The sequence below is a fragment of the Meriones unguiculatus genome, chromosome 4, assembly GCF_030254825.1.
Source record: "Meriones unguiculatus strain TT.TT164.6M chromosome 4, Bangor_MerUng_6.1, whole genome shotgun sequence".
NCBI lineage: Eukaryota > Metazoa > Chordata > Mammalia > Rodentia > Muridae > Meriones > Meriones unguiculatus.
In genome coordinates, this window is record NC_083352.1 from 110029883 (window position 1) to 110318240 (window position 288358).

Genomic DNA, 288358 nt, shown 5'->3' on the forward strand with positions numbered 1-288358 from the left:
ATGTTCATTCATATATGCATAACTGTGGGAATGTGCATACACTGTAGATCAAGCGTGGAGGTCAAACAGCACCCTGTGCAGGTGTGTTTGTGTGTGTGTGAAATCAAAGATGCTTTGTCATACTCACTAATAAATAGGAAAAAAATGCTCAAAATTTGCTTATGTGGACTTCCCAGTGTCAGGGTTCCAGGCTGTCATACGCTGTGAACTCAGTGGTTCCTCTATGGTGCCTTTCTGTTCTCCCAGATATGTGAATTGGGAGTGGGGTATCAAGGCCACCCCCAGTTTCCAATTCCCACTCTTCAGTGGGCTTAGAGTCACGTGTGTGAAACACTGGGGAGATAGACCGGCCCTTCTCTCAATTCGGAAATACATCACTGTAATGTGAGACAAGTAATTGTGCAAACACATTTATTATATCTGAAGTATTTTGTTCTGGGACCTTTGTGGCCACCAACACGCCGCATTTGTAACCAGCAGAGAGATGTCAGCTGCAGTGAGCAAAAATTCCAGGACCACATAATGTGTGGTGTGCTGCGATTTACAAGAGGGATGATTTATATTGTGAATTTGAAACCCTTTAATAAACCTCCCAAGAAGTTGCTTGGTTTGTAAGTCATAAAAGAATTCCAAAGAGAAACTGAAGTTACAGACAGTTGGAAATACTTGGTCAGCGGGTCCGCTTTCTTTCTCCTTCCTTCCTTTCTTCCTCCCGATCCCCCTCACTTCCTGTGTTTAAAATAATACAGACTCTTAGTCAATGGAAATAAGATGATTTAGATTCTGAAAAAGATCTGAAGTGGGGGAGCTGAAGAGATGGCTCAGCAGTTGAGTGCTGGCTGCTGTTCCAGGTTCAGTTTCTAGCACCCACATGGCAGCTCATAAACACTAGTCACTACAATTTCGGGGGATCTGATGCCCTCTTCTGGTCTTTGCGGTCAGCAGGCACGCACGTGGTGCACAGACATTGCACATTAAGTAAACACACATACATATATGAAAGTCTTAAAAAAAAAACAACAACAAAAAACCTCCTAAAGTGAATCGGGGCTCTCTCTGTTTTCTGGAACTGCACACGGGCAGATGCTTGGTGATTGACGGGAGTATCCGTCCAGGCGGCTCCTACTTTGCAGCCCACTGCTTTTGTCTCCAGGAAGATAACACAAGTGACATGTTCCAGATATGAAGCAACACGGAATGATGAGGACCGAGGCAACCAGGACAGCCACCCCCACCCCCCGGCAGCCACCCCTCCACACACAGGTGTGTGTGTGTGCACCCACGTCTTGGCTCCCTTTTTAAAACAAGAATCACACACCCATTAGGCCAATATAACTAGGGGCTGCTGGACAATGCCAAAGCCTGACACAGCCAGGCTGCTTTATTCCGCCTTCCCCTGACAAGAGGAATATTCTAGAATATAACACCCCTTTTCCTATCTCACACTATGGATCTATTAGTGCTGCTATTTATAGGCCGGAGAGAAGGGAGCGATAATTTATACATACATTTGTTTTGTAAAAATTATCCTCCAAGCCTCTGATTGGCTGGAGTCCCCCAGAATGTCACCGCTCTGTGATAGATAGTCTGGCTACCGGGGAAATGCTAAGCCATTTAAGGATCTCAGATTCTGAGGTAGCCACTCTTAGTGAACTGTGTCATTCGCCGAGGCATGCAGTTTTTCCCCTGCCTAAAATGTCACCCTGAGAAGAGCGATTCCCAGCCGTGTACACATGCAGAACATATTTGCCAAACGAACAACACGGAACAAGCCGCCATGGAAGTTACCACCCTGCAAAGAAGCGCGGTAGTTAATCCGTTTTTAATTGAGGTGTTAGGTTGCAGATTGATACCTTTTGTTTACATAAGAGGCAAAGCCCATGTGCATCCCAGGCATTTTAAACTACATCCCAGGCATTTTAAAAGTTGGGATCTTTGAAGCATTTTGGAAAGGAAAAAAATAAATAAATAAAAAAATAAAAGGTCACATTTACTCATGTTAAAGGCATGTTTGGTTCTGGAAAAAGCTTCCAACATGGTAATGAATAAGATAATGTTCCCAGTTTTGTCCAGGGCTGAATAGAGCTGTGTGTACTCAGGAAGATACGCTTGGGCACTTGGTAATTAAACAAAACCCCAAATTATCTGGCGTAATGGACTCCAGCTGGTTTTGCCTCCTAATCCGTGTTCACATTGCTTCTTCAGGAAACCCCAGTTGGGGCTTGCCTGGGGCTGCTGCTGGTCTCCCTTGCTCCGCCTGCTGCTCTCCTAGTGCTGGCTGCTGCCTCAGCCCTAGGGACTGGCTGAAGCCAGGGTTCCACACTATCATTCCTGAAAGCACATTCAACCCATTGGGGCAGAAACCCGATGAGAGCTGAGGGGGTCTGGAGAGATGTTTGCTAGCGACTGTGGGAGAAGGAGCTTCTGCTCATTTGTTTTTGTTTTGTTTTGTTTTGTTTTTTAGAGAGGTGGAAAAGCAACTAGTCATTGGGTGGTCTACATGGTGCAGAGATGCCACAACTGGGGACTTCCTGAAACAGAAGACCCCCAGCTACCCAGGGAACCCAGAGAAAGGGCTGGCAGTATGGAAGTCAGAGAGAGGAGTATGAGGGCCGGGCCGGAGTTTGTTCTGGATGACACTAGATCAAGCACCTCTGTTTGAAGCCAGTCTATCTATGGGTCTATATCTCGTGTCTTTCTTTCTTTCTTTCTTTCTTTCTTTCTTTCTTTCTTTCTTTCTTTCTTTCTTTTTCTTTCTTCCTTCCTTTCTTTGTGTTTTTTTTTTTTTTTTTTTTTTTTTTTTTCTGAGACAGGGTTTCTTTATGTAGCCCCGGCTGTCCTGGACTCACTTTGTAGACCAGGCTGGCCTTGAACTCACAGAGATCCACCTGCCTCTGCCTCCCCGAATGCTGGGATCAAAGGCTTGCGCCACCAACGCCCAGCTCTGGCTGTCTTTCTTAATCTCTCTCTACCTTATTCTTTTAGCCCAGGTCTCTCACGAAACCCCAAAGCTCCCTGGCAGGCCAGCAAACTGCCAGGATCTTCCTGTCTCTGTGCCCAGGGCTAGGACTAAATGTGCTCACTAGAATTCCCTGTATTTTGTTTATTTGTTTGTTTCTTTTTTTTTCTTTCCTTACTTGGATGCTGGGGATCCTAACTCATATTTATATTTACATAGTGAGCACTTTACCCAATGAGCCATCTGCCCTTCCTTCAGGGGGATGATCTATATGGCGGCTCTTGGCTTTGTCAAATTGTTGCTAATCTATGGATGCACCCTCATGACTGGTGGAAGGAGCGTGGGGCCACATCTTGGGCTTCTGCTGTTTTATTGTTTGCTGTATTGTTTCAGCGGGGATAATTACCCTCTTATGTCAGCTCTGTTGACCACGCTCTGTGACACAGTTCAAATACTATTATTCTTTATGAATTCACTACTGGAAAAGAGTTACAGGCTGGAGTTTGAGAGCTATTGAAACTGACACATGCAGCGGTTAAGTGCATGTGTGTATGCTACATACACATGATTCGAAGGCAGGCTTATATAACTGGGGGCAACTTGCTTAAGCTCTGTATGCGTAACTACCAACATACAAAAAGTACTATGAAAATCACTATGCTATGGAAGAAGAGATAGGAAAATCATAGGAGCCAGAGGACCAGGACATCTGCCCTGAGACAGTGTCTCCGAGACATCACAGGAAATCGCACTCGGGAAATCTCAGCAATGTGGTCACCGAGACAAGAGCTGAACAATGACAACACCAGTCGATGTTCCCATGGGGATGGGGGACATTTCAGAAAGCCCCGGGCCTAGATGAGGAGCAACAGGCAATGGCTGTTGAAAGAGGAAGAGTCAGTCTTCCCCAGGGACAATTAAAGAGCAAGAGGGAGCGAGGGGGGACCAGGTAGAATTAGATGGGGGACATGTGGGGGTGAAGATGGTGAAAATACAGCACCCATGTGTGAAATTCTCAAGACAAAAGAACATTAAAATGCGAAAGCAACCACTCTGTCCCAGGTAACTTTGGTGACGATAAAACGAGATAATGCAAATACAGTATTTAGCACAGAATCTTAAATGTTTGAGAAATGTTGATAATATTGTCCTTACTGCTATCCTGCTACGACGGATTCCACCGTGTAGAAAGAGCTCAATAATGTAAGCATCTGTTATCAATTCAATAAAAAAAATCTTATGACTCACTTAAAAGACGAATTGATGATTGAATGAATACACACATCAAAATATGACACAAGGAAAGCAATGAATGAAGGAGCAGCATATAGAAACTGAGAGGCTGAGGGCTAGGGCCAGAGGGACAAGAGGGGAAGGAAAGATGGAGGCATTCTGTATTTTATGGGAATGCCCTTCCCATGATCTGTGTCCCTGCCAGGTGGAATGTTCCTCAATGCTGCTCCCTCACACTCTCATTATTGTGGGTCATCTGTCGGGGGCTTTTTGATGGGCAGCTTTATAGACAGCCATAAAGCAGAACTTACGGCCAAAGACACTGTAGTTTGTGGAGCTCTGGGCTCAAGGGGCCCACGTCATTTTCTCGATTTTCCCTGGGTCACCGTAGTCCTATGCACAGATGTGATTTAGAATGGATGACTTAATTCCTTATAATGATTTCCCATCACCTCTGGGATAAAATTCAAGAGGCTGAAAGCAAAACTAAGCAGGATAATATGACCATTCAATCAGTACTTATCTTACGCCTCACACACCAAAAGCCTTGACCAGACCAAGAGAATTTGCCAACCTGAATTAATCACCTCCTCCGACCTTCACAGCGAATGGAGTAAGTGCACTAGTTAGCCGGGTTCACTGATGAGGAAACAAATTCACGGGCTAGAGAACAATGCAGGAAGCACAAGCACACATCCTGACACACTCAGGATACAGACTCAAATACTGTTCACTGTTTGATGAACATGCATTTTCATGAGAGACACCTTGACTTTTAACAGCCGACCCTGTTCATAGGGTACCATAGATGGCCGCCAACACTTCTAGATTTACTAGTATAGTAGGCTTAGCACAATAATTTTTTTTCAAAAAAAAAAAAAACAAAACAACAACCCAATATTGTGAGAACTGAAATCTGAACACCCCTCTCCTGGGTGTCCAGAACTCTTTCCAGAGACCCACCCAGCCACTGGCATCCTGGTAAGCATTGGATGACTTAATCAGCACCCAGCATGTTTCCCCTACTCTCCTCTCTGTACACAAAATGAACAGGTAAAAAGGAATTGCTTGTCATAACAAATATCTAATTGGTTTTTCCCTATCTATGGGACAATTTCTGCAATGCATCAATCATTTTGTTGCAAAATAGCCCCATGCAGTACATGATCCACATTTTCACATGACACCTGCCTGTCATTCACTCACACAATCAAAGCCAAATTTGATGCCAAGCAAAGGCCAGTTTGTCAATCATTTCTTCTGCCATACATTCCCCCGAATCAGCTGACAGCTACAACTTCCTGCTCCCAAATGCAATGGGTCCTAGTTAAGTTCCTTTGTCTCCCCTAATTGAGTTCCTGTTAGGACTGGTAGCTTAGCAACTAATAAGTTATTTTCTGTGACAACTGGCCTAAATTTCATAGCTTTCTTGACCATTGCCACTTGTTAGAAAATTGTTTCCCCTCAAGTAGCAAAACAGCAGATGCAAGGCTTGTTTAAAGCCGAATTGTTCTATCATTCCTATTTATAAGCACTCTCCTACTGTTTAAAAGTAAACATGGGATTTGTTGTCAAATAGACATAGTTTTAAATAATTATGAAGTGCCTTGGAATTTTGTTCTGAAGTCTCTAATTCTTCATTATTGATAGCATGAAATGCTGGATAAAAAAAAAAAACCAAGAAGGCAAATATTAAGCACTTATTAGTTTGTAAATTATTTCACCATTTCCTGTCATCAGTCACTGTGGGTTTGAACACAGACTCCACCTGCTCTCATCCTCCGGGAACTTAAAGGCAACAAACTCTAAAATCCATTTAGAGGACAGATGGGGGCAGGTGAGAGAAAAATAAAGACAAGGATTGTAACATACACAGGCACACACAATATACACACAGGCACGCACACACACATGTATTAAATGTGAGGCATTTGGAATTGGCTGCCGGTAAGTAATCTATACCTTGAAATCTTCAATCAGATTAGGAAACCTTGAGCATGATGTAGGGAGGCTCTTAGCTCACTCTCAGGCTGAAATTGTAACTGTATTAATTGGAAGTCTTTTTGGAGGACAAGGAATTTAAGCCCTCTCTTCATTGGTAGGGAGTAAGGGGCCACTGTTACAAACAGAACCTTTAGCATAGAGAACAGGAGTCTAGAACACTGGGAGCCATTGACTCCTGTCTATAAGCCTTGCTCTTGGAAGCTGAAGTAGGAGGGATGATAGTGAGTGGAAGAGGTGATTCAGGCTAAATTGGAAGCCCATCCTGGGAAGAGATGGAAGGAGGCTGAGCATCAGCTTGGCAGATAGCCTTACAAAACTTTACAGTGCACATCAACTCCTCTTATGAATCTTCACTATTGGGATTGTCACTATATGGATATGCGCTGAGGTTCATGAAGAGATAGTCCTGTCACTAGTAGAAGCGGGAGAGGCATTCCTATGCAACAAGGAAAGGGGTGTAGCCATGTTCTAAAAGCCCATCTTAGGATGCCCTCCTTTGGCCACACTTTTGGTCAGCACCTTAACTGTAGGTGTCTCTTGAGTAGCCAGGGAATTCTCTGAGATCAGCATTCAGTTTTAGGATGTTTTGGTGCAGACGGCTCTGGCACAGGGGCAGAATGAGTGGATAAAAGAGACTTGAAATCAGAGAGCACAGATGATCCCACAAACTAAATTTGGACAATGGAAGTGAAAAGAGAAGTTGCCATCAGAATTCCCCTGGTGGTGAGGTCAGCTTTTACCATCATATTCACAGTGCCTTGGGGTCTGCTCTGTGTTCTTGATATGAGTTGCCTTGTTAAGATGTGAGTGCAGAATGGGGCACATTGTTTAGGAGCTGGAAAAGGTGTTAGGTCGTAACAGGAAACATGGAATGTGCAGAGTCATTTAAGACTTTGTGGCTGGTGAGAAAGACATCACCAGGAAGGAAGAAGGCTGTGGTGTTTACATTCTGGGCATTACAACGTGGGCTGAGAGCAAAAAAAAAATTTCCAGAATTCCACAGAAGGGGGTATGGAAGTCAGTGAAGGCCTGACATCTTTGCTTCATTTACAGATCCATTCCCCTGGGGCTCCTCCCCCTGATCCTGACCTTGTGCAAAGAAAAACATTCCGAGAGATGACAAAAACATCGATAAGACAGAGTCCCAAGCAGTCCAGCTGTTTCCTCATTGGACAAAGGCCCACAGGTGCAAGACAAAATAAGATGACCTCACAAGGAAAACAATTTTGATTTTGAAATGTGGTGCCTGGTGTGTTCCAGGGAGCTTTCCTTACGGACTCTCAGTTGGCTTTCTCCCCAGGCCTCAGTGGTGGGAACCTGTTAGTGGGCAGTGTCAAGAGGGAAGCAGATAGAACTTAAAAAATGAGGCATTTAGAGATGGTGCTGCTATTTTCCTTATTTCACAGATGAAGAAAACAAAGATGAATGAGGTTAGATCGTGCCTAATAGTGCCTAGCTAGCAAGCCGAGGAGGTAGGATTGGGGCGTAGGTCAGTCAGGACCCACACCCCACATTCTTTTCAGTTACCGTGTGCGCAGAGGGCCGCTCTCTTCTCCCAACCTTCCTTTTGCTACAACAATTCACATGCCCAGATTGTAGCAGAACAGATGGTTGCCCAGCTTGATCCTACATTTTCCAACTTTCCCAGTAGCGGAATCGTATCTATGAGAGTAAATCATGGTTGACGCCACCAAGGCTGCTTTTAGCCCATTTGTCCCAGAGGATTTGGTGTGAGTTCTCTGGCCTCTTCCCCCTTTTCCCATGGTGTCAGCTTTAGATAACCCGTTCCAGTCCCCTACACAAGAATGGAGTGTTGGCTGTAGTTGGAGACTGGCGTGCTCCTCTATCAGAGACTGGTGGCACAGGCCTGTGAGCCTAGCTTCTTGAGAGGTTCTGGCAGGAAAATTATGGTTCAGGGTCCACCTGGGTTATAGACTGAGTTCAAGGACACTTGAGCAGCTTAGTGAGATTTTGTTTTAAAATAAAAAGATGGGTGGAGATACATGTCAGTGATAAGACACTCACCTAGCATGCTAGAGGTCCTAAGTTCAACCCCAAGTGCCATAAATAAGAAGAAAAAATAAGGGGAAAAAATTACATTTTCTCTTATAAAAAACCATCATGCTTTCTAGGGCTCTTTGGCAATGACTTACATATGGTATAATGTTTCTCCAAGAATTTTACCATTTTATGTAAATTCCTCTTAAAGCTTAATATTTTTCATAGTTTGATGCAGATATATGTGCGCATATTAAATATAGTAACACCGATGAGAAAAGTTTAGCCATTTCTACTTATTTTTATTTTATTCTCAACTAACTATGCTGTTTTGTGAATATCCAAATTTAAAATATCATTCAGAAATGTTGGGCTTTTTTTTTCTCTCTTAGGTAGATTTAAGAGACCCGAATTTTCAAAACTCTACCTGCAGATAGAGCACCAACCAATCTAGCCTACAACTTCTTTGTGTAAATAAAGTTTTATTGAACTACAACTACAGCCATTCACTTAGATTTCATCCCTGACTTTTCATGGAGCACACCTGAGCAACAGTTGAGATGGAGGCTATGTGGCCCTTCAGCTAAGCTGCTCACAATCTGACCCGTGCCAGAGACCACTTGGGTGTGATGCTTTCAGTAGAATTCAGGGAAACAGTGGCACCTGTGCGAAGAGGAGCTTGGAGGTGATGCACATGCCAACCATAGTTGCGTCAGTCTAGTAAGTGCAAAAACCCATTGGGGCTTTCACAAGTAGGTCCCTGCTTGTTGTGGAGCTCTGCCTTCCAAGCCTAACAGTCTGCACTGCTGTCAGTCGGCACCCTTTGCAAGGAACCCTGCTGGTGCCTGTTCCTCACAGGAGGGGCTACGCCTCCTGCACTTCCTGTTTTAGCTGTAGGTTCTGTCCTAAGGGTCCACGGGCTCCTGTGCTATGTGGACACTCTCTGGAAGTGCTAGAGGAAAGAGAAGACGGACGGAAGGCCAACAGAGTGGACCCCATCTGTAACTGTGGGGAAGTCATCATCGAGACCTGGAGAAGTCTTCTCTGTGATGTGGCTGCTCGGAAGCCACTTACATTCCTCCAAGTGTCCATCACTCAGACTCTGTCAGTCAGCCCCATGGGCTCACCGCTTCCCCAAGTCGGCCTTTGGTGGAATCACACTTTGGTTTGGTGCTGGTGCCCTATAGAGGAACTTAGACGTTTTCATATCCTCAGGGACAGAGTTCCTGCAAATTTGCCTGTCGCCGTTTTCCTTTGGTAAAAGGGCTTGTGGGAGTTCATTGCCTCTCCCAGTATCCATGGTGGAGGAAGCAGAAGGGAGGCATGGTGTTTCACTGAGTGGAGGTCATATCTCTCCCTCCTGGGAGAGAAAGTGGAGTGTCAGCTGGAGAAGTCCGGGGCGCTGCTTGCTCTCATCTTACTCCTTACATCTGTGACACGAAAGGTTTCTCGCTCCTGTTTGAGGGGAGAACCAGGATGAAATAAGCATCCTCAGAAGTTCAAGAGCCCAGAGGGGTTTCTTACTCCAAACTGTCTTCCTGCCTGGGCACAGACTGTGACATCAGACGGGCTGCTGTGCAGGCCCGGTACAGTCAGTCCTCCTCGGGGAGGAAGTACCTCAGGGATGACAGGCAGGGAGATGGGATGTGGGGGAAATGCAGTCCTCATGGCCTGAACACCTGGACTGTGAATCTCACTAAGGCTCAGAAGCAAAAGTCAGAGGACTGTAAATATTATTCAAATAAAGAAGTCGAGTACCAGGTCAGAGGCGGCAGGACAGTGCTGGAAATGGCCCCCCCCACGCTCATTTCTGTGCGGCGGTGGCAAAGGGAGCAGCACTGTATTTCAAGCATGCCCTGGCCGTTGTGCCCAGGGCACTGCACGCTCCAGTGTGAAAGGCCAGCTTACGAGGCAGTAACAAATGAGGGCCATGATCACAGTGGCTGCAACAAAGGTCAAGTTCTTGCTCGTGCTGTATAGCCACCATAGATCAGCGGCAGCCACGCTCTGTTCACTCAGGGGTCCAGACTGATGGGGAAGCAGGGGGCTCAAAGGACTGGGCCCCGGAAACATGTCGCTCCGAGGGTGGACAGAAAAATGGTGAGAGCTGAAAGACAGAGAGGGGCACTGTGAAACTGCACATTCTGGCCGTGGCACGGGCTATTACACTCAGGGACAGAGAGCAGCTGTGGCTAACTGCACAAGATCTAAATATGTATATGTCAAAGACACTGTTGGAGGGACATGATCAAAATACATGATGCGCATGCATGAAACTATCAAAAAATTTTGAAAGGGACTGTTGCTCCAAAGTTCTTACTGTTGCTCGTGTTTTATTGGCCTAAGTCAGTCACATGACTCTCCACGCACCTAACGCTTAACCGTCACCTACTTTATCACCTATCGAAGGAAACAGATTCACAAATATAAGTTGCCTTGCCTGACGCAAGTACCAAATTGGTGACCAAAGTTTAAAAAATCACATTTGATTTCCATTTTCTCTGTGTTATTACTGTAATTTTGGGGATGGGGCAGAGGAGAGAGCCGTGAAGGCCTCCGGTGTTACTGGTTTATTGTGTGGTTTGTTGTGATTGTAAGTGCTGATGGAGCCTCCTGCAGCACCGTGGACCACAGCACTAAAAGATGCTAGGTACTCCAAGCATGATTAGATATGGACATTTTCCAGGAGTGTGGAGGCCGGGGAGCAATACCATGGAAAGCCCTCCTGAGCTTGCGATAAACAAGCTTTGCTTTGAGAATAACTCTGGATTCTTCGTGCTACTTGGCTCACAGTGAAATGGAACCTCACGCATGGCCATGTGTGCCCCTTGAAGAACCCAATTCTGTCTAAATGTGGAACCTATGTGAACCTAGCTGAGCTTACATACGTGTGAATGGAGATTGGCACGCTTGGAAATGGAGGTTGGCCTGTACACCCTATCCCTTGCCTTCTGTGTTAATGGCTCAGAAGTGGAGCCATAAGGTCATGTCACCTGACATTTTCTTTAATGTAAAAATGAGCACCGCTGGTTCTACAACATGGTTCCTTGGGAAGGATGAATTAGATGTTGCAGGGACGGTGGACAAGAATAAATATTAGCCACATCTGTAGGGTGTTGGTGGCTCAAGGTAGAGGCATCCTTGGATTGACTTCTTTATTTCCAAGCCAGAAAGAAAGGTATCATGGACATCTTCATAGCTCATTGGCTACATCAAACTCTGGCTGCCCTTCACACCTACTGTCTGTTAGGGATTTAATTGCTTTGATAAAAACAAACAAACAAACACAACAACAACAAAACAGAAGTCAGGGCAGGAACCTGGGCGTAGGAACTGATGCAGAGACTGTGGAAGAGTGCCGCTTCAGTACTCTTTCTTGGGAGTCTTGTTTCACTGGCTCCACCATTCTTAAGTGAGATCCCTCTCTGTAGAGGAGATCCCTCTCTGTAGAGAGCCTCCAGTCTTCCCCAGGACTCCATTTTGAGAGAGTCCAGAGGTCTGTCAGTAAGAGGCTGCAGAAGGAAGAAAATGAAGCATTCAGAATCTTTCTTGGCCTAAGAAAATACCTAATCTCCCTTCAACTGAGTGACCTAGAAGCATGTCTTTCTGCCTTTACTTCACGTCAAAGCGCACATACATCTCTGCAGCCTGCTACTTGAAATCAGTCGTTAGAGAATGCAGTCAGTACTGCTCTGGGACTCCGGCATTTCAGGAAAAAAAAACTTGAGAGTTGGGATTTCTTTTGCCTCCAAGGTCTGGCTTAGCACCAAGCGTCTAGGAATCGGAGCAGCCATTTTCGGTGTCTGGATTTGTCCCCCTTGTTTCTACTCCCTTGGCCACACGACAGTCTTCTCATTTCTGCGTGCAGCCCGAGAAAGTATTTCTAGGGAATGACCTACAGCTCCCTAAAGTCCTAAGGAATGACACCTGAGGGCTCCTCTGAATGACTTCACGTTCATTAACTAAAATGCCTTGTTAGGTTATGTTCCCTGAAATGCATTTGACAGTAAATGAAGTAGAAAAGATGGCAGCTAGAGGAAAAAATAAAATAAAATTCTGTCAGACTCTGGTGGTAAACTGGAAAGTTTAAAAAAAAAAAAAAAGACAGGAACCTGGGGAGCCACGGATAGATCACCGTGCCCCACGGTATGAGTATTTTCTGGCTGGGCGCTCTGCCTCTGCTCAGGGCCAGCTGCAAAGCGAAATTCATGCCCTGTACTCTGTTCAGATCCTATGACCACCTAGACGAGGTGCTTGTCAGGGCAAAAGCAGCAGGGATAGGGGGCTGAGTGGCAGCTGTGTGAAACAGAGATCAGGGAAGAAAGAAGGAAAGGCATGTTCAAAAATATTTAGACACCTTCTCCATTGCAGTCAGATTACAATTTCGTCCAGACCTCACTTGAGCACTCAGGAGGTGAAACTGACTGGAAGGCAGTTTGGCGAGCGGGCACAGAAGCATCTCTTGACAGCCTTTGGTTGGATGTGACCTCTTGGGATGCTGAGCTGTTACTGTGCCAGCGGTTGCCTGATATTGAGGTTCATGGCAAGGGGTGGCAGGAAGTCAGGTGGAAAACTGGTGTGTCCCTCCGAGAGCCAAGAGCATCATTTGCTTCATCCGGCCTGGTCCAGCCTTCTCAAAGTCGGCCAAACCTGTTTTCTTCCCAGTGATGTATCACTTTGAAGCACCAACTGCAAGGATTTCTTATGTTCTCACAAAAAGGGAAGGAAACAGCTGGTAAATGTTTCACAGATGGCGGAGCTCTTGGCATCTCTCTCAAGAGAGGGCCACCCATGCAGATGGCTCATTATTTTAACATTTGGATTTTCATCTTATTAAAACATCTTTTTTTTCTCTCTTGGTTTTATTTAGCATCATAAATTCTCTTACACTTTAGCGAGCGACTGAGCGATTTGAGGCCCTGTGCTCTAAGCAACATCCTTTGGCTACAACACAAATGGGTAACATTGCGATTCCCAGCTTTGATCTCAATGTGACGGGTTTCAATCTGATTAAAAATTCCAACGAAAAGGGAGAGCTCAGGGTAGTGAATTTACCAAGAAAAAAAAAAAAAGTCTACACACTAAGCTGAATTATTCAGCAGAACGATAGACCGAGTGAAATTGGGGGAAATCGTTTTATTTGATGCATAAAATCCCTATTACTATGCAATATGCATATATAAAAATAGATGAGTGCACAGAGGGTGTAAACCCACAAACACACTCTCTCTACATACAGGGAGAGACTTGGTAGCACGAGGCAAAACAGCCAAAACTGAAACCAAGCAATGCCAAGTCTTGGTGGGGCAGACAGGAAAGGGCCAAGATTTCAAAGGCCAGCTTTCCACCCACCCACTCACACTGAACTGGAGTCTTCTCTCTCAACAGCTGTTTCTTCTGCAGGAATGCAAACACAGTTGTGTGGCTGTGTGGGCAGAAACTGTGGCCCCGGATGCTCCGTTTGGAAGAGCAGGCCTGGGGCTCAACCTTTGCGAACACTGATTCCAAGGAGTGAGGAGAGTTGTGGTCACCTCAGCAACTTTGCTGTGCTGGAATGTGGGAACCGTTGGGGGTTTAAATGTAAGTGACAGAGCAATGCAATAAGAACAAACCAATCTACTTAATGTGGTGTGAGCTGCTGGCCTAAATACAGGCTCTGTCGCTCTACTGTCCCCGATGGGTCTTATGGAGCAAGGCCTGGGCATGCCACATTGTAAATGTTTATTAAGAAATGGTACATGGTGAACATTATGGACCCGTGGAGCTCAGAGATGGCTCACTTTGGGGGTCAAATGTAAATCCCCGCGATGCTGAGAAAATGTTAATGGCTGCCAACATCAGGATGTATTGGTTGATAATGTACATAGGTGTCATAAATGGAGGCTCTGTTCCTCAGCTCCAGTCACTTCTGGTACCTCTGGTCTAAAGCATTAGTTTGTTCAATGCATTTCTGCAAGCCCTTGGCTCTTCCGTTTGATGGAGAAAGCAAGGTTGGAGGTGCAGAAAGTTAGTTTCACATACACAAAGTGGAAAGGGCAGTGCTGATGAGGCCTAGCGAGAAATCTAGCTAGGAGTTGGGGAGAAATGAAAACCAGTGAGTTTAGACTTTTTTTGTGTGTTGGGGGGTACATATATGCTGTTTCTCGGGTCCCATCAACCTTGTCCTCTGAGACAGTCTCTTATTAGTCTGGAACTCACAAGGTAGGCTAGTCTGGCTGCCCACTGAGCCCCAGAAATCTGCATGTCCCATTCCCCAATGCTGGAATCATAAGTGCATTCCGCTATATACAGCTCTTCTTATGTGGGTCCTGGGACCTAAATTCATGTCATCATGCTTCTCAGGTAGCACTTTACCAACTGAGCATCTCCCCAGCTCTTTTTCCACTGTGTGTGTGTGTGTGTGTGTCTTGCACATGTGGGGAGTGCACACCCAAATGATGGAGAGTGTATGCATGTCAAGGCCTGAGGCTGATTTCAGGAACCACCCTCCAAGGGACTTCTACCTTGTTCACTGAGGAAGGTCTCTCAGTCAAACTCAGAGCACAGTGATACGGCTGGTCTTGCTAGCCAGCTTGCCCAGGGAATGCCCTGCATCTGCCTCTTGAGGTTGGCATCCCAGGCTGCCATCGTGCCCACCCAGAATTTAAGTAGGTAGTCCTGGGCACCTAAGCCCTTGCCCTCATGAGTTCAGGGCAAATGGTTTAACCAGTCATCCGTCTCCCAAGTCCTATTAGTTTATTTAACCAAATTTTCTACTGGGCACATTGCTTTGAGGGATTCCCCATTGCTTCATGGTTATGGTACCCATAGCACAAATTATGAACACAAGATCATAGGACCAGAGAGGCCTTGGACAGAGAGCCTGGATCCATCACTCTTCACCTCCATGTTTCTCCACTTTGCTCACCCTAAGCTAGTAGTTCTCAGAGCTGGTTCCTGGTCCGGCTGCAGCTACAGTGCTACCTAGACTGCATCTGCCTTTCAGCTGTGGGGCCCAGCTGCCTCCTGGGTTTTAACAAGCCCTCCAGTTGACTCTGATGCATGCTCTAGTTTGAGAGACACCTCTGTAAGGCATCACAGTTTGTCACTCCACCAGTGCCCAGAAATCTTTCGGGTGACAGACATCAAGTGTGATTCCTGAGAAATCCTGGCAGCAGAATCCATTTGTCTGTCTAACCGCATGCAAAATGCTTGTCAAGATGGAATCTGGGGGCTCTTTCAGTGCAGGCTCCCCAGCTCCTCCAGTCCCTCTCTCCGTCCATCTCTTTTGGAGATTGTGTGTCTTCCGTGCAGGCTCTACATCTGCAAGTCATGCTCTAAGAACCCCACCCCCATCCCTTTCCACCTCATATTGGCAAATAAGACAGAGCAATGCTGCAGCTTGCTTTCTGCTTTGAGCAGGAAAGACTGACAGATTTCATTACATTTGTCACAGGGTCTAAGATGCCACGTGGGAGAAAATAATCCCACTTAGCAAAAACATCTCACTGTACCTTTGAGTCAGAATGGAGAAGTAGAGAAAAGAATTGTTCCAAAGAAAATTGCAAAGCACTTGGGTGTGTTTTCAAAAGTGTGATGACTATTCAACCAGACTCTGGCTTAGGTGGCTGGAAATTCTGCGTGCCCCCCGCCCCCACCCCAGAACTGTATAGGCACCAGCAATACATATGCCCCCTGTGAAACGGCATAAGACTCAAAGGAGAAATGAATTTCCTGCGGTGCAGATGAGCTACTTAAAATCACTCCCGTCTGAGCGCGCCTCCTTCTCCTGCGCGAGCTGAAAAACCATTTGAATAATGCACGCTCTTGAGCTGCATTGTGCACTCTGAAAGCCACTTAATGAAGGTAGACAGGCCTGTGAGAAGGTGCGGCTTTTGACTAACGTAGACACCCCTGAAGGAAAAAAAAATACCTCCTCCAACATGGAAGGCAAGATTTCCTGAGTGAGCAGAAGGGAGGATCAATGGAATGGAGTGCAGTGGAAGCCGGCCTGGGTTAGATGTGACCTGCCCGAGGTGAGCCTCACCCTAGGCAGAGTGTGTAACGAACAGGTGTGCGCCGATCACAAGTTGGCAGATCCAGCCATCGAGCCATCGGCTTCAGTCATATTACTGAAGTGACTGTGTCTCTTCCGATTGATCATCAGTTAGCAGAGGCATCCAAATTCGGGCTTTCTGTTAAAACAGTTAACAATCCCTTTGGTCTGTTGCTTCACAAGTGAAGGACACACCCGCCTAAATCGCAAGTTGATGAATATTTTATGAAAGCCATGGGCAATATCTGTGTATACATGTTTATATGTGTGCAGATACAAATATAGTTTTCAAAGGGAATGTATTTGGTTGGGAAAAGTTTTAGGAAAAAAAAATACTTGGAACAAGGGATCGTGTGGCATTGATTTTAAGGGCCTAGAGGTGAGGGCATGCAGGAAGATCAAGAGTTCAGTGCCAGCCTGGGAAACTTAGTAAGAGGACCTCAAAAATCACAAAAATAAGAAATAAAGAAATAAATAGGAAAAAAAAGGTCTGGGGAAGCTTCTCAGTAAAGAGCACTTGGCTAGTGAGAGTAAGGCCCCAGGTTTAACCCTCAGTACCACACAAGGCATGCTAGGTGTGTAGTTTGGAGTTGGGGCTTAGGGGAGCCGAAAGAGCCTTTAGGCATTCTTGGACTTAGTCCCACTCTGACACTTCCCCTGAACCGGCCCTCCCTGACCCCAGGTTCCTTCTCAGGGAACACAAATCTAATTACGCATTCGGCCCTAAAGGGTTTTGGGGGAGAGCATCATGGTGTATATCATGCTGGCTCGATGCGGGGACACGGGGTAAACCTGAACATCAGTGGTAGGTGATACGATTATTACTGTGACTGGAGTGACATGGGTCATGGCCATAATGAACAGGTAGCACAGCACTTAATCATCCACGGGAAAAAAAGCACTGAGCCCTGTGGTATTCTATGGGCTGCAACTCCAGCAGAGTTAGAAATGTGTATCTGAGCACATGTTCATGTGAGTGCACATACATGAATGTGTATGTGTGGGTGGGGGCCACAAGTTAAACCCGAGTGTCATTTTTCATGTGCTGTCTACCTTGTACTTGGGGACAGAGTCTCTCATTGGTCTGGAAGTAGACGACTAGGCTAGGCTGCCTGGCCAGTCAGCCCCAGGGACCAGCCTGTCTCTCTGCCTCCTCAGTGCTGGGATTACAAGCACGCATCAGTCCATCCGGTTTCTTTCATGTGAGTTCTGGAGATCTCCCTGGGTTTCACAGCAATCGCTTTACAGAATGAGCCAGCACCCTGACCTCTGGATTAAGCTAAGCTCTTTAGTCTCTGAAGTCACCAGGACACTGGTGACACCCCTTATAACAGCGCCAGGCATCACAGTAGTGTGGGGTTACATGTTTCTTCATTTAGACACTATAGCAGCCTGATAGGGCAGCTGCTGCCATCACTCCCATTTTACGGGAACCGAAAGCAAGATGCAGGGAGATGAAATGGCGTTTCCAACATCCCATACCAAGCATCAAAGCCAGGGTTTGAACCTTTCACAAGTCTCTTGTAAAAGTAAGAGCGGATCATCTCAGGCAACATGATTACTGACTGATGAGCTCTGTCTGCAGATGCAAACCTGACTTACAAGGAGTTGCTGGCCCACCAGGAGGAGAAGCTGAGTGTTTCTTTTTCACCCCGTTGACTCTGCTTGGGCAGAGCAGAGACAGCCACACAGTAAAGACTCCTCCCAGGAAAGCGCATTCCCAGTCATTAGCTTCAGACTCCAGGTAAGTGTCTCTGTATTTAGTGTTTCCTCTTTGGCTGGCTGTGTGTTCTGACTTCTCAGCTGCAGAGTGTATTCCTTCCAGGTGTCCCCTGGGTAAGTAATCTCACTTTCCCTCTCCCCTAGTCCCATTTTCACTGGCTTCGCTGGGTGTTGGCTTTCTGCACACTTTCTTACTTTGTCTCACTAATCTGCATGGTCTTGAACAGGATTCATGGATCAAGAATGTACATTGGACCAGTGGATCTTCATGGAGTGCGCTCAGGTCAGCTAAAGAAATGAGTGGATTCTGGGCCATGGGGAAACCTCGGGCTGTCCAAGTAGGAGCCCCGTCTCTTTCATGCACAGGCATGCGCTTGTGTGAAGGGCAGAGATAAACCTTGACTGTTGCTCCTCAGGATTAGTTTTGCCTGTTGCTTTGAGAACCCCTTGGCCTTGTGTTTCTTGCGCCAGCAAGGCCGACTAGGACCTGAATGTGCCAGGGTAGCAGTCTCTGTCACTCCGCCCAGCTTTTATTCTTTAACACGGACACTGAGAATCAAACCTCATGTGTGTGTGGCAAGAATTCTACGAACTGAGCCTTCATCCCAGCCTTAGGGAGCCTGTCTTAGTGGATGAGAACACCAGCCAGCAAAGGGAATGAGGTTGTGTGTAGTGAGTTCCAGGGACTGTGAGACGGGCTCACTCTCATATCTTTCTCTTCATTTCTTGGCTCCTTCCTCTATTCCTCTATAGGCCTAGGTTTTTCAAACGCCTACTTTAAGTTTCTTAAACACCTTTACCTCCCTTCCCACATTCCGACCTTAGGTAGGAGATTAGTAGAAAAGTGGCTGTAGACCTCTTTTATTGCTTCATTTGATAAGGGTATGGGTTCTTCGGGGATTTCCAAACTCAGTCATCAGAATATCAACACTCTGGTCCAACAGCAAAGCAGCAGTAGCAACATGAGTTGCAGCAGCAGCAGAACGATTCAGTAGAGCCAGCTAGACTCCACCTAAGTGGCATGAGTTTGCCAAAGCAGCAAAACTGCACCAAAGCAGCCGGAGAGGTTCCCTGGAGCATTTCTCTCCACAAAGACCAGCGAGAGATGCGAACCATTGCAAGGAGTGGTGATAAAAAAGTGTAGAGATGCAGAAAGTATTTTTCCACCGTCTGTAGGTTTCTATTTATCCTTTCTTAGAGCCCACACAAAGGTTTTCCAGTTCATAAAAACCACACCCCTTGCATGAGGTAGTTTTCAGCTGATCAATATCACACATGCCTTTTCACAGGGGCTGTTTTCCTGGGGTATGGGGAACATTCCCACATCAAACAAACACTTGGGACCAAAACAAACAAACAAACAAACAAAAAAAACTATAGTCACATGACGTAACTGAGTTTCCAAAGAAACCAGAAACTTCCTCTTCGCTCCTCCTTCATGGGGTGAGTCTCCCTCACAGAGATATAAAGGGTGTCCATGGAATCGAAAGCTTTGTGCACACTTATTCCTAGGTACTGGAAGCAAAAAGTATCATGCAAGATAAATGGTCAAATCAATGAGAATCCCAAGTCTAAATTTTGTGAACTTTAATGAGGCTCTCTTCAACGCCAGCCATGGATTCCTGAAGTGGTCATTCCAAAGTGGAAGAAAGGATCTACAGTTGACTCTAACTTTAAGTCAAGGATCAAGAAATGCACTCAGTAAAGAGAAAGATGGGGTGTTTTAAGCTTTGTTAGCCTGAGGTAGTAATTGCCCGCCATAGTCGTGGCTTTCCAGAATTCACTAAAGGTTACTCAAAGACACATGAGTGTGTCCCTAATTTATGCCAGGCCACTCTTGCCAGCTGTAGTCACACATGTCTGTAGAGGGATTTTAATCTGGTTGGGATGCATACACTCCTTCGTACACACCTTTAATACCAAACCACGAAGGTAAAGAAAGTTGGTAGAGGAAAGCAGTCATGTTTGAAAGTGATGTCTAGTTGAGAGGCAGACAAAGTGATGAATCAGAGAAAGATTTAACAGAACAGGATATGCCTAACTCTCATGAGAACAGAAATAGAGATGACTTAAAATGGATCAGTGGAACCCACTTGGACACTGAACTGCCACGGGCTACATCTGTGCAGGGGTTCTAGGTTATCTCCATGCATGGTACTTGGTTGGAGTATGAGTTTCAGGAAAGACCTCTGTGTTCAAATTTTTTGGTTCTGTTGCTCTCCTTGTGTTCAAGTGGGTTCCATAGTAATGGGAACAGAGACTGCTTATGACATGAATGGATTGGCCTACTCTTTGATCACCTCCCCCTGAGAGGGGAGCAGCCTTACCAGTCCACAGAGGAAGACAATACAGCCACTCCTGATGAGACCTAACAGACTAGGATGAAAAGGAAGAAAAAGAAATCCTCCCCTATCAATGGACTTGGGGAAGGGCATGTGTGGAGAAGGGGGAGGAAGGGAGGGGTTGTGAGGGGAGGAGGGAGGGAACTAGAGGGGGGATACAAAGTAAATAAAGTGTAATTAAAAATAAAATAAATTAAATTAAAAAATGGATCAGTGGAGAGAGAGAAAGGGAGAGAGAGAAGAAAAGAGAGAGAGGGAGAGATTTTTCCAAGACAGTGGTATAGAAAGGTTTAGGAGAGAAAAAGGTAGACACAGGGGAAGAGAGAACAAGCCAAAGAATAAGAAGGAGTCAGAAGATTAGAACAGATTGCTAGAGTTAGTTTGAGGTCAAGCAGAGCAATTCAGTGAGAAACTGGGAGAAGCCAGATTGAATCAGTCAGCTTGGAGAAGAGTTTGAGCCAATACAGCTGAGTTGAACCTGCAAGCCAGAGTTCATAAAGAACTAGAAAGGGAGAGCTTACTCAGCAGTTAGTCTCAGAGGCTGAAAACATTCTAGGCCTAGATAAGATTGTATGGAGGCTAGAAGCTTCCACGACTAGGCCTTGGTTAGCAGACAGGGGCAGTAAGCCTCAGAGAGGACAATTACATCAAGCAAATAAAAGATACTTTTACACATGCCATCCTTCACAGTGGGGTTAAATCCTATCATTCTTGGAGATGCCTCTGCCAGTACCAGTGTGTTCAATACCTGAAAAAAGCTTGGGTCTCAAGTGGCACCACCTGCCTGGTCATAGAAGCTCAAGTTAGCTACCAACCAGTGATGTGAATACTTGTAACCTCTGGGATCAGGACCATGGCTCACTGTAAGTGCTTGCTGTACAAATGTGAGGGACATGCTTCAGATCCTTAGCACCCATGTCAGTGCTAGGGGTGTGTGGCAGCCTGTTACAATCCCAGATGAGGCAGTGAAAGAGGATCCTAGAGTGAGCACCTGGCTAGACTGGCTGAGTCCATCTCCGTGTTCAAGTGAGAGACTTTACGTCAATATATAAGGTAGAGAGCAGTCAGTTGAGGGAGATACTTGCCTTTACTGTCTGGCCTCAACATAGATGCACACACAGCACAGGCATAACCACAGGTTCTAACTCTCTCTCTCTTTCTCTCTCTCTCTCACACACAATTCAAATCTTTCTTAGGTCTCTCAGAAATACGAAAGTACATTCAAAATAGAAACAAGAGCAACACATCTGAAAGGAGGACTATCTTTTGTCTAGCATTCAGTGGCCTCAGTTTCCCATCTGACAAAGACCTAGAAGGGCATTACCCAGAGTTCTCCTTTTCCTGGCTCAGGACTCTGGCCTTCCCCGAAGTTTAACAATGTGACTAAAAAGGCTAGCATTGCTGCCCACTCCCCACTTTCTCCTTTTTCCCTCCCCCCGTTCCCCATCACTGTCTCTCCACCCTATTCTCATTTTTGCATTTCCCTTCCCTCTCCCTCACCTCCCCTCTCTTCCCTTTCCTTCCACTCCCCTCTCTTCCTTTCCCTTTCTCTCCCCCTCCACTCCCCTCCTCTTTCTTCTTTTCTGTTCCCTACATTTCCCCTCCCCTCTCTGCTCTTCCCTTCCCTTCCTTTTCTTTATTCTTTTCTTTTCTCTCATCTCTCTTCTCCCTTCTGCACACTTGCAGGTTCCTAGCTCTAATCCTTCCCCAAATTCTTTTTCCCTAAGAGTTCTGGTTGCTCTAGAACCCATTCTGTAGCCAAGATTGTCCTCACATTTGTGGTGATTCTCCTGCCTTGGCTTTCTGAGTGCTAGGATCACAGGCCTGCACCATCAGACCTTGATTCTTCCTTGATTTTTATTCTAAAATTATTCTGAAGCTCACTGTCAGGGATGTTCTAAGATTGAGTGATTGGTCAAGGATGTGGAAAACCCAACACTGACCTGTCAACATGTTTTCTCCTTGTCCAAGTAGCAGAAATAGAGTCTAAGATGTGTCATTGATGGGGTTGGGGTATTTGTGGTCTCTTTAGGAGTGTGGAAGGGTGTGGTAGGGTTTCATTTAGTCCAGAAAATTTCGTCTCATTCAAAAACAAAAATGATATCCTGAAGGCAGCACAACAAACTGGTGGCATTTGTTACACGCAGAAAGGTGTACCTTGGTGTCTCACTACTCTTGAAATTCTTCCTACGTAGAGATTCAAATGATTACATCATGTGTGTGGGAGGGATCTGTTCAGTTAAATGCACTAAAACTGTAGCTCTTCAGCATGAATGTCCATGGAATGCTCTGGAATCCTCGCTACAGCACATTGGCCTGGAGGCATTCCAGAATCTTTCATTCAGCAAGACATAGGTCACGTCAGAAATTGGTGTTCCTGACAAATTCTCGGGTCATGTTGACATTGTCAGTTCAAGAGCTGTTCTCTAAAAATCAACAAAGCTCCCGTGAGCTCTGTGTGGGCAGAAACAATGTGCACCTCACTGGATTTTGTGGTATCTTCTTGGTTCCCAGCACTTGGTAAGTATCCAGTGACTGTGTCTGAGTATGCACTGTATACACAGGCTCCATGGTGGGAACCCTGTGCCCAGAGGGCACAGATCTTTCTCATGTTTTTATGATGGAATGGGCTCTCTTCCTTCTTCACAGAGCGTGGACAATGGGTTTGATGGGGAAGCAGTGAGTATTCTGAGAAGTGAGATTTGACCGGAAGCTTCAAGGGCTAGGAGCTCATCTGCTTTTCCTCCTTTCTGTTCCCAGTTCATAAACTGTCAGGGGATTCACAGTCTGCACGCAAAGAAGACTTGTTATATGAGCAATCAAGATGTTTGTATGACACCCCTATATGAGCTCGATGCTTGCACTGTCCCCAGATATGCATGCTAGATTTAACCCTTGGTGAGATAGCCGAGTGAATCTGAGGGCAGTGGAGAGCTCATTGAGTTACAAGAGCAGAGCCCTCGGGAGTAGGGTTTATCTCAGCTTCTTTTTCCTGTTGCTGTAATAAAATACCCTGGAAAGCCTACTCAAGGGAGGAAGGACTTAGTTTAGCTCACAGTTCAAGCTGCAGTCCATCCTGGTGGGAAAACCAAGGTTGCTGGAGCTTGGATGTCACCTCACATCCACAGTCAGAAACAAGGCACAGTGAAAGCTCGCCACTTCACAGCTCCCATCTCCATCCTCACCTCCAGGATGCCCTGGCCAGGGAATGATCCTGCCTGCAATCAAATGGGTCTTCCTGAATCAATTAACACAATCAAGAAAACCTCCCACAGGTGTGCCCAATGTCCTCCCCCACTCCCCAGATGCTAGGTTTCTTCAAGGTGTCAATTAGCACTGACCGGTCAAAGGAGACCCAGAGCCAGAGCTACTGGTAGAAGGCCTGCAGTCTTAGGTACTCAAAAGGTTTAGGCAGAAGGAACACAGGTTCAGTGCTTGACTGGGCTATAAAGTGAATTCAACCCATGCAACTTAGCAAGACTCTCATCTCAAAGTAAAATGTTAAAAGAAAAGGCTGCTGGCGCCATTCAGTGGTTGGGCACTTGCCTGGTGCACACAAGGTTGTGGGATCAAGTCATCAATCAGTAAATAAGTAGCCAAGACCCAGGAGCTAGTTAGCCTCTTCCCCCTGTGAGGATACAGAGGAAGGGGTCTTAGGGCAACCACAGAGGGGAGCTTACTTAGACCAGACACTTTTTAGTTCATCAGGACTTTGACCATGAACTTCCCAGAACTGCCTGCAGTGTTCTTCCTTCACCCACAAGCCAGCTCCTTTCTACCAGCCCACTTCAGCATGACATCGTTGAGGTGACCTGATATGTGCCTCTCCTCTTCAGTCCAGTGGTTCTCAACTTTCCCAATGCTATGACCTTTTAATACAGTTCCTCATGTTGTGGTGACCCCCAACCATAAAATTATTTTCATTGCTAATAACTGTAATTTTGCTACAGTTGTGAGTCATAATGAGATAAAGGTTTGCCAAAGGGGTCCAGACCCACAGGGTGAGAATCTATGCTTTAGTCTAATTTCAGCTCTGGATTCTCCTTTCATCACACAACTACCTACGCCTATTTTAGGTTTATCTGACACATGACCTCTCTTGTTCTCAACCTTCAGAGCTGAACCTGAAAGAGGACAGTAGGCAGATACCAGCAAGGGCTGAGAAAGCAGCCCGAGTGACAACATAAGCAGTTCCCATAGAGGCAACAAGGCAAATTTGGATCTCCTGGCAGAGCAGGGAAAGCTTGCTGGAGGAATGAATAAGTCACCGGAAGAAGACCTAAGGATGAGAGGCAGTGTTGTGGTATTGTAATACAAGCCTCTCACTTTTTCTGAGAGGCACCAGGGTGCTGGCCTGATGGAGCTTTCCTTTAGCACCACTTAAGCCACTGAGCTGTTGATTTGAACTTCAAGCCATGGTGTAAAGGGATTTGGAGGGTCTGCTCAGCCCGTCACCCCTGAGCCTAGGGTGTTTGTTTTCTTAATCACTGCACAGCTTACGAATCATTGATTCCACTTGCTCTGAGATAGTCATCTGACAGTTCCCTTTCTCCAGGTTGAACTCCTGACTTTTTCTAAAGCTCTTTGGTGCTTTTTCTCTTTAATAATGACAATGTATGCTCACTACAAGCAACTGTCCACAAAAAGTGGAAAATCAAAACATTAATCTTTCAGTGTTAATGTACCCAAAATTCTCTTAGCCCTCTCTCTCTCTCTGCTTCCCCCCTTCTCTCTTTCTCTCTCTTACTGAAAGTACGAGACAGGAAGAGCTTAAGTTCAAGGCTGTCCTGGGCAACTTGGTGAAATTCTATATCAAAATTTGTTTTAAAAAAGGGAGAGAGGTAAGTGGGGAGTTGAAGATACTGCTCAGCGACAGTATTTTCCTGGCACATTTGAGGTCCTGGGTTCAATTTCCAGCACTAAAAATACAAAAATACCTCCTCGGTAGCATAATGCCAAACATATTGTGTGGAACCAACGTCTTCCATCTCCACAGCGGTGCTCATTGTGGAAAGTTGTCTCTTGCAGGTGCTCACACTCCAGTAAATACTCTTGTGTTCCCTTCAGCGCCACTCCACACAGCACCAGATGTGTTCCCTAGGAGTGACATTGACAGTGCTTGAAAGCAGTTTAGTTTAACAGTGTTAGATTCTGTACCTCGTTGCACACCCTGCATCCCCCAACTCTCCAGCTCACTGTTTTCTTCTTGCCTTTCTGAGAAAGAGAGTCTACAGAGGAAACCTTTTACATAAGAACTTCTGCCAGCTCTTTGAGAAGGAACCCGGAAGCTCCATCATTCCTGCATTCACTTCCACACCAAGCCTTCAAGGAGTGCCAAATAGTCTACCTGCAGGTGTTTGAAGTGATCTCTGTTTTTATGGGTAAACCATTATTTGTGGAAAATAAAACATAGCAAAGAAAAAAAAAATAGGCCATTGCAGGGATGGAAAGACTCTGCCATGCACAGGGGATGACGAGGAAGACATAACATGGTCACCGATTTAGGTGGGAGGAAGGAATCAATATGGCTCCCAGAAGGAAGATTATCGGCCCATGGAGCTAGTGGCAGGAGGTCAGGGAAGGTGGTGTGAGGTGGTTCCTGGGAAAGAGCAGGGGACATGTTGGGTAGGACTTCTCACATTGTGGAAAGAACCTGTGTTTATTGGAGGTGCTGGGAACTCTGAAGCATTAGAAGCAGTCTGTGCTCAGATCTGCTTGACTTTTGGAACTCACCGCTCTGAAATCTGGGTTGGGCTTGAAGCCAGAGAGCAGGAGCTGCTGTTGCACAAAAAGGGGCGTATCCACCCAAGAGCACAAAACTCAAGTGACTCTACAAGTCTATGCCATGCAGTTCCAGGTCTCAAAGAGAAACACTGCAAGAGAAACATCACCAGACACAATAAAAGCCATTGAGCAGCCAACCTCCACAGACCACAGCCAGCCAGGTGAACAACACTAACAGGTCACGGCAAAGACAACATCAAAACAGCCCAAAGCCAACAGCTAATCTTCCCAGGAGGCGGGGACCTCCCAGGTGGCTGAGTCACAGAAGGTCAAAGAACAGCTTGCATTATCAGATCCTGGCTTTATAGCAATCATGCCCTTCACAGACCTTTTACTTCAGGGTAGCAAAGGTCTCCAAGCTCAGCTCTACCCCATCATCACCATCATCATCATCATCATCATCATCATCATCAATAGCAGCAGCAGCATCAATATTTCTCTCTGGCTTTAAACACACAAACCTAGCTTTTCCGGTGGTCTCTAACCCCTTTAAGGCAGGAAAGTAACATTCATAGATTTGAGCTCTGGTAAAAAGGAGTGTCAACTCCAAAGTTATTTCTCCCAAAGTCTTGCTGGGTTATCTGACATGTTGTCTCGATCACAGCATCCAGCAACTGGGTCTTGTTCAGTGAAGAGAGTTCTCACTGAAACCCAGAGCTCAGAACTAAGAATGACTGAGCAGAAAAGTAAGGATAGTTGCCACACCCAGGTCTCACCATAGAAAAGAAAGAGCCCTGACTGGATGCCTGGCATCGTTTGAACAGAGAAGTCAAAGCTACTCTCAGGATCCCACTAAACCACATCAAACAAAGACACTCCACACAGTCTCCAGGATGTTTTCCACTCTACATGTTCTGAGTTTCCTAACGTGACTCACAGTTAGAGAGAGAACTGCCGGCCTTGCCTGATCATTTATTCACCCAGCATTCATCTTTTCCCTGATTGGATGAGATAACACGGCTGTTTACAGGGCTGGGAACTGGCTGGAGCAGAAAGGTAATTAAAGGTCTTTGGAAAAGAACTTACAAGTGAGAAACGGAAAGTGGTAAAGATGTTTGATGCGCTAAGGTTTGGGGTAATTTTCTTTGGAGTCCTTGAGAAACAGTTGGTTGCGTGCCTATAAAGGGCTACATACTGCCCAAGACATGAATTTACCATGTGATTTAGACCACCAAGGATGGCTTCAAACTCCAGGGGAAGAAGAAACAGTAGCCAAAGTTGTGATGGTTTCCACTTCAGGAAACCCCCGGGTAGAACATTAGGGGAAGGAGTGCCTCGGAGGTTACCCTAAGGTCACGTGACATTTTGTTGCGACCTGTCACATAAAACCATGTGAGTATGGATATAGACAGGGCATGCTGCCAAAGGGCTGGTGTTGATGGTACAGGCACAGGGAAGAGCCAAGTGGATCACTCAGGCTCTTGCCCAACTTCGTGGGAAGCCCTGGATGAAGATAGGATCCATCAGAAATGCAAGAAAAAAAAAAAAAAAAACCCTCATCTCTTGAATCGTTCATCTGAGGGGTAACAAGGACAGAGTGAACTCAGGGATGCGGTTTGTCCTCAGAGAGCCTGCTCTGCATTGTCACATGGGGCTTTGCCCAGTGCAAATGGGCCAGCCATGCTGGCAATATGGGGCTCAAGATTTAACCCAAGTTCTTACTAAACTTTGACCCTCAATTTGTTTCCTCTCTTTCTTCTTGATACTTCCCACTGTCTTCCCCATTATCTTCCTCTTCCTGCCTTTTCCCTTCTTCCTCTCTCCTTCTTTCCCCCCAATTTTCTTCTATGTATGTGTGCATTTGTATATGTGCATGTATGTTGGTGAGTGCCTACAAGATCCAGAAGAAGGGGTCAGATTCCTTGGAGTTGGAGTTACAGGTGGGTATGAGCTGCCCCACATGGGTGCTGGAATCCCAACTCCAGTCCTCTGGAAGAGAAGTAGGTATTTTTAACCATTCAGCCATCCTTCCCTCCCCTCCTATCCACTCCCTTCTGCTTCTATTTTTATTCTCCTGATATCTCCTTTTCTTTTTTTAGTCTCATTATCTAGCTCAGGCAGGCTTTAACTAGCAATCTCCTGCCTCAGCCTCCCAAGTGCTAGGATTACCACTGTGTACCACCACAGCCAGCTTCAGGTTCTTTCTTGGATTTTCCAGGGCTCTATACATAATACCTCAAAGCAAAGTTATAGGGAATCCTTAGGCAGTGTTTGGATCAGTGCCTGGCACCAAATATACAAAACCTTAACTATCATCACTGTTACTGTCATTATTATTTAGTCAATATTCTCTCTGCCTCTATATTAATAGTCTCCATTATGGAAGATTGTATTATAGATCATTTTACATTCCATCTACCACGGTAGAAGAGGCTGTATAGAATAAGTGAACAGCTTTATAATGCAAACATTTACTCATTCATCATAGTATCAACTATACATCAAAAACAAAAAGGCGATGGATAATAATGTTGTGTTTGGTTTTAGCACCGGGAGATGAAGTTTATCCTGAGATAAGGTTTATATGCCGGGGAATACCAGCTGAGTTGCTGGATCTCCTGGAACCTCGGACTTTACAGCTGAGCGGTGAGGTGGTAATTTGGCCTCGACAATCGAAAGAACAATGGTTTGAAGTGGTAAGGGTTGAGGGGACAGCTGTGGTAGTAAGGGCTTGCCCCTGAAGCCTGAGAACCCGAGTCCTAGCCCCAGAAATTATGAAGAACCAAGGCACAGGGCATGTGCTCACAACCACAGCTCAGAAAGGAGGCAGAGACAGGCGGAACTCTGGAGCATCGCCAGCCAGCACGCACAACCTAATTGGTCCTCCCAGGTCAATATGAGGTCTTGTCTCAGTTTGCAGTTAGACAAGCCCTGTAGAGCCATTTCTCAGATCATTCTGACTTCCACATGCATGCACGCATGCATGCAGACACACACATTCACATACATACATATGCACATACACAAACATAACACACGCACGCACATGCACACATATATGCATGCACAAACACACACACAACTTGACATGGTGGGAACAAGAGGTACATAACAGGCCTAGGCTCACTGGAGGCTAACGGCAATGTTGGTTCTAATCTCCACCTCTGAAATGCTGGGGCTGCGACTGGCGAATACACAGGGGTTTTCTTAATGGTTGAAGCAAGACTCCCCGGAAAGCAAAAGCAGAATGTGCAAAGGACTGAGGCCAAGCACTAAGCAGCTTTGTGGGGGTGATCAAACAACCCAAGGAAGGAGTGCTGTGCTCTAGGGGTCCAGGAAATGAGGCTGAGAAGCGAGGCAGAAGAGGTTGGAAATGCTTTCTGAGGGATGTACGCTATTGGAGCCTGGGAGATGGTTCAGTAGGTGAGAGTGTTTGTGCAAGGATGAAGACCTGAGCTTGAACGGCCAGCACCCACAGAAAACGTCTGGAACTCTAGTACTATACTGTGTGGGTGGAGACAAAACCACTGGGGTTTGCCAGTTGTTAAATCTTAACATACACAGTCATGTATTTCACATACACACACATATACCACACACATACACACAAACACACACACACACACACACGTGTATGCATGCACACACACATGGAAAACATGGTGGGGCAGAATATGATTATGGAACAGCATCTAATCTCTGCCCACAGTATTTTCCATCTTGACTAATTGTTTTTTTTTTTTTTCCTTTCACCCAATAGTTGAGATTGAAAAAAAGAGTTATATAAAAAGCTGAATACAGCCAGCCAGGCCTGGTGGCATAGGCCTGTTACCCAGTCACTTGGGAGACGAGGCAGGATTCTATTTCCAAAAGTTGCTTGCATTATATAATTCAAGGCTAACCTAGGCAACTGGGTAGCAACTCAAAACAAAAAAATAAAAGAGCGAGAGGCAGATAGCTCAGTCAGAGAGTGCTTCCTTAGCATCCAACAAGGTTTCTAGTTCTGTCTCTTCCCACACTCACCCCTAGACAAAATAAAAAAATGTAAAGATTTCAAAAGAAAATCACATAACTACCTTGGGAGCCAAGCAGAAAGCTCTAGAAATACTTCCAGAGAAAGAACTGGAGGAAGTTTATCCTGGGATATAGAAGGCAAAGGTCACTGAGGTTAGGTGATTATCAAGGAGACCAGAAGAAAGATCAGAGCATAAATTCTCCAGAAATGGGTATCCATGGCGGCTCCAACCGCCCCACCACGAGACGCTCAGCCACTCTGCTGATGCTACCCTCATCCACATGTAACACCGATGTTGAATTTAATGACCTAAGAGAAGGGCTGGCAGACATACTGTTTTTCCAAGGGGGTAGCCCTGGCCCTCCCTGTTTCTCTCAAATGGAGTAATTATTCCCCCAACTTGAAGCAGCAATAGAGAAAAAAAGCACTTTTTTTTCCTGTTTCCCCCAATCCTCCAGTTGAACCCTCAGGCTAAGAATTTTTTTTTCAGAGGCATTGTTCATGCACAGTGGTGTAGAATTCCATTTCAGCTATTAAGAGCACAACACCAAATCCAAGCAATTTTAGACATGTGTCAATCTCAAATGAAAAAGGGCTTTGTGCTGGCACAGGGTGTCAATGCCTGAATTAAAGAGAGGAGAATTTCCCCGAGTGAGAGCCACGCATGCTGACACAATACATTGTTAAGGCTCCATGTTACGATACAACCAATATGTTTTAATAATTTATTGGTATTTATTTAACACACAAGACTGTCATACCAAATCTGAAGGAAGAGGTCTATGCTCCTCAAAGACTCCTTTAGAAATTTCCCCCTGTGTGAGCTGCAGTCAGAGGAGGGCGTGTTAGAGGCATCATTAGGAAGGCAATCTTCCAGCCCTTTCCAGGGTACTCTGTCCAGTACTCCCCACAAGAGTTAAGGTGGCTTTGTCTCCTTCCCATTCTTTATCTCCCAGGCTTTATCACCCGATGAAATCACCGCCCTAAGAGTTAATCTCATTCAAACACACTCCAAATCTAGACAGCTAAGCGATGGGACAGGGCTGGTGTGGAAAGCTGCTTGATAGAGAATCTGGGCTGATTCTTCAGGGCTGCCTTAATCACTAATTCATCTGCTTGTGAATTCATCCATCTTCATTTTATCATTATCTAATGAGGATAATGAAGACTATCAAAACCCAAAGGCTAATTATTTTTTAAAGTGAGTATTTGATAATTATTAATCAATAATAACATCAACAGTCTCCTTAATTTCCCAGGTATTCCCTTCCCACCCTACAGATTTACATCTTAATTATTCTCAGCATCAGGCCGAATGGCTCCCCAGAATTAAGCTTTAGTTTGCAGTTTTCAAATCACGGGAATGAGGAGGCTCTGTCTTCATGTAAAAATAATCAGACATAGTCTTAAGAGCCTCCACGGCAGACATGAAGAAAGAATAAACATGGCTGATGGGACATGGGTTGACACTCATGATTCTCCAAGGCGCTCCACAGTGCAGTCAGCTACTGTGGAGGCCCCTTGCCTTTATGGAGGTGACAGCCACCGGTGAGTCCCAGAACTGACTAGAAATGTCACAATCTACTAACAGTTACAACATCTGCTGTAAAAGGAGGTGTCTGCGACGAGGTGGCCTTTCAAAATCGGCTGAGACCTTTTTTGAAGTTCCTGTTTTATTTTTTAGCAACCCTTCCCTTTTCCCTTAGGAGACCCTCACACAGACATACACTCACACACATAATTAAAAAAATAGTACAAATCAATTTTTTAAAACACACAGGAAGAATACTCTAGGATGATATTATGTGAATGCAGCCAAAATCCTGAAGATATTACAGAAGGGGCTGTTTTGAGCCATGTGTGCCCCATGCCTTGCAGCCTAAGCCGTATGTGAAGAAGTGCCTTTGTGTTTTCCTTGATGTCCCATCACTGGGGAAAATATGTCAGGTACCGAGAAAATATTACTTGTGCTCAGTTGTGAAGGTTTCATTCATGACTGGGTGACCCTGTTGCTTTGAGTCTATGGTGGTGAATCATGGACAAAATTCTTGATGGGACAGAGCTCTTCACATCTTGGCTGGGGATTGAGAGAAAAGAACCCATGATATCCAACAATGGTAAAACCCCAAACTAGCCCCCATCTCTGCTTTAAAAGCCCACTATCTCCCAATAGCACTAGGGATAACACATTGTAGATGGGGCACCCAGAATTCCAACGACCTCAGCGTTAAAGCTCCTCAGACCTTCATGGCAGGGCCTAATACTGAGCACACAGTACAGGAAATCTCCACTAAGTGTTTACCGAAAGTTGTCGTGTTAGTCACAAAAATGCAGAAAACAAGGCCAGTCCCACCTCAGCCAATTTCCCTATGTTCAGTTATATGAAAGAGCAGGAATATTAATCAGCTAAATGATATAGGAATTGAGTCCGACATAGTCATGAAAGGTAGTCATCTACCAGTTGCTGTTTGGATATGGTGTAACCAAAGCTGGGGCTCAGGTCGACAATGAACCACTAAGCGGGTTGACATCTCAGAAGCACTCTGCCTAGGACATGATGTTATGGATACTGTCACTTTTTATAAATGACTCTAAGTGATGAGTTTCTCTTCCTTTCTCAAAATAACTTGAGGTGAGATTTGTTTTTTTTTTTTTTCTTTTTCTCATGATTATGAGGAGGAGGTGTTCCAACACAGTAACACCAAACTATGTTGCATTTCAAAGCTCACAGTTAGCCTGGCTGATGGGGGCTGAAAGGCAAAAGAAGCATTCTTTAGCCTTTTGTAACAGTATGCCTCCTTTAGAGCCACATACAAGCATAGGCTGGGAGAGAGTGATGGAGAGGTAGGGGAACTTGGAGATGTTAATTAGCTCCCCTGTGCCTCCTCTACTTTTCTGTAAAATGTGGCTCATAATGGACTTGTTGAGCGGATAAAATGAATTAAGGTGTGGGAAGCTCTTAGTTTACAGTTAGGCAAGCCATTAGGAGTAAGAAGTGTGGTTGTCGTTACAGTAATTTTACAGTTAGTAGAAAATCATGTTTTCTTAGTCTGTCAGGAGGTCCGGTCCACCTCAGATAAGATCTTTCATGGTATAAGCTTTGGGGGCATCGTTTAACTCAGTGATATCTAAGCCAAGTTCCCCAGAAAGTGGACTCTACTTCCTGATCTACCAAGATGGTGGCCATGAAGTTTTTATCAGGTGGTGGGTTTTACCATAGCATCTGTGTGAAGGGAAGGAGTCAGAAGAACTTGGAAGACAGATAATTTTCTTTCGTCATAACAAGGATCTATTTTGATCTCGTGGCTGCCCTCTGGAATGACACGAACCTTCAGAATTGTCTTGAGTTGGGACAACTCAACAGAAAGAAAAGAAAGAAGAAAAAAAAGGAAGGCAAGAAGAATAGGAGAGGGAGAAAAAGGAGAGAGAGAGGGAAAGAAATGGTTATACATTCGACAGTAAACCTACCCTTGTTTCTTAATTTGTGTGGTGGCAGGATACATGTTTGTGTAGATACACATGTGCTTGGATGTGCATTTTTCCATGGACCTAAGAGGTCAACCCTGAATGTAGTTCATCAGAAGCCTTGCAGTCCACTCTGGGTTTTGAGGCACAGGCTCTCACTGGCCAGAAGCTCAACGAGTAGACCAGGTTGGCTAGCTGGAATGCCCTTGGGATCTGTTTGTGCCGCCTCCCCAGCTCTGGGACTTGAAGTGTGCCTCTGGGCCCTACACTTTTACGTGGCTTCTAGGGCTTGAAATCACACATTGCTTGTTCTACCGTACCAACTGAGCTATCTCTGTACCCTGAGTAATAGTGGCTTTAGGAGAAGAATTCAGAGATGACATAAAAAGAAAAGAGAGCTCAGTTATTCAATCAGAGTCCACCACAAAGGTTCGTCACAATATTCTTACTATATCTCTGAAGGGTCACATTGTATTTTAGATCCTTAATCCATTATTATATATTTAACAACAAGTACGTTTGACTGCTTTGTAAGAGTAACTTTGGGGGCCAGAGACATGCTCAGCATGTACCGACACTTGCTGCCAAACCTGATGACCCAAGTTCAATCCCTGAGACTCTCAGAAGTTGTCTTCTAACCTCCATAGACACACGCACACACAAACTTACACACAAAATAAATGAACATAAAGAGTAACCTTTGCACTCTAGAGATTTATAAATAAGGATAATAGACAGTAAAGTGGCACCCATGCACCTACCTTCCTACCAACCTGCCAAGTCTCTAAAGTGAAATGCAAGCTATGGATTTATTCATTCATTTAACAAAAATGTTTATTGAGCCTCAGAGGCAGGTGGCTCCGAGGATTCAGGGGATAGAAGTACCTGCAGCAGGTGGCCTTCATGGAGTTTCTGATCTGGTGAAGAGACAGCAAGTAAACAAGTAGAATGTCGATAAATCAAAGGAGTGACACCTGTTGGAATGAAACTGTGGTCCACATGACAGGGAATAATGGTGGGGCAATGAGAGGGCAATTTTAACCACAAGAAGGAGATGTTGGTCATGGTTCAAGGAACAGTGTAGGTGGTGGAGGACAGAAAGAGACAATGAAAAGGACAAGTAGGGGCTAGTTCAGATGTTCCTCTGAAGGCCACAGGAGGTTTAAATTCTGTTCCAGCTGGCTTGGGTTCTCATAAGCTGGGTTTCATTGTTGTGTGAGGCCTTTACTGAAGGCTGAATAAAAGAAGGTTTGGGAGTGTCTGTGAGAGTCCCTGTAAGAGCTGAGTGTGGCTAGAGTACTAGAGTAGTGGCAGGGGCCACCTTGAAGAGTGTTCTTTTGGATGGTGATTGTGGATGGTACCTGGAATGAATGATGGGAACCTGAACGATGACAGTGAATACAGAGAAACATACAGGTATTATGGCTACACTGTCTTCTCCTAAGTGACTTTAGGTCTGAAAGAAAGAAAGAAAGAAAGAAAGAAAGAAAGAAAGAAAGAAAGGAAGGAAGGAAGGAAGGAAGGAAGGAAGGAAGGAAGGAAGGATAAAAAGAAAAAGAGTGTCCTTCCTTCCAGTCCCATTTATCAGCACTTGCATCTGTCTGATTAGACACAGTGTTGACATGTCTGAGCCACACCCTGACTATGAACAAGTGTCTTTTCTTTTATGTGGACAAATTTCATGCTGCCAGGAAAACCATAGTTAATCCCAACCCAGACCTTTGAGCCTGTAGGTCTCTTTCTGGTCTATTGTGATATGGTCCAGATGGATAAAGAAAATGTGCAAACTAGAACTTGACCCTGTCAGTCTTACAGCAGGCCCAAGGTCTCCCCACAAACCATCTTCCTGAAGTAGGCCTTAGGGAAGGAAGTCGTGGCCACAACCCATTCCTGTCCTTCCTGGTGCTGTGATTTGGCGGAGAAGCCTCAACTCTGCCCACAATGATTCTTCTTATCACTGATTTTCTGTTTGGAAGGGTATCTAATTATTCTCTCTTTTCTTTCCATGTGTGGTATGTATGCATGTTCCGATGTGTATGTGTATGCGTACCCATGAATGGGGCTGTGCATGGAGGTCAGAGGTTGGTGTTATGTGTCTTCTACATTTTGTAATGGACCCAGAGTCAGCCAGCCCAGCTGCAGGGGTCTCTTGTGTCTGCCTCTTTGTGCTGGGATTACATGTGGGCTCCCTTACTTGAGTTCTGGAGATCTGAACTCTGGTCCTCAGACTTGCTTCATTTTACCCAACCTGGGTGGGTTTATCTTTAGCCACAGGAAGCAGAGACACAGCCAACAAAGATGTGCCAGATGCTCCACTTTAAGATCCAGCAGATGGAAATAAATGACACAGTGTTCATTAAGTTATCCAAAGAATATCCTAGAGCAGAGCTCAGCAAACAATGGGCAATGTGACTTGGTCACCTTATTTTTTTTTTTTAATAAAGCTTTATTGGAACAAGTTTGTGTACATTGTTCACCAACTGCCTATGGCTGCTTTGTAGGCAGTAGTAGAGTTGAGGATGACTTTCCGTGGAAACATTTGCTAATAGGCATTTGTAGAGACTTTTCTGACTCCTGTTCTAGATTCTTACTGTGTTTCCAGTGTACGCTCTGGAGAACCAGGGACTGTTTCCAGGACTGTGAACCTGGGAGACGGATTCTACACCAAATCCCACGTCATGCCATCACTGTTCTTGAGTCACATTTTGAGCAGCAAGGTTCTGGACTGGGATGAAGGTTCTAGAACAGTGCCGCCCAGCGTATCTTTCTGGGCTACTGAGCATTCTCTACAGGTACAATGCTCAGCGTGGCCCTGTATCACATACAACTGTGGACCCCTCAGAGGCTAATGCAGGAGAGGGAGACAAGACCTAACAAATTTTATTTCAAATATTTTCTATTTAGGTGTTTTTCACCCCACTAGTGGCCACAGTCTGAAGCAGCTTGCTCCTAGAGCAGTGGTTCTCAACCTTCCTAATGCTGAGACCCTTTAATGCAGTCCCTCACACTGTGGTGATCATTGCTACTTCATAACTGTGGTCTTGCTACTGTATGGACCGTAATATAAATACGTGTGTTTTCTGATGGTCTTAGGCGACCCCTGAGGAAGGATCGTTTGGGTTGCATTCCACATGTGGAGACTCTTTCTTCTAGAGCATTCTGCTCATGTATTCTGACTTGTTTCTGAGAAGAAGCCCAAGTGCGCCTGGCAGGCTGTGGTTTTTCCCGCTACATTCTTTCCCCATATTTTAAGATAGACAGGTATTAGCATTGCAGACGAGTTTAGAAGGTATTAAGTCTTGGCTCGCTGGGGGGGGGGGGGTGGCTCAGAGATACTACAATCTCGGCCTGAGTATAATAAACCCCTTTGTTACATTTAAATACCGTCATACTATCTTATGTACAGCAAAGCATCGGGGTGTTTTATCGTAACAATACCGTGGCGTGAAAACCCCAGACAACTCTAAAAAAGGCACTAATTATTATTATTAGTGTTTGGCACTAACAATAAATGTCAAACGGAACCCCGAAAACAAATAACTACCTGTCACTGAGTGAATGAAAGGCAATTTTAGTAAAGCGAATTAAAACCCCAAACATCACCAAGTCCAAACCAGCGAGCAACCCCAAGGCATTTCCGAGGACTCCTCGGCCCAACAGGACTCCTGGAGCTATGGCAGGGTGAGCATGTCCTTGGGGGGGACAATCCTGGAGACAGTGCCAGCTCATGAATACCCTGTGGACCCTTGAGGAGGAAGCAGAAGGAGCTGGGGTGTGGGGCACACATATCTGCAGGAAAGGCTCTCCATCATAGCAAATTGAAATCGGAGACCATTAAGCACAGAGACTCTTTATTTACTGGCTGGGCTGCAGCCTACCACAGTGTTATCAGTGAAAAATTAAAGTCGGACAGCAGGCCTCGGACGGCCCTCCTCTCACATATTTTCCTTAGATTTTTCAAAGTGCATCCTGGTGTCTCCCAAAGACTTTTTTTTTTTAAATAAATCGTACATTTTATTTTTTCAAACTTCATTTATCTTTGATATCTGATTGACATATTCAGGACAGGCTAATCCTTTCTGCGGAAGTGAGCTATGACAGTCACTGCTCTGGCAATCAACACTGCAGAGCCTTCCTTCCCCAGAAGCGGAGGCTGCAACTGGGTGCGCAAGGAGAAGGGGAAGGGGGTGGGCTTCTCTCCAGATGGCCCAGGGGCTGCACGCAGCCCCTGCAGCTGGGCTGGCTGACTCTGGGTCCATTACAAAATGTAGAAGACACATAACACCAACCTCTGACCTCCATGCACAGCCCCATTCATGGGTACGCATACACATACACATCGGAACATGCATACATACCACACATGGAAAGAAAAGAGAGAATAATTAGATACCCTTCCAAACAGAAAATCAGTGATAAGAAGAATCATTGTGGGCAGAGTTGAGGCTTCTCCGCCAAATCACAGCACCAGGAAGGACAGGAATGGGTTGTGGCCACGACTTCCTTCCCACTTGGCCAGGTGGATGAGGACACTGAAGTCCTCGAAGCTGGGTCACGATGGGCAGTATCCTCAGAGAAACCGGGAGATTTGTGGAAGAGGCCAGAGGTTGGGGGATCACCTCCCTTTTCTTCCAATTTTGTTGAGACTATTTTGTTGAGGATGTGGAGTGGAAGTTGTGCGGCTGATTCTCAGAAACAGCTTATTTCATTCCTCCCTCTCTCTCTTGCTCTCTCTTTATGTCTCTCTGTCTCTGTATCTGCCCCTCCATGTCTCTCAGCCAACATTTAGAATGGATAATAGAACTGTACCGTTGAAATTCAAAAGCATTAACGTGATTGGGAGAAATAAGCCTTCCTCCACCCTGCCTCTTTCCTGTCTCACTGCCCACCAAGCTGTTCATTAACGCACAGTTTTATGCCGATGGGCGCAATTGCACACCTTTAAGCACACATGTGCATGCCCCCCACCTTTTTCTTAGAAATAGGAATTTATTGCAAATATGTTTTCTTTTAGCCCAGTCTTCCTGATTGTCCTGAACCCAGAGGCAGTTTCTGAAATTTCCAAACCCTCCCTCTTCGTGGCGGTCCTGCTGCCACTAACCTGGAAAATGTCACATCTCAAATGCTTGCTGTTTTGTCTACAGAACAAACACCCAGCGGTGGACTAGCCCCAGTGTGTGTGTGTGTGTGTGTGTGTGTGTGTGTGTGTGTGTGTTCGTGCAAGGATGGTAAATATTATCAGATGGTCCTGTTTAAGATGACAGCATCCTCACCCATCTCCGCCGCCTTCATCAGCTGTAAAACTTGTTTCCCCATATGCTTAACCTGTAGGAGATGTTGATGACATTTTTGATTTTGGAAAATCAGAGAAAGGAAAATAGTCCCAGTAGAATTTTAACTCACACTTTTTCTGGAGTCAGCTTCTATGCTTCCTGTATCGTATTTATTTATAGAATATGTTTGTTCTCTTGCCAATGGCTAAGCATTGTGTGCGCTCCCTTTCTAAATCTTTCCCTTCCAATAAGGCTTTATCTATTGGATAACCTATTCTTTGTTGGCAGGGTTAAAATATAAGAGTTGTTTTGATGGCTGTGGGGTAATATAATACTAAATATGAATATTAAAATTTTAATTGTTGAAAATATTGAAAACACATTTCACCTGCAGGCCTACTATGAGCCACATGATGTGCAGGGCTGGGCCATGAGTCAGAAAGGAACAACTAATCAGGAATAATGAATGATGGGCAATGCAAGCAAGCTTCTAGGAGCAGCAGTAAGCTACTTCCTGCTTCCTGGAGAAACTGCACCAGGGGAGTGTCTGGGAGGACAGAGTTCCAATGAGAAATTGAAAGGGAAAAGTGAGAAGTAGAGTGGGCCACAGGCAGAGGAAGAGGAGGGGTGGGATAGGACAGCAGATGGCTTATGTGAAGGGGAGAAAGAAACTTGTGTGTCAAGAATTCTGTATGGCGAACAAAGAGCTCAGCGTTGAGAGGGAACGGGGTCCATTCTTGGGAGGGACAATACTGTGAGAGTTTGAAAGCAAAATATGATCACATCGACAGCATTCAAAAATGGGAGATGCTGATAAATGAGGGGTACCAATCCTTTCCTTTGTGTAGCTCACATTTCAGTGGGGAGGGAACTGCAAACACTTAACAGACATGATGATAATGGTCCTTCTTTCCTTCCTTCCTTTCTTCCTTCCTTCCTTTCTTTTCCTTTCTTTTCTTCCTTCTTTCTTTCTTTCTTTCTTTCTTTCTTTCTTTCTTTCTTTCTTTCTTTCTTTCTCTCTCTCTTTCTCTCTCTCTCTTTCTATCTTTCTTTCTTTTGCTATGAAGAAAATTCTCTGGGGTTGTTTTAGAAAGCAACAGCAGGATATTCTTCAGAGAGGATGTTCAGGAATGTGTGCCTGTAGTGTGATGGCCAAGGAAAAAGGCAGGAGGAGATGGAGGAGGCAGAGCGGGCATCAAAACCCTTTGTGTTCTCCTTTGAGTCCTATGTGGGTCTGGAACACAAGACTCAGGGAAGGGATGCTGGCATTGATGCTTTTACTCTCAGGAAAAATTAGCTTAATTTATGTTGAGATAGATAGATAGATAGATAGATAGATAGATGGAGGGAGAAAGAGAGAGACTGCTTTTACACATAATCAAGAGTTATCTCAAGCCTGTGAACAATAATTTGAAGAAATTTTGCGTACATTTCTGAAGAGACCCTCCCTCTTTAGGTCTTTCCATATTTACCTCCCCCAAGGTGCACCTGACTGAGGCCACCTGCCAATGCTTCTGCATGCTCCAGACCTAGAAGTAAGATAGTCTCACATGCCTCACATGTCAAGCAATAAACAAAGGAGTACCTCAAGCAGATGAAGAACAATGATGGTGGGGATGTCTTCACCAGTCCTAAACTTCATCATGGTGATAATGACATCACTTGGGTCTATAACCAAGAATGGCTAAGATAAGAGAGAATAATAAAGGACAGAAGAACAGCAGAGTTTAAGACCTAGATCAAACTGTGGGTGACATTTCTAAAAGCAAAGAGCCAAAAAAGTACAATCACACACACACACACACACACACAAACACACACACACACACGTAGGTAGACAGATGTTGATAGATGTGTACATGTATAAATGTGTAGGTATACAGATGTGCAGATGTATAGATCTGTAGATATGCATGTGTATAAGTAGAGGTTATCATGTAGATGTATAGATCTGCAAATGTATAGATGTGAATATGTAAAATGTATATATATATATGAATACATGTGGAAATGTATGTTTATGGATGTGTAGCTATATAGATGTATATATGTATACACATGTATAAACATATAGATGTGTAGCTATGTACGTGTGTAGGTGCATACATGTACAGAAATGTAGACAGGTACATGTATGCATGGGTAGATGTATAGACATGGTAGGTTTATAAACGTGTAGATGTATAGACACCTATGTGTATACACATGTAGATGTGTAGATGTATAGACATGTGTATGTGTGTGTGTGTGTGTGTGTGTGTGTGTGTGCGCAGATGTATACACATTCGCTAGGCACTTTCCCATGGCCTTGATCCTAATGGTGTATTGTCAGTGTTGAGATGGTTCTTTTCTTTCAGACACTTTAGACCTGAGACTTTAAACAATTGGACTGAGTTGTTTAAATAGCTGAGACTTTAAACAACTGGTGTTGAGTTACTGAGCTGAGATTTAAAACTAAGCCATCCATTGGTTTATTCCAGGATGCCTTCCTTGCAGAGGCCCTGACAGAGTGGAACAGTATTCGTGCTTGTCTGGAGGTCCACAGCCTTTTTCTATACCAGGACTGGATGATAACTGTTTTCTATTCTATTTCAATTCGTCACATCTTCTCAACTCTGCTCTTGTAGGGTTGGACCCTACAGAAATATGTAAACAACTGGGTGGTTGTATTTAAATAACTTTATTTGTGGGGCTAGAGAGATGGGCTTGGCACTTTTATAGGTTGGGCTGCTCTTGCAGAGGACCCAGCTTCAATTTCTAGCACCTATGTGGTAGCTAATAGCCATCCACCACTCTATTCCCAGGGGATCTGATGCCCTATTCTGGCCTCTCTGAGTACCAGGCGTTTGTGTGAGGCATAGACATGCATGCAGGCATAATATCCATAAACATAAAAAATCATAAAACATAAAAATCCCTCTTTATTTATGACCACTTGTTGTGTCATGTATGTTAGAAGGTGTTTTGTTTTGTGTTGAGAAAAAGTCTCACTCTGTAACACGACTCAGGCTGGCTTCTAGGATGCACAATCGTATAACCACTGAGGGCTGCTGAGAAGGCTCAGTGGGTAAAACTCTTGATGTGCAAATGTGAGGACCAGAGTCTAAACCCCCAGAAGCCATGTAAAAGCCGAGGGGACACGATGGCCCCATGTAATCCCCGAAATTTTGGAGAAAGGCAAAGGTGGGGAGTTGGCAGGGCAAGCTAAAGCTATTGGCTAGCTTCTGGTTAAGCAAGAGGCCCTGTTCCAATAAATGAAATGACAGGTGATGGAGAAAGACACTAGACCTCAGCTTTGGGCCTCCATAGACGCCCATGCACACACACTGGCACACATGTACACACATATGCAGATCACACAAACACATGCATATATGTTTGTTAGCTCATGGGCCAAGCAAGGGCTGGTGGTAGTTTGGATTGCCCCCAGGACCATGTTTTCCCAGCCCTACCCTGGTCTGTGTGCTTGGGTTAGACTGCTGATAGAGTGGAAATCACTGTCCGAAGAGAACACAGCAGAGATGGGAGAATGGAGGAAGAGAAATGAAGAAGAGAGAAAGGAAACTGTGTCCGGGTCACCTCTGTGTTGAGCTTCAATGTTATTTAATTCTTGGTGCAAATTAACCAGAAGATTTCACACGGTTTCAAATTTTTTTTAATAATATGCCTTGCTTTACTAAAAAGATGTGTGAGATTCTCAAAGAATTTAAAATATTCTAAAACTACTTGTTAATGAAGTAAGAAGCATCTAGGAGGGATATGACCAAGGGTGTCCATATGATTTTATTTATGATAAAAGAGGGCTCATGAACCCAAGCACCCAGTGAAGGCAGACTGGCTAAGTAATGTAACAATGGAATGCTTGGCCTCTGTTAAAGTGGTTCTGTGATGAATTTATTCATCAGTACAGTGAGAAGCTAACATATATGAAAATAAAAATCATACATCGTGGCATGTTAGGTTTCAAATACATGCATATACCCTCAAGGGAAAAATTTCAGGACTTTATGGTGAAATACTTATATAATTTACCCCTGGACAAAATCATTATGATTTTCTATTTATTTTTACAACTTTTCTGATAATTACAATCATTTAAAAAAATGTATCAGCATTGGCCTGGTTAAGAGTGGTTAAGACTAGGGTCAGGTGGAAGGGAAGGAGGACTTCCCCTATCTTTGGACTAGGGGAGGGGCAGAGGAGAAGAAGGGGGGAGGGGATGGGGAAGGGGGCTACAGCTGGGATACAAAGTGAATAAACTGTAATTAATAAAAATAAAATAAATGTTAAAAAAAAGAGATTAGTTAAGAGCATTTGTAGGTCTTCTAGAGGACCCAGGTTCAGTTCCCAGCCCCTTCATGCTGGCTTACAACCATCTGTAACTCAAGATCTACGAGGTTCCAACAGCCTCTTCTAACCCTGCAGGCACCAGGGCCTCACATGGTATATATACATACATGAAGGCAAAACATTCACGTGTATTAAATAAAAATTAATGACTCTTAATTAAAAAAGAAATCGGAATGGACAAAGGTAATCTAGAGGAATTTCAGCTCGGGGTCCTGTGTGGTTGAGTTCCTCTGAACTTCTCTGGAAATGTGACCCTCTTTTTTTAGAAGCTTGCCACCACGGAGACTTTCTCCTGTCATCTCAACTAGACATCAGGTCTGGGTTTTCTTCTGGCTGACGGCTAGATTCATAGCCGCTCTTTGTTTCTGCTTAGGTACCTGCCATCCATCTTCCCTCTGACCTGTTAGGGACTTGCAGAAACATTCCTTCCTCTAAAGTGTGGCACCTCGGGACAATGTAGGGAGAGACAGACTTTTTTATTGCTTTCTCCTTGTTTTTCTTTCCATGGGTCCTCTGTTTTCTCTCTCTGACTTTGAACCGGCAGGGCCCACATAGGTGCTCTCTCCCACACTTTGTCAGCCCCCACAGTCACGTTCTCAATGAGACAGTGACAGCAGCCATCCGGGTTGTGATTTATCTTCACGAGTTGCCAAATCACTCTTGGTGGAATGTCTGTGCTTGGTGAATAATGAGAAAGACCTACCATCCATCTAAGGGCGAACCAGCGTGAGCCGTTACATTTAAATTTAGCTATTCCGCCCCCCCCCCCCCGCCCTGCTTATCCCTTATGTCCTGATGGAAAAGGGACCATTTTAAGGCCTTTGTGGTAAATACCCAAATAACTGTGCCACATAGATGGGGGATCGTTTTTCATCAGAGTCGAGGACTGCTGTGGATCAGCTGTCAATCTGAAGTTGCAAGCTCTGCTCAAACTCTGGTCTCTTAATAGTGGTTTCCCTGGACCTTTGGAAGAGACTCATTTCAATGGCTGCCTATTAAGTAGAGAGCCAGGTGTAATGATGTCTGTAATTGCAAGAACACATGCCCTCCACAGTAGGGAGCAGGGGATCTGGATATGACTCCCTGACAAACAATGAGGCAAGATGAAACAAATAAATACCATCTCCACTTGATGGTAAAAGCAGCTTTGGGGACAAACAGACCTGCATGTGAATCCTTGCTCAGCCATCCACCACTTAGCTATTAAACTTGTGGCTGCTGACATATTAGCTGGACCTACTACTTATGAAACGGGTTAGTCACACCCATCTGGAGCATTCTTAGAAAGGGACAACTGTGCTCCCCGAAGACATGGCAACCCATTTCTTCTCCTCTCCTCTCCTCTCCTCTCCTCTCCTCTCCTCTCCTCTCCTCTCCTCTCCTCTCCTCTCCTCTCCTCTCCTCTCCTCTCCTCTCCTCTCCTCTCCTCTCCTCCCCTCCCCTCCCCTCCCCTCCCCTCCCCTCCCCTCCCCTCCCCTCCCCTCCCCTCCCCTCCCCTCTTCCTAAGGCTAATCTTACTATGTTGTAACCTAGCCTAGGGTAGAATACATTACGTCGCCCAAGGTGGCTTCAGAGCAGTAGCAACCCTTCTAATTCAGTCTCTCAAGTTCTGGGATCATAGGCATGAACTACCATGCTCAGCTTCCTCCTGTATTTCAAGAATATACCCAATTGCCTCCATCCCAAAGTGACGTAGCATTTTACATTCCCTGGATTTGGACAGGTAGAATTTGGAGGAGTTTGTTTTATGTGAGTTTAGGATGGAGGACGTGACAAAATGGCTGAACTTTTGCCTGGAGCCATTGTGTTAAAAGCCCAAGAATGCCACCGTCAACATGCTGAAGGGAAGCCCCACCACTAGCCAGCATAGACCATGAGCTATACTATCTACCACCAAACCACATCCTGTGCTCTAACTTCCCAGGGGAATCCTTAGACATTGTGAGGCAAGGCAAACTCTACTCTTTTATGTCCTATCCTAGCTTCTTTATGCGTAGAGTCTCAGAGCATGGCAAAATGATGACAAGTTTGGAAAGGGAAAGTTCATTATGTCTGGTGGCACACAGTAGGACATCTAGTTGGCAGTTGTGGTGACTGACAATACAGCCATCTTGGGAATGACATTCCTGAGTTGAGAAGGAGGTGGTGGATGGAGTAGCAGTCCCTGGCCCCCATCTCTGGGGAGCAGAAAGGAGTATATGTGCTCTGCTTGCTGTTATTCTTCCCTCCAAACAAAGAAATATTTAATAGCAACTGGCTTTTAGATATGTACCAGGCACAAATGTGTGTGGGGGGAGGGGGTCTTGGGGCTCTTCTATTCCCAAAAATGCATGGAGCCCAAAGACAGAGAAAAGAGCAAGGGAGCAAGAAACAGGAATTAGTCAAAGAAGGAAGAGCGATCTAGAAAATCAAAGGAGAATCAATCATGCAGACAATAGCAACCCCTTGAGTTTTATGGCACAGCTTTTACACCAGTTCAAAACATCCATTTATCCTTAAGCAAGAGTAAATACCTGATGTCAAGAATTTAGCCAAGGTGACTTTGGACATTTCCTTCTTAACACTGTCCATCCCCTGACTCCCCTCCAGCCCTGTGTTCCAAGAAGTTGTTACTTTTTTAAACAAGGGTTTTATTTTACCTATTTGTGTGTGTGTGTGTGTGAGTATGTATGTGTGGGCGCTCACATGTGAGTGTGTCATAGAATTTTTTATTTGATTGTTAAAAGTGGCCTCATACAATATATCCCTTGCATGGAGGGATCGTCTACACAAGAGCACAAAGCCCTACCTCAGTTTCCCCTCACTACGGCATCCTCATTAAGTCATTTGGCTGTCTCCTGGCTGGTAGATGGGAACAGCCTTCTGGTTGCTTTACTTTCCTCAAAGACTGACAGACTTTCTCTTTCTGGAACAGGTCTCTGTTGTCCATATAAAAGTGTCTCTAGGACACGACTGGAGGGACAGCTGCCTTGGTTAAGGTCACGTATTTTTACTGTAAAGAATTGTTTCTTTAAGCGCTTTCAATGTCATTGTTCTGGGTAAACTGATTACTCTAGACTCCTTTCCCAACAACTGTCAATGCCAGGATTTTGTATTCTGTTTTGTAAGGATTTCAGAGTGCAGGGAATCTTATGAAAGAAAGGGGAGATAGAAAGACCTGAAGGGGACAGAAGTTCCATATGTCCTCCATATGTCATGCCCCTGGAGGGGACAACGAGAGCAACAGAACCAAAAAATCTGGGCACAGGGGTCTTTTCTGAGACTGATACTCCAACCAAGGACCATTCATGGAGATAACCTAGAACCCCTGAACAGATGTAGCCAATGGCAGCTCAGTCTCCAAGTGGGTTCCCTAGTAAGGGGAAAAGAGACTGTCTCTGACATGAACTCAGTGGCTGGCTCTTTGATTACCTCCCCCTGATGGGAGAGCACCAGGATTTTGTATTCTGTTTTGTAGGGATTTAATAAAAGTCATTAATAAAAAAGAAAAAACAATGAGTTATCTCTCCAATGGCACATAGGACACATAAGGACATTTGCTTGGGCTGGAGGTATACCTCAGTATCTTAGCCCTTGACCAACAAAGCTTTGGGCTCAATTTTCAGTATCTCTCCTAAGGAATTTAAATTTCCTGTTACATCAATTAAGTATTTGGTTAATCAACATCATAAAAGAGTGATCTGACATCCAACACCTGTACTTAGAGCACTTGGAGGGGGAAGGGGCAGGCTGAATAAGAGTTCAAGGTCATCCTTGACTACAGAGCAAAGTTGAGGCTAGCCTGGGCTACATGAGACTGAGATCCTAGCAAAAGAATGTGAGTCCTATATGGAATGTAGGTGACCCTCTTCCCAAGCCATCACTTCCACAACTCTGCTAACATGGGGGATGGGGCAAACTAGCTGGCTGCTTGCCTCCCAAGGAAAGTATTTCAGAGCCTGATGAAGGAGTGTTCAAAACAGTAAAAATCTTGGATTTCAAGCTGCCATCCTTGGGTGCTAAGAGAGGGGTGGAGGAGGGTTGGGGAGAGGCAGGAGGCAGAAAAACATGACACAGGGACAGAATTGTTTCCTAATAAAAAAAAAAATCCTCAAAGTTTTCTGCTAGGCCCTGTCAGCAGCTCCTCAAACAGCATGGCTTATTTTAAATTTTATTTAAATCAACAAATTGTACACAGAATACGGAAACAGAACACAGGGAAAACACAAGCTGCCCTAACCGAGTAATGTCTAATAAACATTATGCTACTCAGAGATATTTGCTGGTTAATCACCCCATGAAAGGACGCATTCAGCCAAAAGATGTCAGATAACATCTTGCTAAAGGCAATGGTGCCAGCTTTTTTGGCTTCTGAGTTCATGCAGCTAATTTTTTTTTCTTCTTCCATGTTTCCTTTTTTTTCTTTTTTTCCTTCGACTATCAAGTTTTGAGGTACAGTTTCTTGGACCAGTCTGAAGAAGAAAAAGTATTTGTTCTTGGAGCCACTACCATCACCATTATCATCATCGCCACTTTTAGTATCATGACCACCATCATTCATTCATTTACTCCTTCATTCATTGACTACTGTGAGTGTCAAGGATGACAATGTGGAGTGTTGTTCAAAAGCTTCTTGCTCAGTAAGTGTTGGGAATTTCAACACATCATGGTGGAGAACAAAACTCAGCTCCTGGCTCGTCTCTATGGTTGCCTGGGTGGCTCATTCATGGAGCCGACCTGGACTACTGTGAATATTGATGTTGTGACCCTCAGGAACAGTCTCTCTCTCTCTCTCTCTCTCTCTCTCTCTCTCTCTCTCTCTCTCTCTCGTTCTCTCTCTCTCTCTTGCTTTTGCTCTTTCTCTCCCCTCCTTTGTCCCAAATAAATACTAAGTGTTGGGTCAGAAGAGCTTCTCTGGGACCAGAGATTATAATTTTCTGAACTAATTTATACAACTGGGACCAGAAAACTCTGGGCTTTTGTTTTCCTGGCAGAGGGCTATGCAAATCAGAAACAAATTACTAGGAAAAAGGGAGATGCTTTCTGGAAGCTGAGACTGGGAATTGCACAAGAGAAGGGAAAATAAAGAACTTAGCAGATGAGGTATAGGGGGTGCAAAGTGGCACTGAGGAGATCACACAGGTCATTCTTGGGGTCATCTTAAACCATAGGGCACAAAAAATAATCTTCTTCCTCTGTCTTAGCGTCTTCAAGAAAATCTGTTTTAGTTACTAAAGAGGTGAGAACCAACATTCTGGTTAGCTTTATCTATCAACTTGACACAGCTTTTAGTCATCTGATAGGAGGGCCTTGGTTGAGGAATTGCCTAGATCAGAGGGGCCAGTGAGCACGTCTTTGGAGGACTGTCTCATAAATGTTGTAGGAGAGCCCAGCCCACTATGGCAGCACCATTCCCTGAGCAGGTGGTCCAGCCAGCAGCATCCCTCATGGTTTCTGTAGTACTTCAGGCTATGAGTGAGATCCCTGGTTAGAGGTGATGCTGTGTGGACCAGCAAGCAGGCCTGCATCCTTACTCCTGCCTTGAGTTCCTCCTTTGGCATTGCTCAATGAAGGACTCTGAGTTGAATTGGACTCTTTCCTTGCCTAAGATGCTTTTGTTTTATCACAGCAACAGAAAGGTAACCAGAGCAAAAGAATGAAAGAGAGGCCAGAGGTTGCCCACAGGGTGATCACCTTCTTTGGTTATGCATAAATTATTTCCCATCAAGGTCAAGAGGACATTGTCAGAAAACTTCATACGTTCCATTTCTAGGAGGTGGTTGACATTTTAAGAATACTGATTTAAGTCCAGCAATGGCAATATACACGCCTTTAACCCAAGCACTCGGGAGATAGAGGTAAGCCGATCTCTGAGTTTGAGGCCAGCGTGAGCTACAGAGCACAGAACAAGAGTGAGTTCCAGAACAGCCAGGGCTACACAGAGAAACCCTGTCTCAAATAAATACATGAATGAATAAATAATGAAAAAATTAAAAAAAAGACCAAAAATACTGATTTAAACGAAGTTTTCTCTATGTTAAGGAAATAATTCCTTAGTTACATGAGTTTAAGCCAATTTTCCCAAATGATTTTTAAGTTTGTTTTTGGTGCATTTTATATTTCCAGCACAAATTCTTTTCTTGAGAAAGGGTCTCATCTAGGTCACACTGATCTCAAACTCAGTATGTAGTCAAGGATGTCCCTGAACTTCTGATTCTCCTGCCCCCACCTCATGAGTGTCAGAATGGCAGGCACGGGCTATCAGACCTGGTTTAATTCCCAGGAGAGTTATTATTTCACACTAGTGTTCACTTCTTACCGAGTGTAATAAGTTACCACAGACAGAGTAGCTGAAAGCAGGCAGCTCTCGCAGTTACGGAGGCCAGAAGTGCTCAGTCAAGGTGTCATGAGAAAGGTGGTACCCACAGAGACCCCGGGAAAGCCTCCTTTCTTGCCTCTTCTAGATTCTGTGGGTTCTGAGCAGGCCCTGATGTCTTTGGCTCAACATCACTCCAGGTTCTACCTTTGCCATTACGTGTCTTTCTTTCTAGTGACTGCGGCTACAAATACCTCTATTTGTGTGTGTGTGTGTGTGTGTGTGTGTGTGTGTGTGTGTATGCAAGCATGTACATATTGTTCATTTGCTAATTCCTGGAGATCAAACCCAGGGTCTGGCACTTGCTACACAGGTTCTCAAGCCCTTAGCTATACCCCAGGCCTTTCCCTACTCTCACAAGGACAGTAACCACCCAAGTTCTCCTATGAATTCATCTTCATTTGTTGGCATCTACTGAGATGTTTCCAAATAAAGTCCTATTAATTCAGTCTTGGGGGCAGGGACTGGGGACATATCTATTTGAAGGTGATATATAACATTTGCACAGTCAAGTTAGTTACTCTTTTCTTTTACAGCTTTTGGCATTTGTGTTTTTTTCCTGCAGAAGTGCCTTTTGTCCCATGAGTGTGAATCAAGTTCTTTGATGCTTTCTAGTAAATAATAGAAATACTTTAATAGTTAACATTTAAATGCTTGAACATCTGGCTTAAATTTCAGTATAGGAGGCAGGATTATTTTTTTCTTACTCTTTCTTTCCTGATAGCTAGTCAGGTGCCTGTGTATATTGACTCTTTTCCAAACTGATTTGAAATATCACTTCCACCTCATAATAAATTTCCATATTTATTTCTGTACTCTATCCTATCCCATTGATCTGTTTGATTCTCCATCAGCACCACATTTTAATCATTTTCATTTTGGAATGTGTTCCAGAATTTTCCTGAATGTTTTCATCGATATATTTTTAATTGAACTTTAAAATTACATCTTCCAATGTAAAAAAAAAAAAAAAAGTGACACATTCCCCCTGAAATCATATTAAATATGTACATTTACTTACAGAAATTAAAGTCACAATTATTCATTTTTCCAGCTCTTCAGGAGAGCTCTAAAGCCCTCCTGAACCCCCTCCCTCCACTTCTGAAGGTTTGTGTGGGAAGGGATTGCCTAGCTAGACTGGACACTGAGTGTTATCAAAACTTTTGAGCACCTGTGAGGCTGCCACCATTTTTGTTTTATAAAGGAAGACAGGAAAGAAGAATAAGAAATGGGCAGAATGAACACAGATTCATTAAGGAAAAGCAAGAACTCTTGAGAATGGGAGGGGCTGCAAAGGAGGTGTGCCATCCTGTGTGATCTCCTGCCCTTTTGATATAGAAATAAGAAGAAGCTCCAGTTCCAAGGGATCCAACATCCTCTTCCAGTCTCCATGAGCCCTGTGCACATACGGTACACAAACATACATGTAGGCCAACACTCATACACATTAAATAAAAATAAATAAATCATTTTAGAAAAAGATATGCAATGCAAGTGGAGTAAAACCAAACAAACAAAATCTAATGAAACCAACATGGCCAGTGTTGATTAGTAACCCAGGAAGTAAATGACCAGGAGTGAAATGAGCCTTCTGCCATGTCAAGAGCCCTGGGGGTTGAGAAAGGAAGAACATTCCCAAGTGTACACCCAACACGGCTTCAAGTCACGAGACTTGGAGGGCCCTGGTTCACTGAAAGCATGGCAAAGTTTTAGCACAGAGAACAGCAGTGAGCCACAAGCATCAGGAGTTTAGAGGGGAAATCTCTAAAGACCCTTCAGACATCGCACAGACAATATGTGAATACTCGGAACAACTCCACGCCAATCAATTTGACAGCTTAGGATAAGTGGACACATTTCTTGAAAGACACAAATTACCAAAAGTGGCATAAGAAGAATCAGAACCACCCTAAATGTATGAAAGAACTTGAATTCATAATTTAAAACCTTCTTAAAGAAAACTCCAGGCTGAGACGATTTCACTCATGAATTCTGTAAAATATTTAGGTAATAAATACTGTTAATCTTACACACACTCAGAAAATAGACAACATTCGCCGACTCAGTTTTCAAGAATGTCAGCACCATGACGCCGAGAGCAGAGAAATACTTAAAAAAAAAAAATCTAATCCCACAGCTTAGCATCTCATTAACCTAAATATAAACATTCTGAGATATTTTTCTGGAGGGGGGGCAGTGTCACTAGACCAGGCTGGATTTGAACTTTCTACATAGGTAGCGATGGCCTTAAACTCCTTCTCTTCCTTCCTCTACCTCCTTAGTACGTGGGTTATGGGCTGTCATCACCATGCCTGGTTTATGCGCCGCTGGGGATCAAACCTGGGGCCCTGCAAACTAGACCAGCATTCTACCAGTTGAGATGCAGCTTGCTGAGGTTTGAATGTGAATGTGCTTCCACAGGCTTCTGTGTTTGAACACTTGGTCTCCAGTTGATGGTGCTGTTTGTGGGAGTATGAAACCCTTAGGAGGTACAGCCTTGCTGGAGGAAATGTGTCACTTGGGGCTGGCCTTGCATATCTATAGCCTCGCCTCCCACATACACACTGCCCATTCTCTCTCCTCTTCCTGTATAGAAGTGTGTCCAGCAAGCTTCCAGCTCCTGTCACCATGCCATGCCTTCCACACTGTGATGGACTCTCTCCCTCTGGAATCATAAACTAAGATACACTCTTTTTCTTCTCAAGTTGCTTTTGGTCATGGCCTTTTATTACAGCAACAGGAAAGGTACCTAAAGTGGCATAAGAAGAAATAGAAAAATCAGAACCAGATACACATTTCCATCACAATTTTAAAATATTTTCAATGGAATCTATCTATTTATCTACCTATCTTCTATCTATCTTTCTATCATCTCTCTATCATCTGTTTATTTCTCATCTTCATCATTTATCTACTGTTAACTATTTACCTTTTACTTATTTATATATTCATCATTTATGATCTGTTCACCTAAGTATTATCTCTCTATTGTCTATTTATCTATCATCTATTTGCATACCTACTTATCTATTGACCTACTCATCAATCTATCTACCTATCTGGCTATCTTTCTATCATAAATGTATCATGACGCACAAGTAAGGTTTAGTCTCCAAAATGAGAGCCTGGCTTATTATTTGAAAGATAGTTATTTCAAGTCACCATACATAAGGAGAAGGGAGAAACAAACACCATCAACCCAGCAGACAAACCATTTAAGGGCAGTTCAAACCGGGAGCCAGAAGCTCTTTCTCAGCTTGCAAAGGGGCAGGGGACAACCCGAGACCCCCACTACTCACACACACTCCGTGGCGAAGGACTGGGTAAGGTCGCTGAAGGTCAGAGGGCAAACAGCAATGCCTGGTCTGAACAACTCTGTGCAAATTCTCCCAAGGTTTGAGGCACTGCAGGAAGTCAGAGAAACACAATAAAAATCTATACAGCCTGGAAAGGGAAAACCTTGAACTGCCTTTATTTGTAGACAGCGTGATTATGAACATAAACAAGTCTGGAGACAGGTATGAAAACAGTTACCAGAGCTTGCAAAGGAATTTATTAAAGTTGCAGACAATAAGGTTAATATACAAAAATCAATTGCATTTCTGCACGCTATCAACAAACACTTGGGGATGCTATTTAAAAGTGTGATTTACAATAGCATAAAAAAAAACCATAGAATCTGTAAGAGTAAATGTAGTATAATATGTACCAAGAACTGCATACTGCACACTGTAAAATACTAGAGAGAGATTATAAAGATGTAAACAAATGGACAGATGTGCATAATCAAGGATTAGAGGGCTTGATTGCATGAATACAGGGGTGATAATGAGCTAATAGTCTAACTATCTAAAGGATTCGGACAATCAGGTGGGAAGAGAACAAATGACATGCTTTAAAAGATAGGTAGGCGAGTGATCAAACAGTCATTTCTCAGAGGGGAAAATACAAAGGGCAACAGACTGAAGGAAAACCAAGGTTTTGTGTTCTAAGTCATCAGGGAAATGCAAGCTAAAACCAGTAGCACGTCTCAATACTATAAGAATGGCTGTTGCCAGAGAGATAGCAGGGTAAACCTTGGTGGGGTGTGGGCTGGGAGACTCCTGTACTTTGCTGATGTGACTGGAAATGAGTATGACATCCCAGTATATATATATATTTATATCCAGGGAGATAAAAAAAATATATCTACCCACCACAGATAAAGGACGCTCTACAGACCAAGGAAACCATTTTATTCAAGCCCAGCCTGGTGTGCTGGTGGATTTGCTGGGGTTACCAACAGGAGCATGGGAGAGGGGGGCTTACAGGCATGGGAGTGACTCAAAAGACACAGCCTTGTCACCAGTAACACCTATCTTAGTGTGGACGATGACTCAGGAAAACTGCAGGCAGGCCAGTCCCAACCCCGGTCCACTTTCTGCTTCAGCATTGTGGCACCTCTGGCAGAATCACCTGCAGCTGTGTGAGGGTTGGGCGTGGCTGGAATCTCAGGTGAGGGTCTGTAGACCCCTGGCAAATCTCGCTCCTCCAAAATCGTGCTGACTAGCAGGGGAGGGAGAGTCAGGGCTGCTTCCACTCAAGGCTGCAGTGGTTGTACCCAGAAGATGGATTTCTAAAGCAGAAAATTTGTGTAGCCACAGAGAAGTCCAGAGCCTGCTCAGGAGCCTAGACCTCACTCATTCATCCCACAAATTTCCTCTTAAACCAGGGCCAGAACCCGTGACTTTGGCCTTTGTCATCCCTTCCCAGTTTTCCCATTTTTTTTTTCAGGCTCTTCTTAATTTCTTCCATGGTCGTGGTCACCCCCTGTACCATCTTCCTCTCATTTTCTTTCTTTTCTCCGTTCATTACAGAAATGGTAACAAAGTTTTGAGGGAAAAGAACTAACTCTGAAGAATTAGACTGAAAGAATTTAGACCTGCAAACTACCTGCCAGTAGACACAGAAATCAATGAAGGATTTGTATGAGTCCTAGCTGTGAATCGATGATGTTTTAATTAATTTATAGGAATGAAATAATCATGAAAAATTTATCTCCAAGGATGCTCAACATTGTTTTTTCTTTGAAATAATGCAACCCAGTTACCACTTGGGTGTGCAACAATAGAAAACAAGCCGAAAAATGAAGATCCATCAATGCAATGCAATAGTACAACGTCTTTAACAACAGCATTGAAAAATATCAGCCACCAGCAAATAAATATATGTCAAGGGTCAGACAGTACGGCTGGCTCACGGTTCCTACCTATCACCTAATTGTGGGAGATAGTGTTCTTGCTACATAACCACAGCTATTCCTTTCTCATTGTCTATAGCTGTCTTTACCCTTCAGCAAAACCCCAAATCCTTACATCTTGGTCCTTCATGGGAACATTCTGCTGTTCTGTGTTCTGTGCCATTAAGTGATCTGACTTCATTTCTGCGAAATACACACTCAGAGTGGGCATACCTTCAGTGATAGATGGTGGCTGACTTGGATGATAAAATACAAGATGATTACACACTTTAAAGCTTAATTTACTTTACGTGCATTTGCAGGGGTGGGATATACACATGAACGCACATCACTTTAATTTCCAAAGATTTATTTCTTTATTTTGATTTTTTTTGAGTATGAATGTCTGGGCAGTGCGTATGAATGTGTACCATGCATTTGTCTCACGGAGGACAGAATAGGGCTTTGGGTCTTTTGGAACTGGAGTTGCAGATGGTTGAAAACCATCATGTGACAACCAAATCTTAGTCCTCCAAAAATGTAGACATGGCTCTTAACCACTGAGTCATGTTTTCAGGCCCCTCTTCATCTTATTCTTGAGACAGACTCTGTCACTGAACCTGGAATTTACTGATTTGGTTAAGCTGGCTGGGAGCTAGGGAGTTTCCTCCTCCTCCTTCTACTCCTCCTCTTCCTTTTCTTCTTTCTCCTCCTTCGCCTCCTTCTCTTCCTCCTTTTCCTCCTCCTCTCTTTATTCTTTCTCCCAACTTTTTGTAAATGCCGGGAATCAAAATTCTGGTCCTCATGCTGTCACAGCTGTCTCACCAGCCCTTAATTTTTATTTTTAGTCCTTTGATTTTTGAGATTTACTAGAATTTGTACCGTAACTATCAATCTTGCCATCACACACAAAATATTTCCGTGTCATGTCATTTTTTTTAAAAAAACCCCTGCTACCTTACAGTTTCTCCAGCTGGCCAATGCCTTCTTACAGTGGCAGAGATAGTCGAAGAGTCCTTTATTCTAAAGGTGGCTGTGAAGCCACCAACGTGCTCTGCAACCAGGTTCTATTCCAGATGCTACCCCAGGGGCCATGTGAACAGGAAAGGAAGAGCCAGGCAACAGCCTGGAGAAAATTAAGATCTACAGATGTGACATTTCCTCAGAACCAACCTGTCTTCATTTCTCCAGTAATTATTCACCATTTTGTTTACAAATGGGAAATAGCATTCTAGTGTGCAGTGCCTTCCAAGAGACTGAAGTTAATTTGAAATAATCCTTCTGAAAAAAAGCACCAATGAAAGCATGTGGAACACCCTGTTGCCATCCCCTCTGGCTACTGACACGACAGTATTGATACACAAATCAAAGCTGACTGCTCTGGTAACGTGAGTCCCTTGGCGGCGGCGGCAGCTTTCAGTGGGGAAGTTGTTCTCTCTTAACACAATGTCTCACTGTAACAGGTTTCATGAAGACGTTACAGGGATCCCAAACAGGCTAGAATTCACCTTCGAGCTTCTCCTACTCCCTTAGATGGATGGGTCAACAGAATAAAATAATCAATACATAAAAGATGAAGACATATGGAGTATCCTTCAGAGAGAATCAGGAGGCTGGAGAGGTGGCCCAATGGTTAGGAACCTTTGTTGCTCTTGCAGAGGACTTGGGTCCAGTCCCCGGCACCCATGTCAGATGGCTCAGGATCTTTTGGAATGCCAATTCTGGGGAACCTGAGACCCTCTTCTGGCCCACTTGGATGCCTGCTCATATACGGCATAACATGACCACACATACATGCACACATACATACACAGAAATAAAGATGAAAACAAATCTCTTTATTTCAAAGAAGAGATTCTAGAGAAATAAAAGAGGCCACCAGGGGAGTAGTATGACTTGAGGGCTCCACAGAGTGTTCACTTTCAGAACTCTGTTCACCTCCTGCCTTCTTCCCACCTGAAGCTTCCACCAAGCACCTGCTTCCTTGGAACAGGCTTTGCAAGAGGCCCTGCTCAAACAGAGATGCATAGAACTTCCAGGTCAAAAGGGCTCTCGGAAGTCGCCAATCTGACCTTGAACTGATCTTTTCATTCACGTTTTCTTATTCATGTTCCTGTTACCCAACCTTGAAGTGAACATAGCCCATAACAGGAAACTTGTTACCTGAGAAACTTCCTGCTAGGGACGGGCTTCCTCACAGTGAGTCTGCCTCCTGGTGCTTTTCATTATTTGATCGCTAGTGCATTTTGTGCCTTCAAGGGCTGGGTCTTTATATTTATTTTATTTTTATCATTTATTCATTCCTGACAGCACCTCATGTATCCTAAACTGGCCTCAAACTCACTGTGATCTTGAATTCTTGCCTCTTTTGTCTCTACTTCCCTAGTGCTGGGATCCCGAGGTTGTACTTGCTTTGTTCCATGCCTGGCTTTTATCGTGCTGAGGATTGAACCCAGAGCCTTCTGTATTCTAGATGAGTGCCCTACCAACTGAACACATTCCCAGTACCCAAGGAACCATCCAGTAATGCATGGCTCCAGGGACTGCCAACACACTGGCATTACAGAACAGAGGTTCCTGTTTGCATTCAGTTAGGGAGCTGGCCAGCACACAAAATCTGTTAAACGTGATTGTCTCAAATGTGTCAAAATTGGCTAAGTGATCATGGCCACAGAGGATGACTCGGAGCACTATAGATAGGGTGTATGTTAAGAGTTGACTACATCAAAGTCGTCACCACCGGCATTTATGAATTCGACATTGTATGGAAATAGGGTCTTTGCAGATGTAACTGAAGTAAAACGATGTCACCAAAGGAGGTTCAAGTCAAACATGTCCTGTGTCCATTTTAGAGGATGAGAAATGAGACACACAGAGGGTGAGTGAAGACACCCAGGGAGAGCTTTGGGCAATACTGCTGGAAGTGACTGTAGTGGCAGTTACAAGTACCAAATGCTGAGGGTGACAGCATCATCTGGAAGAATGGCATGGGACAGGTACACCCCTAGAGCCTTCAGTGAAAGCATGAGCCCTGATAACACCTTGGTTTTTAACCTTCAGACTGGAGTACTATGATATGTAACACTATTGTGTTAAGCTACTATCTTAGTTAGGCTTTCCATTGCTGAAAAGACACCATAAGCAAGGCAGCTCTTATAAAAAAAACAAAACAAAACATTTAATTGGGATGACTTATAGTTTCAGAGGTTCAGTCCATTGTCATCATGGCGGAGAGTCATGGCAGTGTGCAGGCAGACATGGTGCTGGAGGAGCCAAGAGTTCTGCATCATGATCTGAAGGCAGCAGGAGACTGGATTCTGCACTAGGCAGAGACTGAGCATTTATATAACCTCAAACTCCACCTCCACTGTGATATACTTCCTCCAACAAGGCCACACTTACTCCAACAAGGCCATTCTTCCTAATAGGGCTAAGCATTCAAACACATGAGTCTATGGGAGCCATATCTATTCAAACCACCACATGCCACTCACCAGCCCCCATAGGCTTATGGTCAAAAACATAATGAAATGCATTCAGCCCAGCTTCAAAAGTCTCCATAATCCATCACAGTCTCAACAATGTTTAAAAGTCCATAGTTCAAAGTCTCTTCTGAGAGTCATGCAATCTCTTAACTGTAATCCTCTCTAAAATCAAAATCAAAAAAGCAGATCACATACTTCAATGTATCTTGGCACATCACAATTCCAAAATGTAGGTAAGGGAGCACAGTGAGGAAATACTGGACCAAAGCATGACCAAAAAACCAGCCTGGCAAAGTCCAAATCTTTCATCTTCATGTCTGATGTCAAACTGTTCTTCAGATCTCCAACTCATTTCAGTTTTGTTAACAGCAACTCACTCCCTGTTAGTAGCCTTCCTCAGCAGGTAACCATGGCTCTGGCATCTCTAACCTCTTGGGGACTGCATAGCAATTGAGGCTTTCCCTTCCCAGCCTCACACAGTGGTTTTTCAGAGCTTTACCCAGTGGCCTTTCTGGGCCTCCATGCAGGGACATCCTGCCACATGCCTGGCCTCAGCAGTTTTCTTTAGTCATGGAGGGAGATTCCATAAGCCCTATCACACAGTGGCCTCCCTGGGCCTCCATGCAGAAACACTCATAGCCTCAGTGGCTTTCAGAAGTCACAGAAGGAAATCCCATCCTTGATTCTAAAGCCAGAACCACATGGTTGAAGCTACCAAGTTCTGCAGACTTCTGGGGCAACATGGTCCCCTCATCAGTTACATCTTCACCAGCTATCTGTTTTCCATGACTTTCTTCACTGCCTAAGCTTGACTATCCTGGGACTTGTGCTGTAGATCAAGCTGACCTTGAACTCAGAGATCTCCATGCCTCAGTCTCCTCAGTGCTGGTGTGTACTAACATTCGTAGACCTAAGCTTTCTTTAATTCCTTTTCAGTATAGATCTTTATAAGCAAGGCCACTATGCCTCAAGATCTGAATTAAAGGCATGTCTCGACTGGGATCAAAAGCGTGTGTCATCCCACATCAATATCTGAATCAAAAGCCTGTGTTTTCCAGTCTCAAGATCTAGATCAAAGTCATGTTTACCTGCTAAAGATCAAGTGTGCCCTCCATTTCTGGACTGTAGTTCATTCCAGATATAGTCAACTTGGCAACCAAAAATAGCTATCACAATCTACTCCTTGTCAACTTGACACAAAATCATAACTTCTTATGTCCAAATGAAAACAATAACCAGGTCTATGATACCTAACTTGATGGAACTATTCCTCTTACAATTGCAAACATTTTTGAATTTAGAATAGGTGGCAAAGTTCCTTGGGGAAATATCATTTTCAAAAGGTGGAGGCTTAGCTGAATGGACCTCTTGTCCTGAGGTCAACACTCCCTTAATTCCATTTAATATCTTCAATTTGTTCATCTCCTTGAACACAGGATTTAGCTCCATTCCACTTCCTGGTGCCCCTTTCACTCTTGAACCATACGCTTGCATTTTTCCTTGCTCAGCTTACTGCAGTTGGCCAAAACGCTTTTCATAAAAGTGAACCACAGAACAGAGTCCTGTTAGGTTGTTTTGAGACTTTCTTTGTCAAGGCAACTAATCTAAATCTCTTCACTTTAGCCTCAGGCAGACTTATTAGACAAGGGTAAAAAGCAGCCACATTCTTCATCAAAATATGCCAAGAATTATCTCTAGGCACCATACTAACATTCTTCTCCTCTGAAACCTCTGAGCCAGGCCCACATAGTTCGAATCATCCTCAGGACTACTGTCTTCCGTGTTTCTATTAGGATAGCTCATTAAGCCCCACTCAAAGCATTCCAAAGTCCCAAAATTCAAAGAACTCTGAATAAAAACATGATCATGTGCTGAAGTTATTTTTTCATGATTGTGTTTGTTTCTTAGTTTCTCTCTTAACCCAACTATCATACAAATAATTGGGATTCTTTTATATTTGTTTAATAACAAACTTCATGACACAATAACTGAACAGTTATTACTTCATTCTTAACCCTTTAAGCAAATCTGGTTTCCTCCCAGTGTACATCCTAGAGATAACTGCACTTTGTAGATTTTTTGCCTCCAGCTCCTTCTCTTGATATCTCTTGGGCCTCTGCGCATGACTAAATTCCCTAATTCCTCCTCTAATTCCTCCTCCCCTGGCTGGCACGAAGTCCATCCCTATTCTATCCCTTGCACAGTGATTGGCTGTAAACTGATTTATTGGCATACCAGCAGACAATTGGAGAGCAGTGTTTATACAACATTGAGACAGGAAATTCTCAGAACAAGAATTACAACCAGATATGGAGCTGGGTACAGAACAAAATAGCATTTGAATTACATAATAACTTTATGCCTATTGCAGCCCCGAATGCTGACGTTCCTGGAACCAACTTCTGTGTAAGTTATGGTTTCCATTGCTGTGAAGAAACACCATGACCATGGCAAGAAAACATTTTAATTGTGACTGGTTTACAGTTCCAGAGGTTCAGTCCATTATCATCATGGCAGGAAGCATGGCAAGGTACAGGCAGACACGGTGCTAGAGAAGCCAAAAGTTCTACATCTTGATCTGAAGGTAACAGAAGGGTATGTACTGAGTGGAAACTAAGCATATATGTGACCTGAAGACCTACATTCAGCAACACACTTCCTCCAACAAGGCCACACCTACTCCAACAAGACCACACCTCCTAATAGTGCCATGCTCTCTGGCCAAGCATTCAAACACATGAGTATATAGTACTAGAGTATAGAGTATGTTGTTGTAGCAGATTAACAGGAGATTAATACAGAGGGCAGGAAAAGATCTGAGCAAAATGACCCTGGATGCTAATGAGAAAGCTTCAATCAGAAAGAAGGATAGGAACCAGGAAGGATGGAAACTTTGAAGGCGAGATGAACTCGTAATGTTCCTACTAGAAAAAAGATTAGTGGGACAAAGAATCTGAATAGAGAAGAATGGGGTAAGAATGAGTCCAGAAAAGTATCAGGAGCTAGATGATGACATCCAAGACTCCCAGGCCATGTTCATGGAACAAGATGCTGACACTGAGCCCCTCATTGAGGGACTGCTACATAGTGCACTCAGCTATGGATCTGCTTGTAAAAGATTCCAAGTGATTGCAGTAATCACGGGTTTGGAAGGGTGTGCACAGAAAGATTTACTGTCTTCCGAAAACATTTAGTGTGTGTGCCAGCAATGGAGAGCTGTGGAGCATTTGAGCTCATTTGGAGGCTCTCACCCCTTCTTGTGTAATTTTCTTCAGGTATTTAGAAGCAGCTGTTGCATGGGAGCTCCATGCCCAATGTCTGTCCTCAGCCCCCAGCTTCTTCTCTCCTACCTTAACGTTGCCAGTTCTTCATGTGAAACCTGACTTAAGCCATGAAGTACTGTACATGGCCTGTACTGAAGCCATGAAGTGAGAAACCTCAACATACATTAGTGTGATGCTCTGTGTGTATGTGTGTGTGTGTGTGTGTGTGTGTGCTTATATTAGTTAGTTCAGCAATTCTCAGCCTTTTCTTTTGTTCCATGCAGCTTACGCCTCACCTTGCTCTTCCTCTGTGTGGGAGTCATTGTTCACTAGCATGGTGGGATGGCTTTGCACATCATTCCTTCTCAGAGCAGAGACTGTTCTGTTTCATCAATCAAGAGCCATTGACTGGCTGCTTGAAGATGCTCAACGCTCAAGAAACTCTGAGCTGAGGGAGAGGAGAGATTCCAGACTTCATTTATCTTATCTCATGTAACCAGAAAAGTAGTAGCCAGGTCTCCCTGTTCTGTCAGCAGGAGGAAGAAGGCTCGAGCAGTGTCACTCATGGCTGGGATGGAAGATTGCCAAAGCATGCCAAAGCAGATGGGTGGTGAACTCATCACTTTATTTATTTATTTATTTATTTTTTGGCTGTGACAGAACACCTAACAGAAGCAACTCAGGACTCGGGCTTCGCAGTTGGGGAACATTAGTGTATCATGGCAGAGATGGTGAGTCCGCTGCTGTGGTTTTGTCTCTGGCTGTGGGATCTTGAATCATGGCTTTTTACATCTAGGTAGATCAATAGGCATAGAGAAATTGATCAAGGAGTGGCTATATTTTCACAGGTCCATCTCTAGTTACTTGCCTCCATCAGTAAGGCCAGCCTTCCAAGGGTGCCACAAACTGACAAGACAATGCCCCAGCTGGGTACCAGGTATGCAAACACACGAGTCTGGGAGACATGTCTCACAGAGGCCACAAGAGATGAGAAGAGTCATCTCAGACAGTTCTTGAGTTTCTTTGGTCTGAAAAGAAATTGGCTCAAGAGATGCCTTCCCTGGACTGAGTGTTTCCATTCATGAAACTAAATACAATCTACCAGATTCTTGAGTGAGGCAGCAAGGAAGTGCTAGAAAGTTGCTCTGAAAGCCAGTTCTTAGGACAATGTTCTGTTCTGACCTTGGCTTTGGTCTTGCTTTCTCTTTTCCAGTAACTGGCAAAATTCCTCTGGTGTGTCCAGATGTTCCATGACCCACAGCAGCCAACAGACACCAAAAGGCCAAAAGACTAAACCTCGGAGTTAGACCTACCTACCTACCTACCTGTCATCTAACTTCCCCCTTTAAAAACCTTTGCTCATTTTCACAAAATAGCTCATTCCAGAAAGAATAGCACCTGACACTCATGTTTGTGAAAGGGCCCTTCACTGTCTTCTGATAACATGCTCTGACTGACTGGGATGCGGCCTTAAATATTTTGACTGTTGCAATGCTGTTTGAAGTTTGTATGGAGACATATGCAGCAATAGACTCCTAGGTCTGAGAGCGGCATCTGTGAATGACAGCTCCTAGATCAGCTCAGACACCCTCCCACTGGTCAGTCTTCCATTCCTACACAACTCAGACCCATAAGCGTAGACCTTTAAATTCTTTCATATGTACTGTCCTGAGCCCCACCCTACCTCCAACACACCAGGTAGAGTGCAAGCTGGACAGTGTCCCTTCTCTAGACCTCTAGACACAGAGAAACAGCCTCTCTCTGATTCCCAAGCTTGGGTACTACCAGCAGCCTTCTTGCCTGCGCCTGCTCTGTAAATTGGGAAACTGAACAAGGCAATCTACAGTAAGTGAAAAGAATTGATACGAAGCTGTTAAATTACATGAAATTTGTTCCAAATTATATTGATTCAGTTGGAAACCCAGTATTTCAACAGTTGAAAATTGTCAATTAATAGAGTTGACGTTAAGTTCGTTTCCACCTGTGCTGTCATTATTACTATTGCTTTTTGCAAAGCTTTTTGAGACAGGTCTTGCTAAGTATCTCAGCCTGGCCTTGAACTTGTTTCCTGCCTTAGCATCACCAGTACTGAGATTGCATTCACATGCCACTGTGCTCAGCATATCTGAGCTATTTATAATTAAGAACATTTTGATTTTCACAATTTTCTCTGATACATAGGGTTTTTTTTTAATTTTGTGTTTTTCTCATAAAAGCAAACAGTACAATCTCAATACATGCAATACACATTTCTTTTTCTTACGTATATAATTTTAGCAAACCAAAACTAGGTGTCTGAATCTCCAAAGTGGGCCTAGAAGGAGACTCAAACCCGTTCTAAATGATGTTCATCTAGAAAACATGGCTACCCCAAATAGCGCTGTAGGGTCTTGCTGTTGGCCCCAAACCCTCTCTACAGGCAAACTCTCAGAACCATACAATAGATAGGAAAGAAGACGGGGCGCCACAGCGACGGTGGAGAGCAAACGTGGATGGCTAGAGCGGTGATTCTCCTTAACGCTGGAAGAAGCTGAGACCTATTTTGTGGCTAGACTTTCTGTTAATAACCTACAACAATAAATGAGTACTAGTTGACAACTGGAAAAGCTCTGGATGATGGCTGGAGGCTGGGGAAGTTCTCAGGCGTGTTAAGGAGCTATCGTCAGGAATGTTCTGGTACCAGCTGGGAGTTGTGGCTCACACCTGTGATCCCAGCACTCTGGGAGGCAGAGGCAGGTGGATCTCTGTGAGTTCAAGGCCAGCCTGGTTTACAGAGTGAGTCCAGGACAGCCAACGTTATACAGAGAAAACCCTGTCTTGAAAAAAATAATGTTCTGGTACCTTGTAGCTGGAGAGATGGCTCAGTAGTTAGGAACACTTCCTGGTCTAGGGTGGACTTCAGTTCAGTTCCCAGCACCCACACAAGGGGGCTTACTATGTCTGTAACCCCTCTTCTGGCTTCTGAAGACATTCACACAAGTGTGTGTTCAAAAGCACATAGACCCCCACAGAACTTAAAAAATTCAGTCTTTAAAAGAAAGAAGAATGTTCTGGTGGAGAGGGCCCAGGGTTTCTTTTCTTTCTTTCTCTCTTTTTCTTTTTCTTTTCTTTTTTTTTTTTTAACTCATATGTCACAAAACTGCCCTATGCTTGATGACTGTTTCCTAAATGGCATGCTACTTTGGATGATTATTGGTCATATCACTGTCACCAGAAATATGCTTCCAGAGGAGGGGTCATCAAACTCCGACCCCTTGGACTGATGCCAGCCATCACCTGGCTTGTACAGACCATGAACAGTTTTGTTTAATATTTTTAAGTACTTGGAGAAAATTTCAAAAGAATACTTCTTGACATGTGAATGCTATATGAAATTTCAAATTCAGCACGGAAAGTTTATTGGAATAGACCAAAACGAATCCATTTGTGTATTGTCCGTGTGTACGTTTTTGCAAAGCCAGAGTTGATTGTATGTGACGGAGACCACGTGGCTCTGGCAAGGCCCAAGCAAATTCATGTTTCCTGTCTAGCTCTTTAAGGATAGCCTGCACCCACCCCTACCCCATCACACACACTGCATGCTGGGTAATGACTACCTTTCCTTCCAGAATGCTTCTCAGGGAAGTGTTTGCGGGGGGCGAGGGGCCTCTAAATGGTGACTGTTAGGTCTTCATTAACTTGGACACAGAAGCAATATCTATCTATGCCTGTGGTTACTAAGATTCCAAAATTTGGAACCTGGTTGTGAATTATTGCAGCTAAGAGCCACATCAGAGTCAAATGATTCTGAGCAACAGAACCTAGGGGTCCTATAACCCCGTTGTATCCATGGCGCTTCATTGCAGGGACACTAAGACTCAGAACACAGTCTCACGGGCGTTTCAGTCCCGGGCCCCAGCTCTTCACTAAGATGCAGTTGCTTTCTGATGTGCAGCTGGTAAGGCCCCAAATATTTCAAAAATAAATCCCCTCTGTTTTGCTTCAGCAGCGACCAGCAGATTTTTATCACTTGAAATCCAATATGGTCCTTATTTATACATTCCTGATGACCCGCAGAAGGAGTCAGAGGCTCCGGAGACGCAGCCGTCCATTTTATGAAGCTGTAAGATCTTGCTGAATTATTTAGGTAACTGTCCACTAGCACTTATAGCCAGGCAACTCTCACGCTTAACCCAGAAATCTTAGTTATTAAGGTGACATTTTGTAATCTTCTCATTGGACAGGAACAGAGGAAAATACACTGTTATGTTTCCAGCAGGAGAGTGGAGAGAACAGGGTGCTGATGGGAAATAAGAAGCATCCGCCATAGTTCTTGTTTTACAAGACAACAAGGCATCCCGCACCCAGGACAGGGCAAATGGCTCATCTATTATTCACAGGTCATTCTGAAGATCCAGCAACTGAGCAAACAGAGCTTCCAAAGATGTCCCCAGGACCAGCACAAATACCCGGTAAGGGTCCAGTGCTGCACTCCTCCAGCTGTACCTCACGGTTTCCATGGCCTCTGCCTTCCTTTCTGGGGGAAGCTGTCTCCCAAAGTCACCCTCACTGCCATTTCCCAACAGCCTCACACCCAGGTGACAATAGCAGTGATTTTTTGACAGGTGTGCAGGCAAACAGCAGGAGTGCGCACTTTACAATGACATGCCAGATCAATAAACACCCTCATGCCAGCCTGTCCCAGCTAGTGGATAAATGGGTCCCCACTTTAATTATTAAACAAGAGCTGGCAAGGCTCAGCACACAGGTGCTTTTCAGGACAGCAAGCACTTCCAATATGAAATTGAACTGGGTGTAGCTCATTCCTGATTCAATTATCTTCATCATCCCCCTTGCAAATGAAAGTGGCAAAACTGTTTGCAGACATACTGATTGCCAGGGTCCATGCCAGGGAAAGAACATTTCCAAACTTCTAAAGATATATCATCTCCCTATTTTTTTACTGACTCCTAGCATCCTTCATCTTTTCATAAACTCCACGGCTCCTCTTAGTAGGATCATCTACAACCCCAGGAACTCTTTCTCCAGCCATCTCCCATGGTAAAAAAAATCCATTGGTTTCAAAAGGTAGCCTGGGTGGAGTACCCAGGTTTCTGGCACTAATCCTAATAAATCTTAATAAATCTAGGGTGAGTACCATGTAAAATGGATAGACCCAGGCCTGCCTCTGTATAATGGGGCTTTTCTGCTGACACGCCCCATTAGGGACCACCACACACATCTTCCTCCATAGATGAGCTTACTGCTCAAGTAAAGGAGCCACTTAGAAAGGTAAGACAGAACAAACACCAGGGCTAGCGAGAGGTTCTCAGAGACTCACCCTAAGCATGTACACAGAGAAGGGGAGTACTCCTCAAGTGATAGGATTCTACGCAAAGCCACCAAAAGCCTGTTTCCTTCATTCCTGAAGACCCTAAACCTCAGTGGCTCCAGAGAGAAAGGCACATCTGTGTTATCCCAAACAGGAAGAGAGAATCTGGTGACTTTTTAAGGCAGTTAGGCTCTTACTGAATATTAGAGTTTTCCTACCCCCACCCCAACCCTCACAAGACTTTCTGATGCTGCATGAACCTTTCTCCTTCCGCTTAGCTCCTTGTGCTCTGAGAAGAAAGTCAAGGGCAAAGGTTTTCTGCTTTTTTTCCAAGTCTGTTATTTAAACTCACCATTATAAGAATCTTGATTTTTATAGAAGTTCTACGGATAACGAATGGGAGATGTTCCAAAGAAGGAACATTCCCATCTTCCCAGGCCCATACTCTGTGGTGGAGTGAGTTGGTACCTTACCCAGGACCATCCAGGAGGAGCAAGCTTCTCACAGAAAGAGATCAGGAGTTTGTGAAATGCTTAGCCAAGCCTCACAGTGTTCCAGCTGCCCTGAACACGTGCTGAATACCACTGCTCTATAGATGTGCATTCATAAACAGACAGCACACAGGACATTACACACAGATGTGTAAGTGTGTTCCGTATGTGGACCTTGTGTGTGTGCTTAGATATGAGAGTATAAAGGCCTTGCACACTCTCCCTACCCGCTCCCTACCTCTCTCTCATTAAAACCTCATGGATAGGATAAACATACAAGCATATAGGATAAATTAATTTTCCTTATGTTCTCCAGTAGATGTCAGAGATAATATGAAACAGCTCTAAAAGCTTAGATTTAAACATCAGCCATTTATGTCACAGCTTTACTTCCAGCCTGCATTTCACAGAGCTGGAGCTAGGGCCATCAGCACCGCCTCATCTCTCTCCTGAGTGACTAGTCGACCGCTCAGACCTTTTTGAACCTCCAGAAAAGAGAGTGGGTTTTTGTAGCTCTTTGTGAACAAATGTTGGGTTTCAAGCCTTCTGCTTTAACGCTCTGAGGACTGCACTATTTTTGTGAGCACATCTCAGCAGAAGGTAGCTTGAAAACACAATCCAAGCCCACAGCACAAGTCTCCCACCACAGGGAACAGGAAGACCCTGGCCAGGCTTTCCCCCAGCTTCCATTGCTGTCTGATATTCCATTTGATGGAGTCCCAGCCAATGGGAGTCAAAGTGTCTTCTTCAGCCCTCTGGGGAAGACTCCTCATTCAGACAAGAGAGAGAGAGAGAGGAGAGGATGTCTCTCCCTTCTCCAGTCGGGAGCTGGGTTGCAGTTCAGCAGGAACAACAGAGCTGATAGCTGCCGAGGGGGAAAAAAATGGAGGCTGAGATTTTGATGAGCGTGATCGAATCCTGAACCAGGAGTCAGCAAACTTGTCTTGTGAAGCGCCAGACAGTTAAATATTTAAGCTTTGCGGGCCACCTCTGCTGCTGTTTTCTTAGGAAGCTTACTTAATTTTCAGGTGAAAGGAAAAAAATAGCTTGTGGGGGTGGATTTGACCCCCGAGCCAGAGTTTGCTGACCCCTTTCTTGAACCAGCCCAGCAACCAACTGTCTCCAGAGTTCTTATTAGGAGTGATGATTTAAAAAAAAAAAAAACAACAATTTTTATAAGTTACTGTAACTCAGATATCTGCTTACAACAAGAATTCCCCAGTGGTCCTGCAGTGGATCTGCTTTCTTGAACTTCCTCCATCCACATCCTAAGGAAAAGAAGATAACACGGATATTTGAGATGCCAAAGAGGAGCACAGCACGCATGCCTGAGAAGAGCCTTTTTAACTGAAGTGGCAGCTGCTGCCTTGCAGGGACAGGACTGCATGAAGAGAAAGATGGCCTTGGAGAGTAGAGGCAAGAGCCTGGAGTGCGGGGAGATACTAACATAACAAAGGATTTGAAAAGCCGCACCCAGCAGGATTTCCCCTCCTCAAAAGTTTAAATGGTTTGCAGGCTGCATCTTGCCCTGTCTCAGATGGCGTCAGTATGGTCCATTTTATATGACGACCTGACACACTAAAGGGCCACATTACCATGTCAATGCCACATGCGTCTTTCTGGGAGGCTTCTCTGTTATGCGTTCACTGGACTCAACAGTGTAGGACATTGTCACGGTGCTGTGGATGGGGCTTCTTTCAACCCATGGGAAGTTCCAATGAGCAGGGAGTCCCCTGGATGACTTTAAGGGAAGAGATCTTTTGCTCTGAGCCAGTCCTATGAGCCAACGGCTGTTACTGCATTTGATGCACTCTAGACTTGGCGGTCTTCGTAGAGTAAGCGTGGACCATTGGCCCTCCTTCACAAAGTCCATGATGGCTAATTCTCTCCTAATCAGGTTTCTTTCTGTATTTCTAGTTTTAAGACAGGGTTTAACATATGCCAGGTTGGCTTTGAACTCCTTATATTAGCCAAGGATGACCTTGAACTTCAGGTCCTTCTGCCTCTTCCTCCCGAGTGGATCCACCTGGTATTACAGGTGTGAGTCACCATGCTGGGGGAGAAACCTGGGGCCTGTTACATGCTAGACAAACTCTCTAGTGACTAGTCCACCGCTCAGACCTTTTTGAATCTCCAGAAAAGAGAGTGGGTTTTTGTAGCTCTTTGTGAGCAAATGTTTCTGACTCAGGTTGATCACTGACTAAGGTGCCACTCAGGTTCCTCATTTCAGCTCTCACACTGCAAACAAGTGCCCCTTTTGCAGTTCATCAAAAGTCACGGATTTTTTGCACTTTTGCACTTTCTGTTGGTGATTTTGTTACTTAGCAGAAAGGTGTGGGCTATGAGTATGTTCAGGGTCTAGGGGCAGTGTGGTTATCTGTCCTAAGCTCAATACCAATGTCGCAGTTACATCCTAAAGAAGGTGTCTATAAGCAAGCATGCACAAAGCCAGGCCACGGAGTCATCTGTTGATAGAAGGCTGTGACTCCGGGCTCCCAGGAACCTGCTCATCTGTTTCTCCCTAAGGTCGAATTCCAGTTGACGATCACTTTATAAGATGTAACGACCACACATAATGGTCGCCCGAGAATGGGATGTGGGCTTGTGTGGGTATGTGTGCTCCCAACCCATTCTTCAGTATCCATGGCAGATTGGTTCCAGGGCCCCCACCTTCTTGGATGCCAAAATCCACCAGAGGTTCAAGTCTTTCGTACAAAACAGTGTAGCATTTACATATAATCAACACCCACCCCCATACAATTTAAGTGACCTCTAAATTACTTATGAGAGTGAATACAGTGTAAACTCTATATCAACAGGTATACTACATTATTTAGGAGAGAATGACAGGGGAGGCAAGTCTGCCCTACAATTTTCCAAAGACTTTTCTACTCGTGGTCAGTTGAGTCTGGGAGCTGGAAGACACGGACACTCCGTACTGGCTGTCTACAGGTTCAGCAAAGGAGTCTTTGCGGAGACATCAGCACACATGTGGGCTCTTTAAGGGCAGGTGGTTGGGAGTTTGAACACGTCAGGACAAGGTGTGCCCTTGGTATCACAGGCTATTCAAGTCTTGTGGTGCCCGGGTCCTGCAGGCTTGTGCAATCTCGCCTTTCCTCTCTGTGACAGGGAAACTGGCTTTGGGCCGCGCTCTACCACCTGCAATCCCGAATCCCTCTTAGGTTTCTTGTTCATGTCTTCGGCCCATGCCCTGTCTTTCTGCCTGTGAAACTGCTGCCCGCCTCTCTGTCCTCACCTCACATCTGTCTGCCTCCCATCTGCACAGTACTGGCACCCCAGCCCCTAAAGCTGTACCACCATCCGTGGCATCCTAAGACTTTCCCATCTCTGGGCATGCTTACACATGTATTGGCTCCTTCTGGAGCATTCTTTCGTCTACTCTCTGATGGTTACAAGTTATCCGTCTTTCTAACACAGGCCTAGTTCTGCAAGGGGCCCTTCCCTTCCCTGGTCCCCCAGGTTCTCTTTGGATCGCTTGCCTCCCTATCATTGCCACAACTGCCATTTGATTCTGTTTCACTTATTTAGGTCCCTCAGGCCTCCTAGGACATCCACAACAGCGTAATTCATGCAGGGTACAAAATACATAAGATTACAGAAAATTTAGATGTAAATACAATCAGTCATCAAAATATTTTTAAAGGAACTTGTTAATAAATGGTTTCTTTATACCGTTAAATAATAAGATCTGGTGAGATGTCTAACAGCGACTACACTTTAGAACGGATAGGGAGTACACATGGCATTTTATGGTTTCCTACCACACCTTCTTTTTTAAAGATGTATTTATTTCCTATTTTACGTGTATGAGGGTTTTGACAGTTTGTATGTGTGTATGTGTACCATGTGTGTGCCTGGTACTCACGGAAGTCAGAAGAGGGCATTGATCCCTCGGAACTGGAGTTACAGGTGATTCTGAGCCATCACGTTGGTACTGAGAATTGAACCTGGGTCCTCTTGCAAAAACAAGCACTCTGTACCACTGAGCAATCTTTCCTTCCCCCTTAGGGTATCTTTAAATGTCTTAATGTTCTGTCCAAATCTGCAGATTATAAGGTTGTAGGAAAAGTCACCAATACTGGTAATTCTACTCCATTTACGCCTGGAACTAATGGACAGAAATGCTAAACAGAGTTAAGAGTTTCTCAAAGAGTCATTATTTTTACTTCAGGTCATAGAGTTCTTGCTGACTGCTGAATCCCATCACTGTGCCCTGAATCAAGGGGTTCAGATTTGTGCTACAAATGCCCGATCCACCAGAGGCTACCAGAGGCCGGAGCCACCACTGATTTTAACCGTTGCCTCGCCAGTACTTGGGATGTGGTGAGTGCGTGTGAGTAGCAACTGAAGAACAACGTGGAAAAGGACAGAGGTTCCACTGTCTGCTTGATGGAGTGACTTGTTACCCACACGCTTCAGAACTGGAAATTGGGGTTGATTTCCTGTCCTGAGTCTGCCAAGTTCCTCTTGTGCAGACCCTTCCCCCGGCCCCTCCCATGGATAAGCTTTGTCAGCCAAAGATGCTGGCTTTTAATTAGTTCTTTCCCAAGAACTGATTCTTTCAGAGAATCCATTCAAATATCTCCGTCCTCACTCAGGCACCTCTGAGAAGAAGGCTCTGTGGGGACCATGGCCCTGTCTCATTTATCTCTACACCTCCCTGTGTATCTGCTTTTTGCCACAATAATAAACAGGGCTTGGTTTTATACTCACGTGGATCTTTTTTTTTTTTTTTTAATGCATGGGATCTCACTGTCTCTTTGCCCATGAGGTACCGTATCATGTCACTCTCCTGTGGCTTGAGTTCTCAAGCTTGTCTCTGACTGTCCCTTTGCCTATAATTGTCCCTCCTCACCTGCCCCATGGGTCAGGGTTTGCGCAGCGACACCTGACAGGTTGGCTGAGAATAAAGCAACTCATGAATCCTACTGCTCCCCCTTTCTCCCACCACTGTGAAACTAGGGGCACACTTGGTACTCAGAGGGTGAGCTGGTTGTGAAGGAATCTAGAGCTGATGTTGGGAGAAGGCACACCGGGGAAAGCAGCATCTGCACAAGGGCAATGAACTGGATGAGTCCCCAACCAAAGCCCATCCAAAGCCGGGTGGGCGAACACACATCCCCCATCGCAGCGCTTCTGTGCTGGGTGAAAGGTGGAGACAGGAGGATATCTGTAAGCTCTTGGGCCAAATAGTGCGCATTCACGCTCATGCATGCATACACCCACACCCAACACACAGCACATATACACATACATACACACACACCACAAACACACATGCACAAGTACACACACACACACACCACACATACATACACACACCACATACACACACACACCCCACATACACACATACAGTCACACACACCACATATACACATACATTCATACACACCACAAACACACATGCACAAGTACACACGCATACACACACCACACATACATACACACACCACATACACACACACCCCACATACACACATACAGTCACACACACCATATATACACATACATTCATACACACCACATACACACACCACACATACATACACACACCACATACACACACACACCCCACATACACACATACAGTCACACACACCACATATACACATACATACACACAACCACAAACACACATGCACAAGTACTCACACATACACACCACACATACATACACACACCACATACACACACACACCCCACATACACACATACAGTCACACACACACCACATATGCACATACAAACATACATATACAACACACAACACATATACACATACACATACACACAACCACACACACCCCATACACACATACATTCACACGCACACACACCACAAACACACACACACACACCACATACATACACACATACACACATAAATATACACACACACACACCATATATCTATCTCACATACACACAAATCAATAAGTAGATGTAGTAAAAAGTTGTAAATCGTCACATTTCCTTGTACAATTCCAAATGTACCCCGGCAGTGCTAGTGAAGCTGCCGGGGTGTGCCCGGGCTCTATCCGTGTTCCTCACTCTTTTAGCTCCCACGTGTTGGAGGCGAGGCCTGGGTGTGCGTGTTTGGGGAGGGTACCTTCCTGTGACTTTTCCCAGAAGCACCGTCCGCCTGTTCTTGAGCCAGGCTTCCTCGTCAGCCTAGAGCTTGCCAAGCCTGCTTGCTGGCTGGCCAGGGGTCCTCCTGTGTCTTGTTTCTCCAGCCTTGGGATTGCAAGTGTGTTACCGGTGTGCGTTCCCACACTCAGTTCTTGTTTACTTGGGTCCTGGGGGTGGATTTGGGGTCCTCACGCAGGCAGTTTACTGACTGAGCCATCTCCCTAGCCCCAAGTAGATGCATCTTCAATGATCTCAAAGACGATGAAATTGCCCATGTCTGTGTGTACAGCTGTGCTCCAGGAACAGCACTCAGGGGTGTAAAACGTAGACAATCGTGGTTTTCATTCTTCTCCTTCTTTCCATGAACACACATTCTCTCCAGCTCATGCTTCTTGAGGCAAGGTCTCTCAGTCAAAACTGAGTTCCCGAGCTCAACTGTATCACCCGCCTCCTGTGATGATCCGTTGTCTCTGCCTTCTGAGGCCGTAATAACCAGGAAGCTGCCAGGTGCACACAGCACTTATGTAGGTTCTGGGGATCTGAACTCGGCTCTTTGGGCTTGCTGGGAAAAGGTTTTAACCACTGAGCTATCTCCCAGCCCTTTTTCGCACATTTATGCTGAATACCCCCTATGACTTAGCAGGTCCCCTTGAACGTTTTTGAAGTGTTGAAGGGTTTGTCATCACCAGCCCGCCCAGTTGGCTTGTAGGACAAATGTCGCTGGCACATTTTTAAAGGTTGCTCTCGGTCACACAGCTAGAATTGAAACCCAGACCTCTATGTAACGACCCTGGATGGTACCCTCTCCTCATCCTCCATATGGCTATGAAGATTGAGACTCAGTGTGTGTAATCACGAGAAACTTTTCAGATTCGTTCAAACATTCCGTTAGTAGCATGTGGGTTAGACAGCAACAGCAAGAACTTCAAGGCTAAGCCCCAGTAGGTTCACATAGCGTACATGGCTGTATGGTTCTTAAGTGCTTTCTCTTTCTTTTAAAGCAAATAACAAGAGTTTTGGCATTCATCTGCTTATTCGTGGAGCATATGCGCACCACAGTGCATGCGTGAAGGTTAAAGGGCAGCTGGCTGGAGTTGGTTCTTCTACCATGTGAGTTCCAGGGAGCAGCCCTAGCAGCTGGTGCCTTTACAGACTGAGCCATCTCACCAGCCCCGGACTTTAATTCTTTACAGAATTAGAAAACACACAGGTCAGGCTCTTCTCCATTCTCCTGGATTCTTCCGGGAATCCTGGACTTCTTCTCCTGTCCCCTCTTCTGTCGCCCTGTCTGTCTTTGTAACTCTGTCTATTTGTGTTTCTCTCTTTCTCTTTGGCACCCTGCCCCCCGCATAGACCACTCTGTTTTTCTTTTGATTTTTATTCCTTTATTCCTTTATTTAAAGCCTCAGGGATAGATTTGTTTGGACCGCTGTTCATGAGAAGCAGGAAGAGCAATAGGAGAGAGTTCCTGATGGACCCCAGGCAGCAACCAGACAGCACCCCTTGGGGTCGATGACTTTGCCAACAGCCTGACTCATTTTATTTAAACTGGACACATCTGCCCAGGGACCTGGCAAGCAGGATGTCTCTTTATCATTCAAACCCTGCACAAAGCTGTCTCGCACAGAGCAGGCCGGATTTGATTTAGAGCGGTGTCCCAGTTGCCCGAAGGAAGTCTAGGGAATCAGACTTTCCATAATACACCCGGATTAGTCATTCGGCAAGCAGGTGAGTATTTGCTTTTGCAATTGTCCCTCGCTAAATAATCTAGATAGATATAAAAACAGTGAATTCAGCTGCCTTGAATAGTATGGATATTTGCGCTTTTGTGCAGCACCAATCCCCAGCAATATTTTTTTTTTTTTTTGTATTAAATACCGTGAATCCACTTCACCTGTCAGCACTATTCAAAACACGAAATGCTGTATGAATAGAAAGGATGTTCTGGGATCTTTCTGATGATTACTGTTGCTAGGAAAACCACTTCCTGATATCTTTGTGCTTGCTGTATGTGTCTCTCTTTGTGTACGGCTTACAGTGACAAGCAAATTCATAGCATGGTTTCGGGGAGGAATTGCAAAAGTTTAGAAATGTTTAAAGAACACTGCTTAAAATTGGAAAGGGGATGTCAGCTAAAATAATGGTGGGAAGTTATGCTTCCACAGGGAGGGCGGGAGCTACCGCAGGGACACCACTGAACCTGTGTTTGCACATGGCTGTACAGACTTCAATCCCATTCCAGCCACCCTTTCCTGGAACCTCAGAACTGCGTTATGCTTTTGTGGTCCCCGAGGAAATTACCTTCTTCTGCTCCTTGAGAATATTAAGTCAATTATTGCTCTTAGAATGTCAGTTTGGTTTAAACTTGTAGCTCAGCCAGATTGATGGGAGGGGGCTAGGTGAGCTCTCTTGGGGATGGAGCCGGGGAGCAAACCAGAGCAAAGTAAGACAGGCTCATTCATTTGCTCCAGGTAAGCTGCTCTTCCCAACTGGGCAGCACAGTGACACGAGTCAGGATCTCACATCCAGAGACATTCAGGAAGAGTCCAAAGCAAACGTGGCCCAGGATCCAGGGCTCTGCTTTACAGGAAGCAGAAGTAGCCAGTGTCGCCTGAAGCTCGAGGCTTGCAAGAACCCAAAGTCATCTCTGTGGCACTTCTCTGGCAAACAGTTGCTGAAGAGCCTGGGACAGATATTCCATCTCTTTGGGTCTCTCCATCCTGAGATGAGGTTGTGTTCCTCCTTCTGACAGCGTGGTGTGTATGACAGTGACTTCTGTGAAAGTGCTGTGTTAGGAAAGGGTCTTCCCCAACATGGCATCGATGCTCCCTGTCACTCCCACCAGCTCTTGCCTCCTGCCACTCACTGCATCCTCACAATATTGTGCTCCAGATGTTGGTGGATGAACAGTTTACAAAAAATATAGCTGGGTGTGGTGGCGCATGCCTGTAATCCCAGCACTCTGAGAGGCAGAGGCAGGTGGGTCTCTGTGAGTTCGAGGCCAGCCTGGTGTACAAATAGAGTCCAGGACAGCCAAGGCTCCACAGAAAAACCCTGTCTCGAAAAACCAAAATAAAACAAAAATAAGGGTTGGGGAGATAGCCCAGTCAGTGAGGGGCTTGTCTTCAGATTCAAAGAACTCGGGTTTAAAAAAATAAATAGCCAGCACCAGCGGTAGGCTTGTAATCCCCACACTGGGAAATTGGAGTCAGGCAGATCCCTGGGGCTTGACAACTAGCTTTTATGGCCTAATCGGGACACTCCTGTCCAATAAGATAAGCCTATATATGCAGCCATATGAACATGCACAATACATACATATGCTCAGACACTGGTACAGTCACACACGTTCACACAAAATGACACCCACATCCATGCAACTTTACCAATGTGCACATCACACACTGCTCTCCCACACAGGTATAATCATGCCCACATTACAGCCATGTGGATTTACACACACACACACACACACACACACACACACTTAGGAACACACACAAAATGGATCAAAAAGCCATGGACTTAGTTTTACTTTTTAACCAATGATGGAAGAGTAATAGTTTCATTACTGACCACCCCTCCATCACCTTTTCAGAGGAGTTCCAGCTGTTCGCACACTAACCCTCTCCCATAAGCACCTCTGTAACACAGCAGCCAAATAAGACCGGAAACAAACAAACAAACACAACAGAAAGGAAACTGAGGCTCACACCTACAGGAGCGGGTTGGCCTGAAGTCCCTCAGGCCTGTTGCCTGTGCAGTAACTGTGAAGTGTGTGCTCACGTTAGGAAACAGGACGAAGTCCCCAGTCACTCCAGCCATCAGAACCCTGGCTCTCATCTGAAATTCTACACCACATCTCCGACATTCATAGTCTGCCTCCACGAAAGGCTAAAGATAAATAGTGCCTGGAATTACTCTGGGGAGCGGGATATTAGCAAGTACCTTTGTGCTAGGGGCCCTTTGTCTGCGGATACCACGTGACTCTGTAGCTTTAGGACATTAGAATATGGATGTTTCCGGATACCAGTGTTCTGCCAGCCCTGGGCCAGAGAGTGCTGTACCTTCTGTAAGAACGAGAGAGAGACTGAGACAGAGGCAGAGAGACAGAGAGACACAGAGACAGAGAGACACAGAGAAACAGAGAGACAGAGAGAATCCAGGAAGAGCAAGCATGCTCTCTGCTCTTGGGTCCAGAGTTGGAATAACCTCTCTGATGGCCAGTCTCCACCCACCATACTCTAACAGGATATGGAACTGTATGCCAGGGCTGGGAGGGAGACGAGGTGCAGCCTGGGCTACAGGTGTCCTGCAATCACTGAGAACAAAGATGCAGAATGAGGCATGGGGTGACAGAGAGAGAGAGAGAAGCCCTCTTTCTTTCTTGGCTCTGCAGTGGTGGGGTAGAAGGCACCGTGGTACAGCGTCGAGTGGTGTGTGTAACGCCTTTGTTCCCTCCTTGTGCCACATTAGAGTGTTTGCTAGAGCAATCAAGGCGCCTCTGCTTCAAGAGGTACGCAGCTTAGGCCTGTCCCTCTGGGACTGTCCCTCTCCTGACCTTCTAGCACTGGAGACAAACTCCGCAGGGTGCCTGGTGGATCCTTCTGTTGGGAATGAGGCTGGAATGCGTGGGCACAGTGGCAGCCCCTGGACCGGAGTGGTTCTTGATCAAGGAGATTCAGCTTATCTCATGCTTCTAGTGAGCCGGCCTGGATGAGTGAGGCCTTCCTCAAGTTAATTCACAACAAAGAGAACAAGGGGTCCTGAATATTCAGACAACCTTTGTTTCCAGGGCCCCTTTTCTGAGTGCTTCCTATATGTGCAGGACTATGCCTTTTCTATATATTGTCTCTAGTTGTGGGAGTCACTTTTATGTTTTAAGCTTTTGAATATTAAACATATAAATTAATATGGTTCTATTCCAAGAAGATTTTCCTAAGGGAGTAATCATTACATAATGACGTGTATTATATAAGGATGCCTATCGTGGCTAAGTTTGTAACAGAAACATTGAAGGGAAAACGTGACTATCAGTCAAAGGTGTATGTGTATCTGTGTTTGATTACATGGACGTGTACATGCGTGCACACATCTTTGGCTGTACACAATTTGCATATGAATGAATTATATATCAATATTCGAGGGGCATATTTACAGCATTAAAGATGTAATGGAAAGAACAGATTGATTAAATCTCACTCTAGGCCCTGACTGTGCACATTAACAGAAAGCCAAGAGTGGGGTCTATGGGTTTCTCAGGCTCCTTCTTTTCAGATGGGGTAGTGAAGGGAATCTACAGGTCAACTGTTATCTGTCTACTCCACAGGTATCTGCATGTGTTTTAGAAACAGTAAACACATATTGGTTTTATAATCAGCAGCCCCCAACCCCAGCGAAGCTATTTACATTTCGGGGAGGGACTAGCCAGGCACTCTGCCTCCATGATGTGTTGTCACTACCTATTAGCACCTAATTACTACCCAGATTGATGGCCTGTGCTGGTTTCACAGGTGTCCAAGCTGCTGGTTCTGAACTCATTTTAGTCCTTAATTTATTTGCCTGATTAACCACGTTCATTCAGAGCTTTTAGCATGCAGAAATGGTGGTCAAAATATTAAAGGAGTCTTAAGAATAGCGAAGCAGCGCCAGACTCCATTGAAAGAAGCACTCCTGTGGTCCGGAGAGTCTGGGCTGTTGCCTCCTGTCACATCAATTTTCTAACGTTGGAAACGGAACACAGTACACCTGTCTTGAAGCTGCCCATGGCACCATGTTCCTGTCATAGTCAATGGAGCACAGCGCCATGTTCAGGTCATACTCATGGATCATCTTGAATGACCTGTGCTACAGAAGACTCTACTGGGTGCAGGGGACCACAAAAACTAATAAGCATCCATCTCAGACCTTCAGGGCTTGTAATCTGGACAACAATGGTGTGTTTTGGTGTGTGTGTGTGTGTGTGTGTGTGTGTGTGTGTGTGTGTGTTTGTGTTCTCTGAGACATTACACCACACCAGAACAACTCCCAAGGCTGTGGCAGAGAAATTTAACACTTTCAAAATACCCACAACTACACCTAAGCTTCCATGTTTGTAAACGTAAAAAGTTTACATGAGATCTCTCCCTTTCCCTCCCCTCTCTCTGTCTCTGCCCATGTCTCTCTCTAGAGTCACTGGGAAGAAGGAGCCTTAGGGAATGAGTTGCCTCACCAGACTGGCTTGACTTTGAGGCACTTTCTTGAGTAATGATTGATGAGGTGAAGACAGCTCATTGTAGGTGTTGCCTTCCCTGGGCTGGTGGTCCTAGGTTGTGCCAAAAAGCAAGCTGAGAAAGCCATGGGGAGCAATCCAGTGAGTAGCCAAGCCAGTGAGCAGCACTCCTCTGTGGCCTTTGTTTCATTTTCTGCCTCCAGGGTTTCTGCGCTGACTTCCATCAGTGATGGGGTATAATGTAGAAATGCAGTGTGATGTAATGTAATATAATCTATTCCAAGTAATATAATACAATCCAGTTAATCCTTTCCTGAAAGTTGGCTTGTGCATGGTGTTTACCACAGCAGCAGAGAAGCGAGTTAATGCCACAAGGAGACACTGTAGAGCTCAAAGTCTCCCTTATCCCTTTGTCTTCTAAGGCAGTGACCAACACCACATTAAACATGTTCTTCTTTACTTAGTGTTGGGCCATCATCTCTATGGACAGTGTGTGAGTAGGAGCAGGGCATCAAAATCAGAACCTATTATCGTAAATAAGCCTAATCCATCAGGTGAAATCATTCACTTGCCTAGTGCAGGGCGATCCAGTTTCTGTACGTGCTGTCACTCCAGGAGCTTTCAAAGCATACGGTTGGAATGCAGCAGATAGAAGGGTCTAATTTATTTGATAGATAAAGAATTAATTGCTGTTTTCCTCCACAAACACAAGTAAGAATGAGAAGGGTTGAGGGTGAATTTTCTGAAGGAGGGGTTGCAATCTCTGTTGTTCTGTTGTGTTTTGTTTTGTTGGAAAGTACCCTCTGTAGGAGGTTATGGCAGTTTGAATGAGAATGACCCCCACAGTCTCACAGATTTGAATGCTTGTTCACCAGGAAGTGACACTATTAGGAGGTGTGGCCTTCTTGGAGAAAGTGTATCACCGAGTAATGGGGTTTGGTGTTTACAATGCTCAAGACAGGCCTCGTGTCTCTTCCTGCTGCCTGTGATCCAGATGTAGAACTCTCAGCTACCTCTCCAGTGCCGTGTCTCCCTGTGTGCCACTGTGCTTTCTGCCATGACAATAATAGACTAATCCTCTGAGACCGTAAGCAAGCCCCAACTAAATACTTTCTTTTATAAGAGTTGCTGTTGTCACTTCCTGATGAGCAGCATTCAAATCTGTGAGACTGTGGGGGTCATTCTCATTCAAACTACCACAACCTCCTACAGAGGGTACTTTCCAACAAAACAAAACAAAACAGAACAACAAAGATTGCAATCCCTCCTTCAGAAAACTCTTTACAGCAGTAGAAAAGGCAGAGCCTCTGGCTGCATCATAGATTGAAGCAGAGGAGTGTGCCAAGTTCTGGGAACTTCAGGCCAAAGAAAGGAAGCCATTACCTTGCCTGTGGAAATGCAGCTTATTATACAGAGTGACGCCACATCTCCAAAAACAAAACAACAGCAGAAAACACCTGTTCTTCAGCTTTGCAAATAACCCTGGCCATACGCTGTGAGAAACCTGCCAAACTGAACCTGAGGCAGAAAAGGGGAGACAGCGGCCCTCATCTATGCAGGGCCTCACCAGCTTCTAGGCAAGCTTAAATCTAAAGGGGAAATGGATCATTCACCTGGTTGATTCACAACCCAAGTGCGAAAGAAATGCTAATTTTTTTCTGATAACAAATTATCAGAAAAATTTGGTGGCTACATCAGAAAATGTAGCTGGCAGGAAGAAACATCCTCAGTCCATGGTTCCTCTGTCCATGCTTAGCTGTGTTTCTACATCTTGAAGGCATGAAGAATGACAGCGAGGATGAGAATTTTAGTCTAGACTCATGCAGACCGTGATCATGACCAACAGCCCCATGTGATGATACGAGCAACTTAAAATGAAATAAATCCTTCAGCCTCTTTTTTGGGATGTAGCTCAATTGGTAGAGTGATTGCCTGAGATCCATGAAGCTCTAGGTTCCCTCCCCAGTGTCACACAAATGGGGCATAGAGATGCATGCCTGCAGTTCCAACACTCTAAAGGTAGAAGCGAGAGGAGCAGAAGCTCGAGGCATCAATAGTGAGTTTCAGGCTAGCCTGCGATCCATGCGATTTTGCCTCTCTCATAAAACGAACAGAAAAACCCAAACTGTATCATCACACAAAGTCAGACTAACCAGAAGTTGCCTGCACTACCATCATGTAGCACCTGAAGAATTTTCCTCATGAGTCCACTCTAGTTCATCTGAGAAATCTAAGTTACTAAGAATGTCCATCTAATTTGCCTAGAGTCACTCAAATAAAGCACAACCCTCTTCCTGGAGGTCCCAAGCAGCCTGTAGTTCTTTTGATCCTGTCAACCTCCCATCACAAAGCTAGAGAATCTTGAAATAAGCCAGACAATGAGGTAATGGACTTCATCCATGTTCATCCATTTTCCCCAGCGAACTTGTCGTGATGCTAACTAGTCATGTATGTCTAGTCACGTTGAGGGTTTTAGGTACTTAGAGGTCAGGATTTTGAAACTCACAAGAGCTTGTTCTCGCTGTGTCTGTTCTCTGGGAAATTGGGACCTCTTGTAGCTTGTATGAGAATAATTAGGGAAACCAGGGACTATAGTGAAACAGTAAGACAGTCATCAATTAATACAGCAAAGCAGTATTCAGCTCCAGCTTCTGAGGAAGCCTGGGTGGATGAAGTTAGGGCTAGAGATGACCTAATTGCCTTGAGCTCAACTCTCCCAGAGTGTCTAAATAAACGAGCATCTTCAAGGTCAGTGGCTTCATTCATGAACTCATTTCATAGTCACATGAAGTCAGGCGATGCCTTTGCTCACTGTGACTCAGTGGGCTGAGCTGCTTCCTTCAGATGACTGGGGGCTTTTCCTTTTCATCTGTGGTGGTTGGAATATGAAATGTCCCTCACAGGCTTATGTGTTTGGACACTTGATCCCCAGTTGGTGGTGCTGTCTGGAGAGGTTATGGATCCTCTAGGAGGTGCAGCTTTGTTAAAGAAAGTGCCTGGTCCCACTTCCTTTTCTCCTATCCTCCCATCTCTGCTTCTTTTGTGTGGATGAAACGACAATCCAACTTTCTCCTCCTTCTGCTACACGATGCCTTCCCTGACAAGAATGGACTCCTCTCTCCTTCTGGAATCACAAACCCAAAATGAACCCTTTGTCCTATAAATTGCCTTCATCATGCTGTTTATCACAGCAGCAGAAAAGCAGATGACACACCACTCAAGGAAACAAGAAAACATGGAACATTGTTGAGGCACAAGCCAAGAGGGTCACACATTAGTCACATCCAGGAGCGATCCTGCTCTCCCTCCTTGACTCCCAACAGGACCTCGGAAGGTAGAGGAGGCTTTGAGTGAGCATTCCCACCTCTCCCATAATGCTGAGATAAAATGCATGAAATTCTGCAGAGTCCTGACTGTGATCGGCCACCTCACATGTGATAGCTCATTTGATCTAAAAGAACCATGGGAACAAACGCTACTGTTATCACTCTGTGAGAGGACCAGCTCAAGTGGGTGAGGAGACATGACGACGGTCAAGTGGGAAGCAGCAGAGGTAGAGGCCAAACACAAGTCCGGCTAAAACCACAGGCAAGCTTCTGATGCACCATCCTGTGCAATGCTGCTCCCATACTTTTTGTTTGAGAAATTTATTGGAAATACTACATCCAAGCTTAGAAGTCCTTAAACACCCAGACCTTCTTCAGGAGAAAATTGTACCCTCAGAGAGCTATGTAGCACACGGTTGTCATCATGTCTGCCCGACCCACTGGAGTAACCATGAAGTCTTCCAGGCCTCTACCCTCCTTGGTTCCGAGGCTGCCAGCTCCATAAGACATCCGATTCGAACCTCTCACCGGTCACACACCCTGTGAACATTCTTGTTCACAGTACTTAATACTTCCTGTTTGTTTACGAGGCATTCCTCTGTCCAGCCATGAGATGCTCTGAAGTGCAAATTTCAGCGGGTTAGGGGGTGCTGTTCTCTGTTGCTCCAGGAAACATTTAATCACCAGCTTCTAGAATGGCTTCTAGTTCTTTGGGGCCAAATGACCCTTTCACAGGGGTCTCCTAAGGCCATATGAAAACACAGCTATTTATACTATGATTCATAACAGCATCAAAAGCATAGCTATGAAATAGCAGCAAGAATAAGGCAACATGAGGAGCTGTATTAGGAAGGCTGAGAACCACTGCTCTAGAGGCGTTCCTGCCTGAAAGCCCATTTCATCATAAATGTTCGGCCTGACCTAGTGTAAATAAATACATAAAACAGGTGTCCGTATTAAACATTTACTGAAGATAAACCGTGAAGGTATTTATTTCCAAACAGTTCTTGGGCATGCCTATACTTTTAGTGCACAATAAAGATAAAAAGAGTTGCATGCTAATGAGATGCATGTGCTTGTATTGTGGACCAGGACGCGACCCGGAGATGCACAAACTTGACACATGCTGGGGAGGACGAGCAGGAAAACGCTGAATGTCTTCATCTCCCATAATGAACTAACAGTTTCTGTATGAGCAGAAGACTCTGTGTCCCCAGGAGAACCACCATACTACCGCGCTTGAAAACGTAAAGACTGCCGAATCTGAACTGAAGTGTCTCGGCGAGCATTTGTGAGTCGCCCACTTAAATGATCAGGACCGAAGCAACAGTGACGTCACGTGCTTGTGACACAGTGAGCAGGACCAGAAACAGAAACACACCCAGATGCATTTTACATGTGATTTTCAAGTGATTTTTGGTCATTGCACTCTCAGGAACCTTTTGCTGTTATTGATTTTTTTTTTCTGAATCCCCCTTACATCCGGTTTGACACCTGTGGAGTGGGTGGAGGGAGGACTTATGATGCACAATTCAACATGCTTTAGAAAAGGAAGAGGAGAGGAAAGGCTGTGATGCGTAGCCACCTCTTTTTGCTTTGTAAACACTCCCTCTCCTAACACACACACACACACACACACACACACACACACACACACAGACACACACGCACACTCCAGTTTTAGGCCACTGGCATTGCAGGATACAGAGGTGGGAAAGCAGCATACAGTTCACCCTTATAGTGTGGGGCAAGCAAGCTCACCCTTATAGTGTGGGGCAAGCAAGCTCCAGGAACCCCCAGTCCTTAGAACAGCATCTCCCCTGTGGTGGGAACAGAATTAACCGTCACTCACAGACCTCCAGGGTAGTCAGAGCCACGCTGCACTCACTAACTGGAAGGGAGGGGGCAGGCCTCACCAGAACCCACATTAATGACACAGTGAGTAAGGCTTTCCACACTTTCCTTTTTGCTCCGCAATGCTCCCCATCCCTGCCCCCACCAAAAGCCTATGCACAACCCCAGAGACACTGTTCAGATGTTTTTAAAGTGTTTTCCTCTGAAAATCAATGTGTGGCTGCATTTTAAACACAGGCGTTTCTGCCAAAAGAAGTAATTTAATCGCACGGAGATAGTAAATGTAATTAATAGCACTGTAATTTAACTAAGTGTAAATGTTCCTACTTCAAAAACAGAGTGAAGATCTTGGATATCACAGATCGTCCAAGACTCGGATCTGTTGCCTCCTTTACGTTGGGCACAGCACACGGCAGATCAAAGCCATTCAGTAAAATGATGATAGATACCAAGTCCTGCTGGTCTGATTGCAGGGCTCTCCAGCCTGCTATGAAGCCAGATGAGCAGTGACCAGCTTCTTTTGCCTGAAAGGGTCAAAAGCACCCCTCAGCCATTATCTAACTAAAATTCCATCTTCATTTGCCTGTGTTAGTTGCGAGCTCTAACCCCTGGAACAGGTTCTTGGCTGTTTTTCAGAAGTCGTTTCTGAGGTTTACAAAAAGAAAAAAAAAAAAAAAAGAAAAAGAAAAAAAGGAAAATACTTTTTCCTTCCTGAGAGACAGAATAGGGGGGTGTCAAGTTGCCTATTTTCCATACTGATTTTTTTTTTTCCAAAGGAAAATGAAGATTTAGCTTAAAATGCTTTCCCCAAACAGGAGCGGCATGAAATGGAGAAGCTTAATGGATCTCTCTATGAATAAAATGACAGATAAAACATCTATTTTGCTCACATATTCTTCGTTCACAGACAGTTCATTTCAGTAAATTTCTTGCCACCATCCGCACGTGTCTGTTTTCCAAGGCTTCTTTTTGGGAGATTTCCAGTAAGTTCTGTTGGAGTCTATCACCGGTGTTTACAAGGTTGTGCTTAAAGGGAGATTGCATGGAGAGTCCCGCCCGCTCCCTCCTTTTCCTTAATCTGGCAAGTTCCTGTGATCTTACTGGGGTTAGAATGCAAAGATGCCCAGCATCCACAGCTGGGCTAATATTTACACAGCACGCTCCTGCTCCCAGCCCTTCTCTGATGTGTCTCCTACCTACCAGAGAGCCCGCTAACCTGGAAGGCCAGAACACCTGCTGGGGACCCCTCTCCTTCAGAGGCTCCCCTGTTCCCCAGAAGCGGTGAGTTGAGTGGATGCCAAATGTTCCTAAACTGCTGACTTGCCATCCTGGGTGCCAGTGAGTTTCTGCACCTTGTGAGTCTCTCGAGGGACCAGTTTGCGCATTGCTAGATACCTAACAGCAGCCAGTTTTCACCTGTGAGGTAACCATAACACCCTCCACCAGACCGTGACAACCAAAAACATGGCCTCAGTCATTGCGAAGTATCCTTCCGGAGACAGAGTCACCACCAGTTGGTGGCTAGTGTCCTAAATGGTCAGAATAACACACAATAAAAGGTTTTCGCTAGGCAACATGATTTAAGAATTGAAGGACCCTGGGTAAGATGCTCAATCCTCACTCAGAAAGGCCAACAGGATAGACATTGGAAGAGGGTAAAAACAAGGAACAAGACAGTAGCCTACCACAGAGGGCCTCTGAAAGACTCTACCCAGCAGGGTACAAAAGCAGATGTTGAGACCTATAGCCAAACTTTGGGCAGAGTATAGGGAATCTTATGAAAGAAAGGGGAGATAGTAAGACCTGGAGGGGACTGGACATCCACAAGGAGAGCAACAGAACCAAAAAATCTGATCACAGGGCTCTTTTCTGAGACTGATGCTCTAACCAAGGACCATGCATGGAGATAACCTAGAACCTCTGCACAGATGTAGCTCATAGCAGCTCAGTCTCCAAGTGGGTTCCCTAGTAAGGGGAACAAGAGCTGTCTCTGACATGAACTCAGTGATCAACTCTTTGATCACCTCCCCCTGAGAATGGAGCAGCTTTACCAGGCCACAGAGGAAGACAATGCAGACAGTCCTGATAAGACCTGAGAGGTTAGGGTCAGATGGAAAGGGAGGAGGATCTCCCCTGTCAGTGGACTGGGGAAGGGGCATGGGAGGAGATGAAGGAGGGAGGGCAGAATTGGAGGGGATGTGGGAGGGGGCTACAGTTGGGATACCAAGTGAATAAATTGTAATAAATAAAAAAGTAAAAATAAAGAATCAAATGCCTTTAAACCCTGTATCTAGGAGGCAGAGGCAGGTAGATCCCTCTGAGTTTGAGAACAGCCTGGTCTACACAGTGAGTTCAGGCCAGCCAGGGCTACATAGTGAGACCCTGTTTTTCCACCCAGCACTCCTCCCTGAATAGAATTCCCTTGTTCTTCCAGGCTCCCCCTCCTTTTCTCTCTCCCCATTGCACACAGTGGCAGGTATATACTAGGTTCTCCACTAATGCTGGGAGCAGAGAACCGAGCAGAAGTCCCCACGGCCCCTGCCATCGTGAAGCATGGAGATTGGGGGAAAGATGACATAAGCCAAGCAATCACCTGGCGAACGGGTAGAAACTAGCTGAGAGCACAGACTTCTAAGTTCTGGGGGTGTGACAATGAAGACACGTAAGCGCACCATTGTCTCTAGGGGATGACCCTGGAACTGAGGCCCAGAAGGTGGATATAAGCCAGGTTTCAGGGTCCTCAGACTAGCATGTAGGAAGACCCCCTGGAGAGGGGGGACAAGACGAGCAGCTGAGTCTGAGACAGGCATAGAAGGGAGGAGTCTGGAGCCAAGGAAACCCTTGCTCCGTGCAGTCACGTGTGTGTGCCCATCTGTGGACAAGGCTGCTACGTGTAAAGAGTTAGAATGTGAAGTGTCCCCTCAAAGACTTGTGTGTTTAAGCACCTGCTCCCCAGATGTTTGGGGACTCTTTGGGACCTTCTTGAGGTGAGGGCTAGCTGGAGGAGGAAGACCACTGGGGTGGACACTGGACAGTTCACAGCTCTGCTCACTCCTTTTCCAGCCCATGCTCCATGCTTTCTGGTCCATGGTCTTGTGTCATTTCCCTGGTTTTGGAACCATGACAGATTGTTAGCTTTTAAACTGTGAACCAAAAACAAAACTTTCCCTCCGGAACTTTCCCTCCGGAATAGGGAGGGAAAGTTTTGTCATAGGGACAAGAGGTGTTACTTAGATATAAGCTTCGGAGCAGTGGAGGGGAAGATAGAGTGGGAACCTTGCAGAGGTCGCTGGCTTCAGGGCAGAGAGTGACAGAGGCTTTGTGTGGAGGGCTCTGGTTTAGGCACTTTTGGGGGAGGGCTCTGATTCAGGCTGCAAGGCAGCAAGTTGGAGGAAAGAAGCAAGGAAGCAAAGGACTGAGTCCTGTTTGAAAGCTGTGTTCGTTTTCTTGTTGCTATTATGAAAATTCCCTGGCAAGAGGTCTGGAGAGATGGCCCAGTGGTTAAGATTGCCAGCTGTTCTTTCATAGGACCAGAGTTCAATTCCCAGAACCCACATATGGCAGCTCTGGGACTTCAGCTCCAGAGGGATCTGACACATCAGGCCTCATGTGTACAAACCCACCCATACACGCACATAACTAAAAAGAATTTTTAAAATACTAGACAAGAAGCAGTATAAGGAAGGACGTGTTTGTTTGGCTCACAGTTCTGTGGGATAAATTCCGTCAACACAGGTAGAGCAACCGGAACAGGATGGGGCTGGCCACCCTCGTCGGTGGTCAGCAAAGTGCCAGAGCTTAGCTCTCTTTTCGTTAACTCCAGGACCTAGCTCTTTAAATCGCACCACCCACATCTCAGAAGAGTCTTCCCACCTCAGTTATCCCAATCTAGATGATAATCCCTCACAGACAGGCCCAGAGGTTTGTTTCCATGGTGACACTACATCCTGTCAAGCTGGAGAGCAAAACAAACCATCATAGAATGTGAATCACAAGGGCCGGGCGGCTGGGAGGCTGTGGTGACCCCTTCCAGTGGGTTAAAATCCTTTGCTGAATCAATAGTCAATATGCCACCTGTCACCCCATAAAGGACGGGAGTAGTGTCAGGGGGAAGAATTAGTCAGACCATGCCGGGAGGCTTCCAATTCACACAGTTGAATGGCTGGTGGTACCCTCATCCAGAGAATGACTAGAAAGAGATACGTGAGTTCACTAGGTGTGCTACCTCTGTAGTGAGCATGGGGGATGTCCAGGAACCCTAAACAGACAAGACACAGGAAACTCAGGCTGCGGCCTCAAGGGAGGTGTCTTCAAATTGAGAAGCACAGAGGACGGAGGCCACCACAGAAGTGCCACTTTATTCTGTTAGCATCCTAATGAAATCAGAGCGTTAGAAAATCAGGGGCAGGTCCCCTCGGCCCCAGTGAAGGTATCATTCTATAGAAACTATCCACCTCGTCTCACTTTGGTTAGGCTGGCAGGATGGAAAGCTCCAGAATTCAGCCAGTCCCTGACTCCCCGAGGCTGTAATTAGAAGCGCACAGCTTTTACGCACATATGTTCTAGGTACTGAACCCAGATCCACATACTTAACCAGCGCGTGACCTCCTGACTATGCCACCTCCCTTTTATGAGAGAAAGGCAGGTTCTTTCTTCAGAATGAACCACCGAGATATACTTTAAAGTCAGCAGCCACCTTCTCCCCCCTCACCTCCATCTCATGGTGTTTGTCTATCAAAGCAAGAAAAAGAATCCCAAATACAGTCGCTTTCTGTGGGACCCTAGATAGGAAAGATCATTCACAGCCCTCGGAAAGTTGTGTCCCCTGGTGGATGAAGACAGTCCCACTGTCTGTCCCACCCAGGACATCTGTAGGGGACAGTCTCCTTTTGTTCACCTTGTATCTTCTCAGTGTCTCCAACCTAAATGGTGGGAGTGAAACGCGGGCAACCTTTAAGGATATAATTTGCTTCCTATTACATTACTCCTTCCCGAGCACGAGAGACCAAGTGTTTGTCATTTACGAGTGTCATGTCATTACATTCCGTATTTCAGTGTAATGATCTGAAATGATTAAATGACAAAATGCCAGCTCACTGCCAAAAATTTAAAGTGGCGTGCTTTTATTTGTAGATTGGAAAGCTATTATTAATTCTCATATTGACTTTGCCACGTGAAATAATGCAAGTAGACCGGTGGATACAGGCATGGCAACAGTAGCTGTAGTGCTGAGCTTGGCTCCAGCATGTGTGGACGGTCACTACCATTCTGGAACGTTCTTCAGAACGCATACACCGGGCCAAGCAGATTGGCCTAACAGACTTCACACCTGATGAGTGTCGAGTGGCAGGTATCAGAATACAACCTGATTGGAGTTTTTATTGAGAAGAAAACTGGAACTTGAGGGCAGGTGGCAAAGAAGAGACAGTGCTCTCCACCCCTTTTACCTCACCACCCTCTTCTATCTTGGCAGCTACAGGGAGAGTGGATTTTGTTCCCTTTCTCTCCTTTAAGGGGAAAACAAGCACAGATGATTTTCCTTACATCTTCAAATTGCCAGGAGAATCTTGAATTGGTAAAATTGAATTGGTAAAATTTTCCCTCCTAGGCTAAAAATTCTCTTGTAGAGATCACTAAAAGGGGGTGGGGGTGGGGCTTCTGTGGTTGAAGTTCAGATCCACGTGGCCTTGAGCGTTTCCTGAGGTATGTAGCACTCTGTTCTGAGCTTCCATTTTGCCCTACATCTCTACCATCTTTTTTCTCTGCTGTGAACAACACAGGCACTGCCTGCTTCCAATAGGAAATATCTAACAAGCCTGTTGAAGTGACTTGTTGACTTGTTTCTTCATGCTCCTCCTTTTTTTTTTTTTTTTTTTTTTTGTGGTGGTGGAGGAGAAATACTGTCTTCCTTAATCTCTTCTACGGAGTCTTTTTGTTTGCTTCATATTATTTTGTTTTGTTTCTGTATTTTCAAAGACTCGCTTCCTAGCCCAGGCTGTCACGGAACTGGTAATCCTACCTTCTTCTTTACTGTACCTCCACCCAGATCTTCTTAAAAACACTCTTCCCTTTGAGCTTTTCAAGGCTGGAAGTCACAAAGGCTTTGAATTTGCTTCTAATTTTCTTCAGCGGTTTCCCCGTTAATGTAAACTCACCCCTTACGTGTGATCTCCGTTTTTATTTCATGCAGCGATAGCTTTGGGGCATTCTTTCCTTGTAACATGCACTTGGATGAGAGCAGATTGACAGAGAGGAACGAAGAGAGGCACATGAGTCTGCCTCACGTGGCCCCATTGTTGTGGTTTGATCTAGGTGTACACACGGCAGCTTTCCTGCTGCTGGTCACTTCACCTAGGAAGGTAGCAGCCTGAATCCGCTCCTGGTTGTAGAGGCACTGGCTACAGTCATAGGGATGGCTAGTAGCCTCTGCCTTCGCTCCCACACAGGGGTATGCTTTGTTGCCTCTGGCAGGTTGGTGGGGACACAGAGGATGCGTTCTTTAGGCAAGGAGATGCATGAAGGGACAACTACTTGGGTGGCCACACTAGCATGGCCGCTCTGGGCTTATGGGTAATGCTTCAGGTCCCCGTAGGTGGCAAGGTAGCATACTGCCACATCATCCAGGGATAACGCGTCTGCCCTTTTTGGCTGCCCTAAATCCCAGCAGCTTTGTTTGGTCCCTCCATTGTCTTCCTGGAAGAAAAGTGCACAGTGGCTCTAAGTACGCATGTGCAGTACTGGCAATCAGGAAGCTGCTTCATTCTAATCTCTTTTCCCATGATTTCTTTCAAACCTTTTATTTCTGTGTCTTTTTTGGCAGTGGCTCTTGTTTGGCAGGTGTTGAGAACTAAGTATTCTCTCAGAAGACAATACACAGAAGATCACTGGGTGATTTTTTTTTTCCCCTTGACATATAAATGGCTTTGTCATTCTGTCCACACTCATGAATGCATAAAACAGCTGCCAAGAACAGATCGGGTGGAGGCATGAAGGCCTGACATAACAGGTGTATTCCACCCACGATTGCAGGGGAGAGTCCACTGTGCACACCCCCCACTCGTACACAGGGCAGCGGGTCAGACTATGACCTCTGTCACATGGGGTATGGCTGTGGAGAGGAAGTGTTTCCATGAGGAAGTCCTCATCAGTAAGACAGCCTCCTTCCCTGTAATCAAGGCATGGTGTGTGCGTTTGTGTCTGTCTGTCTATCTGCCTGCATGTGTGCCTCCGTGTGTGTGTTTGTGTGTGTATGTGTGTGTGTGTGTAAGCGTGCATGGCAGGTGTATCCGCAGGTGTTTGTGTGAGTACGTATGTGCAGGCTAAAAGTCAACACCAGGACTCTTTCACCTTATTTTTGAGGTCACTCGGGCTCAGTGGTTGGCTAGACTGGCTGCCCAGCAGGCTGCAGGGATCTGCTCCTCACTTCTCTCCTTTCCCTCAATGCTAGTGTTAAGGGTGAGCGCTGTTAGTGAGGATTTGAACTCAGGATCTCCTGCTTGAGCGGCAAGCCCTTTACTGACTGAACCATTCCCCCGACCAGTCCCCCCAGTGAGCACCACTCTAATGCCATCCGCCCCTTTCCTTTCTCCTGCACTTATTGCCTCCTTAGGAACTCAGCTGAGGGAACAAAGACAGACATTGTACCTTGGGCCCTTAGGCCCAGAATCCAGCAGGACATGAAGATATAAAGCAAAGAAAATAAAAATTGTTAGTTGGAGGTGGGCAAATGTACATGACACAGTCCCAGAGGACTTCCAAGAGGAAGTGATATTTGAGTTGGGCATGAATGCTGGCATGTCAATCAATTCACAATTCAGGAAGCATGATCCAGGTCATCGTAATGTCAGATTTAAAACTGTACCTTCGAAGCAAACAAGTATGGGCAGGAATCAGTCTAGTGTGACAGGATGGCACCAAACTATAAGAAAAATAAGAACTGACATCAGAGTGAGGGGCAGGCGCCAGCCTATGCCAAGACATTCAGATGTGCCTTCCCATTTCAGGCTTGACTGCCTCTCTCTTATCTCTTATCTATTTGTTTTGGTTTTAGGCTGAGTCACATGTTTTTCCTTCTTTTCAGGACAATAAGAGACACCACCGCTATGACTTGTGAGTGGCCTAGTGCCAAGATGTGACCGAGACGGTAAATAATGAGAGTCAGAATGGTAAGATCATCAGATGGTGATTGCTGTTGTCTGTTTCAATATGACTTTGAGCTTTCTATTCTTTTCCAAAATGCAACAAAACTTCCTGTAAAATAAAGATGGAGATTCTTTTAAACATGCAACAGACTTGGCCAGGGAGCACAGAGGCATTATCCTTCTCATGCCATAGCCATGAGCCTCTGTCTGATCTTCACTCTGAGTCTTGGAGAGTCTCCCCCTTGGGATCTCTAGCCAGCCAGAGCCCAGGTCCTTTTATCTGCTTCTGCTGGCTCCACCCCAGTGATGCCCAGTCCATTTCTGATCCTGGTTTAGACTCTATGGCTACGTTAGTCTTGCATTTCCCTCGAACCTCTGATCCCTCAGGCTCCTAAAAAGTGACAGAGAAAGGCTGGGAGAAGATTCTGACTTCAACAACATGTGAGTGAGAGGGAGGGTCTGCAGCAGAGGTGAACATTTGTGCAGCAGTAGTGTGACTGGGGAGGATCAAAGTGGGGACCTGACAGCCACTAGGAAGGTGACTACACTGTCTCAAGGACTCCATCTTCCTAGCACACATTGCCACACCTGGGGACAGTGCACACAGGATGGAGATTTAGCTAATAAATAAAAATCTTTAAAGGGGTAGGGGTGGGGTAAAAACACAGAGGGCAGCAAGAGGGAGACATGGAGCGGTGCCCAGGGTGCTTGATGGTACAGGAGATACAGGGAGAGGGCAGCTGGTTGGATGCTAGCATCACTGATTCAGCAGGAAAGGTAGCTAAGAGATGGAAGTTGGAGCCCTTCCCCAGCTTAACTACACACAGCCAAGCTGCAGGGGATACGGCTGTTAAGCGTAACCAAAATAAGCCGACCCATGTCCACGTGTTTCCCCGTACTAAAGATCAGAAGCGACCAAAAGATTCTTTTCACCATCCTCGGTGAAAACAGACAGGAAGCAGTCACTGCCTGATCCTCGCCTAGGGAGGAAGTCAACATCCCTGCCCCTATGCCTTCAACTTTCACTCCAAAGAAGCCAAATCCATTCCGCTGTTGAAAGTCATCTTGACAAATTCTATCTCCAAATATTAGAGCCTGACTTTCCAAAAATCTCTTTTGGAAGACATAACTCTCAAACAAGGGGTTCTCGGCATTATTAATATCCCTACACTCCCGTACGCTCAGTAACAATGGGAGCATATTTTGTTGGAAGAAATGTTACATTACAGTCCCCAGAGCTCACATTCGGCTGACTTCAGTGCGCTGACCAAAAATAGAAACTGGCTTACATACCCTTCCATTTTTAGGGAAGGTGAAGACATAGATTTCGACACTTGATTTTCTTAGCTCAGGGAACACTGTAGGCTAAACTGCTTGGGCCCCGAGGGACTCTTTGCTATTGGCAGCCTTGGGCAGGGTGATAGATTTAAAATTCATTCCTGGTAATCCAGTTGACATGGGGTTTTAAAAACGTGTTCAAAATTGCACTAGTCGCCACTCCCTCCCTCCAAGTCCTCGGCTGCCACTGGCTTCTGCTTTTGGTGTCTCCTGCTCTTGTCTCCTCAACTTCAGCCGAAGTCTATTGTCTGACCTGGGTGGGAAGAAATGCAGGGGAGCTGTGTGGAAGTAGGGAAAGCCTGGACCCAGCATGCCCCGAACCAGCAGCCTTGTGGGAAAGAAAAAGACTGTGGTGGGGATGGTGCGCACAGCGTCCCTCCTGCCTCTTCCCCATGTGTCCTAAGAAGCCCCAGCTCTGGGATACATGCAGGCCAATGGTTTGCTTTCCATCCACAGCATCCTTTTGAGACAGGCCTCTCTTTATGAGAAAAACAGGAGCCTTGCAACTTTCTTCTCTCCTGGACTTTGGGACCTAGATGAAGCATGTAGGACCAGATGACCCCTACAGACCAAAATCTGCTGTGAAATGATACTGCCTGAGGTCCCAGAACATGTTATCAAGATAATAAAATGGCTATGAATTTGGGAAGTTGGGAATAAAATAGATATTCTACTTAAATAAAAGGCCCTTGCAAGGGTAGTGAGAACTTGAAAAAGCCAGGTTTCTCTCCCCTGTTCTGAAACCCGTGAGGCTGTGTGACTGTCAGAAAATGCTTGACTTCTCTGAATCTTTCGTATGCTTCTGTGAAAGGGCAGCTACGACTGCTCTGCACTTATGTTACAGAGTTTTAGAAATGCTGTGCATGGATATATGTGAACACAGGTATTCATGAAAATCTCCTGAGTCAAAGGGATTGATCACACTCCATCTTAGATGCTTACTATCTCCTGGAGTATAACAAGAGCATGAACGAGCCTCTCTAAGGAAAAGTAGGGGTGGATCGATCAATACGGTATAGCTTTGCTATACCTGCAGCCTTCTCCATCCACAACAGGGCAACAAGAGGGTGTTCCCCCCCTCAGCTGCCACCACCAAAAAACTGTGGCAGTGCATGCTATAACCCCATGCTAAAGGGGGATGGAAACAGTGGAGTCCCTGTGGTTGGCTCGGCAACCAGCCTGAGGAGCTAAACCCAGCCAGTATGAGAACCAACCTGGAAAAACAGGTCTGAGAGCTCTGGAAGTATGCCACCTGAGGTTGACCTCTGGCCTCTGCCTACTGCTGCACACCTGTGGCGCTCTATGTCCCTCCCTCTCTCTCTCATACACAAACACACACACACACACACACACACACACACACACACACACACACGAAACAATCCTCCCCAGCAAACCATTCCTATGTAACCAAATCTAATTCCATCTAGCCATGGATTTTGCTAAACTTAGTTAAGAGTTTCAGTTGGCACCTGTGATGGCTAAGGTTTTGACAATTTAAGACAAACCAGAGTGAGTCAGCTGTAAAGAGGGAACTTCAATTTAATCTCAGCTTTAGCCTACATGCAAATCTGAGAAATAGGTACTGATTGATGTAGGAGGGCCAGCCCGTGGTGGGCGGGGCTACCCCTGGGTGGGTGGTCCTGGGTCCTGTAAGAAATGCAGTTGAAAGTAAGGCTAAGAGAAAGGCAGCGAGCAGTAATCCTCCATGCTCTGCTTCAAGCTCCTGCCTCCAGGTCCTGCCTTGGCTTCCTTCAGTGATGGATTGTAACTCCAGAGATGAGATAAGCCTTTTCCACCCCAAGCTGCTCGTGGATCCATTATGTTTATCGCACCGACAGAAAGTGACTTAGAAGGCATGGGTGCTGTGTGCAAACTTAGGTCCTCCCTTTTGTGTGACAAGCGCATTTCTGACGAAGCATCTCCCAGCCCGTGTTTTTCAGTTCTTTCTGAAATGCTCATGCAGTTAATAGTGTTTGTTGTCATGGACACGTGTCCTACTTTCTCTCTCTCTCTCTCTCTCTCTCTCTCTCTGTCTCTCTCTCCAAAGAACCAGTGACATATTTCCTGTGAATTGATTCTCCGCTGATCCTTATGCAAAGGTGATGGCACCCAGCAACCCTTTTCAGACACAGCACTGCACAGGATTCAGGGGCAGGTGACAAGATCACATGGAACAGTCAAGCCTAGAAAGGCTTTATAGACTAAACGTGCAGCAAGAGCTTGAGCCTGCAAAGTGTTTGTGGCTATCCCAGTAACCCAGCAGTAGAACAGAAGCTAAAGGAATTCAATTATGATTTCTATGCTTCTCTGCTGACATGTTCGTTTCTTGAAATCTCTTTGGTCCAATGAGAATAATAATGGTGGGAAGAGAAGAAAGAACAGAAATACCTGGGCAGGATCTCTTTAAAGTCACCTCCCTCTTCCTGTCACCCCTTTGTTCCTCTGTGGTCCCACTGGCCTTCTCTTTGTGGCTTGGCACGTCCTCCAATGGTGCCTTGTTTGCATGGTCTCTTTTCCCCAGCTGTTCTTCCCTTTAGCCCGAGTGTTTGGTGTCCTTATTTACTCTAATCTTACAGGACTGTCACCTCCTCTAAGGGAGGCCTGACCATCACATCTATGAGGGAAGTGCCTGCCTTGTTTATTCCCCAGGGCTTTCTTTACAAAAATAAAATAACATAAAATTTGTCACAAGCAGCATGACTGATGTTGATTGATTTTTCTGTCTTCCTGTGTCTGCTCAAGGATGTAATCTTAGCCAAGGGATGAACTCTGCTCTGTCCATGTAACATAGATCCCAAGAACTTAACTTAGCACCAAGAAGGTAGCAGATGCCCCCTAAATATTAATTATGTGAATGGATGGATGCTTGGACAGATGAGTAGCTAAATGGATCAGTGGATGGAAACATAGATGAATGAATGGATGAATAAATAGATGGGTAGATTGATGGATGAAGGGAAGCATGGCTAAGTGAAGAAAAAGTAAGGAAGAAAAGAGATAAAGTATGTTAGGGCCTATAAACAAAAATGGATTACAAAAGCCAAATTCAAAACAGATAAATTCTTACGTGCTTTAGTTTTAGTCTCTTGTTTCTTCCTTTTGCTCTTCTAGTAAATATTATCTGGATCACAGAGCACATTTGGAGGTGTCCAGAGAAAGCTAAATCTTAAAAGCAAAGACTACAAAGGAAGCATAGGAAGATCAAAGGAAAAGATCCACAAAGGTGAAACAACAGCCAGAAAGGCTCCTGCACATCAGATGTGCCCGACTGGGGCCAGTTGAGAATTATTCTGGCTTATGTATGAAGCCCAATGCTTCCTTTCTCACAAGTGAGGTTTTAAGTCATGTAAATTCTTCCAAGATTGTATCCCCCTTTCTGTGTGTAGCTTGAGACCCCTTAGCTACTTTCTCTTGGCTGTGGTGACATATCCTGACAAAGCCCCTCAAGGGAGAAAGGCTTTGCTTTGGCATAGGGCTCCAGAGGGATCCAGTTCATCACAGCTGGGGTGATAATGGAGGTGGGCACTGAAGGCATGACTGCAGAGAAGGGAGGGTGGCTGGTCATGTTGCATCCTACATGCAGCAATCAGAGAGTGAGAAGCAAATGGCATTGAGGTAGAAAGCCTGAAGTCCTCTTCCAGCAAGACTCTACCTCCTGAAGTTTCTACATGTCACCAGTGAGGACCAAATGTTCTAAGAGCCTACAGAGGACTGTTCATATTCAAATCAGAAGAGCTCATGGCAAGGAGGTGGCCACTGCGATTCTGGAAAGAGTGACACCCACAGTAAGAGATGCTACAGACTTAGAGGTAGGTCATTGTTCGTCTAGACCCTTTAAGTTCAGGAATGTAGAGAGCTTCAGGTGACTGGACAGGGAGCAAAGGAGGATGGGTGGCACTTGGAAGCTAATGGAAGCTGATGTTCACAAGTGATTATAATTTGACTGTGAAATGTCCCTGTTGGGCTCATGTGCTTCAGCATTTGCTCCCCAGCTGAGGCTGCAGTTAGGGGAGGCTGTCGACTCAGTAGAGGTGGGGCCTTGCTGGAAGGAAGTGGGGCACTCTAGGGTGAGCCTTGAGGCATATCCTGGCCTTGCTTCCAACTTGCTCTTTGCTTCCTGATTGTCTGGTGTGTGAGCCAGTCCCTGCTGCCATGCCTTCCCCACCGCAGGGGACTGTCCCCTCCAACCAGGAGCCAAACAACACCTTCCTTTCCTAACTCGCTTCCCTTGGCAATTTTATTACAACAATTCAAAGAGTGACTCTGATAACAACCTCTACGCAAATGTATTCTTCTCAAGATGAATTTCAACCCTGTCCAGTGAGTTCAGACACCAGAAGGGGGAAAAGGAGAATGACTTGGCATTTCCTGTTTAGAATCACATTGGGAGACTAATGCCCAGGTCTCACTGGGTAAATTCAAGTCATGTGACCAGCTCCAATTGCAGAGGTGAGCTTAGAGTTTGCCTCCATCATCTAGGGAGTTCGGGGAGAAGGGAGCTGTAAATGGCTTTTGGAAATTCATTTCCTAATTTCAGCTGCCTGTGCCTGTTATGACTTGGGAAGGGCAGCATAAAAGGCCAGTCCATCCATCCTCATGGTGGACAAATTGAGAATGAGGCTCTTCCAAAGCAAAGAGCCCAACTTCAAATAATGTGTTATATTTTGAGCACCGAATGTTTGACAATACATTTCACGGCTCATTTCCTGCTACTTGTGAACGCTAGTAAACACTCAGAGAGAAAATTCACATTTTTCATGTCAAATATCCTTATGGTTCCCCTCCTCCAGCTTGTCAACAGTTAGGCGGACCCCTCTGAGGACAGTCTGCCCACAATACAATCTTCTGCGACACTAAACCTTAATCTGTCTTAAATTTCTATTGTTTCTAGCTAAACGGTTCTTGCAGAAGTATTTTAAAGAGCGCATCCATTTTCGAAGCGGAGAATAAATTGCATAATCAGAGACACCGTAAACCAAGTTCCAAACTAAATTTAAGAATATCATCCAGATTACACTTGCCATCGATCTAGCTAATTCAGTACCATTATTTTTCTCTCAGCTAGGCAGAATTTATCCTTCTCTGAAATGAGCTTATGGCATAACAAGATAATAGAGGAGAAGACACAACTTTGGTGAAGCTGGTATCACTGAATTCCACACTTCCCATGCCAGGCCTAGAATTGAGGAGCTTATAAAGTCTTCCATTAAAACAATTTAAAAAGAAAAAAGGGATTTCAACATGCTGTTTAATAAGAAGGAAAACACAAAGAAGCCTGACTCTGCACACAGGAACTGCTTTGGTTAGCCTTCGCTGTCAGCTGGACAGAGCCTGGAGTCACCAGAGAAGGAAGTCTTTGTTAAGGGATTTCCCAGATTACTCTGCCATGCACACATTGGTAGGGACTTTCTAGATTGTTAATTGATGTAGGAGGGCCCAGCTGAGTTTGGGCTGTACCATTCCTTGGGGAAGTGGTCCTGGGTGGTCTAAGACAGCTTAGCTAGCTTGAGGTGCCTGCCTTGAGTTCCTGCCAGTGATGACTGTGGTCTGGAAGTATAAGCCAAATAAATGCTTCTCCCCCAAAGGTGCATTTGGTCAGAGCATTTTACCACAGCAACGGTGTGAAACTTAATCTGCAGCCTTCTCTAGATGCTTGGATTCCCCTTCTATCTAGTTTTCCCTCATTTTTCAGCCTGTTCTTGGGTCATGTCTTTCATGTCTCATCTTTCCACAGACTTTTTCAATCATGAAGTCTAAGCATGCTCTTCACCTGCCCTCTCCTCTTACCCCTGACATCCTGTTGAACAGGCATCACCAGATGTTGGCAGCCTGCCTGGTGGAGATAAAGTGCAATACCTTGGGGATAGTTTGGAATCTTCAGTAGCCAACCATATGTGCCCCACAAGCTCATGGATTTAAATGCTCGGCCTCCAGCTAGTGGCTGTTCCAGGAGGCTGCAGACCTTTTAGAAAAGATGCCTCACTGGCAGACATGGAGGTTTGTGGATGAGCTGTCTGGGTTGTAGCATAGCCCTTAGTGAAGCTTGAGCTTTCTGTTTCCTCATCAGAATAAAACCAGACACAATAAAAACCAAAATAAAAATAGCCAAAGGTGAAAGAAACCAAGATTCTTAATTTTAAATATCATATTTATTTAACCAAAATACAGCCAACCTCTATATCTATGGATTCTTCATGCCTTGTTTACCTAACAGAAGATTGAAAATAGTTAGGGGAGATGTATGTTTTCACTGAACATACATAGACTTTTTTTTTCATTATTCCATAAACATTATGACAAAAAAAATCACTGTTAATACTTCATTCACATAGTGTTTGATACAAGCCTAAAGATGATTTACAGTACACAGGAAGGTGGGGCTTTAGAGATGGCTCAGAGACTACAGTAAATGCTGCTCCTTCAGAGGACTCTGGTTTGGTTCCCAGCGCCCAATGTTGGGCTGTTCACATGCACCTTTAACCTTAGCTCCCAGGGGAATCTGGTAGCCTCCTCTGGCCTCTTGTGAGCACTGTGCCCTTGCACACATACCCACAAATACACACCTGTTTACACACCTTCCCTCAAAATCAGGAGGTTAGAAAGGAGAACGGGCAAGCTTCTACGCAACACCACACTCTCTCATAGAAGGGATTTCTGCATACTTGTTAGGAGTTTCCCTTTTTGTGTGAGACAGAGTACCCCTATGTAGCTCAGATGGGTCTCAAGTCTGTGATGCTCTTCCTGCCACAGCCTCCCAAGTGCTAGAGCTACAGGCACAGGCTGTTGCACCAAGCTGACTTGAGGCTCCTTTAGGGCTTTGGCATCCTTGAGGGGTCTGGGACAACTTCTCCCTCAGATACTGAGGGACAAGTGTATAGCCAAAGCAGTTGATTGGTTGACACACCAATCGACTGAGGACCATTAATGGGATGTTTTACATGGTTTGTGGGATTCTAATGAGTGACCCCCTACCTGGAGCATCTCTCGCCCCCAACAGCCACTCTGCAGTCCTGGAGTGTGTGTGTGGATGGTGCTCCACACTGGGAGGAGCATGTCCCCAGTGTCTGCACACGTGGCTCCGTGTCCCCTCTCCTTGTGCGCAAGAGCTGGGCTTATACTTGCCTTTCAAACTACACCTCCCAGTTCGCAGCAGATCACAGCAGCTTAATAAATGTTTGATGAAAAAATAATTGAACAATCCCACCTCTGCCACTGTTTAGCTGTGTGGCTTTGGGTTAGATGATTTCTCTGGAGCTTCTACCTTATTAAAGAGCAGGGTGTCATAGGCTGCTATTGCCAAGGTCCCCATAAATGTCCACATTCCAGGTCACTTAATTCAGCTCTCTCTCTCAGCATTTAAGTATATTATTTTCATTGTCTGGCCAGGGCACACTCCAGTTAGCCACGAGCCACTTACTTGGCCTTTGAATCTGAGAAATGTTTAGATTCCGACACCGTCCTCCTTGAAAGAGGCATTTGTTACTTTTCTTTGGTAGTAATAAAAACCTGTCTTCATAAGAGAGAGTCTAGAAAATACAGCAAGACCATCGGACAAGGTTGACAGTCAGCAGTTGTGTGTTTGAGCTCCTGGCTCAGTTTTCCGTTTCTTACTGGCAATGTATTCATGTGGGGTGTGTGTAGGTGTTGTATACTTGTGTCTGTGTGTCCGTGTGGATGCTCTCTGAGTTAACTGGAGGCCTCTTGGCTTTCTTTTCATCATTCTTTGTTACCCAGCAGTAGTTGGGTACACAGGTCCGAGTCATCAAACACCATTTTGAAGCACACTTTCGTAGAATGAAACACACCCAGCCATGTGACTGTGAGCTTGCCACAGCTGTGAAAGAGCAAACAGATGGGTATCTAGGTTAACATTTTTCCCCCCAGGAATGAAACAGAAAGTTCAAAGGCCCTTCAGGAGGAACAGTGAGTCACCTAAGTGAGGCAGGATCAGCTGGGCAGAAAGAGGAAGGCGGCAAGGAGAGAGGATGAGAGGGAGATGGGACAGTGTGGAGGTCTTAGCCAGTTGGATGAACGGCCCATTCCACTGAAGTTAATAAGGGAAGATACTGTAGCAGTTTGGGCATCTAACTTGCCTGTGGCAGCCTGATACAAAAGGGTCAGTCAGCCACCATGACTAGTCAAGAAATCCCGAGGGCCTGGGGCTGGGGCTGAGTTGCCTAGAATGGACAAAGCCTTGGGTTTGATCCCCTGCACCATAGGAATAAAACATGGTGGCACAGGCCTGTCATCCTGGCACTCAAGAAGTGGAGGCAGGAGGATCAGAAGTTGAAGGTCATCCTGAGCTATGTTGCAACTCCAAGCCAAGATGGAACATGGAAGTCATAGTGGAGAAGCAAGTGTTAGAGGCAGAAAGGGATTTTGTGTGTTTCGAGTCTGTGGGCAACTCAAAGCCCCAAGTCACAGATGGAAGAGAATGTCAATGGAGGGGGTCAGTTTGAGGTACAAGGTTAGTCTTCTGTAGCCTCGTCTGGGGCATTTGGGAAGCACTAGTGGTCACTGGCTGTGGAAGTTTGGAAGCTCTTGGATCTGCGATCCCGCATCCTCAGAGACCTTGTGTCGCACTCCACATCCCAGCATTCTACTGAGTCCCCGCTAGGAAAGCTGCTGCGTGAGGCAGTTTTAAAATGGGTGGCGAGAAATGATGAGAATCACTTTTCAAAAGTTAGCATTTGGCGTAAGATCTGATCTCGTCAGCGTTTTCCCCTTCCTCTCTCGGTTGCTGTACAGCTTCTCACCTCTATTTGAGGTAGGTGTCTGATAAGAGGTTGTGTTAAGGGATGGGGGCGGAGGAGAGAAAGAGAGGAAAGTTTCAGAAACCTCGAAGAGTCTCTTCGCAGCCACGAGGCTTCCACAGCCAGGAGCCTTTGTTGCCGCCCTATGTGTCTTACTCAGACGGAGACCAGATGGAGACATGGGCTCAATTTTGCTCACCCATTGCCCAGGCCTTCATAACAGGGAGGCAACAGAGCATACGAGGAGAGAGAGCCCCCAAGAAGGGGTACCATGCACAAGGGGAGCCGGAGGGACCCCATCTGGTGGAGGTCACTGCTCTGCTGGCTTCTGCCCGCCGGGTATTCTGAGTTTCTGCTGAGTCCAAAGTTGTCTGCCTTATGTGTTTGGGACAATAGAACAGGACAGCACATGTGAATCTAAAAAGCCCTAAACAGAAGCATCACAGTCTAATCACCTCCACCCCCAACATCCACAGATAAGTTACCTGCAGGGGAGACAGCTGGGGTAAGGAAGCACAAAGGGCACGGATCATGGGATGATGCTGCCCACAGACTATTAGCCCTAAGTCCGGGACCCAGTGACCAAGGCCTGGCTTGGCCAAATCCTCCTTTCTCTTAGGTATTAAACAGTGGTTTTGAAAGTAGCTTCCTAAACGGCTTGCTGTGAGAATTAAATAAGATTTTTTTTTTTCAGCAAAGCGCTGAGTAAGCATTCTGTAAATGTTAACTATTATCCTGCTCAGCCTTTCCATCATTACTGCGAAAAAAAAGTGGGAGGGCTCAGGAGCTTTGAAGAGGTGACATCTGAGTTGTGAACCTTCTTTGTCCCCACCCACCTGCTCCATCATACTCCAGGATCCCTGCTGCACCCTGTGAGGCTGGAGAGGAAGGGTGGGACATTACATTCTATCAAGTTGTTTTCCGGAAAGTATACAGATAGGGGGCAACAGGAAGATTTCTCAGTCCCCTGTTGATGCCTTTTTGCTTGTTTGTTTGTTTGAGTTTAGTTTCTTAGTTTGGTTTGAGACAGGGATACACTGTAGCCCAGGATGGCCTCAAACCCATAGTGATTCTGTCTATAAAGTTAAAAACGTGTTTGATAGCAGAGAGAAAGGATGAAAACCTATCAGCTCGCCTTAGAATCAGCAAGTATCTAACAGCAGCAAGCCTCCTGCACGCTGTCCAACCTCCCTGACTCCTCATTTCCAATGTGTCCTCAAGACCCCATCTCTGGCCTCAACCCCGTCACTTATTTCCGTAGGTCAAAAGTCCTGACTGCATGACATGGGACTCTGTTTCTCATGTCTTTAATATAAGACACGACATTTCCACCTCCCTCTCGGAGCTCAGCATGAAAGAAGATATTTAAAATGATCACTAGTATACTAATGCCCAGAGAGCTGGATGGAGAAAGGGTTTGAATTCAGTACCTCATCCCCAGTTTAGATATTTTCAGCCGAATCTCCACTGGCGAGACATGGGTATGAGAGTTCAGAGCCCACCAACTCTCCTAGGCTGGGTAGAGAAAGAAGAGCAGGAGAAAGAGAAAATGGAGGAGGAAGAGAAAGGGGGTGAGGAGAAAGAGGAGAAGGAGAAGGGAAGAGGAAGGAGTTGAAGGGAAGAGAGCAAGAAGAAAGGGCAAGGAAGAGGGAAGGAGAGGATGAGAAAAAAAGGTAGAAGAATAAAAACAAAGAAGAGGAAAAAGACAGAAGGAGGAGAAGGAACACAAGGAAAATGAAAATGGAAAGAGGGTGAGGAAGGAGAGGATAGGATGGAGAGCCAGGATGAGGATGAAGAGGAAGAGTTGATCCCTCGATGGTGCCATTCTGTGTCCACTTCCATTTGGGAACTTCTAGGTTAACTAAATGTTGCGTCAGCTCTTCTGAGCTCTGTTGAAATGCTAATTTTAAAGGTGGATCGGATATGGCCATGTAGAAATGGCAGCCCCCAAACTTACTTTATTGGGCACTTGGTTGCTGCAGCTACTGTCACTGCAGTTGGTGGTGGTGACGGTGGTAAGCCACACTTGGCAGCACCAAGAGGTTTAATCAAAGAAACCTTGAAAATCTCTGTGTTGGAGATACCAGTGGCCCCGGGGCACCAAGTGCAGAATCCTCACCAAGCACTAGTGTCTCGGTTCGTGTAAGGAGATGGTGTGGCTTCTCATGCTTTCCCTCCAGTTACCTATGTGGATGCCATGGTGTATGCGGAATACTATCATTCTGGTTCAGACCAAACAAAGCAGACGTGCAAATTATCCCTCGATTTCATCTCCAAAGCCAACTGGATACAAAATTGGTGTGGGCGAGGATCTGAAAAGCCCTCTTTTTTACAGTCGTGTGCACTTCCCGCTCAAGCTCTCTTGGACCTTGTGCTCAGTATAGAGCTGGTCTCCTCCAATGCTTGGCAGATATTGTTCCCTCCATTCACAAGGAGACCCTCCAAATTCTCTGTTCATAATTAGAGAAGGGTCCTCAGCCGGTTGGGCTGGGGTACCAAGGACTGAGGACTGTGAGGGAGCGCCACGCCATCCTTACAGCCCATTTTTGCCTGTGGTCACCACACAGCAACTACTGCTCAATTACCAGCTTTCTCGTCTGTCTGTTTTCTTGTCCTTCCATACCTCTGAGCCCGTATCTCCTCCAACACTCCGTTTTATTTACATGTACTAATGTAACTCTATTTATGTCCCATAATGAACACAGGAAATGTTGTGTAACCAAGTGATTTCCCTCTTGGTCGGTGTGGGATTCTCAGAGCAATCTAGTTGGAGAGAGAGGACGGAAGTGGTTGGTACATAACCCGGAGAAGCCTCACCCAGCATCCGGAGTGAACCAGCAAATGGCTGTGTTCTTCAATGCCCTTGTGCTGAACTCCTTAAAATAAACTGGGTTTGGATCTCATCTTTGAGGATGATGATGATTTATTTTCTCAGGATCACTGACTCTTATCAGATTTAGGTCATCAATACCCAAACCAGATTCTTCTGCCTGTAAGTGTCTGTGTACATTTTCCACAGACCTCCACAGGCAGCACGCTTGGTGGAATGGGGCTTTTCGGGCTGGAGCTAGGCAAGACATTCCTACACCTTAAAAATGTTTAAGGAATACATAGACGTCTAAATAATAACAGCATAACCACTACATAAGTACACAATTCCCAACACAGTCTCTCTGTGGGATACAGTGGTTGTGTTGTTTGTTTTCACAGGTACATAGAAGGCAGAGGGCAACTTGGGTTGTCTTCCATAGTCATGCCCAACTTTGTTCTTAGAGAGGGGACTTAATTTCTCACTCTCCCAAGGAGCTTACTGGCTTTGCTAGCCTGACAGGCTAGTATGCTCAGTCCCCAAGCCCCACCTACATGTACATCCTCATCCCTAGGATTATGGGAAGGAACCTCCGTGCTCAGCTTCTAAAAGGTTCTGGGAATCAGACTCAGGTCCTCCAGTCCGTACACCAAGCACTTTACTGCCTGAGTTATGTCCCCAGCTTCTGATTTCCAATACGCTTATGCTATGCTGTTGCCTGATAAGGCTGATTGTTAAGTGGCATCAGAAATGGTGCAAAATCATGTTTCTATATATAAAAGAACAGCAGGTGATGTCTACTGCTGATCCAGAGGCTCGTTATCTGTCCTGGGACCACCTCCACAGGAGGCCTGGGTCCATCCTGCGCCATTCCCACAAGGCAGCGTGTTCTGGAGTGCTGGTGTCATCCACACGGGGAAGATGATGGGGTGGTGAAACCATTGATTACAATGTGGCTCAGGTCTATTAAAGCAGCCAACTAGAGCCTCCATTTCATCTTAATGGTCTTGTCACCGTAACCTAATCACAGTGTCTGCTTATCGGAGGCAATGCGGCCTTCCTAGATGATTTTAACAGTCAATTATTTAAGTTTCCTGTTTCCACTTAACCGCCCCTATATGAGAATCGTCACTCGTATCCCTGTACGGTTCGCAAATTTGTCTAATTATTGTTCTCAGTGCTCCGGCACCGAGTGTTCTTGAATGTGCTCATTCTGATCTTGGGGAAGGATTGCTGAGCTAAGACATCTGTAGGTAAAAGAAACTTCTCAGGCCAATTTACTAATAAAACCTGGCATGGCGTTAGCTGAGAAGACGCAGCCTGTCAAAGGCTTAATCAGGGAGAATAATCTTACCCACCGCTGCATCCGGGGACGTCAGTGTTTATGACTTCACAGGGCCCTGTCTTGTTAACTTAAGAAATAAACCAAAAGAGACCCCTGGAGGAAACAGGCCTAAAAGGGCTGGGGGTGGGGAGGAGCTGAGGGAGCCTTTCACTTCCGTGCACCCCGGACACCTAAAAGAACTCTGGATGTTTTCTGGATGGAAGGTTTGGGGGGAGCTGCTGGGTTGCCTTTAACCCCTGCCCACAGCCTTCACCTACCTGGCCCTGAGCAGTTCAAACACAATTAGCTTTGGGAAACAGGTCAGTGATAGAGGAGCAACAGCACTGACCTGCCACCTGCAACGCAGGTCCCAGGACAGTCACGCCCCTGTCACCTGGGAGCTTGTTAGGAAAGCAGAAACCCGGACTTCGCCCCAGACCTAGTCAATCAAAGTCGACACTTTAATAAGACCTCACAGATATCCATATGGACATTAAAACCAGAGGCGAGCCAGAGTGAGGCACGCTGACTCCAAGGGTACCTGAGGGGATCCGGCGAGGCACAGAAACCACCACAAGTTCTTACTCAGCTTCGTATGCTGGTGCTTTTTTCAATCTCACCAGCGCTGATAATGTGCAGTAATATAGAGTAACGAGTAAGCATTATAAATAAGCACATTTGGTTTTTATCTGCCTTGCCATAGTCTTCCTCAGGGTGTGGTCCAAGGATGGCTTTCCACAAGGTCGGGTTGGGTGGGGCTAAATAGCCTTCCCAGCTCTGGGCCCCACTCTGAGTCACTGAAAAGATCTCTGAGGTTGGCATCCGGACATTCTAAAGGTTCACACACCGCACCGCCACGCACTAATCCGGGCTTGAACATGTTAGGTCATCATCAGCATGGTTGGTTTAGGAAAGCGTGTGAGCTGGCACTCACTTGCTTTCCTTATGTAATTCATTGCTCTGTGTTTGTCACCCTGGCCCCACACCCATCAAGAATTTCATCCTCTCACTTGGTAGCATTCACACCATAATGCCATTTCATTGGGTTTTGCAATTTTCTGAGGCTCTGCAGGTACTCCATCAAAGAAAGCAAGAGCATTTCTCCGCACGGTTCTTCCTGGAGCTCCTGGCTGTCACCCTTTTGGTCATCTCTGTTGGTTTCCAAGCCTGGGAGGTAACAAAAGGCACCAAATGGAGCTGGGGAATCAACAGCTGAGTGAGGACATTAATATGTGTGATGATGGAGTGTGTGTGTGTGTGTGTGTGTGTGTGTGTGTTTGTGTGTGTGTGTGTAAAACCCCAGAGCTGGAGAAGCAGAGACAGGGGGATCCCTGGGGCTCAGTGGCCAGCCACCTTTGTCGAGTCTGTGACTCTAGGGTCGGTGAGAGATCCTGTCTCAAAAAATAAAGAGGAAAACAATTGAGCAAGACACACAGCGTCAACCTCTCATCTCCCTAGATGCACGCACACATGTGAACATGCACACACACACACACACACACACACACACACACACCCTATACCACTCATTGCATCTGGCTTGCTGTGTGCATTCTAGGGATTAAACACAGGTTCTCATGGTGGCTAACACTCTATGACCTTGACACACCACCCTGCCCAGGGCACGTGCCAGCCCAAGGTCATGCAGCTGCTGTGAGAGCCAGAACAAGGTAAACAGACTCATCAGCTCTCTCAGGGCCGTTTGTACGATGTTGGCCATGGGCGCCATGCACAAGTCCTGTGTCCAGGAATAGAGCCAACTGTCACCACCCTGATTCCAGGCCCCAAATTAGCTCTCCAGGTGAGGTCAAGTTCACAAGCTGCCGCCCTGGTGACTAAGGCCAAACTGCTCCTCAGAAGCCCATCTTGTACAATACTATTTTCATTTCTGAAAAAGAAAAAAAAAAATATGTGACTTTTCTGAAATGTTGTCAATTGCCCAGCAATCTCTAGCCAGCTTTAGAAATAAAAGCCACTGCTGTTTAGAGAGCAGTGAGGAGGTGCCCTCAGTGGCAGGAGGATATGAATCCTGACACTACAGGCCCCATTGCTGACCTTCCTTCCCTGCGATTTTGGTCTCCCTCCAATTTACTATTCAGTTTCTGAGTCCAAGTCTCCAAGTCTGAATATGGTCCTCTTCCTCAGCCCTAAATTTCTCCTAAAATTTATTTTCCCAAACATTATTTTTAATGTTAAACAATCCCAAAATGCATTTTTCATGTTTATTGCTACTGCAATAAAATTACAATGCTGTGAACATTTTTTTTTTATTTTTTTTTTAGCCACATACTGATATTGTGATTCATGATTTAAAGGGTAACTTCAGTGCTGCACTAAATTCTGGGAGACATTGGAACCTATGCAGAAGGGATGCAAATTAGCGGCTGACCACAGAGTCAGCATCTGGGGGGAGGGGGGCAGTTAATTACTGTTTCTTCCATTAGAGAAATCTGTGGGGACAGTGGGCATCTGCTCACGGGAGGAAATTCGGTGTGAGAAAAAAGGGAAAGCAGATTCACACACACTCCCGAGGGACAATGCTGGTGACAGTACATGTAGATAGGGTGATGGAATCATGGTGACATACACCTTCATATATTTCTCCCCCAGTTAAAAAAAAGGAGAAAAATCAGTGCGCACGTACACACACACACACACACACACACACACACACACACACGCACGCACCCTCTTCCATCTACCCAAACGTAAATACCCTGTCTGGGTGGTCTATTAAGTCTCATTGACTGAGTTTCACAGTTTGAAATTATTTTTATTCTGTATTTCCACCCTCCTAAGGTCATGACCAATTGCCACTTTGTTAGTGAGCTTTTTCTTTTTCTGTTAATTTTCAATGGAGGTAGGTGGTGAGCTGAGCAAATCGATTGCTCCTTCAGAGACCCACACCTGCCTGGCTTCCCACCTCTGTCTGCTGAGCTGAAGGCAAGTGAGCTGCTTCTTTTTTTTCTCTTCTTCTTCTTCTTCTTCTTCTTCTTCTTCTTCTTCTTCTTCTTCTTCTTCTTCTTCTTCTTCTTCTTCTTCTTCTTTGTTTTGCTTCTTCCCAAGGACACAAGGCCCAATTAAGAATATGGCATCACTTTCACCAGGCAGGAAAACTCACACAGGAGTGGCTTTCTTAGGGAAATGTGATGGCTAAAGAAAGCTAGGGTGACCTTCTAGATGGTTCCCACATGCCTCAAAATGATAGACATGAAACTGGGTGAACCCCTCTGTGGGCTCCCAGAAAAAGACTTGATGACAGCAAAAAGATAATTACCAAAAAACCTCTAATGAAGCCACGGTAATTAGCACACCCAAGAAGTTGCAGTCCAGAAATCACTAGCATGCACACGTGCCTGCGCCTCATGTGCCTGCCCCTGGTGGTGCATTTAAGATGGCTCCCACATTGGCATTGCTATCCTATGTAGGGTAATGATGCCTGGAGCAATCAGAGCTATCACAGCTCTGAAAATGATAAGTACCATATAGAAAGGCCCCCCAGGGAAATTTGGTCTGTTAAGGCTTTACAGGTCTGATGGATTTTTTTAATCTATCTGCCAGACTGCTTTGAAAGCTAAATAGATGCCCATCACCAGGCTGTCTGTCAGTGATCAACAACTTTACATATTTTGCTTGTGTTGACGGGTTTTTTTTTTTCGTTGTTGATGTTGTTTTAATCTAGTGGGTTGTTTGCCAGATGGCTGCTATACTCATGAGGGACTCCTAGCACATTGAGGGAATATTCTCCACGTGCCAGTGGGGTGGCCCTTTGTTTTGTTACTTAGAAGAGGCTGCATGCGTTGGTGGATGTGTCTAAGAGGACACATGTCTGTGGCCACCATAAATGTAATGCAGGGCTTACAGAGTGTGCTGTGACCATGCAGTTCCTTCCTGCTTACATCCTAAAGACTACAGGAGACCACATCAGAACAAGAATATGGACTGAGCAGAGCTGGGTAAGGGACTAAAATGACGTAATGGGAACCAACTGGTTATTTGATGTCATTAGAAACACCAGACCAGGCATTCCTCCTTGTTGCCTTAGCTTCTGAGGGCTGGCACCATTCCCTGGTGGCATGGCCCACCATTCTCCTGCTCGCTCACCATCTCTCTCCTTCCTTAGCTGTGCTCGCTTATGGAGCTTCTTCGAGTTCATAGTTTTAAACATCTATAAATAATCAGTCACTTCCAAATTTTATCCCAAACTATTTTTTTGTCTCTAAAACCTGTTCATTTGATTCCTCTGTTTGTGTCAGTATTCGCCTACCTCAAGCATAACAAACTCAGATATCACATTTTAAGTTTTCTATCCCTTCCCAAACCATGCCTCATAGTCTCCCACTGTGATACCTATCATCAACAGTCAACTTGATTGGATGGGATCTACACTAACAGACAGGCTTCCCAGTATGTATATGAGGGAATTTCCGGGAAGGATAAACTGAGGGGTAGAGCCACACCCATAGTGTGGGTCTTCCCAGATAGAAAGAAATCCCAGGAAAGAAAAAAACACTACGATTTGCCTGCCTTTGAGTCTTGCTGGTAAGTATATCTGCCTTTGCTGCCACAGCCAACCTCCATGGGCATTATAACCCGGCTTCTTCAGTCTTCCAGTGTGGACTGAAGACCTCAGTTCCCCAGTAATCTTCAAGACCATCAGCACTGCACTTGGGTTACTGAGGCTTCCAGCCCTGGGTACTAAGCAGCTATTGAGTTCTCATTCTCTTCATGTGGCAGATGGTTGTCATTGGACAACATGACCGTTATTGGGGAAGCCACTCTAGTGTACCCCGTCTGTAATATATAGTCGTTCTGTTGGTTCCTTTCCTCTGGAAAACCCTGACGTAATCACACTGTGGCAAATGGCAGCACCTCCTGCTCAGCTCCTCAAGTGAGTATGGTGGGAGTCATCTCCAAGTCCCCTCTTGGCCTCCATCAGCACGTGGCTTTCAAAACATCTGTCATCTGTTGACTTTTATACTTGTTCATTGTCATTGTCAACATGACACAACCAAGAGTCTCATAGGATGAGGAATCACAATTGAGGAACTGCCTTCATCACATTGGCCTGTGGGTGTGTTTTCAGGACCTATTTTTGACGGTTGATTGACGAAAGAGGACCCAACCCACTGTGGCTGTACACTCCCTAGGCAAGTGGCCATGGGATGACTAAGAAGGGTGACTGAGCGCGAACCTAAAAATGCGACAGGAAGCATAGTTACTCCATGGTTTCTGCTTTAGCTCTGCCTTGGCCTCCCTCATTAATGGACTCTAATCTCTAAGATAAAATAAACTCAAGTTGGTTTTGGAACTATGTCTATCCCTGCAACAGAAAGCAACCTACGTTAACCTCTCTCTCTTCCTCTTCTGTCATCACGTGCAGCTCCTTACTTGGTTGATGGCTACTGCCTTCCTAATTTGTCTTTTGACTTCTACTCTCTTTTCTTGGCCATCTACTTTTCCCAGCAGAAAAAGGTTATCAAAAACAACATCAACAACAACAACACTCTTAGCAGATACTGCCAGCTTTCCAGGACCATTCCATCACTGGTTTCATGATATATGTAGACTGACTCTCAACTCCTCGCCATCTTAATACCATGTAGTATGAGGCCATGACAATCTCTTGCTTCCCATCTTTTACTACTCCAAACCACAATGCACTGGAGAGACATTCCCTACTTATTTACCTCTGGGTGTTTGCATTTCTCATTTCCTGCTTTGTTTTCTTAGCTTGGGATGCTCTACTCTCAGACTTCATACCTTGTTCTTTTGTCTCTCAAGTTCCATCTCAGAGACTTCTGATTATCCTCTCTAGAGGATCCCATGCATCCCCCATGTTTCTCTCTTTCAATTCATTCATCATGTACCACTGTCAGCAGTAGTCTTGTTCCCAGACTGTCTTTTTGACCTGTGGTCTTATCTTTCTGGATAAACCAGTAAGTTCCACTGGCCTCCATACTGCTCATTCTTGAATCTCTGACACTTTGAACAGTGGTGAAAAGAGGTAACTTCTAAAGAAATATTTATTCATTGAACAAATTGTCATAGACATTTCAATTGCATTGCCCACAAGACTCATGTCTAGATCCTAGCTCCCTCTTTGCTACCAGGAAGAAAGACTTTTGAAAAAGAATTCTCTTCAAGGATTGGGCTCTTTTGAACTCACTGATAAGAGACACAAGGGTTGGATCTCTTCCATGGGAAGAGAGAGCCATTTGTCAACTGAGCTGGACACCTTCCCTGACCTGCTGGCAGGTTGACCCTGGACCTGCTCACCTTTAGGAATGTGATAGACAATTGTGTCATTTCAGTCACACAATCTATAAAATTGACACAAATTGTTATTTCATTATAGTGCAGTTTACCACAGAATAGCACACATCATTTTCTGTTTAATAAAGTATGAGTATTAATTCCTCCACCAAGGTGAAACTTCGAAAGAACTAGGGGGATCACGCATTGGATCAGCTCCAATCCCAGTAAAGGCTCACTAATACATTAATATATAAACTGTACCTGGTGATGCAGATCTGTGACCCCAGACACAAACTCAGGATGCTGAGGCAGGAGGATCAACACATCATGCCTTGCCTGAGCTAACTAGTGAGCTCAAGTCCAGCTGCAGCAAATCAACAAGATTCTGTCTCAAAATGAAAGGTAAAATGAGGGCTGGGGATGTAGTTCAATGACAGAGCACGAGCCTAGCATATCTAAGTCCTTGGATCCATTGCAACTGATGCCAAAGTGTAATTATTTGATACAGAGCTCTAAATATGAAATATCTCCTGGGGGCTCTCATGCTTGAAGCGGTGGAACTGTTGGGAACGGTTGCAGAGGCTCACCGGAGGAAGCGGGTCACTGGGGGTATGTAGGGTAGGAGGCTTTGTAGACAGGCTCCACTTCCCATTCACCCTCTGCTTCCTGTATATGGCTGCACTGTGATGAATCAGCTTCTGGCTCCTGCCATCATGTTTTCCCTGCCTATGGCTGTGTCTCCCTGGCATGAGAGACCACATCCTCCTGTAACTGTATGCCAAAATGCATTCTTTTTCCCTTCAGTTGCTTTTCTTGGAGTATTTTGTCACAAGACAATCAATAATACATTAATTGGTTAACTAATTGATTACTTCCTTAGCAGAGACTTCTTCTAGAATCATTTTCCCACTAAATAGTCATATTCTCCAGTTCCCTTGAGTTATATTAAAATCAAGAGTGAAAATAGGAGTAAATTTTATGAAGGGAGTAGACAAAGGCTTACTGTAACATATTGGAAACAGAAGGTGATTAAAAGCAAAAGAAAACAAAGGAATGCAGAAAAAAATCAGGTGCTGGACATAGATAAATGCAGTTATGAAGGCAATGTTAAATTCCAGGAAGCTAAGGATTCCATGAATTAATGTATTCACTCACTTGGCCAATATCCATAAAACCTAACTCTATGATGAACTATAGCTGCAGAGAAGTGAACTGAGCCACTGTCCATGACCTTCCAGAATGACTGACTAATGACAAAGACAGATGAGCATTCAGGTAATGAGTAAAGAGGAACTCATGGGAAGATTGATAACCCTAGACATTGGAGAGAGTCCAGGCAAAGCTCCAGCCCAGGGTGGAGGGTCTGAGGGAGCCTCACAGAAGTGTATGATGGCGTCGTGTCGATGCTGTGTTCCTCACCTTTAAAGCAGGTAAGAATCCCTCAGGGTGCTTGCTGAGTCAGACACTTGATTGTCCCCTCCACCGGATCCAGATGCACGTGGTCTAGAAACCATGGCAAGTGAGAACTGTGAGATTCTGCCATCACTCAGACACCGCTTCTCACAGGACCAGGCTCATCTACAGTGTGACGCTGTCGTCAAGAGGTAGGGCCACTAAGAGCTATGGACAACCTGGAGATTTTTCAGGTGATTAGAGGCACCCCAACCCTTCCTCTTTCTTTTTTTCATCTCTAGTCATGATGTGAGTACTTTAACTCAGGCATGATGTGTTGCCTCATCACAGGCCCGAAACCTAGGGGTCAGGTATGGACTAAAGTGTCCAAATAATCTTTTTTTTTTCTTTGCAAGTTGATTTGCTGAGGTATATCTTACAGTGACAGAAAGCTGGCTAGCGCTAGTCCAGGTATTAAGAATCATGTTTTGTCTCAGCTCACGTTGCACGCTGTTGCAATTTGATAGTTTCCTTGCCTCTCTGACCTCAACAACAACACCTGTACAAAGAGAATGATAATACCTACCCACCACGGTGGTGGTGAGGACAAAAGAAAATGGAGATTGAGTGGGAATGGTGTCTAGACCCAGAAATGTCAGTAGCACTCAGCAAGCATCGTCAGTGTTGTCATCAGCATTACTCAGACCTGTGTCAAGCTGAGGAAATGGAATGCCAGAAAGCCAGGAAGTGTGTAGGGAATTTGACTACTGTGTTGGGTAGAATTAGGCCAGAGAGATGACTCAATAGATAAAGTATCTGCTGTGTGCAATGAGGACCTAAGTCCAGAATCCACAGATAAAGCTGGGTGTAGTGTTGTGCACCTGAAAACCCCCTGCTTCAAAAATACTGCAGGGTCTTGAGTGCTGAGTGGCCAGCCAGTCCAGCCTACCAATGAGCTCCAAGCTCAGCAAGAGACCCTATGTTAAAAGCAAGATGGAGAAAGATAAAGACCCCTGATGACTGAGCTGTCTGCTTGCTGGCTAAGCTGGTGAGTGTAGCAAGCTACCTGCGTTTTGGTGCCTTGACTCCCATGAAGGAGTAAACTTTTGTGAATAAAATAAATTCCCGCTCCTTTCTGTTGCTTCTGTCAAGTACCATTGTCCCAGCGACAAGAAATGTAACTAACACAGGAGGGCATCACTAGTTGTGGCCAAAGCATGCAAGATGAAAGCAGAAATGGTTCTCCCATTGCTTCATATGTGTGCATGGAGAAAACAGCCAGCCTCCTTCCCAGAGGCCCAGCAACACACAAGCTCAAATATGACCAAATTCTATTTATGTGATGGCTCCCTTTGTGTACATGTTTTCTTTTTCTTTTTCACACATATGATTCTATTTTCTTGGCTTGGCCACCTCACTGTCTGTTGCCACAGCTGTGGCAGTATTCTCTTAATAAATACTGTGTAAATTTATTTTTCTATTTTGGTTCCTTCTTTTTCAATCCCTCTCTTCACACAAATCTTCGACCTAGCTAAGCTTCTCTGTTTGACCTGGTACTAAAATTATTAATATCAATATAGACTTCAAGGTGAGCCACACAGACTTGGACTTGAATGCCATCGCTATCCCTTCCTTTCAAGCTGGCCAACTTCTGTTAGCCTCAGTTTACCTACCTGTAAAATAAAGATCTCCCTGTTCATAGGCTTGACATGAGAAATGGATCCAATGGTATATGCAAAATGCCTGCCACATATTAATGCAGGGAGTAAAAATGTTCTACTATAGTTATTTTGTTATTGATCTTGACGCTTGGGATATTTTGGTTAGCATTTTTAAATAGTATTACTCTGAAATTCCCCTTCCAATTATTCAGGAAGAGAAGAGAATCTGCCCTCCTAAGAACACGATATTTTTTTTCCTCAAGCACACTTAGGCACTTTCTGACTGTTATTAAATTAAAATGTTTATCCCTCAGGAGAGAAAACAATAAACTCCCACACCAATTCTATTTATGAAACAAAACGTGTTGGATTTTCCCTGATGCAAATCTTCCTTTGCAATCTCTTTGAAATAGAAGGCGTTTGAATGGCTGTTCACACTGCATGTGCGTTGTATGTATGTCTCTGTGCAAATGTGTGTTCATGCATTTGTTTAGAGGATACATTGTTATTTAGGGCTTGAAAGCCATCCTTTATATGGTCTTGGTGAGAAGCCCCTCTAGCAGGGAGCTCTTAGCCTCAATCGACCACAGGGGGCTCTGTGGTTTGGGCGGTCTAGCACTGTGCTCTCTGAGAGTGTCAGCATCAGAGAACCAAACCTGGAGAGACATCTGTTCTCCTTCTAGGGCAATCAGGTATCAGTTGACACCAGCCAGTTGGCTAAGACTCAATGCTCGCCCAAACTTCTGCTGGAGATGTCCCCACTCTACACACCTCTATTCTGTTCTTCCTGCGAGCCGTAGGCGACCCGACAGGAGCAGTCACTCCCCAGGAGAAGCGGGTATCTTTCTAAAGTTCCCTAAACACGACTCATGGTTTTTTTTCATTCCAGTTGGATGGAAAAATTATTTACTTAGACTCGGGAATCTTGAACGTTTTTCCAGTTTCGGTTCCAGTACTGACATCGGATGCTGCCCTCTCTGGGGATGTTCTGACAGCTAATCCTGCAATAAGCCCCATCCCCCAAAGCAAGCCTCTGCTCAGTGTTCTTGCATCACCCCAATGGACCCACTGCTTCAGAGCTTATACTGCCCTACTTCTGTCTAGCTGTCTTTCTTTGACCATCAACACTCAGCATTTTATCTGTGGATGTTCAGCATCTATCTTAGCTGAGGACTTTGGTCAGTGAAACTTGAGATGATTGTGATGAACGGAACATAGAAAAAAATTAAAAATATAAATTTGTGTGTACATACAGGTGTTTAGGAGAGAAAACGTGCATATATTTGCAGGTGCCTGTGCAGGTCAGAGGTTGCTGTCCAGTGTCAGCCATTGTAGACTACTGTATCTCTCATTGAACTTGGGACTTACTGATTCAACTAGATGGGCCAGCCATCACGCTCCAGACAGCCTCCTACCTGCCTTGCCACTGCTGGGTTTACAGACATGTGCTTTTACTTCCATCTTACATAAGAGCTGAGGCTACAAACCCAGGTCCTCAAGCTTGTGTGTGAAGAATTTGATGAGCTGAGCCATCTCTCTATCCCTCCTCTCCTTTATCGTCAGAACCACTGTCAGTCATCACGGTGCTCCTGCAGCCAAGGGAATAGTTGAGTGTCTCTTGTTGCTGACTTTTCCAATGGCCCTTCTGGTTATAACAGCCCTTAGTTCTTATAGAAGCCACTTCTTCTCCAGTCTTGAGCCAAATGATGCAATCTACAATTGACTTAAGGCTCCAGCACATCCCCTAGGCCTCGCCCATTAGGAACACCTATTTCTGTGGCTGCTTTAATTACCAAAGATCATGTGCCAAAAGAAGGCCAGCCAGCCAGCCAGCCAGCCACAGTTTGGAAACTCTTTACTGGGACAAGGAAGAATTTGTTCTCTCAGTGTGTGGACACTTTTAGTTGAAAGGCAAGGGGTCTCATATCAAAGAGGATGCTTGTGAAGAGAAATGGCCAGCCTCGGTGTGAAGCCAGCCCAGGGAAGCAGAGATGAGAGATGGAGAGAGACACAGGCTGCCAACGTCACTAAGCTGATGGATTGGTCCTGCCAGACTGTCCTGGCTGTTTCAGTGAAAAGAGTATATTTTTGTACTTTAGTTTGTTTGATATGGAATTCAGCTTAGAGCCAAAGAATCCTAACATTGTAAATTTACATCAATACAGGATGTTGAAGATCTAATTTTATATATTCTTCCCAGTTTCCAAATCTATTAAATTTCTAGTTTTTTTTAAATCCTCCTTTGCAATCTATGACTGTACAATTTTGTACTTTTGTGTGTACTAGTGGAGTGAGAGGGAGGCTGTTTAAATGGTTGATGTATAAAGACAAAACAGAAACGGGAAATTTCTTTTTCCCCTCCCCTCCAGCGAAACTCTGACTTCAATTAAAGCTATCTTAAACGCTCCATGCATACTGCTTTGTGGAAGTCTAAAAGCTACCTTGGTTGAAGGGATGCATCTGTCCCCATTTTCCAGATGAAATAACAGAACTGCACTCAGGGAAGCCATCTAATGACTGTCACACAGGCGACAATCAGGGGCTGTGAGTGCATGAGTTATACGCTAGTAAAAATGCATTCTTCTATTTATGTGCTAAGCAAATGTGAGTGTCTGCACTATGTCAGAAACAGTTACATGTGCAGGGAATACTGAGGTGAGCAAGAGGGTCATGAGGATTTGCATTCTAACAGGGTGACATAATGTGCAAGAAACCACAGAAATATCATTTCTGGCACTTAGGAGAGCCTAGAGGAAAATTAAGGGATAATCGGTGGCTGGAGTCAGGGAACACACCAGATGAGCTTGTCAGAGTGCTCTCTCTGAACAGACTCATTCCAGCGGAGGCTGGAGTGGGGATGGGGATGGGCATTGAGGCGACAGAAAGAGCGGGAAGACACGTTTTGGCAGATGATGTAATGAGTACCTGTGGATAAGCTTAGGGGTTCAAGGAACACTTCTATAGCACAATCCGTGGCCAATTGCAAGTATCCCACAGCTGATACCGTGCCCAGGCTTTGTTTTGAGTTGGATACATCAGTGACCTAAACCTCTACTGAGGATGAGACACCTGGGATCTGGCTCAGTTTGTTTGGAGTTCTTTGGACACCATCCATCTCTGTTTTATAGCCTGCTCGTTCCCTTTATCAGTTTCCTCATCTATAAAGAATGCACACATGGCTCTGTGCACAGTGACTGCATACAAAAAGCACCCAGAAGTCAGCCCTCATCATTATTTTTAATTTGGGGAGCACAAGGGAAGAGTCCCCAAGTAGAAAGGACCTTTGTTCTTCTATACATGCGCATCTCAGCAGGTGAGCCCATGAAAAGTCTTCAGATGTTAACAACAAAAATCATTGTGCCCGCGTGAAGAAAGAAGAGAATGGGTGAGAGAGAGAGCTTGCAAGATGTGAGACAGTGTGTACAATAAAGGGGAAAGTATAGATCCAAATAGCAAAGGGCACAGGACCAGAAGCACAGAAAAGAATCAGCTCCTGCTGTGAGATGCAATCCTTTGGCTTATCTGGGCTCTCACTCCTCTGTCAGGCCAAGGAGAGGTGTGGAACCTAGACTCACAAGATGGCTCAGTGGGTAAAGCTTTCTGGACCAGACCCATACATAGTATCTGCTTAGAGGCTGATACAACGGTGCTCATCTGTAGCCCCAGCGCTCCTACAGAAAGATGGAAGCCGAGAATTTCTAGGAGCTTTCAGGCTAGCTAGTTTGGCCTATTCAGTGGTAAACAACAAAGAGATCCCCATAGAATAAAGATAGAAGGCAAGGAATGATGGCCCGAGCTTGTCTTCTTACTTCTACATGCATGCTACTCACAGGAAGGCATACGTACGCCCAGGAACAGACACACACATGACACAGAGCAGAGAAAGCCATATACAGAACGGCAATAACACATAACACTCACCACAAATGAAATGGATACGAACTTCTACCCAAGAGACAAGTTTGTTTGTTTGTTTGTTTGTTTGTTTTTTAACTTGTTAACAGGGCATAAGGGCAGAGAATGGGACTATCTAATATCAAATGAGTTTCAGTACTAGGTAGTCATTAGGAACGTGAGATAAAGCCATTAGGGTATGAATTCCAAACTTCTCCACTGAAAGGGGTATCTGTCTCATAAGTTGTCATCAGGATGACGTAAGTGCTACACAGAAGGTTCTGAGGGGAATGCCCAGCACATGTTGTGAGTCACATAATTTACATGGCCTTTCAGTAATAGCTGCTACCAACTTACACATTCTAGAACAGATAGACTTTTGATGTTGGCAGATTCTATATGCTCCTGAAGGTCATTGATATATAGAAATATGTACATTGGCTGAGTCAACACGTGGTAGTTCCATTTTTTTTCCTCTCCTTGTGAAATAAGCCCCATCCTGAGGGCTGTAAGAAGAATAAATTCTCCACAGTAAAGACACCAACGTGGCATGAATCTATGTCCATGAAGCATGTGACTCTTCAAGCTACCACAGGGAAATGGAGGAGCAAACATCTCGAACTGGAAGAGCCGCCATCAACATTCGATTGCCTGACTATTGAAATTTCAAATTGTTCCCTTTTGCTTGTGAATAATGCATCCTGAACAACCCATTTACATATTTTATTGTCAATCTTGACCATTTTCTTTACAAAGTGAGACTCTTGTGGAAATCACCTAGATTGTGGTTTTTTGTCAAGAATCAGTCTTTGGGTGTAGAGGTAAGTATTTAGAATGTCACTAGAAATTACACTGGTTTAAGAAAGCTCTCAATCCTCATCAAAAATGCTTCTTTTGGCCGCACCCAGAAATCATTACAGAACTGCACAACTGGCCAAGCTGTAGAGAACAAACTGGCCATAGGAGGCCAGCCCCAGTTGGCACACTTACCACACAATCTGGGCATCTAGGACCCAGGGGTACACTCAGAAGAGGTGGCAGGAAGATTGTAAGAACCTGAAGAAGTCTGCCGCAAGATATGTCTCCTAGAGATGACAGGGAAACAGCACCCAAGAAATTTTAACAAGATGGTCGTCTAAACAAGACCTGAACAATAGTAACACGTGCCAACATCTATGAGGGAAAATCTCAGAAGTCTCCATTCCTAGATGAAGAGCTACAGACAAGTAACCACTTGTGAGAGAGAGAGAGAATCAGTCTCCCTTGGGGTTTAGCCCCCTAATTTATTATCCAATGCCAATCGGTCAGTTCAAAGAACATACGCACGGACAGCACTAAATGGATCCGGAAGGTTGCATTTATACATTTATATATATGTACATGTGTAGCATTGATAATTAAGGAAAAAGTGGCCATGAATTTGAGAGAGAGAGTAGGATAGGTGGGGTGGGAAACAAGAGGCATCGGAAAGAGAGGGAAGGGTGAAAAATGATGTGAAAATTTCAAAAACACATTTTAAAAAAGAATTAATCTTTTGTGTTCAGAGAATCACCAAATTAAGAGCTGCCATTACAATGGAAAAATAGTCAATTGCATGTAATTTGACAATGATATGTATTATATTTAAGAACAGTAGACCACCAACAAAAACAGAAAATAGACAAAGGAAAATCCAAGGAAGAGAAAAGTCGTCCCTTCAACCCAAAGAGTTTATTGTCAACTCTTACCCAAAAGGAAGCTTTCTTTAATTTTTTTCTTAATGGTTTTTCCGAACCCAAACAAGCCTTGTGCTAACTGAACTTGAATGCAGACAAGCCAAGAGTAAGGTGGTAGATCTCTCTCAGACCCTCTGGTTTCTGTGTTTCTGGGTGTGAATTCGATTTCAGCCTTCTCCTGAGTGGGTCAGGAAAGAAACAAGCTCTGGGAATCCAGAGCACATTGGGGATGCAAAACTCAACTCCATCGTGGGCCGGTCCTTGGCCTCCCTCATCTCTCTCTCTGTCTGCATTTCCTTGAACATGCCCATGGTCATGGTCGAAGTGAATAATGATATATTTTGTTGTTGTTTGAGAGAAGCCCTTGAAAGCCATTCTGAGACTGGGGTCCAGAAATCTAATCTTTGTTTGATTCTTGTTTAGTGGGGATTCAAATCCCAACTTAATTTAATCTTTTGACTTATCCCGCAGGTTCTGCCTGATTATATTCCACTGCCACCAGTAATAGGATTGCAGGGACCGGATCTCACTATTAGCACTTGGAGAAGCAGGAGCGGAGAAGCCAACACTGGCACGGGCATTAGTCAATGAAACCCACCTCAAATGAATGACTTCTTCCTCGGCTTTTCCCCACTGCCTCATTTTAATAAGCTACAGCAGGGATCTCCAGAAAATCTTGAACTTGACTGAAATACAGAGTGTGACATGCTAGACTCATAGACACCTTAAAACAACCTTGCCCCGTAGCAGGCAGGTGTTGGTAGGAATTAATTTACAGTTTTGCACATCAGTTTATGTGATCATTTTTCCTAGGGTTTTATAGTATTTAGAAACGTTGAATCAACACAGAGATAGGAGATAAGCTACATCTCTGGAATTAGGCATCCTGGGTCAACATCCCAACTCCACCTCTTACTAGAAAGGTACCCTCCGGTGAGTTCGTAGATTGCTTTCCTCATGCATTGCTGGGCTGCTTCTTGGATTTTTATAGTTTAAGGTTAACCATGCATGGGAAGTCTTTAGGAAATTGGGTAGCATATGCAACTTACACATAAAATGTCACCTGTGATACAGGCAGAAAGGGCAGGAGAGTGAAAAATACGAAGGGAGTTGACACAGCCCATCATCTTCCTCAGCTGAGAGTCTCTAAGTCGGGAAACAGGAGCATCTTCTATGGAGGTTGTGTATGAAACAGTTCTGAGACTCAGCGAAAACCATTTAAAGAAGTGTCAAGTTTCTGCTCAGCAGGTGGACGGAGAGAGATGGAGAGAGTGCACATAAACATTAGAGGTCTCTCTCTGCATACCACGGTGACATAATTGGGTTGATTATAGCCAGAAGGTAATTTATTATCACATGATTGGGTCATGCACAGCCTTTGTGGAAAAGCAGCAGGCAATTCCAGTGTAAGCAACTGGGCCTCAGGTGACCCACAGAAGTGACCCAGAGCTGGGTGGAGACCCATGACTCCTGGATATCCCTATGCTGTAGGTGTTAGCCCCATGCTGGGACAGTGGGACAGCTTCAGGAACTGGGTCTCAACTTCAAAGCTCCAGAGCTGCCAGGGAGGCATCCCTGATGCCTTTTTTCTACTCAGACTCTAGGCATTACCTGGGCATCAAGCTGGGCATAGTAGCAGTTCTAAGTGATGCTACTGGAGAACATAATACTCTGCCTTCCAAATAAGGAAAATCCTTCAATATGAAATGGTTTTGGTATAGAAAAAAATTAAAATGACTAAGACATTGTACACACTACTGAAAACTGTTATATGACTATTGAAAGTATAAAATGCTTTGTTCTTTAGCTGAGAGAGATATGCTGCAAGAGATAATCATTCACATCCCCTGAATATACAACAAAAACTAATAAATCACACACTTCTGGTAATTTATCCAGAGTAGCACACACATACATACAAGGATATTAACCAAAGCTTTATATATTGATCAAAACTGACAATACTCTAAATTTTAGAACAATTAAAGGATGATTTAACAATGGTAAATCTATTATTTTAAGCATCACTTGAACTGTGTTGTTAAGAAAGGAGAACTCTGAAAATTAGCATTTCTAATGTAATTGTGAGCTGTTTTGTGGGGTTTACATTAACTGTCTTACCGGATCATCAAAACAGCTCCACAGACCACAAAAGGGAAGGGCCGTTTCTGCAGGGAATTTAAGTCAATTGCCTCTGAAGAAGAGGAACGGGAGACAGAAGACAGGCACCAGAAGGGCCTGGTAGACAGCCAAGAAGAGTTTCAAGGTGGTAAGGGACCTTCCTCTTGGGTGTTACTCTTCCCAAAGCAAAGTTCTCTTTCAGTGACAAAATGGGATGTTGCCCTCAGCAGAAGTCACACGCTGACATCCTGTTCTCTCTTTGAAAGATGGACTTTTCTTCCCTCGTGCTAAACAGACAACAGTGGAGCTGTGGCTATTTGGGTGCTAGAGCACTTGCCTCTTAAGCATGAGTCCTTGGGTTGGGTTCCTGCTGCTGTAAACTAAGGAAATGTCAACAGACAATGGTTGTTACTGTAAAATTCCACCACTTATTCACCACTTTCTACAAAATACCAAACAAACAAACAAACAACAACAAAAAAAAAAAACAAAAAAAAAAAACTGATTGCTGACCTTCATGGGAAGGCTGGGAAGATGGTTCGGTTGAAAGAGAGGCTTGATAGAACACTTGGTATGCAAGCATGAAGACCTGATTCAGATTCCCCAGGACCAACTTAAAAGCCAAGCAAAGCAGCAGATGCCTACAGTTGCAGCACTGTGGGCGCTCATTGGCCAGTCAGGCTAGACAACTGGTGGGCCTCAGACTGAGCACTCTCTTTAGCAGGTGGTCATGTGATTGGGCATCAATCTTTTTGTTTCTTTACCCTTTGTTTCTTCTGCTTTAGCCAAAGGAGACTTTGCTATCATCCATGGACTCAATTTGCTAAATGATTGCTCTCCAAAACCATTCACAGAAAACCTGACTGATCCTCTCACCGACAACATCTAAGCATTCACTGATAAGGTTGTGGCTTCAGAGGTCCTCCTCTGCCTGCCATTCAGTACTCCTGTCTTCTCCTTTGTCATCCTGACTTGTATCCTTTTCTCACTCTTCACTTGCTCCTCAGGAGTGACCAGCATCAACCAGGACCATGCTGACCTGAAGAGAAGCCCAAGGTGTAGATCTCATCCTCCTCCAGTTCCATCATGGTCCAGCTAAGGAGACACATTTCCACCACTGTTTTCCTCTGCCTCCTGGGACTCAGAGCCAGTTTCCTGTCTTCATTCTTGACATTCCTTCTCCTGCCCTAGATGCTAACTCCCTCATTGGCCACTTCTCTTTCTGTCATTTCTGTCCTCTTTCATTCTCAGCTTATAAGCATTACAAATCACCACATCCCCTTCACCTTTATCATCAACATTTTCTAGCATTTTTAAATACTTAAATACATGCCAAATGCTATTAGCAATACATAATACATGCTTCCTTTCATCATAACATCAAGCCTAAAAAGCAGGTAGTAATGGAGTCTTGCTTTTCAAACCAGAAGTCAGGTTCGAAGAGATAAAGGAAGTTGATCAAGGCCATGTTGCTGGAAAGGGGAAAGACCAGGTAATGCTAGCAAGGCACTGCAGGAAATTCTAGACCTTCCCACCCACTTGAAAGGACATTTTCTCTGTCCTTTGTTCATTTTCTTCTGAGAAAAATATGAGACACATCTGTTTCACTTACCTCTCCCCTTAACACACCACTAACACACTAACGTATGCTTCTCCTTCAAAAAGCCAATGCTGGAGTGAAATTAAAAACAATCACATTAAATCTGTGATCCCCTATAGACGGATGGCCTGAAAGACTGCTAGAAGAACAAATAAAATTTATAAACAAAACTGGGATTATCAAGCATCCCCAGGCAGTAAGTTTTAAGCCGAGTTGGCCTGGAAAGCAGTAAGCTTAATACACACACTGGCAAATATTTCCACAAACGTTATCCCCCTGGTAGCAGTGTGGAAGGTCAAAGGAGGATAGACATACATCTTGGAGTCCCAGGTGACTATAAAAAAATTTTTTTTAAAAAGAGTTTTGGTGTGGCCTCTAACGCTTTGGCCTCCATTCATCATCAACATCATCATCTTCATGGACAAAGGAAACCATTTAAGTACCAAGGTAAACAGTTTATGGGTTGTTTATTTTCTCTCTAGTCCTAGTCAAACTGAGTTCAAAAATAATTAGATAACCCAAGAACATCTCTGGCTGGCCCTGTTAATTCTAACACATGCTTTTCCAGTGTAGCTGTGAGATGAAAGGGGTTATCAGTTAAAACAAGCTTAAAACTATTAATAGAGAAATTCCAGCTTCAGCAGCTAGACCCAGGTAGGGTGGGCCTGGTGTGGTATGTAGGCTCAAGGTGGGGGCAGTAGCTCACTCCCCCCACCCCTGAATGCCTCTCCTCCCCACAAGTTGACTCTTCTGTGCCAGACGACACTGCTAACTTGCTCCCGACACCTTACTCTATTTGTGGCCTTAATTGAGGGACCCAAACAAACAAATTAATCACTCTGGCCCATAAAAGTGACAGAATTCATATGGCAGCATTCTTCATTCTCTCCAATTTGTTTTCCTGAAATCCCCACAGCGATTTATTTGCTGAATATGCGAGTTTTCCCCCCTTATGAAAATTACAAATTGTTGCCAAGGTTAAGGAGTTAATATTCTCATTCAATATTTATTTTATGGGGAGACGGAGGAAGCACAACTGTCTCTACTCTCCTCTCCACTGCGAAGTCGGGTTTCTTAATCAAAGTGACAAGAACACTGTCCTTCGGATGATCCCCTGAATCATCGAGACTAAAATATGAGCTTTATTAATCAACAGACCCTGATTAATTATTATAAAGCATGGCTTCTACAGTTCTGTACATTTTAATAATTCCTGCAGAAGGCTAACAATGTCCCAAGAGAACCAGAGTCTTTGGGGTTTGAATTTTTCTCAGCAATGTCACAATAAATAGTCAAGAGCAGCAGCGAGCCTCCTCTCATCCACTCCGCTTGAAGCCAGCAAGCCAGAGACAACCTTCTCCTCGTTCCCATCTATAATTTATCATTTGCATACAAAGTAAGGAGCCAAGAACCAGCCGTTTCATCAGTTTTCAAAATACCAAGGGATGATGAGGGTGATTTATCGAAGGTCATGTGATCTGGTTCACACGATCAGGCTATTTCTGTAGAAAACAGCCTGACATGATCAACTGATAAGACTGGCCATGCTCAAGACAGATGAGGGGAAGGTTGTGGTCCTGCCTGGGAACTCCTGTGAATGTGGACACTGTGACCTTGTCCCTGTACCAAGCGTGTCTCCAGTCCCTCTTGGCACCGGGACAAGATACTGTCCTCATGAACTGGCCAGCATGCACGTGTTTTTGAAGCTTCTTGGACAATACCCTTAGTTCCTCACCCAGCAGCTGATGTTCTTTTAGTTGACTAAGTTTGGGTCATACCAGGTGTACATGTCAATCAAAGTTTGTGACATGATCCCTTTAAAATATGTCCTGTTCGTTGCATAACAATTTGCCCTCAATTTAAGCATATGTTTTTAAAGATTATGAGAGATAAGAATTAAAAATTCAATATATATATGTGTGTGTGTGTATATCATGTGATAATAACATAAGATGATAAGAATGTAGGTACACAAATGTAGATACATCTAGATAGATAGATTAATCGATAACCTTTGCACACAGATAGAGTGAGAAAAGATGCGGCCATTCTGTGGAGACAGTTAATGATTCATTACAGAGCACTACAATAAGCAGAATATTACAACACAGACCCCCACATCTAGTTTCTGGGCAGCCTCTTGGAGCTCAAAAACACATCAAGGTAGAGAAGATAGCATTAAACTGAAATAGCTTACTTCTATCATTTAACATAAGGACTTGAATCAATGATAAATAAAATAGATATTCATAAGTAAAAACACAAATAATGACATAGAAAAGGATTTTTCCAGAGCCTGCCGGTAGACATCTGGGGGCTGAAGGAAGAGATGGCTCTGCCTCTCTCCTGGAACTCTAGCTTACTTGCTTCTGCTCTTACATGCTAAGCCCAAGACTTGCAGCTTCAAGCTCTCTCTGGAAGTCTGCTATGGCTACTAGAATGCCAACCATTGTACCAGCTTTCCATATAAATAACAAAGGAACGGAAGCAGGAGCAAAGCAAAACAAAACAAAAGGTAAGTCAGTTGTTGCGTTTTTCTCTCTCGACATTCCAACAGTAGTGGACATCTTCTCAACACCGGCTGTCAGGTGTTACCTGGAGCTGGACTCATGGTTACCCTGAAAAAAATAAGAAAAGGAAAATAATAAATATGAGGAACAAGGCAGTGGGCAATCTCCACCCCAAGTCTCACAAGAGAAATTAACTTAGAGAGCGTCCGAGATTGTAGGCTTCTTGGTACGCCTGGGAGCTTCCAGCTACTCCAGCTGCTGCAGCCTCCTCTTTTTCAACACCGTCTCCTTACACAGGAGATAAACTGTGCAGACAGGGACACCGTACATGGATTTTAGGGGTCACCCACAGCCTTTCTCCTCCATGGAGGAGTTCATTGAGCAAATATGACGGTCTGCCATTCTTAGGAACAGGGCTGTACGTTATGTTGGCGCTTCCCCTCCCAACAAAATCCTTTGGGGAATTCATATCATTGGAGTCTATGATCCCTCTGGAAACCCTATAACAGGTGACTCTGGAGGAAATTTTGATAAAGAATTCCCATCCAGGGCCTGGAGAGGTGGCTAAGCTGTTAAGAGCATTTGCTGTTCTTCTAGAGGTCTGACATCTCATTCCCAGCACTCACATTAGTGGCTCACAACCATCTTCAACTCAAACACCAGGGGCTCTGATGCCCCTGGCCTCCACAGGGACCTCGCTCACGTCCTTCTATACACAGAGACACACATAATTGCACGTAAGTGAAAGCAAAAAATAAATCATGAAAAATAACCCCTTGGCCCTTCTGTTCCTAAAACACACAGCACTAAGATGAATGGGACCCTGGGTGACACTTCCGGAGGTCAGCCCTGCTTGCCTTCCCATGTCAGGAGTTAATGCCCATAGATAGCACACAACAGGCTTCGTAGAACGCCCTCGGGTACCTTCGAGGGCAGCCATCATTAGCATTCACACATCCTTCCTTGCAGTTCAGCAGTAACAACTGCAGGCTCTGGAATCCGCAGCTTCCTCACCCCTTGCATGTTTGCCCCGTGGAAGGTTCAAGTTCTCATCACAGATAACGAGGAAATGAGATTATGATGTTAGCTTTCTCCAGAGATAACAGCAGTCCAGGTCATAAAACTACCATATGGCAGATTTGGCAGTCTCTGCCGAGCACCATGGACTAATTATCACATAGACAGACTCTGGTCCCCATTTGCCAGCGCCTCGGGCCCCCTGTGGCAGGGCTTGGCAACCTGGCAAGGGCTAGAGGCTGTATTGTGTTTGGCAGGGACATGATGTGACCTTACTGTGGCCAGTTCTACCATCTCTTAACATTTCGCTCATGATTAAGCTTATCATTTCAAATAAACACAAAATGTCAGGTCTCTGGGTCTGCTTAATGCAGAGAGCCAAAATAGACCTCTGTTTGATTTAAAGGGGGTCTGAGCCAAGAGAGCGATCTGATCAGTTCCCCCATCTGACTTTTATTAGAGCAATGGGGGAACAGGGGGAGGGCAGCATCCTTGTTCCAATTGGATGGCTGCCACCAGCCAAGCCCACTGTGCACAGCCCACGACTCTCCTCGAATCTCTAGCTTACTCAGAGCAGTGGTCCTGAGGTTGACCCTCTTGCTTGGTACCTGTGATCCCCAAATTAAGTCATTCACAGGTTTCTTGATTCAGTATCAGGAAAGGGAACCACACCCCGGGGGCTGTCCTTCCGAAGACACTCTCACCGATAAGATGCGTCTAAGGATTTGTCAAAGTCTTTCTGACCAGGCCTCGAGTCAGTCCTGTCTTTCAGCACATCTCCTGTTGCCCTTTGATACTGGACACTGGCTGTGGGAATGTCCCACTCCACCTCACATCCCCAGCATCCCTCGGATCTTCTGGAAGGCACCAATGGGTGAAGAGAAGACTGTGAAAACTCAGCTGTAGAGGAGATGCAGCCAGCTCTGGTTTGCACCAGAGTGGCCCGATGCCTTCAGCAGCTCTTTCCCCGGCCTTGTCTCTGGTTTGTGATTACAGCGTGCATGATTGAATGAGTCAGTATTCCACAGCCCCAGATTCTAGGCAACTGTGGGGCTTAACTCGGAGCAGAAGTCAAAGTCTCCGCTTTCTCAGAGCTGAGCCCATTTATTCTCGGATTTATTTAATAAACATTAAAATGCCTGCTCTGCTTCCTGTCTGCTCACCAGCTCATCATTCTGACAGTTCTTTCCCACCTCCCTCCTTCTCTGTCCTCAAGCCAAATGGACCTTCACTTTGCATTTTGACCAAGCTGCAGGCCTGGCCCTACCTCCTTCTGAGTTTTCTATTATTCCCCATTCCATCAGCTATCGTTTCCTACTTGGTGCTTCCTTATTTACATCCAAGGGGTCCGGTCTCAGAAGATAAACCAGGAACCTGTGTCGCTCAACTGCTGAATTCAGCGGGCTGTGATTTGAGGCCCACCCTCTTTCTGGCTAGACCCGAGCTTCATCAAAGTCTTGGCTCTAGATTGATCAATGCAATCCCCACTAACCAGCTCAGTGTCTTACACAAAGTGGCACTCAATAAGTATTTGTTTATTGATAAATTGAGCACTTACGAGTGTCGCCAGAAGGGTCTCTCCTGAGATGATGACGGAAAGGCTCCCGGCTCACAGGTAAGGTGACAATAAAGACTCAGAATGATAAATGTTACCGTGCATCGCAGGCCCTGCCATGGTGTGACACAGACAGGATTTGCTGGCTTTTACCATGTGTCTGTAACTTCCACGAACACCCTCCAGGGTAAGGCAGACACACGCAGGGGCCAAAAGAACCAAACCAAACCAAACCAAACCAAACCAAACCAAACCAAACCAAACCAAACCAAACAAAAACCAGTTTGCAACTGATAGAAGACATAAAATAGATAAGTTATTGAAAATGAAAATGTTTGATTTTTTTCAGAAATCTGGCAGGGTCGTCAGGGTGCTGACAATCAATGCTAATTCTTGGAGGACTACTGCGGTTTATGAATTAAAATAAATAAGCAAATAAATAAATGGATAAATAATAAATAAACAAACAAAGGGGAGTTATTCTGTAGCCTTATTCTTATCCAGGAAGGAGACTTTTAAGTCATGACAATGGTGGGTAAAGTTTTGAACAAAGCCAAAGCCTTGGGCACCTGTCCAAGAAACAGCTTTACCCTTTGTCCCTTGAGTGGAGCAACCCTCTATGAGAGACGCTAGGTGGGAGAGGACAGATAACTCACTCCTTCCACCTCTCACACCCAGTGTGACACTGCAGCAAGATGGTACCCAACAAACAGCTTCTGAGGAGTCCTGAAAGTGCGAGGGGCACCCCTACGTAAGAAGCTCTAGAGGACAGGCAATGATACAGTGTTGTCACTGTACCAATGTGGCAAAGTGCTCTCAAGTTCCCAACAAGCATGGCTGCATGCAAAGGCACAAGAAACAGACAAAGAATACAGTGAGGTCAAATGCAAGAAAGGAGATTGAAAAACATGGCCTTTGAGCACTGGAGGCAAACATCTCCCTTCAGCGAGGGTCAATAGGGATCAAGCAGGAACCCTAGAAATTTCTCTCTTGCTTTTGAATGATTTTCTCATCATATTTTAATTCTCTGACAATCATAGGGCCAAGGAAGGATGAACACTATAATCTGAATATTACTGAGATTTCACCTGGAAGTAATCAAAAACCAAGAATTTTCATTCGTTAGTGGAAATAAAGACCCTTCGGTTAAAAAAAAAAAAAAGTTTATTTGTAAAAAAAAAAAAAATAGGTTTACTTTTACGCAACAAGATTCTCTCCACATTGGGATCCATGGTAACACACTCACTAAGAGAACCAGAGAAAGGAGCCCTAGATTTGAGTAAGTACCAAGAAAGGACGTGTCAGAGCTGGACTATGAAATGTAAGTCTAGGATGATTAAAGGTGGAAGGAAATGAATCCCAGAGCACAGGAAAGGAGCAATGGCAGAGCATGGCCAATAAGCAACAAGCAAGAGGGTCTAGGTAGCAGAGTCCAAGGACATTTCTAACTAATGAAGCAGGTCGGGAAAATTCACTCAAAGGAGAATGTAGACAATTCTAAATTTAAACTGCACTACTTCCTCCGGGTCCCTGGTGTCCACCAAATGCTTTATGCTTTGAAAATGGCAGTTTATAGTGTGGAGAAGAACTGTTTTGACTTGACACTATAGAGTAGAGAGCTGGTGAATAAAACCTCCACTCCAGGGTCTGATTCCATTGGTCTGAGTCATGACCCAAGTGCCTGGCATTGCAGCCATGTTTAAGAAGCAACGTATAAGAAGCAACAAGCACCACTGAGGAAGGTTACAGACAGAAGACAGAAGAGGCCTGCAGATAAGGATATCTTCAGGAAGTGTACGGTGATTGGCCTGTGTCAAAGAGAAGACATAATGGAAAAGGATGAACTTCAAAGAACTTCTCATTCATCTTCTACTGTCATTAGCATAGGGCTCAGCATTTAGGCTAGAGTAGCTTGGGAGTGAGGCCCAGGGATCTGTCTGTCTCTGACTCCCTCGATTTAGAGTTAAAAACCATTCAACAGCACAGCTGGCTTTTAACTGGGTCCCAGGGATTGAACTATGATCTCCATGCTTCTTTGAAGACCCTCTACCAGATGAGCTGTCTTTCCAGCTTCTAGTCCAGTCTCTTCTAAAATCCTCATGAGTTTGATTCTTCTTGCAGCATCCATTTTGTTGGCTCATTGTCTAGATCTTTATTCTTTCAAACTTACGTGTTTTATTTTCTGTGTATGAGCATTCTTGCCTGCAGGAATGTACATGTGCCATGTGTGTGTTTGATTCCCAGTGAGGTCAGAAAAGGGCGTTGGAGCCCCTGCAGCAGAGTTATGAATGAATGTGATCCACCATGCTTCCATCCTCTGCAAGATCAGTACTAACCTCCATGCAGCAAACTGTCTTAACGGGATTAGCCGTGAACCCAAGCAATTACAGCCTAATGCAGTAAAAAAGAACATCTGTGGGAACCTTAAGGAAGCCAAAGTCAGGTGTGCCTGATCTCAGCCATAGGCAGACTACTAACGGTATCAAAGAGAGTGTGATAATTGAGTTGGAGCCCTTTTCAGCCCCGAACCTACTGGTATCTTGCACTGGGCAATCTTTTGTTGAAAAGTGAGGAAGTCAGCCTCTACCTCCTGGCTTCCATAGCACAAGGCCGGCCACTCAGTTACTGCAACCAAAAATGTCACAAGGCACGATAAAGGCTTTCTGAGGAATTACATCTTCTTCAGCTTAACCACCAAGAGTTCAAGGAGTAAGGCTGAAGGAAGGTCATGCATTTGTGCAGAGTGGAGCAGAAGAGCATTTCAGTTCCTCTGGTCTCAGACCCAGGAGCCAACGGAGCAAGAATTTATCAGTGTGTTGTCATTGATCTGAGAAAGGAGGCACTGCGTTCAGAGCCTCCAACTTTCAGCCGGAGAATTTGGGGAGACCAGGCTCTACTCAAGATGGGTTTCTGGAATGAGAGGAAAACTCAAGCAATTCCTACCAGCCTGCTTTTCTTCTAGCTCTGAAAGGTTGTTCTGTTTCAAAGCATTGGAAAAAGCTTTGTGGCACGGCAGTGTTTAAAGTAGGGATAGGGAAAAGAGATGGTCCAAATGTTCATTTTCAGAGACAATTTAGTAAGAGGTGAGCTATCATGCACACATTAAAAGTAACAACTTTTATTGTCACTTTGCAATAGTAGAAATGATATAAGTCTTAGCCTCGTTCATGTCTCTGGCAACTTAGTTAAGCTCTCGGACTGCCTGTCTCCTTGTTTGTGGAAGAACAGCATACATATGCCTGTCTCACAGGGCAGTTAGCAATATCAAATGAATTAGTACATAAAGAAAGCTTAAAACCATGTGATGTGTGCTGTGTATTTCATTAATGCCATTCTGTGCTTTAAAAAAAAAAAAAAAAAAAACTCAGCACAACCTGTGTGGTGGTATTGTCTCTCTTTGTTATATGAAATTGCATAGAACTTACATTATTTGAAATGTTATAGTATCTCTTTCAAAGAAGATACAAAGATGAGTCCTGGGAAACTTTTTGGAGCTGGGCTAAAGGCTCCAGACCAAGCGAAGATGTCACTCTACTACTTTATTCCAGTATGCATACTTTGTTTTAATTTTAAAACAATATGACACTAATATTCTATAAAACATGTATTTCCTAAATCACTCTGAGACAGATTTACATGAGATTTCATTTATTTCTCTATTTATTTATTTATTTTCATTAATTTATTCACTTTGCATCCCAATTGTGTCCCCCCCCCCTCCTAGCTCCACCCTCATAGCCCTCATTTCCCCATTTCTCCCTCCTCCTCAGAGAAGGGTAGCACCCCTGGGGTAGCAACACTCCCCTCCCCCAGCACATCAAGTCACAGCAAGACTAGGCACACCCTCTCCCACTGAAGCCAAACAAGGGAGCCCAGCTAGGGCTTTGGGGGTAGTGGTTCAGTCTCTGTGAGACCTCATGGACCCAGATTAATTCTGCGTAAAGCTTGTGGTGTCCTTGACCCTCTGGCTCCCACAGTCCTTCTCCCTCACTCTTCCTCAAGACTCTCCCAGCTGTGACTAACGTTCCGCTGAGGGTCTCTGCATCTGTTCCCATCAGCTGCTGGATGAAGCCTCTCAGAAGACAGTTCTACTAGGCTCCTGTCTTCAGGAATAGCAGCGCATCACTAATTGTGTCAAGTGTTGGCTTTCTCCCATGGGACGGGTCTCAAGTTGTGTCAGTCGTTGGTTGGCCATTCCCTCAATCTCTGCTCTGTCTTTATCCCTGTACGTCTTGTAGGCAGGACAAACTTTGGGTAGAAGGTTTCCTGGGTGGGTTTATGTACTCCTCCTCCCTCCTCTGAAAGTCCTACATAGCTACAGGTTCCATATCCCACCTGCTGCTAGGAGTCTCAACTAGGATCATCCTCATGAACTCCCTGGATCCTCCCCCTGGCCCAGGTCTCCAGCTCATCCCAGAGATACCCCCCCACTGACTTCCATTTTTTCTCTCCAGCCCTCCCCCTTCCTTCCCTCTCCCCACAGTTGATCCTCATTCCCCATTTGTCTCCCTCCCTACTCCCTCTCCCACCCTGTTCCCTCCACCCATCCACCTCCAAAATCTATTTTATTTCTCCTTCTGAATGAGATTCAAACATCCTCCTTTGGGCCCTCGTTATTTAGCTTCTTTGGATCTGTGGATTACAGCATGGTTATGACTCTAAGAGTACATAAGATTTTTTTTCATTTTTTTTATTCTCTTTACATTCTTGTTGTAGCTCCATCAGTCCTCCCTTTCTCCCCCTCTCCCTTTCCCATCCACCCCAGCTCATCAAGTTGTAGCAGGACTTAGCTTGTCCTCTTCCCCTGTGGCCTGGCAAGGCAGAGGGAAGTGATTCAAAAGCTGGCAAGTGAGTTCTTGTCTAAGTCAGTTGCAGTCCCTGCTTCCCTTACTAGAGGACCCACATGAAGCCTGAGCTGCCCATCTGCTACATCTTTGTAGGGGGGCTAGGTCCGGTTCCTGCTTGGTCCTTGGTTGATGCTTCAGTCTCAGCAAGCCCCTCTGGACCCTGATTAGTTAACTCTGTTGGTTTTCTTGTGGGGCTCCTGTCACCTGAAGGTCCTTTTCTCTTTCCTCCCACTTTTCCAGAAGACTCCCTACACATCACCCAATGTTTGGCTGTGAGTCTTTGCATCTGTTTTGAGACGCTGCTGGGTAGAGCCTCTCAGAGAACAGCTATGCTAGGGTCCTGTCTGCAAGTTTAGCCAAGTATCATAGTGTCAGCGGTTGGCACTCTCCCACAGGATGGGTATTGGTTGGTCCAAGTATTGGCTGGGCATTTTCTCCACTCTATCTGCTCTACCTTTATCCCTGATCATCTTGCACACAGGGTAAATTTTATGTCTAAGTTTTTGTGGGTGGGTTGGTGCTTGTGGTAAAATTTTTAATTTTCCTCAGATGTGAGGAGCACTGTAGTACTGGGAAAGCTGGAAAGTCTCCACTCCAAATACAACAACTGAAGTCTCATGATGGAATCAGACTACAGCCTACAAAGTGGAAAGGTGTCCCAGGTATTTTAAAAAGAATGTACCAAAATGGAGCCAATACCATTCAAAAGGAAATAATAAAATGCTTCAGATTATTTGATATTTATTGTAAGTTAGTGTTAAAATAAACTTTTATTAACATCCTGGGCATGTTATTTAATAACTCCTGTCCACTGAATATTTTTGGCTTGTATAATTATTACACAGAAGATAATAATGATACTCATATAGCATTAACTATTTCCAAATAAAATTAACAACATATTAGTTCTTTAACTTAATAAATATTATTTTAAGATATTAAATAGGCCAAATTTGATCTATAGAATATTTGTTAAAACTATTCTACTTACCGCTCTGACACTGGCATGGTAGCTTTATGGTGACCTCTGTTTCTTTATTTGTGAATTTATTGAGAATGCAGCAAACAGCATCAAGCATGACACCAGGACTAGCAGTGCATCATGGTAAACACTCAGAGGCCGCTTCCCCTTCAGCCTCACATGCAGTGGAGTAACTGGATCAGAGAAAAGTAGGAAATCAGGCATTGTACTCCTAGACACCATTCCCTGGACTCCCCAGAATGTCCCTCACTCTTCCCCACCCAAGGGAGATGCCTGCTTTTTGAAAGTTAGCCAACTGAAAACAAAAGATCTACTATGGTAACAGCATTTTGAAACTCAGTAACTGACAAAAGCATTTTCCAACATAAAAAATGCCCTTTTAATTCCTTGTGAAACCAAATCACCACACTGCTTTCTTTACTCCAAAAGCATTCCTGTCAACTGCCCAGTGTCCTTCCATGAGCAAGAAGCCATCATTTAGTGTCAGCTCCTGAGAACCAGCCATGTTAAGTTGATCAAGTCATGGCAGGGATGTCCAGCCAGAATGTAATTAGCACTGACAGGTGCTGGGATTTTAAACACCAAATCAGGAAAACCACATAAAACTGCAGTGTAATGTAAAACATTCTCAAGAGCTGGCAGGGAAGTGGACTGCGCGACCCATGGGGTCCCTGTTCCAGCTCTAATTGCTATTATTCTCTGGGATGTGATATCTTAATCAGAAACAATAGCTTGTTTAATTGACTAAGATTGGGGGAGGGCTGCCACATCTCAAAGATATCAGAACCACACTCATAGCAGATGAACACTAGGGTGAAATTAAGAGGACTCTTTAGACAAGGTGGCCCAGTGCATTATGGGATTGCTGTGCAGAGAAGGGCTGGGAACTTCCTCGTTTGAAAAGTTTAAGATCCTTGAGATGATTATTCTTTCTCAGAGAAGACACTCAGAATATTCTCTGCAGATCTCTCTCTCTCTCTCTCTCTCTCTCTCTCTCTCTCTCTCTTTCTCTTTCTCGTGTGTGGACATGTATGCATGTGTGGTATATGCTCGCTCTTGGGCAGATGAGGACACCCAGCATGTATGTGGAAGACAGAGAAAGAAACTGGGTGTCTTCTTCTACCCTTGATGCTGGGTCTCTTGTTGAATCTGTTAGCCAGCAAGCCCCTGGTCCCCAACAGTGCTATGGTCAGGGTGTCTGCCACCTAACATTATCTTTTTCCCTAGGTGATGGGGGGTCTGAACTCAGATTTTCCTGCCTGTGGAGCAGCCATTCTGCCTCACTGGGCCATCTCCCCAGACCCTGTATCACCTTTTTTTCGTAAGATTGCATGATCTGTTTGGAAAAACTAAAAAAAAAAAAAAAAAAAAAAAAATAGAATCATGATAATTCATGCATATGGTGTCTCAAAGAAAGTTTTGAAGAACATTCACATATTATTTTTATATCTGGAGTGATAAGCACCACAAAACAGAGTCTATTTCCATCTGAAATGTTCAGACCTGGTCACTAAGGCAAAGGTAGTTTGATTTCAAGAATTCTCCAGTACACAGCAAAAATTCCACCAGTGCATGGAAGAAGGACCATCTCTTAGAAAACAGTATTCCAAAGGGGTCCTAATGTCCCCACACATCTGTTAGGAATATTCTATGTAAACAGAACAGTTTATCTGCTTTTTATTCAGACCTGAGGTTGGCTTGAATCACATGTAAGTGGAGAAATCTCTTTCCCTAAAACTCTTTGGTACATTTTCTCAAGATCAGCTGCAAAGTTGGATGTGTTCTAAGAGATGAGCTCATCAGACCGACATTCTTGACCTTGTCGCTTCCTGGGTAGCCTGATAATCTGGGCACAGGTTAGCAAACATCTCTGAATGATACTCCCTAAAATGCCTTATGTAGCCCTTTTCTCCAGCCCAAGAGATCCTTGGTTGCCTATCACACCCATGTACGATGGGACCTAATCGCCTTTATTTCATCTTCTATTATGTTTTTCTTCGTTCATTGACTGTCAATCAGAACTCTTGGATGGGAGATCACCACTGTTTTATTCAGGCTTGCCAACATGGTGACACATTGATCCATTTTCTGGGTAGAGTGTCCTTTAGTACTGTGCCATATCAGAATCATTCCAGGTACCATTCTCCCTTTCCATCAAGTTTTTCTAAGCCCAGGAGCCCCAATTTCAGAGCAAGTAGACAAGTTGCTTCCAACACTAGTGAGCAAAGGAGGTATGGGTAAAAGTAGGGTGCGTCTGAAGCCTCTATGGACTTCTTTTAAGAGAATGGAAACACTCTAGCCACCTCAAGTACTACAAATGTGTCAGCCCCAGGATGAGGGCTGTCTGATGTTTACAATCCATAAAATCCAGTATCTATGTGATATTTAAGTGTTGGGTCATCACTGCTTCCATCAAGTCTGAGAGGTTAGTATTGAAAATGATCTTAATTTCTCAGAAGTTAAACTGGAAAAAGAATGGGGGGATGTAAGGGTAGGATGGGAAGGAATAAAAAGAGAATAGAGGATTACAAGACAGAGTAATATATAGGCCAGTGGGCTCTTCCTGGTGGTCAGCATGCTCTTAACTATCCTCAGAGCTCTAATATTTGATGACCACCTTAATTCAACTTGGAAAGGACTCTGAGATTACAGGTCCTTCACTCAACATTTTTTAAATGTGGGTACTTGGAACTGAACTTGGGAACCAAGATTGGCACAGCAACCACCTTATCAGCTGACCTCTCTCCACAGCCCACTTCTCCCTCTTCTTGCCTCTTGAGTGGCAAAGCTGTTTTAAAAATCCTTAGCTGTGTGTTGGGTCCTTCTGTTCCTGGTGGGTTCTCTGTGCCCATGCCACAGTCTTATAGACAACTTCATCACACCCTTCAAAGAAATTACAAGTTGGACAACCAGGGAAGCCAGCCATAAACTAAAATCTACTTCCAGATATAATAATAATAATAATAATAATAATAATAATAATAATAATAATACTTACTTTGTTTTGTTTTGTTTGAAACAGGCTTTCCAGCCCAGCCTGGCCTAGAGGTCCAAAATGGCCTCCTGTCTTAGTCTCCTGAGATCTGGACTTAAAGGCATGTGCCACGATGCCAGGTTCCCAAAATACTTCTCCTCCAACTACACAGCTTCCGGGTCACTCCCAAGCACAGCTGTGGGCAGGCGATGTCACTGCAGACTCCACTTAAAGGGAAAGAGCATTTTAAAATAAATAAATGGTAGTGCCCTTGAGCTATTGGGAAGGATATCAGGGTATAAATCCAGGCATTAGTGTTACATCATTGTTGCCTGCCAGTGAAATCCCTGCTGACATGAGGTGACTATGGGATACAACCATTTCCGCTGGAGAAAATCTTTAGGAAACAGAGTCTATCCCCAAAGTTCATTTTGCATGAAAAGTACAGGCTTACTGGATGCTGAAAGGTGGAGGGTGATTTACTGGTGTAAAGAGGAGCCTGGACGGATGATTAACACATCAAGAACGAAATGCTGCCATCATTGGCAGCAGGGGCAAGGGCATCAGTGAGTGCATGAGTGCAATTGTTGGAATTGTTTGGGGGATATGCTTGGTATTGTTTTTAAAAGACATTATAGCTTCTCTCTCCCTCTCTCTCTTTCTCTCTCTCTCTCTCTCTCTCTCTCTCTCTCTCTCACACACACACACACACAGAGAGAGAGAGAGAGAAAAGTGTTGTGAATGCACCAGTGTGCATGACATGCATGCACAGGACAGAGCAGGACATCAGGTGTCCCCCTCTCATCGCTTTCCTCTTTGTTGCCTTGAGGCAGGATCTTTCACTAAATTGTACACTCACTCATACACTCACTCTTTGCTCTGCTGCCTTGTCAGAGAGATTTTGGGGGTCAATCTTACCCAACTATAGCCCACATAGTGCTAGGGTTGCAAGCATGCACGTCTGTCTTTTTACACGGGCTGGGAAGATTTAAACTCAGGATCTCATGCTTGCAGGGAAAGTAATATTACCCATGGAACCATCTTCCTACTCTCCATGACATTTTTTTTTTTACCAAAATTCTAATAGGAATCTTCTTGTGTTGTTTTCATTTGTGTCGTTTCTACTTATATGTTAAGGCTTTCATCAGGCATTTCTAAGTTTTATTTTATTTTACTGCAAAATTCATGATACTACTAACACGACAAACCCCATTTTTGATGAATTTGTATATACCAAGCCTATACTAGTTTTTATACGCATGTCTAAATGCACATACCTATTTTACTAAGCTCTGTATTTGTTACAACGGTATAGAAGCATCACTTTATTGATTAGATGCTTGGGTCAGATATGCACTTCTGTGACATAATGCCTGAGACAAATAAATTGATCCGATGAGAAGGTTTACTTTGGCTCGTGCTCAGAAGTCTTAGCCCACTGCCGAGTGGCTCTGTGGGGTCCTCATGGGCTCTGAAGAATGCCCACAGTGGAACAAAGATGCTCATCTCAGGATTACAATGGAAGGAGGCCAAGGTCTCAACTCTCCTCCAATGACCTTCAACATCTATTTGGTCCAACCTTTTAAGAGTCTGTTCACCTTGCAGTAGTGACCCAGGCTGCCAATCAAGCCTTTTCATGCACGATTCTTTGTAGGGGATTTGAGATCTAAGCCATAGCATCATAGGAAAGGAGGGAGCCGGTATGTTTGCTTACCTTTCACAAAGGTCTACAGTGAAGAAATAATGGAACAGAGACAGGGCGGGTCCCCCAGGGGCCCAGCACTTCAGAAGTACGAAGCGTAGGCAAACTGAAACCAGAGAGATACCCAGAATGGATGAATCCAGCTAGAGGAAACAAAGAGACACAGCAGATGCCCCATCTACAGGGACAGGTGCTGTGTGGCTCAGCGGCTCCACCCTTTCAACAAAGAACAAGGACCTGGTGACGCCATGTCTTCTGTGTTTTAGAAGTGGGGATCTTGGATTTTGATATGGCATCTCTGGATTTTATACGCATATGGCAGTCCGTGAATGCAGCTGCAGCACTCAGGCTCAGTAGTCTCTGGGGTTGGGGGGGAGGTTGTGGTCTCTCCCGGAAGCCTTTGCGGTAAAGACAAGGAAGTGGCTTGGCCCATCTTACAGTTCAGACTTGTCCATCTGCTTTGGAGGTTGTGAGCACTTGGAAGCCCCTAAGCGAGCCGTAGCAGGGTGACTGCACGGTCCTAGGACTTTCCTGACTCTAAGTCCCTTACTCTGGGAAACCCTAGATTTGCCAGGTTGGGACAGTTGGTCACTGGTCTCTACAGAACACCAACTTCTGGCATGTGTAAAAGCTGCAGGTCAAACCACCTCGACCTTCAGCAAGTGTCCTTTCAGGGGAATTTTGTCTCCTTTCCAGGTGCTAACGTGCTAAAGCTTGGGTGTCTCCACTTCAAAAACTAGACTGCCTCTGGCGCCAGGCTGTGAGACCCCTAAGGCAGCTTTCTTCCGACCCCCACCCCAACCAGTTTTCTAGAACTCTCTGAAAGAAGGGAAAGGTACCAACAAGCAAGCAGACATCCCCGGGAGAGAGCCTGGCTGTTATTTGTCAGCGAATCCTAATTCGAATCCAAATGGGAGCTGGCCATTATCTGGGACTCACACAGTCCCAGGTACACAGCTAATGAGCAGGTTGCCAGCTCCGTCTTTCTCAAGAGCCCTCGGAGACCTAACCGCGCCATTTCATAAAATATGCAGATGATAGTGCGGGGAGAAGAGCAAAGGCTTTGAAAATGATTCACACAACCTAAAAATGATGTTGAAAAGGGAGGAATTAAATATTCACAAAGTGAGAGAAATTAAGGCATATTAACTGTTAGAATGTGGAAATGAAATGACTAACGGGCATGGCGTTGATGAGTACGGCATGATTACAGATCTGTCAAAAGTTGCCAATTCTGACTCTGTGGGATGCGAAGGTGCTAGTCGGCTGGTAAGGGCAAAGAATTGGGTATGGGACAAGCCGCACGGTAGTGACAGATCAGAGTCAAAGGGAGGAAGACAGACGTGATTAACACTGGGCTCTGTTCTCTGAGGAGCTTGAACTCTGAAATCACAAAATGAATGCTAATTATCAGTATGGAACAGACTCCGAGTTTGACTGGACCCTCGAAGCGGAATGCGGCTATTAAGTCCATAATGAGGAAGGCCAAAGAAAGCCTAAAGGCTGGACAGGCTAAATCCGGTGAGGTCATCGCAATTCTCTGTATTCAGAAGCGGGGGGATGGAAAGCCAAATTGTGGCCCATCCAAACTGGAATTAGCAGTAATTATTATATAATATGTAGTGATGGGATTTAAATGGCTTACACATTTTCTCTGCTGAGATCATTTAGACATGATTCATACAAATGATTAAATTAATAGATCTTCCTTTTTTCAGACTGCCAGGCAGCTTAAACCAGATTTTTCAACAGAGATGGATCCTAGCAAAACCGCATGAATAGAGAGATTTGGGGAAATTCCAGAAGAATATGGAGCTTTCAGAATAACAGATTTACCAAGAGATGAAGACTTGGCTCCTAGCCCTTGATTTTTGATTACTTATTTTTAAATGTTGGGTATCCTAAAAGGGGGTGATTTAAAATGATGGACAAACAACCATCCTTTAATAGACATTAAAGCGAAACCAGAAGAAGGAGAAGAAGAAGAAGAAGAAGAAGAGGAGGAGGAGGAGGAAGGGAAGGAGGAGGAAGAGGAAGTGGGGAAGAGGACAAGGAGATGAACAAAGAGGGAGAGAAGAAAAAAAACTGTATTCATAGAATACCCTCTATACCATAATAAAGAGATGTTGAGAAGTTTAAATTTTAATAGCAATGAAAAAACCATTTGGAAGTTGATGGAGTTTGCAGGCAAGTGTGTGTGTGGAGGGGAAGGCTCAGCACCATCCTTCTAACTACTTCCTCCTCCTACTTATGCAAAAGCCAGTCACTGTGACTGGGTGTGAGGATGCTGGTTGTATTCTTCCTCCAGCAGAAGGAGGAGGCAGTTCTTGGGGACAGGAAGAACCGCCTGAGATCCAGCGCGTTCTCTCAGTGGAGACATCTAGTCTCATCAGCTACACGGTGGGAAGAAGTCCACAGCACCAGATTCGGGCATGTAACAATTAACACCACCTTGGTAGCTCCTTGGCATCTTGGAATGAAAAGATTAATCATTCACAGCTGTGATCGCCTCCAAATCTCCTACTTTATGGCTTTGACACATGTGTGAATAATGCCATTTCTGACGATGGGCTGAATATATGCGTGTTTTTACCATATGGTTGCTCCTCTAGAAGACATTGTAAAGCTGATGGGAAGGTGTTTCTCTGGAGTACATGCCAGCAAAGCTCCTGACCCTACGTCTTACATCTGGACTCCACTTGATTGAGTGCCTGCTGTCGGACAGAGTTCCATATACTTTTTGTTTAAGCCTTATACCCATTCAAAAATACAGAGTTTAGAGAGTCAAGCTGTGGGAGGGAGCCCAGGTTCTTCCCACAGCCCAGATTCAGAGGGAACTCCGACTGTCACAGGAGCTCTAGTTCCTATGGCATCCTCAGTCTTCTCTGTCACAGAGTCAACCTTGGCAGTTGACTCACTTGGAGAAGCCACTCTGACTCTTGAGCCTGCTTCGTCCTTTCCATCAGCCTTCTTTTGGGCCCCTCCTACCCTTGGGTTGAGCATGCAGCTCAAGGTTTTTGTCCTTGTCAATCCATTCTTCATGCTGGAGTGGAAGTGAGGGTCTCCTGAGGCAAATTTAGCTTGGAAATTACTCAGCTTAAAGTCTCCCTTCACATTGTACTTCCTCCATTGTGCTTAGAATGCAGATGGAGGCTGCTCTCTTTCCACATCCCACATGTTCCTGAACAACATACATCCCTGACCCTACATCTCCTCTCCTTACCTAGACATTCTTGGTTGGCTTTTTCCATCACTGTGACAAATGGCCGAGAATAAAAAGCTTGAGGAAGGAGAGACTTATTTTGGCTCACGGTTTCTGAGTTATAAGTCCATCGTGGTGGGAGGGACATGCAAGGCAGAACAATTAGTGTCGTGGAGACCAGAAGCAGAGAGTTGTGTGTGTTTCTGTGGTCTCGCTGGCTGTACTCCTTCCCCATCTATTCCCTGTGGGCCTGGAGCCTAGGGAATGATGCTACCCATACCCAAGGTTGGCACCTCCCCTCAGTTAATCTTCTCTGGAATTATCAATTAATAATGACATACACTTAGGAGTGTCAGTCAGCCATGCTCCAGTGAGGTACATGGACAGCACAAATTGGAGTTAATGGGCTTTTTTTTTTTTTTAAGAAAAGGCGAAGAAGAAGGCACAGAGTTGTGGGGGAGGACATTGGGAGGAGTTAGGGAAGAGATAAGGTGAATCTGATCAAAATACAGTATATGAAATTATCAAGAAAATTAACAATTTTTACAAGCTGAACCTGTGACTTTCTAGTCCATGTAGAATTTTGTGTTTTTATGACATTACAACCTTCACAGCAATTGCCACAGTTCTTAGTCAGTTGTTTGTAGGGATGTGTCTATCACAGTATCTGATAATCAAAATAGATTTCATTCTTTAAGACAGCAGACCCCAACTTCTCAAGGCCAAGAACACAATACACACCCAACAAATATGTGCTGGAAGAAGCCAAGGATGGAGGAGGCTGTATGATGTATCCACCTTGGCCAGAATTCTTCCTAGTGAACTGACTTTCTCTATCTTCTAACTCAACAGAGAACTTTTCCTGCTGACGCTCACACCCATTGGCAACAACCAAACATGATTACATCATGAACACCCAGAGAGAGTCTGAGTGTATGTCCTCTGAGAATCACCTGACAGTGGGATCACCAACTCCCCCAGTTAAAGGGAGGTAGCCCTCTACCTCTGGCTCCCTGGGCTCTATTCTATGGTCTCTTAAGTCTTTCTAAGATTGTATTAATTGCCTGTGTGCATGGCTGGCTCCCTCATTGGGCTCCCCAGGGCAAGGGTTTAGCTGGCTGGAATTCACTTCCCTTTGTCATCCAGCACAGAGCCTGACCACCCTAGATACTTAGTAAATGGCTGTTGATAAACAATTTTATTCAGTAGTGACTTAGTAATTGAATATCTAGAGGGATCAATAAGTTAGTGAGCTAATAATAAAATCAGGGAAAGTAAATACAAAACCAGCTGTTTCCATATCACTTCTTAAGCTGTGGTACCCATGGCACTGGTGTTTCTCAGGGTGGCTTTAAAGAATACAGAAACTATTATCTTTTTTATGTGTTCATTTATTGTTTGTTTACATACTTACTTGCTTTGAAACAGGTCCCCTTAAGTAGCTCAGGCTTTCCTTGCTGGAAACTGCACTTAAACTCTGGATCCTCCTGCCTCAGCCTACCTAGTGCTGAGATTCTAGGAATGTGCCACCATACCTGGCAACAACTAATTTTTAAATGTTTACAAAGCAATAAAGGAGTCGATGTTAGGAAAATATAATTTGCCTAATCAATCCTTCATACCACTGATAGAACAAATTAGGGCACTTTATATTCAATAAAATAGTAAGTAGTATTTACCGTAGGATTACAGAATATATTTGGATATGGCAAAAATCAGGAAATGTGTCTAAAGTGGTGAATTTGAAGATAGGAGGTATAAAATGAACGAGGAACCTCCCCTCCCTAAGATTTCATGAATGTTTGCTGTTCTCTACTTAATTATTGTGCTGTGTTAACTCAAGAACCCAGGTAAAAAGTCATCTCATTTTACAGGTTAGGGATCTAAAAAAAAACAAATGCTCAAGGGAAATCATTGCCCAGTGATGTAGATCTAACTGAGCATGAACCAGGATATAAACCTGAGAAGAGCCGATGGTCTCAACGGCAGCTCTACTCAGTCTTCATGGCAGAATACCCCATGGGACACAAGAAGGGGATGAAAAGACTTTCTGGCAGGTCCCTTGAATATTCCACTGGCCTTTTGATTCACTTCCTGTGTTTCTTCAGCAAAAGTGTCCACAGGAGGGAGACTCCTTCCCATGGGTCACCTAGGGCTCATGAAAGGGGGAAATGTCCCATCTCCCTCCACTGTGATGAGGTTGGGGAGGCTACATTTCAGTTTCCCTCCAGGAACAGTCAGTGAAGCCAGTTGATTTTGGGTGACCCAACCCACCATGAATACTCAGGACACCCATGCAGGGGCAGCACCAGGCAGGAAGCACCATCCTCTGAGTTCACACACTTGTACCTCATCCAGTCAAATGGGCCAGGGGCCCCTACCCTTATGTTAACCCTTGGCATCCTAAAACTTATTTTATGACAGGATACCGTTAAATTTCTCAGGATGACCTTGAACCAGGCCCAACCTTGAACTCTTCCTCTACATCTGCGCATGCACGTGTGACTGTGAACCCACACACATGTGAACGAACATTCAGAAATATGTGCACTCGCCGCCAACCTACAAAGTCTATGGGATGTTTTGTGACAGCTTCTGCCCCTATTACCCTGGCAGAAACCATACCCATACCCAGCTCTTGATGCTAGCTAAGCCAGTACCTGCAAATTGGCTCCGTGCTTAGCACAGCCATGCACAGCGGAGCCTTGCAGAGGCCAGAGAAGCAGACAAATTTCCTATCAGGCTTTAGCACTTGCAAAATGGAGCAGAATGGGGAAGGGGCAGAAATGGAGAGCTTACAAACTATTAGCAAATAACTCTCTCCCAGTCTCTTCCACTTCATCCACATGACCCTACACATGTGACCCGTGGTACTCTACCACAGGATTCACAGAGACTGGGGGAGTTCCAGAGTCAGGCTGAGGAATCAGTCAAAACCATGCAGAAGCCCGGCACCCACAGACCTGTCACCAGCCTTCCCACAGTGGCTTTGCACCAAGCTGGGTTCACAGTTCTGCCACACAAGCTCAGATGTGACACTTTATCCTCCAAATGTCCCTTTACAACTATGCTGTTGGCGTATTCACCTAACTTCTTAAAAAAACTTTTCATATTTATTTATGCATTTGTTTGTCTCTGTGTGTGTGTGTGTGTGTGTGTGTGTACACATAGGCTTGTGTGTATGTGTGGGCACACATGGGCCACAGTACACATGTGGAGGTCAGAGGACAAGACCTAGGAATGGTTTTCTCCTTCTACCATGTATAGTCAAGGGATGATCTCAGCTCATCAGTCCTGGGCTCAGCATCTTTACCCTGCTGAGCCATCTTGCCTCCCATCCCTGTATTTCCCAGGTGAGAAACCAGAAGCCAGCACAGATGAAGCATTCCATGCCTCCAAACTTCCTCGATCATATACTCATTCAATTTGGAGTCATCCTTTATGTAGAGGACTTTAAGTACAGAAATAAAGTTTTCTAAGGAAGGGAATATTTATTTAGAATGAGAAATTAAGTCAAGACAAATCATTAGTTTAAAAAAAACTAACAAACCGCAAACATCACCAAATCCAAAAAAATAACTTCATATTTTATTAACTGACACCTCTGAAATATTTGTTTCATACTCTTTGATCACCTTTATGACAGAAATTTATTTTTAAATATACTTTCTTTAGAAAAGTAGAAAATAATTTAGTCTTTCTCCTACTGTGATTGATAAAAACTTTTAAAAATTATTGACAACTTACAAATACGATGCCTAAAAGGCATTATTTATCACAGCATTGACATTTTAGAATATTTGTCAGACTCGGGAATACTCATTCAAGTTCCATGTATGAGCTATAGGATCTGGAGGCAAGTTCAAGCTTTCCCATGCAGTGATTGGCCTTAATCATCCTTTGAATTAAGGCTCCTAACTGCCCACTTGTCACTGACACGCTTAATAATATATTATCATTTTCATGTTATCTTCATGTATTTTATTACAAAATTTAGTATCAAATAAAGCAAGATATTCAACTGGTACAATTGTGACCATCTTTGAAATTTCCCATGGAAAAAAAAAAGAAAAATGATACACGGTATATTTATAATGTGTGTGCTGGCATTAATGAGGATACTGTTGAGGGCTGAATATGTAGTTTTCCTGAGTGCTTCAGAGCATCGAGTCTTCCATTTCTTCCTCAGGGCCAGGTAACCTTCCAGATCCTTACTGCCCAGCCACAGTTCTTCTCTGGTGGTCATGAAGTATCTCAGGTTTTATTCACTTTGTGGTGCTGACACTCACCTCGATCTTTCCCAATGCAGAAACTGTTCATCTGCACAGTGGGATGCTAACAACAGGACCTTAACCGTAAGTGCCAATGACAGAGGACCACATCAATTCATCATATTAACCTCCATCTAAATTCACCCTCGACTCACCTTTCCCATAACCGGATTTCAAAACGCCAGCAGTCATTCAAATAGCACCTAATTCCAAAGGAAGGGTGACAGGTGATGGAGGGGGAGTTGGAGCCCTTGGAGACAACATCTTAACCAATTGTACTTAAAACATTTCATTTCACAGATGTTATCTAGGCAGATAACCATGACAACACACTGGCAGAATCCCTCCTGAGCCTTTGTTATGGTTTAACTCTGCAATGTCCCCACAGGCTCATGCATTTGAACATTTGATTTGCAGCTGGTGATCTCTGCTTGGGGAGGTATGGAGGAGGTGAGGCCCATCTGGAGTAGGTGGATCACTTGACCCTGGCCTCACTCACTTCTGCCTTTCCTCTGCTTTCAGAAAACAGCCACCTCCTACTCCCACTGCCATGCATTGCCTTCTCCGCCACGAGGAACTGCGCCCTCTCAAACCATGAGTCAGAATAAAATTTTCCAGCCGTTTGATAACTCCGTCTTGTGGAGTATAGGTATGCTTGGCTGTAGGGTTGGGCAGTGTAGCCAGAAACCAAATCTGGAAATTCTCTTTCTGTTCATTAGGCCTGCAGACTGTGGTGCTCCCAGAAGCATCTGCAGAGTCTGGGGACACCTTCTTGCTCTACATTAGCCACAATTAATAATCAGGAGCAGAGACACGGCCACTTAACGTATATCAACCACTCTTCTGGGACAGGGCTGTCATCCTCCGGTTCTCTTTTCCCGAGATAGGAAAATTGATAGGTCACCAGTGTCTGTGAATAGCACTCAGAAGGGACCATATTTATTTTAGCTGCAGCTTCAAGTTGGTGGCTATCTGCACTACGAAGATCTCCACTCTATAAAACACATTTGGTCTTCATTTTTCAAACGACCCTGAAGGGAGCATATGGTAATCTGTTTAGCTTTGCATTCCATGGAGATACTTACTCCCTCCACAGACCTTCATGCTATTTTATTATGGAATTCATGTCCTTTTTATACCGCTGCATATTTGCCCTTCTTTTCTGTTAAAAATACCGGAAGCTATGAGAATACTCTGTTTGCCATCAAATTCATGAGTCATACCCGAAAGCCATTAAATAAAACAGAAATACTATTCAGTGGGGCCCTGACAGGGGCCTATCTGCAGAGTCCATATTCTCTACGGTTTCAGAGATGAACCATTCTGAATATTTTTTTTACTTTCCATTAGGGTTTGTTTTAACACAAGCTCTTCATTCAATCTTCTCATTTGTCTCCTACTGGAATCGAATCCTTGAAAGTTTATTTTTTTTTTCTTGATTGTCCAGTTTCAAAGGCTGTATATCAAAATCTGATTATTTTTCCAGATCTGAATCTGGCTTCTCTTCTCCCTCGCACTTTGCAGCAGCGATATTCAAAATACTGATTGGACGTCTTAAATAGTCCTAAACTCACGGCCCTTACCTTCTTTGGAGGTGACCTCAGGATAGAAAACAAAAACAGGAGTGCAGTCCTCTGAAGATACAATGGTTAGTGATGTGTAAGTTACATCACTAACCATGGTGGCTGTTTGATTGTGGGTTGCTTGGAACAATAATGGAGAGAGCACAGTTCCTAAAATTTGGTTTGTGGGAAGCTGGAGTTTCTCTTTTTAAAAGCAATACTCTCCTATCTTCCCAACCTGGCACAAACATGAAATATTAACCCATCCTTTCATACAGACAGCAGCACTGCCACAGATGGTCTCGGATCTGGTGAGTCCTTCTGGTCAGATATATTTAGAAAACACTTCATTTAAATGGCCTCTCTTTGGTTTTCATAGTATATTTAACAGTGTAGAATTTTCTCACTAAGACAATCTTTTTTTTTTCATTGTTTTCCCAATTGCATGTGGTCATAAACTTTTGGGTATTGGTGCTGTGGTCCTAAATTTTAACCTTGACACAATTTAGAATGACTTGGAAAGAGAATCTCAACGAGGGACCGTCTAGATCAGCTTGGCCTGTGGGGATCTGGCTGGCTTATGATAATTGACCAGTACTCTCCAAGAAAGGGGTTCTGAACCGCAGAAGGATGAAGAGTGTGAGCTGGGTATTAGTGCATACATTCACTGTGCTCTGCTCCTGAACATGGATGTGAAATGACTTCTGCCTGTGAGGCTATGATGGGCTGTGCCCTGCAGTGGGGAGGCAAACCCTCTTCCTTTCTTCCCTAAGCCACTTTTGTCATTATGCCATAAGCAGAAAAGGTGTGTACAGTAATGGTGCCTCTGAGTCTAGACTGAGGTGCATCATGGCATACCAAAGGCCAGCCTGTCTTTAGGCTGGTGCAAAAAGGGTGGACTGGGACAAACTGGGTTTGGGCAGAAAGAAAGCATCTCTGGGAACAGAAACATCATCTCCAGGAGAGATTCTATTACAAACAAAAACAAAAACAAAAAACAAACAAACAAAACCAGAAGATCCAGGAGTTAAAAGAGGAGAGGTGGTTTAAAGCCAGGAAGATAAACAGAGACCCACTCTCTGGAGGCCTGAAAGCCAGAAGAAGATGAATGTGTATTTGAATTCTGGTCAGTGGGAAGCAGGTTCCACCAAAAGTTCCACTTTCAAAGAAAGATGAGAACGAGGTCTTGGCTTACAGAACAGAAAATGGATTGTTTCCTGGTTGTTTGATAATAGATGACATATAGATAAATGACCAAAATAGAAAAAACAAAAAAAAAAACAAAAAACACCTTGCAGTCAGACAGGATGAACCACACCTATCTAGAGTTCAAGGTCAACGGTCCCAGGACCAGAATGTATGCAGCCTAGCAAACATGCTCTCCCATGCAGATCCAACCAAAGCACCCTCGCAGAGGCAGTGCCGCCCTAGATCCACGCTCCTGTTTCCCGTGTCAGATACACACACAAGAAATGACTTCCAGTTATAGCAAATGAGCAAAAAGAATGTGGGATTCCCTTCCCAGCACAGCCATTTTTTCAGAGCTGTATAAATAATTCCACCTTATCCTAGCCAGACTGTCCGGGTATCTGCCGCTTAATAAGCTAGAGCTGGCTTTAAGCTCTTCTGAAAGGAGGCTTTTAAAATTCAGAGTCTAAGTCTTCACAACTAGAGGTCAAGGTCCGTGATCAAGTATTATGTCCCTGGACTGGGAATGCCATTGTGAAGTGTGACTGAGGGCGGGAGAGCTTTACTAGCTAATTCTTTCAACGAGAAAAAAAAAAAAAAAAAAAAAAAGCCTGCTTGGAGCTCTCCACGAGGAGCAGCGATGATCTGAAAGTTGTTTGATTTCCCCAGACTTCTTCTCTCTTCTCCATTCGGTCTGGAAAGTGACATTTCCAGAATCTCCTCTCTGTGACTTCTTGGCCAGTCCAGGCAGCTGTGTTTTTAATCAAGCACTGCGCCGCCTCTCTGTCTATCTCTCTTCTCCTGCCCGCCGCTTCTCCTCCAGCCCTTCTAACCCATCTCCGCTTTCTTCCCTTCAAGAGCGGTGATTATTGTAGACGCCCCACAGGTGCATGCTGGGTAAGATGTTTGTTTGGACCATCATCACCGTCAGTTCTCTCTGCCACGCTAAACCGGGATGTGGCGGTTTAAATGAGCAATGTCGCCCCAAAGGCCCAGGTGTTTGAACACGTGGTCCCCCAGTTGGTGGCACTGTTAAGAGGTTAAGAGGGATGACCTTGCTGGAGGAACTATGTCCCTAGGGGTGAGCTTTGAGTGTTTATGGCTTCACTCCATTCCCATTTCACTCTCTCTGCTTTGTGTTCTTGGTTAAAAATTTGATTGCTCAGCCTCCTGATCTAGCTGCCTATAGCAAGGTTTCCCGGGGTACTATGGACTCTCCCTCTGGAACCATAAGCCAGAATAAACTCTCTCGTGAGTTGCTTCTGGTTCATCACAAAAAAAGAAAGTTAACTAATACACAGGATGGTCAACAAAATAAGCCTTCCTAAGATGCGGAGTTCGGGGAATTTTAGTATTTGATCTCGTGTGTGTCTGTGTGTGTGTGTGTGTGTGTGTGTGTGTGTCTGTGTGTTGTAAGTGTACGTTTGTTGTGGGTGTGTGTTGCAAATGTGTGGGTGTGGGTTTCTTATAGGTAGGGGGTGTTGTAGGTGTGTCTGTGTTTGCTATAGGTGTGTGGGTCTGTGTGCTGTAGGTGTGTGGGTGTGTGTTTCTTGTAGGCGTGGGTATGTGTTGTAGGTGTGTGTATGTATTTGGTGGGGATGTGGATACCCAGAGGCCATGGGACTGTGTTTGCTACCCTGCTCTGTCACTAAACCCAGAGCTAGGCTCGCAACCAGCAAGGCCTGGCGACACTCCCATCTCACCCACCCACCGTCCCACACACCAGCTCTAGGTTACAGGCACACGGGGTCACAGCAGGCTTTTCATGTGTGCTGAGAACCTGGAGTCTGGTTCCTGTGCTCACACACAGGCAGTCAGGCCCTCTGAGCCGTTGCCCCGACCCATGCTTTTAAATGTGTACGTCCTTATTATTTTGATGAGTGGGAGAGACCGAGGAGGCAGCATCTGTTCTCCTGTTTAAAGCAGCCTCTCTAGTTTCCAGGCTGAGCCTCAACAGTTATTAGAAGCAAGTTTCTAATCTCCGGGTTCTTTTCTCACTTACACAATGAATGATAATATCAATTCTTACCTCATAAAAATGCTAATATGTGTAAATGCCTAGACCATTGCCTGGCACATGAGAGTCATCAGTTAATACTGCCTGCTAGAATTAGCTGCTCTTTCAATGACCATTTAAGGGAAACAAGTACAAAATTTGATCCTCTCCCTCAGGACAAATTTAAGTCCCATTTTTAACCCCTCTTCCCAGGACAACTGTTAAATACATGTTTATAGGTTTACTTTCTTCATTTGTGTGTGTGTGTGTTTGTGTGTGCCCATGTGTGTATGTCTGTCTGTGTGTTTGTGTGTATCTGTGTGTGCCCATGTGTGTGTCTGTTTGTGTCTGTGTCTTGCTGTATGTGTGTGTCGGTGTGTCCATATTTGTGCACCTGTGTATGTGTGTCCTGTTGTATGCTAGGCACTGTGATAAGAAGACATGGGTGTGAAAGCAGACAAGGCTCTTGTTTTGTACATAGAATGAAAGAAAACAACAAATTTATGAAAGGACACCTTGGTTGGGATGCACATGAAGCACGAAACTCATAATGCTGAGTCTTTTGCTAGAAAAAGTGAAGAAGATGTTATATTGAAGTCATGGTTAGGTAGGGGGTCCCTACCTAAGGTGACATTTCAACTGATATCTGCCATAACAAAGGAATTATCACACCCAAAGCCAAGAGAATGGGACACCAGATAAATGGGACAATATAATCCATTAGGGAATTATCTTGAAAATGTCTGCTTCATTCATCTAGACCACAAGTCAGGGAACTGTAGCATATGGGGAAAAATCTTGCCAGTATCCTGCTTTTATAAATAAAGCTTTATTAGAACATGACACTGCCCATTCATTTGCACGTTGCCTAAAATGCTATTAGCTACTTCAGCAAATCTGAGCAATTAAGACAGAAACAGGTGGCCTCATTAGGCTGACAGAGTCACTACCAGATGAGGCCCTTCCTGAAAAGCCAGCCAGCTTCATGCCATGAAGCCCTGTTAGGGACAGGGCCATGTGTGTCTTCCTTGGTCCTCTGAGTCTCCTACAGCCCTTGCTGTTTGTGACACGGTGGGCTGCTAAAACTAGGAGGTGATGGAATCTGTGAGATGTGAGCCTTTGCCGGCAGGATTTTGCTTGATTTCCTTTCTAGAAGAGTGAAATCTCTTATGTAAAGTGAAGTCCCCAGGTCATCAGGTGCATTGTGGACTCCCACATGAGCAGAGCTGCATGGATCCCATCATGGCTGTCCAGATAAGGGCTACGCTCTGTCCTACCATATGAATTATCTGCAAAGAATTAAGGTCCCGGCTGACTCTACCCTGTGAACCACATGGTGGTTCTGGATAATGTTACCCAACGTGTCGAAGGCAGGACTAGGAGAACTAAAGTCCTATTGGGGCTGTGGAGGTGGTCTTGTAGAGGAGGACTCTCCCATGGAAGCAGCCTTCAGCTTCTCGTTAACCAGGGGTTCTTAACCTGAGCATCAAAACCTTCCTGAGCCAGAGAAGACGTCGTGGTAGGAACTGTCCTACACTTCCTGATCTTTAGCAGTATCACATGATGGTTAGCTTTATTACTTACGCTACACAGAATCACCTGGAAAGATTTTCAGCGAGGGATTATCTACTTTGGGTGGGCCTGTGGGTGTGTCTCTGAGAGATTGTCTTAACTAAGTTAATTGATGTGGGAAGATTTAGCTCACTGTGGGTGGCACCATTCCCTAGGCAGGGCCTCCTGAACTCTGCAAGATTACAGACATGGAGTATAAGAAAGCAAGCAGGTGAGTATGCATGCATGTATTTCTTTCTGCTCTTGACTGTGGGTGTGATGTGACCAGTTGTCTGAAGTTCTTGTCTTGAATTTCCCACAGTGGCAGATTATAACCTGGAATTAGCAGTTTAAATGAACTCCTTTATTTCCTAAGTTGCTTTCCATCAGGAAACTTTGTCATGGCAACAGAAATAAAACTAGTCTACACTTATCCCACCATGCTCCAGAAGCATCCTTACAGTGGGTGCAAAGATAAAGACTATCTCCACATTTCCCCAGTGTTCCCCAGGGTATTGTGGAGGTAAAGAGTAGACGGACCTCATTCAGTTGAGAGAAGCCACATGCATTATAAACCTTTTCCTCCTTCTAGGGGAACCTGAGTTATCTTCAAAAGCTCTTGCAAATTCTTGCTCAGAGGTCAGTGACATAAACCAGTCAGCACTTCAGTGCAAGCCATCCTGTGTCCAGGGTTCTCAACCTGTGGGTTGTGACCCTTTTAGGGGTTGAATGACCCTTTCATAGGGGGCACATATCAGATAACCTGCATGTCACATATTTACATTCTAATTCATGACAGTGGCAAAATTACAGCTATGAAGTAGCAAGAAAATACTTTTATAGTTGAGGGTCACCACAACATAAGGAACTGTATTAAAGGGTCACAGCATTAGGAAGGTTGAGAGCACTGTCCTATGTGCACTTTAACCTCCAATGGGTTGAGGCTTGCAGTCAGAGGAAGATTGTGGGTTATCCCTGATAACAAGATGAAAAATGAGTTTTCCCATTATAAGGAAAACTTTTGTAACATTGCAAGTCCAGGGCTGTGTTCTGTCTTTGGACTTTGGTTTGCTACTGTGATTACTGTCTGAATAAATACCCTGCTGGGCATGAATGCCATCAGCGGGTGGCCATTCTCACACTGCCCATCCATCAAAGATGACAAGAAGCCTATGAGTTCTTTCTCTGCTGTTGACAAAGGCGGAACCATGCCTGCCCTCCTGTCCATAGCCCCTACTTCTTTTAGGTTCAGCATCCAGAGCACAAACTCATGCAGGTGGCTTTCTTTGCTGAGAAGATGAAAAAACTCATAATAAGAGAGAGACAAGAAAAGACAAGAAAAAGGGTGTCTGACACCTGCATGGGTCAATCCTTTCAATAGCAAAAGAAAAAAGGCAATGATGCAAACTCTTGGGAAGGAAGACTTACAGCGTTGTCACTTAGGCCTACTTGGGTATTAAATCTAAATATTCAACCATTGTTTGTGTGTTTTACATCCCCCCAAATCACTCGTCATTTTGTTTTGTGTGTTTTTTTGGGGGGGGGTTGTTGTTGTGTGGTTGGTTTGTTGGTTTTTTGAGACTGACATAGGTTAGCCTAGAACTATGTAGTTTAGGCCAGCCTTGAGCACTTGCTTCTCCTGCTTCAGCCTCCCAAGAACTAGGACTAAGGTATGAGCAGCCGCATCTCACTCAGCACTGTTTTTGACTCTGTAGCATAATATCTCTTATTGTATAACCATACAACTTCAGCAACAATTTTAGTAACAAACCACAGCCCCTAAGTTGTAAAACAGCAACCTATCAATGTATTGACACACTTACTCATAAACATGTGAATACATACACATACATAAAGAGCAGATATATGTCTCAAATAACCATTCTTGATTCACATTTCGGTTTTCTTTGTTGGTGAACAATATTTAAAAACACAGAAAATATTTTCCACGGAAAAGTTTGGATGGCATCTTTTCAAACCCTGAAGGACTTGATGTTACCACTAGACCTGTTTCCTTAAGGGAGAGCAGGGTGAAAGGTGTGTTCTCAGCTTGCAAGCACCGCCTGATCCCTGATCCTCAACTCTTTCCCCTCCCACATCTGGTTATCTCCTGGGATGTGCAGGCAGCTGTGTGATCACAGCCTCTTCGGTAATTTTATCCTCATATTCATCCTCTTTCTTCAGCCCAGTCAAGCCACTTTGCACTTTCAAATAGTCTTACCCAAAATGCATTATTTCCACAGCAATTTGTCTGACTAATCTTATGTAAAGTTCTTCTTTGTGAGGCTTTTTTTTTTCACCCACATATATAACACCTCACACTTGGTAACATTTCCCCCAAATGCATGAAGTGAAACAAATATATGTGACCTAGAAAATACAAGGAACCAGGCTAGAGAGACGGCTCAGCAGTTAAGAGCAGTCACTGAATGCCAGCTTAGTTCCCAGAACCCACAGGGTGGTTCACCACTGTCTGGAACTCCAGTTCCAGGAACTATGATGCCTCCTTCTGGCCTCCACAAGTACTACACACACACTGTGCACATACATACACATCTCCAATATCTTTGCTAATGTTGTGAGGTTGTTGTGAAAAAGAGATGACTACATCTTCATAGGAAAGCCAACCTTTTCTGAAAGGGAGAGAGTCTTTTGTAGCTCAGGTTGGCCTGTAACTCACTGTGTAGAGCAGACTGGCCTATAGCTCACTGTATAACCCAGGATGACCTTGCATTATTGATATTATTGCCTTTACATCTTCAGTGCTGGAATAAAAGGGACATTATTTTGCAAAGTAAAATCATCTAAAAAACAAAATATATATTCTGGCATGGTGGCACCACCTGTAATCCTAGCACTCTGGAGGCTGACGAAGGAGAACAGTGTGAGCTCTAAGCTAACCTAGTCTAGGTAAAACTTTGAAAGGATCCAGGCAGCACTGATGAGGCTTGACAAGCTAGGGGCAGATGGCAAGGGTGGAGAACTTCCCCTTTCAGTGGACTAGGGAGATGGGAATGGGTGGGAGAGGGAGGGAAGGCGGGACTGGGAGGATTTGAGGGAGGGGCTATACTTGGGATACACAATAAATAAATAGTAAGAAAATAAAAAATAAAAAATAAATCTCCCCCAAATTATATATATAATAATTATATATGTTACTATATATAATTTTATTAGTATATATTATTTTATATATTTTATTATATATACAATAAAAATAGAACCACCACCAATGATAAATATGTTTTCATAGAAAAAAAAGTCATCTTAAATATCATATCTAGGTAAAAACCAGCCTTTAAATAGTATCTGTTCGGCTTATGAATCATGTGTGATATTTCCCTGCTTTCTGTTATTTCATTGAAGATGTGATTTTTTTGTTTGTTTGTTTTTTGTTTTGTTTTATTTTGTTTTAGAAGCAACTTTGTCACAGACTGTCACCCATGTGCAAAAGTGAATTTGGGAAACACTGGTCTGCATTGCATTCATTCTGATAATAACACAATTCCAAAACCACTAGAAAATTATTCACTCATGGGAGAAGAGTATGGGCTTTTACAGAAATGTTTTTCTAGGACAGCTATGGGACAGAAAACACTGGAACAGCAAAGAAAGATCTGGAGGAGGAAGAGACGAAAGTGGGCTCAGCTGGGAGTGGCATCTGGTGGCTGCTCTTCCACCACACCTGGCAAGTCATCCACCAGCGTCACCTGTGTAGCTCCTACATGAGCCGCTCTCCAGCCTGCATCGACAATGAGGCAGAGAGAACAACTGGGAAGCAAGGGAATGACCTTGAACTGAGCAGCTCGAGGTCAGAGCAGAGACAGGCTAGGTGATGCTTGGACAGTTGCAATACTATCATCCAAAGATGCTTTTGGACCCTTTGGGGAAGAGCTTATAGAACTTCAAGACAATTATGGCACAAGGCTCGTGTGAGCCGCTACTTGTCCTCATGTGGACGGCTCTTGCCCTGTGATTAGAGGAGTGGTTCGCAACCTGTGGGTCATGCCCCTCCCCCTTGGCAAACATCCATCTCCAACAATATTTTAATTATGATTCATAAGAGTAGCAAAATCACAGTTATGAAGTAGCAATGAAATAATTTTATGGTGGGGGGGGTCACCACAACATGAGGAACTGTATTAAAAGATCACAGCGTCAGGAAGGCTGAGAAGCACAGGACTAGAGGGTCTCCACCTGGCCACAGAGCAGACGTCCTCCATTTACATGGAGCTGGAGAACTTCACAAAAGTCCTAATGTAGTTTATAAATACACTATTTTTTTTTTCTAAGTGACGAATCAGTTGTTTGGGGTGATAAAGCCTGGAGCTTCCAAACACCTGTTTCTAACTTAGAGAATGTTTGTTTATTGTCTTGCCGTTGAGGGCTTCACCAGAGAATAAACAGCTGTTAAGAGCAAGGAAAGAAGGTGCTTATTTGAGGAACCTCCATGCCTGGATGCAGTAAGCCTTTCCCTGAACGCCTTTTGTGAAGAATGAAAAAGGGCAACGAATAAAGACCAGAGAATACTATCTCTCACGCTCCCATTTCACCTTTACCAGTTCAACTCTTTCTTTAGACTCACACGCAACAGTTAATGATACGAGGAGATCCCACGTGCCCTTGACCCAGTTTCTCTTGGAGGAAACATCTTGCAAAGCCGTGGTGCAACCTCACAGGCAGGACACTGACAGTGATAAATATTCACCACTCCCTCCGCTGCAAGCATCCTTCATGCTGCCCTTCCGAAGCCACAGTCTCCTGCCCTGGTAGAAGTTCAGCTTCCCTTCTGGTATCCTGGGAGATGAGCAAGTGTCTGCTTCCCCCCCACCCCCAGGTAGAACCTCCCACACCACCCTCAGACCCAAGAAATGCAGCCTGGTTAAAGCAGGACTACCTTGGGCATTGACCCCCAGGTTCTCTTTCTCCTTTTTGAATCTGTGTCTCTCTTGTTGTTTCTGCTTCTGCCCTGTGTGTTACAAGCTGGTTGGCCCTTGAGCTGGATAGTTCTCTTTCTCCACCTCCACAGATGTATGATACCAATTCAGATATTTTACATGGGTCCGGGGAATGTAAACATAGGCCTTCGGGCTTAAATATCAAGGACATTTACCCAATTATTCACCTCTTCTCCTACTCTCATCTTGGTCACCATTCAGTCTTCTGTGAGATTCCAAAGGGTACCAGGCATGATGTCCCCACAGGAGAGGTGACATCATAGCATAAGATCTTGTCATCCTCCACACACCGTCTTTGCCAGAATTGGAAGCATGTCTTAGGCTTTCTGAGGGGCGATTCTTAAAGCTCAGTGAAGTTGGCACCCTTCTTCCTAGGGCCGTCTCTAACCCTGAACCCCGTTCTCCTGGGCATGATGAGGGCTCAATGCACATGTCAGTTAGTAGAGAGCAGCAGAGAAGCTGGGCTGCCATCATTTTAAAATATATGTAGATGCTCATAATAGCATCATTTTGGGCACCAAAAAGTTGGAAACAACCTAGTCAAACAGCACAGAATGGACAGGAGCCTTGGCAGTTTTAAAGGAATGAGAAGGGTCAGTACATGCTGACACTAGGGGACCTCAAAAACATGGCTGAAGGGGAAAAGAAAATTGCACATTATGTTCAACTCAAGGGCTCTTCTAGATAATAACAAGCACAACACTAAGCAATTCTATACCATTCGTGTAAGAATAAGAAAACAACTACATGTATTTTCTTAGGGAGTAGAACATAGATATAATTTATGTTATTACAGAAAGGGTTCGGGCACTTGTCAGGGGTATGGAGCAGTGTGCTTGCCTTAAACACCTGAGGCTGTGGGTTCAATCTCCAGTCACACACACACACACACACACACACACACACACACACACACACACATGTTCATAAAGCTGTATTTCAAAATAAAAATAGGCTGCGGTCAAAGGGGACTTAACCAATATTCTTTAAGTTTTTTGATCTTTATATCTGTGTATCTGCGTAGGACAGAGCATGTGTGTGTGTGCACGTGTATCTGTGTGTGCATGTGTGTATATTTTTTGTGTGTGCATGTGCCTGTGTGTGTGTGTGTTCATGTGTTTGAGTGCAAACGTGTGTGTGTGTGTGTGTCATAGCATGTGTGTGACAACCTTGGGTGACAGTCCTACCTCCCACCCAGTTTGTAACAGGGTCTATTTCTTGCCACCGTGGATGCCAAGCTGGATTTGGGGGGGCTTCTCCTACCTCTGTCTTCCATCCCACTATAGACAAGCTGGAAGTGGAACCATCCCCAGCTTCCTATGGGTTCTGAGGACCTGTCCTCATTCATCTGTGCAAGCTTTCTGGCTACTAGACCACCTTCCCATCTCTTGAATAATATTCTGATTGTTCATTTCTATTCTTTCCAGAGTATTTAGTTTGCAAATATCATGCCTATTACTCTCAAACTTTTTTTTTCTTTTATGTGCTGAAAATCAATAAATTCCTAGACTTGATGCTTCCATGGTGTGGTGCTCCCTCCCAGGGCTCCAGGGTACTTTGTGAAGATCTGAGGTTGCCTTCACCCCCTTCTTCACCCAGAGTGCAGGAAAATGCTTGCAAAGGATAGATACTCTTGAGGCCAATCCTGTTCATTCTGGAGCCATCTCTCTGTTTGTCAACTGCCAGTGCTGACATTCTCTCTTGCTTCCCACGGTCTGGCACCAGAGAGAGGATCTGCAGCCAACTCGATTCCCCCTCTGAAGAAACAGCTTTTCAGTCTGCACTGTGTTTGCAGAGAACTAATAAAATGTGCAACCCCCACCCCCCAATGTCTGGGTGTGTGTTAAGATGGGAGAAATCTGCCTCATGGCAGAAGTGGGCCATCAGCACTCTGTCAGGAGAGTCACTGTCTGGTTCCCCTCAGAGCTTGATGGAGGGATGTGACCACGTACCCTAAAAACTTCTCGACTTTGCCCCTTGTTTCTAAAAGTTCACAATTAAAAGCAGGCGATATGAATAAAGATGCTTTGTAACAGAAACTAACACTGGCAAGTGCTGACAGCCAACGTGTTCAGGAGCCAAGACCTGCTACAATCATGCCCTCTTCACAGGTGAGGCGAGTGAGGTGCAGCGCCATGATGCCTGTCTGGCTCTAACTGCTTTCTTTCCAGCTCCGTGATAGCCTCTCCTATCTAGCTCTCAGCACATGGAAATGCTCCACAGACGCCTCTCAAGTTCACGAAAGCTTTATGTGTCAGGCTCGGAAGTAGGCGGCTCTTTGTAAAAGTAATGGCTGAGTTAACCAGTCCAGGTACAGTGGCAGTGACTACCATGATGTCATCTGGAAAGTCAGCACGGGGGTTGCTCATGAAGACGGTGGCCTTCTTATAAATGTGGAGATATTTCTCTGTCTTTCAATGCTTTCTTGTTTGGTTGGAAGATTCTCATTCACCCTCTAGTGTTGGGTGCCTCACCCTAGACCTACATATGGTAGAAAGACACTCCTGCAATCAGCAAGTAAACAGCTTACTCGGCCGATTAGCTCGGTGAGCCTGACCTCATCAGAGGAGCTTCTGGGAGGGTGAAGCATCAGAGAACAGAGTCCTTGCCCCTGTAACCCAAAACACCATGTACTGAATATAGGGCTTAGGGCAAAGCTGTGAATGACCACTGTAGGTGTGTATCAAGAAACAGGAAGTGTTGCTATACACCCACAGGAAATGAGCTATGGCAACCGCTAGGGGACCAGAGGTGAGATGAGAGTCCTAGCTTCCACCAACAGCCAATTGACACTCTCAGAGACCCTGAACTAGAGCCCAGCTAAACCATGCCCTAGTTCCTGGCCAAAGGGAATAGAATGTTATAATATTTTTTACTGTTTTAAGATACTGACTTGGTCTTCATGAATAAAAGACTAATTAGACAGTGATGCACCCTATAAGAATCTAACATGTAAAGAATAAAGATGAATTGCTTGGCACTTTTAGGATTCTATTACACATTGGTGGCTTCTTCGTGAGACATGAAACTACACACTGGCTGTTCTGAGACAGAAGTGTGATGGTTAGAGTTCCAACAGCTGTCTTGACCAATGAGTTTATGGATCACACAAGAGGTGACGAACGGATGACCAGAAGGTACCTCGAACCCTTGACCATCATAGAACAACTGTACCGACCCGGATCTGTGCACATAAGTGACACTTCTCAACACTGAGTTACCCTCTGGAAGTTTCTCCATTAGTTCCCACCAAAGCGAATTCTAACATCGACATGTTCCAGGCAAAGAGGGCATAATCCAGTTTACTGCTTCATCATCAGAGTCTCAGAAAAATAAGCTGACATTCTGCTACCATGATCAGAGGCAAGATATGCTAGAGAAGAATTCAAGTAACATATACTTTATATTTACTTAGTTAGCTTTGGCTTTGTCTGAGATAATGTTTTCTGTAGTCCATCTGAGACAACATTTTCTATAGCCTGGGCTAGCCTTGAATCCCTGATCCTCCTGCTTTCATTTCCCACCTGCTAGGATGATGACAGGCGTGTTCTCGTTGCGCCCTGCTAAGTCAAAGCTGTTCTTTGACTGAACTGATCCTCCTGTCTCCACCTCCCAAGTGTTCAGGTTATAGGTGTGCACCATCCATCTGTGATAAGCAATGTATCCTTTTCAAAGGGGTGGAGGGATACTCCCTTGATGGCAAGTTGGAGGCGAGGTGAGATTTTCATCTTTGATTAGATTCGATAGGAGTAAATAATGAATGAGAAGGAGAGAGGGAGAGAGGGAGAAAGAGCTAGAACAAGCCTGCACTTGGAGCAGCTGGTTCTTCAGGACCCCACCCTGCTTAAGAAGCATCCTTCCCCAGCACCGCCATTATCCCTCGGGTCAGAGGAGAAAGAGCATCCTCGGCGATGGAGAACCAGCTGCTTCTCCCACCCCACCCCATTTCAGGGCTTCCTCTGCAGCCTCCCTTCTTCTAAACAGAATTCCTATTTTATCATTAAAACTGCTGATCGTAACCCCGCTAATAAATGAATATTGCTCGCACACACAGAAAAGGAGCTAATGCGATCAAACACAACACTAATATTAAATTACTGTAACTCATTTACCTCGCCTGGGCGTGCTGAGCCCCCTCCCCTCCGTGAGAGCTCCTGCACGCACACAAAATCTATAAACTCTTGCCGGTAACACAAAAGCTCCCTCTATGATGTGGATAAGAAACAGGACAGTCACTCTCTCCTGACATATTTGTTCTTTAAAAACAAATCAATGGCGCGGGGATTTGGCACCTGAATGCGGCGCCTGGGCTTGATGAGGCAAAGACTGTCTTCATTAAGGACATTAATATTCATAGGGAGTAGAAAATCTGACACAAGAGAGGACTCGCTAACCTTTTCTCATATTAGATTTTTACTTCTTAACACAATTACAGTCCGGCAATGACTTAATTAATGCCGCTTGTCGTCAGCCTCCTTTAAAGGGCTGTCAATTTGGTCCTGCTGAGGCTGTCAAGGAAACAGAAAGACAGTCATCTTGGCGAAAAAGACATAGGAAGAAATTCAAACACTTAATAATATTCAAAATGCTAAGCAAAGTCACATAGCAACTGGAATGGAGGAAGGTTTTTGTCCCCGTCCTCCCTTCTTGTTGCACTGAGGTTCAGGGATGGTGGGGCAGGGAGTGGACCATAGCAGAGGACGATGTGACAAAAGACGCCTGGGAAGAGGGGCAGAGACACCCTACTCAAAAACAGCAGCATGTCCGCAGCCTGCAGGTCAGGGAGTCCTGGATGATTTCCTGTGTAGTCCCGGGCTGTGCAGTTGAGAACTGTGGGAACAGACTGTCTAGAAACTTCTCCGTACACAGGAGGATCCTGGTGTGTATGAGCTCGTCTTCAACTCGGCCGCTGCACGTCAGAGTTCTGCCGACCAAAGTATCTCCCGAGACACTTTTCTTTCCTTAGTCGAGAGTGTGTTGATAATTTAGATTTGAGGATCGGGTGAACGACCACGTTTCGGGGGACAGGCTTTCCTGGAAGGCGCCGAACGTTCTGAAATCCTACATCTTTGTGTTTTCACAGCCATGCTGCAGAGTTAGAGCCCTGGAGCATTCCTCTCGTTCCACTGTGGCTCAGACTGAGGCCGCTTGACTTCTCACTCTTCCTTGTTCTTCCTGCTGGTCCTTTTAGGTGCATGCCATGGGCTTCATCTTGACTTCACCCCTGTCCGACAGCCCCGGGAGCCTTTCCAGGCGTCAAGCTCTGTATGCAATCAGCTCGGCAATTGAATTGACCAAGATGTTGTGTTACACAAGACAAGACGCTGGTTATTCCTTGGTTATGGTTCTGACCTTGTATAGAAATCCTCCTCCCAGCTCCTAGCCTACCTCAGGGCTTCTCAGCCACAATGCTAATGGCAGATGGGCGTGAATAGTTCTCAGTGGCTGGGGCCATTCCATACACTATGGTGCAAGTGTGTTCAGTAGCATCTTTGGAGTTTCCCTCTTAGGCTCCAGTAGCACTTCATAACTCCCTCAATTTGATAATCCAGTGTCTCTAAGAACTAAGGAGATGGCTTAAGTGGGCAAACTATTTCCTGTACAAGCGTGGGGACCTAAGCTCAAATGTCCAACTCCCACAAAAAATATCAGGCACAGTGGCACACATCTGCAACCCCAGCACTGGGAGGGACCATGGGATAGTTTGAATGTGAAATACCCCCCACAGGCGTGTGTATCTGAACACAGGCGGTGTTCTGTTTGAAGTTACGAAGCCTTGAGAAGCATAGCCTTGCAGGAGGGAGTATAACCCTGGTCAGGCTTTGAGGGTGTAGAGCCGCCCCTACTTCCTTCTCTCTGTCTCTGTCTGTCTCTCTCACTTTCTCTGTGTCTCCCTCTCTCGTTCTCTCTCTCTTGCTCACTCTCCCACTCTTTCTTTTCCTCTTTCTCTGATACCTGTATGTGGAGGAAAATGTAATCAGGAGCCTTCCTGCTCCTCCTCCTACGGCTAGGCCTTCCCTGATATGATAGAGTCCCCTTCTTCCCCCACTTTGGGATAGTAAGCCATCACAATAAACCCTTTCCTCATTAAACTGCTCTGGTCATGGCATTCTATCAAGGCCAAGGCAGGAAAGTTATTAATGCAGCTGGAGACAAGAGGATCCCAAGGGCTTGCCAGTCAGCCAGTCTAGCTAGATCAGTGGGTTCCATGCTCAGTGAGATACTCTGCCTCAAAAAGTGAGGAGCATCGGGGGGAAAACACCCAGCGTTGACCTCTGACCTCTGACCTCTGCACCTGCATCTGCATGTACACACGCACATACCACTCACACACTGTGTCTCTAGACATCCCCAAGGGGGCCTTGGAGCAAAGACATTCTCAGGCGAGGACTTCTCAGGACTGACCCCTCCCTCTCTTCACCTTCGGCACCCGCTGTGGGGGGCCTGCTCTGACCACCCCACACTATTTCCAATCGCTGCCATGGCTTCCCATGCATTTCCTACACTATATGCTGCCACAGGGTATATATCTACTTCTTGTTTGCCTGGATGCTGTAGCAAGAAAACAGAGGCCACTATAAATACTATTTAAATACTACGGGGTTTCACAGCCACTGTAGGGTAAGCTCCCGCTCTCCTTCTGCAGCAGCGAGTTTCTTAAATGTGGTCTCCTGAGACCTAAAGTGAAGCTAGTTTGTCACGCTGTCAGCGAAGGGTCACTCGGCTTGACAGGTGCCTTCCGGGTGGCCATGTGGTTCTGATTTCTGTACTCAAAGGTTTCAAAGACTGTCTCATTTGTTGAACTCTGGATCTTGACTTTTTTGTGGAGAAAATATGAACAAGTTTGTAAAGGAGTGACCTTGGATTGATACCTTTGTGTTTAGAGGGGAAGCTATGGGCTGTGTCTCTCCTGTGAAGCCACAGAAGAAAAAAAGAAAATGGATGTTTTGTTTTCTCTGGAATGCTTCTCGGATCCTATGGTGCACATGACAGCCCCTACTACAAAGAACAGTCTATATGCCAATGCTCACAAAGGAATCGTGGAGAAGGCCCAGTGCATGCTGAGAGCTACGAAGAGGATTGCAGAATATATCAAGAGCCTTAGCCAAGAAGTGTCCAGAGGAAAATATCCTTGGAAACAGCACCACTTGCTGAAAATGGGAATCTCAGGGTTGAGCACTGGGGTTGTGCTGGGCAGAGGTGAAGTGAAACTGGGCAAAAAAAAAGCCACCCGTTTTTACCTGAAGGGCTAGGTGGGCAAATGCACTGAGGACACTGCTTGACCATACAGAGACAATCTGGCTGGTACTTGTTTATCCAAATCAGGAGCACATGGGAGCTCAGGGAATCGCCTCCTGGATAATTTGTCATTGGAGTTCACTCCTGGACAAGAAAAGGCAAGGAGCTTAAGGCTAAGGCAAGTTCCCAGCCCCTTTCCTTTGAGGCTCATTCTCTACATTCTCTGTCTGACTGTGGTCTTCCTGTCTGAGGTCTCTCCAAAGGGGAGAGCATCCTGGATGATGATTCAGTTAGTTTAAGCACCTAAAGATCTATTGGAGATACCTGTCTGGGGCACAGCACAGAACTTTAGCCCTGGTCTTGACATTCCAACATGAAGGGAGACTGTAGCAACAAAGGAGATCAAGGAGAGCCTGGACAATGAGACTCAAAGCTCAAGCCATATCTGTGGAAGCTATAATCTTAAGCAGCCTAAAGCAGCCCTGCCACCATGGAGAAGGGCCTCAGAGGGTAGGGGGGATTTGTTCCTGACGACAACACCACCTAGAAAAAGTAGAAACAAAGACAGGGATCTGAGGCTAGCCCCTCATCTCCCCAATGTGTCCTTTCTCTCTGCAGCCACTTTTGAAACAAGGGCAACTCTATAACACAGGAGGCAGTGTCTGGAGCTCAAGGGCAGTTCCTGTGTGCCTAGGGCCAGGCGAGGATGGAGTCAGGGGTGTATACAAAAACAAATGCTGGGGGTTTTATTCCTGAGAGTTTACAGGTCTTCAAATGATTAATTGCAACTAATAGGAAACATGTAGGCTCCCCCCCCCCAATTGTATAATAACATTATGCCAGCAGTCCCTTCTAGAGTATGCAAATTGACCTGTCTCTGCTGTTTGAAAACAAAGGACTCTGTTTTAAGACCTCCAGCAAGGACAATGCAGGGCTCAGAGCTCCAGACTAATCTGTAAGGATATATTCTCTTTGTTGTTGGCTTTTTCCCTAGCCATGAGCTCACTGGTTGATGTGTGTTATACTCATAATGGCTGGCCAATCCTGAAGACTTTACTGTACCTTCTGCAGTAGTTTTGTGGGCTTTCTCAAGCATTTGTGTTAGAAGCTTCAGAATGGTCTCCACATGAAAATGTGCTGGAAGCTTTTAGACCGACGAGGAGGCAGAGGGCACCAGGAGCTGGGTTAGTGTCATTGGTTTTACTGACTTCATGAGGGACTGAAGTTCCCCTGCGGTTAATTAGTACTCACAAGAACGAGTTATATAAGAGCAATTCTGTCTAAATTCCTCCCCTTCTGAGCTCCTCATCTTCCAGGCTCCTCCCCTTCCTGTCTCCAAAAGGGAGCACTTCCTCCCCCTGGTGCTCCTGCAGTGATATTATCTACCCGTGATAATATGTAGCCAATAGGCCCTCGACAGGGCCAGTAACATTCAGTTTAGACTGACAGCCTTCAATACTGTAAATAAACCTCTATAGACTTTGTCCAGCCCCGGGTAAGGCCTAATTGCTTCCCCTCCCCCATCTCTAGGTTTCTGGTTCTACAGGGTTAAATAGAGAGGTGTTGGCAATGCAGACCATGGATCAAATCCAGCTCTGTCACTGATCCCCAACCTTGAAAAAGTTTCTACATCACTCTCAGATCAATTTCATCATCTGTAATATTTTTATCTCAGTGTTTATTCAGAACTTACTATAAACCAACATAAGTACTTTACATGAGCGCTCCATGAGACAGCCTCAGCAGCACTCAGTAGTATGCAGGCACCTCTTTAAGAGTAAACCCTGAGGCTGAGAGAGCGTGCACACTGTCCCAGCTGAAGTTGTTGGTGAGGTGAAAGTAGGAACAGACTCAAGCACCTTTGAAGCTGTACCCTGGTCATCACCATGTGTGGATTTTGCATGGGGTCTTGTGACGAAAGAAGGTCAGCATTGAGCACAGTATTAGCATACAGTAAGTGATCAATAAATGTGCTTATCATCGATACACAGTGGTAGCCTCCTACCCCCACTCCTTGCTTTGGATTTGTGATGAAGATTCCTGGTTGACTTTCTCCTCAGCCTCATTCTGACTGTTTCGAACTTAGAGAAAAGTCATCCCAAAATCATTTTATGCTCGAAAACCTGTTTTTGTTTGTTTGTTTGTTTGTTTGTTTTTTGTCACCACTTCAGCTACCATCTTCTTATCTACTTGCATTTTAGGTACCAAGTAAACTTTTCTCATATACTCCTCACATGAATGTAGGGATTTCTGTCTAAACCAGAGGCCTCACTCACAGTGAGATCTTTCTCCAGAGTATGACTTCAGGTTGAGAGTGAGACTCTTTGCATAATTGTTTGTGCTGGATGAAATCTCAAGCCTTGATAACTTATCACTGAATAGTAGTGGAAGCTGATTTGGCTTGGAAGTGTCTTTAGGGATTCAAGTCCTATTTTATCATCATCAGTTGTTCTAGATTAAACCATTTGCTCTTGAAGCTATCACTGGAAGAATGATGCTCAGCTTCTCCTGTGCAGCCCCTGGTCCTCATGTTAGCCCCAACTAAGAAGGGATGCTGATCACCTCCATTCTGCTAAATTACAACTCAGAGACTCCTCACCCATGGGTGGCCTAGGAGTTCCTCAGTCCTATTTATCACTGAATGAAGTCACTCTATCTCTGAGAACTCTGTTTTTTTGGGAGTCACAGCTGTCATGGGGGAAACTGAGAACACCTTTCAAAGAAAGCTTGATTTACTTACAGAGAAGTGTGTGTGTCCCTTCAACACTCTCTTTGTGTACTGTTCCAGACAGCATGATGGAATGGACAATCTAAAGCCAAGACACTTTTCTAAGACACCTGTCTGCAGATAACAGATCATGAAATACAAGTGTCTTCCAGCACCGAGGAAGAGAAATTACAAATTCATCCCCTGCCATGAGCTGGGGCAGAGATGGATGCTTACACCTGCCCTGAGAAAACTCTTCTGCACTAGCAGGAGCAAAGAAGGATGGTCAGACCTAACTAAGAGCCATCCACGTCCTGAATTCTCCATGCCTTCCCATGATGCACTCTGAATGACATGTCAAGGAAATGAGCAAAATAACTCTCATTCTACAAAATGGGTTCAAGGTAAAGTGTGTGGGGGAATCAATATATAAAATGATAAGCAATCAGCTTCTTTGGGAGTTGGAATCCACAACCATAAACAGTTATTGGTATTGATGGACATTTATATGAAGCCAACTGTGATAATAGGTAATATTTAATGAATGCTAACTGCTTCCCAGGCAATGTTCTAAATTACTTAAACATTCTGTCCAGCTTCACGCTGTCAACAGCTCAGCAGAGAGGAAATTTCTGTTTACATTCTATGGGAACTGAGACTGAGATAGGGTAGGATTGTATACAATATGGCGGCATTGGCAAAAAGAAGAGATAAGCGAATGTGAGCACACTCTGGCTCGGGCGTGTACAAATGTCTGCCATGTAATGTGTTTGTGGGGGCATATATGCCAATATGGAAGTGTGAACCTTTGTGGAGAGCAGAGGTTGACATCAGGTGTCCTTCTCAACCCCGCTACTCTGCCCTATGTTTTGAGAAAGAGTCTTTCACCGAGTCTGAGGCTTAGTTCAGCAAATTGTCTGACCGGTGAGCTCCAGGAATCAGCTTGTCTCTATTCTCCCAAATCTGGGTCTACCCTGTGTTTATGTGAGTTCTAGGGATCCAATCCTTATGCTTGCATAGCTATCACGTTACCCACTGAGCCATGTCTCCACCTCTCACTGGCTTTTTTATTGTGCTACCTACCTGCATCCCACACACACATTTGTGCCTGCCTTCACACTCCCAAAGTCTCTTTATGTTTGTGGTTTGCTCTCTGAGCTGCCTTGGGTGATGCTGGGGTACAGGAACAGTGAGTTTGAGTGCCGCACAGTGGCCATCTTCAGGGTAGTCTTAGTGTCAAGATAACAGGAAACAAAACATACCACCACAGTGGAGGCTTTACAGAACCTCTACCCTCTATCTTCTCACCAGCCAACTTAGAGCCCTGAGTAGGGGGTGGTGGATTTGGTCTTTCAATGGGAAGGCTTCCCATCTAAATGCCTAACACAGCCTCCATCTCAAAGGCTCCCTGAGATACCCCATATGCATTTAAGCCAGGTCCATTTGGGAAACTTCTCGGAAGCTGTAATGGAAAGGAGAAATCAAAACGAACTTTTCAATAAAAACTTGTGCTCACTTTCACATTGACTTTTAATGAACAGGTCGTATATGGTTCTAAGCTTGTCTGCAGTTTTCTTTAGAACTCGTTTCTCCCCTTTGGCTGTAATGAGAGAGGAAGAGAGAAGTTGAGAGCCTCTCCCAGACCCGCAATAGTTCATAAATATCTCTTTAAATATGAAACCATCTAAGCCCTTGGTGGCCATTACTTATTTATTAAGCTCCCTATGCAAACTTCTCTCCATATCATCTCCTCTCTCTGAACTCACACAATGGCTTTTCCACATGTCAGGCATGGACCCGCTTTCTAATCAGAACCGATCATCTCCTCCTGCCTCTTGCTATCACTTTTACATTGGCCCAACTTTGATACGAAAATTCAGTACAGTTCAATTTCCCATTGATTCTTCTAGAATTCCTGCCTTGGAGTTTGAGATTAACCTGGGACATGCACTAAAAATCTGTACACTTAAAACCATCTCTGGAGACAGGTTCCTAAACGGGTCACTTGTCATTCGTCTAACATGTTTTTTTGTTTCCTTATAAAAGCAATCTATATAGAGCTGATTTTAGAGGCTGAAGAGATGGCTCAGTGGTGAAAGCACTCACTGCTCTTGCAGAGGAACTGAGTTTACTTTGCAGCGCCCACACTAGATGACTCCTGGCTGCCTGAGACTTCAGCTTTACTTTACCACGGTTGCTGTACTCATGAGCACATACCCACACACATAAATAGAAATAAAACATGCTAACACAAAAATTTGATGAAGAAGAAAGTATTTAAGTTATACGTACTTTCACCCTCCAAAAATAAATTTTAAACGGTCTACTGTTCTCCTGAGTGACTTTTTCATTCTTTCTATTTTGCAATGGGTGACAGAGACTCCTCTTATAAAGAGTAAGATATTCACATACCAACAAAAATGCTTCCTAAAAACCACAAAGGAAGTGCAAATTGCATGTTCTCATTAAAACACAAATGATATATGATGTAAAAAAAAATGGGGGGAGCAGAGAGAGAGAGAGAGAGAGAGAGAGAGAGAGAGACCTCTACCCCCAAAAGTTAGTTTTATGTATTTCAGCTTGGTGGACTGTTCAAATCTCACCCTCCTTATGTCAATTATACTGCGGGGAAGACCTGGATGGTCTGGACAGACGAGTCTTACAACATTTATTTTGGTTGGTAATACTCAGATTCTTGCCTGAGTCTATCAGGTGAGGTAGGTATTTCTCCTTTCCACCACAAATCCCCTCTCCAGCACAATGTCAACCATGTGTTAAAGCTGCACAGATATGCAGAACTGATACATACACTTCTGGTCCATTCCTCAGGTGAATGTCACATGCTGTCATGTGGTCTTAGAGTCAGAGGCAGAGAACAGGAAGACAAAGAGGCTTCAAGGCCAGAGCTCACAGAACAAGAAGATGGTGCTCCCACTTGTCCCAGCCTTAGTGTTGACTCTTGGCATGGCTCAGTTCCACGGGGCTGGCAATGTCTGACTTCAAGTTCCCTGGAAAGTTAGTAAGTGGGTGCATTCATGTTGGGAAGGGTAGAATTCATCCTGCTCAGCCTCCATGGCTTTTGCTGGTTCAAAACAGCCTCACATTTCACTCTGGCTTCTATGCCTTGCACCCATAGCAGAGTGATTGTGGGTTTTATCCACAGTGCTGAAAGGCCCAGCCCCGATTGTTCTTCTAGGGATGGTAGGTGGAGGCCACATCTCCAGAGCACTCTAAAGTCCCAGCAGCATGCAGCTTTTATTGTCTAGTCAGCAGGGCTGTTCTCCACTGTTTCCCTTGTCCACCAGAGCATCACCCTAGACAATCACTGCCATTTATTGTCCTGGTCCTGACATAACAGTTTTACAAAGACCATGTTATTGAATTCTACCTACTCTGTAGATTTTATTTAAGCCATATGTAAAATATTAGCAAACCCGTATGCTTTATTACACCCTACAAAGTGTCCTGCCGTGAATGTTTAATTCTGTTGGCCATTTCATGACCATCACCACACATGATGCCATGAACCCACATCTTTTGACAGGATAGTACTATGCCCTAAGGGCCTGAGGAGTCTTATGTCATGCATGGTAGGTTATGTTTCGATATTTCCTTTGCTGCCTTCTTACTCTTTGAAATTGGCTCTCATACTGTATCCCAGATTGGATTCAAACTTACAGGGCAGTCCTCTTGCTGCGGCCGCCTGAGTTACCAAGATTACTAGTGTGTGCTACCATAGCTGGCTGCTTACGGGTTTGATTAAAAATACATCTTATCCAAGACGTGTGCAACAATGCCAAGATGCCTTTCCTTCTTCTTTTGGTAAAACACACACACCTCTAGCTCATCTTGGGTGGCTCACCACAAGCCAAATTCCTCTCAAGAAGGCACAGCTTAGGGGCTGGCATGCCACATGCAGTGGATCATTACAGAGCGCCCTGAGAGCAGGGTGTTCCTTTTTCAATGAGAGCCACTGCTCATTTACTGGGAAGAAAAGAGGCCTCAGGGTTAGAAGGGACCGAACTGCACAGGCTTTAATGTTTTTTTTGTTGTTGTTGTTGTTTTGCAAAATTATCCTGTTGACAAGTGCAGCATTGTAAATCTGAATCCATTAGCTACAAGGATCCATAAATATTTGAATAATGGCCTTTTCAGAGTGTGACCAGTCTAGCTGGTCGGTCTTCAGCCTTCTCCCCAACCCTTTCTCCATTTTTTTTTCTTCTACTGTTGAAAAGGAAGGGGTCTAAGCTAGATGGTCTCAAGGCATGGGTATTTTCTCTTTGCTTTCAGAATGGAAATGCTCTCTGTGGAAGGTGATTACCAGGACCGCACTAGTGCCTGCATGCAGCAGTGCCTGTACTGTCCATGGAAACCTGCCCTTGCGTGCCACAGCAGTTGGCCAGTGGAGTTTGCCTTTAAGCCAAGATATGAGACTGATGGGGGAAATTGAGGGAGATAGGACATGATCACATCCAGGGAGTGGTCCTGTGGAGGCCGTACTTCACTCTGCCTTCTCTTTTCTCTCATTTTCTTCTTGAAGATCAAGGCACCTGAATGCAGCCTGGAGGAGCCCTAAGGCAGCTCTGGGACACTGCCCTGCTTCTTTAGGGTAAAGTCAGATTGGTGCTGACCATGACAACAGCACCGGCCTGCTTTGCGTGTCTGAATCTGTACATCTGCCCAGTTAAGCCATCACATCTGATACAGATCTCAGCATGTAACAGCTCTCTGAGCAGAAAGCCATCTCCACCTCCTCGGGGCATCAGCTTTGTTTGTTTGCTTGCTTAGTTTTGTTGTTTTTAAACATCCCTTAAACTCCAAGGCGGTGACCATGCACGAAATGTCTTTCCCAAAGACGGAGGATGGCATGGCTCTGTGCTACTCATTAGATGACAAGTCTCTCAGAGATGGGAGACACCTGGGCCACGAACAAGGCATTGAGCAGGTAAGTATTTCAGGCATCTTTACGTCATCTGCTTGTCTAACAGCTGGAGAAGGTGGCATTCCATTCACGCAACACCTACAAGTAACAGCACTGTGAGACCCTCTTTAAGAGCCTCACTTCATGACTGGGGTGGCTTCCAGAAGGATACGGGGTGACTCCAGCTGAGACTCCCAGCTGCAGGGGACATAGAGACTGAAGAGGCTACCTTTTAGCCAGGCAGGACTTCCAGTGGAGGGAGGAGGACACCAACCCACCCACAAAACCTTCTGCCTAAAATTTACCCTGCCTACAAGACATGCAGGGATAAAAATGTAGCAGAGACTGAGGGCATAGACAACCAATGACTGGCTCAACCTGAGACCCATCCCATAGGAGAGAGCCAACCCCTGACCCTACTAATGATACTCTGTGAGTCCTGCAGACAGGAGCCTAGCATAACTGTCCTCTGAGAGGCTCCACCCAGCAACGGCTGGAAAGAGATGCAGAGACCCAGAGAAAAAGATAAGGCAGAGCTTGAGGAGTCTTGTAGAAGAGTGTGTATGCATGTATGTGTGTGTCTGTGTGTCTGTGTGTCTTGGGGGGGTGAAAGAAGGTCCCAGAGGAGATAAGAACTCCTGAAGAAGACCAACAGAGTCAACTAATCTAGGCCCATAGAGACTTTCAGAGACTGAAGCACCAACCAAAGAGTGTGCACAGACTAGATCTAGGCCCCCGATACATAGTTCAGTGATGGGCAGCTTGGTCTTCATGTGGGCTCCCTAGCAAGTGGAGCTGGAGCTGTATCTGACCTGGACTCTGTTACCTACTTTAGGATCACTTTTCTCTAGCTGGGCAGCCTTGTCTGGCCTTAACAGAAGAGGATGTCCTTAGTCCTGATGTGACTTAATATGCCAGGGTGGGTTTGTAAGAGGGGGAGATCCCTTTTCTGAGGAGAAGAAGAGGGGAGAAATACCAGGTGGAAGGGTGAAACTGGGTAGAGAGGAGAGAGGGGGCTGCAATCCGAATGTAAAATAAACAAATTGTTTTAAAATAAGAATCTCAGCCAGGCATGGTAGCACATACCTATAATCCTAGCACTCAGGAAGACAAAGGCAGGCAGATCTCTGTGAGTTCAAGGCCAACCTGGTCTACAAAGTGAGTCCAGCATAGCAAAGGCTACATAGAGAAACCCTACCTCAAAACAACAAAACAAAACAAAAAACAAACAAACAAACAAATAAATAAATAAATGTATGTCTCACTTCAAGCTGCCTCATTGCTGCTATTAATGGAAGGTCAGTCTGTCTGTCTGATTGTCTGTCTGTCTGTCTATTATCTATCTATATCTATCCACCCACTCATCCATCCATCTACCCAGTGATCTATTCATCTGTCCATCTATCTATCCATCCATTTATCCATCAATGAATCTATCCATTAATCTGTCTATCCACCATCCATCAATCTATTCATCTATCTAGCCATCCATTAATGCATCCATCTATCCATTCATTTATCCATCCATCCATCTATCTATTCACCATCCATCCATCTATTCATCTATCCATTCATCTATCCATCTATCATCTATCCATCAATCCATCCGTCTCTTTATCCATCCATTTATCTATCCATCCATCCATCCATCCATTCATTTATACATCCATCTATCTTTTGTTACACCTATGAGCAGGTTAAACGCCTGTCAACAGAGCTGCACCCTACAGATACTCCAAACACAAGCACTCCATCTCTGGGAAATGACACCTCAATGTTACTCTCTCCCCCATGTAAGAATGTTAGCAGAACTTTGAGTTTGTGCCAAGAACTGTGCAAAGTGTTCTACCAACATTGTGCCTTTTAATCCTGTAGGGGTTATACAATTGTCTTCATGAAGCTGAGCCTTGAGAGGTTAATACAATGGATAAGGGGTGGGGCATGAGAATGTGAATGAACTCACTTCACTGTGGAGCATTATATTGTGGGGGTACAGTGGGCTACAACAGAACCTACATATGAAAAACTGGACCACCAGGACTTCTCATTTTTCCCTGACTGACATTTGGACCAGATGCTTAGATGTCGTGGCAGACCATCTCATGTTCAGTGGAATGCTGATCACTGTGGTGGGCCTCTAGATACCACTTACCTGTCCATTCTTTCCATTGTCACCACCAGACCAGACACATCTCCAGCCATTACCAGATGTTTTCAGGGGACAATACCACCTTTACTGAAAATCAAAATTTCTAAAAAGTCAATAAACTAAAGTTAACAATAACTGTATTTCCCACAGAAACTTGTGTTCTGTTTTCTGACACAAGGGATTGTGTGTCACTTTCACTGTGGCTGCCACAGCACTGAGAAACAAATTAAACAGGCACTCCCAAAGCCCTGAGTTAAAACAAGACAACCTTCCTTCCTTCCTTCCTTCCTTCCTTCCTTCCTTCCTTCCTTCCTTCCTTCCTTCTTTCCTTCCTTCCTTCTTGCCTTTCATTTTTTAAACAAGATCTCATGTAGTCCAAGCTGGTTTAAAACTCACTATGTATCCAACAACTTTTAATCCTTGAACTTCTAATCCTCCTGCTTCCACCTCCCCCACCCTCCAGTGCTGGGATCCTAAGTGATGCCACCATGACTAGTTTATACAGCACTGAAGCTCAAAATCAGGGCTTCCTGCATGTTGAGTAATCACTACCCACTGGACAACACCTCCAAACCCCTTAATCCAGGATGGACATTTTCCCCACCTATCCCTCTCTTTTCTCTATTTTACCCAGCATAGTATGTCTCTGTCTATTTAAAGCCATTTGAAATATTTCACACAGGAAGCAGGTATAAACATTTTATACTGGTTTTAAAGTTGACTTCAAACATAATTATTTGATCAAAGCCGAACCTCTCAAGAAATGTTAAGTATTCCTGTTTCTTTTTAACTCTTTTCAATGATTCCCTCTGATGTTAAAAAACATGAAAGTTGAATTAAGAAACTGAACTTTACTGAAATTTCCTAGTTTCCAGAATCACATGTTAAAATGAGTGCAGACACACTAGAGAACCAGGAAGAATGAAACAAAAGGTTAGGGAGTCCAAGGCTCTTCTCAACTACTTAGTGAGTTCCTGGGTGAGGGGGGTTGGGGGGCAGGGCTAGGATACATGAGATCCTGTCTCAAAAAGAAGCTAGGAAGGAAGGAAGGAAGGAAGGAAGGAAGGAAGGAAGGAAGGAAGGAAGGAAGGCCATAATCTTTTGGAAAAAGCAGATTTATTGTTTGACATATTACCTGGAAACCAGAAATGCTCATATTTAAGAAAACCCCTAATACAGAGGAGAATACATACAGTGTATCAGGCACACCTCTCTGAGAGCCTCCACCCCTCCTGCTCCAAGCTGAAGGCCAGGTTCCTTCAGTCACTGGAGAGGTGCCACTTTAAGAATCACACCACGTGCCTTCCTGATGAATTTTCCAGTCTGTCAATTACTAGGAAGATAAAAACTAGGTCCAGAACAAAGGGTGAATCAGAGGCTCGTTTGGAAATTTGGGGTTTCTGGCTTTGCTTTGACAGATTTGAGAGGAAAGGCAAACATTTCCTGTAAATACCATCCCTGGGACAGATTCTCACTCTCTCATCCCCCCATCAAACAGAAACCTATATTGTGCCTTGAGATGAGCCCCAGAGAAATTATCAATATTCACACATCTGGCACAAATCTGTTGGAAGGAGAGGAAAAAAAAAACATTATGCCATCTGCATTTCCTCAGTCGTTTTGCAGCACAGCTCTGGTCTCTTGAAGTCATTTTGTCACACAGTCTTGAGAATACAAAGTTATGTTCTTGGCTTATTTGAGGACACTTCATCAGGGGGGAGGGGGAGAGATGATGTCACTGCCAGGAAAGAAAAAAAAAAGCTTGCCTTTCCCAATCCCCCACCTTCCCTGGAATATGAAGGAGCCAAATTTCATCAAGTTTGGCACAGTTGTAGGAATTAACATGACTGAAATGTATGCCAGATTTCAAAACAATCCCTAACAGTTTCTGCGAGCCCGTGTAAGCAACTGAAAATTGACATGTTGTGTTGTGCCCAAGTCAGCCAACTGCTGTCACTGCATAATTAGATTTTCCTGCAGGAGAGGAAAAGAGTTTCCTTAAAAAAAATATGAAACAAGGCAGAAGCGAACCTAAAGAGGGAGTGAGCCTCTGAGGCCCAGAGAAGTAGCCTTCTGCTGCAGAGGGACTTTGAACACCAGTTTGTGTGATCACACCAGAGAGATCCGCCATGACCCACACCGGGTCTGTTTGCTGGGTTTGAGATGCGGAGAGGCATTGTAGCGCCAGCCAGATGGAAGAGCACCCATTTGGCTGCCCCAGGAATGATGGAAACCAAGAGGAGGATGGGAGCAAATGAACAGGAGTATGCAGTAACTTCCTCCTCATGTAGGGTCACAGATACAGCAGGGAATCTCCCCTTCTTCAACAGCACTAGCAGATTATTTTTTGGTTGTTGTTTTGCTTGTTTTACCACCGAATCATCAATTAAGGATGACATGTCCCCGGTTTCCTTGGGCCTGGGTGTGACCAAGAGACCAGGATCCATCCAATGGCGTCCCAGAAAAGAAAGAAAGAAAGAAAGAAAGAAAGAAAGAAAGAAAGAAAGAAAGAAAGAAAGAAAGAAAGAAAGAAAGAAAGAAAGAAAGTTCGTAAACTCTCCAACGTACCTTAGTAAAAAAGGTGGCAGGGGTCCTCTCCTCCATCTTCTTTCCTTTCTTCTGAGGGGTGCTGACTTAGGAACGGCCATGGCTTTCTTTGGTTGTGAGATAGATCAATGATGGCTCACAGGAGAAAGCTGACAGACTATCCAGGTGGCGGTGTGTAACAAGGTAAAGCCACACCTGTCATTTGGAGTCCCAGCCCCTGCGGCTGTTAAGAAAGAAAGGCCAGGTGACGTTAGGACCTGAACGTCCTAACCAACAGCCAGCCTTGGAAATGACCTGCAGATGTCATCAGAGAAGACCTCAGTAGGCATGGGGTGGTTTCCATTCAAGACATGTGCGCCTCTGCTTTCCGGTCACACTGCCAGTAGTCTTTCTTCTTGCATCTGTAAAAGACCAAACAGAACAAAAAATAGTAGCCATCCATTGATATGGTGGCCATGGTTAGCTTACAAATGAAGGAACCACAGCTTAGGGAAGGGAACAATGTGGCCTGAATCATACAGCCAGTAACTCTATATGCTAAAGTGCAATGGGATCTTAACATACAAAAGATACGCAGAGGAGATCTGCTGCAGTCCATACCAACGGATGGCAAAGGTTGAAGTCAAACGTAAAACACCCGATCAAGGACTTCAAAGACAGTGGTTTACATTTCTGTGTTCTCCTTGCTCCTTACAGTTGCATATGTGGAGCTTGTTTTAGTTGGACATGTAAGTCACTGTTTGACTAGGTTTGCCCCAAGTGAATAATTTGAGAAATTGCAGTTTCTTACACCAGGATTGCTTTCTATACCAAGTAACAGGAAGCCTTAATTTGAACCCCTATTAATGGGGTCTGATCGGCTGATGTGACGAAAAAATTTACAGGAAGGACCTAGTTCAATTCGGGTTTATCCTGGACTTGGGAAAAAATGTACCCAGAATGCGATTTCTGCCACCTCTCCCTTCTCCAAGCTGGCATGACTCCCAGGTTCTGCATGATGCCAAAGTGGCTGCCAGCCTCTCTAAGCGTGTGTCCCATCCTGTTTAATTTGTATATGCCTTAGGTTTGTTACTTTAAGGATCCCGTTTGTCAACCAATAACCATATCCTAGAACTACCAGGGTTCTGATTGGCCGGGCCAAGGGCTCTAAGAGGGAAGATTGTGGTTCTCAAGAGTGCAAACTTACTGCTCTTTCAAGATGAACAGGAAGCTGGCACTGAACGAGCAATGAGAGCAAGTGTTTGGTGCCAGGCACCCCACATTCTCAGAGGCCCCATCATCTGAATCTCTACTGCTTGGGCATCAACTCCCCAAACTGCCTTAGGATTGCTATTGCATTCCTACAGAATCCTCTGTGGTTTGCAGTTCTAGACTCTTAATCATGTACACACACACACACACACACACACACACCTGAAATGCTTTTCTGATCTCCCTTCACAGCCCTCTTCTTTAAAGTGAGGACATATCGAGGGACAAGGCTGCTCTCCAAGTCTGGATTCAGATCACCAGCATCTTACAGCCCAAAAACTGACTGTACCATCTCAGGCAGGAAAACGACGCTTTTGTAGTCCTTGTTATCTTCCTCTGATCATGGGATCACGAGAGTCCTTCAGCAAGCTGCTGTGTGTCCAAAGCACGGGACATGAAGAACACTCCAAGTTGAGTCTGTAGTCCTGAATACACAGCACAGGTCATTAAGGTCCTGAATGCTCGCTCTTTCCTTGAAAGCCTCCAAGATCTTCTTGGCAATCTGGCCTGATCTTCCCATCTTTGGGCTTCCATTCTAGTGAAAACTGATGCCACAGTTACTGGCTCTGAAGCAGCCCCTCTCTGTATTGGTTATCTGTCTTCTCAGTGGGACAATTCCATGACAGGGGCTGTCCTCATCCCTACCCTCCGACTCTCACTGCTGTACAGCCTGAGCCTCTGAGTAGAAGAGTCAGACGGGACCAGCTCCCAATCCCCCGCTTTGTCATTTCCCACCTGAGAGATAATGTACAAATGACTTACGTGAACTTCAATTTACTCTGTGAGCTCCAGTGTTCTCTAAAAGCTAGAGCTGACGTCAGTCATGAAGAAGACCCTTACAAGGTGCCAGTGTGGCTGCAGGCATCCGGTGAGCGCTTAAGCAGAAGCTCTTGTTGTACTTCTAAGCCTTTACTGGCCTGGAGCGCACAGAGATCCACCTGCCTCTGCCTCCCACGTGCTGGGATTAAAGGCACAGGTCATGACACCTGCAGAGCAGGTATCTAATCCACCTTCTCACTTTGATCTCCCACCTTCCTTCCCTCCAGAAAGAGTCGTCATATAAATGAAATTGACCCAGAGTCCCCCTTCTTCCGCATCTGATTGGATCAACCCCAGATGTGCTGTGTAAATGCTTTAGACTACATGGGCCCATCAGAGCAGAAAAGAACACTCCGATTCTTCACTTAGGACAATGTCACCAGTTAATTTCAGAGACTTGCAGAACAGCCTGTGTGGACTGAAGGTGTTCTGCATGCTAACTGGATCTCATCTGGTCTTTCATGTACCAACACCAAAACCTAGTGACAGTGTGACAGTTCCACGATCCAACAGTGTGGCCTTATGCGTTATCAATTACTTTACCTAGGGTTTCTTCATACAACTGCATCCAGATGGGCAGGTGCACGGCAGTGCTCGGCTTGGCTTGGCTCCGTCCTACCATGCCTGGGTCTCCAGGTCCAGCCACGTTGGCTTCTTTACAGCATCACAACCCCAGGATGGAATTTCAGAGGGGCAACATCATGGGCTAGTATGCATAGCGCAGTTTGCATGACGCACCACAGTGGACAGTGCTAGCCCATTAGGGGAAGCAGTGCTGTGGCAAAGCACAGAGGTAATTTAGATGAGCACTTAGACCCTGCCTTGGAAAAAAACTGTGGCCAGAATTTCTGTGGTTCCTTTTCATCTGTGCCAGAGAGTTTAAACAAAGTAGCGTAGAGCAACCAAATGGCAGGGGCTAGAATCAAATTCAAGTGTGAATGTTGCTATAATCCTTTGAAGATACTCAGTTTATCATCAATATATCTTCATTGTGATAAATACCAGAGAAAGCTAGCAGAAAGTAGCAATTACTTAATTTTCACTCATAGCTGCAAAGATTTAAGAATGCAACCCTGGCTCCACTGATGTAGAGGTAGAAGAAATATGATGGCAGGGTCAGGTGGCAGGAGCAGGTGGCAAGAGGAGGACGTTCCCCAAGGTGGACAGGAGGCTCCTTTCCCCTGTGATCTTGCTTCTGATGGTCTATTTTCTCCAGCTGGATCCCACCTCCTAACCATTTCAGAACCTTCTAAAACAGCCCTCTCAGCTAAGGACAGGCTATCTCACATAGGAGTCTTCCAAAGAGACCTTTTCTCCTACCCATAACTATACAACTGTGCCTCAGAATAGACCCAAGATGGCAATTACTAGATACACATTTCCATCTTGTTAGAGCTCCTACCATTTAACAGACACACACCAAACCAGTGGGGAAAGGAAGCTTTGCAGGACATCAGGCTTCTGATGGCTAAGGCCTGGGCATATGGTCAGATGCATGGGATGAGCCTACAGGAGAAGGAAGGTTCTGATAGACCAGAAAAGGTGTCTCTGAAGAAGCCTGGAACAAGGGTGGAGAAACATCTAGAGAGTTTAGTCAGAGTGTCTAACACGTGCAAATCCTCCAGAGCAAGAAGAGATTGGGTATGGAGAGACAGAAACCAACCTGTTTAGCTGCTACACATGAAAAGGAAAATAGAGGAGCGACAGGAGGTGGAGTGGAAACGTGGAGCCTTGGATGTCACAGACCGAGGTTTGTATTTCACTGTAATTGAAAAAGAAGGATGCTGGAAGTGTGCTGAAGCCAGGATTGGCCTAGCTTACATTTGATTCGGATCAGAGACAGTAAGATGTCATTGCCTTCCCTGTTCTATGCCTTGTAGATTGCCATGGAAAGGAAGTTGCCAACCTCTTAGGTGAGTGTTGACTGCAGCCGTGGGCACTGTGGTGTGCTTTGGAATAAGACTTAATGATTAATGTGGTATGAGATGGATGTCAGTAGGGACGGAATACCAGGAAAGGCACAGACAAGTTCAGCAAATGTCCCTGACTGGGGTCACAGGTCATCAATCAAGGATAAGTCCACTTGATGGTGAAACCATATGTCTTTTGTTGCTGAAGAGCACAAACGGGAGTCTTTTTATTTTTTCTACTTTTTTTAATTAGATTTTTTTCATACAATATATTCTGATTACAGTTTCTCTTCCCCCAACTCCTCTGGGCCCTTCCCCCACCTCCTCTCCCATCTGAATCCACACCCTTTCTGTCTCTTGATAGAAAGCAAATGGGCAACTAAAGAATAATAATAAAATAAGACAAGATAAAACAAAATCGAACAAAGCAAAATAGGACATAACAAATAGAAGAAAAATCACAAGAAACTCAGACAGATGCAGAGACACCTATGCTCATACATGTAAGAATCTCATAAAAACACAAAGCTGGAAAAATCCCTGGACCAAAAATAATCTATTTTATTTTTTAATTATGAGTATGGGTGTTTTTATGGGGGCTATATTATGTAAGGGCGGGTGGGTGTCTGAGGATGCCATAAGATGGCATTTGGACCCCTGGGGAGAGTTTTAAGCCAATTTGTGTTGATGCTGGGAACTGAACTCAGCTCCTCTGGAAGAGCAGTAGGCACTCTTCACTGCTAAACTATCACTCCAGCTAATGAAAAAGTGTCCTTTTTATCCTCTTCAAATTCGTACAAAGGGTGGTGATGGTAAATATCACCAAAAATGCTTTGATGCTTTGCAACTGCAACCGAGAAATGCATTCTTCTTGGTCTCTGAAAATGCCTCCCATCAGCATTCCCAGCTATAGTCTCTGATTAGAATATAGACACTCACCTGTGAACTAAAAGCCACTCAGTCTTGGTAAGAAAAAAATAAGGGAATTCATACTGCCTGGGCTGTCTCCCACTGTCTACACAGGCACTTAGCAGACAGTACTTCCTAATGCAGAGAAATAATCATACCAATATATTTCAGTGAAACTGATATGGTGGATTTAGCATCTTCATCATTGACCTGTTCATCCCCATGGCTCCCCAGACCCCGATTCAATCATCCCCCAATTCACAAATTCTAAAATTGCCTTGGTGCTTAAGCCAGAAGAGCGAGTGTGACGCATTGAACCTTTTACATGTACCTGTGTGATTCAACACACCTGAACCAGCCCCCGTCATTCCAGAGGTAGCCAACATCTTGTCAAAGCAAAAGGCCCACATCCCCTGCGCATCTAATAAATTACATCCTGAGACTCAGCTCCCTGTTGTCTGTGTCTTTTTCCCTGCGTAAAGCTCCCCAAACAATAAATCATCTTCCTGTCTTGCCATTATGTAGAAACTCATCACTTCACACATCACAATTATAATCAATGAACAAAACTCAAGAAAAAAAAATTTGAACAATGAAACTGTACTCTTTTTTTTTTCCTTTAACATCAGTACGACTTTGTGTGATCAAAGCTGGTGATAATGCAGACGAGTGACTCGAATGATTTCAAGGTAGTTCTTTTACATTTTGAAGCAGTTTTTAACAGGTCCAACTACCTTAGGGGGGTGCAAAAAGCTCTTCTGCCTTTAAGACTTCTAAGTCTGATGATTTCTTAAGTGTGCAGATAGCTTTAATACCTAAATTGAAAAATGAGAAGAATATCCATGGGGAAAAAGGAAGCTCACTGCAGCCTCCCCGAAGTTCATCAAATGTTGTCACATATTTCTCTAACGTTTTTGACTTGGTTAAGTGCAAATTTAGGTGAACACACTCTTTTTTTCAGGGTTCACTGCAACAGAAATATAATATATGTATTTTCAGATTAATGAGTACAGTCTTGAGCGATCAAAGACAAATGGCACTTCTTGGAGACAGAGGGCTGGACAAAATGACCCCTCATTTCCATTATTTCATGATTCAATTGTCACTTACTCTTTTTTAACAGCCACTTCAAACTCCTTTCTAGGTGTAAATCCATTCTCTAAATATAAATCTTCGACAAGAATACACACTAATTTCTCCCATAATTGTGTAGAAAAGTTGATGATCAAACAAATCAGTTAAAAAAAAGTTCACCTTTAAGCTCACCAATTAATTTATTATCTCACTCACTGAATGAAAGGAATATAGTTCATATACTGGTGAAACACAGCCATGTAACCAAATCTTTATCACATGTGTGCTATTGACATCAATGCCTCATTTGTTGCCGATAGACTCAGATCTGGTTATTTTATTTTTGCTTACTGAACTTGATGGCATTTATTTTCATGGGAGAAGGGCAATTTATCTTGACTTGGGATTTCAGAGGTTCTGTGCTGTGCTCAGCTGGCCGTGTGGTCTTGGGCCCATGGTCAAGAAAGGCATACTAATGGAGAGTAGATGGAAGAGTAGGCTGCTGTGATAGCTCATCTTTATTGTTAGCTTGACCGAATCTGGAATAAACTAAACCCCAAGATGTTGGACACACCTGTGAGGGAGGTTCTTAATCAGATTATCTGAAGCAAGGAGACCCATCCCAAATCTGAGTCATACCCTCTGGTGGCAGCCCACATAAAAGGACATGGAAGAAGAAAACTTTGCCTGTTTGTTCTCACTCTTGCTAGCAAGTTCATCTGTTCCATTGATGCAGCCAGTACTAACTCCAGTTTCTTCAGGATTCCAAAGTAGACTGAAGACGGGCAGTTCTCCATGACCCCTCTGGGACTCTAGTGTATGATTTGGACTGCTGAGACCCCAGACTTGTGGACTGAGCAACTACTGGATTTTTGGCTTTTCTATTGTAAGAAACCATTGTTGGCCTGGACCATAGCCTATAAGCCAGTCTAATAAGTTCTCTTTTAGTATATATTCATTCTGTTGTTCTGCTACCTGGCTAATTCAGCCACTCACCTTATGAGTACAAGAAAACAGAAAGAAAAAGGGGTGTCAGGTCCCAACACCTCTTTCAAGGACACACCCCTAATGCTCTAACTACATTCTACTGAGCCTGTCTCGTACAGGTGCCAGAGGCTGGTGACCATGGTCAAGCCTTTCATGCATGGCCTCTTGGGAGTCATCCCAATTTTAAATTGTAGCAGATGCCCAATTGCAGTTATATAGGAAGAACGAAATCATCTTGTAGTCTGAATGTTCCCCTTTCTTTGTGATTTTAAAAAACTTGATGATATTCAGAAACTCATGCTGGATCAAACGTGTTGAGAATAAGTGCCTGTTGAATGCTCAGCCCTAAATAAGATGACCAATCCTCAAGGAATGTCACAGAAGTGGGACAGAAAGGGCAACAAGAGCCAGATGGTAGGGAGGAGTGCTGAGAAATTTTGTTTTCCAAATATGACTTGGCTGTTCTAATCAGGAACCCACCACAGTGATGGCAACCTGATCCACACATGCACCAGGAAGAGACACAGAAGTAGAAGGACACTGATGTGGACATAGAAGTGAGTGAGTCCAAGAGAGGAGGAAATAAGAGAGGGAAGTAGAGGAGAATATGATCCAATGTATTATACACACATGTAAAACTGACAAAAAGATAAATGAGTTAAATTTATTTTATTTGAATGATCAATTGTGCCCTAAACTCCTATGTTGGAAAAGGTGTGCTGAGTAGTAATTTACAAAGAATAATGGAGAAGAAAGGGACAGGACAATTGAATCTGAAATGCTTCTAAAACATGATGTGGCATAGTGAAATCTTGGCCGATTTAAGTAGTAGAAGAATAGAAAGTGTCTTAGTTACTTTTCTATTACTATGAAGAGATACCACGACCAAGACAACTTATAAAAGAAACCATTTTGTTGGGGGTTGTTCTAATGTTGGCCCTCAAGATCTGGTTACACCTATCCTTGTTTTGTGAACCTGCCTAAGACATATCTGATTGGTTGATTAAATGGCCTATACCTAGGCAGGCCAGAATGGAGTAGAAGTGGCTAAGGTCGCTGGGCTTCCAGAACAAGAGAATCATGGGAAACAGACAGATGGAAGAGAGGAAGAAGGAGGACGCTATGATGGGTTAGCTGGAGTAGAAAACACATGGGCTGGGAGGAAAAACTCCAATAATGGCATGAAAAGGCTCAGAGGAAAAATACAAGCAAGTACCAAGGGATTATATATGGAAGATAGAGCAGATGAGGAGGATGAAGGCAAATGGCATTGGATAGGGGGTGTGAGCTGGATGGGAGGTTATTGAGTCAGTGTAGGTGAAATATCTTGTCAGCTCAAGGTAAATAAGGCAATTATAAAATCTAACAAATGTCTGTGTTTTATTATTTGTGATAGCAGGTTAAATAATACCACCATGATAATCATTAGGCTAATAATAAACATTATATAGCCCAACACTTTTTATTTACTATAACACCACTTAATTTAGGACTCCTGTTTCCAGAGCATGGTAGAATCCATGACCATCATGGTAGGGAGCATGACAGCAGTTCAGGCAAGCATGTTGACAGAGAAGCTGAAAGATTACATTTGATTTACATGAGGGTGGGGGAAAGTAGGAATGGAGGGTAAGAAATAGAGAGGAGAGGGAGGGAAAAAGGGAGGGAAGGAAGGAGGAAGGAACAGAATGAACTTTTGAAACCCCAAACCCTACCCAGTGACACAGCTCCTCCAGCAAGGCCATACCTCCTAACCCTTCCCAACAGTCTACCAACTGAGGACCAAGCATTCAAATATATAATTCTATGGGGACCATTCTCATTCAAACCATTACAGAAAAAAAGGGAAACACCAACTAGGAAATGGGACAGCAGGGCTGGGTAACAAGTAGGATTGGTAAGGAAGGTAGGGCAGAGTCACGGATACTCCTCAACAGCCGAAGTGAAGGCTCAGTGTGGGATCTTTGCCACAGTGGACTCACTAGTCCATTGCAAATGAAGGAAGGTAAAACTTGGCTTTATTGGATTATTTTAAAGAGGGTTACATGAGAGCTTGCTATGGGAAATTACTTAAATGACTTAAGCAGTGGCATGGTTTGCCATTTTGGTATATCATTAACTCATAGACACGTGGAAGGAGCCAGGGTTTGTGCCAGAGTCAAAAAGTGCAGACAAAGCAGATGAGATAAAAATCATTTAAATCTCCTTATCAGGAGACAGCTGGCGTTCCACTCAAGAATGTCACCATGACCAGAAAAAAGATGTAGATGACTAGTGGGAGATTTATGGAACTTGTGTAAAGGAGTTAGAAAGGCAGACCAAGGGAGAAAGTGATGTTCTGAAACACTTCCAAAGAAAGAAAGAAAGAAAGAAAGAAAGAAAGAAAGAAAGAAAGAAAGAAAGAAAGAAAGAAAGAAAGAAATACCTCTTCATAGACCATGAAGGAAGCACCATGAAGGAGGCCTGTGCCCAGTGCAGAACGTGGGCTCTGACTTCATCAGCATCCCATGAGTGCACAGTGAGTGACCACACAGGAGAGGTAGCTGTTCCCTGCATGGGTTTCCTCTTCACATCTGTCAGTCACAGACATTGCCATCTGCCTTACCTCTGTGCCTCCTAATGTGACTTCTCCCTCCACAAAGGAAGCTCTTGAGTGTGTGAGTCTTCCCTCCTTGGCTGTGTGTGGTCTCCTCAAGGTTAGGAGAGTTCTTGAGGCAAACTGTTCTCAATAAAGTCTCATCCATGCCTACTTCATAGTTGAAGGGCAGAGGCAGAATCCCAGAGTGAAACAGGCGGTTACATTTCAAGGCGATCTGCTGAGTTATTTGGGAGTAGGAAAGTCAAGATGCAGCCTGGAACTTTCACCTCAAAGAAAAGCTACTGTCAAGTCCAAATGATGTCCTGTCTCATATGAGTCCAAGATTACCTCTGCAGGTTTATTTATTAAATAGCTGGTACCAACAGATTCTCAAGTCCGAGCTACAGGGTTAACATTTCTCCACTTTGTACTTCAATTTGCAGCAGACCTACACAGTTTTTGATTGTTTGTTGAGAAGGTCTTACTCTATAGTCCTGGCTGTCCTGATACTTGCTTTGTAGTGTCAAACTTGAGTAATTCTCCTGCCTCAGCCTTTCAGGTGCTGGGACTGCAGGTGTACACCACCATACCTGGCAAACACACACTTTGTGCAAAGAAAGAAAGGGTGAGGATATTGAATGTGCTTTTTTTTCCCCCCTTGCTATGTCTACACACCTGTAGTGGCACTTGGACGGGGAGCTGCTGAAGATGAGAGTATGTATGTCACTTAAGAGGTATGTATAGTCCTATCAGCTCTTTTAGAATTTAGAATACTCTAAAATATTGGAGGGTTATAGTAGAAAAAGAAATCTCCTCCTTGGGAAAGACGTTAGTGGACCACCCCCAGTTCCATCAAAGGTCCAGAAACCTCCTTTCTCACCTCTGCTAGCCTCAGCCCCACCTACCCAATCCAAAGACCTCCATGACAAAAGATCAAGAACTTGTTCAATGCACATGGTGGCAGTGGTGCTGACTTCTCAATAGGGGGAGAAGGGGACCTAAATTAGACTTCTATAAAAAGAATATTGCATATTTATTTCCACAATAACACCCAGGGAAAAAAAAAGCGTGAGTCAAGAAGCAAGCAATTGGGTGGATAAATAAAGCTTGTCTTTGTTCTCATCAATTAGGTTATTACATCAGTTGGAAAACCAGTGAATTATAATACAGATGTTTAATGAAACACTGCTGAGCCTATAAGTCAAACCACTATTTTGTGGTGTGATTTTGGCTGCATAGTTTTGTGTGTGTTAAACCGTATTTATTAGCTGATACCCATTATTATTTTGAGCAAGGTATAATTCAGTTGTCAAGCTCCATCGCAGGCAAGGAGATTTAATCAGTAAGAGCCGCTTTGCTACCGAGTATAAAACAATGTGGGTTTCTTGAGCAGTCACAGCAGTGTGAAAAAATGGGATTAATTAGTATTGTACAAGAACAGGCAGCGTGCTCATTAAAACCTTGTGAGGTGGCTCTTGATAAACTGCCACTTGATAGGGCCGCCTTAATGTGACACGACGAAGACTTTATTTCCAAATCCTTCCGTGATGGTATCTCACTTTTAAGTCACCTGAAATGACCTACCTGGGTGCTGGGAACACAAAGATCAAGATGAATGCCAGGGACCAAGGAGCCACATGGACTGGGGGAGCAAAGCAGGGGTGGGGGAGCTTCAAAGACAGTTTCTTCAGAACCCTCCCTCAAGCGTAGATCAATAGCTGCAAATGAGACAGCACCAGAGGTGGCCGATTTGCATTCTCACTCAGCAGGCTGGGCAGTAAGGGATCTGACAGTTGGCAGCCCACCTTCATGAAGGTCCCCCCATACAAACTCAGTTTGCTCCGCTCTGGGTGTGAGTGTGCCTGAAAACTTCCCAAGATGCTGTGCCATCTCCAAAGGGAAGGACAGAGGCAGAAACTCTAATGGGCGCTCCGCTTTGGAGGACCCTCGGTGAGTAACCAGATGGTGTCCCTTAACTCCCGGGATGAACCTATTTGGCTTATGAGATGGATGTGTGGGAAAATCACTTGCTGCCAAGCCTGAAGATCTGAGTTAGATCCTTGGAACCTGAGACCCACAGAGAGGGAGCTGACCCCTGTAAACTGTCTCCTCTGACTTCCAGATGCACTGCGAATGCTGTGACACTTCTATATGTACATACGTATATGTGCACATGTGTGCATGTACTCTCATGGACATGTGCATGAGTGCATGCCCTCCTCTCTCACGCACACAAACACTAATAATAATTAACAGTAATACAATCTCAAAAGAATATTTAAATGAATAATGATTAATTTGTTTTGTCTGCTTAGAAAAACACGTCTGAAAACAAAAAAAATCCCTCAGAGATGCATGTGCTTTGGGTTGGGAATATTTTCGGTGCACCCTTGGCTGGTTTTCCTATTTGGACATCTCGTTTTATCACTTTTCAAGTGAAGGACAGTTGGGGTCTCTTCCCCACAGGACAGTTGTAACAGGGTGCCTTCCCAACAGTTGACCAAATCCACAGTTTCCTTCAAGGCTTCTCTCTCACCCATAGTCCCCTGCCCTTTAGCTAACAGAACACACAAAAAGACTACACATACAACAGCTTACTGGAGTGAGGGTGAGGGAGGGGTCCTAGGACTAGAAGATGCTACGTATAAATCTCAACGTCCCTGCTCCCTCATTTGCCCAACTATTTTATTAAAAAAGAAATCCAACCTTCTTATTTCTCACAGGGTATTAAATGGATGCTTTGTACCATGAAGCTCAAGTAAGCACTCAGCTCACAATTACAGCTTGTTTGCAATTAAACTCAGGTCATTCCACTGCTGTCTGCAGATGCCAGGCTCCAGTCTGGCTACCTGGGCAGTCCAGACAGGATTAAGCACACTGCTTTATTAAGAGATGTGCTATAACACTTCATTTAAACCCAACATCTCATTGTGATGATCCGAGGCACATGATGGAATGCAGTATGACAGCCATTGAATTAACAGAAAATGGAATTCATCTCTCCAAATTTCACACAAAATAAAGTCACGGAGACAGACAAAAACAAAGGCAGAAAGACAGACAGCAAAGTACCTTCAACACTTCAGCCCCTGTTGGAATGATACTGTCTGTCTCCAGTTACCTGGTTACCTGTGGTCTTTGTTTGAAGAGAGTCCCTACCATTTTTTTTTTGTGTTCCTCCATTATGCAAAGTGGTGAATTTGTTCCCATTTTGTTTCTTTGATTTTAGCAAGTGAATTGCACAGAGGTAATGCGCTGTAAGTGGGGCTTTGAGCATTTCCATTTATGCACGACACAGTAATAGGAAATTTTCTGCCCCTCTTAGCTTGATGAGAACCTTTCTCAAAGATCCTACAGCTCCTTCCGTGGTAGCCACCTACTTGATTTATAATCTAACAGTGGCGGAAGAGGTTAGCTGCGTAATTTAAGTCACTAGATTTCGCTAATGAACTAGGGGCAGGGAGAAAGTACTTTCCATTGTAAAGTTTCCATTTCACCTTCCCAATGCCCCACATACTTCATCGCTAAAGTTTTACATTATTTATATAAAAGGGGAAATGGTTCTTTCCCAGGAAAATGAGTTAGCAAAGCAGCTTTGCCTGGAGTTTCTTTCCTTCAAAACAAGGGGAGTCGGACCCTCTGGGATAAGCAGAGAGAATGCGCAGCTGTAGCCAATAGGAATGCAGGATGCCCGGTTACCTTTGTATATCAGATGAGCAACTCATAATGAAATCTTTGGGATGTACATATCTTCACTGCTATGTACTGTTTTCCTGAAATTCAGGTATGACCCAGTAACCGGAATCCTAAGCTGAAAGGAAGATGGAAGCATTTGACACTGTGATGCCAGGAGAAAAAGCTCAGCAAAGCTTGGAAAAAAATAACTTCGGAGAGAAAACTTCCGGCTCTCTGTCTGTCACTGCATTTTTATTTAGCATATTGCTTCAGGCTTCACTGGGCTTTGAACTAAACTATTGACCAGTTTCCCCCAACTAGATAAGCAAGTCTTAAATGGAGTTTCTTCACATTAGCCCCAAGAAGAGTGTTCCATTTTATGTTAAAAATTAATAACAACAATAATAATAATAATAATACCCAAGGGGGTAAATCATGAGACCTTTCTGAAGACTTCACTATCATGGATCCAAATATTGCTTTGTTTCTCCACCGACTGCAGCTTCAGAAACACCTATTGCATGGGTAAACACCCAACAGGACAGAAAACACACATAAAAACACCTATGGGCTTAGTGACAGTGGCATTACTGTTGTAGAGGCAAGTCCCATGAATTGCTCTTTCCAGTAGTGAGGACAGAAACTCATAGGACTTCTAGACTTAGAGAACTCAGAAAATCACAGGTCTCCTGTGTGAGCCACCAAGGTTGTATAAGCCGTGAACAATTAATTGTTGGAGAGAGGAGACCTTGTGGAGCTTCTGCAAATCAGGAAAGGAAAAATCAGGAAGGGGCGCCAGGGATTTGTGTGTGTGTGTGTGTGTGTGTGTGTGTGTGAGTGTGTGAGTCATCACTCATGCTGGGGTGGGCTTTTGGTGATCAGCTCCCTTTGAGTCCCCTTTAAGTGACTCCAATCCTCTAGTTCAGTAAACCAGACTTGGGCACAATCATTTCTTTGCTCTGTTGTTCCCACCCTCTTTGGGTTGATTGACACCTGTCTACCTCTGCTCAGAAAATATTAGCACAGCATTCAACACAAGAGCTGAAACACAGGGTCTGTAATCGACTGTATGACGCAGTGATTCCTTAATCCCTGGGTACCACAGTCTCTGCTTCTAGAACATGGGTGCAGGCTTAGTATCCCTTATCCTAAAGGCATGGATGCAGGCTGAGTATCCTTTATCCACAATGCATATAGTCAACAGTATTTCACTGCATATAGTCAACAGTCTTTTAGAATTCAGATTATTTGTGTAAACGTAAGAAAAATGGTAGCCACATTTAAACAATCCATTCACATTTCTCACTTGCCTCCTGGGTATATAATATCTAGCTGGCAGTCTAATACAATATCATTAACCATTTAGGGTGGAAACGAAGTTCTAGAATGCTGAAGCATCTATTGGTAGTGTCCTGTTGGTTACTTAAAAGCATATGCTCTGGGAGCTCTGGGGCTTCAGATATTCAGCCTGGGGATGCTGCGGATCTGAAAATGTCTACAAGCAAAGGCCATCGTGGATCGGGCTAACTAGTGTAAGCCATATAAAGAGAAGCTAGTGCTGTGAAGAATGGTGGAAGTTAAGGATGAGGTCAGGCCAAGCTGCTAAGGCTGTCCAAGGAATGACTGCTCACACATTCCTGTCACATCAGCACACCCTGTCTTCGCCACAGAAATCCATGCAGAAGGTTCTTGGAAACTAAACCCCCCCACCCATTTTATGATTCGGCAATCCCATTCCTCAATCTTTATCCTGAATAAATTATATCATACTTAGAAAATCACTGTACAAGAACATTCCCCGTAGCTTCATTCACATTAGGAAAAAAGAAAGTGGAAAGAACCCAGGTTCTCTTCAGTACTGTAGATATAAGTGGTTTGTTCATAAATTGGAAAAAATACTCAGCAATGAAAATGGATAAATAACTGTTATGCAAATCAACTCATGTGCATTAAAAAACACTGTGTTTGGCCAAAGGGTCAAACACTTCAAGAGGGCATCTTACCTGGTTCTATTTTTACGAATGTCAAAAGATGCAAACATGAAGACATGAGTCAGAACAGAGTTTTTATCTGGTTAGAAAAGGGTTACCAGCCACAAGAAGACAACAAAGCCAAAAATTCTGTGTCCAGGGGGCCTTCAGAGACTGATGCACCAACCAAGGACCATGCACAAAGAGGACCTAGGCCCCCTGCTCAGATGCAGCCCATAGGCAGTTCAGTCTCCATGTGGGTACCCTATTAAGGGGAGCAAGGGCTGTCTCTGACATGAACTCAGTTGCCTGCTCTTTGATCACTTCCTCCTGGCAGGGCAACCTTGCCAGCCCACAGAGGAAGAGGATGCAGGCAGTCCTGATGACACTTGATAAGCTAGGGTCAGATGGCAGGGAAGGAGGACGCCTCCTTTCAGCGGACTAGGGGAGGGAGATGGAGGAAAGAGGGAGGGAGAGTGGGACCAGGTGGAGATGAGGCAGGGAGCTACCATCTGGATATAAAGTGCATAAATTGTAAAAAATTTAAAAAGAAGATACAAAAAAAAAAGGAAAAAAGGAAAGGGTTACCAGATGCTAAGTCTCTGAGAACCACAAGCAGACTCTGAGCTGTCCTTTCTCTCTCTCTCTCTCTCTCTCTCTCTCTCTCTCTTCAAATAACCTAAAAGAACATGCTGACCCTTCTTCTCTCGCAGGCTCCAGCCCACTCCACTCCAAGGCTGTATTTGGTCCATAGGTACCAGCTTTCGGAATCTTCCTGCTCTGTCCTTGGATGGAGTGCTGCCCATGTACACATGTCCATTTTCCTCAAACTCGCCCAACAATACATCTCAGATCTGTGCCTTCTGTATCCTCTTCTTGAAAAACCTGTGGAATACCTAGGCTGATTGACTGACCCAAGAAATGTTGACTAATGTAGCTTTGCCTTCACATAAATGATATGCTTGTTTATTTTTTAATAAAAATGAAGAAATGATCATTGCTGCACATAATCAAACAGTGGATGTATCTTAACGTCTCCTTTCTGATTTGCTCATCCCTATTACCTACACATCCCGCTGCCTTCACACTAAGAGAACTTCACTTCCTGGGACAGTGCTGTGAGCCTGCACACACTCCAGTGCAGAGGGCACAGTCTCAGAGCTCCGGGAACCTGGGACAGCAATGGGACAAACAGACATCATCTATACCCGGCCATGCCACTGTGTAGGAGGGCCAACCCCCTTCCAAAAGACCCTAGTGCATTTGATTGGTGAGTAGTTTGTGTTCCTTGATGATCACAGTTCCTACCAGCAGCCATTGCTGATGAGAGACTGATAATGCTTCAGGTCTTAAACTATGCAGTTAACAATATGAAACATTTGCAGAAGCTGGGGTACCGTATTGGAGACTTCTCCACAGCTCTACCCTAGTTACTCTTCTGTTGTTGCTGTAATCAAAACCCTGACACGAAGAATCTTAAAGGTTTATACTTCCTCATAATCTGAAGGTCTATAGTTTACCTTGGCGGGGAAGGAACCCAGCTGGTCACAGGCTTCCCCCAGACAGGAAGTGGGGCAAACTATCAAGGCCCGCCCCCAGAAACCTCCTCCTCTTCCTCCTTTTCCTCTTCTCCCTCCTCTCTCTACAACCTTCTACAAGAGCTTTATCAGTTGGGGACTGAGTGTTCGAACATGTGAGCCTGTGGGGGACAGTCCACATTCAAACCACAGCCACACATCCCCTTGTTTATAGACACAATGGCTTCCCTTTGCACCCATGCTGAGGAATGTGTTGTGGAATCAGATTTTAAAGCTTCAGAGCAAAGTAGACGTGAGAGGGAGCCTGAAAAGAAAGCTCGGTGCAACATAGAATGTACTCACGTTCCCAGCCCCAGTGCCGGTGGGGATGGTGAATGTACAGCGTCTTCCTAAGGGGAGCCCAGAGTGAGGCTGGAGCGCTGCTTCTGCTTCTGCTTCTGCTTCCGTTTCCGCACACCAGATTGTCTCCCCACTCCAGTACCCCGTCAGTACCCCGAGGTCTTGTTTTGCGATTATTATGATGTGTGTGTACCACAGCAGCCTGTGGAGGTCAGAGGCTGGCCTTTGGGAATCCTTTGCAAGGGTAGGCTCAAGTGGACAGGCTCCCTGTCAAGAGCTTTTGCCTGTTGAGCCATCTCCTCAGCCTGGAACCTTCAAGTTTCCAGGCTGCAGTGAACCCAGCAGTCTTAGCTAGAGCCTCCTCCGAATTAATTACCCACCTTTCTTGTTTCTCTTTTCTTCTCTCAACTGGGGAAGAAAGAAATCACTTTAGCTAATGAAGCTAATGTAATTTTGTGGAAGATTCTTTTTAATGCCAGCAGTGTCTGGTATTGCCATGTGCTCAGAAGTGGGGAGAAAGAATGAAGAGGTAGTAACTACTGTTCCCTGGGAGCCTTTAACCTTGGGAGCCAAGTAAGACGGGTTCTCTCTCCCCATCATTGCAAGATGGGTAGTGCCTTGTCAGACCTACCTATTTGGATTCCCTGACTCAATCCCCACCATAATTGTGAGAAGCAGATTCGGTCTCCTTGTGCATTTTACAGATGTGCCCACTAAAATGCATTAAGGTCCCTAGCAGGTAAGACTTGACCCCAGACAATGAGAAACGGGAAAGGGTGCAGCTAGCATCAGAGTCAGTTCCACAGACTCCGGATTCTTTACTCAACCCAAAACTTTCTAATGTCCCAAACACGATTGAAAATATAAATAACAATGGGCCAGAGAGTAGTGGAACTCCAGAACAGTATTCAAGATGACTGGGAAAGTTTAAGTTAAGCAAGACTTTCATATCACCCCAAAATAGGAATAATTTCTAAGTCTGAAAAGATAGGAGAGACTGTCATTTCGTAAGGAAGTCTCGAATTATCTGGGATGGATTCCTGGAAATGTCAATAAAAAAAATTAAATTCTCACAAGGGAACTTCATTCCAATTAAAAGAGCTTCAATTCATTTGCTGTCAAGCATTATCTTTTTACAGATACCCTGATCTGTTCAAATTGATCAGAACATGATGAATATTTCAAAAAAAAATCACTCTTCCTAAGAGAGGGAAGAGTGAGTGATCCGTGGTAGAATTCAGGGCTCCTATGACAGCGGAGCCCTGTTTTCCTGGTAAACAGAGTCAGGAGCCATGTCTCAAATACAGCCTGTTGCATATTTTATATTCCGGAGATTGTTAGGGCAGTAGCAGGACAAGGAGACGGAAGAAAGGCAAAATATTTCCAAAGGTATGTCTAGTCTGGAGGCATGAACCTGTCAGTGACGTCCTCTGCCCTCAGTAACCAAGGACTGAATAACTTTCCTGAGCTGTGGAAAGATTGGTAAAGGAGCCTAGAGCTTTGAGAGTTGCCCCCACAGGGCACCACCGCTGGCAGGATCCTCCTGTAGCTGAGGAGATCTCAGAGCCTTTGCCAGAGGGAGGGATTCAGGAGAACAGGAGGAGGAGATGCTTGCCATGGTTCCTGGTGGCCTCTGTTACTATGACAACCATCCCCTTTGTTTCCCTGAATCCAGAGCTGCTGCTTCATTTAGCGAATGGCATTCAGGTGAGACAGCTGTGTGAAGACATTAGCAGAATGAGGACCTGGGAAAACAAAACTGTCTCTGTGCGTGCGCGTGCACAGACACACACACACACACACACACACACACACACAGTCACACATGTGCATACATGTATGCACACATACATGAACACATACGCATACACACATGCTGGCACCATGAAGCCACTGGGATATTTCCAGCCCTCTTGCTGCTCTATCTTTAAGCAAGGCACAGCACTGCATGTGCTGTGGCATGAATGCTTGGGGACTGCAGCTTTCTTCAGGCTGTCACTTGAGTGGTGGTGTTTCATGTGGTCTTCGGTTTCCTGCACTGTATTTTTTTACCCATGGAGAGTCCAAGTCCCCCACTAGGCTTTCCCTCCCACCCTCCCACTCCCTCCCACCCTCTTCCCAAATTCTCCTCTTAGCATCCTGTTCACCTCTTTCAGGGCACGGAGCACAATTCACATCACTATTGTCTTTTCTTTATTGGGTTTTTATGGACCTCCCCATCAAGATGGCAAGCTCCAGGAGCACAGGGAGGCTGCATTGTTGCAGTATTTGTGCAATAAGCCATTGAGATGATGCTTCCAAAACGTGACCTACATGGTGAAGACACTAAGCCTTGTGCATTAGAACCTCCCTTCTGGGTCTTCTTTTCTCCTAAACCAACAGCAAACAATAGTCATATCAAACTTAAGGACCATGCAGCTGGAGAGCTAGGTCCGTGGATAAAGTGCCTTCCTCACAAGCATGTGAGCCAGGGTTCAATCCCCCAAATCCAACAGTGTGGACTTAGAGCCTGGTGTTCCCTGGGAATCACTCACTGGTCAATGATTCTAGCCTAATCATAGAGACCCGGATCTCACTGAGAAACTTCTCATAAAACAAAGCGGACAGCATGAAGAATAACACCTGAGGTGGATCTCTGGCTTCTTCAAACACACACACACACACACACACACACACACACACAGAGAGAGAGAGAGAGAGAGAGAGAGAGAGAGAGAGAGAGAGAGATGGCCCAAGTCTCAGCTCTGTGCTGCTCTCTTTGCACTGTGCTTCATTGTAGAATTCGTGTGTCTTCTCCTGCATGTAATGACCAGATAATTCTGGGGTTGGGACAGTATCAAATAGTCCTTCAAGGAATGGGGACAATTGTGTGTGCTTGGAGAAAACCTATACCATGAAGCTTTTGCCAGTCTGGGACACAAGAAATGGAGGAACTCTTGGTCTTTTATATTCTAAAGGCAGAGTGGGTGGGTCCCAGGAGGAAATGTCTATCACACAAGGAGGACAGAGAGAAGGTGGCCGAGGTAAGATGAAAGGAAAGATTGCAGAATTTCCATCATCTTCTCCTCTACTCCCAGGCTTTTCAAGACATCAGGGTCTTATTTTCTTTCAAGATATCCTGGTATAAAAGTTTGCCAATCAAGGGAGTGAGGAGACACCTATGTCTCACAATACTAGAATATCATTGCAAATGTATAATGCACATAAAAGAACAGTTGGATACATACTGTAAACATGTTCTAAACAACTTTTATGGGAATTACTCTTTCTAAGATACTGAAGCAATGTCCAAGCAAAATGTCTTTGAAAGAATGAATACCATTCTCTTATATATCTAAAGAGACTTCTGAACAACTGGACAAACAACAGCAAAGCCCAAGATGAAACTTCAACCAAAAGCTACATTATGATCTGCTAACTCCACCACTATTTACCTGTGGCATCTTCTCCCTCGCTTTCTTATCTCTGACTGGTGAGAACTTCACAGTGTAGGTTTGCTCCAAGGACTCAGTTGTCCTCATTCCTTGGAGGTCATCTTGAGTCCTTTTCATTCCCTGAACTATCTGAACACTATGGTGTGCTTTAACATGATAGGGGAAATAATCCACACCCCTAGCTCTGTATCTTCTTCTACTGATGTGATAAAGGAGTCTGGCAAAGGCAACTTAACAGACAAAGGATTTACTGTATCTCACAGTTCAAGAGTATCATCTGCCATGGGGGGGGGGGGGTGGAGTGCAAGGCATTAGGGGGGTGCAGGAAGCAGCTGGTCACATTGTCTCCACAACCAGGAAGCAGAGAAGGATGAATGTTTACATGGTAGTTCTTAGATCTCTTTCTCTACACTACACAGTCAAGAAACTCCTGCTCAGGGGAGATTCCTGCCCTGGTTAAGTAGGCAGCAACCTTCCTGCAACCATAGCTATTTGCATAGGGTTATAATATGCCATATGCCACCACCACCCTCTAGCCTGACCTGATGAAGTCCTTGGCATTCCCATGGGCACGAGGCACTGGAGTCCTTGACCACGTGGCTGTGCTCAGGTCATACATACTCATTGTAGGGGTTCACTCTCTCCAAATCTTCCCCTATTTTATTTTATACATGGCCACGTGCAGTGTGGCTCCTAGGCCAGCAGCAGCTCTGCATGGTCTCAGAAGCCCAAATGAGAAGAAAAAGAAACAAAAACCCTGCAGCCTCTGGCCTGGCTTCTCTGCATCATCCTGCTCAAAACCCAGAAAATTCCAAAACCAGGAAGGTTCCCCACCCTGCAGTGCTCCCCTGTGCCAGGGGAGCTCTCGGCGTGTGAGAGGGCTCTTGGCTTGTAGCTTCTAGATTGGTTCTACCAAAGTAGCCCCAACTCACCACTTCAGGACCAGGGTCAGACCTCCAGAGTCCCTCAGGTTGACACATTTTGGGTTTTGTTGTTGTTTTTAAGTATAACTTCCATTTTATTTGTCCAAAGTGGTTTTTTTTCTGTCCACCCATCACCAAAGATTTATGTCTTTCTATGGGCTCTGGTGGAGGTCACAGTGCAGCACCAGCAGGCCTAAATCATCGTGGGGGTGTTCAGTCCTTTGGTGCTTCACAAGATCCTGACTACCTTACTACGAATGGCACAGTGTACACAGTAATGCAGCTTGACACAGAGTTTGTGAAGGAGTGTGCTTCAAAGCATCAAAGACATTTGCTTTGGATATGTCTTTGACAGCAGCAGCCTCTACAGTCTTCTAAATGATGAACTTCTTAATGGTCTTGTCCTTGGGCATGAACCATGTGCAGTGTGCTGAGCGAACTGGCTGCACGTGGCTGCGACCCTTTTCAGCATGACCGTTGTTTCTTCTCATTTTGTTCACCTTGGAATCAAGACCCAAAAGAGGTTAATACATTATGTAAGAGAAACTGGGCTCACAAGGGTCTCACAAAGTGGCTAAGAAGAGCCTGCATCTCCCTCGGGTGCAATTCTACCCCAGGTGTTCATCTCTCAAATCCTTCTGGCTGGTGTCAGAGCACTGAGCCCTAGGAGCCGATTCTGACATAGAGGAATTATACTTTCTCTCATGAGTATGATAGTGATCTAGGCAACCTCAGATCCACCATGAGCCTCAAGTAAAAATAGGTATCTTCCCTGGGTCTCACCCTCTCTCCAACCTTCTCCTAGGTACTAGACTTATAACTCCTCTCTGAGACACCAGAGACAAGTCCTTTCTCTGGACCTTATTTGGCTGTTTTACACCTGCCCAAAACAAGAAAACTTGCCCTAATTATTGGGGTGCTTCACACAGAGCATCCCATACCTGACTGATGTCAGTTCCTCAGAGTCAGTCCCCGGAGCTCTAGCCTGTGATCTGCATGGCTTTGGGACTGACCTCATGGGGTGATGGGGAATGAAGAAGGGACAGACACACATATAGAAACACTGGCATCAAGTGAGTCATAGCTGTGGTAGAAGCACAACAACCGAGAAGTCAGCTCCTTCATCTTACAGAATCAACAAGGGCTGGACTGGTTCACCTCAGTAGAGGGTCTCTGGAGGGAGCAGTCTCAGGCGGCGGCTGTCACCCAGGATAAGGAAACTGCTTTAGGTACTTTCTCCACATACTGATTTTAGCTAGCAGTCAACCTGTCACATCTGTGCTCAGACCAGAAAAGGCTTTGTCATTTCCTGAGCCTGACTGGGGGAAGGCCTCGCCACTCCCATGAGCCTGAGTCACTAGAACCCTTGACATGGCTGTTCTCATGTCATGGATGCTCATGCCGCAGGCACTCACTCCCCAGAAACCACGTCATCAAAAACGACGCAGGTTACTCTGAGTAACAAATAGCTCTCGGACTGTTTTATTGGTTTGTTCATTTTTTTTTATTTTCCAGACAGGGTTTTGCTTTGTAGCCTGGGCTAGCCTCAAATTCTCGACCCTCCTGTCTCAGCCACCCCTCACCTCTAGCCTTCTAAGGGTTTGCAGGTGGGTACCAGTACACTTGATGTCTTAGTTACTTCTCTGTGGCTATATAAAAAAACACCATGACCAAAGCAACTTATAGAGGGAAGAGGTTTCTGGGGCATATGATTCCAGGAGAAAAAGAGTCTATGATGGTAGAGTAGGGGCATGGCAACAAGCAGCAGGCAGTGGTAGAAGGAGGAAGCTTCTCCCTAAAGACTGAGACTACAGAGCCTGCTGCTTCACTGTGGAGCTCTTTGGTCATGACATGGAGAAAAGAACAGCCTCAGTTTTCTTAGGGACATTCTCTTCTACTTCTTTAACAACTGAATCCAGATGGAGCCCGTGTTGTTGACAACCAGTCCCCCTTCCTGCTGGCCTCCTCCAAGTTCTCAGTAGCAACAGGCTATGTAATGTAATTGACTGGTCAGCTTCAGGATCAGTGTCAGCGTGAGATCCCCAGAGTCCTACTCAGGTTGACACATTTTGTGAGAGAAATTGGCCTCTCATTGGCTCACGTCTTGAATTGAAGCACAAATCAGGGAGATCAAGAAACAGAAATAGTGTTAGTCCTTTGCCGCTCAAAGCCCACCTCCAGCGACATATTCCCCCAGCAAGGCCACACTTGCTAAACATCACAATCAGTCCCACCAACTGGGGACCCGTTATTCAGAGCATCTTCAGTCGGATCACCACACTCAGCAGTTGGGTCTCCACTTCTTAAATTAAGTTGCTTGATAGTGTCTCTCAAAGTTCCCATGAGAAGTGTGGGTTTTCTTAGTTATTCAAAATAGTAAGCAAGTACAAACAGAGCATTCATTGAGTTCTTCCTACACGTTAGCCTCTGTTTTCCCTGGGTACGCTAGCAGGCTACACCAGCTATTCTCAGTGGTAGTTCACCCTATAGATTATAGTTCTCATACATCTCAAATTCTTCTGGAGACAAAAAAAATCTAGGAAAAAGAAAGAGAGAAAGAAAGAGAGAGAGAGAGAGAGAGAGAGAGAGAGAGAGAGAGAGAGAGAGAGAAAGAAAGAAAGAAAGAAAGAAAGAAAGAAAGAAAGAAAGAAAGAGAATATACACACCAAAGTTTCAAACACCGAGTTCTCTTAGGAAGAAAAGATTAGAAGACTATGGCCCACAGTCCATTTTTGTCAATAAAGTTTTATTAGTCCACCTCCATACATATTTGTTTACACATCATCTATAGTGGACTTGGAGCTTTAGCATAGAGTCAGAATATTTCAAGAGACATCATGCAGACCAAAAAGCCTAAACCATCTTTTCTGTGGGTCTTATCAGAATGTCTGACTACCTTGGTCTTTATAAAGAAACAAGGTGCCCATACTGAAGTGCCCTGCTGGAGAAGCAGATGTGTAGCCAAAGGACTCACACACACGGCCTCATTCACTCTAAAAGCTACTCAGGAACCAGCCTTGGAGAACAAAGTGCTTCAGAAAAAAAAAAAAAAAAAAAAAAAAAAAAAAACAGAACAATGTGATGATTCTCCTGGGTTCTATTTGTTTATGGTTTTTTTTAATGCTTTTTAGACATGACAAACAAGTTGCCAGGCTCTTACATTGAGGAAACTTCAAACAGTGAAGAAAACAAACCCAAAACTTTCATCTTGTTCCTTGTGCAAGGTGCTAAAAGCATTTTTGAGCCTTGTGCGTATTCTCATTGAGCAGAGTGGGGGTGAGCTCTGCTCTGTTCAATAAACAGTATGACAGAGAAGGAGAGTGTGGTGCGGCCCTAGCCGCCACCTTACGTTCCTGGTGGGGGCGAAAGCTACACCCCTTCTCCGGGAAGGGCTGTCCTTGGCCTGCCCGGGACACAATCGCCCTCCTCAGTGACGAGTCAGCAGCCAGTCTCTTTGCTCATTCAGTGCCTTTGGGCTAAGTCAACACTCGAATGTGGCTGAGCTATCTTTTGCTAGGGAAAAAAAAAAAAAAAAAATATATATATATATATATATATATATATATATATATATGGCAGGTAGCATTTGAGGAACGGAGGGACCGCAGTCAGGGAATCAGAGCAAATGACAGGACAGACAATGCTGACTGCCCCAGGAAAACTCTTGCTTGTGTCCACGCAAAGCATGATGTCCTTCTCTTTCCCACAAGATGGGTGTATGGCTGGCTGTGGAACACTGCTCCAGTGTGGACCACACTCCAGGAGAGCCTTCAAAACCACCTAACCTTCGGTGAGATGTCTCCTGCCAATTCCCCTGCAACTGGTGATTCTCACTTGGAAACTCTTTCGCAGGGGGCCCCTACCCTTAGCCAGCGCAACTTTGTCCCTTTCAAAACCCTCAAGCTCCAGGCTCAGATAGTTTGATGATACTTGTGGTGGTCTTGGGTGGAAAAATTAGTTCTGCTTCTTTCAAGGTTGCCTGGCCGCTCTCCGTTGTAACTTCACTTTGTATTCTTTTCTGCTCAATACTTCTCAAAGTACTGAGAGTTTAAAGAGGTGCCATAAATCCCAGGTCGGGTTTTAATGACCACAGTAAGCCTGCTTGTAATATGTCAGTGAGCTGAACCCGAAAGCCAATGGGGACTAGGCCATTTCTGCCTTAGTAATTGTCTCCACAGAAAGATTTATAATGTCATTATCTGAATCTATAAGAAATAAGTCATGGCGCTGAAATACCCTAAAAAAATATTACAATTCTCTTAAAATCTAGTCATTCATAAATGCTAAATCATAAAACTTTTTTCAAGATGTTTTATGTTAAAAGTAAAACCTTGTAAAAATATAAATGCTCACTTCTTAATCAGACTCCTCGTTTGAGTGTGTGTGTGCGTGTGTGTGTGTGTGTGTGTGTGTGTGTGTCTTTTCCGTTTTCTAGGATATATTTACAAGCCCAGCACTGAACTACCCCATTCCTCTGGGATCGCAAGGAGCTATGGTTTCTGAAAAGGCCATTTCTCCCCTCCTTCTCATCTCTGCATGATTACCATATAGCAAGGAGGAAAAGGCTAATTTTATTAGCCTGGCAATAAAATTTGCCTCAGCAATGAAAGTCTCCTTTTTGTCTAAGTTCTCCATGAAAACAAACAAGCAAACAAATAAAAACAAATACACACTAAACTTCTGCTACATACACACAGAGCTGTTTTCAGCCATTTCTGTAAACTCCTTTCCCCCCTTTCATATGAAAAACAAAAAGGCCAGCCACTCTTTCCAAATAACAGGAAGCCGCCTCCTGCTTTATCCAAGTTTCATAAACCCTGGGATTGCCTCATCTTCCCATCTCCTCCTACGCTGTGAGGTTGAGCAACCTGAATGCTCTGTTCGGCTAAAAACCTCTTGGGAACAGAGAGTCCATTACACTTTTCACACGACCTTCAAGATGTTTCTCATAATTGGTAAGGTGCTTTTTTTTTTTTTTTCATTTTTGTTTGTTTCTCCCCGTAAGCTCAGCAATTTACCATAAACTGAAACCTTGTATTGGGCTATTTCTATAAGCCTTCCCTTTCTCCATCAGCCTCCTGAAAAGATGAGATTTTCCCCCCAACCCCCACCCCCAAGTTTCAGGTTTTCACATCTGGGATTGCAGTAGAGCCTTCTGGGAATAGAGCCTCACAGAGTTGTCTGAGAGGGGTTGGGAAAGAAATCTAATTTCCTTCCTCTTCTCCTCTCCTCGCCCTCCTCTTCCTCTTCCTCCTCCTCCTTCTTTTTGCTTTTTTTTCAATGTTTTCCTCCACAGTCCTCCTCTTCTCCTTTCTTCTCTCTTTACCATCTTCACCGCCACCTCACTGAGATGACCACCTCCCCCCATTCCTTGACTACTGCTTTTCATTTGACAGATCTGCAAATGGTAACTTTTAAGTACTTCGCTTCAACACACGTAAAGCTGGAGTCCCCGTTCTTCTAGGAACCCATCCCAGTGAGCCACAGAACCATCCAGCATTTTCTATGAGTCAGGGACCCTGGAAGAAGCAACATGTCTCTCTCTCTGTTAACCACATCCATAGGCTCCCCCAAGAAACCTGCCTGTCAGTGCCCTTCAAATCCGATTGTCTTCTGCTGTCATTCCCACTAACACCCACAGCGCTGTCTCACCTGCAGGATGGCAGCTGCCTCCCAGTGATGGACCCCTGGAGAGCTAATAGTTCAGACCAGATTGCTAGTGAAGTATATAAATAGGTTAATTTTACACAGTGATAAGAACTATGCAGAGCACACAGCGAACTGTGTCACGACACTTCCGGGGGGGGTGGATGGAGCTGAGATCTTAGTGTGCATGAGGCATCCACAATTGAGGGTGACAAGAACCAAAGCCAGAGGCTTTGAGCAAAGCAGAAAGCACCTGCCTAACTCGGATTAGAAACAAGCTTCAGGTGTGACCTGGACCTGCAGGCCATTCTTCAACCACAGCTTCCTAAATGGGAGGTGCCAGGAGATGAGAAAGACAGAAAGATAAAAGGTAAAGAAGATAAAAGTTGGGGCCGTGAGGTCTTGCACAAGCTATGCCTCGTGCCAAGCATGTCCCTGGTATTAGGCAAGGAGCTATGTTCTTTCTCCATACATCAGAGAAAGTCACGGCCTGTCTGGCCCTCATCAGGTAGTCAAGAGAGAAAAGCAAAGGTGCCTACACTCAGAAAAGGGTTCACTCACCCAAGGCCACACGATGACTAAAGACACCCATGTAGCCGATACAACACTGGGTGTCTAGGAGAGTGGGTCCACATGATTGGCATTGACATCTAAGGACCCAGCAGAGGAAATCACCTTCGCCAGCATGAGCCAGCATTATGAAGGCCACCAAGCACAAAGGACAAGACAACAGCTGGAGAGTTAGCAATTCACTCTCCCAAACACAGAGCCCATGCTCTGGCTTTTAGAGATCAGAACCCCAGATTTCCCTGGCTGTGGGTTCACACCTTCCATTCACCTCCTTCAGACTCCCACAGAACTGCACCACCAGCTTTGCTGGTGAGTCAGGTTGCAAGTGGCAGACGATAAAACTTCTTGGCTTCTGTCATCGTGTAGGCCAATTCCCACCATCAATAAATGTATCTCTGTATAGAGCTCCATATCGGTTGTGTGGGGAGTCTATTCTATTCATGCTTGATAGAGAGGCTAACAGTAGAGCGAAGCAGATGATTCTAGCCAAGTCTATGGTGACTCCGCTGACTAGTGAATGTCCTTCAACCAACAACTCCGAACCACTTATGTAGTCTCGGGGAAGGTAAGTGGCCTTGTGTGCATAATAAACCCTTCTCTCTTCACCCCAGGGAATCGGTCCAACTTTCTGAGAAGTTCCTGTGGGTCAATGCCACTGCTCTGATTTCAAAGGAGCAGCAACCATGCTCGGAGGCCCACTGCCTTCCACAGGGCCATCTATACTGCCCATGTGTGTCTAAACCAAGTGTCGTTTTTTTTTTTTTGTGCACACCTATGTTGTAGCTATAAAGTCTGTGTCAATATCCTCTGTTATTGGCTCTATCCCTGATTTATACACCCTAAGCCCTATACTATGAAATTCGAGCTCAATTACTCAGGAAGTAATTGGTTTAAAACGAGGGGACACATTCTAATCACTTGACTTTTTTTGACCCCTTGACTTTTCTTTGAGGGAAGTCTGTCTGCCATTTGGAGCATGGGTTGGATGAGGGCTATGGCTGAAGGCCAAGGCCGGTAGGACGCTGTGAAATTTGATTGTACGCATCAATGACCCCTCGCTGCCTATGGAGTAATGTTCAAATTCCACGTTGGACATTTTAGTCTGGCTCCCACTCCATCCCTGCCTCCTACACTCTGAAGCCCATGTGTCCACAGTCCTCACAGAAACTGCCCACACGCTTCCTGAGCCATTCAAAGTAACTTACGATCAAACTTTAACATTCATGTTTCTCTTAGAATATGTTCCCATTCTCAAATCCCATCTTTTACACGAAGACTGCTGAATGTACTGGACTATAGACATGTTTTCTTCCTGAACAATGAACTGAACCTCAAAACAGCATTTTTAAAAGAGCCTTCCTGTATGCCCACCTTTACCGTGCCTCTCAATGCCCTCTTGGTTTAATCCTCCTATTTGAACTTCCCCCTTTATCTATATGACACTATATTCTAGTACCCCTTCCTTGGAAGAACGCCCCCCCCCAACCTCTTGGGTGTTTTGGATTGTGGCACTCATATCTAAAACTTAAAAGCTAACATCCGCATGAAAGAGAAATCAGGCGATATTTGTCTTTTTGAGTGTGGGTTACTTCAATCGGGATGACTGTTTCCAGCTCTGTATCTTTACTTGCACACTTCATTTTTCTTTTCCTTTTGGTATTTTTGTATTCTTGGGTTTTTAAAGTTTGTTTTCATTTTCATCTTTTGCTTAGTTGTTTTTTTTGTTTTTTGTTTTTTGTTTTTTTTGTTTTTGTTTTTGCTTTGTGGAAAGATCTGGAAGGAGTTGGGAGAGGGAAAATAATATCAAAATGTGTATAGAAATTTAATAAAACATAAATTCATTAATTGGGAATTTAAAATTGAGGGCTGGAGAGATGACTCAGCTGGCGGAGGCACTTGCTGCCAAACCTGGGAGCCACATGGTAAAAGAAAAAGAAAATTAATTATCTCTACAAGTTGTCTTCTGACCTATATACATGGTCCATGTCACACTCACACACAGAGAGTCAATAAATACATGTAATTTTTAAAAAATCACTTTTATCTCTTGCATTATTGCTTCCTGCCATGCTTTACCTCTTGTTTAATTATTTTACATTCCAAGCATGTGCATCTGTCCCATTTCCCCAACCACAGTGTATAGTCTTTGAGGGAAAAGACTGTCCTTAAGTTTCTGTGGGTCCTCAGAGAGGGCTGGCACCACACCAACAGCCCAGCATGGAGCTTAGTCAGTACTGACCCACAGTGGAGGTCAAGGTGTTTCCCAGACCCTGAGAGACAAGGTGCCTACTGCCTAGGGAAGAAGTCAAAACTCAGATGTAAAAAGGAGCTTTTATTCTCCTGAGGTAGTTGTTGTCTGGGAGGCTTACTTCCTCCGTCTGCTAACCTAGGCCTAGTCCTGGAAGTTCTAGTCTCTGCAAAATCTAACCTAGCCAAGAACGTTTTCAGCCTCTGAGACTTACTGTTGAATAAACTCACATTTCTTGTTCTTTCTGAGCTCATAGCTGGCTGGTTCAACTCAGTTGTTCTGGCTCAAACTCCTCTTCCAGCTAACTTATTCAATCTGGCTTTTCTCTTGACCTCTGAATTGCTCTGTTTGACCTCAAACTAACTCCAGTAATCTTTTGTAATCTTCTAGTTCCTTCTCTGGCTCATTCTGTCTTCACCTGAGTTATTTCTTTGCAACCAGTCTCTCTATTATTGTCCTGGTAAAACTGTCTCCTCTCCCTCTCTGCATCGCCCCTAAGTAGCTTCCCTTTCCTTCGCTCTTCTCAAAAGAGCAGGCATATCCTCTTCTGTCAAGTCTTTTTCTGATTCATCACTGTTACTGTCATTCAATTAAACATCCTTTCAAACATGGGTGTTTCCTTCTACAAACTGATTTCATCTTTATTGTTTGGGATTAAAGGCTTGTACTACAATGCTTGGACCTAAGCTTTTCTTTCCCTGAAGCTTGCTCTATACCAGGCTGGCCTTGAACTCAGATCTGCTTGCCTCTGTCTCCTGCATTAAAGGTGTGTTTGTATCCCAGCCAGATCACACAGACCTAGAAGGTCTTTGGATGTGGCCTCTTGCCAGAGCAGCCATGCTCTGAATTAACATTCCTCTCTACTCAGAGGTCTTTTAAAGGGTGCCATATGGGATTGCTTTCTTGACAGCATCTTTCCTGGAGAACCTGCCAAGTCTGAGTAAAATCAGAGACAGGATGGGTTCTGAGAGTCTAATGTGGGCAGAAGTAACAGCTTTTGATTCTATCCTCAGAAGGACAACCCAAAGATGCCCATCAGGAAAATAGCCACAGCCTTGCTGGGGCCCTCAGATAAATAAGGGGCTCACCGAAGAGAAGTTTAAAAGAAAATAAGGGATTAGGGGTTGAGGGTGGAGACAGTCAAGGGGAAGTAAAAAACAAAAACAACAACAAAAACACCACCAGACATTAACACAGTGTCTACACTGATGGGGATCACCTGTCTGTCAGAAACACACTAGAAAAAGAAGGGAGGGAGAGAGAGAGATTGCTGTTCTCGCTCTCTTCTTGCTGTGTGCCTCCACTCTTGTGAGTAGGAAATTCTGTTGACAGAACAAGACTGCCTCGGGATATCAGGAAGATGGAGGAATCTGCCTGCTTGAACCACAGCCTGGGCTCTGCCATTTTCTGAAGGAAGCTTCCTGTTTGTCACATTGAAAGCCCACCAAAAGAACCATGGGAACCCACTGAGTCATAGAATGGACAACTGCTGGCCACAGGGAAAATGGTATCAGCTAGGACTTCATGGGTGTGTGTAGCATAGGTCCATGTGTGTACACCCCACAGGACAGTCTCAGTGTTATTCCTTAGGCTCCATCCACTTTGGTTTAGAGTCAGGGTTTCTCACTGGCCTGGAACTTGCTGATTAGGCTAGGCCAGCTGGTCTTCAGCATCTACCTGCCTCTGAGTTCCCCAGTGCTGGGACCACAGCTGGGCACCACCATGCTTTACCTGACACGGACCCAGAGCTTAAACTCAGCTCTTTGTGATTACAAAGGGAGCACTTTACTGACTGAGCCATGTCCCCAGCCTGAGGTAAGACTTCCAAAAGGAAGACAATCGAGGAGAAGACATGGATGAAGCCACAGGTCACTGTCCTGGGTGAAGAAGAACCAAGAGCCTCCTGTGACACCTTCCAGATCCAGACACTTAGAAGTGTAACAGTCCTGCGTAATATGTGTCAGGGTCACGGAACCATGAGCAGCTGATACTGAAGACAAGAGTCTAGTCACTGCCCTGCAAGATATGCAGTGTCAGTAGTGAGTCAGTAGTGAGCAGAGCCTCTACTCAGAGTTGCCTGCGACTGCTCCTCATCCAACCTGCAAACTCAAAAGTCTCCACTCATTGCCAAGGGTCCCCTGAGGCAGGGAAAAGCCACCGGTCTGTGGCATAGCAGACTTGAGTTTAACATTCTATGCCCTCATCCATGGAGATGAGGATTAGCGCCAACCCTCTCGGAGAAGTTAGAGAAGGGCCATCAAGGACTCAGTGGGAAACAGTCAGTTGCCACCAAGCCTGATGACCTCAGCTGAATACTCGGGCCCCGTGTGGTAGAAGGAGAGAACCGACTCTCACAAATTGTCTTCAACCCTCCACGTGCTCACTGTGGTGTGTAAATAGGCATGGCCACAAAACGAGGGAAAAAATGTAAAAAACAAAGGGAGGCAAAAGTTGGGGGAAATGTTTAATAGATAAGGGACATGAATCATGAGCACCATCTGGAGTCATCAACCATAGGCAGTTATTATGATTTCTATTGCTATTGGTTGACCGTGACCTAGGCAGCCATTCCTTCCTGTGTCTGAAGAGTACAGCTTGCTCATGTTGGGTTCAGGTTTTCATAGTTGAAGCCGGGTTCTACTATGAAGTTCGGGCTGAGCTGAAACCTGCTCTGTAGACCAGGCTGGCCCTGTACCAGTGACTTCCATGTCTCATTCTCCCAAATGCTGGGATTTAAGATTTGTGCATTTGTCTCCAAGTGTTAAAGAAGAATAAACTACCCCCCACACACTATGTAGGTTCCCGCAGGAGAGTTTGAGACCCCAAATTGCCTGCACCTCACACCACAAACCACTTGGGTATAAATGCAGAACATTCTGGAAGCTGCCTTGCTTTGGTCTTCATGTAATTCATTTACATAGAAAAGGGAGACTGCTCGTTTTTTCTCACCTTTCCAGTAGATTTTCAACTGAAACAACAGAGCAGCATGTCCACCATGAGGAATGAGAATGACCCTTCTCTAAGAGTCTCTGTGTTTTCTGGCATTAATAGCCACAAAGCAGCAAGCTTAGAGCACAGATGCTACACTGATCAGTGTCAGATGCCCTAGGCTGCAGGGGTTTCAGCTTTAAAAATTACACTAGCATCTTTCAGCGCAGGGAAAATCGCGTTACATCCGCTAAGACCATCCATGGGTGTTGGTTGGCCCTCTGTGGTCTCCATCCTGTGTGTTAGTTACTGTTGTGTGGATGATCTAAAGAGGAATGTGGCAAAGGACGGTTTGATATTTAGTCATCAGTGCCTGATTTTGCTCTGCTTTTTGAAAAACATTTTACATTTATTTATTTTGTAATAAATACACTTATGGCATCTTTCATGGGGCAGTCAGAGGGCAGCTTTCATTTCCTGAGCATGTTCTCTGGTTTTACCATGTGAACCCCAAGATACAAACCCTAAAAAATAAAATCATCTGTCCAATAAGATTAAAGATGGACAAATCTGTACAGGGCTGGACATTGGGTATATAGATCATATATTATTATAATAATAATAACTATATAATAATTATATATAATAACAATTATATAATATAAAATCACATGTAATATGTGTGTGTATACCTTGTATGTATATTATATATGCCTGTAGTCTTAGCAGTTGAACCAGAGCAGCAGCCAAGGACAATAAGTGAACAAACAAGCACAAGTGACTTCCAGTAAAGCTTTATTTATCAGAACACAGCCAGCTGCCTCTGGCTCAAAGCCTTGGCTTTCTGACCCCGGGCTGAGGTAACACTCCAATGAATGGCTTATTTTCTACCTTGTTGGCTTTCATCACGTGTGTCTGTCCTCTGTGGCCATCTAGAACCCCTTCTTGTTAGAGGCCCGTAGGGAAATGATAAATACATACAGGGCTGTTCATTTTCCTATGACTCGACAGAATGATCGAGAAGCCCGCTCATTTGAACAAAATGATTCCTGTGTTTTCACAGACTAAATAAGCCTGGTATGAACAGCACATTTGATTTAATTTTTCTCCTTCAAAAATAAAAAGCAGCCCTATTAAGAACCCCCATCACTCAACGCTGAGAGGAAGCTCCTCCAAGTCGTCAACCCTGCAGTAATTACTGGCAAAGAACCCCTGATGAGAGATCCTTGAGAAATGGAAAATGTACCCAAAGAACTAATAAAAACCCAGTCAATTGCTGTTAGATATCTCCAAATAGGATGCGGGAGGAGAGAGAGAACAGCAAGACTGCTGCACGCACAAAGAAAAAGCCTGAGGAGAGGGCCTTGAAGAGTGAGTCTGTGGATAGACAGGCTGGAGGCACAAGCAGGGTTGTCCCTTCTCCTGGGACCTGTTTTGGGACCCCATTCAGTAGTCAGCCACCATCAAATATAGTACATGGCCCTAGCAGTCAAAGGCCAGGACAGCAGGAAGGCTTGGCTGGAGGAAATGCTAAAATCCTGGAGCCACCTGGGTGCTGAAATAATTTGTGTGGTTAAAGTGAGCATGAATGCAGAGGTGAAGGCCTCAGGAACCTCCACTCTTAGCTGAAGAGCTATGGGTGGTTGATGTCTTCTGAGGGAGGGAGAATCAATTTCCTTCGAGGGTGTTGTCCCTGGTGAGTCAACCTTGCTTCAGTGAATGGCTTCCAACACCATGAGTACGTGAGCAGCACAGATTGGACTCTGGATATTTTTAACAAAATAAAGTTGGTGGGGGTGGGAGTAGTGGTGGATCTGAGAGGAGTTAGGGGGAGGAGTAGAAAGAAGAATATGATTAAATGCATTGTGTGAATATGTTAAATTCTCAAAGAATTGGTCAAAACATATTTTCAAAAAATGAGCATGGAAGGGGGGAGAAAGGGGGAAGGATTTCAAAGAAGGGAGGGAGGGGAGGGGAGAGGGAAAGAAGGAAAAGGGAGAGGAGAGAGAAGAGGAAGAAGGTGGAAGAGAAGAGAGGAAAGGAGAGGAAGAAAGAAGTGGAGAGAAACAGTGGAAGGAGGGATAGAAGGAGGAGTGAAGAGGAAAAGCGAGAAGAAAGGGAAAGAACAAAAGCACGAATTCTGGTTTGCTGGGGAGAAGGGCAAGTTTTGATTCCAGCAACATGATGGGCATCTAGCACAATGCTTGACAATTTACAGGTGCACCAGTCAAGTAAAAAGAGGAAGGAGGAAGGAAGACAATTGGCTGAACATCCCTGTGCAGTTGGAATGTGCAACAAAGAACAATAGGGCCTCGGGGTCAAGAAGATCAAGTGCTAAGGACCAAATCCAGGCTGTAGTAATCGTGTGCAGACACAGTGGGCCTTCTTCCTGCTGAAAAGACCTTGAGCTCAGGCATGTCCCAGAGTGGTGACTGGAGTGACATTACCATGCACATCAGAAAAGAAAACTTCCAGGTGACATAATGATGTCACCTGACCTTTGGAGAAGAGCACAATCCCTAGCTTTTGTGGGTTTGTGGCTTGTCCCATATAATAGGCTATATTCTGACCAAAGATCATGAAACCAGGAAACCATCGAGTACCACAGGTGAGCAGCTGGGAGGTGAACAGTTATTACCCTCCATAGCATGTTTGGACCTTCTGCAGTTGGGTGGGGCCATGTGCCTTGGTGATGGCTGTCAACCATCTAGGCAGGATATTGGGATCACTGGGGCTGGCTCTTGAAAAGAATCTTCTCTCCCTGCCAGTTCCACTCCAGTGTGTCTCCAGATGATCCAGGCTCATGAAGCAGTTGGGATCTTGAGTCAACATTAGAGTAACAGCTGCAGAAGAGACCCTCCCCGCCTCCAACTGACTGGGGTACAGGTGGAGAATGTCTCTGTTGCTTCAGGCCTTGACTCTTCTAAGGAGCTCACTGGGGTTGCATGTGACAGAAAGCCCAGCTCAAAGCTGAATCCACAGAGCAACATGAGCTGGAAAGATGCCCTCTTCATCTCTTGGCTGTTTTGGGTTCCTCTTTCAAAGGGAACCAAGCCACTTTCAGAAGCCCTTAGTTCTCCTGCAGTAAACACTATAGCTATGGGACCCACAGATCCCACCCCTCACTGTTAGCTTCTTAGGTCTTAAAAGAAAGAATTGCCATTTTCTTTGACAGATACATCGATTCCTTAGTCATCAGAGAAATGCAAATCAAAACGACCCTGAGATTTCGCCTCACACCCATCAGAATGGCTAAGATCAAAAAACTCAAGTGACAACACATGCTGGAGAGGATGTAGAGAAAGGGGAACCTTCTCCATTGCTGGTGGGAATGTAAACTTGTACAACCATTTTGGAAATCAATCTGGTGCTTTCTCAGGCAATTAGAAAGAGTGCTACCTCAAGATCCAGCTATACCACTTCTAGGCATCTATCCAAAATATGCTCAAGTATACAACAGGACATTTTCTTAAACATGTTTGTAGCAGCTTTATTCATAATAGCCAGAGTATGGAAACAACACAGATGTCCACAATACAGAAATTGTGGTACATTTACACAATGGAATACTACTCAGCAATTAAAAACAAGGAAATCATGAAATTTGCAGTCAAATGGTGGAACTAGAAAAGATGATCCTGAGTGAGGTATCCCAGAAGCAGAAAGACACACATTGTATATACTCACTTATAAGTGGATATTAGACATATAAAATAGGATACCATACTAAAATCTGTACACCTAAAGAAGCTAAGCAAGAAGGAGGACCCTGGATAAGATGCTCAATTCTCATTCAGAAAGACAAATGGGATAGACATTGATAAAGGGAAAAAACAGGGAACATGACAGGGGCCTACCACAGTGGATCTCTGAAAGACCCTACACAGCAGCGTATTAAAGCAGATGCTGAGACTCATAGCCAAACTTTGGCCAGAGTACAGTGAATCTTATGAAAGAAGGAGGAGATAGAAAAACCTGGAGGGGCCAGGAGCTCCACAACAGAAGCAAAATATCTGGGCACAGGGGTATTTTCTGAGACTGATACTCCAACCCAGGACCATTCATGGAGATAACCTGGAACCCCTGCACAGATGTAGCCCATGGAAGCTCAGTCTTCAAGTGGGTTCCCTAGTAAGGGGAGCAGAGGCTGATCTGGCGTGACCTCAGTGGCTGGCTCTTTGATCACCTCCCCTGAGGGGGGGCAGACTTACAAGGCCACAGAGGAAGACAATGGAGCCAGTCCTGACGAGACCTGATAGGCTAGGGTCAGATGGAAGGGGAAGAGGACCTTCCTTATCAGTGGACTAAGGGAGAGGTATGGGAGGAGAAGAAGGAGGGAGAGTAAGATTGGAAGGAGATGAGGGAGTGGGCTACAGCTGAGATACATTGAATAAATTGTAATAAAAAAAATTTAAAATTAAAAAGAAGCAACACAGACTAGTAAACATTTGGTCCTATCTGCTGTTTCAGGCATCCACTGTTGCCTGAGAACACATTCCTTTGCTGGGGAGACTTGACACCCAAACCATGGCACCTCCAAAAAAAAACATCTCCTGGAGGAACTAAGAATTTGTGTGATACCCACAAATGTCACTAGATTCACTCTCATCTGACCAGTTTAGTACATGCAGAATGAGTGCTCATCTTGTGAAGGAAGAAATGTGGGTTCAGCTTAGGGCAGGGGCCATGTGCTGTGCCCCAGAAGAGAAGAGAAGCCATCTCTGGGACGTGTGGACTGAGGCTGGAGAAGGAAACAGCCCCCACATTGTAGCATGTTGGCTGCTGGAAGAACAGCAGAGAGCTGAGGAGGTAGAGTGGTGACAGTGACAGTAACAGTGACAGTAAGTGGGGACATCCTAACTGGTGTGTTCAGTTGGAGCTCAAAAACATCTTTCTAGAATGCCCCTTGGGACATGCATCGTCTGCATGGAAAGAGTAGGGAACTCCTATCATTAGACAATGTTTTTATTTTTCAGGTTGTGTTAAGGTTTAAAATACTTTTAAAAAATTACCAACTTAAGTTCCAGTGCTCCCATTTGTCCAAGCATAGAAGGTAATTTTCATAACCCAGATTTATTTTTTACAGCCACGAGTGTATTTGAGACATCAGAGTGGTTGACTTGCAGTAATATTTTATCACCTTCCTATGCCTGCCCATGTTTAGCTGTGTGATCATGGGCAATGAGCCTCTCTCTCTGGGCCTTGGATCCTTAGTCCAATGAGGATAATATATGCCTATCACCAGGGTGTTGCGATGATTCGAGAATAATGTATGGAAAGGGCATGGCAGGGTACTTACACAGTGGGTGCTTCCTGAGAAGGGGCTGTCTCCGTTTGCTTCATGTCCTCATTGTTCTGCTGTGTGGTGTCTGGCACATTGTAAATCAATTAGTTGGTGTCATTGCTGGTTCTGTAAAGGTTTGCCGAATAGCTGAAATAATTAGTGAATGAATAGGATGGAATGAAATGAAGAAAGGGGGCCAGGGAAGAAGGAAGGGATGGGAGTAGACTCCATTCATCCAGCAAATGTATGGAAGCAGCATTCTGTACCAGGCAAAAAGATGGGCGTGCACCAACAGCACTGGTTTAAAACCTCACTTCTGGGGTTACAACACAGCAAGGGAGAGACATGATAGACGAGGACACAAAGAGACGGAAGTGTCTGCGTGCCCTGACATACATATCAAGAACACTGCAGGAATGCCCCATTAGACAACAATCTGTGTACTTAGTACACAGGGTGATCAAGGAAATGTCTCTAATAAGTGACAGCTAAACTAAGACCTGAAGCTTGAAGACAGACGCATCTGCGGGACCACGAGGATGCCTCAGTGGGTGGAGGCATCTGTTGCTAAGTAATGACCTAAGTTGTATTCTTGGGACCCACATGGCCGAAGCAAAGAACAGACTCAAACTGCCCTCTGACCTCCATATGTGCACTGTAGCACACACACACACACACACACACACACACACACACACAGCAAATAAATGGACAAATGTGATCAAATCCTTTTTAAGAGATTATATTGTAGCCACTTTTATTAATAGTACCATTAATGTCATAAAAAAAAAAACCTAGGGTAAAATTACCAGGACACAATTAAAAAGTGGTTCAAGAAATCTGAACTGCACTGGTAATTACTTTGGATGAAAATTAAGTTTAGTAATATTCATGCATTTGGTAAACACTTGTTAAGTATCAACGTAAGTGCATTCACCCAGTTGAAATCGAAAAGATATACAATCACAGGAAGAGGTGGTGACCCTTACAAACATCCACAGAATAAAGAATGGGTGTAGATGCCAGCCAGGCAAATCTCAGTACATTCTTACCATCCGCCTGCTAAGAGTGCTTCCCTTAATGGCATTACCTCCCCGGAGTTACCTCTGTGGGTGTGCAATAAGGAAGGGGTATCTTACTTACTCTTCTATGCTCCGGCTAACCCCCTGAGCTCGACCATAAGCTCCCAAAGGCCGGTGCCATCTGCAGGTTGCCCAATGTCTCTGATGCTTGGCTGACTTGGTCCCGGCTAGGCACTCACAGAATCGCTGTTGAATGAGTGAATTAATGCATGGATAAATGTGTTTGCGTTTCCCAAAACGTGTTTGCATTGCAGACTTGTAATTTCACACTGGGTTCAGTCAATGTTTTTTAACACAGTGACACTTATAATCAAGGCTCCGAGTCTTACTTATGCTAACAAATGCTGATTCTCCCTAATAGACAGTATTACTTTTCCCAGCTCTGAGTGTTACTGTCTCATTCACTCTTTATGACATATATTTCTGAATAAATAAACGGGGTCCCATGAGGAGCTGTGCCTATTGTAAAACTGATCACTAGTGTTCTGATTTATTAGGGGATGGATATGAGATTAGAGCCCATTTAGGAGGTAGAGAATGATGGTAGATTTACCGGCTGGGGGGGGTTGAACTAGAACTGCCCCCAAGACTTGCTTTTCCAACATCTGGCTTCCATTGGTGGTGCTGCTTGAGGAGGTCATAGTACCCTTAGGAGGTGCAGTTTTGCTGAAGAAACAATGTCACTGGGGGCTAGCTTGAGTCTGCAGCCTGGCCTATACTTCCTATTCTCTCTCTCTCTCTCTCTCTCTCTCTCTCTCTCTCTCTCTCTCTCTCTCTCTGTTTCCTGTGCAGATAAACTGTGACCAGCCATCTCCCCGCTCTTGCTAGTTTTCCATGAAGGACTCTATCCCTCTGGAACAGTAAGCCAAAGATAAACCCTTTTTCCTTAAGCTCCGTTAGGTCGTGTTGATTTATCACTACAACAGAGAAGCAAACTAGAGCAGTTAGACAGATAATGATGAGTAGAAACATCAGCAGCCATGAAGCCATGCACTTCTCATTGGTACCATGAGATACATTACCCACCCTGTTATTTGTTCACACCCCTGTCGGTTCAGCTGATCTACTAGGGAGGTCATCAGTCAATGATAGCAGAGATGCTGATGAGTTGGGTTCCTCATCAGAAGCTGAACAACATTTTCCATGCAAAATGACTCACAGACCTTTAAGAGACACCCAACAATGTTGAGTCTGGGTTTTCCATTATGTTTTCTTTGAACACACATTTAGACTTTTTATATCCCGTTATCTACCTGCTCATTCATTATATATTCAGTGTCCATGTTTTTTCATTGTTGTTGTTTGTTTGTTTGCCATCAGGTTTTGCATCCTTAACTTTAAAGATGGACGGGACCTTGCAATGATATCCTGGAATCCATGGTGTGTGATGACAGCTGCCAAGAAAGCCAACGCCCCAGTGCAAGAGTTTTAGGGAACCGAACTATGCTAACACCCAGTGGTCTTTTATGGATATTCTTCCCTCAAGGCTCTGGGTGGGATCCCATCCCACCTGGCACCCTGATTTCAACCTGTTAGGCTCTAAGCCCATGGAACTCGCCTGGGCCTGTGTCCTCGGAAGTAAGTGCTCATTTAAACCAAGTTCCTAGGCGTTAGCTATGGAGGATAGTTTTGTCTTGGGATGCTTTTTTTGAGATAGCATGATATTTTCATCACCTGAAATGCTTATATAAGAACAAACGCAGCGACTAAACAGTAAAACGAAAGCCTTGTTAGCAACGTACAGCAAAAAAGCAGATGAATAAGACCTTGCCACAAACTCCATATCTCAAGTGAACACATGTGAATGACAGCCTCGGGTTCTCCTTGGATCAGATGGTGGCAAAGAAAGCAGGGGAGGCACATGGGATGTCTTGAGAAAAAAGATGAACCCTGGATGGTTCATGGTAGCTCACTGGAAGGCACAGGGGCAAGTTTGAAGTCCTAGACAAAACCAGAAGTCTTAAAGCCTTTCAAAGATCCATGGGAGCAGGAGGCCAGGATAGTTCTTTAAATTACATTGTTCTTTTTTAGTTATTTTCTTTGTTTTGTCTTGTGTGAGTCTATATGTGTTTATGCATGTGATCACAGGCACACCATGTTGCATATATGGAAGCTGGAGAGTGACTTGAGATAATTGAACCTGTCCTATCCTGTGGGACCCAGGTACTGAATTCAGAGTTGTAAGGTATGGTGGCAATTGCCTGTACTTACTTACTGAGCCATCTCACCAGCCCCAGTGTAAGTACCAGAAGAGATGGCGGCTGTCTGGGCCACACAAGCCCCCGGTGTCGTGTAGAATTGACACAGAGTGGAGAAATCACAAGTTTAGTTAAAGCAAGAGTTAGGAACTTTAACATAAACGCTACAAAAAAAAATCTCTGAAAGCAGGCAAGCACATTGCATGAAAACTGAGAAAGCGGGGGCTCAGAGAGCAGAGACATTCTCCCAAGCCGACGTTCCTTCTGGAGATTCAGAGATAGTAATTTCACATACAGATGATAACAGAAAAATGTTGAGATCAATCCCTTACAGCATTACAAGAGGAGAAAACAACCCTGAGAAGCAAAAACATGCTTACAGAGATGAAAGCATGTGGGATTATGCTCACAGACAGATCAAAACTCTAGACTACTAAAATTTTATCCAAGATCTGGAAACACGGCACAAATAGGAATTAGGTTCCTCTGAGGTGAGGGGCAGAAATGCAGTGTTTAGAAGTAAAAAAAAAAAAAAAAAAAGTGCTGCCTAAAGTGGAATCTAAACTACGGAAATGCACAAGATTAAAATAATAATAAATAGAAGAATTAACACACAGCACATAATGCCTTAACATGAATAAATACCTAAAAATAAGCATTTTAAAAATGAAGAGTTTGGAGATGGAGACCGTTACAAAAAGCCAAAGCCAATCAAAATGCAGGGCTGTGGAGCCCAGTCACAGCTGATATCATCACACAAGACAACTCTTGGATCTTAGGCTCAGGGAACATTGCAGAAGAGAGGATGGAAAGACTATGAGAGCCGGAAGAACAGGGAGTTTGCTACGAGATTGTGTGTTTTAGCACTGTCCTGCAAATAACATTCTATAAACTAGAAGGATATGCTCATATAGTTAAGAAAACATATGTATATATGAATGTATATACATACACAGATACACATGTAACAACAATTAATGGGAAAAGAGGGCATGAATTTGAAAGAAAACAAACAGGAGTATCTGGGAGGGTTTGGAGGGAGGAAAAGAAAAGGGGAAATGATGTCATTATATTATGATCTCAATGAACAGTGTTTTAAAAGAAAAAGGAGAACAAACTTAAGAGGTTGGGGCTGGAGAGACAACTTAGCAGTTAAGAGCCCTTGGAAAGAGCAGAGTCAATGCCAGGTGGCTCACAACTGCCCGACTCCAGCTCCTGGAAGTCTAGTGCCCTCTTCCGGCCTCTCTAGGTACTACACTCAGATATGACATACATATACACAGATACACAGTTAATAAAGTGTAAGTCCTTAAAATAAGAAAAAAGTAAAAATTGAGAGAAAACCCAAAGCAGACGAAAGTTTTGAAGAAGTTAGATGGTGATGATAAGTAAGAGAGACACAAAGCTGAGTAGAAAACAAGAATCTCCAAAGGGAGAAGCCATTGCCAGCAACCAGAAGGAATTCCAATATAATTTAAGAAAATGTATAATTTAAGAAAACCTCCCTGAAATTAAAAAAATATATATTTCAAACTGCATTGAAAGGACACTCCACATACTTGAGAATAGTAACCTATCACCTCAATCTCCAGAAAGAAGCCAAATGAGACCATTGGCTTTAAAAAGGAAGTCATTTAAATATTCAAGCAAAGAGAACATTACTTATGCACGAAATGGTTACTAGAATTTGACTATCTGTCAAAGGCAGTTTGTGCCAGAGGGAAGTAGGACCTTACACCTGATGCAGTTAAGGAAAGAAAATGTGAGCCAAGGAGGGTCTGTTTTTGTTTGTTTGTTTGTTTGTTTGTTTCTTTGTTTGTTTTGACAAAGGGTCTCTAATAACACAGGCTGATCCTCAACCTATATGTAGCCGAGGCTGATCTTGTGCTACTGATCTTCCTACCTCCATCGTCCTCCTTCACATATATGCACATATGCAAATATGCATACACACATACTTTCCACACAAAAGCTATGCACGCACACATATACACATGCAGAGACATGAACATATACTTATACATGTATATACAAATGCACACATATATGCATGCATACACAGAGATCTACAATTATATGCACACATATGGACAAAGACACACAGAACCACACAAGTATAAATATATGCACCTGCATACACATGTTCACATAGTAACATAATGCAAAAACATATATGCACACATATACTCACAAACGCTCACATATACATGCATACATATACACACATATGCACACATTTAAACATTCAAGCATACACATAAACATGTATACACGCACACACATACATGCATGCACACATAAACACAGACACATGCACACATGCACAAAAACACACCCTCTCTGAAAACCTTGTGTTTTTAAAATGAAACAACACAGAAACTACAAGTTGCACACCAGAACAAAAGAATGTGTGGATACGGTTAAAATGTGGAAAAAAATGCAAGACTTAAAGTATACAGAAAGTATCACTTATACATAAGGTAGTTATAGCCCAACTGCACTAATGTTTATGATAGGCAAAAAAAAAAAATTTCTATTCTTTTCTCTCTAGTCCTCCAACGTCTGGATGAAACCCCCAATAAGACATAAAGGAAATCACAGCATGGAATATAAAAGTAGAATGTAATTATATGATAGGTGCTTGTGTGCTGTAAGCTTGCACATATCTATCTCCTTAAAAATAGATCGCATAAAGAAAATCTCTGATTTCGTTGAAAACAATAATTATGTCGGTTACGCTAAGAAAAGGATTATAACATTGGAATCTTGAGTACTCGGTAACTTGCAATCCGGTATTCTGCAAGTTCACTACCAACTGGAATACGCAGGGGTGGTTCACGGTACAGGGAGTCTACCGTCTGTGTAAATCTGAACATTCAAACATATACGAATAGATTCTTGCTACATTCAGGTGACTCGAGTTTAAAGAATCCACTGTAGGGGAATGACAGCAACTAGCAATGAGATATGAGTTGCGGTTGTCTGCAATTGGACAGTGCTCAGAACGCTGGGGTGCAGGTCCTTTGATTGTTTGGAAGGGAGGTCTGTGCCTAGGAGCTTAGTGGGGCAGACACTGCACCATTAAATAAGAACAAAGGTTGCTGCTGCCAACGTTACAGATAGCGGCAGGACACACAGCCCTTCTCTTCCTTTATGATTCTCGGCATCGCCTGGGCTGCAGCCCCGTCTCTCTCGTCTATTGTGGAAACTCATACCCTTGTCACAGTGATAGCACTGGATTTAGAGTTTTCTAAAAGAAGGAAGATTAGGAATTGGACAAAGGGCCTTCACGTGTGACAAGCGAAAGTTGATCTTGGCTTCCAACACAAACTGAGAAATCTGTTTTCTTGTTGGCGCAGAATGATAAAGCCACACATGTCATTCACTCTCTCATCAGGGTACTGTTCATGGAGGACCTGCTTTCTGCTGGTCACCCAACAGTCAGACACAAAAGAGCATAGGGCACCTGGTCCACGTGGGAGGAAGCTGCCTCACACTGAGCTGGGCAGGATGGTCCTACTGCTGTAATCCATGAAGTGGCTCGTGATTGTACCTCTTGCCCACTGAGTAAGCCCTATGAAGAACATGGCTCACGGGACAACCATGAAGACATCTTGTGTCTCTTGTCCAAAGGATGGGATGCATAGCTCTCCCACACAGCATGGTTTTAAGTAATGAACATTACAGAAGAAGGTTTTGAAAGTTTGTGACTTGTGTATTATTATTTTCTTAATCAATGTGGACCATACACATGTGCCATGTATTGACATAGATCTTTAATGTTGACAGAGGAAAGCTTCAAATGTTCATTAACATAGATTAATTATGCATAACCATGGATTGCATGATAACATTTTCATACATGTACATAATGTATTTCGCTCATATCCATCCTTTATTACCCTTTCTTGTCCCCCTTCCATTCATCCTGGTCATCTTGTTCTTCCTAACCATGCCTCCTTCTGTTATGGAGTATTCACCAGGTAAGACTACCCAGACATAGGTTTAAGCCATGAAATGCATTTATTATCTGACAGTGACTGCACTGGGCATTTAGGATCCCAGTGTAGCCCCGAGCTTTTCTTAGGGTAAGCTTTTAAACACAAACACCACACCCTGGTCTGACACACTTCCGTGAGCAAGAACAGCTAGCCAGAAGCAGAACTACAAAAGCCAAAGAGCAAGGCTAGAACTATGGACTTTGGTGAATTAGGTTGTTGTTTTCACTTTGTCAGGTGGTGCTGTCTGTGTGCTGTCTGTGAATGGTACTTCCATCAGGAAGTCAATTGTGCTAAAACGTGGGGCCCTGTTACACTTCCTCCCCCCCACTTTCACTGTGGTGTGTGTGTGTGTGTGTGTGTGTGTGTGTGTGTGTGTGTGTGTGTGGTGTGTGTGGCCAATGAGTTTTATTGAGATTCTTTGGAGGAGCATTGGTGAGAGCTTCCTCACAGCAGTATGGGCACCTCACCAGTGAGTACCGCACTGAAGAATATGTTTGTCCCTCTCCCATCAACTATCCACATTGCATGGGTACTCAGGGAGGGGTACAGTCCCATGAGCCTTTTCATTGCCCACACCAACCTCATCTTGTGCAGGAACTGCTTAGAGTTCAAGAGTACAATAGCTGTGTTCTGCCCAGAAAGCCCCATTCCACACCTGCCTGACCATGTCTTCTCTCTCCTGCATTCCTGTTGGCCCAACTTCCAGGATGCTCTCTGAGCCTTGCAGGGAATGATACAGATGTTTCAGGTATGGCGAAGCAATTACAGCTATGCATCTCCGAGGTCTCTGGTGACCACTGCAAAAAGATTTTTTTTCTCTAACCAAGATGACAGTAGGACTGTCCTGTGTGCGTGGACATAGCTCTACAGAAGGCAGTTTGAGGGGCAGACCGTGTCCATTTAGCAAGTCAGCAACACTAACTTTCTCACCAGGGTCTGCCACCTTTCTAACCAAGGGCTTTTGCGACGGTTGTCAGTACTGGGCATGGATGTCCTGCTGTGAACAGACATCGAATCCAACCAGAATATGAGCTGTTATCACCAACAACACTCTTGCCGCTATTACGTCCGTGGACTCATATTGCCTGGCCAGTTGGTATCTTTGTGACTCACAGCAGGTAATCACATTAAGCAGTTTTAAGGGCGCCAGGAATCATGAAGCCTATCCAAATCTGACACTGGGACTAACCAAGCCTGTGGCTCTAAAACCCCTGTTCTAACCTCTTTACCTTTCATAGAACAAGACTGGACCTCATAATTCCCCAGGAGTCACAGTTCTTCACACACTCAGTAATACTATTGTCTACTTTTACTGCAGCAGGGAAAGACAGACATATGGACTGACAGATATACGGACCAAATAGCACATTTTTATTTCCCCTTTCAAGCACCATCACACTTTCTATAGAGGAAGTCTTTCTATGCTGGCACCATAGCTCTGTCCCGGGGTCGGGGTGGGGGCTTCCAGCAGCAGACATCATCACTGTCCAGATGACCTTTGTACTGCTTGTAAGACAGTTTTCTATTTAAGCAATAAGGTGGCGGCCTTTCTCATGCATTTTCTTTCCCACATTTGCATGAACATTTCAGTAGAACGCAGGCAAGTTGGTGGGTTTGCAGCGCAGAGATGGTGCACGTTTTAAATTTCAGCTTGGACGCCAAACGGCAAATTGTTATCTATTCAACATGAATTTAATGCACCTGCAGCAACTCAAAAGTTGCCTTTTGAGACAAGGTCTCAATATGTAGCCCAAGATGACTTGGAACTCACTGTGTAGCCCAGGCTAACCTGGGACTCACTGTGTAGCTCAGGCTGACCTGGGACTCATAGTTCTGCTCCTGCTTCCCAGATGTTAGGATTGCATAAATACACACCATACCTAGTCAAAAAAGTTTGTTTTTGTTTTTGTTTTTTTTTTTGTTTTGTTGATTTTTTAAAAAAATAATTAATTAATTTACTTGACATCCTGATTGTAGCCCCTCCTTCTTCCCCTCCTTCCCTCTCTGCCTCCCTCAGAAAAGGGACCCTCCCCCCCAGTCCATCCCAGCTCATCCAGTTGCATCATGTCTGACCAAATACTATGTTGGAAAAGAAAATACAAGCAGGATTATATCAATAACAAAGACATGCTATCCAAGACTCTATTGTTTGCAAAAGATTTCTAAGGCTTTCCAACCACTCTCATCATGTGATTCAGTTAGGGGTCAATCCTGGGTTCCAAAAGGAGGAATGTAGTCATGTCACACACTGAACTTAGAGAGAATGAAATGCTATTACATTTCACACCTCCTGCCCTTGCTCAGCCTATAGCACAACTTCTGATAGAGGGCAAGGTGACACACACTCATGATCCTAGCATGAGGGGGGCAAAGGCTGGAGAATCTAGAGTGCAAGAGATGTTGGTAAACTAAATAGCAATAGCAAACTAAAAATAAAACAGTCCTCCTGCTTAATAAGGAGACACTTTATATGGGAGGTCAGGGGGTCAAAAAACACAGAAGAGAAGACTGCTCTGACTGGCAGCACTTCTGCCCCTACTCCTGTGTGTGTGTGTGTGTGTGTGTGTGTGTGTATGTGTGTGAGCGCAGGCGCGTACGTGTACACGGGCACACATGTGGGCACTTATGCTTCATTTTCTCTATTAGCCATTTTTCTTGCTGCTGTAACAAAGCAGCCTAGGACAGCAGCTTAAGGAAGTCGACTCATGGTTCCAGGGAAGACAGTCATCATGGCGGACTGCAGGGCTGCGGTCCCAAAGCGCAGAGAGATGGATGCTGGTACTTGGCTTGCCTCTCTGTTCAGCCTGGAGCCTGGAGCGTGTTTAGAGTGTGTCTTTCCACTTCAATTAACATAGTCCGGATAATCTCTCACACACAAGCCCAGAGGTTTGTTTCCATGGTGACTCTAAATCTCATCAAACTGGCAGACAACTGGACCCCAGTGTCTTACGTTTCTGTTTTGTTTTGGTCGTGCTGATTTATCAGAACCCAGGTTGCTTTAGGAAGGCACCGCAAACCTGTGTTTGTTGTGCATCACGTAGCAAGAGAGACAAGTTACACCACACTAGACTGAGTTGACAGTGAGGCTGGTTTTGTTTCTCTTTGTTTGCTCGGCTTACTTTGGCTTGTCTTAATTTAGACTCTGCTTATGTCAACCCTGGACACTGAGTGCTTGCGAAGTGCCTTCAAGCCCAGCACCCAGGAGGCAGAGGCAGGTGGATCTTTGTGAATTTGAGGTGAGCCTTGTCTACAGAGTGAGTTCAGTGAAAGCCAGGATTAGATAGAAAACTTGTCTCAAAACAACAACAAAGGAGTCTAGTCTAGTATCTAAGGTTTTTGTTGTTTGTTTGTTTGTTTGTTTGTTTGAGGACACTGCAGGTGATTGTGACTCTTCAGAAGAGTTCAAAGGTCAGCAGCAGCAGCACGCACAGACACATGGACTCTCAGGCTCCACCTCAGATGCCCTGAATTAAAATGACTTCCTGACACCACCTTCGGGCAGTCAGTGCACACCTTCAAGTCTGAGAAGCCACGATGAGGTGAGAACTTCTCCATTAATCCAAGACACAAAATGAAACAGTGGTAAAATAGGGAAGAGAATCACACACAGGCCTGTTGACCCTGGTGGCGACCTGGCAGGGAAGGTTGAGGAGGGCAGGGCCAAGAGACGGAGTGACAGGGCTGGATAGACAGCCCAGGGGAAATGCCAGCCTTCACGCAAAGAACACAGAAAATGCCCTATTGCCACTCCTATTCTAACAGCCCATGTCTCAGGCCCGTTAGGCAAGGGGCTGAAAGCTAGAACCTTGCTGCATTTTGTACAGGTGGGGTCTGAAGATGCTGGCTGCAGAGCCACGGGTCTAATGTAAGCCTTTTAAGAGAATCTCACACAGCTCTGATCTTGAAGAGCCTCCCTTGCTCTTCTCTGCTGTTCTTATTCAATTTTTAATAAGAACAATTCCACACAGCTCAGAAAGCATCGCTCAATTAAGAAATATTCCTAGCAGGCATCTTTGAAATCCTGCAAGCATCTCTTCTTCCGTTTCCTGATGACCCTTAATTTGGTTGTGTGGAGAGGTTGGTGGGGAGGAGGGGAAGGGAAAAGAAGCTTATTTTTTAATTGCAAGTTCAATTTCACACTGTTCTTGATGAGATGGCAAGACAAGTTTTCAAAGACAGAAACACCACTTGGGTACCCGCTGCCAGGAGGCTGTAATACAGTGCCTTAGGAACCAATCATAGTTTGGAATTCCAAAGGGCATTTTTGATGGGATCCCTTAAGCCTTAGATGTCCTTGAAGCTTTCCCAAGGTCATGAGGAATCGTTTGAAGAGAAACAATTGCATGTTGATCTCAGAACCTCAACCACAAGTATTTAGAAGCCTAACCTGGTAATGTATGGCTTATAACAGAAGAAATATCGCCAAGTGTTTCCTGGTAAAACCTACCTTGCATTAATGTGTCCTTTCTAAAGACCCGTTTCTAGAGATTTAAATCTAGCCACAAATTTTCACTAGCTGCTCCCAGTTTTCAGCTGAGGATTCATGTTACACCTATATCTGTGTGTCTCATACATCAAACGTGTGCGTGCCTGCTAGTGTATATGTATTTATGACAGCCGACCCCCAGCAACACCGCCCGTGCTGGTTAATTTCAAAATCACGGAAGCGTCATGGCAGATACGCTAAATTGTGTTCATTATGTTTGTATCCCCAACCCACCTTTTGTCTACCGTGTGAGAAAGCTTACTAAATTAAGCGCACTATGGATGGTATAACTATATAACAGGATCACGGGGGCTGGGGGCGGTAAAACCGTTAAAGAAACAAAGAGACTAATATCATCGCTGCAGCCTTTACTTTGCTGGTGCTGTAGTAAAACACCATGACCAAGGTAACTTCTAGAAGGGAAGGTTTATTTGGCTTTCAGTTCCAGAGGGCTAAGAGTTCATCATGGTAAGGGAGGCCAAGAGATGTCTGCAGTAATGATATTAGTGTCCCTGTTATTTTAACTGTTTCACCCCAATGACCCTGTATATAGTTATGCTCCGAAAAGTATGAAACACATTTTACAAGGAGGCCAGAAGTTAGAGTCCTTGGCATAACGGAGGTTCAAACACATCTGAAACCCCTTTCTAATATCCAGCATCCCTAGAAGATCAGTCAAGGTCACTCCTCAGCTTAGCTGAACTAATACTCCATGTGACTTGACCAGAAACTATTTGTCAGGTTGTTGTTGTTTTTAATTGACAACTTAACAAAACCTAACATTACCTGAGGTAAGGGAGCCTCAACTGGGGAATTGCCCAGAGCACGCTGACCTGTGGCCATGTCTGTGAGAGAATATTTGGTTGATGATTGATGTAGGAGGGCTCAGCCCGCTGTGAATGGCATCATCCCTAGGCACAATGTCCTGGGCTGTATATGAAAGCTGTGCATGAGCCAGGGAGCAGCATTCCTCCATGGCTTCTGCTTCTTCACCTGACTTTCTTCAATGACGGACTGTGGCTTGCAAATGTAAGCCGGATCTGTCAAGGAAGTGACCTGGAAGTATAAGTCAGAGCAACCCTTTTCTCCCCTAAGTTACTTTTGGTCACTGCTGTGTCTGAGCAACAAGGTGAAACTAGATCACTGTCTTTCTAAACCAAATAACTGACAAAAACCACACCCTGCTCGAAAACGTAGGTGCTTGAAGCTGTATTCATTTCACCCTGAAGCACATTCTGTTTTAACCTCTTAAGGTAGAATTTATATAACAAAAAATTTACCCATTATACAGATTTTTCAGTAAAGGTGCAAAACCATGTAACAACAAGCATCGTAATTTATATGTAAAATATAAGTGTGTATATACATACAGTTAAATGTATACATATATAGTCATACATGTATAAAAGATTGGTAGTAGAATATTTCAGCACCTCCAAAAAATCTCTCATATCCACTGACAGTGGGGCACTTACTTTTCCCTTACCCCCAAACCTAGCTTTTCAAGTTAGCATCTCTGCTATGATAAACACTAACTAAAATCAATTTGGGGAGGAAAGGGCTTATTTGTCCTACAGGTCCATCATTAAAGAAAGCAAAGGCTGGAACCTGGAGGCAGAGGTCAGGAACACTGCTTACTGGTTTGCTCCTCGTGGTTTGCTCACATGCTTCTTATACAACCCAGGACCACAGTGGGCCCTCCCACGTCAGTCATTAATGGAGAAACTGGCCCCTAGACTTTCCCACAGGCCAATGTGATGGAGACGATTCTTTATTGACATTCCTCTTCACAGATGACTACCGTGTCTGTTATGCTGTTGAAAACTTGGCAGCATGTGCAGCAACTACAGATCCATCTTTTATCTGTATGTTTCTGCCTTCCCTGGACAATTTGTATAAATGGAATCCTACAACGCGTGGTCACTTGTGTGTGATTTCCATCTCAAGATGATGGTCTGAGGACTTACCCAGGTTGTAACATGTATCAGAATAACTTTCCTTTTCTAACCGTAGCTGGGGGCACACATGTGGGCTGTGCATGTACTTAATGGAGCCAGCAAGAGATGGGGTCTAGAAGGAGATCCTTCTGTCATTGGTGGTGCCTTTGGAAGGGGTTGTGGGATTTTACACCACCATTTGCTTCCGGGCCATATGAGGCAAGTAGGTTGCAGCCACCAGATGCTTCATTTATTATAACTTCATCACAGGCGCAAAGGACAAAAACTTCCAAACTGTGAACCTCGGTGTCTCTTTTATTCTTCATCTTTTATAATCTCGGGTGTTTCGTACTAGTAAGGGGAAGCTAACTAGCAGGCTGTTTCTAATTTTAACCATAAATCAAACATAAACATCTCAGCTGATAGGAAGTTCGGGGGCTTTCAGTTTACTTAGAAAAATACTTGGGGTGTCTTCAAGCACTTGGACCAACAAAGATCATAAAAAGGTTCAAGTTTCCAAAGTCATGAGCCATCAAAAGATGCCTACACACAAGTTAATTTTCCACATTTTCCCCTTTCTTTTACTGACAGAAGCCTTCAAATGTTTGAGGCTAATTTTATTTGGCATTTATGATCTCACTTAATTCCCAAAATATTCCAAAAAACTGATACTAATTTTGCATCTTCTCAGTAGTAAAGAAGTCAACCTTTCGGTGACGCCTGACAGATACACAGCTCGAGTCTGAGTGTGCGGCCACTGCAGAACACAGACTCCACACCTCAGAAAAACCACCTGAAATGCCATTTCCTGACCCCAAGCAGCTTAGAGATGCTGAGTAGGTGCCAGGGAGGCCTGTGCCTCCTGTCGCTGCCTGGTAACCAGGAGGTGACCCCCACATTTCTTCCAGACAATGGACTCCTTGAAGACTGAGAATTGGGCCTATCTCTGGTCTCTTTCTTCTCTGGTGTACACTAGCCCAGCTTCCTCTTAAACATATGCTAGGCATTCAACAGATGTGGGTGAGAAGACCATGATATGACTATGTCCTAAGGATTATGCTACCATAAATTTCTGAGTCACTTCACACTTCCAAAACAGGATCTGCTGTTGTTTTTTTTTTTTTTTTAGCCCATTGGATACCAGCACTCCAATATTAAAGAACACTTGCTCAACGAAATATTTTGTTTTTGTGTATTTCTGATAAGTGGACTCCTTTGAGCCAAACTAACCAACCAGTGGGACTGTTTTCCTCAATGGACTTGAGCTATCAAGTAATGTCATTAAGCTAAAAAGAGACTGTTTTCCTTGCTGTCAGCTAAGAATGTGTTTGCCTGGTGGTTACAGAAACTTGACTAAGAGTGTCTTAACAGAGTAATTTTTTCCAAAATTTTATGTGTAGGTTTGTGTGTATATGAATGCATGTATGTGTGAAAGTATGTGTGTGTGTATGTATGTATGTATGTATATGCACTGTACGTATGTAAGTGTCTATAAAGATCCGAAGAGGGCATCAGATCCCCTGAAACAGGTCTTACAAGCAGTTGCGGACTGTCAGGGTGCTGAGAACCTGACAGAATCCTCTGTAAGAACAGCTAGCGATCTTAACCACTGAGCAATCTCTCCAGCTCCTAGAGTAGCATCAGGTTATCCAGGCTGGTGTAACGGCCAAAAAGTCACAGAGACACAGATTGCTCCTGGGTTGTCTCTCTTCCATGAGCACAGGGGATGGCACAGTGGCTTCTGTAGTTTCCCACTGATTCAAGGCAGAGATTCAAACAGAGAGAAACCAGAGAGGAAAGGACTAATCACACACACTAAGCTGGAGAGGAGAGAGGTGGTGATCACTTGCTAAGCCAGGGAGGAGGGGGTTAATTGCACACACTAAGCCAGACAGGGATGTGAGTAATTACACACTGAAGTCTCCAGAGCCATCCCCTCTGCTACTCACCTATGGAGCACATATTTATTGAGTCCACCAAGTGCACCGAGTGACCTGAGCTCCTAGGATCCAACAGGAAACCAGGAAGGCATTCTCCACGCCTTCCTGGGGTTTATGGTTTTCTAGAAAGTCACCAAAGCTTGTGTCTCCTGAGTAACATAGTCAAAAGTGTTGGCCAGACTCCCTGACTTCTGTACCACTAGCTTAGTGAGGTGCATTTTAGAGCATTCTCCAGCATCGCCAGGCTCTGCTCACTGGGTGAGGGAAGCACCTTTCTCCCACTCCTTCCTCAATTTGATCATCAAGGATATCTGCAGACACTGCCAGGTTTCCCCTGGGAGGTCAGACATCCCTGCTTTGATGAGCACTTGTAAAGGCATTGGCCTTATGTGTGCCATATGTATCAGGCTCTCTGACCTTTGTACCAATCCCAGGAGATGGTCTCCACTGTCCCCATTCCAGGAACCTAGAGGGAAGATGCATGGTCACTGAAACATGGAATCAATTCCCCACATTTCCAAAGTTGACCCAGAAGTACCTCTTCATCTTTTGCACATGATGCCGTGCCTCTTGCTGGGCAGGGGAGGCTTCTTGGCCACCCTTAGTTGTATAGACTCCAGGGGCAGTGATGACATGAAGCATGCGGCAGAATCCAAATCCATTATGTACACGTCCTAAGTGAGTGTCTGGGACACGGTGAGAAATATGTGAGTTACAGCCATTAGTGTCTTTACTCCCAGGTCTGAGCACATTGCCACCCAAAACCAAATTGAGGTTTATTAGCAAGAGAGAAGCTTAGGCTGGATGTCACGACAAAGTGACAAATAGCAGCGCATTCTATAATGGCACATAACGGTGCAGAAAACGCCCTGTTACCTAAAGCTGAGGGATCAATTTCATGTAACAGCTCTACCAAGATATTGAAATGTAAGTAAAGTGGGAAGGAAGTTAAAACAGAGCCCTCTCTTCTGCCATTTGGAACTGGAAATCCGTCCATCATGAGAACTTAACTGCTTGCTGTGAGTTGAGACATGATAATACGTTACAGGCTCTAAGAAGCATTAAAAGCTGGTGTTATGCACAGAGAAGGTTCAGTATCTATTGTTTCCATCCATAAAGGCTAAGACAGAAGAAAGCCTCTTACTCTTGTGATGGTAAGAGGAAAGCAGATAGCTTCCAATGCCATCCCCAATCACCTGCAGACATAACTGAGATTTTGTTCGAACTAGTCCCTTACTTCTAAAGCTATGTACACATTCATTCTTCCATTTACACACACACACACACACACACACACACACACACGTAGATGTATGCATATAGGTAATTTACATACGCACATAGGTATATGGCTATCTATACATTTTGTAGTTATACGCAGTTCCAAACACAGAGGAGATGAGGAGATGGCTCCACTGATAATGTTCGTCCCACACAAACACGGGGACCAGAGTTCAGCTCCTTGGCACACATGTAAAATGCCTGGTACACTGGCAGACGTCTACAGTACTGGCTCTAGAGAAGTAGAGGCAGGGGCATCCAGAGATCTCGACTGGCCAAATCATCAGACTTTAGGTTCAGCAAGAGACTGCCTCAGAAAAGTAAGGGGGGTGAGTGATGGAGGAAGACAGCAAACGTGGGCCTCTGGCTTCCACACACACATGCACAAATGAGTGCACACACAAATACATGCACAAATACACACATATATACATGCACAACACATACACATGTATTCATGCACAACACACACACATGTATACATGCACAAAACACACACCAAACAGAAGTCATTGCAACTCAACCCCCCCCCCCACAAAAGTGGGTTTTCTGATCAGCAGGTCAAATACGAACACATGGAACCACATTTGTCACTATGGTTGGGACCCTGACTCTTCCCTGTCTCTCATCCTGCTTCTGTTTTTGTCCCCCCTCCCACTCCTGGCTTTGTGTTTGGGGGCTCACTCTGTGCATCTCAAGAGGGACCATAGTGGCTCCAGGCTTACAGGATGTGCTCGGCTCTGCAGCCCAGTTGACAGATTAGATTCCAGCTTCCCCCTGGAAGGCTGTGTGACTTCCAGCACATTTCTTCAGCCTCTCTGTGCCTCTCACTTTGGTGATGACAAGATAGTCTTTGATGACAGCTGGTCTCTGAAGCCCTGAGCTGGAGAGAGTGGGCACGGGGTGGGTGTCAGTCCTTAGCGTTGCTGCTGTATCTGCTCAGCTGCTCATACTGGGCGGTAGGTGGGGTACAGGTATGTACCCATCACTGGCATCTGGATAACGGAACATCCTGATTAGTCAGAAAGATGCCAGGTACCTATGGGAACCATGAGGGTAGGAAGATTCTGTGAGCTACTTTTCTATTGCTGTGATAAGACACCATGACTAGAAGCCACTTAAAAAAAAAAAAAAAACTTATTTGGCCTTCCAAATAAGAGGTACTTCTGGGTCAACTTTGGAAATGTGAGGAGAGATTCCAGAGTCCATGGTGGCTGAGTGGAAGCCTGATGGCAGAAACAGGAAACTGAATGCTCACACCTTGAACACAAACTCAAAGCAGAAAGACAAACTACAAAACTGGAAGTTCCGGGAGAATTTCCTCCTGCAAGGCCACACCTAAACCTCTCCAACTGTTACCAACTAGGGACCAAGTGTTGAAATACAGCAGCCCTTGGAGGACATTTTTATTCAGGCCACTACAGAGGTGGATAAAGTCCATTTTGAATCTTACAAGTAGAAAGCAAGAGGAGAACTGATTTCTACTCCAGAGAAACTTGGGTACATGAGGAGCTGGAAAACAAACAGCAGGGATCAATTCTTCTTTTAAAAATAGAGAAAACAGAGTGGGAGAAATGAACGGAAGAAGCCATTACAGGAGGCCAGCGATCCCTCAATTCATGCAAGCATTCCCTAAGAATGGAAACCCTGTGAAATTAATGTAGGCCAGCAATTGGGTAGGAAACAGGATGGTCAGCTTTGCTGTTAAATCTTTTCTGGGGTCTTCCTAATTTCTTGTCCATTTCCTCTATGCAAAACAGTAGAGAAACTATCTACAACAAGCTGGTTTTGCAGGGAGCTATCTGGGTCTCAAATGGCCTTGTTTGGTTCTATGATCTGTATAAAAACTTTACAAAGCTATACAATGCTAGAGAACAAGAAGACTGTCCCCATGCCACAGATTTCCAAGTGAGAAACTTTGACTGTAGGAATGAATATATTTCCACTGGGACACAGATGGAGTTGTGTTATTCCTTTGGGCAAAATCAACACACTGTTTTCCTCTAGTCAAAGAGTGGTCCATGGGCCAGCAATGTCAACATCACTTTGGAACTTGTCAAGATGACAGACCCCCTAATTCCAGGTGATTTGGACACTTGCTCAAAGATGAGAGGCACAGAGCTGGCTCAAGGAAGTCTCTATCCAGTCCTCACCCCTGCTCTCAGTCAAGCTGAAAGCCAGGACTAGGGTGAGGCAGGAAAAGGGAGCCTGGCTTGCCACTCCACTCAAGTGGAGTTGTGATGTCCTGAGCACATTTCCCCTCAAATGTCGTGTCCTGACTGTAACTCTTGCTCAAGTCCGGTCTTAACCCTGTTGAAGAGAGTACATTGCTCTTCATATCCCCATTGCACAGTCCAGGCCTCAGCAGGAGTACAGAAAAACCTAGCAGGATTCCTTGTGTCTGCAGTTGGAAATTTAAAAGGAGGAAAGGGATGGTTCTAGAGTTGAACTTCTAATGAATGGGTAATCAAAAAGGAGAATCCATGAGTCACCAAGTCCCCAACTAACCTCGACTGCAGCCATAGTTCAGCAAAGACAGAGGTCTGGGAAGTCAAGAGTAGACCCTGAAAACCGTGCTTCCTAATCCATTTGTCAGCAAATCGTTACCCATGGCCATCACTTGTAAAGAAACTTGATGGCATAAGCCAACAGTGTATGTAAAGAATGTCAATGTACATTCTCTTTAGCCTGGTGAGAAAAAAAATCCATTTTTTCAAAAGATACAAAGGCACAGAATCCTTGTGTGCAATACTAAAAGTGGTGATTAAAGCAGGGGCAAAAAGCACCAAATTGTGCTTGGTCAAACTTAAAAGACAGTGTTAGAGAGATGAAGACAAACCTAATATGGCCAAGAATTTGGGAAATGTGCATCTGACAAAAGACATGGTGCCGATTATACAGAGAATCCTCGAAGCTTAATGAGAAGAAAGTAACAGCCAGAAGCCAACAATGGATAAAGGATCTGAACAGACAGGCCAGGAGAGAAGCCATGTGGGTGGCAATGGGCTCACACGTCACCACTGATTGTCATTAGAGAGATTAAAGGGGAAATGCTGCTGTATCCTTTTTCTCTTTGGAGTGTCTTCATGTGTACATGTGATGTGTGTGTGTATGTGTGTGTGTGTATGTGTGTGTGTATGTGTGTGTGTGTTTGTATGTACGTGTCTCTGTGTATATCTATTTGCATGTCTGTCTGTCTGTGTGTGTTTGTGTATGTGTATGTGTGTCTGTGTCTGTATCTGTGTGTCTCTGTGTGCACAAGTGGCCAGAGGTAGGCATGGAGTATCTTCCTTGTTCCTTCTTCACCTTACTTTTGAGACAGGCTTTCTCAGTAAAGCTGGAGCCCACCAAATCAGCTAACTATCTGGCCAGAGAGCCCCAGAGACCTGGCTCTAACAGCCTTTGCTCCAGCTTGGGCTTGAACATAGACCCAGCATTTCCTACAGTTCTTTTCCATGGTTCTGAACTCCAGTCCTCATGGACACATGGCAGGCACCTAGCTGACCCATCTCCTTGGTTCCCTCACTTTTGCAATATCCAAGGCCAGCTCCTCTAGGTTCTGAAGACAGTGACTGCATCTCTCACACCAGGCTGGGCAAGTAGAAAATGGTACATGTCTTTTGGGAAACAAATTTTCAGCTTGTAGAAACACCAAACCTACATTTTTTTTTTCTAATCTACATATCCACCCATAAGCCTTTCCAGGAGAGATGGAGACACGTGTACACAAAAAGACATTCATAGAAATTTGTTTCTAGAAGCCCCAAATCAGAAATGGCTCAAACATTCCCCCACAGATGAATGAGCAGATACCCTGTGGAATAGCTACATGATCTAAGACTACTCGGCAATAATGAGAAAGGAAGAATGGATGCACACTGCAGGGACAAAGCTCACAAATGACTGTGCCGAGTGATGGAAGTCAGACAGGAAAGGCTGTTACGTGGATAGAGTTACACAAGAGTCTGCGAAATGCGGGCTGAGTCACAGTTACATAGCCAAAGAGCAGTGGCATGGGACTGGGGCCCGGAGCAGGGATGAAGGGGAGTGAGCAGTCACTACGGAAACTCCTGGAAGTGATGAGCTTATACCTTATGCTGTCAGTGGAGAGAGCTTCATGAGCACTGTCCTATAGCAATATGCATCAAATTGTGTACCTTTAACATGTAGCGTTAATTGCATGTCGTCTGTACCTTAGGTTGCTAATGTTTCAAGAACAACAGCACAAAGGCAGCAGGCTTCTCATCCAGTGGAGTTACTTGCTGTTCCTTAATCAAGCATGGACACTTCACATTGGCTTCTCCTTCTCCCTGGGATGCCTTCCCTCTTCAGGTACTCAAGAAGCTCATGTATCTTGCCTGCTCTGTCCGTAAGCTTGGTCAGCACTCCAGTCCTTCCTTTCCCCTTTTCCCAGCTTTAGTTTACTGGTTCAACTTACCACCTGATGTAGGACCTATTTTACTTGTTTCTCTAGTCAGTCAGCCACTCCTGCCCACCAGAACATAAGCTCTGCGAGCATGGGGAACTCGAGACTGATTTATTCCCAGTTGCATTTCCAGCACCTGGAGTAATGGTTGTCACAAGCAGAAAGGTAATAGTGAATGGGCGGATCCCGTGTAAGTCTTCGCCGCTCAGATGTTTATACCTCGTGGGGACACTTGAGACTACGTTGGAGATATATACCATTAGATTTGACAGCAATGCGGGATACTTATCAAAACTGTCCTCCAGTTATCCACGTCACGCAGTAGAAATGTCGGAAGACCGCAGCTAAATGTGACACGACATTGAATGTTGTAGCACCCCGTGACTTACGAATCACTGTACGATAACTCATGGAATCTTGAGAGACTTCATCCAGAACAAAACCCTTTGAGGGGTCTCGATCCTAATTTCACTACCCATAAAAATGCAAGCGCTCTAACCCAAATATCGGTTAGCATCTTTGGGATGTATGGTCCTTAAGAATGTATGCTGCTGTGGCACAGAGCAGAACTCACATCTTGCCCTGCCCTGCTACAGATCTCTGGCAATCCTTTTCACTTTCAAAGCCTGCTTCTGTAACTGTCAAAGGGAGGCAAAAATTGTCCCTTTCTCTTTGGAATGTTGTAAGAACAAAGTCAGATGAGACTTGAAAACTGTCAGTCATCCAGACAGCAGTCAGAAACGTTATCACTCCATCTTCCATTCCATTTTAATCTATTTGTAAGTCTGTGCTGGTTTCATCTGATGCCCAGAACCTTCTACCTACTGCAGAGCAGCTCAACTTTAGTTTTGATCCTGATGCTCATGAATCTCGAAAGTGAGTGAATTCAAGCAACTAGCCAGTAAAAGTTAATTAGTGACCGCTTCCGGGTAGAGAGCCTCAGAAACCAGGACTGTGTTCCACCCACCCATCTGGGCTCGGAGAGTCAGGAAGTTTAACCAGATTCCACTCTGCTCCATTTTCAATGCCACAGTGAGCAGTACAGATTTAACTGCAATTAAATAGTCCCCACTGACCACTGAATATACAGTACGTCATGTCAGGCGAGGCAAAACTGTCAGATTAGTGGAAATTCATTTTGGGATTGCTGGGTAATTTCAAGAGCTGACAGCCAGAGAAAAATCTGTGATCCCTCGCGTCGGCCAGCATCTATCACTCCCCAACAGCAGTTGCTGGGCAGGAAGCAGCACTCTAGACTCCAACACGGGCGTCTAGAACACAGCTGGAAAAGAGAATGGCAGATAGCCATTTTATATTTTATTTTTATTATCTTCTATTTGAGACAAGGTCTTGCTGTGTAGCCTAGACTGTCCTCCTATTCACACTCTTTCTGCCATGGCCTTCTGAGTACCGTATGATGCTAAGGAACGAGGATTGGATTCTGGGTCATTAGACCCCAAAACAAGGGCTCTCAAAGAGGGGGTAACTGCCTCTCTCAGAGACCCGCTGAGAGATGCTTGGAGATATTTTGGGTTATTCCAGTTCAGAGATGCTGCTGGCCATGGTGTTGTACCCCCTGAAGCCCCAAACACCATTAAACCAAAATCCAGCCACCCTCACCTGTGATCGTCATGTAAATTGTAGTCCCTGAACCACAGCAAGAGCAACCACAGCAGCAGCGACCTTGCGTCAGAGATGTAAAATATAGAGCTGGAGACAAGACCCTTGAGGAGTGGAGCCAGCAGCCCATGGGTCCATGTCTATCCCTCAGTCCTTCAGGGAGTTCTCGTGCAGGTCAGAGGTTGAGAACAAATGGCCTGGTGTCATCAGAGCCTGGGAGCTATGCCCCGTGCTTAGCCGAAGGAGGTAATTACCTCAGAAAGTGAAGACTCTGAAATAAAATTAGCCATGGGGAATCTGACTTACGGGATCATCTCTCTCCCAAAGCCCTAGATAACGAGATAGCCCCGTTTTCTGAAACTACAAAATGGACGCCACTAGCCTGTCCAGGACTTCCCCTGTGATGTCTAGAACCAGATAGTTGCTAGATAGCCCCTTCCTCATAATTGAAACATTCCACCCTGAAAGGAGGCCTCTGAAGACTCAGAAACCAAAAACAACTCACAAGTCTCAGGAAGTCCCTGGAACTTACCAGATGAACAAAGACCCTCAAGATTATATAAGGAATAAGGACTGAGACGGAGAGGAGACTCTCTGAGCTGTTAAGGTGCCTACAAACTGTGCAGAGAGGTCCAGGGTTACAGCTTCCTTGAGCTGTCACCCACCCTATTGTGACGTTCTAATGAAGCAGCTGACTTTGAGTCATTCCTGCTCCTACAAGAAACTCATTAGTTCACCAAGTAGGGACTCTGGTGCCATCATTTTTTTGGTCTGGCACCAATTTCCTTTCTGATGGTGAGGAGATAGATATTTGTTCATGTGTCCCCAGGAATACAGTGATGTGATGATGACTTCCCAGAATGTCAAGGTACATTACAAGCAGCACGAGAGTGCTATATACCCTCCCTATGTGTCAAATCCTTAGAGGAATACATGGATACACATCACCTCACAGGCAAGTCATGGTTAACTCAAGGCTAACAATTAGGTTGCAGCAGTATTTTTCACGCATCAAGTGTCCCTGCTAAACATTTTCCCTGCCTGGTTTCATTCCCCTTCACTACCCAGGGTCATAGGCTTTGTTCTCGTACCTCATTTAGAGATGAAGAAAGCAAAGCTTATGATGGTGTCAGGAATGTTCTGCCTGGGTTGCCAAACTCTGGAAGGTTCACCTGTTGTTAATCACAAAGAGGCTTGAGGAGTCCTGGAGGCTTGGCCGTTCGCCTCAGTTTCTCCCTTTTGATAAAATGAAAAGTTTGAACTAAAGCAGCTTGCAAGTTATCTTCCCATCTAAGAAGCAGACATTATAAGCTGTAACATTTTTCTGCTTTCTAAGCACCGGCACAATAAATTTACCTGGATGTTCACATTGGTTTCATTATGTGATATTGATAGAGCATACTGAATTTTTTAGAGTGCTTTTCTATCCATGATCCCACTTCAACTGACACCCGTTCTGTGAGCTCCAGACAGCAACCACAATAGATTCTTTGATACTAAAAAGGGGCATTGGTAGCCAGAACCTATTGGATCCTTCATATCTACTGGACAGTCCTTACCCCTTTGACCATGACAGTGACATTCTGAATTAATGATTACCAACCCAAGCTTTAAAAAAAAAAATATGTGTGTGTGTGTGTGTGTGTGTGTGTGTGTGTGTGTGTACATATGCACATGGGAATGAATGTGCCCTCTGAGGCCAGAAGAGGGCATCAGTTTCCCTGGAGCTACAGTTGTAAATGATTGTGAGCCACATCAGGTGGGTGCCGAGAACAAAGGCAGTTCTGTGCAAGAGCAGTACACACTCTTAGCTCTTAACTGCCAAGCACTACAGCCCTCTAAACCCACTATTTAGGTGAGAAAACAGGTTTGGAGAGAGATCAGGGTCCAAGAGGGCCATATTGTAAGTCTCAGGCCCATCCCAAGCTCTTAGCCCAATATCACAGGCGTGATGAGAAAACTGAGGCACAGCTGGGCCTACCCTAATGATAGATACTGAGTTGAAGCTTTGACTCCCAATAAGGTGCCTCCTTCATGTCTTGTGGTACTGCTCTTGACACACAGATGGACTTGACCCTCTCTTTTTTGTGGGTACCAGTGGCCAAGGGCATAGAATTAGTGCCTGATTCATCACACCCCAACCCCATCACAGACACGTAGCTCACCTACCTTCTGCCTGCGTTCCTCCAGGGGGCAGTGGGCGGATCTACACGGTGCCCGCTCCCTGTAAGCAGATGCAGTGGCCTCCTGGGAGATGAAGCTCGTTGGTTCTGTCACTCGTGAGTAATGCGCCATAGCTCCCTAGTGGGGAAAATGCCAGATTATACAATAGCGCGTCTTGGTTTGCAACTGTCTTAGAATAACAAATCTCCTCTTCTGCTTGTGAGCATTATGCTTTAATAAAACCAAAAAGAGTGGCCACAAATCCCAGCTCGAGCTAAAGGGCATGTCTTGTGAATTCATGTTCCTTACACCTCTCACTGTGCCCTGCCCCCCAACACACACCTTTCATAACTCACAGAGGTAGGGCAGCTCGTAGCTTTATTTATCTTTCGGTTGGGGTGAGGGGTGGGGGCAGTTTCTGGGCTGGGTGGAATAATTCTTCATTGGAGTGTTGGGGTGAGAAAAGATGCTGCTCTGTATTACAGCAGATGTTCGTCTGTGCTGCTGATCACCGAGCGCCACCAGGGATTTGGGGCGAGTTCCTCGATTTTTTGAATCGTGTCTTTGTTCCAGCTGGAACAACTCAAAATGTCTTCAGACACCTCCAGGTGACTAGGGCATGGGGTAGACCACAGCTGAGACGGTCTAGATGCTTAGAAATGCCCCAGCCGTACTGTGGAGGCATACATCACTTGCCTGCTTTCCTATTTCCTGGGCACTCATTGTTTTAGTTATCAACACACAAGGAGGACCTCATCGTTACATTATCATACGTATGTAATCGTTGCACTTGTGAGTGTGTGTGTGTGTGTGTGTGTGTACCGAGTTTGACATCGGGTATCTTCCCCAATCACCCTCCACCTGATAGAGAGACTCTCACTGAACCAGGAGCTGCTAGATTCAGCTAGACGGAGCAGGCCACATGGATGCTCGCTCCTGTCTCCATCAGGCCGCAGGGATGCGCCCGTCTCCATCTCCCCAGCTTTGGGTGCGCCGACTGTGGCACCGGGCTTTTTCGTGGGCGTTGGGGGATGGACTCAGTTTCTCAGGCTCGCACAGCAAACACTTCACCAACTGAGCTGACTCCCCAGACCCTAGTAATTACACTTTGCCTCATCGCTCTTCTGCTCTCATATCATATCCACACATGCATGTATACCCATATGTATGTGTGCTTACATAGATGCATATACGTACGTGTGCATGTATCCACAAATACACATATAGCTAAATCTAGATTCCACATAAGACTCTCTTTTGTTCACCACGACTTTAGGCGACCCCTCCCCCCATCGTCTCCCTTCTACTTTCACACCATTCCTGTGTGTCTAGATTCTGCATATTATTTTCTCCTCTAAGGAAAGCCTTCCATCCCAGCAGTGGTCGGCATGGCACAGATCTTACCAGCTAAGATCACCCAGATGACCGTGTTGTCAACATGCCTGCAAGCTGGCAGGGGGCACAGGGAGTATGCTGGGGCAGAGGCCCAGACTGGCTGCAGCCCTCACCTCCCCTGGGCTCACACCACCTTCACGCATTCCAAAGTTAGAGGTGCGAAGAGCAGGTGAGAGCTGTGCCGCCACCCGGAGGGCGCGGCAGGTTGGAAATAGCTCACTCAGGGTGGATGCGGAGGGGATGGGTTTCCTGCCTGACTTCAGAACGGGGCAATATGGTAGAAGTAAAATTAGACGTTCGCATTTTCGTGTGGGCTCGGAATCACGGTTCGCTCCTAGCGCTTCCTTTCAGGGGTTGGACATGCACCCCCAAAGTACTGTTCGCCCCTGCAGAGTCTTTAAAGTTGGAAACCGCCGCCAACATTTGAAATCCGAGAGATTGCTTATATAAGCGCAGGTGTCAGGCTCCTCCTGGGGGGGACTGTGGGAGCTGGGCCTGCAAGCCTGCTAGGCAACCTGAGCTGCGGCCGGGTCAGGGCTCCCCCTGAAGGCGGACGGGTACTCTGCAGCTCACCATGCCCCCCCCAACCCCCAACGCCCAAGCCCCCTTTGGATCTGCCTGGATTCTGCAGGCACCTGGCTTGGAGGAGCCTATGGTATTAAAATGTGTTCTATTCAGTAACGCTGACGTCGACTGCATAGGTAGCCACCTCCAAGAGCCTACCACTAACGAGAGGAGAACTTACCTTGAATGGGCTCCTATTTTCTCCTCCTTAGTCTCCTGGTACATGTCCTTTGACTTTTGCTTTCTCACACCCTGCCTTTTTTTTTTTTTTAATGTGGTTTTATCCCTTCTGTAGGCAGCTTGAAATCATACATTGTTTATTTTTCTTGTGTTTGTTTTTTATTAAAATGGCATCATGGCAGATTTGCTTTTTCGATACACTTCTAAGACCCTCCCACAAGGCTGCAAGAATTTCTGGCTTCTTCTGTTTCTCCTAGCGTCTAGTACATCGGCATCCCTTGTTTTATCTGTCACTCGAGGATCAGGAGGTAAGAATCTTGTCTTAAAGAATCTCGTAAATTATCATTCCAGAGAAGATGACTCCTGATTATTGACTCCAGAACATTTAGGGTTTCCATCTTCCAAAGTGCTGGCTACAGTTTGCCAGCACTTTTTTTTTCTCACTTGCTCACTCCTGGCTGTCCCTTCTAAACTGTAAATCCTCTCCTCACCCCCCCTAACCCCCAGAAGAGGCCTGTCTGCTTATCGGTACTCGTCAGTGGGTTTCACACATAACAATAGATAAACAAAATAAAACCAGTATAACAGTATGACATTCCACTCCTGAAACTCGGACAGTGGTCATGAGGACAAGCTACCCTGATCTATAATGTGAGTTGCAGACCATCCTGGGCTAAATGTTGAGACTCCATCTCCATAAACACACCAAAACAGATATAGAAGTATATACCCAAGCCAATGAAAATGTTTTTCTCAAATTTTGATATTCATGGGCAAGAAACTGAGGCAAACTTTCAGTTGACCTTAGATACTGGAAGCAACCACTTAATGACTCTTCCTAATGGTGGTGCATGGAGGTGCTTAGTAAATGAACTTCAGAGCTGTGATGGAGGAGTGACGTAGAGTTCTTAACTCACACAAAGGAGCTGCCAACAACTGACAGTCAGCAAGGGAGGTGCCGGGTGCTGAGGCTGCTGGGACTGCCATTGTGGCTGGAGGCAAGGAAATGCAACAGTCTTCTCTCTTGTGTAAGTCAAAGTCATATCCTGTCTGTGCCATGGCAGTCAAACTCCTGTGCTCATGAGTAGAGCCTATTTGTTGGACACCAATGGAAGCACAGAGACTTTTGTTCCCAAGGAGATGGATATGATCACTGAGAAGTCTTCTGACTCCGCCTTCCTTCCATGCTATGGTATGAATATGCTCCCTGAGTCCTGTGTTCAAATTTCTCCCCTATTTTCTGTGTCGATGGTATTTAGTTTAGAGGTAGGACTTTGGGAGGTGATCATAGTTAGATGAGGTCACAGGGCATAGGGTACCAGGATGACATGAGTGGTTTTATCAGAGCCACAGAAGCCAGGGCTGGTCTGTCTCTCCATGTAGGGTCCCTGCCATGTGCTGATGAAAGAGGCTCACCAGAGGCCAGACAGATGCTTGCATTCCCTTAGACTTCCCAGCCCCCAGAGCCACAAGTTAATGAAACTTTGTTCACAAATTATTTGGTCTCGGATGTATTGTACATAGCATTGGAAAATGCACTGACACACGCCACCCAGATGACACATGAAACCTCAGGACCCAGGAGATCTCTCCAAATCCCTGCTTCCTTCTGACTGATAGACCCCACTCAGATGACATGTGGGACCTCAAGAGCCAGGGTCTCTCTCCAAATCTCTGCTTTCTCCTTTCCCCCAAAACTTCTTCAATATCTGGTATGTCGGCATGTTTGAAATAGCATAACTGGGTTGACCCAACTTAGTTTTTGAAGTATCAGAGAGGTAGAGTGGATGAAGTCAATAAGACAATGAGATTTCCGGGAACAGTAGTGCACACCCGTAATCCCAGAATTCAGGATCGTCAAGCAGGAAGATGAGCACGGAGCTTGAGACTAGTTTGTATACATAGTGATTTCAACCCAGCCTCCACGTGGTGGCTTACGACCATCCATAACTCCAGTTTCGGGGGGTCTGACGCTTGCTTTTGATGTCTGCAGGTCTGACACACGTATGTGGCACACAAAGATACATATAGACAAACACTAGTAAAATAATGAAATAAAAATAAATAAACCTTTAAATAACTTATAAAGGAGAAGGAAGAAGATGAATAGGAGGAAGAAGCGGAATCAACAGAGACAGAATTCTGAAGCCCAAATTTCACTCACCGCCTCACTCTGAAGGTGCCCTAAGCTTTAGGTCCACTGAGCTGCAATGGGTTCTAATATCTCCCTAATAGTTGTAGCTCAGAACTGTCTATGGCAGACAACCAAGTGCCCTTCTTGACCAAGCAAAATGTGAATAAACCATCTGTAGCTATGACAGCATGATGACCCGTAGCTCACTGGATTGGACCACTGAGGGACTGTACACCAAAGGAAGTGACTTCCTGCATGGGGTCATTATTTGCACACCAGGAGAATGCTGAGGAGCACCTGCCATGAAAAATCATCTCAGAAGAGTCGGTCTGCTTCCCCAGCCATCAGACAGTAATTGGCCAGCAGGACTCCTCATTTGGTCAAGGCCACTCCAGGGTGGAGATAATGAAACCAGACCATTCGAACGGAGAAGGTTGGCTCCTCGGTTCTGACATTATTACCGGGACTTGTCAACAACTCAACTAATAGTGACATCAGCCCACAGGATACAAGATAGAATAGTAACAACAAGTAGCCCGCCATATTTGGAGTGCTTCCTACATGCCAGGGAATGAAGGAAGCGTTCTCGTGGGTTATCTCATTAAAGCTATTCACATACTGCCCTCATTTCCACATGGGAAGAACCCAGGCTAATGAGAGCCAAACGTGTTGAAGGCCAGCCTCTGGAGGGGAGGGGTTATAAATTCAGAATCCAAAGCTACCTTCATCTTTGTTCTTAGCAATGACAGCAACAGCCTTTCGCACACTTGGCCTATGTTTGTGCTGCCTTTGCCATTTCCCCCATGTCTGTGTAACAAATGCAATAGCTATTGTAAGTACATTTGCTTTCTGTCTGGTCTGTGTTCTTTCCTTCAGTCAGCATTCTCTCTTTTGCAGAGTTCACTTTATCTACATGGAAATATTAGGTGGAGGCTATGACCACCGAGAAGCCTTTGCCTTCAACAGCTACCCACCTGAGGTGTTTCCTGGTATAGAGAGAAGAGTGCAAGGAAATTCCACCCAGACTTGCCCAGTGAAGCCTCCAGCTTGACTCTGCCCTTGAGCTGATAAAAGGATATCAGCAAATAAATAAGTCACAACGCAAGCTACGCTGGTCCTACCTTCCATCCCAAGAAGAAAGACCTGAGGAGATTCTGTGAGAAAGGCTCAGGCTTGTCCCAATGTTTCCCCATCTGAACCTCTTTTTTGTATGTGATGTACCATGAGCTCTGCCTTCATTCCGCAGACACCAGGAGAATTATTTGTGCAATTATATGCTCCTGGACATTCCTGAAGCTTTGCATCAATGATCTAGAACTACACTGAGCTTCAAGCAACCCAAAACCCACCACCAAATTCTGAGCGCAGGCAAAAGCTCTGAAAAGGGCAACAAAAGAGACAATTTACTCCTCTGTGTGCACATACACACTTGCCCATGTGGGTGCAGGCACACACATGTGCGTGTGTCTGTGAAAGACAGAGACTGATGACAAGCGTCCTCTCTTGCTCTCTCTACCTTACTTTGTAGGCAGGGTCTCTCTCTGAACCTGGAGCTCACTTCATTGCCTAGACTGGCTGGCCAGCAGGCTGCTGTGATACCTTCCCCACCTCCCCAGAACTGGGATTACAGGCCTGAATTTCCCTGCTCAGCCTTTTTGTGTAAGTGCTGGGGATTCAAACTCGGGTTCCCAGACTTGCGCAGCAGACGCTTCACCCATTCTGCCATCTCCCAACTTCTTCACTGTCAAGATAGATTTGTCCATCAAGTCACAGAACACTCCAGTTAATGAACATTCACCGAAAGCCTCCAGTATTGAGAAGAACTGATGGTGCAGCCTTGGCTAAGCTAGGCGGCCACACTGCCACAACAGCCGTGGCTTTCCTGCCTGCCACTGGGGGCGGAGATGTTAGACTGTCAGAGAGATTTGCAGAAGGAGACATCGCTGTGCGGCCCCTATGCCACGCTTTCAAGATCAGTTGCCCTCAGGGTCCTTGGTTTGCTGGTTGGAGCGGAGTCAGCCTCCTGAGTGCAGCACTCAGATGTGATCTCTGGCTCTCAGTGTGACTTTCCTCTTCCTCCAGAAGGAGAGCCCCAGATTTGTAGTTCATGAGTATGGAAGCAAGAACGACCAGCCCATCAGTGTCTGAAATCCAAAGGACCCCACCTCGTGTCGTGACTCTCCTACTCACCACCTTCATCATACAGACATCTGGTTCTCCTAGTTTCTTCTTCACGTATGTGCTGGGATCCTAACACAACGTACCTTGTGAGCAGATGAGACAATGCCCTGAGCTATGAGCACCAAGTAACCAAAGACATGTGTCCCTGTAGATTGCATAAACGCTGGATGCTCCAGGCATGCAGAAGAGGGTTTGGTAAGACCCTGAGCTCCTTCAGGGTAAAGAGTAAAAGAGCTTCAGGAAAAACAAACACATGGAGAGCTGGACCCAGAGCATATCATTCCTGACGGAGAACCACAGTCACCACTGAACATGCTCCAGGGTGTCTTGAAGTGGAGGAAAGTGTTCGTTGTGTTTTTGCTAAGACAGAGCTCCCTGTATGGATGAAAGCTCTGAGTCACAACACCAGTGTTTCTTAACTAGGGACTCTATTGACCTGGGGGAACATTCGAGGATGTCAGTTGTCCTGACAGGGTGGAGATTACCACCAGCCTTCAGAGGGCAGAAGTCAAGATGTCACTCAACATTCTCCAATGTACAGCCCTCCAACTGCCACCCTCAACACAGATGGAAGCCATCAGGGGCACCATGTCAGAACATAATACAAATCAAGAGATTTTCCTGAAGCCAGTGCCTGGTGGTGAATTTGATCCCTGGGATACCCATGGCTCAAATGGAAGATACCCATGTCCTGAGGAAGACAGCTAATGCGAATGAAGGCAACAAAGACATCAGAAAGGGACAGAAGAATCAGACAAGACACAGGCATCATTATGAAACAGGGAAGATTCTGCTAAGTGCACCCATAGATCCACAAAGGATGGCAGGAAGGAGTGTGTTTGGGAGTCATTCGTTTTCCTTCATTTTTATGAAATCCTATACAAAGCAGAGAGGATCAGATGCAATCAGAGATTATATGAGTGACACTACAGTGTGTGTAGGGTCTTTTCATCACTGTGACAAAAACGCCTCAGATAATCCTCTTGCAAAGAGGAGCGGTTCATTGTGGCTTAGGGTTCAGAGCTTTTGGTCCACGGTCACTGAGCCTGTGACCTCCGGGCTTGTAGTAAGACATCACGTGACAGCAGGAAGAATGTGAAGGAGTGAGTTGCTTCCCCCAGTGCCTGCCAGAAAGCCAAGAAGGAAAAAGGGTGCTGGGCTTCTGGTACCCCTCTAGGCTTTGCCACCCAGTAACTAGCTTCCTCCCACCAAGGCCCATGGTTTAAAGGTTCCACCACCTTCCTTTCAAGCCACAAGTCACCAACTAAGTCTTCAATTTGTCCAAGCCATAAACTGTGATTCTGTGAAGTTTCATGCTCTTCAGGGACCTCAGAGGGATGGTAGTCAGTGAGCCATAGATGTCATAGATGTCTCATGGGCAGTTTTGGGGCCTTCTAGTTTTAACCAACTAAATTAAGGAGGGTAAGTATTAAAGTAGAGCAGGGATGTCAGAAAGAGTGGCAGCCTGCATAAAACCTGAGGTCTCTTACCCATGTGGGTGCAGAGCATGTGGAAGGCAGCAGACAAGGTGTGGAAGGACCTGGAAAGCAGAGGAGGTGATGGCTTCACCACTTAGCTTGAGAAGTTCTGATGTCACTAGGCTTTAGTGTCTCCCTCCACTATACAAGGATATCAAGATTGTCACCTTCTCAGGCTCTCTAGGGGGTGGGGGAACCATGGGGATCAGTGACTATGGAGATGGGGTGACTAGGGAGATGGAGTGACTAAGGGATGAGGTGACTATGGGGATGAGTGACTATGAGGATGGATGACTAAGAGGAAGGGGTGACAAGGAAGACAGGGTGACTAGGAGGACAGGGTGAGGTGATGGTGATAAATAAGAGGACTTAAAGGTCCGTGAGAAAGAGACCATAGCAGTAGCCATGATAAACATTGATGCCCTGGCTTGATCATGACATAGGCTCCCAATAATGAAATCCAGGTAGAAAAAAAAATATTACCCACATCTTGGCCTGCTACTATTCTGAAAGATAGGTGGGGGTTTCTGAAGGGAGCCCCATTTTTTGAACACTTTAACTAGAATGAGATCCAATCTTGGATAGATCCTAGATACACACAACTTCTATTTTCTGTCTAATTTACAAGCCAGAATTTTTTGTAAAAGCCTTGTTCTCTTCTTTCTTTCAGGGTAGAATATTCTTGAGACAGATGAAATTGTAGACAGCTCTTATTGCCTTCTGGGTAATCACATCTTTAAACTAAACTCCTGAGGCTTATTAAAAGACAAATTGCATTTTCCCTGTGTCCTTGGAGAAAAGTTCTAGATGGATGGGTGTTGGAGTGGGAGCATCCAGGAGCAGATGATCTCATTTCAAAGCAAAAGAACGCACTTCTGCTGCTTGGTGGCAACAGTGGATTCCTTATACCCATTCATGAGCCTTTCATTGGAACAGGTAATGGCTATCTGCAGCCACGATGGGAAGGAAATTTCCTGCTCTAGTAATTGCAATCCAGGATCATCTCTATGATGTGCTAAGCAAATGAGTGCTAGCCTAGAATTAGCAACTTTTGACCTGCCTTCTCCTGGAAACACAAAATTCAATAGTGTTTTTTCAGCAAACTTGTTGGATCCATTCTCTGGATGTGATGCCACTTGCTAGCACACTTGCTAGGCTATAGGGCTGCCGTGGTTTAGCAGAAGAAGGTGTAACTGGAGTTACTGTAAAAGAGAAGTGTCAGAGATTGAGAACTGGTCATCGTTGGTGTCTCAGCAAGAAGGAGATACATATATGTTTATATATGTATGTATGCATTTTTGTATACATATGCAAATATATGCCATTTGCATACACATATATACAATATACACATACATACATACACACACAGTGTATAGAAGGTTTACAAACCCAGACTGGGATTTTAGTGACATCAGCAAGACCTCGATCATACATCTGGAATAGCAATAGTGGAGTCAATCAATGACCCAGGCCTGAGTAGCACAAATGAGTGCCACCAAAGTCTGGACAGGTGGCTGCATGCAGAAAACCCACAGATACTGCTAAGAGTGACAGCTATGTGTTCGGCATACATCTGAGAAGGAGGTGGGGGAGTGAATGTCCCAAGTTCTCACAGTCACCTCTGACCTTGGCTGCTCTCAATAGGAAGCTGGAGAACAAAGAGCCCACAGCCAGGTGTCTAGGACACTAAGCATGGTAGCTGCAGGGGACATGGAAGACAGCCAACATGTGGTCCAAGGGAGCCACATCTTCTGTGTCTGGTGTTCTGTGCAAGGGCAATGCACTCAAGTGAAGAAAGAAAAGAAGAAAGGGGGGATTGTGAACCAGGAAAGGCAGCTACAGGAAAGGATGTTAAGCAGCTGCAGCAAGCACTGATTGCCATGGGAATGCGGAAGAAGAGATCCTCCCTCGGCAGAGGGGAGTCAAGCCTGGCTACATGAAGAAGGAATGTCCAAGTTGAACCCTAAATAGGCTGGAAGGGATGAGCCAGGTAAGCAAGAAGAATGGGGTGTTGATAAAGGCCTTAAAGGGACCTGAGGCACGGCTTGTTCTCAGAGGTCAGGGGTGACCCTGGAGAAAGATGAGAACAAGAACAGGGAAGGAAATGGAAGGAGCTGGAAAGAACTTTGACTGTGACAACAAAGAGCTCAGATTTCATCCTCTAGACAAGGAGGAGACACAGCAAAGAGTGACAAGCAGAAATTGCTACTTTCATGTTTTTCTCCAACTCTACTCCCAGGAAGTACATCCGACGCTGTCAACCTCGCAGCAAACACAGACCTGTTTGTCCCTATACTTGACAAGAAAAAAGTGAGTGGGAGATCGGCTTGTCTCTTTAATCCGTGGCAAAGATACACACACACACACACACACACACACACACACACACACACACACACATATATATGTATATGTATGCATATATATTGCATAAGGGTCATGGCTCTATGGGCAGATGACTGTCTCCATGAGAAAGGAAATGACTGATGTAGTTCTCTCCTGACCACTGCGTGCCTGAATAGAGATACAGACAACCTGACATACCTCTGGCATTTAAGAAATAGAAGCCTCAAGACTGTAGCATTGTGAGCCAAGGCTAGATTAATGACCTTTCAGACTACAGGCTCCCAGAATCAGAAGTAGGTCGGCCTCCCTGGGACACTGCAGAGCGGCAGCTTTCCGTTGGTGGAAGCCACCTTTGTAAAATGACCCTCGCACCTCCCAGTTGCTTTTAATCGATCCAGTCCCTCCAGTTCAGGTGTTGGGAGAACGAATGCAGACTCTCTGCAAAACACCACCTCTGGGGCTTTTAAAAGGTCACATACAAATAGAAGCACATGGACTCCCTCTCGGGCTCACCATTTGCGAGCCACCAGCTCAAGGACAGGTTTGGAGGCTTGTTTGCTTTCTCTGTAAGTTGGGCCTGCATGACTGCTTTGACACTGGGTGTACCTGTACAACAAACAAACCAAGCACTATCCTGGTCTGGCTGATGAGCCACCAGAGCCATGGTTTATTTGAATCTTTATTTTGGCCAAAAATGTGTCCTGAAATTCTGAGTCCAGAGATAAAAATCTGTCTTCTAACACCTTTGTACTGAAATATGCTAAATCCTAAGCCTGTTGTGAGTGTGATCCGCCATCTTGGGCTGAACAACTTTCAGAGTGTGGCAGAGTTCTGCTTATCTTTCTTTTTTTAACTTTCTTTTCCTGGACTCCCAAATTCTGCTGTCAATATATTTAAACATCTGGGCTTGCCCAATGTCAATTCCTAAGGAACAACAGATCTTCCCAAATTGAATCCATTCCTTACCTTCAGTATACTAAATGTTTGTCAACATTTAGATTCTTGTTTTCTGTAGGGAGCTGTTTGGGGGAAACCATTGCTTTACAGTAAAGGTTCTGTCTGGAATAGTGACCACTTCCTGGGACCATCGCCCTTCCCATCTGATTAGGGTGACAGGCAGGAGCCCTCTTCATCCCTCCTGACACATGAGAAAGGTACAAAGTAGGCAGATGATTCCAGCAGATCCCTTTGTCATACATGGATCTAGAAACGGTTCTGTGTCTAGAGCCAAGGCCAGTCAAAGAAAGCAAGAAGACTATTCTTATGAGAGTTCAGTCTAGGTCATCAAGGCCTTGAATCCATTTAGGCTTCTGTGATGATAGGAGCTAAAAACCCTTTCCTCAAAGGAAGCATGTAAGGCCACGGGCTCCTGGACCTGCCATTCTACCCCAGGGCTACTACTGGGGATAGGATCAGAAAGATGGAGATAGTCCCCATGGGCATGAAAAGGCTGATAAGTTCCCTGAGCACATGACTGAGAGAGAAGCTTAGTGGAGCAGTGGTTCTATCAAAGTTCTGTAGTCTTGGTTTGAAGAAGTTTTGTGTTATGGTGAGTCCTGGAAATTAGGCAGCCAACTGTGATAGAGCTTAGTGCTTGTTGGAATTCCAGGGCTCATGAAGAAATGCTTCAGTGGATGGCAGAAAAACTCCTGCATCTAGGCATCAAGAAAGTTCCGACAGCAGGCTTTTTAATCAGCAGACAGAGAATGAAGAACACCAAAGATGGCCGCTAATGGAACTGGAAATGGATCTGTGAGCAGAACTCTTCTCAGGGTTTTTAGAAAACACTAGAGAAACTGTCTTGGGTTGACTGAGCAGGGAAGGGTTGAAACTCTAGTTCCAAGTTGATGGGGGAGAGGGAGGTGGTTCAAAGCTTTCAAATGACAGACATCTAGGTCCCATGCTGTCTCAGTGTCCTTTCCTGTACTGTGATAAAATACCCTGACGAAAGTAACTTAGGGAAGAAAGGGATTGCCTCGGCTCACAGTTCGAGGGTGCAGCCCATTGTGGCGGGGAAATCAAGGCAACGGGAGCTTGCGGTAGCTTGTCACATCACATGCACAGACATGAAGCTGAGGAAGATGGTCGTTGGTGCCCAGTTCACTCTCTCCCTCTTATTTGGTCCAGGACCTCAGGTCAAGAGGAAATACCACTCACATTCAAAGTGGGTCTTCTCACCTCAACTCACTCTAAACTATGTCTCCCAATGACTCTAGCCATTGAATTTACAGTCAGTATTAACTATCACATATACATAGGAAGAAAAGTCATCAGCCTGCCACTGGACCTCATTCTTGCTCCTGTGTAGCTATGAGACTTTGGTTAAAAGCCTAAACTCTCCGCATATTGTTTTGTTTTCTGTAAAATAAATCTAACAATTGCAACTGTATCACTGTCTTTTGTCTTATTTCTGTTACGTAACACATGGAAAGGACATGGAAGTGCTGGGCACACAACAAGATTTCACATTTTTTAATTAAGTAATTTGATTAACTGGTATTTAAAGTTCTAATCAGGAGTGAATAGTTGTAGGTATTTGAATAACTACATTACAAAATTAAATATTGTGTACCTTTACTGTATTTTAACTTTGTAAAGCAGCAACTCAAGGGTTTAGCCCTTGGGGTTCCTGTGCCCTCTTAAAACTTAATGAGCTGGGGCAGGAGAGGTGGTTCAACAGTAGGAACATTTGCTCCTCTTGCCCAGGACCTGAATTCAGTTCCCAGCACCTACACTGGGCAGCTCACAACCACTTCTAACCCCAGCTCCAGGGGATCCAACACCTCGGGCTTCACTCACGTCTACTGGTCTCCCCTCAAAGATATGCGCGCACACCATTAAGAATAAAAATAAACATTTAAAGTTTCAAATACCTGTAAAGTGGGGAGTGGAAACATACAAAACATTTTCAAATCAGAGCTTTGGTTTTCGCAGCTCATATTGATCGGTACTGCTCAGAGTGGAAGCAGAAACTGGAAATTCTTTAAAATATGTACAGATAAAGTCATGTTAAAAATAATAAGCTAATAACAGATAATATCAAATCTGTTTCACATTGACATATATAGCATCTGTGTACATAAACATAATCTTAGCTTCCAAAGTGTTTCAGATACATCTAATACTACAACAAACTTTTCTTTTTTGCTCAGACCTCCAACAAGTTTTGAAAAGTTTGGTTACAATATCAAATCTGAAATCATTATAATAAAATTTTCTCCTGTGACAAAGTCATATCACTCATCATGTCATCTTGCCAAGTTATAAAGATGTGTCAGTCTAGCTTTGCATTATGACAATGAATTGCCTGAGGCAACTAATTTACAAGGAGAAAAGGTCTGTATGACATGCAGTTTGGAGGTTCAAATCCAGGATTAGGCAGCTCATTGGTTTGGCTCTAATGAAAACTGGGGTAACAAAGGAAAGAATATATGTCTGAATGATCAGTTCCATCACAAGCCAGCGAGAAAGGGAGCAGAGGAGATGAGATAGAAGGAAGGGGGGGAGAGGGAAGAAGGGGAGTGGAATGGAGGAGAGGGGAGAAGAAGACAGAAGAGGGGAGGGAAGGAGAGGAGAGGAGGAAAGTAGGGGAGCAAAGGAAAGGGGTGGAGGGGAGGGGAAGGGAAGAAAGGAGACTGGGGGAGAGGATAGGACGTGAAGAGAGGAAAGAAGGAGCAGAGGGGTGAGGAGAGGAGAGGGGAGGAGAGGAGAGGAAAGAAGAGGAGAGTACAGGAGGGAAGAGGAAGAGAGGAGAAGAGGAGAGGAAAGGAGAGGAGGGGAGGGGAAGAAAGGGAAGGGAGGGGAGGCACCCAGTCACATCACTGGCCCTCCCTCAATGACCTAAGAACCTCCTAGTAAGCCCCATCTCTTTTTTCTTTTTTAATTTTTTAAATATAATTTTTTTGTTTATTACAATTTATTCACTTTGTATCCCAGCTGTAACCCCACCCTCGTCCCCTCCCAATCCCGCCCTCCCTCCTTCATCTCCTCCCACGTCCCTTCCCCTAGTCCACTGATAGGGGAGAGCCTCCCCTTCCATCTGACCCTAACCTAGAGGGTCTTATCAAGACTGTCTTTCATAGTCTTCCTCTGTAGGCCCCATCTCTTAAAACTGCAAACGGACCTTTGGGAGGCATGCATCTAATCATAGCAAGGTATTTCAAATGTTGACATTTTCATATCTCCCCTATTTTAATCGGGGAAATATATGACTACAGTGAAAATCAGAATGATGAATTCCAGTTTTTCAAAGTTGCTATTTTTGCAAGAAATAAGAACTTTGGTCATTGGTAAAAGTACCATCAGTTGTAGTTCTTCCAATTCATTTATTTGCGAGAAAGAGAGAGAGGCAGACAGACAGACAGACAGACAGACAATTGGGTCTGAATAACCATAATTTTTCAGTCATTCTTCAAAGTAAAAATGGTGTCTTAGGAAGTTTCAGCTCCCAAATCAATTTCCTGATTATTTTCCCTGGAGATGACCACTGTGATGATTGGTTTTAATGTCAAGTCGTCCTGAGTGCCTTCCCAGACATGAGAAGACCTACTGCAAATGTGCATCTTCAGGGAACAGCCCAGATAAAAAGCCCTTTCGACAGGAAGCTCACTCGCCTTTCCTTAGCTCGGCCTAGCCTCTAGTGGCTAAGTTGATTCACAGTGTGGTCACTGCCTCGGATTTCTTCTCTCACGTCAGGACTAGCATTTCCAGGCTTCCATCATAGACTTTAAAGACCCGTGACTCCCCCAGAAAAATTCCAGGTTTTCAGCACCAGCCAGGGACCACCAGAGGCACGCAGCTCCGTGGACTGAGAAACTTCCAAGCTGTCAGACTCGCCAGCTTGAGACAGCCACTGCAGGGCTACCCACGGACCACACAGAGGCCGGAGGATTCCCAGAGCATGGCTGTCCTCTAATCTGGGCAACAGACAATAGCTAAGCTCCTGGTCCAGCGATAGAGCCTGTCTCAAAAAATAAGGTGGGAAATGCTTGGGGAAGACATCGGACATTGACCTCAGCCCTCCACACACACATTCCACAGGTTCTCGGCCTCTCGGGTGAGTCCACGTCCTACTTCAGCAAAAGCTGATTTTGAAAATTCTTCTCTTTTCATCCTGTAGATCTGTTCCTCTAGAAAGTCCTAATACAAACACTATGATTCTGTATACTACAGAAGAAAATGTGTACATGTGCGTTCATATATATTGTTTTTCCTATTCACACATAATTACGACTGCTTAAGTGATACTGGCGTTTGATGTCTTTCCCTCCAAGCATTTGACTTCTGCTCTACTTACAGGTTCCACCTGGCTTCAAACAAAGGCACCAGCATTTCTACAAGAGATTGCTCTTGAACAGTTAGCACAGAAATCAACTCATTAGAAAGCAGAAAACTTCCGTGTTCGAAACAGACACGCTCTCAGTTTGATACAGCATGGGGCTCTGAGCTGCTTCAGCACGTGTTCACATTCTCCGAGAGAGCAACCCCATGGCAGGCTGTCCCCACACTCTGCCGACCACTGCAGAAAGTCTATGGCACAGTGTCCGTGAGGTCCCCATTTTCTAAGTGGTAAGATGAGGCAGAGCTGGCTCACTTTCATTAACAGAGGCACTAAGTGAAAGGGAAAAGGCCCAGAACTGTCTGCAGTGTGGCTTCATATTCTGTATAAGGTGTATTTTACCACTATGTATTCATCAGCATTTTGAGGCAGACTGCAGCAATGAGAAAAAAAATAGAAAAGAGAAAAAAAATGAAACAAACCTGGGAATAAGAAGAAAGACAAAAAGAAGTTATTTCTGATGGAAGATTATCCGTTATCCATGGGCTTAAGTGACTTCCCTAGACACAGACACACAGCACACTTAAAACGGCCTTGATGTAAAATACAATTTAGATTTTTCAAAATCGGGAAATATGATCATGACAAGAGTAAACCCACAGCCTTAGATGATAAACCTGGGTCAACATCCAGGTTCAAGGCGAAGGTGCTTAGGACAAAGCTAGTGTCTCCGCCTGCAGTACATTCCTTTCTCTTTAGAGGCAATTTATCGGGACTTATCCAAGCCTGTAAGAGCAATCCCTTAAGACCATCCAATTTCCTTTCTTTCTAATTCCATACTTAGCAGAGCAACCTTCTGATAATTAATTTGGTTTCTTAGGTAAAGTCAATACCGGGGAAAGGGACCTGGCTGAGTTATTGTGGGAGCAACATTGCCTGCTGTGAGTGAAGAAATTGGCTTGGGGATTTAACAATCCACCACCCAAGAAGCCCGTTTGCAAACAGCACATTTCCTGGGGTGCAGTCATCTCACTTGTGGTCGCCGCAGTGACACCTGAGCAAGGCAAGCTGTGCTTTGTCTCTTTCCTCTCTCTCCTGTGCATGTGTGGTACACGCTCCTGTACCTCTGAGGGACACTTTGGTGTCCCCCTGTATCTTTCTCCACCTTATTCCCTTGAGGGAGTGTCTCCTCCCGAACTGAGAAATTTTTGGCAAGCCACAGTGATGCTCATGGCCCCACCTCCTGGTTCTGGGCTGTGGGTTCAGAAGCTTCCTGGGATTTTTACGTGGATACTGGAGATCTGAACCCAGGGCCTAATGTTTGTGTGAAAAATGGCTGTCATCCATCTCCTCACTCCTAAGCCAGGCTCCCTTCAGGCTTTCTTCAATCATGTATCAAAACATCACATGGTATGTTATCAAAAGGTACAATTTACTCATTTTAATGTTCATTAGCATATGTTAATTATATACAATAATGGGTCTCATTGGGACCCATTGTCATATATATATTTTGACCTTATTGACAGCCCATTACCTTCTCTTACCCTACTCTCACTACAACTAATTTCTTTTCTCTTCTTAACCCGTCCTCCTTTTACTTCCATGGGTTTGTTTTGTTTAATGCTATGTTTTGTTTTGTTCTTGACCTAATGGGTTTCATTAAAGTTGTTTTTATGGGAGCATGGACAAAGGACTGTTTACAAAATATTAGCACCTTAGCAATAGCTACATCACTAAAGACAGTCTCTCTCACTCTCCCAGTTAAAATGGTCAGGAAAAGATGGGGCCTCATGAGTCCCTCCCCCTTCCAGGATGTAATGTTAATGGGTTCACTCTTGCACAGATCACGTGCAATTTTATGTGACATTTTATAAAGGTGATTCTTTTTTTTTTTTTACATGGTCACTCTTGTACACTGGGTATATTCAAAGTTACTCAATAATGGGGTTGCCATGGTGGAGATACTAAGCTGGAAATGGACCTCGCTAGAACTGGGTGTTGGATAGCTCTGCCTCCACTGCGTGGTAAATAGAATACATAGAGCACTGGTGAATCTGGCCGTGTTATTCTGAGCCACTGATTTCATTTGTCTTTTTTCATCAAAAGTTCAAAGCAATGACAGATTACGCTAAATGCTTGCAGTGTAAGTAGACTAACCTGAATTTTAGCTGAATCAACCCCATATTTAGGGAGCGATCCTGCCTCAAAAAGTAAGGGAGGGGGTAATTGAGGAAGATACCTGATGTCTACCTCTGACCTCCACATCTATGTCCATACCTCATACACAAAATAAGCAAACGAAACCCTGGACTCAAACATTCTTTTTTACAAGGCGCATGAAGTGTCGGCCCTCTGCAGAGAGTGCTCCGTGCATACAGCGTGATCCTTAGTTTATTTCGGATCACAGTTCCAGAGAGATGGAGTCTATCACAGCAGGGTGGGAGACCTGGAGGTCCCTCCTTCCTCAGCTCTGACGCTGAAGGCATAAGGCGCCTTGTTTCTCAATGCACTGGACTCTCTTGGCCCCTGGTTACTACCTCTGTCTGCCCTTCCTCTCACAGGCTCCTTCACTTAAATCCCTGTACACCTAGCACACACCAGCACCCCAGCTGAGGAGCCACAGCCTACACCACAGCATAGTGTCTTCTCCCCATCAAAACAGTGTGAGCTGTACTTCCTGGTTCGAGTCTCAAGGGAGAACCTACTGCTCAGTACTAGGACAGGAAGGCCTAGTACTAAGAACTTTGGTGGCATTTTTCACCAACAGGCATGTGCACAGCATTGACAAGTGAAAAATGATGGGCCAAATCTTCCTACCTCAGAACCATCTTTTTTTAAATTTTTTATTAATTATACTTTATTCACTTTGTATCCCCCCTGTAGCTCCCGCCCTCCTTCCTTCCCAACCTCTCCCTTCCACCCCCTTCTCCACCCATGCTCCTCCCCAAGTCCACTGGTAGGGGAGGTCCTCTTCTCCTTCCTTCTGATCCTAGTCTATCAGATCTCATCAGGAGTGGCTGCATTATCTTCTTCTGTGGCCTAGTAAGGCTGCTCCCCGCTGAGGGGGAGGTGATCAAAGAGCAGGCCAATCAGTTCATGTCAGAGACAGTCCCTAGTCCCATTACTATAAAACCCACTTGGAGACTGAACTGTCATGGTCTACATCTGTGCAGGGGTTCTAGGTTATCTCCATGCATGCTACTTGGTTGGAGTATCAGTCTCAGGGAAGACCCCTTTGCTCAAATTTTTTGGTTCTGTTGCTCTCCTTGTGGAGCTTCTGTCCTCTCCAGATCTTACTATTTCCCACTTCTTTCATAAGATTCCCTGCATTCTACCCAAAGGTTGGCCATAAGTCTCAGCATCTGCTTTGATAGTCTGCAGGGCAGAGCCTTTCAGAGGCCCTCTGTGGCCTCTAACTTGTTCCCTGTTTTCTCCTTCTTCTGATGTCCATCCTCTTCGCCTTTCTGGATGGGTATTGAATATTTTAGCCAGAGTCCTCCCTCTTGATTAGTTTCATTAGGTATACAGATTTTAGTACGTTTATCCTATATTATATGTCTATACGAGTGAGTATATACCCTGTGTGTCTTTCTGCTTCTGGGATAGCTCAGTCAGAATGATCTTTTCCAGTTCCCACCATTTACCTGCAAATTTCATGATTTCCTTGTTTTTTTATCACTGAGTAGTATTCCATTGTATAGATGTACCATACTTTCTGTATCCATTCTTCAGTTGAGGGGCATCTGGGTTGTTTCCAGCTTCTGGCTATTACAAATAAAGCTGCTACAAACATGGTTGAGCAAATATCCCTATTGTGTACTTGAGCCTCTGAAGACAACTTCCTGAACAGAACACCAACAGTACAGGCTCTAAGAACAACAATCAATAAATGGGACCTCATGAAACTGAAAAGCTTCTGTAAAGCAAAGGACACTATCGTCAGAACAAAATGACTACCTATAGATTGGGAAAGAATCTTCACCAACCCTATATCTGACAGAGGGCTAATATCCAGTATATATAAAGAACTAAAGAAGTTAAAAAGTAACAAATCAAGTAATACAATTAAAAAATGGAGAACAGAGCTAAACAGAGATTTCTCAATAGAGGAATATCGAAATGACAGAAGAAACACTTAAAGAAATGCTCAACGTCATTAGCCGTCAGGGAAATGCAAATCAAAACGACCCTGAGATTTCACCTTACACTCATCAGAATGGCCAAGATCAAAAACTCAAGTGACAACACATGCTGGAGAGGTTGTGGAGAAAAGGGAACCCTCCTCCACTGCTGGTGGGAATGTAAACTTGTACAACCACTCTGGAAATCAACGTGGCGCTTTCTCAGACAACTAGGAATAGTGCTTCCTCAAGAAGCCACACCACTCCTAGGCATATATCCAAAAGAGGCTCAAGTACGCAATAAGGGCATTTTGCTCAACCATGTTTGTAGCAGCTTTATTTGTAATAGCCAGAACCATCTTAATTGTACTTGTTTCAAGCAGCTGCTACAGGCATTGGGAGGAGGGAGGGGCTTGCTCACGGGGAAGGCACCAAGTATGCCAAGAAGTTGTGCCCCACCCTGAGCAGCTCTCTGCTAGGGGCTTCTTAACATAAATCGATGATAGATTAGATGGATGGATGGATGGATGGATGGATGGATGGATGGATGGATGGATGATTTATTTTGGATCACAGTTACAGAGAGGCAGAGTCTATCATAGCAGAGAAAATAAGGTGGCAGGAACATGAGATCAGCTTGTTACACTGTATCAGCAGTCAGGAATAGAGAGAGGAGAGAGAACAGGAAGTAGGTTCATGTCATGAAACCTCAAAGTGCCCCCCTGGTGATGTCCTTCCTCCTGCAAGGTTCCCCTCCTAAAGGCTCCACAGGGACCAAGTGTTCCAAACTATGAGCCTTTGGGGGAACATTTCGCATGAAAACCATGACAGCATTTATGGGGTGGCTTCCACTGCAGAGCTTCCAGGATGCCGTGATGCTGGCTTGCTGTGGTGGTTGGTACTTCCTCTGCTCCTCCCATTTCATCAGTGTGTCCTCTGGAGGAAGTGCTCCATAAATCCCCTGCTTAAGACCGATCCTCTCAAGCTCTGCTTTGGAGAATCTAACCCAAAAGCCTGGCAACAGCCTCCACCCTCAGATTTGCCTGAGTCCCTTAAAAGAAGTGACTGTGCCTGCCCCTGTCTCTCGAAAGGACGGAAGGGACGACAGACCACCCGCATTTGTCCTCCGTATGCGCTATTATCACCAGGAGCATCTGAAGAGGAAAAAAAAAATACTGGATGGACCAGGTAAGGAAAATGACCACACGGTGCTCAGAAGCACGAAGGTTGGGAAATGATGCCAAAATATTGAGAAATGGGTTCAGGCTCAGTGCCCTGGCGGATCTGTTACCTGACCCGGATGAGCCTCCCTCTGACGAATGCAAACTGCTTTGCCCTCCCAGCTCCAGCCTGTGCTGAGCTTTTGATTCTGGCAACGAAAATGATACAACTGCACAGCTCTTGTTTCCAGCCTGTTTGCTTGAATTAAAGCTTTGCAGCATTTTAGATTACGGGATCTCTGGGGAGGAGTGAGCATGTCAACGTAATTAACTCATCTGATGAGAGAGGTCTTGTTTATTTCCCCTACAAGATGCAGGTGGTGGGGGAGCCCCCTATTTTGGCAATATGAAATGTATTTAGAATAAATCACATTAAATAAATAGAGAGACAGAATGCATCAAAGGTACATTTTGTTGTTGTTGTCTTAAATTAAATTTGGAAGGGAACATCTGCAGACCCGAAGCCACCAAGCTGCCACCAGCTTCCAACCTGCTCCTCTGAGAAAGGGTTAATTGCATTCTCAAGTTTAACCAGTGAAGACCAGGAGAAAATTGAGAAGAGTTTCCATTTTATAAGTTATTCACTGGGCTTCTGTGCACCGGACAGGGCCAGCTGGTCAATGTGCGTAATCTCGCAAAACAAACAAACTCAATTCATTCTTCAAAATCCAACAGGATATTTGAAAAGGCATAAGCATAACACCATGTGCTGGGCATCAAGTAAACTACAGATGATAGATAGATAGATAGATAGATAGATAGATGGATGGATGGATGGATGGATGGATGGATGGATAGATAGATGGATGGATGGATGGATAGATGGATGGATGGATGGATGGATGGATGGATGGATGGATGGATAGATGGATAGATAGATAGATAGATGGATAGATGGATAGATGGATGGCAGGGTCCTGGCCAATAAGCATTCACAGTCTAAAACAATATGGAAGACCAAGAGGCAATTCTTGAAGCTGGAGTGATGACTCAGTAGTTGGGAGCATTTGCTGCTCTTCCAGAGGATCCGCGTTCAGTTCCCAGCACCTATGCTGGGCAGCTCACAACTACCTGTAACTCCAGCTCCAGAAGATTCAACACCCTCTTCTGGCTTCTGCATCAAACACATATGCATTCACGCAGGTGCACACACTTGTGTATACATGAATAAAAATAAAAATTTTTAAATGAAATAATCTGTATCCTAAGGAAAAGACAGGAATGGGATCACATGGGTATTCAGCTAACACATTTTTATGATGGAGATCCATTAGTGAAGCAGTGAGTGATTTAAAAAATTATAGGAATTCGTAGTTCACAACATTTATTGTGGATAAAAAATGAGCATTGCAGGCAAGCATATAGCCAAGAGAAGTATGCTTTAGATGGTAGAGACTTAGGTCAAGACAAAACACTGGTAAGAATAAAATGTTTGAAAGGACTGACAGAGGAGGTGAACTGGAGAGGTCTTTGAAAGACAGAAAAGGTTTGACTCAAAGACAAGAAAGGAAGAGTCCAGGTCATTCAGAGATCTCACTGACAAACACGTGGCCATTGGCATTCAGTCTTCAAGCTCCCGATATCACTGTGGTGGGAACATTCTTCGCAATCATTCATTTTCTTACATCTTTAATCCCAGCCCTCAGCAGGCAGATCTTGGTGAGTTCCAACCAGGTCTCCATGGTGAGTTCTAGCGCAGCCAGAGCTGCATAGTGAGATCCTGCCTCAAAACACAGTCAAACGAATGGTGTTTAAAATTGTTCCAAACACCATCCTCAACTTTCACATTAAGTGAAGCTTGGAGCCAGTCAACCTTTCACTGTCCACAGTTGCTGGAGACAACAGCCTTTGCTGCTGTGTATGACCCTCCTATCGTGTAACTAAGAGAAAGGCCACTCTGGCGAAAGAAGAGCTGTCGCTTAACTTTAATAAATCTTAATTCTGTTTAATTTATTCACGCTATTGAAAGTACAATCCCTGATTAGCCCACACGACTCATAACTCACTCGTGTTCTAAGATGACTCTCTGTCCCAGGAGCCAGACAATCTCTTCAACGAAGGTCAGGGTTGGCCCAGAGAGAAATGAATTTAGATGTGGTCCATGTGGAAATCTCTTAAAAGAATATAGTACCATGTAAGAAATTAGTATTCTGGGCTAAAAGAGGGAAGGCTAGTTAGCTCAGCACTGGAGGAGATTGCTGCCAAGCCTGACAATCTGAGTCTGATAGAGGGGCATGTGAATAAATACACACACACACACACACACACACACACACACACACACAGATTGCAGGAGAGTCTTGGAGCTCAGACAGTGATTTGGTGAGACCACATAAACCTCACCCTCGTGTCAGGCCTTAGACATAGACTGGGGTGTCCTTGAATCTTTTTGTCCATCTTCCCAGTGCAGTACATTGAAGAAATGTCCTTTGCCTGCTTCTCACTATTAATTTGGCTTGTTTCCTTGGCTTATGAAGGACAGGTGGCCAAACCTGGCTTGCTAAAGGTACAGACTCTGACCCCAAGCCTGGTAACATAGGGATCCAAACATAAGCTCTACCAGTACTTTAATCTTTGGCTTCAAAGTTTCCAGGACTGTAAGAACTAACCGTCTGGGTTTCATAAGCTTCTTAGTCTGTGGTACTCTGCTTTAGTATCCTGGACAAAGATATTCACCGACTAAGTCTCCTTGCCATTCGTGGTGACACACCTGGACTGTGTTGTCCTTGCTGAACACAGGTACAGGCAGATGATGAACACAAGGTGTAAAAGTGTCCCTGGAGCCACGAGTTACAAAATAGGCAACTAGGACCTGATGGCGTTCAAAGACCTATTTTGTTGCTCTGAAAGCGAAATGAAATTAAAATAAAATGTCTCAGATAATGCAGATGTCTGGCTTCTCTCAATGGAATTGGTCAATATAAAAACCATATTCCAACAGGACAGGAAGTAAATGGTACAATTCTAGCTTGCCACTGCACATCCAGCATGGCGTCGTCTCCACCCATTTTCATACTTGTCTAATTCACCCAAATCAATTAGTTTCTGTCACTATGATAAAACATCCAGACAAAAAGCAATTAGAGGAGAAAGGGCTTATTTGCCTTACAGTTCCTGCTCCATGGTTGTGGGAAAGTCGAGGCAGGAACTCAAGCAGCTGGTCACATCACATGCACAGTGAAGAGCTGGAAAAAAACAAACACGCTCACACTGCCTGCCTGCTTGCTGCTTGTGCCCAGAAATCTTTCCCTTTCATAAGAGTTCAGGGCCCTGCCAAGGGGATGGTGCCACCAACAGTAGGCTGTGTCTTCCCATACCAACCCACAATCAAGACAATCTCCCCACAGACAATGCCATCAGGACAACCTGATCTAGGTAATTCCTCATCAAGACTCTCTTTCCTATTCTAGGCTATGTCAAGGTAGCAGTTATATCCCTCAGTTGAGGAATGGATACAGAGAGTATGGTACATTTGCTCAGTGGAATACTACTTAGCAATTAAAAACAAGGAAATCGTGAAATTTGCAGGCAAATGGTAGGAACTAAAAAAGATCATCCTGAATGAGGTAACCCAGAAGCAGAAAGACACATATGGTATATACTCACTTATAAGTGGATATTAGGCATATAATATAGGATAAACATACTGTAATCTATATTCCTTAAGAAGATAAACAACAAGGAGGACCCTAGGGAAGATGGTTAATCCTCATTCAGAAGGGCAAACAAGATAGACACCAGAAGTAGGAGGAGACAAGGAACAGGACAGGACTTCCCCAGAGGACCTCTGAAAGTCTCTACCCACCAGGGTATCAAAGGAGATACTGAGACTCATAGCCAAACTTTAGGCAGAGTGCCGGAAACCTTATGGAAGAAGGAGATAGAAAAACCTGGAGGGGACAGGAACTCCACAAGGAGAACAACAGAGCTAAAAAACCTGGGCCCAGGGGGCCCTGCAGAGACCAATACTCCAACAAAGGACCATGCATGGAAAGGACATAGACCCAAACCCATAGGCTACTCAATTTCCAAGTGGGTTCCCTAGTAAGGGCACAGGGGCTGTCTCTGACATGAACTCAGTGGCCAGCTCTTTGATCCCCTCCCCCTGTGAGGTGCAGCCTTGCCAGACCACAGAAGATGATACAGCCAGCCTTGATGAGATCTGATAGGCTAGGGTCAGATAGAAGGGGAGGAGGACCTCCCCTCTCAAGGGGCTAGGGAAGGGCATGGGAGAGAAGAGGGAGGAAACAAGGGAGGGGGCTACAGAGGGGATACAAAGTGAAAAAATTATAATAAATAAATAAGCAAAAATCAAATAAAGTGAAAATAAACAAAACCTAAAAACAAACAAACAGAAACCAACAACACACCAGGATTCAAGAAAGTGATCAAATCTGTAACCCCTGTGAGAAAGTGCCACCAGCTAATACAGGTCTAGCTAGAGTGAGGGCCCTTCTCCCTACCTAGTCTGGACCGCTCAAGGGACCAACATCCTGAGTTCATAAGGGGTGTATCGTATAATGGCAATGGAACACCGACATCATATCACTTAGAAGAAGCGACTGCTGGAGTTACATTTCCCGTATAAAAGAGTGACACACTGCTCAGGTGGTCAGCAGGAAAGAGAAAATGGTGCTGTGATTACTCCCACAGTGGTCGGCCTCCAAGAAACCCATCAAACCCATTTCATGAGGGAACACAAATCTCAACTGAGCAAATGTCCTACCTGCATCAAGTCAATGCATCCAGCTCTAACACTCACAACGAAAAGCCTCACTCACAACAAACTCGTCATGGAAACACACTGAAGCTGTGGGAAATGTGGGTGACACCTATGAAAACCAAGTTAGCCAATAGGAAGATGAGGATCGGCTGTCTCTGGGATCTACAATGTTTGATCATAATGAACCTGGAGCAACAGGCAGGACTCGTGAAGCTCACTGAAGTATAACAAGTGTCAGTGATGATAACAAATTAGCAACTATTGCTAGGAAAGGAGAGTATCACTCAGGGTTCCTGAGGCTGTGATTAAGACCATGAGCAGAAACAATTGGGAGAGGAAAAGGTTGAGTTCAGCTTGTAACTCTCAGGTCATTCTCCGTTACTGAGGGAAAGCACGGCAGGAGCCTGGAGGTAAGAACTGGGGCAGAAACAATGGAGAAACCCTGTTTACTGGCTTGCTTCTCACGGCCTGCTCAGCCTGCTTCCTTATACACCCCAGCATCACCTGCCCACGTGTGGCACCACGCACGATGGGCTGGGCTCCCCTACACAATCCATTACGCAAGAAAATGCCCCCACAGCCTTCCCTGCAAGCCAGTCTTAGGGAGACATTTTCTCAACTGAGGCTCATCCCTTTCAGATGACTCTAGCTTGTGTGGAGTTGGGGAAAACAAACAAACTAGTCATGCAGGATAATGGATGAAAGAAGAAGAACGCATCAAGAGGATGTCTTGGAACCTCCCAGGGCTAGCTGCAGTGACTCCTGGGCTGTGAATATGAACTCTGCACCCAGCTACCCCATCCTCACAGAAGCCAGAACAATCTTGCTGGAACACAAGTCGCATCAAGGCACTCCTCTGCTCAGAATCTTCTGGCGGTTTTGCCTCGCTCTGCCATAGCTCACCAATCCACAACGACCATTAAAACCTGGGTGGCTTGGACCCCCAGCTCCCCCTGTCACCCCTTTACTTTGGCCAGGCACACCATGCAGACATGCAGAGCTTCCAAAACATTGCCTGTAGATCCTCTCACTTTGGGGCACTAATTCATGTTGCGCACCCTTTGGGGGTTCCTTCTCCTAGACACCCCCATGCTTGCTCTTCCAGCCTTTCCTCAAAGGTCGCTTCTCAGTGCAGCACCCTAATCCAAGCGATCTGAAGCGAGTCTTCTCCTCACGCCACCCACCCGCTCTTTCCACCCTCGTATGCTTCCCTTTTCTTCTCAGATGTGAGTGTTTTCTTCCTATATTGGGTTTATCATCCCACTCACCTAACACATGGCGAAACAAGGAGATCAGGGAGTTTTGCTTAGTCGTTTCTCCTGTGTGTCTGTGGTGCCCATAAGGGAGCCCAGAATTAGTAGGTACTCAATAAGTAGTTTTCAGTGACGTGATAGGAAGAGGTGGGCGAGAAAAGAGTAACAGCAGCGATGTGGAAAGATCTGTCAAGTCAAGGTTTGGTTAAGTGCTTGCCATGCAAACACGACGAGGAAAAAGCCTGAAGTGCCAGCACATGCCTGCTATCCCAGTGAGGGGGAGGCAAAGACAGGTAGATCTCCAGGGTTCACTGGCCGCCAGTCTACCTGATGAGCTGTAGACCAGGGACAGACCCTGTCTCAAAAAGCAAAGTAGACAGAGTCTGAGGAACGGCACCAGTCTTGGTCCCCATACTCTATGGCACACATATACGTATACTCCTACGCACACCCCTGATCTACACACACACACACACACACACACACACACACACAAACACACTCATACACAATGGATTTGTTAAACTCAACAAGCACATTGAGCTAACAGCACCTGGGGCCTTGGAGAGCATCTGCAGGGGTGGACAGACAATGGCAGTCTTCCCTGAAGGGAAAGGAGAAAGAAGAGGTTTCAGGGCTAGAAAGTAAGAACCCTGCCTGTGGTGGACGCACCTTGGCCAGTTCCACCTTTCATTTCTCCTCGAGAGTGTCATATGACCCATGAAACCACAATCAGCTTGACTCCCCTCTCTCTCCCTCCCAAATGGAGTTATTTGTAATTCAATTCAACAAATGTTCATTTACTGAATCTAATTTGCAAAGATAGCAAGGCTTCAGTGTGAAGAAAGGGGAAATTTTTAAGTCAGCTAATTTTGCAAAGAGTTTTTCTTCCCTTCATTTATGAAGATTAATGGTAAATATAGGGCACCGATCTGATTGCTTTTTATTTGCACACATCTTTCTGTAAAAAAAAAAAAAAAAAATCTGATGGTAATTCGGCACCCTGTGATGCTTATCTTCAAAACTGTGGAGAGAAGATGAGCTGGAAAATGGTACCTTAGTGCAATGCCCATGCTCCACGTGTGTTATCTGCATCTCTCTGCTGCATCATCCATCTCTATCCAGAAGATCGATCCCCTCACGGAGTGGACCACCTCTGCATGACAAGCACTTGGCCTGCGCGATGGAGCCCCACCTGCTCCCTCCCCTGCGCAGGCGCAGCCACACATCTGGGTTGGAGCGTGTGTCTTCTTACAGTTTCCGTTCTCCTTCCTTCAAGTTAGAGGAGAGGTGTTGAAAGGCCAGAGAGCCCTGCTGGCAACTCGACATGCTTGTGTCCTTCTACAGTACATCAAAGCAGCGTGCCGCAACCTGGGCACCACTGCAACCGGCGCTTAGAAAATTCCTTTTGGTAGAGGACTGTCCTGTGTGTCGTATAGGGTGTTGCAGGACAGGATCTCCGGTCTCTGCCTGCTAGATGTAAGACCACTCCAATCAAAACTGCTCCAGGAGGAGCCAGTCATTCACTGGAGAAGAAAACCACTCTCTGTTGAGGGCTACTACAGCGGAATAAGATCTTTACATAAACTGAATTATATTTTCATCATCCGTGGCTAAATATAGCACCTAAATAGGTCTATAGCTGTCCCCAGTGGTATATTTTATAAGTGTTCCTTCCTCTCCATGTGTATGACTCTTTGTATTTTAGGCTCTTACGAGCTATCCTAGTCATCAGATTTAGTTGAAGAAAAAAGAAAAGAGGGAAGAAAGATAAAAAGAAAAAAAGGAAGGAAAGAAGAAGAAAAGAGGGAGGCGAACAGAGGGAGGGGGATAGAAGCTATTCAGTGGAGCCAAAAATCAAGTGATAATCCCAATTTTAGGACTTACAGAATGTGCAAGTAGTGACCTTTTTCTCACCCTGCCTTCTGTTTATTTCACAATCACCCCCAACATTTGTCCTCTGTGCAGTAACAAGAATCATCCTTTTAAGATAGAATCCAGCCCTCAAATTTCTCACTATGCTCCCAGGAAATGCAAGATCTGACCACTGCCTGTGTCAGGGCCGTGAGGTCTTCCTCGTTCTTTTCTTGCTGACCCTTCATCCTCCCGGCTCTGATCCCTGGCACATGTTCCTTCTGTATGCTGTGTATCATCCATGTGTCATTTTCCCTCCTCACTTCACTGAAGCCCTTGCCCAAATGTTCCTTCTCCGAGATGCCCTCTGCAGCTAGCTTACCTCACACTACTGTTTCCCTGTCCTTTCTACATCAAACTCAGCAAGGGAACATAAAGTCAGGTCGTAGTGTTTGTCTGTTTCTCTTTCGCCTTAGGAAGCAGATTGCAAGAGACAGGCAGATTCTCCATCATGCCCCTGAAAAAAGAAAACAGCAGAGGCCAGTATTCTGGCAAGCTCTTAGGCACTATTTGGCAATAGAGTGTATGCATGCTGATTCTTTTCTCCTTGTAGATGGAATATATGCTCGATATCCTTATAAGTAGCTCATCACAGACTTTTCAAGATGGCAGCTCAGACCCTTTAGCTATAGAACTCTCCTTTGACTCCACTCTAGTTAATGACCTAGTTTCTGTATGATTTTAAGTTTGAGGAGGGGGTATCCTATCAGATCAATTATGCCTGGGTACCCATTCTTCCTTCTTTAATTAAACAAGATGAAAAACATCTAAGTACCAAATGCACAAATTCTCTGAATGGTGTGGAAATGGCTAGAAATCCAGGAATAGAATATTTCAATCCCTTATCATCACCATTCTAACAATTTCATAATTGATATTTTAAGGATACGATGGAATAAAGTTTCCTCACAAAGTCCACTGGCCAGAGTTTTATTGGCAGGGAAAATGGTTACAGTAATGTCAACATAATGTCAAGGGGTGTCCACCCCCCCCATGACTGGCTCGTGGGGGATAGTTCAATCTTCAGATAAAAGCAAGAATCTGAGGTTAAAGCCAAAGTAAAACCAAGAAAGACAATGTAGTCATGAAACCTAAGAAGATAAGGAAAAATAAGCTCAAATTTGAAGTCTGATGTGGCCTAGGATGACCATGTGGTTGGGTAAAACCATAGCACTGAGTTGTAGGGGACAGAAGGCAATAATGACACCCAGGGACACAAGAAGGTTGTGATATGAAGACTGTCTGTGGGGTTGTAAGTATGAGACAAAATGCTGCCCAATGCTTCAGAAGGAAATCTTTAATAAAAGAGAAAGTCCAGTGGAGTCTCTGAGTAGTTGCTTGGCTGACAAGAAACTCCAACTGCTGAAGAAGACATTTATGCAGTACTTCTGTTTTCTATGCCTTTCAGATAAGAAGATGTAAAATGGGTCCTGAACAAAACGCTCAGCAGGAGACAGGGATTGTAGTTGGCTCTTAAGCCAAGGAGATTTCTCGTGGTCCAAATCATTCTCTTCCACCATGATCCAATCTATCATGTGCACTCTTGCCTTGTTAATATTGTTAAAATGACTCTAACAGTATGTCGCTCTTTTGTTCGGAAGCCATCAGCCACTCATTGATGCCTAGCACATGAAGTACAGACATCTCAATCTGTTTTAACAACCTTCCATGATTGATGCTCCAGAGTTCATTGTGAAATGATCAAAAGATGGAACATCAGGCTCTAAGAGTTGAGCAACATTTTCCAAAAAGGATGGATAGAAACCCTAGCCCCCAGTTCAATCAAATGTGACCTCATCTTAAAACAAGGCCTTTGCAAAGACCTCTTTGTGCATCTTATCTTTGATGCAGATAAGATGAGGTCATTAGGATATGACTTTTGACTTGTTTGTACACAGACACAGCACTATGTCCTGGAAGGCTATGTGGAGACAAAGAAGATGATGGCCGTGTGTTCATGGAGGTGAAGATTGGAGAGATGCATATACCAAGCAAAGAGCACAAAGACTTTCAGATTAGAAATTACAATCTAGCAGAGGTAAGGAAAGAATATTCTGGAGCTATCACAGGGCATCTGGCCCTGGTGAGAGTAGATGTCATACACCAGAATTCCACAACAGTGGTATAATTAATTTCTACCGTTTTAAGCAACCAGTGTGCAATGCTTTGATAATGACCACACTGGTGAAATAACAGGATTATTGTTTACTATCCCATGGCAATAAGGTCACTATTTGCCTCACTTTGCCCAGGACTGACGGTTCTCTCTGATACTTTCGATACTGAAACATAAAATTCTCAGCAAATTGGGTCGCATCGGTGGTCTCTTTGTGTGGCAGCTTCCTCAATTAGTAGGTGGGACTAAAAGGAAGAGGGGTTTTATGTAAAGAACCTGGAGCCTCCTCTGAAGAATAAAGTGTGAAGTAGAGCTGTCTGAGTAGGTGACAACCAAACATAGTGGTGTGAAAGGGGAAAGAGACCCCAAAGGTAAAACACAATGATCCTAGAACTGAGATGGATAAAGTGGTCCCCATAGGGACTAAATCTGGAAAGAGAATAAATGGGAATACTATCTTAGTGAAATAGTTCAATGAAGAAACTGTCCACAACTAGCCCTCCTGGAAGAGACCATTCTTATACTATCTTAGATAGTTTGAAATTTGTATTTGTTGATAGACTAGACAAAGAACTATCTTATTTAATATAAATTATGTCTTAACTAAGATTATGTCCTGTGGTGGCTCAAATATTAAAAGTCTTTGTGATGGTTAACATTACATTTAAATTTTTAATTACTATGCTTTATGTATGTATATAATATGGATATATATTAAGCATACTAATATATGGAAAGAGATAGATATATCTAAAAAAAAATGCCTTTAGCATGTAAACCCCTAGCTTGTAGAGGCTTTACACTGTCAGCCCACTTCGTTTTTTTCTGAACTTCCCAGGCTCAACTGTTCTTGCAAGATAATGGATCGTAGGAGCTAACCACGATTCCATGTCTGTAAAAAACTGCTGGCTTTTTTCAAGATAATTGATGGGATTATCTGTTGCAAAGTCAAGTCCTGCTCACAAAAAGATAGGATATGAGCTAACCCTTCCCAAAATTATAACTTCGTGGGATTTGCCTTTGTAAGCCCTGGGCTGATACAACTAGGTGCTGCATTTTTGGAGTATTTGCAGGCGCAGACCTGGCACCAATCAGTCTAGGTACTAGCAACTAAACGAAAGCTTCTTTTAAAAATTATTTATTTTTATTTTATGTGCACTAGCATGAAGTTGTCAAATCCCTTGGAATAGTTGTGAACTGCCATGTGGGTGCTGGGGATTGAACCCTGGTCTTTAGGAAGAGCAGACGTTGCTCTTAACCACTGAGCCCTCTCTCCAGCCCCTAAATTAAAGCTTCTTATTATTAAAATTGATTCATGGTCATGGTGAATCTCTGAGCCAACCCCAGACCCATCATAGCCCTCTTCTACAGGGTTGGGTGGTTTGACATTTGGTCACCGAACGGCAGCACTGTTTGGAAAGGTTGTGGAATTTTTAGAGCACTACTGGAGTAAGTGAGTCACTTGATAGGTGGGGTTGGTTGCTTTGAGGATTTGTGGCCTGGTCTTGCTTTCTGTTTGGTCTAGGCTTCCTGAATACAGAAGCAATGTGATCAGCTGGCTCCCTGTTCCTGTCACAGGCTGGCATGCCTTCTCTACCATGATGGACTCTAGCTCTCTAAAGCTATAAGCCAAAATAACCTTTTCCTCTTGTTTTTGTTGGGATATTTGTCTCAGCAAAAGAAAAGGATTGAATACAAACCCTTCTAAATGTTCATTAGTCCTTTATACTTGTTGTATCAGTATTTTGTTGCCTGCTTATTTGTCCTCTGTAGGCTGTAGCATTTAAGAATCAGTTGTTTGCATGTTTGCATGAGCATTTTAATAAGAGACACATTTATGTTTCACATGCCTCCTGTGTTATCTACATTACATGTATGTTTATCGACTTCCTCTTAATGTGGCTTATGTTGCGTTTCAAAGAAAAAAAATAATATTAACATTTTCCACTTGTTTTATAATTTTGACCATTGCTTTTTAACCTACACACTTCATATCACAATGTGAGCTCATTTTTAATAAAAAGTGTTAATATTTTAGCTCTGGGAAGGAAGGACTATATCTGTTTGCTCTCTGCTTCCTGAAACACGAGGTTAAATTCCTCATGTTTCCATTTCGTTTTAAGAAGTCATGTCATCTGCACTTGTTACTTTAAATGGCTCGTGTTCTTCCTTCCTGAACTGGGGTGAAGGGAGCACCAAATGGAAAGAAGAAAGAGCAATTAACTAATTAGAGTCTTTGAAAAATGTGACTATGACACAAAACCTGAAGAACCACAGACAAAAATGAGGGAGAATGTTGGAAAAAAATGTTGGAGGGAATGAGACAGAGAATGAATCAAAATTTCAAAACCAGCATCAGTAATAATTAGAGAAGACCTCAGGAAGGGCTGTGAGGATCGAAATGGGAAACTGTGATGTCCTTGTTAATAAATACAGCAGATGTTGTATTTTCATGTTTGGGGTTGGGTGTTGCAGGGTTTTGTTTTTTTTTTGTTTTACTTTGGTTTTGCATTTTTGGTAAGTGGTGTCTTTGGCTAGAACAGGTGGTGATTCCAAAGTTGAGCTGATGACAGAACAGAGTTTGTATTATGCCTTCTTTGCAAACACAAATAATAACGACCTGCATCAGAAATTTAGTCTTCTGGTGGCCTGGACCTTCTCTGTGTCCTCACCATGTGTCCTGGGTAGTTCATTGTCAAGCTGACACAAGCTAACTAACGTACATCATCCAGGAAGAGGGAACCTCAACTGAGAAAACACCTCAAATTGGCCGGGAGGCAAGTGGAAAGGGGTGGATGTTTCCTAATCAACGGTTGATGAGGAAGGGCCCAGCTCATTGTGAGTGGGACCACTCTTGAGCTGGTGATCTTGGGTGCTTTAGGACAGCAGGCTGAGCGAGCCATGAGGAGCAACCAGTAAGCAGCACTCCTCCGTGACCTCTGCTTCAGTTCCTGCCTCCAGGTTCCTTGCATGGCTTCCCTTGAGGACAGTCTGTAATCTGTACACTGAAGCCAGACACTTACCTCCCCAGGCTGCTGTGGTGATGGTGTTTTTCGCAGCGACAGGAAGCAAACTGCCAACTAGGACACCTCACTTCCTGTGTGGAATATGTGTCCCTTGGTGTCTCTCATCATCTCTGCTGCTGTGAGGTCCTCGGAAGAAAGCAGATCCTTCTCCTGGCTCCCAAAGAACTCCTTGTGATTTCCCGAGTGACAGTGGGTGCAAGGAACATCTTTTGCTTGTGGAGTGGGGAGATCAGGATGGGTGGCATGCTGGTTTGCTCTAACTATCAACTTGACAAAACATGGAATCCCTTGAGAACCTCAATAGAGGAACTATCTAGACCAAACTGGTCTTTGGATGTGTTAGAGGGGGATCTTCTTGATTGTTAATTATGGTGAGAAGACACACTGGATGAGGGCCGCACCACCTCCTGGGCGGGGTCTTGGACTCCATAAGAGAATGATGGACCATATGATCTGGAACTGCAAGCTGAATAAACCTTTTCCTCCACTATGCTGCTTTGTGTCTGGATACACTCTCACAGTAGCAGAGATGAAAGTAGGGCAAGGTCTAGGAAAGCAGACAGGTCTAGGACAGGGACCAGCTGCCTGAAAGATCAAGTGGCTTGGAAGTCACAGTTCCACTACAACTTCCAAAGAAGGGGAGAGGCAGGAAGGTTAACCAAACTAGCCACACCTACAGAAGGAAGCTTACACACGCCTACAGAATGGAGGCTAGGGACATAGCTCAGCTACAGGTAGTAAAGTGCTTGCCACACAGCAGGAAGACCTTGAGTTCAATCCCCAGAACCCACGAGAAAAGGCTGGCCATGGTGGCTAGCTCCTGTGATCCAGTGTTGGAGGGTGGGCAGAAGCAGAAGGAAGCTTAGGGTTCCAAGCCAGTCTGTACAGAACTCATCTCTCCCAGGGGCAGGGATCACACAGTGAGTTTTATTATTCATATAATTTATCTTCAACATTTTTTACACGCCTAGGCAAAGTGTCAAAGTGGATGGGTTACACATTTAGACCCAGAGAATGTGGCTTGTCTAATTTTACTTTGTATTAAATCTTCCTGAGATTTTTCTCATGCATAAATTTTTACATCGGAAGTTGTATTTTCCCCATGTTTGCCCTCAGCTAATATCAAGGATTAAATCATATCCATAGGCGAATGTAATGGCATTTCCTAACAATTTAACTAACATATGAGAGACACCGAATCTTTCTCTCTTTTCTTTTCTAAAATGTAACCTTGACCTATATTGAAACCTCCTATATTTAAGAGTACTCTGGGCCACTTCTGTCTGAGGTGCTGGGAATGTGGGTTGGTAAGATGGACATGACCTTTACTATGAGTAAGCTGCATTTGGAAAGTGTGCTAGGGACTGACTGCCCCTGGTTGGCCTAGAATTCTTTCTGAGTTCACGTAAGCATTGAGTACCAGGACAGGAACAATCCTATGATCCTTTAAAAATGTGCTGTGCTGCTCTGCCCCTGTAAGCAATGATTTCCAAAGCTGCTATCGCCGATGCCTTGCTGACGAAGTTCCTTTGGAAGTGCATCTTAGAGCACCTGATCAGTAGCAGGTCCAGAGGAGTGAAGAAGGAGACACAGGAGAGCAAGTGCCCACTGAGTAAGCACAAGTTTGGATCCCCAGCACCCACATAAAAGCCAGACATGGACGTTCACAGTTGTGATGCCAGCATTTGGTGAAAGGTGACATATTGGTCACCTTGGCAGCCAGGCTAGCCCAACTTATGAACTCTGAGTTCAGAGAGAGATCCTATCAAAAAATAAAATGAAGAGCTATTGAGGAAGGTACCAGTTGTTGACTTCTGACCCGCTCAGCCTCCCCCACCTCTCTCTCTGTCTCTCTTTGTGTGTCTTTCTGTGTCTCTCTGTCTCTCTCTCTCTCATAAACACAAATCCAAGTCTTCTCATCACCAACTTTTTGGTTGATTGTAAGAGAAAAAAAATGAATGAATAAAAGCTATGTTTCTGTAAATTTTAACCACTGGTAGAATGGAGGCTGGGTCTGCATTTGACAGTCCAGATCTCTGAAGGCCTGGGAGGGATTGCAGTTACTGATCAAATCCTTGTGTTTGGCAGGGAGTCACTGAGGCCACTGACAGAAATCCATGAGTAGGACTGAGACACTCATTTCTCCTAAAGCATTGTAAGGTACTTTACAGGGAAGAATTGTATGGGAACCAGCAAATGAGACATGAGGAGTTATCTTCATTGGAGATAAATCTAAATATTTGTCCATTGAAAATAGCCACACTTATCTCCCGTCTGTGAAAGGGGACAAGGGGGCTGTACATTAGTCCTACAAGGAGGGGCTTAAAAGAGGGTGTAAATTCTTTTTTTTAAAAAAAAAAGTCAATGAGGAAATTGAAAGTTCTTAGCCAGGCAGAGCAAACGTTCTGTTGCAGCGGATTCCAACCTTCCTAATGCTGCAACCTTTTGCTACAGTTCCTCATCTTGTGGTGGCCCCCAACCAGAAAATTGTTTTTGTTGCTACTACATAACTGTAATTTTGTTACTGTTTGAATCATAATGTAAATATCTGTGTTTTCCAATGGCCTTAGGCTCAACTCCTGTGAAAGGGTCAACCCCAAGGGGGTCGCGACCCACAGGTTGAGAATAGACGTCCTATTGTGTGCTTGTGTCTGACCATTCCCTCCCCTTGCCTTTTCAAGTACTTGAATCAGCCAGCCATGTTACATTTCATCTACATAGAGTATTGATTGTGTTCATCCTAGAGATGGAGGGGAAAAGGAGTTTATGATAAAAGAAAGGAGGGAGGACAGGAACAAAATCCTGAAAAAGAACAAACAGAAGTGACAGCTAAACACAAGCTCACAGTTGCTGGGAGCCCTGGGTGTATGTGTAATGAGTGATGAAGTCCTGAGTCAATGATGCTACTGATGTGGACTAGACACAGCCCTGCCATGAACTCAATGCCTTAGTCCCACAGAGTAGCAAGGTCTTTCCCAAGTGGGGCTCAGAGGGGTGGTGAACCCTTCATCTGGTCCACATATGAGTGTTTGATCAATGCCTTGGGGGGGGACCCTAGCATGATGGGTGACCTCCAGGCCAGTGAGAAACCCTATCTCAATAAATAGGGTGCACGGCACCTGTGGAATAATATCCAAGCTTGGCTTCTGGCTGCCACAAATACGTGTATCCCTGCATATAAGGAATACACACACATATACACACTGAAAGTGACCACAGACATTCTGGACCAACGTGGAAATGGCCATGTCCAACCCCAAGAAAATGGCTGCACACCATCAGAGAATCCTCATCTCACTCATTTTCCTCAGTGTTCCCAGCTCCCTCCCTAAATTCCCACCCAGGGCAGAAATGAAACCCAATTATCACCGACCTACCATGCACAGAGCCTAGAGACCCAAGAAAAACTAGAAGCCAGAGTCAACCCATGGAGAAGACATGGAACCATTGTCCCTGACGCCTGCCTCCATCTGCTCCACCCCTGACACCCGATGGCCTGACATTCCTTTTGCCTTCGGGTCCTCTCCGATGCCCACACTGAGCACATCCCAGCAGGCTGGAAGAGTGAGGAAACCACTGCCTGAGGGAGTAGTCCTCAAAGCAATAAATAGTGGCGATGGGTGTGCAGACCCGGCATCTGCTTGTCTTCTGTGACTCCACTGGTGTCAGTTCTGCATGGTCCTGAGGGCACAGGGCTAGCACACGTCACCTGTCCAGGCTGGGGGCCACTTCCTCACGTCTGTTGTTAGTCACGTTCTTGTCTTCTTCTCACTCCCTTTCTCTTCTTCCAGCGTAGTTTTGGTTGCTGTCACGCCTCTGCTCTGTTCTGTTTTGTTTTGTTTTTGCTTTCTCTCTGACACAAGTTATCCATATCTGTGGATTCAACCAACTGCACATTGAATATATACAAAAATAATTACATATATGCTAAACATATGTGAACTCTTCTTTTTTACCATTGTGCCCTAAAAACAGCATAACTATATGCTATATAGATTTATGGGGCATTTAATTCTATTAGGTGTCATAAATAAGAGGTGATTAAAGTGTTGGTAGATGTGAATGAATTATATGCAAACATTATGCTAAGGGTTCTAAGGGTTTTGAGCATCCTTGGGTTTCTGACATTCTCAGGGGTCTTAAGGTCCAGCCCTCAAGGTATCTCTGAGCCTCGCCTCAGAGACAATGCCTCAGAGAGCTGCCTCTAACCCAGCAGAGTAATGGGGACTGTGCTTTGTAGGAAAGTGATGGCCACAATGTAAATATCATCATGCTCTAGCTAAACAGAAAAAGAATCTCGCACACAGTGCTCACTGGGCATCCCCTCTGGTTCATTTCTCCTCTCAGGCATGTGTCCCCGTTCATGAGACTTCAGGGGCTGGAATGAAAAGTGCAAGAAAGAACATTCACCCTCAAAGGGAAGAATCGAACAGGCCATCTCTGGGTCTGAGCCTGGGTTAAAGGAGACTGCAGTCCTGTTCCAAGCAGAGCTTTGCGGCGCCATGCCTTTCAAATGAGGCTACTCCATTCCTAGGGAAAGGCATACTTTTAGAATGAAACCCCAGGCTATGTGCCTCCAACGGTGCCTCTATGGGGGTGCTCTCCTCTAGGGCTAGGTACACCTGGAAGAGTTTAAGTTATCACTCTCTGCCTCTTTCCCTCAGTCTCTTTGCATGGAACAGCCAAGTCACCAGACCCAAGAGAAGATTATGGGGCTCTTTCTTCTTCATCCCCACTAACTTTGCCACTTAGTGAATTTCCAGAAACTACCCTCACTGGCAGTGCACACATTTCTGCTAAGCACCTGAAAAAAAAAATCACACGCAGCTGGGCAGATCCCTAGGCCTCATGCTTAATGAGCATCAGGTTCACCTTCACATCTGTCCCTTTTGCCTCCATGGAAGACTGTGACTGTGGGAATGAGTATTTATTGAGCACATGTTATGAACTGGGCATTTAACTGGAAACAACCCAGATGTCCCTCAGTTGAGGAATAGATACAGATTTTGGTACATTTACACAATGGAATACTACTCAATTAAAAACAAGGAAATCATGGAATTTGCAAGCAAATGGTGGGATCTAGAAAATATCATCCTGAGTGAGGTATCCCAGAAGCAGAAAGACACACATGGTATATGCTCACTTACAAGTGGATATTACACAAATAATATAGGATAAACACACTAAAATCTGAACACTTAAAGAAGCTAAGCAAGAAGAAAGACCCTGGGTAAGATGCTCGATCCTTACTCAGAAAGGCAAATGGAATAGACATCAGAAGAGGGAGAAAACAGGGAACAGGACAGGACCCTACCACAGAAGGCCTCTGAAAGACTCTACCCCGCAGGGTATCAAAGCAGAGGCTGAGACTCATAGCCAAACTTTGGGCAGAGTGTGGGGAATCTTATGAAAGAAGGAGGAGATAGAAAGACCTGGAAGGGACAGGAGCTCCACAAGGAGAGAAAAAAAAATCTGGTCACGAGGGTCTTTTCTGAGATTGATATTCCAACCAAGGACCATTCATGGAGATAACCTAGAACCCCTGCACAGATGTAGCCCATGGCAGCTCAGTCTCTAAGTAGGTTCCCTAGTAATGGGAACAGGGACTGTTTCTGACATGAACTCAGTGGCCTGCTCTTTGATCACCTCCCCCTGAGTGGGGTGCAGCCTTGCCAGTCCACAGAGGAAGACAATGCAGCCAGTCCTGATGAGACTTGATAGACGAGGATCAGATGGAAGGGGAAGAGGACCTCTCCTATCAGTGCACTGGGGAAGGGGCATGGGAGAAGGGGGAGGGAGGGTGGGATTTGGAAGAGAAGAGGAAGGGGGCTACAAAGTGAATAAACTGTAATAAATAAATAAAAACAAAGTCATCACCCCTCTTAACACCTCTAAGACACGGGTAACACTGAGCCTACCTGCAGATGTAGTTGTGTTTAAAAAAAAAATAACTGGAGATCACATCACACTCCATTTGTGTATGTGCATGCATGCCCTACAAAACAGTGGTGGAGTGTAGGCATGCTTTCTAGCTATTTTATTGGGTTCTTACATCTACCACCCTTCCCCACCCCAATCCCTCCCAACACCTAGTAGGTGACAAATAAGATTAGAAGGGAAAGGGTATGTAGCTCTTTTTGGACTACTTTCTACTGATCGGGGCATTGGGTTCCTAGGGGCAAGTCCAATCTCTGTCGTCAGAGTATCCATCAATCCAGCAAACACAGCAGCAGGGACCAGCAGCAGTGGAAGCAGCAACAGGGGGAGCAGCGGCCACCACAGACCCTCTCAGAGCTCTCCCATTTATACCCTCTCCAGAATCCCCAGAATTAAACTATCTGCAGCTGGCAAAGATCACCCCCCCCCCCCCCGAGCACGAGACAATCAGAGTTAACTGCTCTGGACAGTCTGAAGCAGCCCCATGACCCACACCTGGGATTAAAACAGAGACAGATTCACATAACATAACTGGGTTTAAAAGAAAATTCTCACCACAATGGGGGGGGGGGGGGGAGACAGCTAATATGGAAGAAAATAAAATTAAAGTCAAGTGCAATTGAATGGATAAAAAGACTTGGAGATGAATGTACCCCTACTGGAGAAAGTGAGGAAAAGTACCTTGCACTGGGACCAACATGGCTGCAAAACCTCACAGCTTCCCCTGGAGTCAATGTGTGAAGTTTCCTGCATGATCCCATCTGCCTCACACCCAGAGCCTGGTGTCAGACTACATTCGTTCCGTGCTGTTCTGATATCCAGCCATAGCTAGCTGCAGAAGTTCCCTCCTCATGTGTGAGCCTCCATTTTCTCACTAAAACATGCCTGAGGATAACACTCTCCTTTAAGTACTGCGAAGAGATGCACACAAAAGGCATGACTTGGTGCTGTCTGCTCACATCTGGGTCCGGAAAGCACCAGGAAGGTGCATGCTGGTATCTGTGGCCTCCAACCCCACCAGCCTCCCCGGTAGCCCAGAGGTCAAATGAGAAATGCGGTCTAGCATTCTCATCAGACTCCTGGGGGGACCCACGTGTGGACCACCCAGCCTCTGACCCACAGGAGGCAGAATCAGGGGTCAGCACTTCATCTACGGCCCCTCCAGGATTGGGTCATAGCCTCAAGGTTGTTATGCCAAGCCACCTGTGGAGGACAGGATCCGTAAAGGACGGCAGGGTGCGCTGGACAGAAAGTGGGTGCTTAATCACTGAAACGAGAGGTCTGCGTGGTGGGTGGTGGAGAGACAGCTGGGTGGCTCTGTGGCCAGGTTTTCTCCAGAGGTATATGGGAATGTCCCCATAATAGATAATTATCCCCAGCCCTTACCGAGGTTCAATAGAAGGATCCCATTATACTAATCTTAACCCTAACCCTAACCCTAACCCTAACCCTAACCCTAACCCTAACCCTAACCCTAACCTTAACCCTAATGTGAAGTTCAGCTCACCTCCTCCAGCTCCAGCTTGTTGGAGATGAAGTCAGGGAATCCACTGTAGGCCTTTACTCTCCCTCTAGGATACCCTTTTGTGATTAGTTTTGGGGGTGGGGTCAGAGAGCATGTGCTCACCTATTCAGGAACACTAGCCAGCCAGCAAGTTGCAGTAATCCTCTGTCTCCACCCTCCTCAGTGCGCACACTGGCATGCCCAGCTTTTGAATGGGTGCTAGAGAGCCAAACTCCGGTCCTCAAGCTCTTCACTCCGGATCACCTCCTCAGGCCCTCATCCACGTTCTGTCTCTGCATTGTGCTACCAGGTGACCCCACTGAACCTGCCAGGAAGTAGAAGACTAAAAGTCACTCCACGGGATCAACCAAGGCAGTGCAAAACATGCAAAACAAATCACAGCACATCTGTAATGCCCATCAGCGTCAGCCTGACAGAACCCCCTCGCTCCATTGCAGATGACTGGGGGTCGTTCTTAGGGGCTAAGAAAATGTTCCTTTCTCCCCCATCTCCAGTTAGTCAACCCTGCTCTCTCTGAGAAAAGCCAATGGCGTGCTTTTCCAAATCAGCAGCATCCAGCAGCAGGAAAGAGGGCAGCATTGCTATTCTTCTACAGCAAAGCAGTACCATGTAATTAAATCATTAAGAGGCAAATTAACTCTTCTAGCGATACTTTTCTAAGTGTTTGTGGGCAAACCCATTAGTGAGATGCCAGGAAATCCCAAAATGTCTTCGCCTACAGACTGCGCAACAGCTGCCTCACAGGCCGGATGGGAGGTGTGCTGGCTAGGTGGTTTGACCTCCTACAGAGATACGTTGGGGGGAGGCGAGGGCAGAGGATGGATGAGTCTCTAATGGTGTGTTGTGACTACACTTCCTAAGCCCTCGGAGAGGACAGCTGCCAAATTTCCCCCTCTGAAAGCTAACAATAAATCTATTCTTAAGAAAAATATTCAAGAGCTTTTGGGCTCTCATCAAATACCTCCCATTTTTCCTGAACTCTTTCAGCTTGGATTATTGACTTTCCAGAGAGGATCTGGCTGTGGGAGTTACTGGGTAGGTAGACTATGTTTTCCAATGGGACCCTTTATAGGTATTTATTTAACAGGGTTTTCAGAATAACGAATGTGAAGTTAGCTTCGATTCGGGAGCCAAATATATATTTATGCTATTGACTCCAATTCAAGTTGGCCAATGTGGTTGGCTTGTCAGGGAACTTCAATCCATCGGGGCTTGAGCGTTCCCATCAATACAGTTGGTCGTTTGTATGATGACCTCGCGTCAAGCATTTAATAAATTGTAAACAACTTGAGAGCGTTTTGGAAGTCAACACAACTCATTACAGCCATTTATACGCCCATCAAAATCCTAAGGGGGGTGCCCGACCTGATTGGAAGTTTCCTCCAGAGCCATACAATAATTTTAGCTGTGAAAGGAAATTTTATGGCATGTAAGATTAGGCCACACTAATGCAAGGTCAAAAATAATAGAATCAATAGGCAAACTCAATACCGTTAACACTGTGAGAAAATTACTACGAGAAAACAATGTCAACGGCAGATTGAAATGGGTCTCCAAAGTCGTCCCATTGATTTCCTTTCACTTTGGCGACATTCTAACTCTTTCTCTCATGTGATGCAGAATGTTAAACTTTTGTATTTTTCTTCCGCTCTCCTTTACCCAGGGAAGATTACCTTTTTTTTTTTTTTTTTTTTTTTTTTGTCTGATTGATGCCGAATGTGATCCACATCTACTCCCAGAATTGAATATGGACATTTGTAGCCTTAGACAGGCCCCTCACGGAGGGCTCAGTTGGTAGAATCAGGTTTGTTTTTGTTTTTTTTTTTTCACACCTCAGCAAGGCATCTAGGTACACATGTAAACAGTGCTGCTGACAAATGGCCAGCATGATGCTGGCAACACATGACCTCAGCTCTGTTGTCGGTGCTGGAGGGGAAACAGCTGTTTGACCAGTGGGCTGAGGTGTCAGAAGTTACTACCCCCCCCCCCGGCAGCACGTGTCCCTCTCGCCCCAGTGAGCTACCCCAGTCCTCCCTGTCCTGTTCTCTGTGTTGCTTGTTCAAGCCCAACCCTTAGGAGTTGTCATTAACTTCTCTTTTTCCCTTTCCCCCACAGTCAATCTGTCTACCATCCTGGTAGTTTTAATTCAAACTTTATTCAGAATCTTCCACTCAGCTCCATTTTGGGTGACTTATGACAGGCGCCCCTTTCTTCACCACCTGTTTTTATTTATTTTTTTCTACTTAATAGGCCATAATTGTCATTTTTAGAACAGAACTCACATAATTCCTGTCCTTAAACTGTTTCTATGAAGTGCCACAGCGTGCTGACTCAAAGCCTGGGCCTCCCTGATATGCTCTCATTCTTCTGCCCTCTTCCATCCCGGTGCCATTCCTAGGTTGGTCATTCTTGTCCTTTGACATCATGACTTTGATTCTGGGAGGCCGTAAGGCTGCAGTTCTTGCATGTGACCTTGTTGGCCGCACCCTTGGCATTTGTGACACACACACGAGCATCTTCTGAAGCTGTGGACAAGACGAGAGACTATGCAGCGGAACACCCCATCCCCCGTCCCACTCGCTACTGTTCCTGATGACGCGGTCTTAGGCAAGCCATTTAGCTACACTGCACATCCGCGCCTTTGCCAGGAGCGTGAAAGCCATAGTGACACTCACTTTAGCGTTTGGTTGGTTGATACCCATGTTTGCCATGTTTGGATGATATTCATGGGAGGCCTACCCTTTTCTGAATAGAAACAGAGGAGGAGTAGATAGAGGGATCAAAGGGGAGGCAGGGGCAGGAACTGGGTAGAGAAGGAGGGGAAATTGAGGTCAGAATGTAATATATATATATTAAACAAGAAATTAATAACCCAGGCTGCAGCCCTTACACATGACTGACAGTCACCAGGAACAGCAATAAGCAGTGACCTCACTCCAGAATGGCCTGTAGTCTGACTTCCCTGTGGACCTGAGCCCAGGTTCCCTTCTCTGAAATATGTGATAATTGCCATGTACTTGGCTCTTCCTTCCTGGTCCCAGTTCCTCGTTGTCTTGATCTTTCCTGGGAGGACTTGTCAGTTACAAACTAAAAGTCCCTGCTCTAAATTTATGAAATCAGAACTATTCCCATGATAGGACCGTGCCATCCAGACATGGCATGCCCTGGCCCGTGCTGTCACGAGGTCAGAGAAGCTGTGAGGGTCTACGTGAGGTCCTCAAGAACTGGGCACACTAAATTATAATTCTCCTACTTACAGATGTAGGAGAATTACAGAGGTGGAAGGAGAATAATCAATAGTATAGTTCCCTGTAAGCTACTTCTGTGCATGGCCATTCACTGCTGCTCCTGTCCCTGACCGTTCACCACTGCTCCTGTTAGTGACCCTCACCCCTGCTCCTGGGTGCTCACCCCTGCTCCTGCTCCATTCGAACCCATCAAGGTTGAATTCATCAAGCTACACGCTAATGGCACCTTTCTTTGGTGGAGTGTTGGTGCCTTAACAGAGGTGAAGAGAGATTTTTTTTTCACATTTTCCCAGGACAAATCACAGGACCATGATCAAATTAAATGTCATAGATGGCAATATGAGACTTAGATATTTCAAAATTCAGTGGGCGTTGGATTTGGGGGGTTAGGAATGCTCAACTGATAAAACCTCCATAAATGTTCCAAAATCTGAAAACAAAACAAAACGAACCCTCCAAAGTCAGAAAGGCTTCCAGCCCCAAAGATTTCACATGCCAGGCCCGCTGGACCTGCGCACCTATGTGCTAACATAAATCCTCCCCTCGAGTTCTGCCTCTGAGGAACGCAACCTGAGGTACTTTATTTTCCGAACGTGTTTTTTCCTGCCGCATGGGAAACAGCTAGCAGATAGACCAGGGCAGCAGTTTCAGGGTTGTCCAGATCTGAACCACGTGGCCAGAAAACTGAAGATGCTCAGAGACTACACCAGGAGGCAGACCCTATGGGATGGGATCCCAGCTACAGACAGTACAGAGAATGAGGGAGAGAGACCATGAAGGGCAAACTCAAGACATATGCAAATTATCTCTCACGAGGAG

General features: G+C 44.8%; 1 pseudogene; it reads right to left on the reverse strand.

The window, feature by feature from the left end:
- Positions 1-9574: 9574 nt before the first annotated feature.
- LOC110545255 (small ribosomal subunit protein eS26-like) lies at positions 9575-203268 on the reverse strand (annotated as a pseudogene).
- Between the last annotated feature and the right edge of the window lie 85090 nt (positions 203269-288358).